Source organism: Schistocerca nitens, chromosome 4, assembly GCF_023898315.1.
Source record: "Schistocerca nitens isolate TAMUIC-IGC-003100 chromosome 4, iqSchNite1.1, whole genome shotgun sequence".
NCBI classification, from domain to species: Eukaryota; Metazoa; Arthropoda; class Insecta; order Orthoptera; family Acrididae; genus Schistocerca; species Schistocerca nitens.
The window spans coordinates 89,494,753-89,783,110 of NC_064617.1; the positions used below are offsets into that span (position 1 = coordinate 89,494,753).

General features: G+C 42.4%; 1 non-coding gene across 1 annotated transcript; it reads right to left on the bottom strand.

Moving 5' to 3' along the window:
* Positions 1 to 86,875: 86,875 nt before the first annotated feature.
* Trnaa-cgc (transfer RNA alanine (anticodon CGC)) lies at positions 86,876 to 86,948 on the bottom strand. Its single transcript has one exon. It is a non-coding gene; the product is annotated as a tRNA-Ala (tRNA).
* Between the last annotated feature and the right edge of the window lie 201,410 nt (positions 86,949 to 288,358).

The window sequence follows — 288,358 nt, forward strand, 5'->3', positions numbered from 1 at the left end:
ATAATAGAATAAGTAAACCACAAAAAAATTGCACCTTGCAAGTGTTGAAACCACTTTTAATTTGGTAATTTGAGCTCAGTACGATTTTCACGACCTTCACGTGAGGGGATACCTGACTCTTTCCACTAATGGTTGGCTTTTTTATGTGCACAGTCTAGGTTACCACATCCAAATTGATGTCGCCTGACCACGAGGGTGGGGATACTGAAATGTAGGAAATAGGTTTTTATGAAGTTGTGCTGCTGGCGCCGTTACTGCGTGAACGCGAACAGGCATCGCCGGTAGGTTGGAGCTCATTCTGAAAATGTAACGCAGGCTCAGCTCCACGAAACACTGAGGCCATGTGACACGCACGATTTCGCTTTTGAATAATCGAATGAGTATAATTGAATAAGTGCCACGGAAATACGCGAACAATGTTATGTTATACATAAATGTCTATATTAGGTTGATGCCGTGATTTTCGTTTTGAAATATAGGTAAAAAGCCAAACGTCACCAGACAGTAAACTTTTGTTTTTATTTACGGCGTGTTTCGGAGGCTCTGCTCCATCGTCAGATTACATTTCAACTGTTTTTGCTTAGCTGTATTGAGCCGGGAAAAGTAAAGATATCGAAATATGTTGTGTTTTACATTTTTGTTACTATGATTGCAGAACGCTTCTAATGGATTAGTAAGAAGAAATATATTTGTAATTGATGTGGCATACCCTCCTTCCTGTGTCCCTTCTGTGTGTAATTTCCTCGAGAACCCTGCATCTGAGTTTAACACATTTACTGTTTACTCATTTTAGTACAGGTATTTGATGTATTTACTGTCTCCTATTTTACAGAAGTCATACAGGTTTCTCTTCTTATGCTGTGCCAATGTTATTATAGAATTACACACAAAAAATGGTTCAAATGGCTCTGAGCACTATGGGACTCAACTGCTGTGGTCATTAGTCCCCTAGAACTTAGATCTACTTAAACCTAACTAACCTAAGGACATCACACACATCCATGCCCGAGGCAGGATTCGAACCTGCGACCGTAGCAGTCGCACGGTTCCGGACTGCGCGCCTACAACCGCGAGACCACCGCGGCCGGCAGAATTACACACATTCCTGCACATTTTCTATGCGTTATTGCATAAATGAGGCTTGTAACGTGTAGTCATTTTGTGTAAAGTGCGGGTGCGTAAAGTTATTTTGTGATCGCGCGCAAGTGGATAACGTATCTTACTGTCTTCTCAAGCCCAGGGTGGTAAACAGACATTCTACATACCCATTAATTTTGGCCCTGTAATACCGCTAATGTTACTCGTAGGTGCGGATCGTCTGAAATTAATTAGAAATTCTGTTGTCACATAACAAGAATGCACAAATTGGTATAAATGAAAGTTTGGGATTTTTTTCTAAAATGATAACACAACCTCTCCCTTTTTCATTCTACATTTAATTTATCACTGCTTTCAGGGTTCAAGTGGTACATAACAAGCAAGTTCAATTACTTTCAACTCTCAACAAAATAATTAACACTTAGACATTGAATATGTGATTATTAAATCTGAATCCCCATATATGAGAATGTTATAACGAGCAAAGCAATTAAATATTCAGTGAAATTTACATCTACGTTGTCGTAGCTGTTCAATGGACTAAGTTGGTGGAGAATGAAATTAGAAACTCTTTTAAACTAATCGAACTCTCATGTACTCGATGGAGAGTATGTTAGTATTCAACTCTTGAAATTCTATATTCAAAGTGTACGCAGGTTGGAGTGAGCAAACTCTCGACTCAGCATTTAATGTCGCCTAATGAGCGTTGGTACATTACCAATCGGGAACTGCGGCTACGTTGTCTCTGTGCTGAATCTGAAACGCTAATTCCCTACTCTGGCCTTGACTGAATCACTCAGTCTCAACTTTCCTGCGTTCCGTAGAACGTTAACTTCTCCCTACTCGAAATAATGGCTATTGCACACTCGCTAAGGGATGGAGCGACATGCACAATAACCTGCCCACAAAAATTCCCGCAGGTATATGAATTACCGTTTTACATCTGTAGCCACAATACGTGAAGCGTACCACCCTCACTTCGCAGGTGTAAAAGTCTCAACGTCTTCGCTATTTTTCCACACATAGGTGTGGCCCGTTGTGAGACGAGAGAGCTCTGTAAATTTAATTCTCAAAAATGCCCTTATATTACGTGACTCTCCCCACCGTGTCTCTTCTACACTCCTGGAAATGCAAAAAAGAACACATTGACACCGGTGTGTCAGACCCACCATACTTGCTCCGGACACTGCGAGAGGGCTGTACAAGCAATGATCACACGCACGGCACAGCGGACACACCAGGAACCGCGGTGTTGGCCGTCGAATGGCGCTAGCTGCGCAGCATTTGTGCACCGCCGCCGTCAGTGTCAGCCAGTTTGCCGTGGCATACGGAGCTCCATCGCAGTCTTTAACACTGGTAGCATGCCGCGACAGCGTGGACGTGAACCGTATGTGCAGTTGACGGACTGTGAGCGAGGGCGTATAGTGGGCATGCGGGAGGCCGGGTGGACGTACCGCCGAATTGCTCAACACGTGGGGCGTGAGGTCTCCACAGTACATAGATGTTGTCGCCAGTGGTCGGCGGAAGGTGCACGTGCCCGTCGACCTGGGACCGGACCGCAGCGACGCACGGATGCACGCCAAGACCGTAGGATCCTACGCAGTGCCGTAGGGGACCGCACTGCCACTTCCCAGCAAATTAGGGACACTGTTGCTCCTGGGGTATCGGCGAGGACCATTCGCAACCGTCTCCATGAAGCTGGGCTACGGTCCCGCACACCGTTAGGCCGTCTTCCGCTCACGCCCCAACATCGTGCAGCCCGCCTCCAGTGGTGTCGCGACAGGCGTGAATGGAGGGACGAATGGAGACGTGTCGTCTTCAGCGATGAGAGTCGCTTCTGCCTTGGTGCCAATGATGGTCGTATGCGTGTTTGGCGCCGTGCAGGTGAGCGCCACAATCAGGACTGCATACGACCGAGGCACACAGGGCCAACACCCGGCATCATGGTGTGGGGAGCGATCTCCTACACTGGCCGTACACCACTGGTGATCGTCGAGGGGACACTGAATAGTGCACGGTACATCCAAACCGTCATCGAACCCATCGTTCTACCATTCCTAGACCGGCAAGAGAACTTGCTGTTCCAACAGGACAATGCACGTCCGCATGTATCCCGTGCCACCCAACGTGCTCTAGAAGGTGTAAGTCAACTACCCTGGCCAGCAAGATCTCCGGATCTGTCCCCCATTGAGCATGTTTGGGACTGGATGAAGCGTCGTCTCACGCGGTCTGCACGTCCAGCACGAACGCTGGTCCAACTGAGGCGCCAGGTGGAAATGGCATGGCAAGCCGTTCCACAGGACTACATCCAGCATCTCTACGATCGTCTCCATGTGAGAATAGCAGCCTGCATTGCTGCGAAAGGTGGATATACACTGTACTAGTGCCGACATTGTGCATGCTCTGTTGCCTGTGTCTATGTGCCTGTGGTTCTGTCAGTGTGATCATGTGATGTATCTGACCCCAGGAATGTGTCAATAAAGTTTCCCCTTCCTGGGACAATGAATTCACGGTGTTCTTATTTCAATTTCCAGGAGTGTATATCACACAGTATGGCTTCAGCCAACCGCTTCCTCATTATATGTGAATTTTTCTTTTTCTTGCCGGGTCGCCGCTACTCTATTAATGCTGTCTAGCCACTTACGCACGGTCTCGACTGTGTTTATTTAAAAGATATTAGTATATTGTTTTCGCCTTATTTCTTACTGCGCTGCAGCTGGGACTTCTATTGTTAATGTTAATTGGGGTTTCCCAATGCCATTAGCCACGTGCACAGTCCACCTCTGAACTGCCTTCACTTTATCTCATTTACACATGTCCCTGTCGTTATAAGGGTAGATATTGTTTTGTTAATCGGCACATGAGATTATTATAACTGCTTCCTGTTAACAATATAGAGTTATTTTCTGGTGATTTTATTCTGTACTGTAATTATGAAGGTCGTGTTAGGTCCGAAAAATTCAGATGCCCCACAGGCTTTTGCTTAGTTTATTCTTCAGATACGTATCCATTTAATTTTACAATATATACACAGTACTACTTCAACTGAATTCTTAGCTTTATTACGTAAATCAAATTTCTATAAAATTTGATCATTTTGAAAAACGATGTGTGCTATTATACATGTATACAAAATATAGTAAATAAAATTAAAGAAGATTATCTCCAGATTAGCTGGTTTGAGGGAAGAGGCACATGAAAGTTTATGTCATCCACCGAATGAATATAATGTTAAATGTTTTATTCAGAGATAGGGCGCAAAGTCAATTCAAAGAGGAAATTTAAAAACAGTTGTCCTTCATATGAACTATTTCAACAACTGCTGTAAATAAAGTAAATCACTGGAAATACAAATGAGTGTGGCTAATTGAGTTTTCCAACCTCCGTTCCTGGCAAGTGCACACTAAGTTAGGTACTGTCTCTTCATTGCACTCTATCCTCGAGAACCCTGCATTTGAGATTAATACATTAACTGTTTTCCTTTAATACTTAACGCTGTACAATAATAAACAACTGTGGAATTTATTATTTCCTTCCATGATAGTGCAGTAAAAGCGTTCGCTAACTTATCCAAACGTAATGAAAGTACACCACTGTATGCAAAGGTTTATCACTTCTAGATCCTCAGATGCGTAATGTTCTCAGTAACTTGAGTCAGTCTGCAAAAATGATTCTTCTTAATAAAGTACTGCCAACGTTCCTGAAATATTAGTGATAAGTATGTATATCCCTTTCCATATGAAGAGTACAGGGAAAGAACGTGCTTTGCCCACATTATCAATTTGTTCAGGAGAGAAATTTTAACGTCTGAAATCGAATTTCATGGATACTAATACACGAAATTAATGAATACAAAAGTCATTTGGAAGGACACGCCATATCCATTAAATTTAATGTAAACTGATTCATTAAATATTTAAACTGTAGTTTTATTGGCATAATATTTAAAGTTATGTCGTGCGTCACAAGGGAAAAACGTGCTACTTGTATGTACCGGAATAGGATATAATGTAAGTAAAATTATATTTTTGTTATAGATTGTTCCAGACTATTTGGTAGTGAAAACAATGTTAGAAACAATACGGATACTAAAATGAAACTTCCAGGCAGATTAAAACTGCGTAGAGCACTTGACCGCGAAAGAAAAAAGTACCGAGTTCGAGTCTCGGTCCAGCACATAGTTTTAATGTGCTAGGAAATTTCATATTAGCTCACCCTCCACTGCAGAGTGAAAATTTCATTCGTGATAAGCAGTTTCTCTTTGTTATTTTAATTTAATGTCATAAGCTGGTAATGAGAGTAAAATATAATATCACTTTGTCCCAACATGCATTTCTCAGTCTAGTGTAAAAGGTTTGTGTAAAACACTCTAGCTCCTTTTCTGCAATACTTGTTCAAAACCTGGAAGTCTGATACTGTCCTTTTGGTATTGCCAGAGGACCTCTGAGGGCAGTTTATTATTACTATTAGCATTATATAAAATTATTCTAAAATAATATCCTGACATTTTTATAATTTACCTTTGTGAGCAGGAGATGGGTATTCTGGCGAGTGATACTCTTGAAGGCGCTGTGAAGCTCTCACCACTAGTAGAACCCAAGCTCCTTTGTAAGTTTCTCGACGTTGAGCGAGGCTGGGTTTTTTTTTTTTTTTTTTTTTTTTTTGGTGGTGACTCTCTGATTAGTTTTGTTAGGAAAGGACGTTTCCTGGAATATTTCTTCTCCAGAAATGACCCCCAATTTTGTATCATATCTTGACTGACCACCACAACGTCAAAGGGCTTAGGTTCACTTCAAGTTTCAACCATGATCGGCGCCCAATACATTGGAATTTCTGCTAAGTCTTGTAATGTTAACCTCTCCCATAGTCTTATTATGCTTCATAAAAGATTGCCTTGTAATAGTGGAATTTACTTCAGTTGTCTCCAAAAGTTTCAACTCCGTCACACAATAATGAAGATACTTCGGGACAATGTAATTCTTGTTCTGATCTGCAGTTAATCACAAAAACTTAAAGTTGTTTGAATTTCTTATGCAGAGGTTCTGTCACAAAGCGATTTAGACAGGAAACAACTTCTTTGGCCCCCTTTCTTCCAATATCTATAGTGTAAGTGTACAGCACTGAAGCTTTATTCGAAAGCTAAGAATATTGGAAGGGTAAACAGAGAACTACCTTGTTTAATGGACATCATTAGTACTTATGCTTTGTAAGCTTTGGTTTGTATATATAAAATCCATGCAGATTGCTTCTGTGTCGTTATACTTTTGGCTTCTTAAATGAACATTTCTTTTTCTTGAATAAAATATTACACTTTTGACTCCGTTTACTTTCTGGTCAACAGTGATCTTATTAATTTCTTTCGAGACTGGTTTTATGGTGTCATCATTTAAATTTTCATATAACATTGTATTCAGCAGTTTCATCTCAGTGGTGTACTTGTCGCAGGATGATTATGTGTCATTCTATGGATACCCAAAAGCTGTATTGAATTTGATGTTTAATACTATTCTATGCATTTCATATCAAACGTCAACATTTGGGTATATTTCATTGAACATTTCATGCAATTTTCTTCAGCAAAAGTTCGTCTGGGAGATACAACCACTTGGTCTTATGATTGTTGTAATGACTTGATCTACCCTTAAATGAATGAATGTGATTCGAAGCTGCCATTCCTACTTCTACCTTAATTTTCTATGGCCTATTTCCAAGTTTACAACTCCCAACACTAGCAGACTTGTAACTTGGTGAGTAAGTGTCAGAATACAGGTTCTAAAGTCTGGGATACAATCTACAGTCGACTCTAAGATTCTCTGTTTTATTTTACTCGTCGTACATTTCACCTCTGTGAAAATTAACGACATAATCCATGTTTCAGTGTCCACGTAAAACCTTCTGTCCTGCTATAACTAGTTGGATAAATCAGTTGCGGCTATGAAATCTACCTTCGGTGTAAGGAACGTTTTATCTTAGTATCATGATACAGGTTTCCCATGGTTTCCCTAAATCATTGATAAGGAATGCTGAGACAATGTCTTCAATAAGAGCGCTGTATATTCCTCACTGCACCTTTGTCGAATTTGAGCTCAATTATTGTATGTAATTGTCGCGGCATTCACGAAGTGTAAATACCATCTAGTACTTCTTGACAGGTGGATTTGGTGTGCCATGTCTTTAAAACAGGCCCATATCTTCGCCAGGGAGCATTCTCACGAGATGAGCTACCTATCAAATGAGGCTGAACTACTGGAGAGTTAGTCTAGAGGAGCCGTTATGGGAAAGGTAAAACTCTGTCCGAACAGGTCTCGGAGGTCTCACTGGTACCGACCGACAGCCGTGTCGTCCTCACCTGATAGTCGCCATTGGGTGCGGATATGAGGGGCCGTGTGGTCAATACACCGCTCTCCAGGCTGTGGTCAGTTTTCATGACCGGAGCCGCCACTTCATATTCAAGTAGCTCCTCAACTGAACTCACAACGTTTGAGTGCACCGCCCTGGCCAACAGCGCTCGGCAGGTGCAGACGGTAGCCGACCACAACAGCGGTGATGTGACGGGAACCGATGTTATCACTGCGGCAAAGCTTACAGTAAATATGCATGACCGTAACTCTAGACTTCCCTATCAGGGACGAACCGAAAGGAAATAAGTGGCACTACGAAAAGGAATACGTGCAGAGATACGTGTAAGTTAAGTGAGGGAACACTTCTCTCCATTTGAAATGTGTAGAATACTTTATTCAACGTACAGCATCATAAGCACTCAAAGGTCGCAACTTTTCAGCATAAATAAGCCTTACATACGTTGAGACTTTTCTCTTTGCAATATCTTTCTCATTGATACACAGGGCGACCACTATTGAACTACACTACTGGTGATTAAAATTGCTACACCAAGAAGAAATGCAGATGATAAATGGGTATTCAGTGGACAAATATATTATACTAGAACTGACATGTGATTACATTTTCACCCGATTTGGGTGCATAGATCCTGAGAAATCAGAACCCAGAACAACCACCTCTGGCCGTAATAACGGCCTTGCTATGCCTGGGCATTGAGTCAAACAGCGCTTGGATGGCGTGTACAGGTACAGCTGCCCATGCAGCTTCAACACAATACCACAGTTCATCAAGAGTGGCTGGCGTATTGTGACGAGCCAGGTCCTCGGCCACAATTGACCCGTTTTCAGTTGGTGAGAGATCTGCAGAATTTGGTGACCAGGGGAGCAGTCGAACATTTTGTGTGTACAGAAAGGTCCGTACAGGACATGGAACATGCGGTCGTGCATTATCCTGCTGAAATGTAGGGTTTCGCAGGGATCGAATGAATTGTAGAGCCACACATCTGAAATGTAACGTTAACTGTTCAAAGTGCCGTCAGTGCGAACAAGACGTGTAACCAATGGCACCCCATACCATCACGCCAGGTGATACGCCAGTGTGGCGATGACGAATACACGCTTCCAATGTGCGTTCACCGCGATGTCGCCAGCCACGGATGCGACCATCATGATGCTGCAAAAAGAACCTGGATTCATTCGAAAAAATTACGTTTTGCCATTCGTGCACCCAGGTTCGTCGTTGAGTATACCAACGCAGGCGCTCCTGTCTGTGATGCAGCGTCAAGGGTAACCGCAACCATGGTCTCCGAGCTGATAGTCCATGCTGCTGCAAACGTCGTCGAACTGTTCGTGCAGATGGTTGTTGTCTTGCAAATGTCCCCATCTGTTGACTCAGGGATCGAGACGTGGCTGCACGATCCGTTACAGCCATGCGGATAAGATGTCTGTGATCTCGACTGCCGGTAATACGAGGCCGTTGGGATCGAGCACGGCGTTCCATATTACCATCATGAACCCACTGATTCCATATTCTGCTAACAGTCATTGGATCTCGACCAACGAGAGCAGCAATGTCGCGATAACGATAAACCGCAATCGCGACAGGCTACAATCCGACCTATATCAAAGTCGGAAACGTGATGGTACGCATTTCTCCTCCTTACACGAGGCTTCACAACAACGTTTCACCTGGCAACGCCGGTCACCTGCAGTTTGTGTACGACAAATCGATTGGAAACTTTCCTCATGTCAGCACGTTGTAGGTGTCGCCACCGGCGCCTACCTTGTGGGAATGCTCTGAAAAGCTATCATTTGCATATCACAGCATCTTCTTCCCGTAGGTTAAATTTCGCGTCTGTAGCACGTCATCTTCACGGTGTAGCAATTTTAATGGCCAGTAGTGTATATGATATAAAATTGTCATAACTTCTTAACGGTTTGCGTTAGGACGTTCAAACTGCACGGTTGGTCGAGGGGCAAGATGGGACTTAGTATGCGCATGCGCAGGCGCCTCGTTTTTGTCGTCCATTTGCACGTGAAAATGTCCCGGTACAGCGTGCCTGAGCGTATGGCGCTTGTGAAGGCCTACTATGGCAGCAATAACAGCCCAGCTGCGGCTCAAAGGGTGTTCGTGACTGAGTTCAAGCTGAAGACAACCAGTCTAAGTGTGCTAACAATCAAGACTGTGATTCGGAAGTTTGAGAGAACGGGCAGTGTTCGTAATGACAGTGTTGGCAATGTCGATCGTCCAAAATGGGGGAACACGCCTGAAAACATTGGAAGACACGGGTTGCACGGGTTGTGTTTCAAACCTGAGACAGGAAATCGATCAGACGAGCTACACAACAGCTGCGACAAATTGTTGTTGAAGACCTGCATCTCTTTCCATACAAAATTCAAATCCATCAGCCATTAAGCCCTAGGGTCATGGAATAGCGGTTGTATTTCGCCAACACTATTTTCCACAGAACTGACGAACAGCACTTTGATGTGATGATTTGGTTTAGTGACGAGGCCCAATTTCATTTGGATAGGTTCATCAAGGAAAAAAATTGGTGCATATTGGGGACTGAGATTCCGCAGTTCGTGTTCGAAAAGCCTCTTCACCTTCAATGGGTCACTGTACGGAATAATCGGTGCGATATTCAGTGACTACCGAAGGGTACATGAAGGTTTGGGAAGATGATTTCATCCCCAATACCCGAAGTGACCCTGATTTCGACAAGATGTGGTTCATGCAAGACGGAGCTAAACTCCATCGAAGCGGGAGAGTGTTTGGTGTCCTGGAGAAGCACTTTGGGGACCACACTCTTGCTCTAGGGTATCCACAGGCCACCGGCATTGGCCTCGACTGGCCGCCATGTCCTCCGGATATGAACACATGCGACTCGTTTTTGTGGGGCTATACTAAAGACAAGACGTACAGCAATAACTCCAAAACCATTGCTGAGCTGAAAACAGCATCGATATTCCAACACTTCAGCCGGTCATGCAGAATTTTGCTATTCGCCTGCGCCACGTAATCGCCAAGGATGACAGGCATATCAAACGTGGCATTATTCCGAATATCTGTATTGACGTTTACATGTTGAATAAAGTGTGTGCACACCTTAGTTTGTAACTAATTTACGTTTTTTTTTAATATAGTTCAATAATTGTCAGCGTGTGTGAACAGCGAAGGTGTTAAAACACAGTGGTCAAAATTTCTATGATATCACGATATAGCGAGATCGTGAAACTGTAATGGAGAGATTTCTAAATATTTGCTTCATGGCAATTATAACGATGGCGTGCAACTCTTGCGACGCCATGATAGACGACCATGTATTGTCGAGGAGTGTGCCCACACTAACGCAAGGGCAGTACAGGATTTGGCATGCGATCGTGCGTATTTATTTGTTCTAGTTATTTTGATTCTGCATGGCTGCCACATTTATTTCAGGTTTTGCGCTCCAATTAATCCGGTGTGTTTTGTTCCCGTGCGTAGCGTTTGTACTGTCGAGCGGTCGCTTGTGAAGCTGTTACAGCGCGTGGGACGCCCGACCGCAAGCGAATTAGGAAAATAAAGCCGTCAGCGCTGTGTGGTTAATTATTTAACTTCAGCATAAACAGGAACTTGTTTGCTAACCGCGGGTTTGTGTGTTACAGAGTCTGTCAAAGGCGAAATCAACACACCGGGGCGCGCCATCCGCCTGCAGCAATTGATTTTGGGAGGCTCAAAATAAATGCACTGCCGCGACGCATTACCACGACCGTGGCCGACTGACATTTACATACTGTCATCCTTGTGCAGATTTTCTTATTAGAAAAATAACTGAACCAAGAAAACCATGAAACTGTCTGAGAGTTCTTTCCTTTTTTTCCGTAATGATATGTGTGACATCTCAGTGAATACACCTCATTTGTGTTCTCAGTGAATACATCTCATTTGATTCCAAGTAAAAAATTTAAGAGATCAGAATGTCTTTGTCTTTATAGCAAAAATTTGGTAAGAATATAAGAGCGAATTTCAATAATTAAAGGGACAGATAGATGTAGAAATGAAACAGATTGTAGTAGTAGTGTTGTACTGACAACGGCAGCGCATTGTTTACAACCTCAGTACTGTATTTAACGATGGCGTATCCGCCTTAATTTCCAAATTAGTTGTGCCGCATTCAGTAATACATTTTTTGTTTTCTGAATGTGAAAAACCGGCTAAAACCTTACGTGAATGATATTTCAGAACGATGAAAGATTTATGAACCGCGGAAATATTTATAAATGGGTAGAGCACTTAAAAATGTTATTTAACCACAGTTGCTGACGAGCAACGACCTCGCCGGTCAGTAGAAGTGTCAGTTCCTTCACTCGAAACCAATATTGACGGTATTGTTCGTGAAAACCGACGTGTTGTAGTTGAATATAGCGAAAACAATTGCAGTAAGTGTTTACACAGTTTGTAACATTATCAGAAACGAAGCCAAGTACAGCAAAACAAATGCTAGGTGGGTCCCGGGAAAGTTGACGCAACATAACAAGGAAACAAAACTACCATGTGTAGAAGTATGAAACCGGAATCTGGTTGCAATATTTACACGTCTGTTGTTTGATACTGATAAACAATATTTGATTCAAAATAATCTCCATTGCTATTTATACCTTCTCCCACCTCTCAGGCAGACTATGAATGCCATGTTAAAAATATATAAATAAATTCTTCTTTAGAAGCAAACATTGCGTACATTTTCATATAAATTGAAGCGTTGTTCAGCAAGAGCGTGCCACAGCCACGTAACTAGATCATAATCGGGCGGAGCCAAATCTGGAGAATAAGCCGCATGCTCTAGTATTTCCCAACTGAACGCCTCGATCGTTTGCCAGACGCGCTTTCCTGTGTTTGATGGCGTTACATGGAGCAATATGACTTTGTGTTGCCTTTTTCTATAGTCCTGTTGTTTTCCACGTACCGAGCGAGGTGGCGCAGTGGTTAGACACTGGACTCGCATTCGGGAGGACGACGGTTCAATCCCGCGTCTGGCCATCCTGATTTAGGTTTTCCGTGATTTCCCTAAATCGCTCCAGGCAAATGCCGGGATGGTTACTTTCAAAGGGCACGGCCGATTTCCGTCCCCGTCCTTCCCTAATCCGATGAGACCGATAACCTCGCTGTTTGGTCTCCTTCCCCAAAACCAACTAACCAACCACCCTTTTCCACGTAATGCTCGATTTGCTGTTGGTAGCGATCACTGTTAACAGTTTCACCATGCTTTAGCAGCTCATAATATATGACACCCTTCTGATCCCACCAAACACAGCATTGCCTTCTTTTAAAAGCGATTTGGTATTGCAGTGGATGTTGATGGTTTGCCTGGATTCACCCATGATTTACGACGCTTATGATTCCCAAAATATATCCGTTCTCCATCACCTGTCACGATTAGATGGAGAAATGAATTTCTTTTCTATCTGGCGAGCAGCAGTTCACAAGTGGTCTTTCGATTTGCTTGCTGTCTTTCATTCAGTTCATGCGGAACCCATTTTCCCCTTCTGCACCTTTCCCATAGCTTTCAACTGATGAGAAACAGCTTTCTGCGTCACATTCAGTTGTTTCTAGAGTTACTGTTGAGTTTGAGTATCGGCTTCATCGGCCGCGCGGGGTAGCCGTGCGGTCTTGGGCGCCTTGCCACGGTTCACGCGGCTCTCTCTCTCCTCCCCCCCCCCCCCTGTCAGAGGTTCGAGTCCTCCCTCGGGCAAGGGTGTGTGTGTTGTCCTTAGCGTAATTTAGCTGAAGTTACATTATATAGTGTGTAAGCCTAGGGACCGATGACCTCAGCAGTTTGGTACCATAGTATTTACCACCAATTTCCAAAAATCATCTTCATCCAATAAGGCCTGCAGTTCGTTGTTTCGAACTTTTTCGGTGTTATCCCTTGCTCTTCGTTTCTCAGGTCAATATCACTACTTTTTAATTCTTTGAACGCTCGATACACTGTATTTCCCAGGAGCATGTTCGCCTAAAGCTTTGACAAGCATTCGATGCGATTCTACAGCAGTTTTTTTCAAATGATAACATTAAACCAATGCTGTCCACAAATCGTAGTTCGTAGGCACAAAAGTCGACATGTTTACGGGTTTGAAACAGATACCGATGTATTGAACTCTGGCTACTGTGTGTTGATATTCGTCGTCAGCCGTTACAGGAAGCAGATGGCGCTGCAGACGCTGTCTCAAGGGCCCTACTCTGACGTCTAGCACCACCTATAACGAAATTCCGGTTTCATACTTCTACACCTGGTAAGTGGATTCTGTGCACCTTGTGAAGAAGTGAAAAGGGCACAGTAACAGTGCATTTGAAATCACCAGTCAGTAAAGAAAAAAAAAGGCACTAAACCAGCAATGGAAAGTTATGTCAGTATAAATGTAAATTAACTTTCTCAGGCATAAGATCACTTTTAACACAAGTTATTCAACAAACGGAATATTCTCTAATGTTACTTAAAATCCGTCTTGATTGCAAATTTTTTTTTATTATTCATATGACCGGTTTCGGTTCATTCAGAACCATCTTCAGATCTGTAAAAGTAATTATACTAATTTACTATTTCACGAAAGAAGAGGCAAATGGAACAAACAGAAAGAAGTCAAGTAGCAGTTAAGAGGAACAACAAGAAAAAATATGTAGCTCTCACTTACAATGGAAGAATTGCAGGCAAAATTGAAAGAAGCTTTCGTAAATCCGACGTTAAAATAGGGTTCCGAACAAATAACACGTTAAAATTGAAACTCCGGCATAGAATATGTAATAGTAGGAATAAATTTCAGGATTCAGGTGTATATAAAATCAAATGTAATGACTGCTGTAAACAATATATAGGGCAGACTGGTAGGAACTTTGAAACCAGATTCAGGGAGCACACCTACTCTCAAAACAAAACAGCTTTTGGGGCGCATATGGCTGCGACAAAGCACTCAGTCACGAATATTGAAAACAACTTAGACATCCTGCATAGAGCTCACAAGGGACGGTTTCTTAACATTTTAGAAGAGATCGAAATATACACCCACAAAAATAAAGATCCAGATTTAATCCTCAACGAACAAAGCGAATTCAATCATAACACCTATTTTAGCATTTATGACGACCTACTAAGATGACAACTGTTACGTATGGAGATCCAGGCCGAGGGATGAGAGATGGTGCGCGGTGAAGAAGCCGGAAGACGCGTGCAACGCCTGGCGTCGTTGACGGGGCCCTCCTGTGCGGCCCTCTTGCCCGCGGCGATGGACAGAAGACGACTGAGCGGACCGCGGCACAACACCAAAGTGGCGGGAACCACGGAAGCAGACCGTAGAAGAAAACATGTTCACACCAGCACCATAGATATATAAATCGCCCTATGCCTTTTAGATCTTATAAAAAAGATAATTTTACTGTTTTTAATCCTGACAAGTACAGAATTTTAGCTTTGACATCTACATATTTTAATTAAATATTTTTAATATAAAAAAGATCTACTGAATACAGTATGTGCAAATGGAATGTAACAAATGTACCAGACGCCACCTGTCGGTAATAGTGTTATAATTAATATAAATGACGTGCACTCTGCCAACCAATTTTATGTGACGTAGCATGTGAAAGCTGCTGGATTTGGACGGGTTACTCCTGTAACTGAAATATCAGGTACGTTCTGGTACATTTGATGTTGATTAGATAGGATGAAAAAGATTGCTTTCGTGAAATAATAAATTAGTATAATTACTTTTACAGATCTGAAGATGGTTCTGAATGAACCGAAACCGGTCATATGAATAATAAAAAAAAATTTGCAATCAAGACGGATTTTAAGTAACATTATAAAATCACTGATTGCGGTTATCCCGTAAGACATTATGTCTGTTTTTGCAAAGGAATATTCTCTGGTGGAGAGATTCCGATTGTGACTCTTAATAGTATTCTGGTACAGGTTCCGAAACATTGCCGTAACTAGAGAAGATTACATCAAACAAGCTGAATGGGGAAAAAAAAATCCTGAACAGAGCATTATGCTCCACGCAGTTTCCAAAATCAGTTCATGTATTTCAGTCAGTTTCTGATATTCCAAGGGCAGATTCCTGGGACCGCTTTGCTTCGTACACAGTTGTGGTACTTTCACGCAATAGCATTGGATCATACTTCAAGTCCGTCCTTTTTCTTTCTTTTTTTTACGCAAGGCAAAACCTTCGTAAAAAAATCACAGGGAAGTGATCTCTCAGGTTATTGTTGCTGCTCTGCTTTACAAACGTCTGTTCCGGTTAGAATGCTTCTGATGGTAGCCTGATTTTAGCAGAGCTCTCACACGCAGTATCACTGAAGTTTAATCCAAGATATTTCAAATAGTACTTCCGAGTTTCCATGATTACATAGCCTACATATAAAATAAATCTTGAAAAACACAAATGTTGGGACAGTGATTATTCTAGTCACAAGTTTTCGAATGTGAGTGCTTGTGAGCACCTCGGTGCAGCGAAGTTACACATGCCACTAACAGATGGCACGAGAATGCACTTCCCTGATACGGTCACAATAATTGCTCCAATCTTTCACGCTCGGAATGTTCAACATACATCATAACAAAAAATATACTGCGTCTTTACACTACGCGATTATTATAAATATTGGGCATATAACAGAATTATCTATTCCAAGCGCACATCCGTTCTCAAACACCCAGGCTTTCCTGTTAGACTCAATTGACCTAAGAACCCATTGTGAACGCATTGGTTGATTGTCACATCAGAATTTATGCAATTCTTGGAATATTCAATAACAAATCTGTTGATTCTTCCGGTTCTTTACAGGCAATAGTTATTTATACCGTGCGCAAATTCTAATTCTCCTTAGACTAGCTAATATGTTTTCTTATTGTGTAGCTCTCAGGAAAGATATTTGTCGCAACGAATTAGTATATAACCTAACCAAGTAGGTAAGTGTATATTTAACGGTCCTCTTCCACAGTCTCTCTAATGGCATACGTACTATTATGAACAGAAGTTCGCTTTTATGATCGCAATCAGAAAAGTGTAAAGCGTGTTATGAAAATGAACAAAAAATAATAATTTGCTTTACATGGAACGACGATAATTCTTTCACGTGGTCAATGTCAAGGAACAGTCCACCGCTAAAAGATTTTAAATGCAAAAAATAGTTACAATCAACAGCCACAACATTGGAGTCATAGGATAACTGCGAACACTCCTTCCTCTACCGGAAATGGAGATGAATTTTTCTGTTCTGTGGCCGGGTACAAGTGTGACTACACAACTATTTTGTATAGATTACGTCGAAAATCATGCAGCACGTCACAATAAATGTTTTTGTTGATGGTGGTGCGCTGTACATAAAATTTGCTAGTACCGTTCTTCATCTGCGCAAAACTGGAGCCGGATTTCATCAAATGAATTTAACTTTTTCACTGTATAGTCTACCTCAAATTTTATTGCCTTTGTAAAGATGTACAGCAAATACTGCGGTAAACAGTTCGCCTCCCAAGTAGCATAACGTTCTACAAAAAACTATAGCAATAAATTACATATGATCACAGAGACCTACATACACGTATCATGCAAGCGATAAAATACATCTGATACGAACTAAGATGCGAACCACAGCATATCAAACAAGCAAACTGCCTGTAAACATGTAAAATCGCTGACTCAACTGACAATATAGCCCTCACGGAACATAATTATGAAATAAACTTTCATAATTCGTAAATTAAATAAATATGTATTCCAACAAAAATTTAACGTCTAATATAGCTCCAACAGTATAAAGGAGCAAATTTATAAAACATTGTGACCACAGGTGTGTTATCGAGGTCGTATGGATAAGAATATCAACCGATGTATGTAACAATCCATAATTCTGTATTAGGTTAAAGTATCTACTTAAAAATTTGATGTATTCAACCAAGCTATGTACGAGGGCTATTCCGAAAGTAAGGTCCGATAGGTCGCGAAATAGAAACCACGGTAAAAATCAAAAATGTTTTATTTGCAACAGTTAGATACACCTTGCAGCTACTTATCTCCATAGTCGCCGACCCGACTTAGATTTGTATCGTAGCATTGTACCAACTTTCCCATACCCTCGCTATAGAAGGCAGCCGCCAGTGCTCTCCGCCAATTCTCTACGCTGGCCTATGGCTCGTTGTCTTGTGCCGAAATGTTGTCTTCATAACCAGCGGTTCATGTGACCTGAGCTGAAACTCAGAGGGAGACAATTACGGGCTGTATTGTGGGTAATCTCACATTTCCATTTGAAAACGATGCAGGAGCATCTTCATTGCCCCTGCAGAATGCGGCTGAGAATTGTCTTGAAGACGAAACAGCACGACAGTTATGTAATGTTAGCTGCATAGCTTCAGGGGAAATTTCTCACCAGGCCCCCGTACTTGGCGGCAGACACTATTTTCTAGACATCTTTACGCACTCACTGCGAGCTCAGAAATGAGAAGAGCGACGTGATGCTAACTGGGGTTATACTAGAGACACTACCCAACACATCTGTGCAAAGCTTTATCGGATTTTCATAGTCGTTTCCATTTCGTGACCGATCGGACCTTACTTTCGGAATAGCCCTCGTACTTTTCAAAGGTAACCTGAGGATGGAAATCACGTCAAAAAAGTGCTGCAGAAATATACGACAAAACCAAACACAGCAGCGTCTCTGGTCTCACAAGATATTGTAGTAAAGAAACCTCCTGCCAGATTAAAACTGTGCCGGAGCAAGATTCGAACTCGGGACCTTTGCCTTTCACGGGCAAGTGGCCTACCTTCTCAGCTTCTCAAGCACGACTCACAACCCGCCTCACAGCTTCAGTTCTGCCAGTACCTCGTCTCCTATCTTCCAAACTTCACAGAAGCTCTCCTGCGAAGCTTACAGAACTAGCAGTCCTGAAAGATAGGATATTGCGGAGACATGGCTTAGCCACAGCCTGGGGGATGTTTCCAGAATGAGATTTTCACTCTGCAACGGAGTGTGCGCTGACATGAAACTTCCTGGCAGATTAAAACTGTGTGCCGGACCGAGATTCAAACTCGGGAAATTTGCAAGTGCTCTGCCATCAGAGGAGGTCCGCTGAATTCTGAGAAGTTTATAACGTAGGAGACGAGGTACTGGCCGAACTGAAGGTGTGAGGGGAGGGGGGGTCGTGAGTCGTGCTTGGGTAACTCAGACAGATGGTAGAGCACTTGCCCGCGATAGGCAAAGGTTCCGAGTTCGAGTCTCGGTCCGGCACACAGTTTTAATCTGCCAGGAAGTTTCGTATCAGCGCACACTCCGCTGCAGAGTGAAAATCTCATTCTGGTAATATAGTGATGTCCTTTTTTATGTGACATATACTATTCAACGACACGGGGAGAGTAAAAATTAACAAAATTGAAATTTATATTGTGCTATACACGCTTTTAGTTCATTATTGTTTTCTGTTAGGCTATAAGTGTGATTCAGAAATCGTAGGTATATATTCAGGCTAGAGCAATACTTATTTGCTAAAGTATATTTTGCATTAACTTTGTGGGGAAGACTAATTAAACATGAGGAAATTTTATAAACACTGATTCATTCTTCAGTTAATGCAGCCGAGAATTCAGCGGTTTTGAATCTAATTACTGTGCTACTCGGATTTTTCTGAAGTTTTGATCTTTCTATTGCATACTTCCGAAAGATGAATGTCTTTCTGGGGTCAACAGCAGTGACCCCAAAAAAATTTTATTTTAATATCTTTTCTTCATGAGTCTAGCATTTACTTTTGAAACTGAACTACGTTGTAAACTTTTCCGAAGCGATTTATCAGAATAGTGGTACCGGTATACGAAAATGTGCGAATGGCGATCAGGAATGAGCCGCTATAATAGCATGCATAGATCAGTTAGAACTCATAAGAATTGGCACCTCTAAGGAGTTAACGATGTAGCACGACACGTGGCTGAGGCGCTTGTAGACAATGATGAGCCAAAACATTATTGTCGACTGCTTCTTAGCTTGTTGGCCCACCTATGGAATGCAGTACAATAGCCGTTCTGTGTGGCATGGGTTCCACAAGTACTTGGTACGTTTTCCGCTGCATGTGGCACCAGATGTCTACGTTCAGGTTATGCTGTATCCGTAAATTAGAGCTGGTGCTTTGTAGACGCAAAGCTGATGACCGGTAGTGGCCCCGATTCAGCGGCTTCAGATCGTGGGAATATGATGTCCAAGGTATCAGTATGAGTCCACTGTCTGTTTTGACACGACCCGGCACGAATTCCTCTACTGTGGCACTCTCTTCATCTCGAAGTAGCAATTGCAACCTACGTCCTCAATTATCTGCTGGATGCATTCCAATTTCTGCCTTCCTATATTCAAAAAAATGGTTCAAATGGCTGTGAGCACTATGAGACTTAACATCTGAGGTCCCCTAGAACTTATAACTACTTAAACCTAACTAGCCTAAGGACATCACACACATCCATGCCCGAGGCAGGATTCGAACCTGCGACCGTAGCGGTCGCCCGGTTCCAGACTGAAGCGCCTAGAACCGCTCGGCCACACCGGCCGGCCCTTCCTATATTCCTCCACAGTTTTTACAATCTACAGATCCTTCTAGTACAGTGAAACATACTGCCTGAAGTCCTAAAAAATGTCCTGTCAACCTGCCCCTTCTTCTTGCCAGCGTTTTCCATACTTTCCATTCCTTGCCGATTCTGTTGAGAACTTCCTCATTGCTTTCCTTGTCAGTCCACCTAATTTTAGTCTTCTGCAGCACCACTTCTCAAAGTTCAGTTAGTTCAGCACAGTGACAAAACGTATTGGCGCCATGTATGGGCTCCTACCGACAGAGATTTTTGCTCTATCGGCACACTGACTTCCTCGCCTAGCAACCAGTGCTACGGCGTACCGCTAGAGCGGCAAACCTGCCCCATCTTCCTGCTTTTAGAGTGCTGTTCACGGAGGCTATTCACAGTTTGCCTGGGAATCTTCGTGCTGCAGCTGACCAGCGGAGACGGTCGACGCCGAGCCGCCGCACAACGTGCAGAATCCCGAAAACCTTCCCAAAATTTCGAAAGTTGCCCAAAAGTGACCAGAAATGGGTATAAAGGCTGTAAGTAAGCTGTTTAGGCTTTTATGTTGGTAACGCCACGTAGTGCTCTGTATGAAAATCACTGACTGTGCTGTCTGCAGTCTGTGGCTGGTTGGACTCATTGTTGGAATATTCGCTTGTGTAGTGTTGAGAAGTTGGATGTGAACAGCGCGTGGCGTTGTGCAGTTGGAGGTTAGCCGCCAGCAGTGGTGGATGTGGGGAGAGAGATGCCAGAGTTTTGAGAGGTTACTATAAGCGGACGACCTGGACGTGTGTCGGCTAGAAAAAGGAAATTTGTAAAGATGGAGGTCATGAACATTATTAAGGTAAACACATTGTTCTCTATCAAAATCTTTCATTTGCTAACTATGCCTATCAGTTGTTAGTTAGAATCTTTTATTTAGCTGGCAGTATTGGCGCTCGCTGTATTGCAGTAGTTCGAGTAACGAAGATTTTTTTGAGGTTAGTGATTCATGAAAGGAATAGGATATTGTTAGTCAGGGCCATTCTTTTGTAGGGATTATTGAATGTCAGATTGCGTTGCACTAAAAATATTGTGTGTCACTTTAGTAATAATCAGGATAAGAAAATAGAGAAATGTCTGAGTACGTTCAGTTTTGCTCAGTTGTTTGAAAATCTAATAATATAAGAGGCTTACCAACACTGTCATTTTTAATTTTTTCTAAGAGGATGTTTCAAGGCATTTATGAGGCGTCAAATAACGATATTTATATCAAAATTGAAAAATTAAAAATGGCGCGTACGATATTTCGAAAAGAATCTGGAAAAAATTATGAAGTAAACTAAAGATGTCTTCTGTGAACATTTATAATTTTAAAGATAAACTTTATTACAGAACTACCTCTATTACTCTCTTAGATACAGGAAATATATATTACTAACAAAAATTGAAAGTTTTATGTCTTCTTAATCTTCTTCTTCTTCTTCTTGTGCTTCTTGTTCGTCATATTCATTTCCTCCTTTACGTCCGTCCTCACCGACATTTGTATCTTCTTCATCATTCTCAGCATCTGATTCCTCGTAATCCTGTGCAGCTAGTACTACGAGGGCAACAACTTTCGACATCAAAGTTTTCACTTTCCTCCGAGATGGTTTCCGCAAAGAAGATATATCAGAATCGGTTGTTTATAGAAGTCTCCAGAAAACATTCTCCATCTTTTTCACGTGAGAAGACTTTCGGGCAAAGCTTAGTCGATACTTTCTTATTAACTTGTTTGTTGATTCCTGCGCATTCTCCGACAGCTGACCGATTGGTAAACGTGTTGTAATTATATCGTTATTTAGTAATAGCTTCGAGAAATAACAAAAAAGAGGCTCAGAGCACCATGGGACTCAACATCTGAGGTCATCAGTGCCTTAGAACTTAGAACTACTTAAACCTTACTAACCTAAGGACATCACACACATCCATGCCCGAGGGAGGATTCGAACCTTCGACCGTGGCGGTCGCGCGGTTCCAGACTGAAGCGCCTAGAACATCTCGGCCACATCGACCGACTGATAAATAACAACTGAGTGATTATGTGTGCATATCTGTTTTAACCGTATTTTAGCGAAGTTTTCAATTCTATTTTCTCAGTGTAAATGAGATCGACAGGAAGTGTAAAATGGGTAAGCAGGGATGGCTAGAGGACAAATGTAAGGATGTAGAGGCTTATCTCACTAGGGGTAAGATAGATACTGCCTACAGGAAAATTAAAGAGATCTTTGGAGAAAAGAGAACCAGTTGTATGAATATCAAGAGCTCAGATGGAAACCCAATTCTAAGCAAAGAAGGGAAAGCAGAAAGGGGGAGGGAGTATACAGATGGTCTATACAAGGGCGATGTACTTGAGGACAATATTATGGAAATGGAAGAGGATGTAGATGAAGGTTAAATGGGAGGTATGATCCTGCGTGAAGAGTTTGACAGAGCACTGAAAGACCTAAGTCCAAATAAGGCCCCGGGAGTAGACAACATTCTATTAGAACTACTGACGGCCTTTGGAGAGAAAGTCCTGACGAAACTCTACCATCTGGTGACCAACATGTATGAGACAGGCGAAATACCCTCAGACTTCAAGAATAATATAATAATTCCAATCCCAAAGAAAGCAGTTTAATAAGTCACAGCTACAAAATACTAAGACGAATTCTTTACAGACGAATGGAAAAACCCTTAGAAGAAAGATTAAGAAAAGGCAAACATACGTTTCTAGCATTTGTGGACTTAGAGAAAGCTTTTGACAATGTTGACTGGAATACTCTCTTTCAAATTCTAAAGATGGTGGGGGTAAAATACAGGGAGCGAAAGACTATTTACAATTTGTACAAAAACCAGATGGCAGTTATAAGAGTCGAGGGACATGAAAGGGAGGCAGTGGTTGGCAGGGTTGTAGCCTCTCCAGATGTTATTCAATCTGTATATTGAGCAAGCAGTAAAGGGAACAAAGGAATAGTTCGGAGTAGGTACTAAAATCCATGGAGCAGAAATAAAAACTTTGAGGTTCGCAGATGACATTGTAATTCTGTCAGAGACAGCAAAGGACTTGGAAGAGCATTTGAACGGAATGGACAGTGTGTTGAAAGGAGGATATAAGATGAACATCAACAAAAGCAAAACGAGGATAATGGAATGTAGTCGAATTAAGTCGGGTGATGCTGAGGGAATTAGATTAGGAAATGAGACACTTAAAGTAGTAAAGGAGTTTTGCTATTTGTGGATCAAATTAAATGGTGATTGTCGATGTAGAGAAGATATAAAATGTAGACTGGCAATGGCAACGAAAGCGTTTCTGAAGAAGAGAAATTTGTTAACGTCGAGTATAGATTTAAGTGTCAGGAAGTCGTTTCTGAAAGTATTTGTATTGAGTGTAGCCATGTATGGAAGTGAAACATGGACGATAAATAGTTTGGACAAGAAGAGAATAGAATCTTTCGAAATGTGGTACTACAGAAGAATGCTGAAGATTAGATGGGTAGACCACATAACTAATGGTGAAGTATTGAATAGAATTGGGGAGAAGAGGAGTTTGTGGCACAACTTGACAAAAAGAAAGGACCGGTTCGTAGGACATGTTCTGAGGCATCAAGGGATCACAAATTTAGCATTTGAGGGCAGCGTGGAGTGTAAAAATCGTAGAGGGAGACAAAGAGATGAATACACTAAGCAGATTCAGAAGCGTGTAGGTTGCAGTAAGTACTGGGAGATGAAGAAGCTTGCACATGATAGGGTAGCATGGAGAGCTGCATCAAACCAGTCTCAGGACTGAAGACCACAACAACAACAACAATGTGAATAGCAGCATTTTGGAAATGTCGATTAAAAAATGGCCCAAAGCAAGAGTTGTGGCCGGCAGCTGGATTTTAAGGCTGATTCGCGAAGATAATAGTACATACTTAAGGACGGAATAAAATAGTAGGCGGTATGTCGAGGAACCCAAAACTCATCTCTTTCCTTTAGTTTGCGTTTTACAGTTTCTTTACTTGCATCCCGATTAGAAGTTAATTAACGAAATCCAGTTGGTAATTAACGATTAAATAATGAATTATGTGTTCATAGTTAAGTAAATAGTTTCTTGAAAAGCCTCCATTTGAAAAGATATTGGTCTGACTAAGCTGAACAAAAATATTTCATCCGAACGACGCAGTGCTTTTCCAGCCGGGCTAGCTCGGCGCGCGGCTCACAAATGGATGTGACGTTGGACCTGAAATTCAACCCTCAGAAGAAGTAACTGGACCCTTCTAAGACCGGGATTCAATAGACCGAAAATTACTCTAACCGATCTACTAACGAAACTTCTTAACTCAAAACGTGCTTTTTTCTATTTGTGGGCAGTTTTTCAGGATTCTTGCCCACTGTGCGCTGCGGTGGGCCACGCTGCTCGCACTAGCGCTTTTCACACTAGCTCGTTGCAAAAAATGGTTCAAATGGCTCTGAGCACTGTGGGACTTAACATCTGTGGTCATCAGTCCCCTAGAACTGAGAACTACTTAAACCTAACTAACCTAAGGACATCACACACATCCATGCCCGAGGCAGGATTCGAACCTGCGACCGTAGCGGTCACGTGGTTCCAGACTGAAGCGCCTAGAACCGCACGGCCACACCGGCCGGCAGCTCGTTGCACTCACCTTGTGCCACATGAGGATACGTGCTATAATCTGATGGACCGGGATGGCTGCAGACGATCACTGAACACAGTTAGTGTGCTGAGATGCCTTCCAGAGCGCACACCTTGAACTGCCTGTGCACCACAAACTGTCACTTGAGCGCATGGTTGATTACAGGACGAAGTATAGCTTCTCGTTATGTAGCTTGTCCAACTTCATTTGATTTCAGTGTCGTGGCAGTGTGATTCTCTTCTGGCTGTGTTCTCGTAAAGCCGGCCAAAGTGGCCGTGCGGTTCTAGGCGCTGCAGTCTGGAACCGAGCGACCGCTATTGTCGCAGGTTCGAATCCTGCCTCGGGAATGGATGTGTGTGATGTCCTTGGTTAGTTAGGTTTAATTAGTTCTAAGTTCTAAGCGACTGATGACCTCAGAAGTTAAGTCGCGTGGTGCTCAGAGCCATTTGAGCCATTTGAACGGTCGTAAATGACAGCCACAGCGTCTAAGAAATGCATTATATGTGTTTAGTGATTGTACCTTGAGATCAACGTTAATTACTGCCAGTTGACTGGTTCCTGAATGTTGTATGTTGTATTGTATTGTATGTTAACCGGGGACCTACAAACGACGGAGAGGCTCCGTCCCCGCCGCTGCCGCAGTGGTCCGCAACCCTACGACGACTACCGCAGTCCACTTCACCCCTCTGCCCCGGGTTCTTGAATGTTACTAGTTCTTTCATTTAATATTGTCAGATCTTTATTAATGTTTATTCAAATATCTGAAGATAAGTTTCCTTTCTTGCGTAATCTGAAGTAGTTTCCTTATTTCTATTATTGTGTATCTTTCTTTCATTTATACAGGGTGTTTCAGAAGTTATGGGTAATAGTTCACACATGGAAAGTACAGGCCAAAAGTAGCTATACAGCTCCAATAAAGGTAGGTCCACAAATCAACCGTTGCCAGGGTGTTGCATTAATTCGAGTTGGGAAGCGACTGTAAACGCTTCTGGATACCGCAGTATTTACGTTGATATCTTAAGTTTTGGGATCGACTATGTTTGTTTACGCATGCGCAATTACTTCCCTTTCCCCCTGCCTTACAGTCAGTTACGAACTTGAAGGCACCAAATACAGAGGTTACACCAATGACGAGTGCGCTGACATGCTCTTCACGTATGGCAAAGCGAATGGCAGTGCCCTTGAGGCTGCACGATTGTATGCAGAAGCTATTCCTCTCCGCAGGCAGCCCTACAGGCGTACATTTAGCCGGTTACAGCAGCACCTTAGAGAAACACAGAGTTTCACACACCATGTACGAGAAGGTCGACCCAGATCCGTAATATACGATGTTGAGGAAAGGGTGTTACGCCTTGTACATGGACGTCCGAGTACTTCAACAAGGAGGATTGCTACCCAAAAGCTTGTCCGGAGTCATAGCAGCGTGTGGCAGATTTTACATCGCCAAGTACTCTACCTATATCATCTCTAGCTAGTGCAACCCCTCAACAATGCAAACTTCCCTCCTAGAGAGAATTTCTGCCAATGGGTGCAACAACAGTGTCCCCTGAATCCCTGTTTGTAAGCTGTGTTTGTTAATATATGAGATTGGATTTACGCGTGACGGTATTTTTAACTAGCATAACTGTCACATTTGGGCCGATGTCAATCCTCATACAACACGCGTATCACATCAGCAGCGTTATTCGTTGAACGACTGGGAAAGACTGCTCGGAGACTGCATAACTGGACCACTCTTCCTACCGCAGAGACTAATCGGACAGCAGTACATGGGGTTTCTGCGTACTGTACTACCAGACGTACATGATGATGTCCCAGTGAACCAACGCCTGAAAATGTGGTTCATGCATGACGGTGCTCCAGCACATTGTTACGAGTCCGCCGGCTTTTAACTCGGACGTATGGTCAACATTGGATGTGTAGAGGAGGGGCTGTGCCTCCAAGGTCTCCGCATTTTAATCCTATGGATTTCTGTGTGTGGGGTCATGTCAATAGCCTGGTCTATGCTGCCGAGATCAACTCCCTTGCGGATTGAAGCAGCCTTCAAAAATTTACAAAATTCCCCAGGACTGCCTGAGAGGATTCGTAACTCATTTCAGAGACGAGTTCAATGTTGCATTCAGATTATTGGACAACATTTCGAACACCTACTTTAACGTTCAGAGATGCCATGTGTTCCTAGACACTGATGAACTGCAACAGAAAATGTGTGGTATCTGAACAAGCGGCTGGACCCACGTTTGTTGGAGGTTTTTAGATTCTTTTTGCCTGTACCTTCCGTGCTTAAATTATTGACCATCACTTCTGAAACACCCTGTATGTTTAATGAAACCAGCCTTTGGTATGTTGCAGGTACCAGGCATGGCCAGTTATGCGCGAAATTCTCAAGTTTAGGAATTCTTTAACTGTCGATTTGGCACCCGTATAACTTATTGTATTTATTGGTTCAAATGGCTCTGAGCACTATGAGACTTAACATCTGAGGTCCCCTAGAACTTATAACTACTTAAACCTAACTAACCTAAGGACATCACACACATCCATGCCGGAGGCAGGATTCGAACCTGCGACCGTAGCGGTCACGCGGTTCCAGACTGAAGCGCCTAGAATCGCACGGCCACACCGGCCGCTATTGTATTTATTGTTAAGCCTCATAGCAATAAACTCTTGGGAGTTTCATTATTTTTCCGCAGTACTTTAAAAATGTAATAAATAATTTTTTTGGTATAAATATTTTCTTGTGCTGGGACTTCCAGTCCCAGCCGCACGTTCTCAGCCCCTATCCTACACAGTAAGTAAATGAACCACGTATTTGTCCTCCGTCTGTCCATTGAGGCAACAAGGGGAAGTAAAGTGGGGCGGTATCTCCCAAGATGACAGGAGGCGCGTCTTCGGTGTTAAGCAGTAATGGCAAAGCAGTCAGAAGTATCCAGAACGACTACACGCCAAGTTGTAGCGGACAGTATACCAAATTTTCTGACGCATGAATGTGATTGTTAACGTCTAATTATGACACCGACTAGCTTTTTAATGGAATGATATACATTTGCTGCGGCACTGAAAATGTTCTTCGAAGAGGACTTCAACGTCGTAGCACTTGCGGAACTTCATCAGAAAATAACAGGATAACAGAGCCGCAAATCATTATCTTGCCATCAGAAGAAGGGTTCTCATTAACGTCTGAACTACTGTACCAAATGTCTTCATCCTTGTTGACTAACTGCCGTGAGCTTTTCATTTTCAGTTCGTTGAAGGTGGAACTGTGCATGTTGACGATGAGTAACTTCCCTGCCGATATGTTAGCAACTAACTCTCTCTTCCTCAAATAACCGAACTCGTTCCCCAGCTTTAATGAACCAGAAATTCACGCCCACGGAAGGTTAAATCAATACGCTCATTACTTATCTTCATGGATTGCTTCTGCATGCATGGAGGCTACACTGATTGCCAACGTGTATCAGCGTCAATAAGTAAAAATAACGACCTAAAAAGTATTGCATATAAGTTAATTAAAAAGTGATTATGATTTAGCATTAGTCGAATTACAGGGGATGAGGAGAAACCACCACAAACACAACACACTACCATGCCTAATACGGTGTAGGAAGCCCTTTACCATTTACAACAACATCTATTTTTCTCAAAAAAATGGCTCTGAGCACTATGGGACTCAACTGCTGAGGTCATAAGTCCCCTAGAACTTAGAACTACTTAAACCTAACTAACCTAAGGACAACACACACATCCATGCCCGAGGCAGGATTCGAACCTGCGACCGTAGCGGTCGCGCGGTTCCAGACTGTAGCGCCAGAACCGTTCGGCCACCAGCGGCCGGCTCTATTTGTCTCAGAATGAATAAGTACAGCTCCGATTAATCATCTTGATGTTGAAGCTTCGAATGGTTCAAATGGCGCTGAGCACTATGGGACTCAACTTCTGAGGTCATCAGTCCCCTAGAACTTAGAACTACTTAAACCTAACTAACCTAAGGACATCACACACATCCATACCCGAGGCAGGATTCCAACCTGCGACCGTAGCGGTCACGCGGCTCCAAACTGAAGCGCTTAGAACCGCACGGCCACACCGGCCGGCGATGTTGAAGCTCTTTTGTCTGTGTTTGCTTTAACAATAACATATTGTAGCAGGTGAAGACACCAAATGTAGTGGGTGGGTACCAGGAGGTGCCGTATTAAACCTTGGCGAGAACTTTCCAAGTGATTTACTGTGTTTTTTAGCTACAGTGCCGTCGTTCCTCTTGGTCTGCATCACAGGGCCCCGCAAAGCTCAGGAAGCACCCCAGTGGCCCATGTAATGCAATGCTGTGTTGAGCCAGCATTGTACACCAGACGAGGTGAGGCGTCATCAGGGTGCTGGGAGTTGGCTCAGCGGTCTGCATCCCTGCCAACTCAGCGCCACTTAGTGCGAGCTACAGGCGGCCAGCTGCGTCCTTCTTCTTGCCGGCGTCGCTGAGATCGCGGCAACGACAAGTACCTGTGATCCGGCGTGCCAATCTAAGGCCCTCGCCTCGGGATGTCTCCGGCGTGTGTCGGGAGCTGAGACGACTGCCCACGGTAGTGAGCCGAAGAGTGGCCCACCGCTGGCTGGCTACAGACCCCACATCGGCCTCAGAGGGTCGAACCAACGACCCGCCGTGGACTGGAATGCTGGCGTCCCATCTGCTGCTGTGGGTAGCCAGTGGTGGGACACGCCCCGCCTTCCAGGAGAGCTGCCACACTTGAATGAATCTAGTCAGAAAATGGCACCTATTTATACTCGGCTGTGCACCTCTGTTTTGCCAAGCGCGCCGATTCGCGTCACGTATGCGTAACGCTTAGGTTGGCCAGAGGACCCCTTCTGCCTGCGACTTGCGCCATACAAACTGCTGCGTGTGCCTTCTCCGGCAATTCTACGCCCCTGTGGCTTCTATTTACCTTCGCAACTGCTGGTATGCGTAACCCACTGCAATCCGGTCCACACCTGACCGTAACATTCCCTATCCTAAACGGTGGTGCCGCTACAATGTGTTTTTGAGTGGGGTCCACCTTTAGCAAAACACTATTTTGTTTTCGTCCCAGACAAGTTTCACTGCAGTTGCAGCATCATCTGCGGTTATTTTTTATTGTTATGGCTGTTAAACATAAGGAACGTTCTTTACTGTTTAAATACATACAAATATTAGTTTATAAATCGTAATTACAGGAGCTCATAAACTAATAATTCTAGAAAATTATCAAATACAAAAAGCCATAGCTGAAGTAAAGCAAGTAATAAATGAATACACAGCTCTGTGCAGTGGAACTCAGTTCTCTGCCATCAAAGAATTAGTAGCTAATACCCCCCCCCCCAACCCTCCCCCCCACACACACATGCACACAAAGACACATACATCCATACACACAAATGAAACTAAAAATAGATACATATAATTATAATAATAATAATAAATTCTCAAACCTACTCTCTCCCTCCCCCCCCTCTCTCTCTCTCTCTCTCTCTCTCTCTCTCTCTCTCTCTCTCTCTCTCTCTATCTCCCCCCTCTCCCTCCTTCTTTATTTCTTTACTCTCTCTCTCTCTTTCTCTCTCTCTCTCTCTGAGAAATTCAAAACAACCGCCAATGACCAACTCTTCCACTGTCTGCCATCTCGGTTTCACACCTTCTTCTGTTCCACTGTCCGCCATCTTGTTATCACAGCTGATAGACAGTGACAGTGACAATGACAACTCAAAAGACTGAACTTGGCAATGAAGAAGATGACAAAAGTGAAACCATAAGTGAAACATAATGCAAATAGATAAACACACATACACACACATACGCACACACACACACACACACACACACACACACACACACACACACACACACACACAAACAAACAACCTTTCACGTAATAAATTGTTAATCTCAGGCATAGCCCCAACAGTTTAGAAATCGTAATTTTTGCGTAAACGTTTTGCTTAATTAAGCTGTATATAGTTGCGGGTGACAAACTCTAAAGAAAAACAGACATTATAAAGATGTAATACAGCAGGGAAACCACACCATGTGGTAAGAAGGTATGAATACACAATTTTATGTGCTCCTCAAGAACCTATAATTACGATTTAGAAACTAATATTTGTATGTATTTAAACAGTAAAGAACATTCCTTATGTTTAACAGCCATAACAATAAAAAACTCACAAATGATGAAGCAACTGCAGTGAAACATGTGTGGGTCAAAAACCAAATAGTGTTTTGTTAAAGGCGGACCCCACTCAAAACCGTATGTCTAAGTACAGGTCCTGTATGGTTTTCAAGGAAATCTTAAACCACTCTTCGTGGAAAACAGTGACAAATTCAGGCAACGGTGATCGAGATGGGAAGCGATCACTCACCTTTCTCTCCAAAGAAGAACACAAAGCTTCATTAATACTGAGACCAGGTGAATGTGTGGCTCATGAAACCGGTTCTGGACGATATGAGCTGTCGAACATAAGCTCTGTCGTTTATCAGCACGGTATCACCATTGGGGAACAAACATTGTACCATGGAATGTACTTGATCAGCCAAAATGGTGACATAATCATTGGCAGTAGCGCTACTTTGCAGAGTAATCATAGGGGCCTTGGAATACCACGATATGGTTGCCCGAAAGATCACTGAAGCCGCACCATGTCTTACTCTTGGGCTAGAAGTTGGAAACAGAGTGATACAAGATTCACCCGACCAAATGACATCTTCGATTGCTACATTGTTCGGATTTTACGGACATTTGCATCACTGATGGTTGCTTTTAGAATTCCAGCTCGCACTGAAATTCCCTTCTTACGAAGCTCCGTTCGTGTTGTTTTGATGCTGGCAGAGCTCGCGAGTGCATCATTGAGTCCTGTAGTGACTTCTGTAGCTGCCGTCGTCTTATTTTCCGTCATAATCATCTTCAGTCACCGTATGTGAGTATCACACACCACTCACCTTCGTCCGCTTTGTGAATTAGCTGACAAGGTTTTTTCGCTTCCCCTGTGTGTGGTATAAATCTTGGATACGGTTGTTTACGGAAGCACTCACCATAAGAGCATCAACAACTTGCACACGCTCGAATTCACTAAGCTCCAACATGATACACTCACGAACTACGCGGTACACTGTCGTTAGGTTATGTTAGGTTAGTGGTGTTTAACGTCCCGTCGACAACGAGGTCATTAGAGACGGAGCGCAAGCTCGGGTTAGGGAAGGATGGGGAAGGACATCGGCCGTGCCCTTTCAAAGGAACCATCCCGGCATTTGCCTGAAACGATTTAGGGAAATCACGGAAAACCTAAATCAGGATGGCCGGAGACGGGATTGAACCGTCGTCCTCCCGAATGCGAGTCCAGTGTGCTAACCACGGCGCCACCTCGCTCGGTACACTGTCGTTACCATGACTGACACTTACATCGTATTGAGACACTGTGCAGGTGCCGTTGGTGGTCAAATACAACACGTAACACCTTGGTTCAGTTTACAGTGATAAAAGCTATAGAATGAGTAACTTAAAATTAAGAATAGAATTTTTAGAGGGGAAAATAGTGTAGAATCAGAGTTCGGTAATTGCAGATCAAAATTATAGTATATCAGCAAGTAGTTTAACGTCTAGGTACAGCAAAGCCACGGAAGCTCCGTCATGGAGAAGGCAGTGACGTTAAACTCCTGTGATGAAAAACATATAAAAAGGCCTCATCGTCATTATTGCCGCCTTTTTTCCTTGTTTGCTTCCTTAATGGGCGGGGGACCCGTGTCAGTCAGCGAGACAATAATTAGATTGGACTTAATCGTGTTAAGATTCACGATAAACTGTTAGAATATTACGGAGATTAAAAGTGATGTAGTGTACGATCTCTGACTTTTGGTAGCAACGGAGTATTAAGGGGATTTTAGGACTTTTGTGCTAGATTGGAACTTTACGGACATATAGACGACAGAAACTCAAATTATCTGCTGATACGAGTGAATTCAAAGGTACCGCTATTCAGATATTAACGTGTGGACTTTAGAAAGTGTCGTGTGCCGTTAGTTGCGAATGTGGACGTAGAGCGTGTGCATATTGGCATTTGCGGACTATTTACATTCCTCCAGGCTAGGAACCTTTTAAATAGACCATCATCCATCACCATCTTAATCCTTGAATATAGAGTGAAAGTGAAATGCAAGAGTGTTGTACTTGTTTCATTAACTAGTACTAATCAGTGAAGGTTTTACGGAACCAAAGCTATTCAGCAGTAAGCCAGCACCATCTAGCGGAAAGCGTAGGCATTAACTAACACGCTAACTGGAGTGAACGTTTACGTGTTTTACGGACTGCTTAATATGAACTTCTGTGACTTTTTGACGTCCCCACTCCCTCCGAAAGGTGGCGCAGGCTGTCTTCATCATAAAAGGGGGTACTTTTAGCCGGGCAAATTACTTGATACAAGCGATATTTACAAGACTCGCAGTAATAGCGAAACACAAGGCCCGCACCTCAGCGGAGAGTCGTCGCTGTCACGTCGGGAAGTAAAGCCGGAAAACCTACCGACGACACGTATCTACGAGCAGACGTCGACGTGGAGTACCTAAAAAGGGAACCACAAGAGAGTTGGGAATGCTTCAAACAGCGCACCCTGCAGCCTCGGATAGCATCCGCATTTATGTTCAAGCTTGCAGTTTTTCCTTATTTTCACTTAACCATTGCCTGATTTTTACATACCTATGAGTTTGACAGTTGTAAAGGATGTTGTTGTAATTTTTCAGATTACTTCAGTTTTTATATCAGATTTAATTAATAGACAGTGCTTTTCGGCGTCGATGGCAACTTAGATAACACACATCTAACTAGACGTTCGTACAAGCAAGCATAAATAATTACTGAATGTGTATGACGTTGTCGGAATAGGAGAAAGCGATCGTAAAAAGTGATTGTAAAATTATAAAAATTTTAAAAATATCTGTAAAACTTTTTGAAACTTCCAAAATTTTTCTATATATTGTCTCAGTCGCATTTAACATAAAAAATTCTTTAGAAAGTGGTGACCAGTTTCAACAACTTAACTACCATCTTCAGATTACATGTAGTATTATACATGCACTAACAGTGTACAATATAGCACATTTCACATGGAGATTTAAAATAAGAATGTCATGGAAGATGCAACGGTGTTGTACACTGCTAGTGCATGTTTAATATTACGTGTGATCTGAGGGTGATAGTTAAGCTACCGAAACTGATCACCACTCTGTAAATAATTTTTTATGTTAAATGCGATTGAGACAATATATAGACAAATTCTGGAAGTTTTAAAAAGTTTCATAGGAAGTTTTTAAAGTTGCTAAATGATTACGTATAGTGAATATTCCTCAAATCTCTTTCGTTTTCTAGATAAAAATTTAGTTATATTGTTCTAGATGGTATTAAGTGTGTTTCTAGTTGTGGTATCTTCCAAGGATTACGAACAACATTACGCTGAAATTTCTCCGCTGTCTTATCAGCATTTAATTTCCTGTAGAGAGGCTGGCCGCCTTGGAATAAATGACAGATGATTGTTTCACGTCAGTTTACAGTCCCTCCGTCCCCATGGTGCTTAAGCGTTCTCCACCAAAGCTGCGCTTAGAGAAAATCTCTCATTAGCCAACGAACTTCACAGTCGTGCGAACTTTGAAGAACCAACTGTGCTTAAACTGACACACAATATTTTTAGCGCAACGCAATCTGACTTTCAAAAATCCCTACAAAAGAATGGCCCTGACTAACATTAACCTATACCTTTCACGAATCACTTACCTCACAAAAATCTTCGTTACTCAAGCTACTGCAATACAGCGAGCGCCACTACTGCCAGCTAAATAAAAGATTCAAACCACTGAAGGCACTAAATGCTGATAGGCATTCTGGTCCTCCTTCTGTAGATCCTCCTCCTGTACGGCATGGCTGTGCATAACGTGCTGCTGCCTCGAGTTGACTGAGCGTGCAGCTGCCTCAGTTGCGTATTTACGTACAGATAAGAATGGGCGCGGCAGGAAGTAGCGCGCTAAAAAACCGCAATGGTGGACCGGAAACAGAGCAATTCTGCGGCTCGCGCTTATTTAGAACTATAGCGCGAGCCACCGAGCCCTAGCGGCTGCAAGGCGAAGATCGTTCAAGGTCACCCGTCAATATGAAGGACCACACAGCCATGCGTGAATACCGACCCACCTCCCCAGGGGTCGGAACCCCTGCCACCCATAGAGGATATAGATGCTTCAGTAGCTGAATTAGTATTTTAATCTTTTTTAAAAAAATCTCATGAGATAGATAAGGATGGTTTCTTTATTAGGAATGATAATACAAAGTAATATCTCCTTGTACAACAATATATTTTGTAAGAACACCAGAAAGTTTGCACCACACATTTAACTTCTCATTCGCTGTGTGATCCTTGATATTGACGGGTGACCTTGAACGAGCTTGGCCACGCAGCCGCTAGGGCTCGGTGGCTCGCGCTATAGTTCTAAGTAAGCGCGAGCCGCATAATTGCTCTGTTTCCGGTCCGCCATTGCGGTTTTTTAGCGCGCTACTTCCTGCCGCGCCCATTCTTATCTGTACATAAATACGCAACTGAGGCAGCTGGACACTCATTCAACTCGAGGGAGCAGCACGTTATGCACAGCCATGCCGTACAGGAGGAGGATCTACAGAAGGAGGACCAGAATGCCAGTATACAAGAGTGTTGATAGTTTTTCAATTACTCCAAATGAAACAGGACAACAAGAGTTACTACAAGGACCTATTACCTTTGTTGGTTGTAAGATTCAATTTTCTTGTACAACTACAGAGGTAGTTAGTGGCAATTAGTGGCTAACAGTTTCCATTATACGAGGAGGTGAAACAGCTCTTGCAGGATTGGAGAGTTACAATGAAAGGGACATTATATGTTTCCGTACATTTGCAGTTGAAGTTATACCCAACAGGAATTATGGAACATGTGTGGTTACAACAGACAAGCCGTTTTCACTCTATACAAGAAATAGGAGGAAGATCAATGCGAATGAGAAGTTAAATGTATGGTGAAAACTTTCTGGTGTTCTATTAAAATGAAAGATTTTAATAGAGAACAAACAATGTATTTACCTTAATAGTCATAATATATATAGCAGTTCATGACATCCAGTCTTACAAATTTCAAAACTCTGCCATTTCTCTCCCCACATCCACCACTGCTGGCGGCTCACCACCAACTGTGCAACGCTACACGCTGTTCACATCCAGCTGCCGCTGCCCAACACTACAATGGCAGACAACAATGCAAACTAGCCACAGACTGCACACAGCCCAGCAAGTGATTTTCATACAGAGCGCTACGTAACGTTGCCAATAAGAAAACAAACAGCCTACGTACATATAGCCCCCATGCTCCCCACAAAAAATTTTACAAATTGTTTTGGGCAGTGGCCAAAAATGATTTGAAGAAATTTTTCATAATTACAATAACAAAGATATCAAATCACACACTTATTGGTACAATGTTGGTCAAAAGCTAAAATATTCTCACAGCCCATAAAGACTCTCCTGATCATTCATTACAGTAAAATTGCAGATTTTTTCTCAAAGTCTGAGCCGTAAAAGAAAATGCACACGGAAGTAGTGGATTTCCATGCAGTCTTGAAGAAGTAGTGTTGTCCTTCCAACGGAAAGACAGTGCTGACTCTTGTCATGCAGACAGGTAATGGGCCACAACAGAGCAGACCCACAGCAGAGTCAGTCGAAGTTTTAAGAATACTGGTAGGGAGGTCATCAAAGATGCAGACCCACTGTAGTCCTTGTAGAGACGGCCAGCAACCATCTGTTGCAACTGTGCAGCTGCACGATCACCATCGAACTGTCTTGCAGACAATATAGCAAGTCCATAAACCACCACTTGTGCACTCACAAAGTTTTTGGAATTGTCCTTAGAACCAGCAGTGCTGTTATCCAGTCCCTTGCTGAATTATTAACACACGTGCAAACACTAACAGTCCCTACTTCTCACATATTGTCCATATACTATGACCAACAGAAACGTGTGCAGTGAAATGGAACTTACAACTTACTTAATTTGATGAACTGGTGTCAATTACAATTTTATAACATAAGAATACAATTACAAAGGTACAAAATACATCATTAAAGAATATAACAATACATATAACATTTGTAGTACAGGCTTTAAAAAAGAATAGAAATAACATATACATCAGTGTTACAGGAATTATGACATAAGTTCATACATAAAAGATCAGAATAACTTTTGAAACATCAACTTCACACATGAGCATTAAAACAAAACAGAATAAATAATGTCTAAACATCTTTACAAAGAAAATAACATATTATTAGAAAAATTCCACAACATAACTCATATCAGCTAAACACATAAAGACAGGAAAAACACAAATATACAAGAGTACACAAACACATAGCAGAATAACACAAGAGGAAAGGGTAGGGTTTGTTTTCAGTGTAACATTTGGTACGGCAGTCCAACCTAAAACTTCGTTCTGTAGATCTTTCTCCTTGTTTCAATATTTGTTTCCACCCAAAAAATCCTGTCCAAGCATGCTTTCTGTATTCTGTTCACATCCTCTTTCAAAATTCATTTTGGCCAAACCATTTTCTTATAGCTTCTCAATGCATTTCTTCCAATTCATCACAACTCGTTCTCTCATATAGCCTACCCCATCTTAAGCTAACTTAAATCTACTGAGCTCAGATGCTAAACTAAGGGACGAAGCAATGCAGCAGCACAAAACAATTAACACAAACAGCAATGATAAAAAAATACAAATGGCAAAGCAAGCAGCATAAATTAGCATAGCAAATGTAATATTACAACTAATATAAGGTAATGCACAGCAAACAAGAAAAATAAATTCGAGTAAAACTGGCTTAACAGAGTAATGTAAAGTGAAATTTAGTAGCACTATGCCTGGCAAACAGCAGCAGCAAATGCAATAACTTATATCTAAACATGACATAGCTCAAGCAGAAAGAATATTACACTAAAAATGGCCATGTCTAATACCTATATCACATCTTAACACTAGAGTGATGCATCACAAAAACTTACTCTGCAAGATAGTTACCAAGTCATTAAAAAATTATTTATGCAATTCCTGTGAAGGGAAATGTCTATTTGTGCTCTCTTTTCTAGGAAATAGATCATAAATTTCTTATTGACTGGATCTGTAGGCATAAAATAACTATATTAGTACATCTATTAAATTTTATTTTAACCAATGCTGCAGTGCAGCTAGAAACTAGATATTAAACAAAATGAGTAAATAAATACATAAAGCAAGCCATATGGCATTTCTCTCAACTAGCAAGACAATAGCCGTGAAATGTTTCTCATCGTTTCATTAGGCATTTTAGTAAATATCATAAATTAAGAGCTCCACAGTATAATCATATGTTTTCAAGTTTGAGCGTGTCGTATTTGTGATGCTTTCTACAAAGGAATGTCTATAGCGAAGATAATGGCCCCTTCTTTTTTTTTCACCTCTGCCTCTGAAAGGCACACACTAATGGCTTTTTTCCAGGCGACTGTCGTGCATCTGGGTGCCCATGACTCATTACGTGAAGGTGGTCACTTAATTTTCTTACTGAAATATTTACGACACCAGTTTGCATTACAGTGACAGTCTCATTTAAAAAATTTCACAGGTCGAGAATTCGCGTTGCAAATGTGTAGAAACAAAATCCTATGAATATAACAGTGTTCAAAATGTTTTCGTCGGCATTGTGATACATTCACGCATTTACACACATTTCATAACTCTTAAAGTACGATTCTTGGTTTCCACATCCTTTTTCACAAATCAGAGTCCCTAACCACTACTCATTATTCATATACGTATTCGTCGACACTTCTTCAATATTTCATCATAAGAAATACGTAGCATAATCAAATTCCTCATATATGGTAGCATCATCGTATTGATCATAAACATATCTCAACAGCATAATACACATCGCCGTTGTAATAATATCATAACATCTCAGTCAATTCTCAAAATCGTCGTAGCTTCCTCCAATAATTTCAAAACCTAAAAAAAATTCTCTGCTCATTTCAATAGTGTCATCTACCTCAAACGTTAAAAATCATGATCCCATACCAAATACATCATTCAAAGCTCTCATAGTATCACAATGGTTCTGAAAAAATATGAAGAGTTCACAAAGTACAGACAAAATACAATTTCATAAGTATGAAATTATCCAACTGTGTAGTTTCGTAAACATGTGTCGCTGATGTAGTAAAAAAAAATGTTTGTCTATCAGTTAAATGATCAGATAGCTGTGTAATTTGTGTGTTAGAGAAATATGGTACTGATGTGTAAAGTTGTATAAGCAAATACCATATTAGCTAGGGCTCCTTGTGGTTGCCACACACATGGTACACAAAGTAAGCGTGTACCCCCCTGAGGATTAATGTAATTACACCCTCAGGTGTTACAGATTATTGCAATGGAATGAAATGTATCACGGAAAACTTTCGTAGTAATTCAAAAAACCTTTAAAAATAAATGTTTTAAGTATAAAAGTACTCACTCAAATACGTGTACTGTAGCGCTAAACTGTGCGTCTTGTTGTAAGATAATCTCTGTGGAAGTGTCGTAGTTATCGTCCTCCGAAAGCTAAGTTCTGCAGAAGTCAATGTACTTACCTCATGATAAACAAAAGTGAAATGCTTTGCGTATACAGTAGATATCTTAGTTATTACGCTTATTGCCATGATGAAGAAAGTACTGTGCTATAACTTATTGTTGTGCTACGGAAAAGGCAGTCTCATTGTAGCTATACCACAAAAGTTACTACTAAAACATGTTTTACTTTCCAGAATAATACAGAAAAACTGTGCAGGTATAAAACAGAAACACCGCAAAAGCAACATTGTAAATTGTCACTCATTAGTAGCGTCGTGATAAAATCGTGTAGCTGTCACATAAACTAACCACTGTGTCATCTGGTATCTCACTTAAAGTACTTTAAATCCAGAATTTATTTTCAAGTAAACCAAAATGTTGCATTAAAATCTCATTAGCAGTACCGGTATATGCTCTAAGTATGTAAGCCTTATAGTCGTTACGTAATCGTGCAACTAACAAGCATGAATGTACACACACAATAACACTGTGTCATCTGTTCACAATAACAATGCATTCGTAACTTCTGTTTAAAAATGTTCCCTAGGTTCTATGGTGGATAGTTAACTTCAAAACATTGTTGCATGTTAACAGTTTCTCAGTGTGACAAATTGTACTAGTAGCGTGATGTGAAAAGTTTTATGGCAAAGACTAAGTTAAAAAGCAGATTATCTTTCAATAAACGGTTTTACATATGAAATGTGGTGCAAACCTTTACTCTTCCTAGTACGCAGAGTTTCAACTTCAACGCAATTATCATGTGGTATACGTCGGTAAAGAATACTGGAATTTTTCTCAAGGTTAGCGTCTATGTTATTTTTCTCTGAGCCAGCCAGCGCACGTGGCTGCCTGCGGTGCGAGTCATTGTCTGTCTCTTTGTTGGCGAGCGTCGTTATTGGGATTAGGAGACCTAACTTCTACATATTCACCTTGTCGAGAGGGCCCTGCTCTGTTTGAATCCCGCCAGGTCTGATGCAATTCAGGTCTGTCGTTACGATCATATCGTCTGAAACGTAACTGCGCGCTGAACTGTTGAGTCTGAAGTTATTCTGTCTCCCTTGATAATAATTGTTTTTGTTCCCATATTGTCTGTTTCTATGGTAATCTCTGTCATATTCATTACTACGGAAATGCGATCGTTCTCTGTAACTATTATTACTCTGCCAGTGGTTGTCATATGGGTGGTGTCTGTTTTGGTCACGATTTGCGTTGTAAGAATAGACTTGTCGCGTCCAGTTATTGTTTCTGTCGTCACGGAATTGTGACGGATGTGACCTGTAGTGATTGTTTTCCTGTTTTCGCATCCCGCGACTGTCATTGTCAATTTCCAATTCTTGCAACAGTCCCTGAAAAGCTTCAATGTTATCTTTGCAACGTCCTGCCAAAATAATGTGTCGTAAATGTTCAGGTAATTTGATTAAGCATATGTGGATGAGTTCTGAGGGGCTGTATGGGTTTGACAGGTACTGATTCTTGTGCAATATGTCTTCAAAATATTTCACAAGACTGGAGAATTCAGATTGTTCGAAATGTTTCATCATTATGATGTTATGTTTTACTCGGTCTTGTGTAGCTTGAGACCAATATGCTGAGAGGAGGGCATGATAAAATTCTCCTTCACTGTGACAATCGTGAATGACCGATCGCATTCTTACAGGTGGTTCATTCTCTAAGTAGCCACACATAAATTCTAATCTGTGCTCTAATGACCGGTTGGGAGGAAAACAATGAGAGAATTGATGGAGCCACGCTTGTGGATGAATGTCGTTGCCAGAATTCTTAAATGTTTCGAATTTACGTGTAGTAAAGAACAGCTTATAGTCAAAACCATCATGTCGGCGAGTCGCATGTCGGTCATTGTTACGTCGTTTCGGCGGTTCCATCTCAAAATTCGGTGTAGCTTGCCAATTTCTTTCATAATTTCCGAAGTGCCCTGTGTTATTATTTTGTGGCTGTTCCGTATTTCTATGTCCCTCTTCCCGTATTGGAGCGCGAGTGTCCTCTGAAATACGTAATTCTTGTATGACCTGTTCCAACTGATCTTGTACTTCCCGGATTTCTCTTTTGTACTGTGTATTGATTTGATTTTGATTTTGTTTGAATTTTCTAATGTGTTCATACTCTTCAGTGTCCGTGAAGGTTACAGGTCTTGTGTCATTCAGATCATCATCTACCTTTGTAGATAAGTTAGTCAACTGATCTGAAAGTTCGGTACTTTATCCGATAGTGAAATTATTTCCTCTGTGTTTTTCTGAACCAAGTTTCAGAGTGTCCATTTGTGTTGAAATCGTATCTACTGTGTCTTTTAAGTTTTCCTGAGTTTTTGCAAGTTGCGTAACCGAATCGGTAGATGCAACTGAGTCAATTTTAGCTTGCAAGGTGTCACGATTTTCATGAACAATAGTTTGCAGTTCTTTTATGGCTGCTTCGTGATTCTGTAATGCATTTTCATGACGCGAAAAAATAGGTTGGAAATGCTCACAAATTTGTGTTTTTACGTCGTTACTGACTTTTTGACATTTCGATTCGATTTTATGTAACTCAGTAGTTAAATCTTCACGTGTTTGTTCAAGAGTTTGTTCGAATGAGTCTAACTTTTGAAGCTGTTGCTGTGTTTGTCTCTGGTGTTGTTCCATTGTGTCTAACTTTTGAAGATTTTGTTCCATTGTGTCTAACTGTTGCTGTGTTTGTCTCTCATTTTGTTTCATTTACTGCATTAATTGCAATAATAATGTATTAGTGTCTGGAATGTGTTTCTCTATGCTTTTCGGCAGTGCATTTTCACCGGCAACATTCGCGTTTTGACAAGCACAAAATGTGTCTTGACTCATTTGAGAAAACGGTGAGGACCCAAAACCTGAGTCTACAGTATTTGCAATATTGTGTTCTGTCATTTCGGATTCCTGAGGCGAGCTGTTGCCGACCGATCGATCGATAATGCTTCCCTGTTCACTAATTGTTTCACTGCCTACACCATTATTTGCAGCCCGCTCCATTTCCCTATGCACAATAACCAAGTTACTACTTTGAACATTAGTTAATTCATTCCTCTGCGGCGCTAACACACTGCTTTCGCCTTCACTGTCATTTCTCAGTTAACTTTGAAGCCTAGTATTACATTTTTCACACGCCATTATTGTCACAATATTTCACACAACAACACAGAAAAGCACAATTTGAAGAGCAAAATAACAAAACACATTAACATAGCATTGAGAATAATATCTAGTTAATTGCAAGCGCAGCTGCGAAATACTTGGTGCAAATCTACATGCATGCCACAACTGTGTACAACAATGAAAAACTACAACTACAAAGGAAATGCTCTCTATAATTAAGCACTAGCAATAAACAAAAGATACACTAATTACACAAACTACAAGAAAAATCAGAAGATTCCAGTGAGGTATCCTCAGCTAAGGGTCGACATATGAAACGTTCCCTTAGAACAATTATACGTGACTATGCTTAAACTGATACACAATATTTTTAGCGCAACGCAATCTGACTTTCAAAAATCCCTACAAAAGAATGGCCCTGACTAACATTAACCTATACCTTTCACGAATCACTTACCTCACAAAAATCTTCGTTACTCAAGCTACTGCAATACAGCGAGCGCCACTACTGCCAGCTAAATAAAAGATTCAAACTACTGAAGGCACTAACTACTGATAGGCATAGTTAGCAAATGAAAGATTTTAATAGAGAACAAACAATGTATTTACCTTAATAGTCATAATATATATAGCAGTTCACTACATCCAGTCTTACAAATTTCAAAACTCCGCCATTTCTCTCCCCACATCCACCACTGCTGGCGGCTCACCTCCAACTGCGCAACGCTACGTGCTGTTCACATCCAGCTGCCGCTGCCCAACACTACAATGGCAGACAACAATGCAAACTAGCCACAGACTGCACACAGCACAGCCAGTGATTTTCATACAGAGCGCTACGTAACGTTGCCAATAAGAAAACAAACAGCCTACTTACAAACTTAACAATTGCAGGGAAGCCTAATAATATGGAAGTATGAATTACCTAATAGGGATTTGTGCATCACTTCTCGCGGTTGCTAGTCCAGGGCCTTTGCCATCTCACTCTGTTACAATCTTGACTGAATTAGAAAACACACAACCTAGTCTTAGATTATAATTTCTCGGTAATATAAGCAAAACTAGCACCTGATATACAATTATAATTTATTGTGTGCATCAATATTGATCACGGATCTAAAGATGAAATGACAAGTGTTATCGGTCAAATTAAAACATCCGGCAGAATTTTGCCGGAATTCGATATCAGGTATACAATAAATCTATGAAGTAAGACTATAAAAGAAAATTAAATGAAAGCAATATATTGTAATGAGAATATCATTACCACGCTTAACACAGCAAAAAAGGTCTGCAAATACGCCTAATACATAATGCACCGCAATCCAAAACAGAAACAAAACAACCCACATTATTCTTCGAAAATTTCATTGCTACTCAAACGAGAGAAATAAATGGAGACTGGATACATATTTTTATAGTGCTTTCCGAAAACCGTACTAAATGGAATAACTTTTGGTGTTGTCAGTGATTGCTGGTAATGATGATGTCTTCAGTGCGGAAACTGGTTTGATGCAGCTCTCGACGCTGATCTACAACCTGCATGTTTCTTCATCTCTGCATAACTCCGCGTTGCGATGTAGTTTTCGTCACCGCTGCAGTTTTCAGCCCTTCCCCACCACACACAGACTTATCGCTGTTACCCGATTACTTATTACTAGTGTCTCAGGACGTATCCTATCAACGCACACCTTCTTGTAGTTGTGCCATAAATCTCTTTTCTCTCCAAGTCTATTCTAAGATAAGCCGTGCGGTCAGTATTACCACATTTCTCTGGAACCTAAACTGATCTTTCCCGAGGTCTATGGGGTTTTCCGTGGTTCTGTAAGTAATTCATTTCTATTTTGTTAGCCGTGCCCGGGTGGTCTGAGGCGTCTTGTCACGGTCCGCGCCCCCCCCCCCCCCTCCCTCGGGCATGGGTGTGTGTACCGTCCTTAGCGTAAGTTAATTTATGTAGTGTGTAAGCTTAGGGACCGATGACCACTGCAGTTAGGTCCCATATGACCTTACCACAAATCTCCAAATTTCTCTATTTTGTAAGCATGAATAATTAAACTGATAGTTCGATAATATTCGCACATGTCGGTTCCTGCCTTCCTCGCAACTGCAGTTATTGCTTTATTGTTAAAGTTTGATGCATTATATCCTGCATACCAATTGGAAAAGTTTTTCCCTGGTTATCTGTCCTACCGATACTAACAATTTAGGGGAAACTTCCTGGCAGATTAAAACTGTGTGCCAAACAGAGACTCGAACTCGGGACCTTTACCTTTTGCTGGCAAGTGCTCTACCAACTGAGATATCCAAGCACGACTCACAACCCGTCCTCACAGCTTTACTTCTGCCAGTACCTCGTCTCCTACCTTCCAAACTTTACGGAAGCTCTCCTGCGAAACTTGCTGAAGTAGCACCCCTGAAAGAAAGGATATTGCGGAGACATGGCTCAGCCACAGCCTGGAGGATGTTTCCAGAATGAGATTTTCACTCTGCAGCGGAGTGTACGCTGATATGAAACTTCCTGGCAGATTAAAACTGTGTGCCGGACCGAGACTCGAACTCGGGACCTTTGCCTTTCGCGGGCAAGTGTTCTACCAACTGAGCTACCCAAGCAAGATTCGCAGGAGAGCTTCTGTAAAGTTTGGAAGGTAGGAGACGAGGTACTGGCAGAAGTAAAGCTGTGGGGACGGGGCGTGAGTCTGTCTGGATTGACCTTTGCCAATCAAACTCTCCCTACACCTTGATGAAGTCAAGGACTCCTATTTGCCCCTAGTGTAACTATTGGGGTGGTACACCAGTCAAATAACCAGTCCACCGCGATGCCACTCAAAAATTCGCTCACAGGTGTTTAACTATGTCCGTTCACACTGCACAATAAGTGTGGCGGCCAACACAGTGAACAACGCTTAATCGCAAGGACTCAATATAGAGTCGCACTCCGATTCACTCACGACAGAGGTGCTCTCCCAGTGAATTACTGAGGAGAGACTTGTTCCTCGCTCTTTGAGTACATGTACGAGCACACACGCTCTCATTACGTGTTCTCGCTCCAAGAGCGACAACAGAATGGCCCCTCTCCACACCAGACGTGAAGGGGTGTATCTTTCGGTCTCTTCCATTAGTCCTTCAGCTGAAGGAAGAATGACGTTCCGTTTAAAGCGACCATCCAGAAATCTGTAGCATCGGCGTTTGGCGTTTGCTGTCTCTCTGTGAAAACCTCTGAAATTGCCTGCTATGTTTGTAAAGAATGCGTAGGCTGGGCGCTCCCACACAATGTAGCGGAATTTGCTTTTAAGCCGAACACGGGGTCGTTCTCCCCTTTCACTCGGGCAAACGCTGTCCGCTCCACGGGTGGTCGCCGTCCGACGTACATAGGCTGAATCGTCCTCTGAAGGGACCGGGCTCTTGGGGAGGACTAATTAATTGATAGATTTCATCAATTTGATTTCATCAATTTGATATCAAAATTTGGGGTGATATCCCCAGTATCCTGCTACTGTCGTCTTGCCTGATGACCAAGAAGGTGTAGCGGCAACACCCTTCATAGCCAACATCACAAACTGTTGCCTAGGGCCAGAATAATGCTATAGTGGCGTGGTGTCAATGACTGATACTGCACCGCTTCGGCTCCTGTGTGACCAGAGACTTCGCCCAAAGCTGAGAAAATTCACCCTAAGTTCTCGCAGCCTGGACCTAGTGGCATCCATCTTTGACTGCTGCCTATGGCGAGAACTACTCACCCACTGGTGTCTGAATGGGCGCCATCTGGCTGAGGTCTCCGTGATCTCCTGGCTCCCAGGTGTCTCCAAGGAATCTCGGGTCCACAGTCCGCCACTGGAGCGCCTTCTACCTGCGCCCCCCCCCCCCTCCTACTGCATCTCGAATCCAGCCTTGCTACCGGTGGATCGTCGACATGGCGACGCGCCGCGTCGAACAACATGTGTCATTTTCTGAAATCCCTACGTAAATGCAAATTATACGAAAGATGGCATGTGTGCCTACATCTGACCTAAGTAGGAGTCGTTCGTCGTTCACCACGTACCCAAGAGTTTGCACTGTTAAGGGAAACACAGCTAGTGTTAACTTCTTCTGTACAAATGCTGGGATGGTATTCATCAATTGTAAGCTTGGCATCTATCTCCACTTTTACCATCTATTGCGGAAGTAACACCTGAAGCAAGAAGTGCAGGAAATAAAATTCTTTCGAAAATATGTTTATTTTTACATTTTTATTTGCCTTCGCAAATCAGCTTTAAATTTAAAATTGTTTTCGCTTATAACCCACGACGAAGGACTTTGAGGAATACAATTTCCTGCTTAACATTGATACATATACCCTTCTGTGTCACCCCTGTAAGTCTGTATCCCTGCCGAAATCACTGCCAAAAAATTGTCATCAGAACTCTGGAAAACGGCACATATCTTTAAGGAGTTTTCCTGTGCCTGTTCATATCTGTAGGATAAGTCGAGGCGTGCAACCTTCGAAAACACCACATTGCACATTTCAGACAATTAGTATGTTTATTGAGAATTCGACAAGTCCATTAATAACGGAACCGTTTGTGGGTCGATGACAGAAAAACAAGTGGAATCATTTGCGTAAGTCAGTCCATCTGACAACAGACGATGGCGACGTGTTAGAACGAACGATTCCAGAGCTGTAACAGCACATCAGCATTGCGTCAACAGGAAAAATGAATAGTCTTGCCTTTTTCACTGACAAAAACAATAAGGTGTCTACCTGTAATTGTTGTGGTCCACCTCCTAGTTTGCTGGTCACATGGACGGCAAATATTTTTCCCACAAATATCGTTGTCGCAGTGTGACACCCCTATGGGTTACAGATTCATCACGTGACAAACGCATTCACACAGTCTGACCATTCTCAGCAATTCAAATTCCGCTACTAGCTCGTACCACTCTCTATGTCATTCAGGCATAGCGAGCTTTCGCGCAACATTTGTTTCAGGAGGAGGAAGAGATTGGTGTTCGACGTCCATTTGACAACGACGTCATTAGAGACGAAGCATAAACTCGGATTAGGTAAGGATGGAGAAGGACATCGACCGTGCCCTTTGTGAAGGAACCATCACAGCAATGCCAGAAGCGATTTAGGGAAATCACAGTATACCTAATTCAGGATGGCCGGAAGCGGGTTTGAAACGTCGTCCCGCCGAATACGAGTGGAGTGTGCTAACCACCGCGCCACCTCGCTCGATAATGTTTCTTTCAACAATACTGACTCCATCAATACAAGAATGTGAGTGCCATAAGCACGGTTAGGGTTGCCCTATTTGACGATATGGCGCTCAAGAAATCTGTCTGTGAAATCCATATTTATTCCAATACTGTTGACCTTAGTTCCCCAAGACTATAATATTACATAAGAAAAAAGTGTTGAATAATTGTACAGCAACTCGGGACCTTTGCCTTTCGCGGGCAAGTGCTCTACCAAATGAGCTACCGAAGCACGACTCACGCCCGGCACTCACAGCTTTACTTCTGCCAGTATCTCGTCTCCTACCTTCCAAACTTTACAGAAGCTCTCCTGCGAACCTTGCAGAACTAGCACTCCTGAAAGAAAGGATATTGCGGAGACATGGCTTAGCCACAGCCTGGGGGATGTTTCCAGAATGAGATTTTCACTCTGCAGCGGAGTGTGCGCTGATATGAAACTTCCTGGCAGATTAAAACTGTGTGCCCGAGTGCCGGGCGTGAGTCGTGCTTCGGTAGCTCAGTTGGTAGAGCACTTGCCCGCGAAAGGCAAAGGTCCCGAGTTCGAGTCTCGGTCGGGCACACAGTTTTAATCTGCCAAGAAGTTTCATATCAGCGCACACTCCGCTGCAGAGTGAAAATCTCATTCTGGAATTGTACAGCAAGCTGACAAAATGATGTATCTTAAATGTTAGCAGTTATTTTCCGCTACAACAACCAGTTTTAACAGTCACTTCTAATAGCCAGTCGCTTCGCTTTTCTTCTTCGACCGTCTCACGTTGTGAATCGTTCACCCCAGCTCTCTTGATATTACAAACAATCCAGTTGGAAGAACATACGCAACTGAGCATTATAGCAGAGGTTGAAAATACCGCTTCAGCTCTAAACTACTTTATTTCCACACGACCGGTTTCGGACTGTTATAACCCCATCCTCACGTGTCGTACCTGTGCTGTGGTCTCCAGCATTTCAGGTAACAAACAGTATGGATTATTTATCGTCCAACTGAGCAAGGTCTTAACGCAGAGTTTCGTAATTGTCATGAACCGAGCGATATCAAAAGACCGGTGGAGCAAGCAGTCCAGCTTTTTCCTTATGTGCCCGACTTTATGACTCCAAACGTCCCGAAATGAATTTACAGCTCGCTCCACCTCGTAAAATTATATCATAGCTATTCATGAAATTACCTGATGTTTATGATTTAATAATTCAGATCGTAAAACATAACGGGAGCAGCTAATGCGATATTGAGGTGTCAGTGAGCTAAAGCGAAGTATTCAGTCACTGTTACGATCACAATGCATATTAAAGTCAACATCTAATTATACTTTATGTTCACGAAATCCTGACATTTCGTTGATAATCAGGGTTATATGGATAGAAAATCTTTCAACTTTTGCTTAAAAGATTAAACTACTGACATTCCATGTTATTAGTGGAAGTATATGGTTCAATTATGTTTGATGGAAAACACATATTTCTGCCACAGTAAATTAGACTGAAGAGCCAAAGAAATTGGTACACCTGCCTAATATCGCAAAGTGCCCCCGCGACCACGCAGAAGTGCCGCAACACGACGTGGCATGGACTCAACTAATGTCTGAAGTAGTGCTGCAGGGAACTGACACCATGAATCCTGCACGGCTGTTCATAAATCCGTAAGAGTACGAAGGGATGGAGATCTCTTCTGAACAGCACGTTGTAAGGCATCTCAGATATGCTCAATCTGGGGAGTTTGGGGAGTTTGGTGACCAGCGCAAACCCAGAAGAATATGGCTGGAGTCACTGTGTAGCAATTGTGGACGTGTGGGGTGTCGCATTATCCTACTGGAATTACCCGAGTCCGTGGAAATGCACAATGGACATGAATTGATGCAGGTGATCAGACAGGATGTTTACGTACGTGTCACCTGTCAGAGTCGTATGTGGACGTATCAGGGGTCCCATATCATTCCAAGTGCAAAGGCCCCACACCATTACAGAGCCTCCACCAGCTTGAACAGTCCCCTGCTCACATGCAGGGTCCATGGACTCATGAGGTTGTCACCAAACCCTTGCACGTCCATCCGCTCAATACAATCTGAAACGACACTCGTCCGACCAGGCAACAATATGTTTCCAGTTATCAACAGTCCAATGTCGGCTCTGATAGTGCCATGCGACGTTTAGAGCTTTGTGCTGTTCAGTCATCAAGAGCACACGTAAGGCCCTCTGGCTGCAAAAGACCACATCGATGGTGTTTTGTTGAATGATTCGCACGCTGACACTTGTTGATGGCCCGGCATTGAAAACTGCAGCAATTTGCGGAAGGGTTGCGCTTCTGTCACGTTGAACGATTCTATTCAGTCGTCGTTGGTCCTCTTCCTGCAGGATCTTTTTCGGCCAAAGCGATGTCCGCGTTTTTATGTTTTACCGGATTCCTGATATTCATTGTACATTCGTGAAATGATCGTACGGGAAAATCCCCACTTCATCGCTATCTCTGATATGCTGTGTCCCATCGCTCGTGCGCCGACTATAACACCATGTTCTAACTCCCTTAAACTTTGATAACCTGCCATTGAAGCAGGAGTAACTGATATAACAAATGAGCCAGACAATTGTTGTCTTTCATGGGCGTTGCCGACCGCAGCGCCTTATTCTACCTGTTAACATATCTCTGTACTTCAGAAAGCATGCCTATACCTGGTTCTTCAGTGTTTAAGATTATACGTGTTGTCTTCTTTGTCTCTCGGCCTCTTGCTTCCACAACTGCAAATACACAACTTGTGTAGCTTAAAGACGGTATTTAGGCTCTACAAATTATAAGCCGTTTAGTTTTACGTCCCGTAGTGTAGTGTTGTTGCTGTACTTGTAATCAGTATAAACTATGGTAAAAGAAATAAATCGAATTTCCAGCTTCGAAAGACAACTAATGTCGTAATTCATGAAAGATCAGTGTGTTTTCTCTCTGAACCTCCCGCAGGCAGCTCACGCCTGTTTCGTGAGTTAGTGTATGCTGCACAAAGGGCACCAAGCTAAGGCAGACCTTTTTCGTTACAGGGGTGTATTTCCTTCCCCTTGCTCTTCCCTCCCTACCCTCACATTCCCACACTCCTGCCCCCTCCTTCCCTTCTCTCGGTATCACTGTTTACGTCGGTCCTCCTTTCCCTGTGGTTTCTGGTATTCCTTCCGTCTTTTGTTCCTATTGCTTTTCTTTTCCATCTTCCCTTTTCGGGGTCTCTGGTCTCACTTCGGTGTTGGACCCCCTCTTCTAAATTTTCTCTCCGTAGTATGAGCTAACTGGCGAAGAAAGTCTTACTTCGATATAAAAGCTTTCTGGGTTTGGTACCGCGTCATAATGTAAAAATTACTGCTGGTAAAGAAAAGCACATTATGACGCTCTCTTGGTTGAGCCCGCTGAAAACACATATCACACTTCTAATATCCTAGCTGATTACCTCCCTGTGTATCCCTAGGGGTGGTTGCTTATCGTGCCATGCCAGATGGCCCTTGCTCTGATTAGATGGCACTCACATGGGCAGCCTCTAATCGGAGTGGCTGGTATCGGGGCACACGCTTTGCATAAGAAACACGTTAAGTTTCAAACTGACCATCCCTTCTGCCTCCCAGATCAGAGGTCTACTGCAACAATTCGGCTGTAGGAACAACAGGCTGTGTGTCCTAAGGTCGCTCACTCTTTCTCAGGTCTAGATCTCGATGAAGCCTGTCCACCCTCTGAGGTCTGGGCTCCTTGAGCTCCGAAAGAGAAGGACAAGGCCCCTCTGGTGCCTCCCGAGGTGCTGACTCTCCCCTTGCAACTGAGTGAGACCTCTTCTTTATGGATACCAACCTATCCTTGTTGCTGATGGATGGTAATCTGGCAGCATGGCCAGTTTTGGTCCATTCACCTCCCATTTGGATCCCTGTTCGGTGTTTATTCAATACAATTGTAATAGGTACTACTGTTCAGCTTCCAGAGTTGCAATAACTTATTTCCTTTTACTTTTACTGAGCTTTGTATGGTCTCTCTACATCTATGGTCTAGGTGAAGAGTCTTTCATTACTAATCAAAGTGCCTTGATCCAGGGTTCGAGATCCGTCACCGCTTAAATTTTGAATAAAAATCATCAGCAATGGCGGCTGAAGCTTCCAACATAAAAAGCCACATTCATTCAGCCAACGACTTTGTCAAAGAGGGCGGAAGAGCAGATAATGGTTCAGGGCACTCTCTTGCTCTTAGGGTGAAAAACTGCCTCTAAAGGCAGAATATTCAATAATGATCAACGGCCTGTGTATGCAGAAGGCAATGTAAGCCTCTGCATTAAAGACACATAACGCCTGTCCACATTACATGTGGTGAGTAATTGAAAAAGTGATATTATGATCTCCTCATGTCAAAATATTCCAAACTAGTTCCCCACTCAGATATCTGGGATAGGCTGGCGAGGGAGATCTGGCCATGAGATAAAGACTTAAAAAGCAACGAAAGGATAAAGTTCTACGAGCCAGGACGTGGAATGTCACAAGTTTGAACGTGGTAGGGAAGCTAGAAAATTTGGAAAGGGAAACCCGCCCGAAGATGCAAGGAACCATCCATGAGCAGAGCCTATTAGACGGAGGGGGTCGTACAGCCGACCACTTCCAGTCATTCCACCAGGAAAGAGGTACACTGCTCATGTTGTCTGTAGTTCAACTATGCCTAGACGGTCAATACCGCGGTTCTATCGCGTCCGCATTGTTACTTTATGCCAGGAAGGGCTCTCAATAAGTGTCCAGGCGTCTCGGAGTGAACCAAAGCGATGTTGTTCGGACATTAAAGGGATACAGAGAGACAGGAACTGTCGATGACATGTCTCGCGCAGGCCGCCCAAGGCCTACTGATGCAGTGGATCACCGCTACATACGGATTGTGGCTCGGAGGAACCCTGACAGCAACGCCACCATGTTGAATAATGCTTTTCGTGCACCTACAGGACGTCGTGTTACGACTCAAACTATGTGAAATAGGCTGCATGATGTGCAATTTCACTCCCGACGTCCATGACGACGTACATCTTTGCAACCACGACACTACGCAGCGTGGTACAGATGGACGCAACAACATGCCGAATGGACCGCTCACTATTGGCTTCACGTTCTCTTCACCGATTACTGTCGCATATGCCTTCAACCAGACAATCGTCGGAGACGTACTTGGAGGCAACCCGTCAGGCTGAACACCTTAGGCGCACTGTACATCTAGTGCAGCAAGGTGGAGGTTCCCTGCTGTTTTGGGGTGGCATAATGAAGGGCCTCTTGTGGTCATGGAAGGCGCCGTAACAGCTGTACGATACGTGAATGCCATTCTGCCACCTGTAGTGCAATCATATCGGCAACATATTGGCGTGGCATTCGTCTTCATGGACGACAATTCGCTCCCCCATCGTGCACATCTTGTGAATGCCTTCGTTTAGGATAACGACATCGCTCGACTAGAGTGGCCAGCATGTTCTCCAGACATGAACACTATCGAAAATGCCTGGAACAGATTGAGCTGTTTGTGGACGACGTGATCCACTAACCACTCTGACGGATCTACGTGGGACAATCTGGACCAACAGTGCCATGATGAACTTGTGGATAGTATGCCACGACGAATACAGGCATTCATCATGCTACTGAGTATTAGAGGTACCGATTTGTACAGCAATCTGGACCACCAACTCTGAAGGTCTCGCTGTATGGTGATATAACATGGAATGTGTGGCTTTCATGAGCAATGAAAAGGGCGAAAATGATTTTTTGTTGATCTCTGTTCCAATTTTCTGCACAGGTTCCGGAAATCTCGCAACCGAAGTGATGCAAAACTTTTTTTGATGTGTGTTGAAAAACTTTTTGATGTTACTTAAAGGGCTAATTTAGTACATAATTAGAGGCGAAAATCTATTAGTCGTGGGGGATTGAAATGCAGTTGATTTCATATTTCTAGATTTCCAGATAGCAATTGACACAGTGCTCCATTGCAGGCTGTTGACGAATGTATGGAGTAAGTTCATAGGCACACAAGTGCCTCGAAGATTTCTTATGTTTGTTGCCCACGACAGCGAGTTTTCATCAGAAACCGGTTGTCATCAGGAGCGCCTCAGGCAGACGTAGTGGGCAGCAATCAGCGGTTGTTTGCTGATGAAGCTGTGATGTACGGTAATGTGTCGAAGTTTAGTCACTGTAGTTGGTACTAGACGACTTAGACAAAATTTGTAGTTGCTATAATGATTGTCAAGTAGATCTTGATGTGGCAGAGTGTAAGTTAATGCGAATAAGTAGGAAATGCAAACCTCTAATATTCGATTACAGCATTAGTGGTGTACTGCTTGACACTGTCACGTCATGAGATACGAAATGGAACGAGCATGTGAGGACTGTGGTAGGGAAGGCGAATGGTAGACTTCGTTTTGTTGGGAGAATTCTAGGAAAGAGTGGTTCACCTGTGAAGGAGACCGCATATAGAGGCCTGGTGCGACCTAATCTTGAATACTGCTCGAGTGTTTAGGATGCGTACCAGGTCCGATCGAAGCAATTCAAAGGCAAGGTGCTAGATTTGTTACCGATAGATTCAAACAACGTACACGTGTTACGGAGATGCTTAGCGAACTTAAATGGAAAGCCTTGTAGGGAAGGTGACGTTCTTTTCGAGGTATGCTGTTGAGAAAATTTAGAGAATCGGTATTTGAGGCTGACTACCATGTGATTCCACTGCCGCCAAAATACATTTCGCATAAGGACCACGAAGATAAGATCCGAACCATACCGGATTAATAAAAGTGTAAATGTCGTGTGACTAGGGCCTCCCGTCGGGTAGACCGTTCGCCGGGTGCAAGTCATTCGATCTGACAACATTCGGCGATTTGCACTTCAATGGAGATGAAATGATGATGATTAGGACAACACCCAGTCGCTGAGCGGAGAAAATCTCCGACAAAGCCGGAAATCGAACCCGAGCCCTTACGATTGACGTTCTGTCGCCCTGACCACTCAGCTACCGGCGGCGGGCACTCGATTACTGGAGTACATCGAGAAAGTTCCAAGAACCTTTTCACGAAATTTCAGTCACCAACTTTCTCCTCCGAACGCGAAAATATTTCGGTGAGAAACGATCATCATAATACAAAAAAAAGGAAATCAGAGCTCTCGCTGGGCGCTGTCCGAGATTGTAATAATAGATCATCATTGTGAAGGTGGTTCAATTAATCCTCTGCCAGGCAGTTAGGTGTGATTTGGTGAGTGTCCGTATAAATGTAGATACGATAAATTTTGGACTAATACGGAGGCATATAGACAGTTGTTTTTCCCTCGCTCTGTTTGCGAGTGGAACAGGAAAGGAAGATTAGTAGTGGTACAGCGTACCCTCCGCCACGCACCGTACGGTGGCTATCCATGTAGATGTAGAAGTAGGAGTAGAAGAAAGGCTTACGGGAGAATATGAGCTTCGTAGTAACAGCACCGGTGCACTAGAGGTAGCGTCTGTGATTAATAATCAAAACGTCTTCGGTCCCGAGTTCGTCACCCACACTGCATGAACTTTGATTAACAATCAGCATTGGCGGCCGAAGGCTTCTGGCAGAAGTCACCCTCATTCTGCCAGAGGCCAAGTCAAAGAGGAGCAAGGACCGGACTCCACCTTCAGGAAACTGCCCCTAAAGACGGAAGAGTCAGCAATGTTCAACGGCATGAGGATGCAAAAGGCAATGAAATCCACTGCATTAAACACACAAAATATTCCTGAATATACCACCATTCGGTTCTCCTGGAGGGGGCTGCCTAAGGGGAGCTGACCATGAGAAAAATATTGAATAATCAAGGAAAAGATAACGTTCTACGAGTCGGGGCGTGGAATGTCAGCTTTAACGTGGTAGGGAAGCAAGAAAACCTGAAAAGGATAATGCAAAGACTCAATCTAGATATAGCAGGAATCAGTGAAGTGAAATGGAAAGGACAAGGTTTTCTGGTCAGATGAGTATAGGGTAATATCAACAGCAGCAGAAAATGGTATAACGGGAGTAGGATTCGTTATGAATAGGAAGGTAGGGCAGAGAGTGTGTTACAGTGAATAGTTCAGTGATAGGGTTGTTCTCATTAGAATCGATAGCAAACCAACACCGAAAACGATAGTTTAGATATACATGACGACGTCGAATGCTGAAGATGAAGAGATAGAGGGAGTATATGTAGATATTAAAAGGGTAATACAGTACATGAATGGAGATAAAAATCTAATAATGATGGATGACTGGAATGCAATTGTAGGGAAAGGAGTAGAAGAAAGGTTTACGGGAGAATATGGGCTTGAGGCAGGGAACAATAGAGCAGAAAAACTAATTGAGTCCAGTCATTAATGTCAGCTAATAATATCAAATATTCTGTTTGAGAACCACAAGAGGAGGATATATACTTGAAAAACGCCGAGCGATACGGGAAGATTTCAGTTAGATTTTATCATGGTCAGACGGAGATTCCGAAGTCGATACTGGATAGTAAGACGTAACCAGGAGCAGATATAGACTCAGATCACAATGTAGTGGTGATGAAGAGTAGGCTGAAGTTTAAGAGATCAGTCAGGAAGAATCAATACGCAAAGAAGTGGGATAAGGAACTACTAAGGAATGGCGAGATACGCTTGAAGTTCTCTAAGGCTATAGAGACAGCAATAAGGAATAGCTCAGTAGGCAGTACAGTTGAAGAGGAATTTGGACAACCAAAGAAGTTGGAGAGAAAAACATAGATACAAAGGAGGTAAATGCGAAGAAACCATGGGTAGCAGAAGAAATACTTTAGTTGATCGATGAAAGAAGGAAGTACAAACATGTTCAGGGAAAACAGGAATATAGAAATACAACTCACTGAGGAATGAAATAAATAGTAAGTTCAGGAAAGCTAAGATAAAATGGCTGCCTGAAAAATGTGAAGAATTCGAAAAAGAAATGATTGTCGGAAGGACAGACTGAATATATAGGAAAGGCAAAACAACCTTCGGTGAAATTAAAAGCAAGGGTGGAAACATTACGAGTGAAATGGGAATTCCACTTTTAAATACAGGGGATAGGTGGAAAGAGTTCATTGACGACCTCTACAAGGGGGAAATTTGTCTCGTGTGATAGAAGAAGAAGCAGGAGCTGATTTAGAAGACATGGGGGATCCAGTATTAGAATCAGGTTTTAAGAGGGCTTGGGAGGACTCAAGATCAAATAATACAGAAGCGATAGGTAAAATTATGTCAGAATTTCTAAAATCATTGGGGGTAGTGGCAACGAAATGACTGTTCACTGTGGTGTGTAGAATGTATGAGTCTGGCGACATACCATATTACTTTCGGGAAAAAATCAGCCACACAATTTCGAAGACTGCAAGAGCTGACGTGTACGAGAATTCATCCAAGTTGCTGACAAGAATAATATAGAGAAGAATGAAAAAGAAAATTGAGGATATGTTGCATGACGATCAGTTTGGCTTTAGGAAAGGTGAAGGCACCACAGAGGCAATTCTGATGTTGCAGTTAATAATGGAAGCAAGATTAAAGAAAAATCGAGACACGTTCAAAGGATTTGTCGACCTGGTAAAAGTTCAACAATGTAAAATGGTACAAGATGTTCGGAATTCCGAGAAAAATAAGGCTAAGCTATAGGGAGAGACGAGTAATGTACAATGTGTACAAGAGCCTAGAGGGAATGGGAAGAGTGGACGACCAAGAACCAAGTGTTCGGATTGAGAAGTAGTCTTTCACCCCTACTATCCTATCTGTATACGAAGAAGCAATGATGGGAATGAAAGAAGGTTCAGGAGTGGCGTTAAAATTCAGGGTGAAACGATATCAATATACCATGACGTAATGACATTGCTATCCCGAGTGAGTGGCGAAGAATTACAGGATCTGCTGAATGGAATGAACAACTAATGAGTACAGAATATGGACTGAGAGTAAATCGAAGAAAGACGAAAGTAACAAGAAGCAGCAGAAATGAGAACAGCGAGAAACTTAACATCAAGTTTGGTGTTCACGAAGTAGATGAAGTTCAGGAATTCTGCTACCTAGGCAGCAAAATTACCAAAGGTGGATAGGAGCAAGGAGGACATCAATAGGAGACTAGCAATGGCAAAAAGGGCATTCCTGGCCAAGACAAGTCTACTAGTGTCATACAAAGGCCTTAATTTGAGAAAGAAATTTCTGTACATTTGGAGCACAGCATTGTACGGTAATAAAACATGGGCTATGGGACAATCGGAAGAGAAGAGAATCGAAGCATTTGTGATATGGTGCTACAGAAGAATGTCGAAAATTAGGTAAACTGATAAGGTGAAGAATGAGGAGGCTCTTCGGAGAATCGGTGAGGAAATTAACACATTGAAGCGCCAAAGAAACTGGTACAGGCGTGCGTATTCAAACACAGGCATATGTAAAGAGGCAGAATACGGCGCTGCGGTCGGCAAGGCCTATATAAGAAAGCACGTTTCTGGCACAGTTGTTAGATCGGTTACTGGTGCTACAATAGCAGGTTATCAAGATTTAAATGACTTTGAACGTGATGTTATACTCGCTGCACGGAAACTCCAAGGTAACAATGAAGTGGGGATTTTATCGCACGACCATTTCACGAGTGCACAGTGAATATCAGGAATCCGGTAAAACGTAAATCTTGGACTTCGTTGCGGCTAGGAAGAGATCCTGCAGGACCGCGACCAACGACGACTGAAGAGAATCGTTCAACGTGACAGAAGTGCAACCCTTCCGCAAATTGCTGCAGATTTCAATGCTGGGCCATCAACAAGTGTCAACGTGCGAACCGTTCAATGCAAGATCATCAATATTGGCTTTCGGAGCCGAAGACCCACTCGGGTACCGTTGATGACTGCACAACACGAAGCTTTACACCTCGGATGGGCCCACCAACACCGACATTGGACTGTTGATGACTGGAAACATGTTGCCTGGTCGGACGAGTCTCGTTTCAAATCGTATTGAGCGGATGGACGTGTGTGGGTATGGAGACAACCTCATGAATCCATGGACCCTGCATATCGGCAGGGGACTGTTGAAGCTGGTGGAGGCTCTGTAATGGTGTTGGGCGTGTGCAGTCGGAGTAATATTGGAGCCCTGATAGTCTAGATATGACTCTGGCAGGTGAGACGTACGTCAACGTCCTATCTGATCACCTGCATCAATTCATATCCATTGTGCATTTCGACGGAGTTGGGCTAATCGAGCAGTACAATGCGACACCCCACACGTCCAGAATAGCTATAGAGTGGCTGCAGGGACACTCCTCTGAGTTTAAACACTTCCACCGGCCACCAAACACCCCAGACATGAACATTATTGAGCATTTCTGTGGATGCTTTGCAACGTGCTGTTCAGAAGAGAACACCACCACCTCGTACTCTTATGAATTTATGGACCGCAGTGCAGGATTCATGGTGTCGGTTCTCTCCAGAACTATGTCAGACATTAGTGGAGTGCATGCCACGTCGTGCTGTGGTACTTTTGCATGCTCGCGGAGGCCCTACACGATATTAGGCAAGTGTACCACTTTCTTTGGCTCGTCAATGTACATGGAAAGACTAACAAAAGGAAGGGATATGATAGTAGGATATTTGTTAAGACATCAGGGAATAATTTCCATAGTACTGGTGGCAGAGGACGTAGCCTGCAAATTTTACTTTGAGATGAAGAAGTTGGCACAGGCAGGCTGCATGAAACCAGTCAGAAGGTTGATGTCTCAAAAATAAAGAAGATACCTACGTGGTCATGTTTACCTCCTCTTCGTCAGGTTGCATTAATGAAGTCGTCCGTGACATTATTAATGCAATTATTCGCGTTTCCGGCGTTGTCGTGACCTGCTCAATGGCCGCCTTTCCCCACCAGCCGTTCCTGTGGTGGAGCACAGCCAACACCATCGCTATCTGTGGTAGCCGTCGGGCCTTGCAGTGCCTTAAGCACCACCTGTCCTCCGCCGGTTTTGCTATTTTTAAACCTCTTCGCGCCAAAGCCTATTACTTAGAGGGAGCCAGTGTGTGGAGAACGCTTTGTCTGCTGTATAGGATATTCTATCCCTTCGACGTGGGTGTGGGTACATTCCATACCATCCAAGGTTGCTAGTGGCAGCCTTTCATCCCAGGCCTTGCCCTTCGAGGCGTCCTTGGGTTCTCCCGGAAAACCTTGCGACCCATTTCGAGATGGCATCGCCATTAGCCTCCTATCCAGCCTCCTTACTCCTCTGGAAACAGCGAGCGAAGCTCTCCACTTACGTTTTACCCGTTGCCAGGTGGAATCCTACAATGAACCATTTGATGAGTGGGATCTGCTAGCCCTCTTTTCCCACGGTAGCCGGCCGAAGTGGCCGTGCGGTTAAAGGCGCTGCAGTCTGGAACCGCAGGACCGCTACGGTCGCAGGTTCGAATCCTGCCTCGGGCATGGATGTTTGTGATGTCCTTAGGTTAGTTAGGTTTAACTAGTTCTAAGTTCTAGGGGACTAATGACCTCAGCAGTTGAGTCCCATAGTGCTCAGAGCCATTTGAACCATTTTTTTTCCCACGGTTCAGCCCTGGTTTCGATTTCATCCATAACCAGTTGCTTCATCTCTGCAACCTCCCACAACAACAATCTCTTTTCCAGCTATTTAACCATATTTGGCTGCAAGCTGTTTTCCCCTCTCAATTTAGGGAGAGTATTGTTTCTCCTGATCTTAAGCCAAGTAATGATCTGTCGTCCATTGACACTTAACAGTCGATCAGGTTGACCAGGGTCGCCTGAAAGTTATTTAAATGAATGGCGGCTCGTTGGCTCAATTCGGTCCTTGAAACTTGGGACCTTATCAGTGCAGTTTTCTTGAGAGACAGTCTCTGATCGATCGATCATCTGCTTCGATTGCAAATTGAAGTTTGATAGGTCTTTTCTCAGTGCTGCCATATTGTCGCAGTTTTCTTCGATCTTTGTAATGCCTACAACACAGCTTAGCATCATCACATTACACCACAATTGGGGTGTATGGGGCGCCTTCCAATTGTTATTCGCCAGTTCCTGTGTCACAGGTCGTTCAAGTTTTGGGTGGGCAACATTCTCAGCTATCCACTGACCCAGGAAAATGGCGTTCCACAGGGCTCCATATTAAGAGGCCTTCTCATCGCTATTAATGGACTTGTAGCCTCCATTGGATCGTTGGTCACTCCTACTTAGTGTGTGGATGGTTTCTGTATCTGGACTAATTCCCACTTGGTGGCTTCTCCAGATTGACAGCACGAGCATGTCATTTGGCGCTCTTCTGCCTGGACGCTTTCAAATGGTTTTCAATCCTCCCCCCATGGGTGGTGCACTTCTGTCATCATAGTATGGTCCATCCTGCTCTGGAGCTCTGCTTTGATGCTCAATGCCTGAACTTGGTTCACTGATTCAATTTATTTTTGACAACAAGTTTACTTGGCTGCCGCATATCTGCTTTCTGAAGATTGGTTGTTTCTGTAGCCTCAATGCCCTTCGCTTCCTTGTGCACACTTCTTGGGGTCACATTGTTTGACTCATCTCCATCCTTATCTGGTAATAGTTCTCTCCAGTCTGGATTGTTGTTGTCCAGCTTCTTTCACATTGCTCCTCTTGGACCCAGTCGACCATTCTGGTATCCATTTGGCCACCAGTGCCTTTCACACTAGCCCTGTCTTCTGGTAAATGCTGAGATTTCCCCCCTTCTTGTTCGTCAGTTTCCTATGATGTCACTATTTCCTCTTGCTCTAGTCACCCTCCTATGCTCTTCGCCCACCTACTGCCTGCCCTTGGGTGGGTTGACTGGTTGGGCTCCATCTCGCTTCTCTACACTGCAATTTCCATCATCCCTACTTATCCTGTTCTCCATATTCTCTGCAGAACACCTCCCCTTGGTTACAATATTGCAGTACCTATGTTATTCCGCATTGCGATGCAATATTCATACATACAGGTTCAAAAGAGCATTGCATCATAATTTGCAATAACACAGGCACTGCTATATTGTATTTATCCACTGACATCAGGCAATTGATTTTCAAGTAAAATATCTCCCCTGTACAGAAATATACATAATCGACATACGAGTTCAGGTTGTAGACTCATGTTTGACGACATATGGAAGTTTGGGTCTGGCAATGAGTCATGCTCAGATAGCCAAAGGGTAAGACGACCACTCGCGAAAAACGGGAAATCGTATTCAACTGAATGAAACACAGTTTCATGCCATACGCGTTTCGCCTTTATTTTCTGCAAGGCATCTTCAGTGGCAGGTTGTGTGGACGATTTTCTACATATTACGCTCCTGTTGTATTTTTGGGGCTGTTCTTCTTCTTATAAGTGCCAGTTTACGATTTTTCCCCCACAGTTCACAGCACTATGAACTGAACATTTGTTTTGATGCAATGTTGCAATGCAACAGACTTGTGGCTTGCTCAGTTGCAGATTGAGTCTTGGGGGCCACCTCCTGTCTAATAAACATTTTGCGCCCAGGGACTTCCACCAAGTGGCATTCTTCCCTGTGCCTCTCCCAAAGGGAATCTACAATCTCCTGCCATTGTTGTATCAGCCATAACAGATTAACCCATTGTTTTTTACTCCGTAATGAACCGATCCCCCTTTTTTTCAATTTAGCCCCCCCCCCTCTCACAGTGATCCATATTTTGCTGGACTGGCCCACCTTTTGGCCCTTTACACTAAAAATAAGCTCTCATCTTTCTTGTCCCAGGTGTTAGTGGATGACCCAAACCTGGTTATGTCTGTCCTTTGTTTTCTTCACGAAAGTAGTTTTTCCTCCCAGATTCAAGTTCCTGCATTTCCTTCTGGAATTAGAGTCCCTTGAATAGGTTTGGCGTTGGTTTGGGAGGCCTTTTGCCTTACCTCCATGCTGGCCAAGTTTTCAACCCCAGTTTCCCTACATTTAGTCTGGCCTTTTTTGGCATTTTGTTACTCTTTTTCTAATGTCTTCTTTCCCTGCTGCAGCCCCTCATGTGTCGCAATCGTGGTGTTGTGTGGGGATTGGGGGATTGGGATGGAGGTGTGGGGATTGGGATGGATCAGCAATGGTGCTTAGGGATGGCCCCTGCTGTCGACCTTCGCCACTCCCCGACCCACTCTTGTTCTTAACTCCTCCTACTACATCGAAGTTCCTTTTGCGTCATTGTTTGCCCGTTTAATTTCCCACTGAGTGGACTGCATTCTTTGTTTTGTTCCTTCCTTAGTTTCTGCCACCTTCGCTCATGAAATCGATGTCCTTGGTGTTCGGTTCCCAACCTACACCCCCCCCCCCTGCCCCCTCTGCCCCCCCCCCCTTCTGAATCCCGAACAGCCAACCAACCAACCATACACGAATTGCTTGTGGTGAGTATTCAAGAACGCCACTCAGAGGTCACTTCAACTAAACCATGATACTAACTACGTCCTGTAATTATACTATTTATTCAATGACATTTTTCATAAATATGTCTTTTTCAAACAAACAGCATAGATACGGAAATAAATACTATAAATAAGAATAAGCTACCCATATACAAATTTTATTTCTTATGGATGAGTAACACTGCGACTGTGATGGATAAAGATTTCTTGAAATTACTGCAACCAGTCGCCTTTTCTCTTGTTCTTCCATTTTTTTTATTATTCCATTACTGGTTGCGAACCGCCTAGAGGTTCATCATCAGATGGTGCATATATTAACTGACTGCACTCCCACACTGCTGCAGTCAATTAATAAATGTACCGTCTTATGATTGATCGTTGGACAGTTCGAAAGCGGCAGTGGAACAACAAAGAAATTGAAGAACAAACAGAAGGCGACTGGTTGCAGGGATTTCAAGAAACCTTTCAGGTACATGTACATTTAAAGATCCAAAAAGACATCCATTCTTAGGAACACAAATTTTCAGTAACTCTTCAACGGCCATTAGACGTTTAGCTGCTAATAATTACACTTTCAAAGGGACTGAAAAGAATTATTGGCGGCCATCTCCTCCAGCACCACTGATGAATTATTTCGCAGAACCGAGCGATGTATTCACACTGGTGGACAAGCCGTAAGGGCGAAAGTAATTTTCGCATGATTTGTGGCTGTCATGTAACATAGCTCTATGAAACTCGGTCCATAGAAATAACTGCTACAGTATAGTGTAGAAGATACGTGAAGGAAATACGCAATGAGACGAACAGAAATGACATTTTTATCAAAGAAGTCAAAGAGAATAGTTGCACAGCGATCTATGATGGTTCCCTGGATATACAAATGACAGGATGTGATTCTTTATAGGATGTGTGATCACAACGGACAACAGTGCATGCTCTGCAACTTGCTACCATGCTGGCAAGTAGTTCTTATGGCAGGGTGTTCCATTCCACAACAGTGTGCTTAGCTGTTATTGCTGGATGGTCGTTGGTGCACATGGACGTGCTGCAGTTCACCTCCCCAACGCATCCCATACGCGTTCGATGGCGTTTCAGTTGGAGGAATAGGTAGGCCAGTCCATTTCATATGCACTGCTCGAAACAGTCGCATCGTCATTCTCAAAGATGAAGTCACAGCCGAACGTAGACCTGGAAAGACACAGATATGGAAGAAGTATGTTGTAACAAAAACTTTCACTGATGAGAGTACAGTGTTCAAAGTTATGGAGGTTAGTACTCTCTTGCAACATTATGACTTCCCACTCCACAACACCAGGATAGCAAAGGTACAATGTTCGACAATGTTCCAAGTTACATTACGTATTCTCACATCTCTGTCCATTTTCTCCTATTCCCTCTCTGTGCCCATCTCCCTCTCCCCCTCCCCCTGTACATCTTCACCTGTTCCACATATATCTCTACCTTCCTTCTCTCCATCTCTTCTTAACCCCTTTTCTCTCCAGCCCAAGAGGAGTTAACTGCTTCTTACCCTACAGTATGTTTCCAAATACACTCCTGGAAATTGAAATAAGAACACCGTGAATTCATTGTCCCAGGAAGGGGAAACTTTAATGACACATTCCTGGGGTCAGATACATCACATGATCACACTGACAGAACCACAGGCACATAGACACAGGCAACAGAGCATGCACAATGTCGGCACTATTACAGTGTATATCCACCTTTCGCAGCAATGCAGGCTGCTATTCTCCCATGGAGACGATCGTAGATATGCTGGATGTAGTCCTGTGGAACGGCTTGCCATGCCATTTCCACCTGGCGCCTCAGTTGGACCAGCGTTCGTGCTGGACGTGCAGACCGCGTGAGACGACGGTTCATCCAGTCCCAAACATGCTCAATGGGGGACAGATCCGGAGATCTTGCTGGCCAGGGTAGTTGACTTACACCTTCTAGAGCACGTTGGGTGGCACGAGATACATGCGGACGTGCATTGTCCTGTTGGAACAGCAAGTTCCCTTGTCGGTCTAGGAATGGTAGAACGATGGGTTCGATGACGGTTTGGATGTACCGTGCACTATTCAGTGTCCCCTCGACGATCACCAGTGGTGTACGGCCAGTGTAGGAGATCGCTCCCCACACCATGATGCCGGGTGTTGGCCCTGTGTGCCTCGGTCGTATGCAGTCCTGATTGTGGCGCTCACCTGCACGGCGCCAAACACGCATACGACCATCATTGGCACCAAGGCAGAAGCGACTCTCATCGCTGAAGACGACACGTCTCCATTCGTCCCTCCATTCACGCCTGTCGCGACACCACTGGAGGCGGGCTGCACGATGTTGGGGCGTGAGCGGAAGACGGCCTAACGGTGTGCGGGACCGTAGCCCAGCTTCATGGAGACGGTTGCGAATGGTCCTCGCCGATACCCCAGGAGCAACAGTGTCCCTAATTTGCTGGGAAGTGGCGGTGCGGTCCCCTACGGCACTGCGTAGGATCCTACGGTCTTGGCGTGCATCCGTGCGTCGCTGCGGTCCGGTCCCAGGTCGACGGGCACGTGCACCTTCCGCCGACCACTGGCGACAACATCGATGTACTGTGGAGACCTCACGCCCCACGTGTTGAGCAATTCGGCGGTACGTCCACCCGGCCTCCCGCATGCCCACTATACGCCCTCGCTCAAAGTCCGTCAACTGCACATACGGTTCACGTCCACGCTGTCGCGGCATGCTACCAGTGTTAAAGACTGGGATGGAGCTCCGTATGCCACGGCAAACTGGCTGACACTGACGGCGGCGGTGCACAAATGCTGCGCAGCTAGCGCCATTCGATGGCCAACACCGCGGTTCCTGGTGTGTCCGCAGTGCCGTGCGTGTGATCATTGCTTGTACAGCCCTCTCGCAGTGTCCGCAGCAAGTATGGTGGGTCTGACACACCGGTGTCAATGTGTTCTTTTTTCCATTTCCAGGAGTGTATATCAACGGGGACAGGTGAAAATGTGTGCCCCACCGGGAATCGAACTAGGGATCTCCTGCTAACATGACAGACGCTCTATTCATCTGAGCCCCCGAGGGCACAGAGAATAGTGCGACTGCAGGGACTACCTCGCGCACGCCTCCCGCGAAACCTACATTCTCGCTTTATATGTCCACATACTACATTCGTAGTGTCCATACCCATCACACGCATTACTCGTGGAAGACATTCTTACCAAGTCCCGTAAGAGTTCGGGTAATATGTGTGCATCCGCACAGAAGAAGAAGATCATGGCCGGTATTGCCAGAACTATATATTTATATGGATATGGTGTCTGTTCTTTCGGACGGCTTTCACGAGTAATGAATGTGTTGGGTAGGGACACTACGAATGTAGTGTGTGGACACATAAGGTGATAATTTGGGTCTCGTGGGAGGCCTGGGCGAGATAGTCCCTGCAGTCGCGCTATTCATCTGTGTCCTCGGTGGCTCAAATGGATAGAGCGTGTGCCCTGTAAGCAGGAGCTCCCGGGTTCGAGTCCCGGTCAGAGCACACATCTTCACCTGTCCCCTTTGATATATACGTATCAACGCCCGTCAGCAGCTGAAGGTATTAATATATAATTCTAATTTCACTATACGTTTGAGCTTTCTCGCGAAACGCCTTCCTCTAGAGAACAGACATGCATTACAAGAGCACAACTGACACACACATGTCCACTGGCCGTTGAGTGCTACACATTTTAGTTTGTTCCTTCAATACCAGGTGTGTTTCGGGAGGCCATGTTACACTGCTGATAGCAGTGCCGATGTTGCAAACGCTGACCACGCCCTCTCGAGGGTAAGCGAATATTCGGTCACGCCACTATACGACATCCAGTGATTTAAGGGGTAGGTTTTTTCACTGGAAGGTGAGTACAGTCTTGATAACATAACCACTGATTAAAAACACCGAGTGTGGTTGCGCAGTGGTTAGGACACTCGATTCGCCATCTGTAGGAGACAGGTTCAAAACTGGCAATCAAGATATCGATGCTCTGTCATTCCTGTAAATAGCTTAGAACTGGGGGATGTGAAAAAGTTTAGAAGGAAAACAGGATCTCTTAAATGGAATAACCTGTCTTAGGAGCACACACAATGCATTAAAAGTAATGAGGAGTGTAGCTGAAATGAAAGTAACTGTAAACACAAAAATTAGGTCCACGATGCAGACTAACATAAGGTATTCTGTTACATTGGATGCAGATTAACACATTTAGAGGCAGCAAGTAACACATGAAAAGCAGACTAGCACAGGTAATGACAGTATTTATTTTTTAAGGATTCCAAACTAGAAAAACACAATAAAACAAAGGATACATTTATGTAGTCCAAAAGAACTTTAAGTACGTCTAAATTAACCAACGGCATAGTTATCTTTATAACAACAAAGGGATAAAATGAAATCGAGAAGAAATTCAATCTTACCTAAATCGGACAACAGGCCAAAACCATAACACTTAACACAATCTAGAACAAAGCCGTAACCAGAAATAATAACTGTAAAACTTTTGATCCCAAACAGTACTTAACCTTATCTATGATCAGTAAATTTAAATTCTAAATGCGAGTGGATATGCTATTACTACCGTCTGCAGATAACTAATACTCCAACTACCCAGAAGATTAATACTGTACGCATAAATCATTATATTTCAAGAATTTATTCAGTAACATCTGCAATAGCTCTTTCACTAAAAGCAGTATCATTATAATGAAGCTAGAGTCAGCCTTAGGCATAAAAACATACACTACTGATCATTAAAATTGCTGCACCACGAAGACGACGTCCTAGAGACGCGAAATTTAACCGATCTCATCACCATACACCATGATGGTATGGCGTGCCATCGTTACACGTCTCGGTCACTTCTTGTTCGCATTCATGGCACTTCGAACAGTGGACGTTACGACCCGTGGCTCCACCCTTCATTCGATCCCTGCGAAACCCTACATTTCAGCAGGATAATGCACGACGGTATGTTGCAGGTCCTGTACGGGCCTTTCTGGATACAGGAAATGTTCGACTGCTGCCCTGTCCAGCACATTCTCCAGATCACCAATTGAAAACGTCTGGTCAATGGTAGCCCAGCAACTGGCTCGTCACAATACGCCAGTCACTACTCTTGACGAACTGTGGTATCATGTTGAAGCTGCATGGGCAGCTGTACCTATATATGCCATCCAAGCTCTGACTCAATGCCCAGGCGTATCAAGGCCGTTATTACCGCCAGAGGTGGTTGTTCTGGGTACTGATTTCTCAGGATATATGCACACAAATTGCATGAAAATGTAATCACATGTCAGTTCTAGTATAATATATTTATCCAATAAATACCCGTTTGTCATCTCCATTTCTTCTTGGTGTAGCAATTCTAATGGCCAGTAGTGTAAAATCAATAACACAAAATGGTTGAAATGGCTCTGAGTACTATGGGACTTAACTTCTGAGGTCATCAGTCCCCTAGAACTTAGAACTACTTAAACCTAACTAACCTAAAGACATCACACACACTTCCATGCCCGAGGCAGGATTCGAACCTGCGACCGTAGCGGTCACGCGGTTCCCGACTGAATCGCCTAAAACCACTCTTCCGCAGAGGCAAATTTTTCTGTATAACGTCTTTTTCAGAGTTGCAAGATATAAGTCAATCATGTCGCCTTCGCATACAATGGTTTAAAATGATGTATGGCATCATTTCACCAAACTGGATTAAAAAAGGAATATTCCGGTACTGCTAGCAAGAATACTGTAAGAGGAATCAACTTGGACCGACAAGAAAGAAAGTTACGGATAAAAACGAGCAGAGCGCCACAAAGGCCTCATTCGTGAAGGGTGGTGGGGATGTGATGGCGCGAGTTGGTGTCGTAGGCTTTATGCAGGTCAAAGGAGACTGCAATGAGGTGTTGCTGATGGGCAAAGGCCGACCGGATAGCAGACTCCAGGTGGACCAAGTTATCCACTGTAGTCAGGCCACAGCGAAAACCTCCTTGAGTCTATGACAAAACAAGCGGGATTCAAGGATGCAAAACAACCGCCGACTCAGCAGGCGTTCAAGGAGCTTGCAGAGGGTGTTGGTAAGGCTAACTTGACGGTATCTATCCAACTGAAGAGGAGGCTTCCTGGGCTTCAACACCGTAATAACAATGATTTCCTGCCACTGTGTAGGAAATACTCCCTCATTCCAAAGAGGGGTCAGTATACGACGGTGGCCAGCCACCAATAAGTGTTGGAGTATTTGGTTGTGTATACGATCCGGTCCAGGAGTCGTGTCGGGACAAAGTGCGAGGGCGCTGGCGAATTCCCTCTCGCTAAATGGGGCATTATAAGGCTCCAAACAGAGAGAATCGGAAGATAGATGCATTCCGAATGCTCTTTTTGGAGGAGTTACGTGGCCGGATACTGAGTCGATGCAGAGGCTTGGGTAAAGTGTTGAGTGAAATGCTCTCCGACAAAGTCGGGATGGGTAAGGGCAACACCATGCACAGAAATTCCTGCAACGCCGGTGGGAAGACGATGCTCAAAAATTCGCCCGAGTTTCGCCCAGACATGTGAAGAGGGGGTGTGCGGTCCTATGGCAGCTACATATCGTCCTCAGCTAATCCGTTTCTGAAATTTGATTAGGTAACTGGCCCGGGCGTGTAATCGTTTAAAGACCAGAAGGAGAGCAGTAGAAGGGTGCCGCTTGAAACATTGAAGAGCACGTCGCCGGTCTTTTACGGTTGCAGCATTTTCTAGAGTCCATCAAGAGACCATCTTCTGACAGGGGAAACCCGAGGAAGGAGGGATGGCTGAAAGAGTTGCTGAAAGAATGGCGGCAGTCAAAGTCTGTGTAGACTCATCAACATTAATACTACTGTGTTGTAGTACAGGGGGGATGGTAGCAGAGGAGATGTCACCCCAATCAGCTTTAGAGAAGGCCCACCTGGGAGGGTGATGGAGCGACATATACTGAAGAAAGGTTAAAACAATCGGGTAATGATCGCTGTCGCATAAGTAATCGTGGACACCCCACTGAATGGAGGGAAGAAGGCTGGGACTGCAGATGGAGAGGTCAATGGCAGAGAAAGTGCCGTGTGCTACACTAAAGTGTGTGGAGACAGAGGTCAAGACCTGCCAGAACAGCTTCAACTGTCCTGCCCAGGGCATTAAAGTCCCCTAGAAGCAGGAAGGGAGAATGGAATTGTTGAAAAAGGGTGCTTACGGCAAGGGATGTGGGCAGCCTTTGTGGAGGAAGGTAGAGATTACAGATGGTGATTGGAGTGGCCAGATGCACCCTGAGAGCAATTACTTCCAGAGTGGTATGGAGGAGAACCCACTTACTAACAATTTCCTTGCAGACCAAGGTGCAAACACCACCAGAAGCTTGCAAGGGGTCAGTTCGCTTTCGACAGAAAATGTGGCACCGACAAAGGGTGGGTGAGTAAGAATTGACAAAATGGGTCTCCTGGAAAGGAATGGAAGCAGCAGAGTAGGAGGAAAGATGGCCCCGAAACTCCGGTAGGTGACGCTAATACCCATTACATGAACAGAATGATATGTCCAAAATGCCCAGTATACTGAAAGAACTCAGGAGACTTGAATGTGACCAAGAAGACGATCAAGAACGGATGAGTGTCAACAGTGGAGATCCACGGCACCAAACGACGCAGGATAGGAAATTGTAAATATTGTCGCTAATAAAGTTGATGCCGCCAGCATCTCTACAGCTAGTGGTCCACAAAATGAAGATGAAAGCATACCGGCTGTTTCCGAATCACTTACGTGTTATTACTGCCTTGAGATGGCCTGAAGCTCCAGATGAAAGCGATCAGTATCTGACATTTGTCCTGAAAGAAGTGCATCGATTAAATGATCGTAAGAGGCTATGTCTGCTTAGACAGAACAAAATTAAAGATTTTTGAAGCGTTAATTCTATTCATTTGTACTGGACATGCAAAATCCATATGTATTACATAAATGTTTGCTTACTACGTTCTACTACACATATTGATATTTCCGTTGCCGCTGTAACAATAAAAGGGACTCAGATTACAAATATATCTACTTATTATTAGTAAATTGTTAAATAAATGTGTACAGTTCAATTATCGGATTAAACCGGGCTTCCGAGCACCAACGTCCCACAATTATTTCAGATAATCCACGCTCTACTGTGTAGCGTGGTTGAAAAACCAAGAACAAATTTCAGTTTTTTATTACAGACAAACTATGAACGAAAGAAACACATTGCGAAAGACACTGGACAGAGAAAGGTTCAAAGTTTTGTGCACGCACAGACACTATACCACACACTCAATGTCACATCCATCCTTTGCTCGAAAGGCATCGAAACGGTAGTCACACACGATTCAGCATGTCCCTGTTTATTAAATCGGTAACAATTTGATTTCTCAGAACTTCCAGAGTGGCTGCCGTGTGTGGGATAAATACTCTGTACAGGAAAAAATCAAATGGCTCTGAGCACTATGGGACTCAACATCTGGCCATCAGTCCCCTACAATTTAGAATTCCTTAAACCTAGCTAACCTAAGGACATCAAACACATCCATGCCCAAGGCAGGATTCGAACCTGCGACCGTAGCGGTAGCGCGGTTCCAGGCTGTAGCGCCAAGAACCGGCCGGCAGGAAAAGATCGCAAGATGTTAGTGTTGTGCCTAAGAATCCTGCATACTCTATTCGCAAGGCAAACTATCAAACAACTCGTATTAATCAGTTTTATTACAACAAGACAAGTACAGTTACTTAACTTTACCTGAGTCCTTTATACATGATCATCCACAGGTGCAGTTACACACATGTGTCGCAAGTAAAGGACGACATACAAAGTAATGTCTTCTTCAGAATAGACAAACATAAGTAACACTTCTGGTCCTCGCGACCGCTACTAGAAGAAGTCTGTCAACTCAACTGCAGTGACTGCTGAACTCTAACTGTGCTACGTACAGATTGCTAATGAGGATGCTTCGATGCGTAGGCCAACGATGTGGCTAAGATGGAAGCCGCTATCGAAGTGGGCTGCCACTATTCGGGCGAGGCACTTACGTCGTCTTCACCTAGGTGCCACTGCTGTCGCGTTGTCGTCCTGGAGGGAGGTCGGTCAGCATGAGATTGGCTGGTCTCTTCTCACAACCTTCTCAGTCGTTCCAGACTGGCGTCCCAGCGCTGTCTTTATGCTCTAACATTCCATCCACCCCCAAAACCAAAGAGGGTCGTCGTATATGGAGCCCGAAAATTGGGGGGGGGAAGGTGGGGGGGGGGAGGGGGGCCTGGCAGGCAGGAGCGTGGATGCCCTGATGGATCTGAAGCTGTGTCAGCAGGGGACGTCAGACAAGTGCATGTGACATCCATCCTTTGCTCGAAAAGCATCGAAACGGTAGCCGCATTCATTCCATACACGATTGAACAGGTCCCTGTTTATTAAATCGTTAACAATTTGATTTCTCAGAGCTTCCGCCCCCCAAGAAACGCCCAGAAGGGTCCTCGTCCATCTCCTGACGCCCATAGCCAGATGTAGAAGGAAATTAGAATTATATTAATGCCTTCAGCTGCTAACGGGCGTTGATGTATATCAACGGGGACAGTTGAAAATGGGTGCACCGACCGGGACTCGAACCCGGGATCTCCTGCTTACATGGCAGACGCTCTATCCATCTGAGCCACCGAGGGCACAAAGGATAGCGCGACTCGCACGCTTCCTGTGACCCCCACATTCTCACCTTGTATGTCCACACACTAGATTCGTAGACAGCTGCAAGTCATCAATGGTGTCTGTTCTTTCGGACATGTCCGAAAGAACACATCGTATCCGTGTAAGTAGATGTAGAAGGCGTCGGCCGCTGCTGCTTGGGCGGGTCTAGCTCCGTCGATAGGACGACAAGAGACGGAAGAGGCGGCTCTATGACCGCGCTGTCCTCGGGATTCGTGAATCTTGGGGAAGAGATTCAGAAGGATCACCGTGCGCATGACAGTGGGGAATTTGATTGTGATGCCGGTGCTGCAATCCGTCTGGGCCTGAAATGAGATACATGCATGCACCAAGTCGACGAAAGATCTCCCCTGCGCCCACCATCTGCTGCCGCTGAAAACACTGTATCAATCTGCGCGAAGCGATACTTGCGGCCTTCCATCGACGCCGGATGCTGAGATGGGTGGGGCAGGTGGAGCATTGTCCGATGGCGGCGGCCGTGAAGCAGTTCCGCCGGCGACGGTCTCTCTCTTGGATGCGAACGATAGGAGGTGAGAAACAGGTGCTTGATCCCTGGAGTGTGCGGAGCGAAGTTTAGCTATCTGCTGCTTGAAGGTTCTGACAAAACGTTCCGCTTCGCCGATTGACTGGGGTGGAACGGTGCAGTAGTTAGATGCTGTTTGCCATTGCGTTCACAGAATGTTTCAAATTCATTTGACGTGAAATGAGGGCCGTTGTCCTACACTATGACTTCAAGGAAAGCTTCTCGGCAAAAAATAGAGGACAACGCCCGATCCGTGCTACGTGACACTGTCGAGTTCCTTTGATTTACGTCTAAGGTCACAAACATTTTGTTAACAGTGGTTGTTTAATATTACCCGGTACACTATCAACGGTGTTTAATATTTATGTCATTATCTAGAATATTGGCACTAGAGAACATGTCAACCACTGTTTTTTAACTCTTCCTCTTTTCAACAATATTACTTTTGTCGTGTTCTTCTTTTCGTTGCTTTTTATTACTGTAATGCCTTTTGTACGTTATAAGCTTATTACAGACTTCAACTATTGTATCCCCATTTACTTTCGCTGTTTCAATTAATTATTGAAAACTAGTGTATGCCGACATTAGCGACATATGGTGAACTTACAACACAAAACTCTTGTGGCTACTCTACGGCAGCTTGTTTTAAACAGTAGTTTTAGTGACAACATCATTCGTGCATGTGATGTGATTTATATGTATTTGACGATGCTAGTACTGATTCCGCATTTAACATTTGACGATGCCACTATGCCTGCAGTACATTAGGACTTTGTTTTTATGAAACAGGTATGCCTCTTCATATTTAAAGCGCACAAGTGTAAATTTTGTCAGTACCACTTTTCATTATGGTCTATGTATTGTTCTTAAGCTGTATACAGTTTGCGAGTGTATTTATGTTTTTCCCATTTTTGCTGCAGATCTGATGATGGTCATTAAAGACCGAAACCGGTAATCGGTTTACAAAAAGTTTGTGACCACAGACGCAAATTAAAGGAAACTTTTTACATATTCAGGTCACTGTTTTTTCGCGATGATGTCGCAGCTTATTAAAATTATCGAGTTCACTGGCACAGCAAACGGATACTTGCTATAAGAGTCTACCATAGTCAACCAACAAGTGTTCCAAAAAGGACCCGTCAACTCTGTGTGCTCACGTTGCCATGGTAATTGCGACTTAGGCGACGCAGAGAATTTTTGTAGCGGAGCGGACTGATTTTCCGCTCATGCGTGACACTGTCAAGTCATACCCTGCCGAGTACAGTGTCGATGCACTAACTGTTTCGTACGAACAATCCCCCAGTGGCCTTGGTGATGTAACTACAACACTTCTTTTTACAAAGCTTTGGGGATCAACAGACGTGACTGTCCACTGGCATTTTGAACAAGAATCACACCTTGCTGTATAGCGCTGCTATTCCGACGTGCAAAGTATCGGAGCGCTTCAGAGTTCTTTATGCTATGAAATTAACGGAGACCATATGTGCGAATGCACTTTAGCAAAATGTTCAAATCTAATTCCACGGTCTCTGTAACTTTCCTATAGCTCAGAGGAAAGGATTAAAACAATTCCGAATCGTGAACATCGATGTGACAGCAAGACGCAGCAGAAGCGCCAATGTTTGTATCAGGGCCAATGGGAAGACGTGAAAGCGCGTCCGTATTAACATGTTGAGGTGCCGAACGATACACAATCTAGTACTGATATTGAGACAACAGCAAAGTCTATCTTTGCAATTTTTGAGCAGTTCGTACAGTGATCGGCTTTATCGGATGAAACAAGAACTGCCACGGCTTGTGATCCGACACTAAGTAGATTGTGTGGAATTTGGTCACACCATGCACAATAGGCAATGCCTCTTTCTCAATTTTTAAATTGTTGCACTGAGCTTTGGACAAAAGGCCTGTCTTATCACCAAATTTGGGGACATTCTTGTGACTCAAGCGATGCAATGGAGCCACAACTTGTGCATAATTCGGTATGAACCGAATATAATAGTTCATTTTTCCTAAGAATTCCGTGACATTGCAAGACAATAACGGTCACGTATGACTAACAAATGTGACTGAAGATCATTTACACGTTAACTGTTTATGACATGACCAAGTGTGGTCTTCAGGTGTACGACCTACTACGACAATATAGTTTGAATAGTTTGATACTTGAGCAGTCAGCTGTTCTAAATACCGTTGGAAAATGTTGGATGAGGAAGCACTGCCAAGAGGCAAACGCAAAAATTTAAACAAGCCCAAATGAATGTTCACAACACACACGGTTTGAGATTCTTCATCTAGTAGTATTTGAATATATGCGTCGCGCAAATTAATTTTTTAGAAGTAGCGACCAGCGCATAATCTGTCCATGAGATCCTGTGCGCGTGGAAAGGGATAAGTATCGAATACATATTGTGGGTTGACGATAGACTTGAAGTCAACACAGAGGCGAATGTGACCTGAAGGTTTGGGGAGCAAAACCAGTGGACTTGCCCACTGACTAGCTTGTATGGCTCAATAGTCAACTATCTTGCAATTCTTTAAGGGGACCTGGACGTGAAAATATGTTCTTGTCACCATCTGAAAGACAATTTTATCCTGTTTCAAGAAATGTATTTTTTTGTCTACTTTTCAGCTGCTGATTTGGTCTTAGACGCTCTTTGAACAAATGTCTACAAAACCAGCTACGCTCATGCGACAGGCAAGTTATATCACCATAAACATCTATTCCCTGTCATAGTCATGGAAACAATAAAGCCAATATACAGGGACCTTGAACATACAAAATTACTAGCAAATGTCTACATGGTCGTACACAAAACCCTAATGAGACTTTCAACAGCTGCGTGTGGCAACGAGTACCAAAAACAGTGTTTGTTGTATGGACAGTACTCAACATGGGTATGATGGATGCTGTCGTCTGTTTCAATGATGGTGTAATCAGCAGGACAAAAGTAATCGACAAATTAACCATCCAGCCAGGAAATAGTATGATAGCTGCTCTGACTGCCATAGATCGTCAGCGACTAGTTGAAGCTGAAAGGGCTGTGGAAGCCACCGCTAAAGAGTCCAGAGTAAGGAAAAGGCTCCTGAAGAAGTCTACAGAGGATGAAGAAGCAGCTGGCCAGCAAGATTATGCTGCTGGAATATTCTGAAAGGGGCATACGGTGAGTCAAAAACATTGTGAACATCCTTTTCTCATTTTCTCGAAACTACATTTACAGAACATTAGGTAACTTCACAATGGTTTTATCCATGTTCACCAAATTTCTCTCAAGTGAAGAATGGGATAGTGTCTTTGTATTATGCCTAATACATCGCAGGAATGATCTGCGTTTGTCTCTCTGTATCTAATTTTAGCGGTATTTTTTTAGACAAAATAGTAATGTGGCATAATAAGGGTTTTTCTATTGCCTCAGATATACACCTAACTACAAAACGAGAGGCATAAGGTGTTCCTATGAATGTTGACAACAGCTTGTCACAGCCTGACTGCTATTAGACTGATGATGGACCAGAAAATGGTACCAAAATGGGAACGTGTATTATAGAAACATCTATTAGGCAAAATACTGTAATTTCTAAACTATATTTCAATAAATTTCCTTTTACAGGTTGAGTTAATGTCATTCATTGTTGGTAAAAAACCACGGCTTCCTCCGCGTTGTAGATCAAGAGTAATGTGCACTGAGGGCGAGGTATAAAAATGCAGCCCGTTCACGTCCAGGTTCAAAATGGTTCAAATGGCTCTGAGCACTATGGGACTTAACTTCTGAGGTCATGAGTCGCCTAGAACTACTTAAATCTAACTAACCTAAGGACATCACACACATCCATGCCCGAGATAGGATTCGAACCTGCGATCGTAGCGGTCGCGCGGTTCCAGACTATAGCGACTAGAACCGCTCGGCCACAGCGGCCGGCCACGTCCAGGTCCCCTCAAGTTCAGCAGCGACTTTCTCCCGTAAGGCAATGGGATTAGTTCTGGCTCGGCAAAATTTCGACTGAGCATTGTCTTTCAGAGTAATATGTGCAACAAAATTGTTAGCCTTGCCTAAACCGTCATAAAAGAACTCCGGGCTAGGTGCAGTGTCGTTTGCATGGAATGCAGGCACTGACAACAAATTTTCCTGAATGTTGAAACCAAACAAATCAAATGAATGAAGATCAAAAATGTTATCACATTCGCATGATTGTTGCAGCGTAAAAGTCACTGTTCGCGTATGAGACCGATACATGGCAGGCAAAGTACATTTCCCGAGAAGGGTAATGTAGTGTCCATTATAAGCCGTCAGGTGCGTGTTACAGCTGTGGGGAGCCTGGCATTTCATATGCATGACGATTCAGCAATGTAACACAGGTAGCCGTATCCAACTGAAACTTCACACTTTTACCACTAAGATGCAAATAAGAAAAAGCTTATTCGTCTGGCGTAGCACTGAATAAACTGTTTGCTTGCTAGTTTTGTAATGCCTACAGCACGCTTTGAATACAGTGCAATGATTACATTGGCCTTCTGTCTAGATTTTTGTGAGTGGGCAAACAAACGGATTGTAAGTGACCTTTCTTGCCACAAGCCTAACACTGTGATCGTCTCGACGGGCAATCTGGGCGTTTGTGCTGCGATTAGCATCGAGGGCATGACTTAATTCTATTCGCCGATGAAGCCGCGTGATTAGAGTACTGTTTGCGCATCTTGGCGTGTGCGTGCTGTTGCTACCCGACAAATTGGTGGCTGCTCAAATTTAGTATTTGCACTATGTGATGAAACGATGGATCTGACTGTTTCAAAATCTGTCCTCCCAGGTTGACATCAATTACATTGTACACAATTGCATCACACAACATACCATCTGAATATGAAGCCCCGCAAGCACTTTTGAGTTTGCATTTCCTCGTTATACCCTGCAAATCTGTTACCCACTCGCGACAAGTCCGTTCTGACGTTTTCTTGCATAGAAAGAATTGGTACCTATCTGCCACCACATTCACTTGTTGGTCATAATAGTTAGTTAGAGATCCTACAATCTGATCATAGGAAAGTTCACTCGGAGTGCCGTTAGGGAAAAATTTCTGAATGAGGCGAAAGACTGCACTTCCTACCGTTGAGCCGGCCGGAGTGGCCGAGCGGTTCTAGGGGCTACAGTCTGGAATCGCGCTACCGCTACGGTAACAGGTTGGAATCCTGCCTCGGGCATGGGTGTGTATGATGTCCTTAAGTTAGTTAGATTTAAGTAGTTCTAAGTTCTAGGGTTCTGATGACCTCAGAAGTTAAGTCCCGTGGTGCTCAGAGTCATTTGAACCATTTTCGAACCTACCGTTGATAAAAAGTAATGTAGTTTCACAGTACTTGATACTTTGTGAGCAATGATGTGGGCTTCATCAACCACTCGAGCCTCTCCTCTTGTTTTTCGTTAAACTGGCGAAAAGGCTGTATGGGTCTACAGTTGTTGCATGTTGCTCGGGTGGTCGCGCTGCGTTTGTTGCTGCTGTACCGTGCTTAGAAGGGTTGCAATCTGCTGCGTCTGAAACTGAAACATTTGTGTTAGCTGCATTGCACCTATCGCTTGCAGCAGTGGCGCCTGAGCAGGGGGTGGGAGAGTTGGGTTGCTCATTTTGGAATAGGCAAATGCAATAAACAGACAGTGCTAGCAATAAAAAAGAAGCACACAAGCAAAGAAATTACCTGCAACGCCCATCGGAAAACACTGGAAGCAAAAAGCACTATAATATAATTTAATAAAACATGGTTCATGGTGTGGGTTCCTGTAGTCATGTCCTAGTTCATGAACCACGGGCAACGTATGAGTGGCCAAGTAAGTGGTCCCGACAGTCGGGATACCAGTTACTTTGGAATAAGGCTGGGCATCTCGGACATATTCTGAGTCGTGGTCACCTTTGTGCTCATATGGCAAAGACTACCAAATCCACCGGTTAGTCCCTCAGCCGTTAGGGGTAAAACCCAATGGGACTCGGGGCAAGTAAGGCTAGCAACCTGCTTCCCTGGTACTTTAAATATGATGCTGGCAACAATCAGAGCAAAATGCCTCGGACCTTTGGAGGTGACGGAGTCCCACCTCTAACTGACAAACCAGGGACTCCTAAGATACGACTTGGCAAACAAATGGTAATGAGATGGGGAGCTATTAATATCAATGGGGGCTACTCTGGGAAGAAGGTAGAGCTGGCAGAGGCTCCAAGAAAGATGGGGCTGGACGTTTTAGCTGTTAGTGACATTCGGGTAAGGGATGAGAAAGAAGAGGAAGTGGGAGAATACAAGGTCTACCTGTCAGGAGTCAAAGCAGGAATAGCACAATGGGGTGTAGGGCTTTACATCAGGAAAGAAATGGAACCCAGTGTAGTTGCAATAAGGTATGTAAACGAACGACTGATGTGGATAGATTTGACAGTGTCTAGCAAGAAAATTAGGATTGTGTCAGTATATTCGCATTGTGAAGGGACAGATCAAGATAAGATGGATAGTTTTTATGAGGCACTCGGTGATGTAGTTGTTAGAGTAAAGGACAAGGACAGTGTTCTGCTCATGGGTGATTTTAACGCTAGGATTGGAAACCGAACAGAAGGGTATGAAAAGGTTATGGGTAAATTTGGAGAGGATATGGAGGCCAACAGGAACGGGAAACAACTCTTGGATTTCTGTGCCAGTATGGGCTTAGTAATCACAAACTCCTTTTTTAAACATAAGAACATTCACCGGTATACTTGGGAAGGCAGGGGAACCAGATCTGTCATTGACTATATAATAACAGATCAGGAATTCAGGAAGGCTGTGAGGGACACACGTGTATTCAGGGGATTCTTTGATGACACTGATCATTATTTAATCTGCAGTGAAATTGGGATTGTGAGGCCGAAAGTGCAGGAGGTCAGATCCATATGTAGGAGGATAAGAGTGGAGAAACTTCAGGATAAGGAAATCAGGCACAAGTTGTGGTGTCACCGCTAGACACCACACTTGCTAGGTGGTAACTCAAATCGGCCGCGGTCCTGTAGTACATGTCGGACCCGCGTGTCGCCACTGTGTATTCGCAAACGTAGCGCCACCACAGGGCAGGTCACAAGACACGGACTTGACCTCGCCCCAGTTGTACGGACGACATAGCTTGCGACAAGACGTATCAAGTATTCCTCTCATTTGCCGAGAGACAGATTAAATAGCCTTCAGCTAGTCCATCGCTACTACCTAGCAAGGCGCCATGTGTATCATTGCTAATTGCTTACTACTATGCAAGAGATGTATTTCAACAAGAACAAGACTACATTAAAGTTAAGTATATTAAAATCTCTCTTCTTTTCTTTATAGTTTTCATCCAGTCTCCTGTTTCAGAATTTACGCCCGTCTGCGTTAGTTTCGCGTGCACCTAGCCACTCATTGTGTCGAGACCTTAGGGAATCGACACAACAATATTTTGGCGACGAGGATGGGATTGATCATTATCGGAACGCAACAACAAAACACCACGTCGTACAAAAAGTCTCTCCTTGTGAGCAAAAAAACGGCGAACCAAAGGATCCTCGATCCGTGACTTTGACAAGGGCCATTGCGTAGCAACAAAACGCAAAACGGAAGCAAGGACAGGGTCAGCAGCTGTGGCAGTAGCGACACGACGAAAATCAATCGGAAACGATGCGACCACGTCATCGGCTTCCGAATCAATGAACATGCAAGCAAGTTCGGAAGAATCGAATGCATTATCCTCAGCAACAGGCAAACGGGACAACGCATCAGCGTTTCCGTGCTTAGCAGTGGACCGATACAAGATATCGTAGCGGTACTGCGAGAGAAAAAGAGACCAGCGAATGAATTTCTGCGCTGTACGTGGAGGTACAGGCTTGTTCGGATGAAAAAGTGATGTCAAAGGTTTGTGGTCCGTGATGATTGTAAAGTGACGACCATACAAGAAATCGTGAAACTTTGTTACACCAAACACAAGAGCCAAAGCTTCCTTCTCTATTTGGGAATAATTTCTTTGCGCAGATGAGAGCAATTTTGACGCAAAGGCAATAGGGCGATCATGCGAACCATCTTTGTGCGCAAGCACAGCACCGATCCCGAAATCCGATGCATCGACCATCAACAAAAGGGGTTTTCGGGGATCGAATGGCGTAAGGCAAGTATTTGAAAGTAACGCCGATTTCAACTGGCGAAAGGCGCGTTCGCATTCCGTCGTCCAGACGAACGGAACACCTGTACGGCGTAAGCGATGAAGCGGAGCTGAAATAGAAGAAGCATTGCGCACAAACCGATGATAATAATTTACCTTACCCAGCACACTCTGTAGCTGTTTTAAGTTCTGCGGTGACGGCAAGTCCTGAATGGCACGAAGGTGCTCTGGACTCGGATGTATACCTTGGGCGTTAAGGACATGGCCCAGGTACGGTAAGTCACGAGCAAAAAACACACATTTGTCCTTCCTCAAGCGAAGACCATTCTGACGCAAGACCTGAAATAAGGTCCGGAGATTCCGCAAATGTTCGGCTTCTGTCTTTCCTGAGATCACAATATCGTCCAGATAGTTCGCATACGTCAACATGGGGTCCTCCCCACGGCGGGCGGAAGCCTTCTCTCACGACCGTTCGCCGATTTGCGGGGGAGGAATGTGGTGTCACCGCTAGACACCACACTTGCTAGGTGGTAACTCAAATCGGCCGCGGTCCTGTAGTACATGTCGGACCCGCGTGTCGCCACTGTGTATTCGCAAACGTAGCGCCACCACAGGGCAGGTCACAAGACACGGACTTGACCTCGCCCCAGTTGTACGGACGACATAGCTTGCGACAAGACGTATCAAGTATTCCTCTCATTTGCCGAGAGACAGATTAAATAGCCTTCAGCTAGTCCATCGCTACTACCTAGCAAGGCGCCATGTGTATCATTGCTAATTGCTTACTACTATGCAAGAGATGTATTTCAACAAGAACAAGACTACATTAAAGTTAAGTATATTAAAATCTCTCTTCTTTTCTTTATAGTTTTCATCCAGTCTCCTGTTTCAGAATTTACGCCCGTCTGCGTTAGTTTCGCGTGCACCTAGCCACTCATTGTGTCGAGACCTTAGGGAATCGACACAACACAAGTACATAACAGCGATCTCAGAAAGGTACCAGTTAGTTGAATGTAGTCAATTACAGTCATTGGAAAAGGAATGGACAAGGTACAGGGACACAGTACTAGAAGTGGCTAAAGAATGTCTTGGAACAGTAGTGTGTAAAAGTAGGATGAAGCAAACAGCTTGGTGGAATGATACAGTCAAGGCAGCCTGTAAAAGGAAAAAGAAGGCGTATCAAAATGGCTACATACCAGAACCCAGGTAGACAGAGAAAGTTATGTTGAAGAAGGAAACAAAGCCAAACAGATAATTGCAGCATCCAAGAAGAAATCGTGGGAAGACTTTGGAAACAGGTTGGAGACTATGGGTCAAGCTGCTGGAAAACCATTCTGGAGTGTAATTAGCAGTCTTCGAAAGGGAGGTAAGAAGGAAATGACAAGTATTTTGGACAGGTCAGGAAAACTGCTGGTGAATCCTGTGGATGCCTTGGGCAGATGGAGGGAATATTTTGAAGAGTTGCTCAATGTAGGTGAAAATGCGATCAGTAATGTTTCAGATTTCGAGGTAGAATGGGATAGGAATGATGATGGAAATAGGATCACATTTGAGGAAGTGGAAAAAGTGGTCAATAGATTGCAGTGCAATAAAGCGGCTGGGGTGGATGAAATTAAGTCGGAACTCATCAAATACAGTGGAATGTCAGGTCTTAAATGGCTACACAGGATAACTGAAATGGCCTGGGAGTCGGGACAGGTTCCATCAGACTGGACAAAAGCAGTAATCACACCAATCTTTAAACATGGAAACAGAAAAGATTGTAACAACTACAGAGGTATCTCTTTAATCAGCGTTGTGGGTAAAATCTTCTCAGGTATTGTTGAAAGGAAAGTGCGAGTATTAGTTGAGGACCAATTGGATGAAAATCAGTGTGGGTTTAGGCCTCTTAGAGGTTGTCAGGACCAGATCTTTAGCTTACGGCAAATAATGGAGAAGTGTTATGAGTGGAACAGGGAATTGTATCTATGCTTTATAGATCTAGAAAAGGCATATGACCGGGTTCCTAGGAGGAAGTTATTGTCTGTTCTACAAGATTATGGAATAGGAGGCAAACTTTTGCAAGCAATTAAAGGTCTTTACATGGATAGTCAGGCAGCAGTTAGAGTTGACGGTAAATTGAGTTCATGTTTCAGAGTAGTTTCAGGGGTAAGACAAGGCTGCAACCTATCTCCACTGTTGTTCATATTATTTATGGATCATATGTTGAAAACAATAGACTGGCTGGGTGAGATTAAGATATGTGAACACAAAATAAGCAGTCTTGCATATGCGGATGACTTAGTTGTGATGGCAGATTCGATTGAAAGTTTGCAAAGTAATATTTCAGAGCTAGATCAGAAATGTAAGGACTATGGTATGAAGATTAGCATCTCCAAAACGAAAGTAATGTCAGTGGGAAAGAAATATAAACGGATTGAGTGCCAAATAGGAGGAACCACGTTATTCGTGCATCTCGTCGCCTTGTTGTTGTTGTTGTTGTTGAACAGACTTAGATGGTGGGGTCATGTTACACGCATGGGAGAAGCAAGGTTACCCAAGAGACTCACGGATTCAGCAGTAGAGGGTAGGAGAAGTCGGGGCAGACCGAGGAGAAGGTACCTGGATTCGGTTAAGAATGATTTTGAAGTAATAGGTTTAACACCAGAAGAGGCACCAATGTTAGCACTGAATAGGGGATCATAGAGGAACTGTATAAGGGGGGCTATGCTCCAGACTGAACGCTGAAAGGCATAGGTTGGTTGGTTTTTTGGGGAAGGAGACCAGACAGCGTGGTCATCGGTCTCATCGGATTAGGGAAGGATGGGGAAGGAAGTCGGCCGTGCCCTTTCAGAGGAACCATCCCGGCATTTGCCTGGAGTGATTTAGGGAAATCACGCTGAAAGGCATATTCTCACAGGATGGCAACATAGTGAAAGAACTGGAAGCGAGGTGTAGCAAAGCTAATGCAGTGACCGCTCAGCTACGATCTACTCTCTTCTGCAACAAGGAAGTCAGTACCAAGACTAAGTTATCTGTGCACCGTTCAATCTTTCGACCAACTTTGTTGTATGGGAGCGAAAGCTGGGTGGATTCAGGTTACCTTATCAACAAGGTTGACGTTACGGATATGAAAGTAGCTAGGATGATTGCAGGTACTAGTAGATGGGAACAATGGCAGGAGGGTGTCCACAATGAGGAAATCAAAGAAAAACTGGGAATGAACTCTATAGATGTAGCAGTCAGGGCGAACAGACTTAGATGGTGGGGTCATGTTACACGCATGGGAGAAGCAAGGTTACCCAAGATACTCACGGATTCAGCAGTAGAGGGTAGGAGGAATCGGGGCAGACCGAGGAGAAGGTACCTGGATTCGGTTAAGAATGATTTTGAAGTAATAGGTTTAACATCAGAAGAGGCACCAATGTTAGCACTGAATAGGGGATCATAGAGGAACTGTATAAGGGGGGCTATGCTCCAGACTGAACGCTGAAAGGCATAATCAGTCTTAAATGATGATGATGATGATGATGCAAACGCACCCCTCCAAAGAAAAGACAAGGTAGAATTAAAGTGCCAGCAAAACATAAATGCCCACTACAAAGCGAAACAGAAACAATCTGTGGCAGCTGGTGACTCTGGAATCGAAACGATAACAGGTTGTCACTATGTTATTGCTCCTATATCGCCGGAACCACGTTATTCGTGCATCTCGTCGCCTTGTTGTTGTGTCTAGGAATCCTGCATATTCGGTTCGCTAGACAAACAATTAAGCAACTCGTGTTAATGAGTTTATTACAACAAGACAAGTACAAATACTTAACTCTGATCTTACTCCTTCATACATGATCCATCCACAAGCGCAATTACACAAACGTATCGCAAGGAAAGGACGACATACAAAATAATTCCTCAGAAGAGACAAACACAAGTAACACTTCCGGTCATAGCGACCGTTACTAACAGAACTGCAGTGACTGGTGATCTCTAACTGTGCTACATACAGGTTGGTAATGAAGAGCCTACGATACTTTGGCTAACGAAGGGACTAAGGCTGAAGCTGCTATCGAAGTGGGCCGTATAATATTAGCATCTGTTTCGATAGCTTAAATAAACTTACATTCGATAATCTAACCATGCACGTTCATAAAGCCCATCTGTGTAAAAATTTCTTAGATCGTCGCTGGGAAAGCCCATCTGTGTAAAAATTTCTTAGATCGTCGCTGGGGAGCGACCACCTGATATTTCAAAGAATACCTTACGTGCCACGGAGCGGAATACGAATTGTTCATAAATTGTATCGATAGAGATATTTTGTGTTTCTTATTTTTTGAGAGCTGAAGAATCGTAATCCTCTTCTGTTAACACAGTCGTGATATTTTTTAAAGACGGCGGACGCGTATATGGCGTGGTCAGCAATCACTAATTAGTTATTATAAAATATTACTATTTTTCAGTGCTATGTAAGAATTTATGTGTGCATCTAAGATGAAATGTCGAAGATGTTAATGGACTTTATTGAAGGAAACAGCCAGATAGATAGAAAATTGAAATTGTACGCAACCTGTTGTTAGCAATACTGACTAAAGTAATTAAATAAGTTATTGTGCTCTCGAATGCTGTAGTGCCTGCATATTACTTGAAGTATTTCCGTGCTATCCATCTCCTATTACTGGCAACAGGAATAACGATGTTTTTATAGTTTTCATACAGCTACCAGGGACCGACTACATGTCGGCAAACGTCGTATTTAAGGCAGAAGGCGCATTGCTATTTACCTTGTTTGTGATTTAAATCCAACTTCTTTTAATATGTGGTGTAGTATAGCAAAGAAAATTTCCAGCTCTATCTGTTCCCTTAGGTTTCTCTGTTCGTAGTTGCTATGTGTCATATCCGGTCGTGATCGAACGTGATCACGACACAAATAAATTAAGTGGCAGTGCGAACTCCGTTCTTGATCTTGAGAACGCTACGTCTTCTTCAAACGATTTTAGGTGACATAGAAAACATGACATACAGTACTTAAATTTTTTGAAAAGTCTTTGCTCTTCCCGCCAAGAAGTGGCGCAAAACTCACAACAGATTTCTGAATCTTCACAAGAGCATAATAATCTAATCAAAATATAATTAGAAAATAAACTACCACAGCCGCCATTAGTCGGGTGCGGGGCTTACTTCGTCGTCACCTAGGTGCCGCTGCTGTTGCGCTGTCGTCTTGGAGGGAAGTCTGTCAGCTTATGACTGGCTGACCTCTTCTCACAGCCTTATCTTCTCTGCCGTTCCTGACTGGCGTGCCGGCGCTGACTACGCCGTAAGAGTTTGGCGTCATGGTTTGGGAGGCCAAAAGCAGTGAAAGGTGGTGGTGATTACTGTTTAACGTCCCGTCGACAACGAGGTCATTAGAGACGGAGCACAAGCTCGGGTTAGGGAAGGATTGGGAAGGAAATCGGCCGTGCCCTTTCAAAGGAATCATCCCGGCATTTGCCTGAAACGATTTAGGGAAATCACGGAAAACCTAAATCAGGATGGCCGGAGACGGGATTGAACCGTCGTCCTCCCGAATGCGAGTCCAGTGTGCTAACCACTGCACCACCTCGCTCGGTAAAAGCAGTGAAAAATATCTAGTTTTCTACCTCTTCCAATCCAACGTCGTGGGACGACGCTGTTAAAATAACGCCGCAACTCAACGTGAAAATGCGGCTGGCAGCCGTTATGCGTACAAATAAAATCACTGGAATCTTCCTGGAACTGAGGAAACAACCAGTTTTCAGCTTGTCCAATTATGACACTCCTGTCAGTTTCCTTCGCCAAAAAGAAAGATCCATAAACTTTGTGAACAGAAACGGCACAAAACACATTCAGTTTCTGTGACTGTCTTTCATTCTCGACGACGAAATCAGGATTCTTTGCCCCCCAAATTCTTACGACGAGGTTGTTTACTAACCCGATGGATGAAACGTCCTTTCCTCCGAAAAGATGAGTCGTTCGGGAAAAGTGTCCTCTGCCATATCCCGCAGAATTAAACTAGAATATTCGTAACTTCTGTTATGGTCGCGGGGTTGTAATTGCTGCAGTGTCTGTAGCTTTAAAGCTTCATATGCGGGCATCATTTCAGAACACGCTACACCGTGGTTTGAGAAGTTACAGTTCCTGGCCTACCCGTTTGTGGACACATCTCGAATACGTTTGGCGTATTCATCAGACGTGCGTGGCCGACTAGTGCGCTCTTCTGTTTGCATACGCAGTCAGCTACCAAGAATTTTTTAACGCCAGTCATAAATATGTTTATGCAGAGGCGGCAGCTTCCTGAATAGAAGGCGGAATGGACATTGCACGTCAACAATGGACTGTCTTTGCACAAATACCCAACTCACAAAATAATTTCTGCTGTCGTGAGTCGCCATTTTGATTAACAGAAACAACAGCGCAACTGTGTTAAAATCTGAATCTTTCTCTCTCCAGTAACATTGGCAGTTGTTCTGTAATAACCAACTGGTGATCTTTCTTTTTGAAACAACCCAACGTCGCTTGTCAGGTTCCTCACAGGAAATTTTATCGCTTTCTGGTCGTGGCGATGATTTCGGCGATGTCTTGCAATCCTGGGGGTTCTGAATTTTCTAACAATATTGGTGAAATAGAGTACCATGTCTTTTGTCTGTCGCTTCCTTATGTAGCCTTCAGTGAATTACAGAAGAGCGTAATACAAATTATGTTGCATTTTACCTGCCTGAACTCCTCCAAAATTCTCATAAGAACAGCCCCTTCTCTTGTGCACATCTAAATTTCAACAGTAAGCTTATATTTGGCTAGCTGAGACTTCGCTTGGTTTCCCATGGCCGAGCTATTGTAGCAGAGTATGAAGTAGGCAGTAGTGGTATGCTATAGGTATATGTACCTATACCTCAAATTCGGTTCAAAAATGGTTCAAATGGCTCTGAGCACTATGGGACTTAACTTCTGAGGTCATCAGTCCCCTAGAACTTAGAACTACTTAAACCTAACTAACCTAAGGACATCACACACATCCATACCCGAGCCAGGATTCGAACCTGCGACCGTAGGGGCAGCACGGTTCCAGACTGTAGCGCCTAGAACCGCACGGCCACTCCGGCCGGCCTCAAATTCGGGCCCGAATTTCTGCGCTAGGCGAGAGGTAAAAATGATGAAATATCATGATCGAAATGTATTTCGACCTTATTAATACTAAGAGGACTCCGTGTGTCACCTCTGACACCAGGGTTTCTCGAAGGCACTACACTCCTCCATATTCATCGCAGGACCAAACGCTCATGTGACTATTAGTCATTTTTGGAGTTGTACAACCCACCATAATTTCGTCCTCTAATCCACCTGTTACACCTAAAGTACAACGTGGGACGCTTTTGACCATACCCAGTTTAACTCTATATCAATAATACAGGATTTCAGGCTTTAATTAGGTTCTGGGCGTGCCCCGACGTTACTAACACGATGTTTTAGTATGTTACGACAATTTAGGACAAAAGTACTTTGAAATACGAATAATACCGAGCTCGGACGATTGTTTATAGTGGCGCAGCTTTCGGTTCTTTACGGACTGGCTACATGCACACTGATGCAGTAACGCGTTGAAGCCTGAGATTGACATAATTAGGCGAAGCCCCCACTGCACCACCTTCCAGTGCTCCGCTCATAGTTCCATTAGACGACAGGAGATGTCACGTGGGTCACTCTCAGAGAGGCTTCCTGTCTATATCTCTGTCAGTGATCGCGCAGAACACCCTGAGGTCGTCTGGACGGCAGCTAGTTTCCGAACGAATTAGCTTACTGTGGGATACTTGAAACTCGTGGTCCGAACGAGGGTCATGGTGACCATGACTTTATGATGTTGGCACAGCCATCCATCAGCTGTGGTCGTAACATGACAACTGACAATTTCTTATCCTCCGTGAAACTGGCGGATGAGGTGAAATAAAAAAAAAAAGCATCTTTGCTCTCCTCTCTTCAGAGATCTCTCAGAAACGTTTGGCGTGGAGACAAGGCGAGCGACAGAGTATGCCAAGGGTAAAAGGAAAACGATCCTTATTATGAGAAACACGCATGCTAGATGCAGAGTAAATAACAGTACAGAGAAGAAACTTCCATACACTGTGAAGTTATATAAAGAAACGAAGGATGGAATCGACGTAGTTGAACTAATGACTAGACTTTACAGTCTCCGAGCTGGCACCCAGCAGCGGCCTGTGAATGTCTTTTACAACATTCTTGACTTTACCAAGATCAATCCTCACACAATTTTCAAGTCATTTACCTCTAAGGAGATGTCATAGTGAGACTTCATCCTTAGAGTAACAGATGAGCGTCCTGACTCCTTCTAAACTAGAGAGATGAATCAGTCTTCCATTGCAGGCACTTGGTACCAGCACTGGCAATCTGGAAATAGAAAGAGTTGTCAAATTGAGGTTTGCTGCAAAGAACGATAGGGAAATAAAATATCACACGTATGTTTCAACTGGAACACGTACGTGTTCAAATGCTACCAATCCAAAACTCTGGCCGAATGTCTGAACTGTGAGCCCATCTCAGCTTAGACAGTTCTGTCTACTTCTTTCTTGGTAAATCTTTCCAGATATTTATAATTCTACAGCGAAATAGTTTGATCTTATTTTTTCGTTATATTTATGCTTGATGCAAGAAAAAATGGTTCAAATGGCTCTGAGCACTATGGGACTCAACTGCTGAGGTCATTAGTCCCCTAGAACTTAGAACTACTTAAACCTAACTAACCTAAGGACATCACACACATCCATGCCCGAGGCATGATTCGAACCTGCGACCGTAGCGGTCTTGCGGTTCCAGACTGCAGCGCCAGAACCGCGCGGCCACTTCGGCCGGCTTTGATGCAAGACTGAGAAATTTCTTCCAAAAATTAAAATAACAATAATAAAAATAAATGTATATGAAAATTTATTTTTGATTGTGAACTGTTCATTTTCAAGAGCAAATTGCTCTTTGGTTACAGATTAGATTTCCTGAATACGTTGTTACTATGGTGACACCCGAAACACCACCCAACCATCAACCAAAGGATGTTTTCCTAGTGCAGGTCACAACTGACCCACATAGTACTTCAAAGTGTACGGGGAAGTCCAGTACTTCTGTTGTACGGCTTTCAAATAATATGGGGTGCAACCCTGCATGACATACAACGGTACAATCACGAGCTGTGGAGCTTATTTCCACTGTCTACACAATAACGTGCCAAATCAGAGACAAGAAGATAATTTTGGTTGAGCCCTTTGCTGTTATGAAAATATCATTTTTGGTCTCGAAGATTTCTCACGTCAATATTGATATTACGAATATAAATACGTGTATTTTTTATATACTAAAGAAATCAGCTTAACTGTAAGGTATAGCAGTAATCTGGGTTTAAAAAAATATATCCCATGTGACTTTCAGACATTTGAGATGTAATAAACTGTGTGTACATCGTCCCAAATTTATGTCGGGGGGCAAAACATGTTCAACAACTGAAATGAACAGTTGTGACAAAAATGGAACTTTTCGAGCCGTGTTCCCTTCTGTATAAATTTTGGGGGTGCCCATGGCCTTGACATGGCCGCCATAAACATAAACTCCGTAGCCATTCGTCGTCGCCGCCAGCAGGCACCTCTGGCTGCGCTGTATCTAAGGGCACAGCAGCGACAGTTTCTCTCGCATGCGTTTTGCTTCTCTGTGATGGTTAAATTGAACATTGTCCGCAACCGTACTGACGACTGTTAACGTTAACTCCCATGCAATCCATATCTTATGTACGAAATAACAATTGTGTTTAACATACACTCCTGGAAATTGAAATTAGAACACCGTTAATTCATTGTCCCAGGAAGGGGAAACTTTATTGACACATTCCTGGGGTCAGATACATCACAGGATCACACTGACAGAACCACAGGCACATAGACACAGGCAACAGAGCATGCACAATGTCGGCACTAGTACAGTGTATATCCACCTTTCGCAGCAATGCAGGCTGCTATTCTCCCATGGAGACGATCGTAGAGATGCTGGATGTAGTCCTGTGGAACGGCTTGCCATGCCATTTCCACCTGGCGCCTCAGTTGGACCAGCGTTCGTGCTGGACGTGCAGACCGCGTGAGACGACGCTTCATCCAGTCCCAAACATGCTCAATGGGGGACAGATCCGGAGATCTTACTGGCCAGGGTAGTTGACTTACACCTTCTAGAGCACGTTGGGTGGCACGGGATACATGCGGACGTGCATTGTCCTGTTGGAACAGCAAGTTCCCTTGCCGGTCTAGGAATGGTAGAACGATGGGTTCGATGACGGTTTGGATGTACCGTGCACTATTCAGTGTCCCCTCGACGATCACCAGTGGTGTACGGCCAGTGTAGGAGATCGCTCCCCACACCATGATGCCGGGTGTTGGCCCTGTGTGCCTCGGTCGTATGCAGTCCTGATTGTGGCGCTCACCTGCACGGCGCCAAACACGCATACGACCATCATTGGCACCAAGGCAGAAGCGACTCTCATCGCTGAAGACGACACGTCTCCATTCGTCCCTCCATTCACGCCTGTCGCGACACCACTGGAGGCGGGCTGCACGATGTTGGGGCGTGAGCGGAAGACGGCCTAACGGTGTGCGGGACCGTAGCCCAGCTTCATGGAGACGGTTGCGAATGGTCCTCGCCGATACCCCAGGAGCAACAGTGTCCCTAATTTGCTGGGAAGTGGCGGTGCGGTCCCCTACGGCACTGCGTAGGATCCTACGGTCTTGGCGTGCATCCGTGCGTCGCTGCGGTCCGGTCCCAGGTCGACGGGCACGTGCACCTTCCGCCGACCACTGGCGACAACATCGATGTACTGTGGAGACCTCACGCCCCACGTGTTGAGCAATTCGGCGGTACGTCCACCCGGCCTCCCGCATGCCCACTATACGCCCTCGCTCAAAGTCCGTCAACTGCACATACGGTTCACGTCCACGCTGTCGCGGCATGCTACCAGTGTTAAAGACTGCGATGGAGCTCCGTATGCCACGGCAAACTGGCTGACACTGACGGCGGCGGTGCACAAATGCTGCGCAGCTAGCGCCATTCGACGGCCAACACCGCGGTTCCTGGTGTGTCCGCTGTGCCGTGCGTGTGATCATTGCTTGTACAGCCCTCTCGCAGTGTCCGGAGCAAGTATGGTGGGTCTGACACACCGGTGTCAATGTGTTCTTTTTTCCATTTCGAGGAGTGTATATCAACGGGGACAGGTGAAAATGTGTGCCCCACCGGGAGTCGAACTAGGGATCTCCTGCTAACATGACAGACGCTCTATTTATCTGAGCCCCCGAGGGCACAGAGAATAGTGCGACTGCAGGGACTACCTCGCGCACGCCTCCCGCGAAACCTACATTCTCGCTTTATATGTCCACATACTACATTCGTAGTGTCCATACCCATCACACGCATTACTCGTGGAAGACATTCTTACCAAGTCCCGTAAGAGTTCGGGTAATATGTGTGCATCCGCACAGAAGAAGAAGATCATGGCCGGTATTGCCAGAACTATATATTTATATGGATATGGTGTCTGTTCTTTCGGACGGCTTTCACGAGTAATGAATGTGTTGGGTAGGGACACTACGAATGTAGTGTGTGGACACATAAGGTGAGAATTTGGGTCTCGTGGGAGGCCTGGGCGAGATAGTCCCTGCAGTCGCGCTATTCATCTGTGTCCTCGGTGGCTCAAATGGATAGAGCGTGTGCCCTGTAAGCAGGAGCTCCCGGGTTCGAGTCCCTGTCAGGGTTCTGCCATTCACAGGGATCAAGGATAATGGTTCAAGTGCTTTGCATAGCCCTAGACTTAACGACCATTTGAATATTTATCGGATGAACGGGCGTAGTGTGGATCCGGCTCCAGTGGACACTCCGAAATACCATGGTTTTTGGCTATAAAAAATACCATCGTTGGGATGCCTACTTCTACAAATTTTATCCATGGCACATTGGCAATATTTTTAATATATATTCTTAATAGATATTCCCTGCTAACTTCGAGACTTTTTCCGTATCATTATACGTTATTGAGATCCAGAGGATAAAAACACAAAAAACCGGTTTTATCAGCTTTTGCAACGTGATCCGCAATTTTCCAAAGAACTATCCATAGCAAATGTTAGCTGCAGCTTCTTTAGACTTTCATCTAGAAACAACATTTCCCAGTTTCCTAAAATATGTAACTATTATTAAGATACACTTGGTTTAAGAATCATGAAAGAACGTTGTATACGTGAAAGAGACACTGGAAGGTTTCAGATAGACTATATAATGGTAAGACAGAGATTTAGGAACCATGTTTATTTTGTATGCCCACAATTTATTTGTTATGAACAGTAGATTAAAACTGAAGAAACTGCAAAATGGCGGGAATTTAAGAAGATGGGACCTGGATAAACTGAAAGAACCAGAGGTTGTAGAGAGTTTCAGAGAGAGCATTAGGGAACGATTAGCAAGAATGGGGAAAAGAATTGCAATAGAGGAAGAATGGGTAGCTTTGAGAGATGAAATAGTGAAGGCAGCAGAGGATCAAGCAGATAAAAAGACGAGGGCAACTAGAAATGCTTGGGTAACAGAAGATACGTTGAATTCGTTGAAAGGATAAAATTATAAAATGAAGCAGGCAAACAGGAACACAAACGTCTCAAAAATGAGATCGACAGGAAGTGCAAAATGGCTAAGCAGGGATGGTTAGAGGACAAATGTAAGGATGTAGAGGCCTATCTCACTAGAGGTAAGATAGATACTGCGTACAGGAAACTTAAAGAGACTTTTGGAGAAAAGAGATCCACTTGTAAGAATATCAAGAGTTCAGATGGAAACCCAGTTCTAAGCAAAGAAGAGAAAGCAGAAATGTGGAAGGAGTATATAGACGGTCTGTACAAGGGTAATGTACTTGAGGACAATGTTAGGGAAATGGAAGAGGATGTAGATGAAGATGAAATGGGAGATATGATACTGCGTGAAGGGTTTGGCAGAGCACTGAAATACCTAAGCCGAAACAAGGCCCTGGTAGTAGACAACATTTCAGCAGAAATACTGATAGCTTTGGGAGAGCGAGCCCTGCCAAACTCTACCATCTGGTGAGCAAGATGTATGAGACAGTTGAAATACCTTCAGACTTCAATAAGAATATTATAATTCCAATCCCAAAGAAAGCAGGTGTTGACAGATGTGAAAATTACCGAACTATCAGTTTAATAAGTCACAGCTGCAAAATACTAACACGAATTCTTTTCAGACGAATGGAAAAACTGCTAGGAGCCGACCTTCGGGAAGATCAGTTTCGATTCCGTAGAACTATTGGAACACGCGAGACAATACTTCCCCTATGACATATCTTAGACGATAGATTAAGGAAAGGCGAAACTAAGTTTCTAGCAATTTTAGACTTAGAGAAAACTTTTGACAATGTTCACTGCAATACACTTTTTCGAATTCTGAAGGTAGCAGGGGTAAAATACAGGGAGCGAAAGGGGTATTTACGATTTGCGCAGAAACCAGATGGCACCTATAAGAGACGAGGGGCATGAAAGGGAAGCAGTGGTTGGGAAGGGAGTGAGATAGGGTTGTAGCCTATACCCAATGTTATTAAATCTGTATATTGAGCAAACAGTGATTGAAACAAAAGAAAAATTCGGAGTATGAATTAAAATCCATGGTGAAGATATAAAAACTTTGACGTCCGCCAATGACATTGTAATTCTGTCACAGACAGCAAAGGACCTGCAAGAGCAGTAAAATGGAATGGACAGTGTCTTGAAAGGAGGATACAAGATGAACATCAACAAAAGCAAACGAGGATAATGGAATGTAGTCGAATTAAGTAGTGTGATGCTGAGGGAATTAGATTCGGAAATAAGACACTGAAAGTAGTGAATAAGTTTTGCTAATTTGGGAGCGAAATAACTGATTGTGGTCGAAGTAGGGAGGATATAAAATGTAGGCTGGCAATGGCAACGTAGCATTTCTGAAGAAGAGAAGTTTGTTAACATCGAGTATAGATTTAAATGTCAGGAAGTCGTTTCTGAAAGTATTTGTATGGAGTATAGCCATGTTTGGATGTGAAACATGGACGATAACTAGCCAAGATGAGAATAGAAACTTTCGAAATGTGGTTCTACAGAAGAATGAAGAAGAGTAGATGGGTAGATGACATAACTAATGAGGAGGTATTGAATAGAATTGGGGAGAAGAGAAATTTGTGGCACAACTTGACTAGAAGAAGGGATCTGTTGATAGGACATGTTCTGAGGCATCACGGGATCACCAGTTTAGTATTCTAGGGCAGCTTGGAGGGTAAAAATCGTAGAGGGAGACCAAGAGATGAATACACTAAGCAGATTCAGAAGGATGTAAGTTCCAGTAGGTTCTGGGAGATGATGAAGCTTGCATAGGACAGAGTAGCATGAAGAGCTGCATCAAACTAGTCTCTGGACTGAAGACCACAAAAACATCAACATATTCCTTATTAAAAGACTGACAGACAAGTTGGAAACCAACTGTCTCAGTCCTCATGCCGCCTTACTCACAAAAAATTGTTGCATGTGATGCAAACATATTGGCGTTCTTTGAACTGAGGACATTGGAAGAGAGACAGTGGCGGTGGAAGAGTGAGAGACAGTGACAGAGAGAAAGAGAGAATGGGAGAGAGAGAGAATGGCAGTGAAAGAGCAAGAGAGTTGGATGAAGACATAGCAGTGGGAGCCAAAAAGAGATATTGATGGTCAGTGAGAAACCGTGGCTGTAAAATAGCAAGAGAGATCGATGGATATGGAAATCAAGAGCGCAAAAGATAACGAGGGAATGGAATATTAGAGCAAAAGGAACATAATTCCCAGCAACATTGATACATATCACCAGAAATACCTGCCAGGTTGTGACCCGTGGCCGTCCGAATTCGTAGACTCTTCTAGAAATGACTTACGTGATTCGGACGTTTCGGCATTTCTTAAAAAAAAAAAAAAAAAAAAAAAAAAAAAAGAACGTGGGCGATCACAGTGAGAAATATTCAGCCTTCAGCAAACGTTTTCTCTGATTTAGATTACCAGCAAAGACCGAAAGGGGAATAAAACATCATGCATATGTTTAAAATACAACAAGTATGCGTTCAAAAGCTACCAAGCCAAAACTGTAAGCCCATTCCAGCTTAGACAATTCTGTCCACTTCTTTGTTCCTAAATATCTATAAATATTTATAATTTTAGAGGGAAATAGTTTGTTCTTCTTTTTTTGTTTCTTGATTCTAATAAGCAAGAAAACGCGCAAACAATTTTAGTCAGATGCTACATTTTAGCATCTATAACAAATATTGCTTACTTACTTTATTTGTGTGTAAAAGTAAACATACTTTTAGTACACACAAAAATAGTATGTATCAACGTTTTTATTTTTTGTGCGTCTTTCATCATCATTTAATCATCATTGACTCGCAAGTCGCCGAAGTGGCGGCAACTAAAAAGGACTTGCAATACGGCGGCCGAACTTCCCCGCAGGGGCCTTCCGGCCAAGAATGCAATACGATCATTTCGTTTCATATAAACAAAGACCGTGCAACGTTTTTTACTTACTTGTTTTAATTTTGTTTGATGAAAGAATGAGAAATTTCTTCAAAAATTTTAAACTAATAATAACTAAGTTTATTTATGAAAATTTGTTTTTGACGAGGACTATTCATTTTCGAGAGCAAAATTTCCTTTTGTTGCATTCTTCCCGAACATATTGTTAGTATGGTGACAACCAAAACACCATACAGACATCAACAAAGAGGGTTGCTACCTACTGTGTGGCAAAAACGACCCATATTGTATTTCAAACTGTACAGCAAAGTCAGGTACTTCTGTTTTTAAACAATATGGTTTCGAAATAATACAGGGTTCATCCTCGCGTGACATCCAACTGTACCGTTACGAATTCTGGAGTTGATTTGCATTGTCTACACAATAATGCGCCGAATCAGAGAGACTATAATCATTTTGATTGAGTTCTATGATGTTATTAGTTGGTTCTAGCAAGCAATGTGACTTTTGTTTTCGATGTTTTGCACATCAGTATTGATATTAAGAATATAAATACTTGTATGTTGGATATACTAAAGAAATACGTTTAACTGTAAGGTATACCAGTAATCTGCCTTGAAAAAAGTATTGCCCAAATAACTCTCATACACTTAAGATGAAATAAGCTGTGTATACATCATCTCAAATTTATTTCTAGGGGCACAACACGTTCTGAAATTCAACTAATTAGTAGTGTCAAAAATTGAAATTTTGAAATCGTGTTCCCTCTTGGATAAATTTCTGGGAACACACATGGCCTTGACACGGCCCCTGTAGGGTGAAACTCCGTAGTCATTCGTCATAGCTTCCGTTACGGCGCAACAACGACAGTTTCTCTCGCATGTGCTTTGTTTCTCCATAGTATATAAAGTGATCTTTGTCTACAGCTGAAATTGCAAGCTAATAAAAAACAATTACAGATAAAAACATAAAAGTAAAAGTAGGAGACAAGCAATCAGAGAGATTCAGACCACTGGCAGGAGTGCCCCAAGGGGCAATCATATCGCCCCTCCTATATAATATATATACATCAGATATACCAAAGCCAGTCGGGCTAAATGAAGAACTTGCCCTATACGCCGATGACACGGCGTTCTGGTGCCACGTTACAACAACCAAAATGATATCAGAGAAAACCAACAGATAAATGAAGAACTTGCCCTATACGCCGATGACACGGCGTTCTGGTGCCACGTTACAACAACCAAAATGATATCAGAGAAAACCAACAGATACATAAAATCACCCGGCCAAATCGCAACCACTGATAATGCACCACAGAAAACTCAAACAACATAAACAGCAAAACCCTGAAGATGTGGAAATAACACTCTGGGGACAAAAAGTAGAACCACAGAAGACAGCCAAATACCTAGGACTAGAGACTAACAACCTACTGAATTGGAAAACCAACACAACACAAAAAATAGGTATAGCAAGCACAAAACTAGCCAAAATCAAGCTATTACAACACAGAAACGAATGCGCAGCAACACCAATAGTGCTATATATATATATATATATATATATATATATATATATATATATATATATATATATATATATATATATATATATATATAAAATGTACGTAAGGCCAATACTAGAGTATGCAGGAATAGCATGGTGCGGAAACGTAACACAATGTACCCGAATTAAATCTACAGATAGAAGAATGCTAAGAACACTGGCAAGAAAGCCACGAGAAAGAACGACAACACTGCACACAACTCTCGATACAGACTCAATGTAAGAGCGATTAATAAATCAGATAGCTACATATGGTGACAATAGACTTACCACGAACGAGACCATAAAAGACATAATCATCAAACCGCAATTCCACCTCAATCTACCACGCTACTCGTATCCTTACCCACCACAATAGCAACAGAACAAATTCACCCCGGCAAACACAAGGATTTAGAAACAATTACAACAGGAAAACATCTGCCAGAGTACCTGCAACTCCACATCACACCAGACTAAATAAGAGACAGAAAGAAACAGGAAAGACATACAACCCTGACTGAGGTTTTATGGGGTTTCCCTCAGCTGTAACACAAATGTCAGGGTTGTGCATAGTCCCCAAATCCAACAAACTAACTAATAAAAATAATAATATAAAAAATAGGATTAGAAAATAGAAAATAAGACCCAATCTACCCAATGTATCAAATAAAAAGTGCCACAACAGCATAACATAAGGATAAGCTAAGGTTCCAAAGTGGCATTAAGCCCTCCATGAGCCCGCCCCACCCTTCCGGTGGAGGAATGAAAGTTAAAAAAAAAAAAAAAAAAAGATTAACGTGAAATCCCTAAACATTGCGAAGTAATGTTGCAAATTAGAAGCGTCATAAGTTAGACGAGTCCAATGAAACGAAATGTAAAGACTAAATCTTATTTCTCAAGTATTGCGAAAGTGTATCACCTACGATCTGTCGTAGCGACCCGTTATCCTTTAGAGGGCCCGCCCAACAGACAAATAAGGTGGGCTGCCGACCTCCCTTCAAGAGCCCAGATCGAGTCATCGCCAGTGGATGTAAGTAACAGACTTTCCGCATCAACACGGAACTATTTCGTGAGAAGCCATGTGACAGAGATCTGCCATGTGTAGCACTCTTGTCGAATCGGCGTTATAAGCACGCCAGCAAGTCAGACCAGCAGTGTGTACCTACAACTAGGTCAGCTGCGGCCAGTACCAACGCCGGCTCTATGATATTAGACACTCCCCGTAGCATTCAGTAGAACGTTAGATCTGTGTAATTGGTAGAGTAATATCTTGGTTATTATTTTCTTTTCATTGTCTTGTACTCTTATCTGGTTTTTGCCACCACAGTAATTGTTGTGCTTCTTGCGTTTGGAAATTAGTGTACGCCAAGGAGGCGTTTGAGTTATAACAAAAGTGCGTTCAAACTTGACTGCTAATTCTTTCCTGCCGACTACGGGACACTACAGGATCAAACCGGTCTGTGCATGAAAGTGCAGGATACCAATATATTTCCAAAAATAGCACACGAACATGCGATTCTCCACCTCGAGTTCTGTTGACCACAGGGATACCTAGCGAGCATTTGAATACCTATCGGAGAAACGCGCATACTGTAGGTACGCTTTAGTACAGGTTCAAAACGTAGACATTACACGCCTTCTGCGGGCGGGGCTAATTCAGTAAATCAATTGGCTCTTCTGCGTTGGGTTGGTGTAGGTTGGACCTTAGACAGCTCCTAAGAGCATCATTTGTTCCTGGGCGTTTCCTGAGGAAACTCCAAAATACGATGATTTTTGGATATGAATGCCCACTTCTACAATTTCTATACACTTCAGACCGTCAAAATGTTTAGTGTATCTTCTTAACAGACGTTGCCCGTTATCCGTTATTGAGATCCAGAGGTTCAAAGTTACACCACCTAAGCAAAAAACCAGTTTTAGCCGCTTTTGCAACGTGACCCGTAATTATCCAAACAACTATCTGTAGGAAATGGCTCAAGTTTTGCCTGTACATTGTTTAGGCGATCGTCTAGAAACGCCATTTCCCCGTTTTCGAAAATATGTACCGATTGTCAAGATATCCCGCGAAAACCATGATGTTTTGGTGCCAAAAGTACCGGTTATGGGGATGGCGACTTCTATAATTTCTGTTCATCAGAAATCGTTGAAATTTTTGTCCTATGTTTTTAAGATGATGTTTTCAGGGAATTTAGTAACTTTTTTCGAAATCATTATGCTTTACCATGATCCTGAGTTTCAACGTTACCGTACTTACGGGCGTAAAATATGCACATGATATCCAGTCTTAGGTGTAAATGTACACGTAGTTTTAATTAATGTAGTGAACGCATGGCAAGGGTTCTAGGGTCATAAGAATGGTTCTAAGGTCACCAAATTACTTTTTAGTCAGCATTTTTTGAGCAATAAAATTTTATGACATGTTGTCTCCATGTAATAGACACTTCACGACTACAGAAATATGGCGAATGTGGTGTTCACTGGCATAAAATTGGATAAATGATCTCAGCATGCCTGAAAAAAAACAATGAATAATAAATTATGTAAAACTGCTAACGCTACAAATTCAGTAATTTATTTCTAATAACATTGTTATTCATTTGAGATACAAATCGCAAGCTGGGTATTTTCGATGAACTGCGATCGATGTGTAAAGTGTCCAAAGAAAAGCAAAAGGAAGCAAATGGTTTCGTGTCAATCTTAGCAAATGGTTTCGTGTCAATCTTGAATTATGTGTGTGGTCTTGTTTCTGTGTGTCAAAGTATAAGAACGTACAGAAGTATCTAAATAAACTATTAAAATTTTACACAGCTATGGAATTCGTTTTATATAAGCAACACACCCTGCTGTAGGAGGGAAAAGAAGGGAACAAACGGAAATATTCTCCTGCCGGTGAACAAAACATGTGAATATATTCATCTGTAAAAAAACTCACAGAAAATTTGGAAAACAGCTGTCTCAATCCTCATGTCACCTTATTTACCAAAAATTTTGACATGAGACGCGAATATATTCGCTTTTTTTGTTTTTTTTTTGAGCTGAAAGAGAGTAGTACAGAGTCAGTGGCGGTAGATGGGAGAGGAGAGATAATGGCTGTGAAAGAGAGATGAGACAGTGCCAGTGGGAGAGAATAGGGACGAAACAGATATAGTGGGACAGCGAGTGGGAGTGAAAGAGGAAGAGAGATGGATGAAGACTTAGCAGTGGAAGCCCAAGAGAGAGACATTCATGGCCAGTAAGAGCCATTGGCAGTAAAAGAGAAAGAGGGTTGGATGGAGATGGAACCAGATGGCGCAGAAGAGAGAGGAGACAGGGGAAATGAAAAATATGGATGAGTGGAGGCTATACGTAACTCCACCCACCAGACAGGCGAACTCTAATGCATAGGTAAAGGGTAGGGAGCATTGTGGACCGACATTCTAACACGTAACTATGGGGGAAGTAATACGTTGGAACGCCCAACATTTCTCAGCTGCTGAAGTATGGCGGGGACAACGGAAGTGGTACAGAAATATATAACGAGACAGTATAAGAGGCAGAGGATAGAGTGGCAGTGGGGTACATTGTAAGTCAATGGCAGAAAAGAGAAGATGGGAGAGAGACATATATAGGAAGTGGAAGTAAGAGGGAAATGCTAAGTACGAAGGCTTAAATACAAAGAGAGACTGCGTAAAAGGATTCAGAATATACTGTGCATGCCAAAAGTTCTGGTCCGGAAGGCTGAATGACGATTGGGACACCTGGGTCTCGCCTTTCCCGTCAGTCTTTCAAAAAGGGATATATTCCCCTTTTTTGGGTTCCAACGGGAACATTTTTCTGCTAGTACCCATTACATACCAGAGTGAGAATAGAAACATTTGAATTAAAACATGATCAATCGAGGTGCAAGAAGTATCAAAGTTCTGAACTACTGTCATATGCCACCTAGGCATATGTAACGCGGAAACAATCATCTTCCTAAAGACTGGATAGTGCTGTGAAAGCTGCTTGCGAAAACTGCGGCCAGGACCAATCAACTTCGTCTCGTAGATGTAAGTGTACCAATCGCTACTGAAAAGATGGAACCTGAAGATCGCTATGCAACCCACATATGGAGCAGAAGCAAAGAGAATAATACCATAATAACTAACAGAAGCTATAGAGAATTTACCACGAAGCAATGAAGGATGCCAATAGAACAACAAAAAGCAAGAAATGCGTTGAGAAGACGACCCCAAGAAAACGTATGCAGAGACGATATCACTAGAAAAGAGGCAGATAGGGGACACTAACACCAACCTTAATGTCAGCCCGGACTGGATCTTGGCAGCTGAAGCGTTTCAAGTAATTTTCGACCTGATTGCCAATATACTGCTGGGAGAGCAAACATCTTGGAATTCCATAAATATCAACTGCAAGAGGCATCAGCGTCTAGAACCGAAAGAGGAATTGAATTCGTCAGTGCATGGACCAAGCGAGGCAATATGTACAGCAAATTTTAGGAACCAGAGACCAGATGACCCAGATATCGCGGTGATAATTAAAATCATTTCGAATCACGAGTACGCACAATAAACTACTTCATGTTGAACGGCATGCCTGTGCTTGGCGTATTGAAGGAAGTAAGTTAGAAACCCTAGCTCGGTACAAGAACGATGAACTGGGAATCGTTTGCAAGATGTAAGTAACAACATTCCACCTACCCAAAGCGTAAACTCTGTAGAAGAAATAGACAGTAGTCAAACGGACCAAAAGGATCCAAAGAGTCTCAAAGTGCGCAGCTAGACAGATCTTCGTCCCGGAACGTTGATTTGAGACGTTCTCACCTTTTATAGGTGAACAAAAAACTCAATGGAACATCTAGGGAAGAAGACAGCCGAACGAAGTCAGAGAAATGTATCCAATATTTCGAGTTCTGCACAAAAGGGTATTAGAATGGAGAGAGGGGGCTAAAACGTTCAACTTCGTCCTTAATACTAAAGAAGAGTGAATGTTAGTTACTAATTTTCGCCAGCAGAGAGGAACAAAAAGGGCTATCAGTCGCCGGGGTTGCCTCTGATTTGAAACATTCGGCCGAAGGGAACTACATGAACCTTAGGTTAGTTTCTGCGACTGCAAAATGACTTCACCACAACGATAAGGCTAAGGCATAGCACGAAATGGGGCAAGAGATTAGCTATGTACAGAGGAATTCAGAAACGCATCTTTAAAGAGTAGACCCACGTTAATCAACCCCGCCCATTTAAGATAAGATATAACCCCAGCGCGGAAAGGATCACAAAGAACAAGAATAACAAGCAGCTACTTAAAGAATACCTTTCGGGGAAATAGAGGACAGTTAGAACCACGCCCAACAAATTAGATCAGGCTCAAGAGAAACTTAGCAATCCTAAACTAAGGAATACCATGCTCTTATAACAGCACATATGTAGGAATTGTAATAAATAAATGACATAAATATACCTCACATGTATCAGAACGAAAGCAAAATACGATTAACATGACACCTTTCCACATCAGTAAGGATTTGTACCATCCTAAAGAGTTAAAGCCTTACAGTCCTGCAATACGCCCAAAATTCTTACATCCAGGGCATCATAGTGACCAACTTGCACTTCGAATGCTAAAAACTGGCAACCCCAAAAGGATAAATGCTAAAGGTGCCCTGAGGTGGACGGTAACTAAAGACTTCCGCCAAAAACTGGGAGCGAAATATCTCGCCGGAAAGAGAGATCACGTGAAAAGACTTTTCAACAACATAGACGCAAAATGTGGCGTTGTACTTCAGAGCCATTACCCCAGAGATGGCACAAGTACAAAGTACCAAGGGCTTATATCGCAGCCATACAGTAGGCTCCTGATTAGGCAACTTAAAACACTTTAATAAACAATTATAAAGAAGACTGAACAGCATAAATAGGACAATTCAGCAAAAAAGGAGAAACCCCCCCCCCTCCAATAAGCAAAGGGTAAAATGGCTAAAGCTCCTGTGGAAGCGATACCTGCTAAGTAAGCTGTCAGCCTAGCAGAACTAACCGCCAAAGGCGATGAGCTTTCACACACGACACACACAAACACACACTGTAATCCGCCCCTCCTTCCTACTTGCTGCTATTGTCCACATTAGTCTTTCATGCAGATTTGAGGGGAGCGAATATTACAGTTAATTTTCTAGTTTACTCATCTCTTCACGTAGAATTGACTCCAGTTCCTCCTGTATAGGGTCTGATTTTAGAAGCTGAAATTCTCACTATTTAGGTGCTCATGGTTGAACTGATCTAAATAAATTTGAAGATTGTTGTTGCACAATTTTTGTTGTTAGCCTACGTCAACATATTTTGTCACATTTTAGTATTTCATACAGTCTTTTGAATTTTCAATTTTCACTTTAAAAAAGCCGCAACTACATTGTTCGCACAAAATCCAAAAAATTCGGCCGATCACATCTGAGGCTATTTTACTACTGACTCACTCAGTAGAAATAACATATTCCGAAGGGTTTACAATTTTTGTTGACAAATGAATTTCTGTTAGATTCGGTTATTATTTCATAAATGAATCCCGAAATTAACATAGTAAACAGTACTAGATTGCATAATTAATAATAGAGATTTTAAGTGTGCCAAATAATTTGTAATTTCAAATGTTTCTAAAAAAATAAGTTTAAGTGTAGATTCAGAACTGGAACTTATCAGTCATAACATCCAAAATAAAGCAATTCCTTTTAATAATTGTTTGCTTGAAATGTAACATACAGTGTATAAAATTATATTGTAAGTCTTCAGAAAGCAGCTGAGATAATACTGACTTGTCCTAAATTTGAAAAATAATACTGGTATCGACAACTACTGTTGACAAAAAGTAACGTTAGAGGAGGATATCCTGCTACTGCAACACACACACACACACACACACACACACACACACACACAATGGCAGAAAAAAATTCAGCGGGATGTAGCAAACAGCATTCTCACCTGAAGACGGTTCTACTGTTGAAATATTGCGTCCTGACGAATGCATGATGCGGCTGCAAAACAGACAGAATACAGGGTGGGGCAAATAAAAGTGGCCAAGACGAATGTATGAGATTGGATGTGAATGTGTGTATATGAGGGTTGGAACTTTAATAGTGACGACTATTAACAGCTCGTAAAAAATGGATACGTGTTTCAAAGTTTTACTGAGCTTCAAAGTAATCACCACCATTGTGTATCTCCCGTTGCCAGCGATGTGGAAGTCGTAGGATACTCTTAGCACTGCCAGTTGTGTTGACAGTTCGAGCGGTACGATCAGTTGCCCGACGAATTTGTAGCAGTTCTGAAGCGAATGCCGTGATGTGTTTCCTTCAGTTTAGAAATCGAGTTGAACTTACGAGAGCTTAAGTCAGGGCAGTGCAGTAGGTGGTACAGCACTTAGCAGCCCCTCAGTCAGACAAATCAGTAACAGCTTGCGCTGTACGTCCTTGAACATTGTCCTGCAAAATGGTGGTCAGGTCCTGCAGAAAGTGTCATCACTTCTGTCTCTATGCTGTTCAGTTTTGGAACACCACCCACGACCAGCTTAGAGTATGAAGTGATAACACTTTCTGCCGGACCTGACCATCATTTTGCAGGACAATGTTGAAGGACGTACAGTGCAAGCTGTTACTGATTTGTCTGACTGATGGGGCTGCTAAGTGCAATACCACCTACTGCACTCCCCTGACTTACTCCCTCGTAAGTTCAACTCGATTTCGAAACTCAAGGAAGCACATCACGGCATTCGCTTCAGAACTGCTACAAGTTTGTAGGGAAATACATCGAGCCACTCGAACTTTCAACAGAACTGGCACTGCTAAGAGTATCCTACGACTTCCACATCGCTGGCATTGGGTTATACACAATGCTGGTGACTACTGTGAAGGTCAGTCAAACTTTGAAACACGTATCTATTTTGTAGGACCTGTAAATAAAGAGTTGCCACAATTAAAATTCCAGCGCTCGTATAAGACACACCGTGATGCACACACCACATGTACGCCCGCCACGCGATCCACACCGGTTCAGAGTGTAGGAAGCGCTGTGTCACTTGAGAGGAGCATTGCAAACGGGACGATGGTACTCACAGTGGAGCGACAGGTGTTCGTTCCAGAAAGTTACGTGGCAACAAAGTCGTGCAAAATGTGTAATCAGTTGTCTGTTGAGATGTTTATGGTGTCGAAGTGCCAGCAAAGAGCGCCATCCAACGTTAGTCCGAAAATGACGTTACAGAGGATCTGTTTTGAACAAGTCAAAAAACATTCTGAAAAGTGACCACACACACCAGAAACTGTCTCTGTAGTTCATCAGAAACTGCTTTAGAGTTCTAACAAATCCACCCGACACCTGTCGCTAGAGATCAGCATATCAGGTCGATCACATGGACCTGCATATACATCCCTACCGGGTGTCTGTTGTTCGTGCATTAAAACCAACGGATGCTCCTCATCGCCCCAGTTTTGTCAGTGGCTGTGCACTGAGGTAACAATGAATAGCTTGGACACAGATCTGTTCTTTATGCCAGATGAAGCGCAGTTTTACCTCAGTGGTTACGTCAGCTCATTGTATCACAGATTGACATCGGCGTGTTACATTGTCAACATTTTGAAACCATTTGAGGCAACATTAACGGAAGATTAAACGACCTACCGTTACTTCCAACAGGATGGAGCAACTGCTCATTCAAGCAGCCGAACATTGGAACATACACTCCTGGAAATGGAAAAAAGAACACATTGACACCGGTGTGTCAGACCCACCATACTTGCTCCGGACACTGCGAGAGGGCTGTACAAGCAATGATCACACGCACGGCACAGCGGACACACCAGGAACCGCGGTGTTGGCCGTCGAATGGCGCTAGCTGCGCAGCATTTGTGCTCCGCCGCCGTCAGTGTCAGCCAGTTTGCCGTGGCATACGGAGCTCCATCGCAGTCTTTAACACTGGTAGCATGCCGCGACAGCGTGGACGTGAACCGTATGTGCAGTTGACGGACTTTGAGCGAGGGCGTATAGTGGGCATGCGGGAGGCCGGGTGGACGTACCGCCGAATTGCTCAACACGTGGGGCGTGAGGTCTCCACAGTACATCGATGTTGTCGCCAGTGGTCGGCGGAAGGTGCACGTGCCCGTCGACCTGGGACCGGACCGCGCGACGCACGGATGCACGCCAAGACCGTAGGATCCTACGCAGTGCCGTAGGGGACCGCACCGCCACTTCCCAGCAAATTAGGGACACTGTTGCTCCTGGGGTATCGGCGAGGACCATTCGCAACCGTCTCCATGAAGCTGGGCTACGGTCCCGCACACCGTTAGGCCGTCTTCCGCTCACGCCCCAACATCGTGCAGCCCGCCTCCAGTGGTGTCGCGACAGGCGTGAATGGAGGGACGAATGGAGACGTGTCGTCTTCAGCGATGAGAGTCGCTTCTGCCTTGGTGCCAATGATGGTCGTATGCGTGTTTGGCGCCGTGCAGGTGAGCGCCACAATCAGGACTGCATACGACCGAGGCACACAGGGCCAACACCCGGCATTATGGTGTGGGGAGCGATCTCCTACACTGGCCGTACACCACTGGTGATCGTCGAGGGGACACTGAATAGTGCACGGTACATCCAAACCGTCATCGAACCCATCGTTCTACCATTCCTAGACCGGCAAGGGAACTTGCTGTTCCAACAGGACAATGCACGTCCGCATGTATCCCGTGCCACCCAACGTGCTCTAGAAGGTGTAAGTCAACTACCCTGGCCAGCAAGATCTCCGGATCTGTCCCCCATTGAGCATGTTTGGGACTGGATGAAGCGTCGTCTCACGCGGTCTGCACGTCCAGCACGAACGCTGGTCCAACTGAGGCGCCAGGTGGAAATGGCATGGCAAGCCGTTCCACAGGACTACATCCAGCATCTCTACGATCGTCTCCATGGGAGAATAGCAGCCTGCATTGCTGCGAAAGGTGGATATACACTGTACTAGTGCCGACATTGTGCATGCTCTGTTGCCTGTGTCTATGTGCCTGTGGTTCTGTCAGTGTGATCATGTGATGTATCTGACCCCAGGAATGTGTCAATAAAGTTTCCCCTTCCTGGGACAATGAATTCACGGTGTTCTTATTTCAATTTCCAGGAGTGTATTTTACTTGTTTGTTGTGGCTTGCACTGACACCCATAAATATTATAGGTTTACTGTTATTGTGTACTGTAATAGTTAATGTGACAATTACCTGATATCATTTGTGTGTTTATTATGATTTGTATGTTTAGTGTAAGAGCATGGATAATAATTTGTTAAAGAAATTGTATGTGCATTCAAACTATTGTTCATGACTGAACTGTCTCAGTAGTGATAGTGAATATTATGGACTGTTACCTGCACTTGTTCAACATAATGGGTGCCACTTGGAAATGTTTAATTTGTGCTAATGAACTTTGAGTAACTGACTGATTAGTGATAGGGAATAATATGGACTGTTATTTGCACTTTTTCTACATGATTGGTGCCACTAGAACATGTTTAATTTCTGCTGATGAATTGTGTGACTAGTGATAGTGTATATTATGGACTGTTACTTGCACTTTTTCTACATGATTGGTGCCACTAGGACATGTTTAATTTCTGCTGATGAACAGTGTGATTAGTGAAAGTGAATATTATGGACTGCGGTCAGCACCTGTTCAACATTGCTGGTGCCACTAATGGAACTGCTTATACTGAAATGGTGTTACTTGTTGGTGTCTGCACCTGTTCAACATTGCTGGGTGCCACTGATGGACTGCTTCTACTGAAATGATGTCACTTGTTGCTGTCTGCACCTGCTCAACATTGCTGGGTGCCACTGATGGACTGCTTCTATTGAAATAATGTTACTTGTTGGTATTTGCACCTGTTGACCATTGCTGGGTGCTACTGCTGGAACTGTCAACTGCTTATTCTTGAGCTATGGAAAGCGTTTATGTGAATATTTGTATAAATTGATTTTTTGTGTATTACTGTTTGTGAAAAGTTATGAGGCTCTTACCTGCACATATTCGTCATTGCTGACGCTATTGATTGAACTGTTTAACCACATAATACTTGTGTAAACTGTTATGTAAAGTCACATGTATGAAAGAATTTGTATTACTTACTGTATTTTATGTATTAGGTTATTGAAAGGTCAGTGCAAAGCCAAAATTTTATCTAGTTATATGATATTTACGCATTAATATTATCTTTTATTTTTGTCTGTATTTTTTTGACGAATTTGGTGGTATTTTCACCACCAATGCTGGCAAAAATACCATCAAATTCTAGCCCGTGGAGGAAGGGCATATGAAAGGTGGCTACACTGAGCCACAGCGCCAGAGATCGCGCTAGAGAGTATTGTTCCGCCGCCTCCACTAGCAGTGCCTGTCGAGGACTCGTAGTAGTCAGTTCGTGTTGAGATGTGCTAGTGGGCAAGGCTTGTCGAGATGCTGTAGTAAGGAGTGCTTGTTCCATGTTTTATGCAGTTGTTTGATGGGCTAGACAGCAGATGTTGTTGGAATGGAAATATTGTAATGATCAGAGTGCTTTTCGTCAATATATGAAGGTAAAATATTCCGTGTTTTTTTTTCATTATTTCAGTGTCTTAAATAATGCGTCATTACAGATTCAGTCAACAAAGCATCTGGCTTGTGTTCTTGTATTAGAGTGTAATTAATAGTTTTCTTGAGTAATTATGGTATTTTTATTTTCTTTAATTAATTCAGTATAAATGATATTTAAAATTTCTTGTGTTATTGAAGAAGAACCGTGCCAGATGCGTACGTTGAATCACACTTCCACACACAGAACAGTTATACTTGTGCTTTGGTTTCGTAGGTTTTATAGTTGCTGGGGACTTAATTAATTAATTGTGTTAATGAAATTTTTCATTTCATTCCTTGTTGTTGTTCTATGCAGTCAGATTGCGTGACAAAAACTAGTCAGGGCCTACCGTTTACGAGACTTCTTAATCGGACATACAGCGACTGTGAAAAAATTTAAAAAATCATTTTCATTCATTTTATTTTAATTAAGCCCCCATGCAACAATTTGATACAATTGAAATCTCACCCACTTCTCCCTCTGAAATTAGGAAAATAATAAACTTGCTTAAAAGCAAAAACTCACATGGAATTGATGGCATTTCCAGCAAAATACTAAAAGCTTGTTCTCAACAGATAAGTAAGATTCTCAGCCACCTGTGTAATAGGTCTCTGGAACAGGGCATTTTCCCTGATAGACTGAAATATGCTATTGTTAACCTTTGCATAAAAAGGGGGATAGATCTTATGTCAACAATTACCATCCAATCTCCCTTCTAACAGCTTTATCCAAAATTTTTGAGAAAGTAATGTATTCAAGAGTAACTTCACATATCTGTAAAAATGAAGTACTAACAAAATGTCAGTTTGGTTTCCAGAAAGGTTTTTCAACAGAAAATGCCATATATGCTTTCACCAGTCAAATTTTGAATGATCTGGATAACCGAACACCGCCCATTGGGATTTTTTGTGATCTCTCAAAGGCTTTTGATTGTGTAAATCATGAAATTCTGCTAGACAAGCTCAAGTATTGTGGCATGAGTGGGACAGTGCACAAATGGTTTAATTCGTGCCTAACTGGAAGAGTGCAGAAAGTTGAAATAAGTAGTTCTCATAACACGCAAAGATCAGCACATTCCTCAAACTGGGGAACTATCAAGAATGGGGTTCCACAAGGGTCAGTCTTGGGTCCTTTGTTGTTCTTATTATATATTAATGACTTGCCATTCTATATTCATGAAGAGGCAAAGTTAGTTCTCTTTGCTGATGATACAAGTATAGTAATCACACCTGACAAACAAGAATTACGTGATGAAATTGTCAATACCGTCTTTCAGAAAATTACTAAGTGGTTCCTTGTAAACGGATTCTCACTGAATTTTGATAAGACACAGTACATATAGTTCCGTACAGTGAATGGTATGACGCCATTAATAAATATAGACCTTAATCAGAAGCATATAGCTAAGGTAGAATATTCCAAATTTTTAGGTGTGTCCATTGATGAGAGATTAAATTGGAAGAAACACATTGATGATCTGCTGAAACGTTTGAGTTCAGCTACTTATGCAATAAGGGTCATTGCAAATTTTGGTGATAAACATCTTAGTAAATTAGCTTACTACGCCTATTTTCACTCATTGCTTGCATATGGCATCATATTTTGGGGTAATTCATCACTGAGGAATAAAGTATTTATTGCACAAAAGCGTGTAATCAGAATAATAGCTGGAGTCCACCCAAGATCATCCTGCAGACATTTAATTAAGGATCTAGCGATATTCACAGTAGCTTCTCAGTATATATACTCTCTTATGAAATTTGTTATTAACAACCAAACCCAATTCAAAAGTAATAGCAGTGTGCATAACTACAATACTAGGAGAAAGGATGATCTTCACTATTCAAGATTAAATCTAACTTTGGCACAGAAAGGGGTGAATTATACTGGCAGTAAAGTCTTTGGTCACTTACCAAATAGTATCAAAAGTCTGACAGATATCCAACAAGTATTTAAGAAGAAATTAAAAGAATTTCTGAATGACAACTCCTTCTACTCCATAGAGGAATTTTTAGATGTAAATTAAGAAAAAAATAAAGAAAAAAATAAAGAAAAACAAAAATTCACAAAAAAATAAAGTTGTTATATTAACTTAAGTATGTTGTTAAATTAACCTAATTATGTCATGTATTGGAAAATTCGACTCGTTCCACATCATTACCAAATATCGTATTCATGATCCATGGAACTAGTATTAATCTAATCTAATCTAATCTGAAAACCAGTCTTAGGAAGGATAAGAACCACATGCTTTGAAACAAATCTGCGAAATATAACTGTAATCCAGCTATGTACCTATGGAAGTTGCCGAAAGGGGGGTAAATGTCCTTAGACGAACTAATCGTAGAGATGCAAAACCTTTAATACAGACCTTGAACACTACGAAAATGAAGGGCTTGAACAAATCATGGGTGTTCATGAGACAGAGAACACAAATGTAAATGACGAACTGCTGGTAAATATGAGTGCGGAGCATGACACATGACATAGTCATTGCGGAGGGTGGGCAGGGGGGGGGAGGGAAGAGGCACTGTTTTCGTATTACATGCACTAAGATAACGAGGGTCACACAGATAATGTCACCGTAAATCAAATATATCAAATAATTGTAAACAATAATTGTGACAAATAAGACAGGAGCAGAAGTTGAAAGTGACCACCACCAAGCTTTGGCGGAGTTCAGATTGAAGATTGTGGCAAACACAGAACCAAGCTCAACCACAGGAGCCATAATATAGATATGGCTAGGTTAAACTGCCAACAGCTCAAAGAAAGATTTGCGTTTGAACTATTTTTTTTCAGGGTCAGGTCACTGTCTGTTGGATCATCATTGGACAGAGTGCCTTTCATTGCTGCCATGGATGAGGCGACTACACCGTTTTCTTTGCTAATTATATTTTCGAACTTCACACAGGAGCGACCTATTTTCAATTATCTTTGTTGATACTAGTTTACGTCCTTAATTTCTTGAATGTTTGTATGTTTGTCAGTCACAGTCTAATGTTGTAATAACTATGTAATGAGTAGTTTTGCCGTCTTTGGTATGGATAGGGACTGTGACTTCTGTGTTCAGATGCAAACTAAGCTGGTGAACCTTGACCCTTTGTGCACAGCTCCAGGTAGTGCTGACTTCGATTACACAGCTTGAGGCTGTTGCCAATGGCTGTGGGCCGCGCGGGATTAGCCGAGCGGTCTAGGGCGCCGCAGTCATGGACTGTGCGGCTGGTCCCGGCGAAGGTTCGAGTCCTCCCTCGGGCATGGGTGTGTGTGTTTGTCCTTAGGATAATTTAGGTTAAGTAGTGTGTAAGCTTAGGGACTGATGACCTTAGCAGTTAAGTCCCATAAGATTTCAAACACATTTGAACACTTTTTTTTATTTTTTTGTCACTGTGGATGACGTGTGGGGAGTTCTGGGAGACGCCGAGCATGTCTCATGTATCCCCCCAATTGGTCCGCTACTGTGAACACTCCAGACACTGCTCGCACGAATTTGACCACTCCCGCTCCAGTGAAAGGCAGCCGGTGAAAGACTTTCTGGGGAGCCAATCACAGGACCTTCGTGTTCCGTCTGACGAACAGGCTTTGGGCACTGTTTGCAGCTGACGAAGGTCCTAAGCCATGCAAAGTCGCTCGTCCTGTTCGAGAGGGAGCTGCTGCAAGGTCTGGGAATTCACAGAGGGAGTGGCAGTTGGGAGCTCCAAAGTTAGGTGCTAATGGGGCCCCTTAGGAATATGGCTACCAGGGAAGGAAAGGAATCCAGTGTGCATTCTGTGTGCATACTGGAATAAATCATTCTAGATGTGGAAAGGGTGCTCCTGCATGCCATGAAGAGCACTGAGTGCAGCTGGGGGCAGATGGTGTCTTATGTCGGTACTAACGATGTGTGTCGCTACGACTAGAAGAGATTCTCTCCGGTTTAGGGCGGCTAACTGAAGTAGGAGAAGCTGCCAGTCTTGCTTGAAAGATGAAGCCTCAGCTTGCCGTCTGTAACATCGTCGACAGGACAGACTGTAATCCTTTGGAAAAGGATTCGTTATTTCCTGTCAGCAAGGTCACGGCTCGTGGCAACTGACGGAAAGTCATCGAGTAAAACAGAAGCAGTATCTTGCATTCCCCTAGGAAGTGATATAGGCCCTCTGCTGTACCTGATCTACACATTCTATTTATTTGCAGATGATGCTGTTGTTTACCGTGCTATAAAGTCATCAGATGATCAAAACAATTTGCAAAACGATTTAGACAAGGTACATGTATGGTCTGAAACGTGCCAATTGACCCTAAATAATGAAAAGTGTGAAGCCATCCACATGAGTATCAAAACGAATTCGTTAAATTTCGTGCCACACGATAAATCACGCAAATCTAAAGATTGTAAATTCAACAGTAATACAAAGGTTTTAAATTCGACTAAATACGTTGGAATTACAATTAAGAATAATTTAAGTTGGAACGAACACAAAGATCATGATATGTGTAAAGCAAACCAAAGACTACGATTTATTGGCAGAACAATGAGAAAATGCAACAGATCTACTAAAGAGACTGCCTACACGATGCGGTATTGCTGTGCAGTGTGGGATCCGCATCAGATAGGATCGATGGAACACATCGAAAAAGTTCAAAGAAGGGCAGATCTTTATGTATTAACACGAAATACGGTAGACAGTACCATGGATCTGATTCTTGAACTTTTGTGGTAATCATTATAATAAAGGCGTCTTTCGTTGCGACAGGGTCTTATCATGAAATTTCAATCACCAACTTTTTCCTCAGAGTGTGAAGGTACACAAGGAGGAATGATCATCATGAGCAAATAAGAGAAATTAGAGCTCTCACAGAAAGCTTTGAATGTTTGTTCTCCTCACGCATCATTCAAGATTGGAACGGCGTAGAAATAGCCGGAATGTTATTCTATAAACAATCTTCTAGGCGCTTAATTGTAAATTGCAGAGTGATCGTATAGTTGTAGATTTAGAACTGCAGCAAATGGGCAAGAAGTTAAAGACGGTTATGTAGGTGTTGGATAGTACGCCTAAGGATTTAGGACACATCAAAGGAAATAAAGAATCTCCGATAACAAGAGTAATGAAGTTAACCTTAGGAAAGAAAACAAAACTTAAATCTTTCTAAGACAAAAGCGAAGAAGTTCGAAGGGCATATTGAATACACTGTGAGTGCGCTTTTTGTGGAGTGATCGTGGAAGATGGTCACTGAAAAGGACTGTGACGAAATGTAAGACGAGATAAGAGGACAACATCTGGAAAAGTCACTGCAGAACTGAATGTCACAATCGAGAACACTATCAGCGCCAAAGCAACACGAAGGAGGCTCCTTATGCAGGAAATTGCAAGGAGAGCTGTAATTACAAAATCATTCATCAGTTATGCTAATTCCTCCAAAAGGAAGATGTGGTATCGAGCCATAAGACCTGCACTATGAAGCAATGGAAGAAAGCCATTTCCACGGCAGATTTCCTACGTTTTAACTATATTCGTTTCAATTGCTCTCTGACACACACACACACACACACACACACACACACACACACACACACACACACATACACCTCGAGCAGTTATGCCAAATTTCATACATTACCAGGTCCTTCAAACTAAACTCTGTAATCACCATGATTTCTGACAGAGACATGAACACGTTGGCATTTGTCTACGCCATTAAAAGTATCCGGACACCTGGCTCAAAATGACTTGGCACGTGGCGTCCTCCATCCGTAAGCCTGGAATTCAGTGTGTTGATGGACCACCCTTAGCCTTGATGACAGCTTCCACTCTCGCAGGCATACGTTCAGTCAGGTGCTGGAAGGTTTCTTGGGGAATGTCAGTCTATTCTTCACGGAGTGCTGCACTGAGGAGAGGTATTGATGTCGGTCTGTGAGGCCTGGCACGAAGTCGGTGTTCCAAAACATCCCAAAGGTGTACTATAGGATTCAGGTCAGGACTCTGTGCAGGTCAGTCCATTACAGGGATGTTATTGTTGTGTAAACACACCACCACAGGCCGTGCATTACGAACAGGTGCGCGATCGCGTTGAAAGATGCAGTCGCTATCCCCGAATTGCTCTTCAACAGTGGGAAGCAAGAAGGTGCTTAAAACATCAATGTAGGCCTGTGCTGTTATAGTGCCACGTAAACCAACAAGGGGTGCGAAGTCCCTCCATGGAAAACACTACCACACCATTACACCATCGCCTCCGAATTTTACTGTTGGCACTACACACGATGGCAGATGACGTTCAAATGACATTCGCCATACCCAAACCCTGCCTTCGTATCGCCACATTGCGTACCGTGATTCGTCACTCCACACAACGTTTTTCCACTGTTCAATCGTCCAATGTTTACGCTCCTTACAAAAAGCGAAGTGTTTTTTGGCCTTTAACGACGTGATGTGAGGCTTATGAGCAGCCGCTCGACCATGAGATACAAGTTTTCTCACCTTCCGCCTAACTGTCATAGTGCTTGCAGTGGATCCTGACGCAGTTTGGAATTCCTGTGTGATGGTCTGGATAGATGTCGGCGGTTTTTGTCAGTCAACAGTCAAGGTCGTCTTGCACGCTTTTGTGCTGTACGTGTCCCTTCACGCTTCCACCTCACTATCACATCGGGAACAGTTGACCTAGGGATATTTTACGAATGTGGAAATCTCGCTTACAGACGTATGACACAAGTGACACCCAGTCACCTGACCACGTTCGAAGTCCGTGAGTTCCACGGAGCGCCCATTCTGCTCTCTCACGATGTCTAATGACTACTAAGATCGGTGATATAGATCACCTGGCAGGAGGTGGCAGCACAATGCACGTAATATGAAAGAAACATGTTTTTGGGGGTGTCCGGATACTTTTGATCACATAGTGTAAATGTTATATTAATGCGATGTCGGTGTCCAAATTGATGAATATTATCACCATACACCAACGTACGACATGTGTAAAACAGGCTGTACCCCCGAACGAGCACGCTGACTGTCAAGTATTTTCTCCGAAAAAAACTGGAACAAAACGGAAAACACACAGTTCCAACACGATATAATGGAAAAACAAACCGCTAAAGAACTCGCCGCTTTATCTGAACCGCTGATAGTGGCATTAGAGCAAACAGAAACAGGCGAGAACCGAATCCAAGACAAATAACCTACACCAAGAGGAGATGCAAGGAAACCAAAAAGAGAAATAACCAATAACAACAGTTCCACCACTAAACATTGCGTCCACTGGTCATTACTAACTATTAACATAGAAATTAATAAACACATAGAGGGTGGAATAAAAGCAATTTTTAAAGGTGATCATGTTAAATATCGTCCTGCCACAGTGGCAGATCAAAGAACCGCCCTTCATCTTTTCAGACAATTAAAATTCCGTGTCATACCTACGAGACTGAAGCTGACAGATCACTAAAGGTTCTGTTCAAATGTGTAGTAGCTGAAGTCTCCGAGAAAAATATCGAAGAAGACTTCAAGACACTCTGATTTCAAATTGCTTCAGTGTACCAGTGTAAATCAAGATACGTAAGCACGAAGAAGTTAATACGACAGCCATTATACTGTGTATCTCTTCCACTAGGACCAGAAACGAAACCATCTACGGTGTAAACCGCACTACGGATACAAGAATAACAGTAAAAACATACTAGAACAAAAAGGTCCTCCCCAATGCAAACGATGCCAACAATATTTACATATCGCTAATTATTGTTCCTTACCACTACTCTGCGTTAAATATGGACGACACCACACTTCAAATAAATGTCAGATGCTATGAGGACAAAATCTAATATGTGCAGCCTGCAAAGAACAACATCATGCCTCCTTCAGGGTTTCAGTGCTTTCCAAAATGCCCTCAGAGTTAACAATGCACAAGCGAAAACTGTCAGAAACAGAACAACGGCAGCATCAAGACCTGTGAACATGCAAAACCCACATGAATGTCCCGGCCTACCAATAATAGAAACAGCGCTTCCACAACAACATGACGCACGCCTCCAGCACCAGAATGCATGGTCACGAAGACACCTACAATCCCAAACCCAGAACCAACAACCGACTGCAACATTTGACTTTTCAAAAATTCTAAACACCCTGACTGGAATCTCGAACATCATGGCAACATTTTAACCTACTGAAGCTTATCGCGGAAATTAAAAAAAAATAATTATTAATGCGCCAGACATACAGTAACATCACAAATTTTGGCCATATTAGAGGGAACACTAAAATTCTTGGGGCCTCTAAATTACCAGTACGCATGTCACACGCCAAGACCTAGCGTTTTTTATGTGGAATGCGAACGGAAGTGCGAATCAAAAGCAGAACTTGAAGATTTTACAACAAGGCGCAAGATCGTCATACTCGTTGTCAGGGAAACCCATCAGGGGCCAACGAAAAGATTTAGACTAAAGAACATGACAGTTTATAGGATAGATATGGGAAACACATGGGAGAGGGAACTATAGTGTGCTTACGAAATACATCTACAACGGATTGAAGCAATACATGGAATAACAACATTTCACATTTTTTATGCGTATGAGAAAATGCTATTGTGGGAGGGGGGGGGGGCCTAAATGCTAGACATAATACCTGGAACTCGCGGAGAACCAACCCCAGGGGAACAAGGTTACTTGAAATGGAGAATCACCATCAATGCACTACCCTTGGCCCAGAAGAACCGATTCACTTCCCGATAGCACACAGCCATATATTGTATGTCCTTGACAAAATAATAAAGGAACTACGCGCATACCCAAGATCAACGAAAATCAAAGATTTAACATCAGATCACCGTGTAGTTCAAAGACCAGTTCCTCCTACAAAGCAAAGCGGACTTGAACACTGTAAGATGTTTCGCGAACAAAAACTACCAAAGGCTGCTATCTAGGGACCAGTCGGCATAGTCCTTGATCCGTTATTTAAGGCGGAAATATTTACAGAGACATACTGTTCCGGAGTAAAGTCAAGCGGAGCGGTCCAGTCGGGAACGATGAAGCAGAGATGGCTGTGAAGAAGACGTCCGCCAATAGCACGCTGGCCGGCCCCTCTCTAGGACGGCAACGCGACAGCAGCGGCCTCTTGGCGAAAAGAACATATACGCCGCTCCCGACTCGTTGCGGCAGTTTCTACAGCAGCATCAAGATTAGGCACTTCAAGACCAGCAACGTGGGAATTGTATATAATGAAGAATGTTGTTTATTTTGTCTGTCGCCCTTTTCTTGAGTCACATCTGTTTAACACAAAGTATTGTAACGATTTCCTTATGTAATAAAATTCATTAATACGATTTGCTTGAATTGATGTCTAGCGCTCCGAGAAAGCAGGTTTCTTAGGCACCTCATATTTGACAAGTAGGCAGGATACAACACATACGAAGCGCAAAATAGTATCGATCTACCCAACGATAACCCAGACGCCGAACACAATAGAGCAAGCCGAAGTGCGGAAAACATCAGAAACGCACTCAGCGAACAATCTCCACTACTGACGATCCCGACTGAGATCCGAGAAATAATTAGCAGTCTGGGCATAAACCAGCCCCAGGCGGCGTAATAAGTGAACTGTTAAAACAGCTGCCAAGAACCGATAGTGCTTTTAACACGAATTTTCAATGCAGTCTCAGACAAGAATATTTCCCTACGCAGTGGGGAACATCTATAATTGTACGAATACCAAAGCCTAATTCCAGCGTTCTCCAAAGTTTTCGAGCGCGTAATCCGACAAAGGCTAAAACAACCATTACTTGAAAATGAGTTCAGATCATTTCAGATCATAATATCGGCAGAGATGTAACTCCTATGCATACCCAAACACATCGCGTCTAACATGAACAGAGGGTATTACGCGGCAGCAGCTTTCTACAGAAAGGTTATGATGAAGTCTGGAAAGATCGACTTATCGTAAACTACAAAATCTAAATTGCATCCCAGACTCCTACGTAAGAATCATAGATGAGTTTCTCACGCAAAGGAATTTTTATGCGCAAATTGTTAACAACCAAGCATAAAATAATTACAACAAAGACCCCTCAATGCCCTGTAGTGTGGGCGACACTTCATAATTTACGTTAACGAAATACCTCCTTTACATAATGTAATATTGGCTCAATTTGCAAACGACACCGCCTTACTAGCAAGTAGCAGTAGAACGACAGCTGCGATAACAACGATGCAAAGAGAGTTAAATACTATACAAAAATGGGCATGCGAAAACCATGACAAATTAAACGCGGATAAAGCACATGCAATAATGCTTACGAGGAAGACACCAGAAGTACGCGACAGATTACTAATAAATGGAATACACCTAAATTGGACAAACCAGCTCAAATATCTTGGAATCATGTTGGACCATAAACTGACCTTTAAAACACATGTCGTATATAAGAAAAGAGAAAATGACGAAACTAGTACATACACTATTCCACTTTTGGCCAGCACAGACATGGGAATCAGAACAAAATTAATACTGTATAAAACAACAATATCACTAGCTCTATTATACGGTTATTCAACTTGGGGGACAAATTGCAATGCAAACCAACAAACGCTGCAAAGTTTCCAAAAACGATGTTTCATAATAATAATGAAACCCCCTCGGAGTACTAGAATAAACGACTTACATGGTGAACTCAATATGCCAACAGCCACACAACAAATCCGGGGGAAAAACTCTAAAAATATTGGAAACAATGGACCAGTTAAGAATTCAGCCGACACCTAGAATGTTCTGCAACAGTGGAACCTCGAGAATGGCATAGAGTGAGAATTTCGAGAGTCACAATAAGGAATAAAATAAAATAAAGAAAAACCAGTAGAAATCAATGTATTAGGCTTAAAAGGCGGTAACCGGCAAAATGACCCAACAAAGCGAAATAAAGTAAAATTATGTTCAAAACCATAAATAAAGGTAGTCCAAGTGCCAAGGGCGGAATCACTTCTCAGCAACCAAAAATAGTGACCTAACCCTTGCGCGTCTGCAAAATCGGTGGATACAGCCAACACTATAATAGAGATTCGATTATCCGAACATCCGTCAACCGAACGACCTCGTACCCGAACCGATGGTTTCCGATCGCACCGCCCGACTGCAGCCCCTAAGTTTCCGACAACAATAACCACATGGGCTTTCTTACAATCAGTGGCCGCATGAAGTAAATTAGAAATATAAAATGCCGAAACGTAAACGTGTTGTCCTTTCTATGAGAGATAAAGACGAGATCAATAAAAGTTTATGGTAAGAGGGACCTACAACCAAGTTATTCAAAGAGCACAAGATTGTTTAGTAGACAATTACGGATACAAAAAAAAAGTCTTGGAGCGCTGTTGAATTTTAAATCAAGCATGGGCTGGTTAAAACGCTGCAAGTCGAGACACGAGTTCCGTGAACTTCAGATACATAGAGAAAAACTGTCTGCTGATTCTTCAGCAACTGAATCTTTCAGAAACATTCCAAGAGACACATTGAGCGAAGTAAATGTTAACAATGCTGACGAAACTAGGTTCGATTGGAAAGCACTGCTAAGCAAAACTGCGTAAGTAGGCATTTGCTAACTATGCCTATGAGTAGTTAGTGCCTTCCGTAGTTTGATCTTTTATTTAGCTGGCAGTAGTGGCGCTCGCTGTATTGCAGTAGTTCGAGTAACCAAGATTTTTGTGAGGTAAGTGATTTGTGAAAGGTATAGGTTCATGTTAGTCAGGGCCATTTTTTGTAGGGATTATTGAAAGATTGCGTTGCGCTAAAAATATTGTGTGTCAGTTTAAGGACAGTCGTGTATAATTGTTCTAAGGGGACGTTTCATATGTCGGTGACAATAATGGCGTGTGAAAAACGTAATACTAGGCTCCAAAGTAAACTGAGAAATGACAGTGAAGACGAAAGCAGTGTGTTAGCGCCACCGAGTAATGAATTACATAATGTTCAAAGTAGTAATTTGGTAATTGTGCACAGGGAAATGGAGCGGGCTGCAAACAATGGTGTAGACAGCGAAACAATTAGTGAACAGGGAAGCATTATCGATCGATCGGTCGGCAACAGATTGCCTCAGGAATCCGAAATGACAGGACACAATCTTGCAAATACTGTAGATTCAGGTTTTGCGTCCTCACCGTTTTCTCAAATAAGTCATGACACATTTTCTGCTTTCAAACTGCGAATAATGCCGGTTCAAATGCATTGCCGAATAGCACTGAGGAACATGTTTCAGACACCAGTGCATTGTTATTACAATTAATGCAACAAATGGGACAAAAGCTTCAAAAGTTAGACACAATGGAACAAAATCAGAGACAAACACAGCAACAGCTTCAAAAGTTAGACACCACACTTGAACAAACACGTGAACATTTAACTACTGAGTTACATAACATTGAATCGAAATGTCAAAAAGTCTGTAATGAAGTAAAAACACAAATTTGTGAGCATTTTCAACCAATTTTTTCACGGCATGAAAATGCATTACAGAATCACGAAGCAGCCTTAAAAGAACTGCAAACTATTGTTCATGAAACTCATGAGACCTTGCAAGCTAAAATTGACTCAGTTGCATCTACCGATTCGGTTACGCAAATTGCAAAAACTCAAGAAAACTTAAAGGACACAGTAGATATTCTGAAAATTGGTTCAGAAAGACACATGGAGGAAATTAGTTCATTATCAGAGAAAGTAGTTGAACTTTCGGATCAGCTAAATAATTTATCTACGAAGGTAGATGATAATCTGAATGACACAAAACCGGTAGTCTTTAATGACATAGAAGAGTGCGAACAAATTAGGAAATTCAAACAAAATCAGAATCAAATTAATACGCAAGACCAAAGAGAAATCCGGGAAGTACAAGATCAGCTGACACAGGTAATACAAGAATTACGTATTTCAGAGGACACTCGCGCTCCAATACGGGAAGACGGACATAGAATTACGGAACAGCCACAAAATAATAACACAGGGCACTTCGTAAATTACGAAAGAAATTGGAAAGGTACACCGAATTTTGAGATGGAACCGCCGAAACGACGTAATCATGACCGACATGCGACTCGCCGACATGATGATTTTGACTATAAGCTGTTCATTGCTACACGTAAATTCAAAACATTTAAGTCTGCCAACGACATTCATCCACAAGCATGGCTACATCAATTCTCTCATTGTTTTCCTCCCAACTGGTCGTTGGAGCACAGGTTAGAATTTATGTGTGGCTATTTAGAGAATGAACCAGCTGTAAGAATGCGATCGGTCATTCACGATTGCCATAGTGAAGGAGAATTTTATCATGCCTTCCTCTCAGAGTATTGGTCTCAAGCTACACAAGACCGAGTAAAACATAGCATCATAATGATCAAACGTTTCGAACAATCTGAATTTTCCAGACTTATGAAATATTTTGAAGACATGTTGCATAAGAATCAGTATCTTTCAAACCCATACAGCCCCTCAGAACTCATCCGCATTTGCTTAATCAAATGGCCTGAACATTTACGACATATTATTTTAGCAGGACGTTACAAAGACGACATTGAAGCTTTTCAGGAACTGTTACAAGAACTGGAAATTGATACTGACAAAAGCGGAACGCTAAAACAGAAGCACAACAATTACAGGTCACATGCGTCACAATTCCGCAATGACAGAAATAATAACTGGACACGACAAGGCTATTCTTACAACGTAAATCGTGACGAAAACAGACACCACCCATATGACAACCATTGGCAGAGTAGTAATAATTACTGAGAAAGATCGCATTTCCATAGTAATGAATATGACAGAGACAATCATAGAAACGGTCCACTATGCAGTGATAATTCAGGGAGAAATTCTCCACCACATGACCGACAAACAAGAAACTATGTAAACTACCGACAAAACGACAGACCTGAATTCCATCAGAACTGGCGAGCTTCAAACAGGGCAGGGCCTTCTCGTCAAGGTGAATTTGTAGAAGTTAGGTCTCCTAATCCCAGTAACGACGCGCGCCAACAAAGAAACAGACAATGACTCGCACCGCAGGCAGCCACGTGCACCCGCTGGCTCAGGGAAAAATAACATAGACGCTAACCTTGAGAAAAATTCCAGTATTCTTTACCAATGTATACCACATGATAATTTCGTTAAAGTTGAAACTCTGCGTACTAGGAAGAGCAAAGGCTTACACCACATTTCACATGGAAAACCGTTTATTGAAAGATAATCTGCTTTTTAACTTGGTCTTTCCCATATAACTTTTCACTTCAAGTTACTAGTAAGCTTTGTCAAACTTAGAAACTTTTAACATGCAACAATGTTTGAAGTTAAATATCGAGTCAAGAACCAAGAGAACTTATTTAAAGAGAAATTACGAGTGCATTGTTATAGTGAGCAGACGACACAGTGTTGTTATTTGTACATTCTTGCTTGTTAGTTCCACGATCACGTAACGACTATAAGGCTTACATACTTAGAACATATACTGGTGCTGCTAATGAGATTTTAATGCTATATTTTGGTTTACTTGAAAATATATTCTGGATTTAAAGTACTTTCTGTGAGATACCAGATGACACAGTGGTTAGTTTATATGACAGCTACACGATTTTATCACGACGCTACTAATGAGTGACAATTTACAATATTGCTTTTGCGGTGTTTCTGTTTTATATCTGCACAGTTTTTCTGAATTCTTCTGGAAAGTAAAACATGTTTTAGTAGTAACTTTTGCGGTATAGCTACAAGGAGACAGCCTTTTCCATAGCACAAAAATACGTTACAGCACAGTACTTTCTTCATAACGGCAAAAAGCATAATAACTACGATATCTATACGCAAAGCATTTCACTTATGTTTATAATGAGGTAAGTACATTGACTTCTGCGGAACTTAGCTTTCGGAGGACGATAACTACGACACTTCCACAGAGATTATGTTCCAACAAGACGCACAGTTTAGCGCTACAGTACACGTATTTGAGTGATTAATTTTGTACTTAAAACATTTATTTTTAAAGATTTTTTAATTACAAAGAACGTTTTCCGTTATACATTTCATTCCATTGCTGTAATCTGTAACACCTGAGGGTATAATTACATTTATCCTCAGGGGGGTACACACTTACTTCGTGTACCATGTGTTTGGCAAGCTCAAGGAGCCCTAGCTAATATGGTATTTGCTTATAAAGCTTTACACATCGGTACCATATTTCTCTAACACACAAATAACACAGCTATCTGATCATTTAACTGAGAGATAAAATTTTTTTTTACTACATCAGTGACACATGTTTACGCAATTACACAGTTGGGTAACTTCACATCTATGAAATTGTATTTTGTATGTACTTCGTGAACTCTTCATATTTTTTCAGAATCATTGTGATACTATGATAGCTTTGAATGATGTATTTGGTATGGGTCATGATATTTAAAGTATGTTTGAGGTAGATGACACTATTTAAATGAGCACAGAATTTTTTTTTAGGTTTTGAAATTATTGCAGAAAGCTACGACGTTTTTGAGATTTGACTGAGGTTTTATGATGTTATTATTATGACGACGATGTGTATTATGTTGTTGAGGTATGTTTATTATCAATGAGATGATGCTATATGAGGAATCTGATTATGCTATGTATTTATTATGATGAAATATTGAAGACGTGTTGATGAATATGTATATGTGTAATGAGGTAAGGAATAATGAGTAGTGGTTAGGGACTCTGACTTGTGAAAAAGGATGTTGGAAACGAAGAATCATACTTTAAGAGTTATGAAATGTGTGTAAATGCGTGAATGTATCACAATGTCGGCGACAATTTTTAGGACACTGTTATATTCATAAGATTTTTTTCTACACATTTGCAACGCAAATTCTCGACCAGTGAAATTTTGTATATGAGACTGCCACTGTAGTGCAAACTGGTGTTGTAAATATTTCAGTAAGAAAGTTAAGTGACCTTCACGTAATGCGTAGTGGGCACGACGCATTACGTGGACAGCTGTGTGACATTCGCCTGGAAAAAAGCCATTAGTGTGTGCCTTTCAGAGGCACAGGTGGAGAAAAAAGGAGGCCATTATCCTCGCTATTGACATTTCTTTGTAGAAAGTATCACAAATACGACACACTCAAACTTGAAAACATATGATTACACTGTGGAGCTCGTAATTTATGATGTTTACTAAAATGTCTAATGAAATGATGAGAAACATTTCACATCTACTGCCTTGCTAGTTGAAAGATTGTTTACTGCATTATGAAATGCCATATGGCTAGTGAATGACGTTTCACACCTTGCTTTGCCTATTTTGTTTAATATCTAGTTTCTAGCTGCACTGCAGCATTGGTTAAAGTAAAATTTAATAGGTGTACTAATATAGATATTTTATGCCTACAGATCCAGTAAATAACCATTTTATAATCTACTTCAAAAAATACGAGGGAGCACAAAAAGACATTTTCCTTCACAGGAATTGCATACATAATTTTTGTCAATGATTGGGTAACTTATTTAGTAGTGTAAGTTAAGGTGATGCATCACCCTAGTGTTAAGATGTGACATAGGTATTAGCCATGGCCATTTTTAGTGTAATATTTTTTCTGCTTGAGCTATGCCATATTTAGATATAAGTTATTGCATTTGCTGCTGCTGTTTACCAGGCATAGTGCTACTAAATTTCACTTTACATTACTCTGTTAAGCCAGTTTTACTACTGATTTATTTTTCTTGTTGCTGCACATTGGCTCATATTAGTTGTAATTTTGCATTTTATCTGTTAATTTAGATTTACTGCTGCTTGCTTTGCAATTTGCATTTTTTATCATTGCTGTTTGTGTTAATTGTTTTGCGCTGCTGCATTACCTCGTCCCTTAGTTTAGCATCTGAGCTCAGTAGATTTAAGTTAGCTTAAGAGGGGGTAGACTATACAAGAGAATGAGTTGCGATGAATTGGAAGAAATGCATTGAGAAGTTATACGACAAAGTACAGAAAGCAGGTGTAGATAGGACTTTTTAGGAATAATGATGAATGAAGGGAGATCTCCAAGGAAAAAAAAGGTTTTGTTTGCAAAATACTGCAGTACCAAATGTTACACTGAAAACAAACCCTGTCCTTTGCCCCTGTGTTATTCTGCTATGTGTTTGTGTACTTTTGCATATTTGTGTTTTTCCTGTCTTTATGTTTTTACCTAATAAGATTTATGTATATTATGATTTTTCAACACTATTAAGTTGTAGAATTTTTCAAATACTATGTTATTTTCTTCATAAAGATGTTTAGACATTATTTATTCTGTTCTGTTTTAATGCTCATGTGTGAAATTAATGTTTCGAAACTATTCTCATTATTTTATATATTTACTTAGGTCATAATTCCTGTAACACTGATGTACATGTTTATTTCTATTCTTTTGTAAAGCCTGTATTACTACAAACGTTATCTATACTATTATGTTCTTAGTGTTGTATTTTGTACCTTTGTTATTGTATTCTTATGTTATAAAATTGTAATTGACACCAGTTCATCAAATTAAGTAACTTGTAAGTCACATTTCACTGCACATGTTTGTTGGTCATAATATATACACAGTATGTGAGAAGTTGGGACTGTTAGTGCTTGCACGTGGGTTGATAATTCAGCAAGGGACTGGATAACAGCATTGCTGGTTCTAAGGACATTTCAAAAAAAAATTTTTTTTGTGAGTGCACAGGTGGTGGTTTATAAACTCGCTATAATCTCCGCAAGACTCTTCGATGGTGATTGTGCACCTGCGCAGTCGCAACAGATGGCTGCTGGCCGTCTCTACAAGGACTACAGTGGGTCTGCATCTTTGATGGCCCACCAGTACCATTATTTCTACAAGGCCTATAGTGGGTCAGCATCTTTGATGGCCCACCAATACCATACTCTCTACCAAGACTATGGTGGGTCTGCTCTGTGATGACCTACCTACCAATATTCTTCAAAACTTCGACTGACTCTGCTGTGGGTTTGCTCTGTTGTGGCCCATTACCTGCCTGCATGTCAAGAGTCAGCACTGTCTTTCCGTTAGAAGGACAACACTACTTCTTCAAGACTGCATGGAAAGCCACTACTTCCGTGGGACTTTGAGCAAAACACGGCTATTTTACTGTGATGAACGATCAGGACTGTCTTTATGGACTATGAGAAAATTTTACCTTTTGACCAACATTTTATCAATAAGTGTGTGCATTTGATTTCTTTGTTATTGTAATTATGAAAATTTTTTTCAAATCTGTATTGACCACTGCCCCAAACAATTTGTAAAATTTTTTGTGGGGAGCATGGGGGCTATGTAAGTAGGTTGTTTATGTTTTCTTATTGGTAACGCCATGTAGCGCTCTATATGAAAATCACTGGCTGTGCTGTGTGCAGTCTGTGGCTGGGTGGCATTGTTGTAATATTCGCCATTGTAGTGTTGGGTTGTTGGCTGTTAACAGCGCATAGCGTTGCGCAGTTGTAGGTGAGCCGCCAGCAGTGGTGGATGTGGGGAGAGAAATGGCGGAGTTTTGAAATTTGTAAGACTGGATGTCATGAACTGCTATATATATTATGACTTTTGAACACTATTAAGGTAAATACATTGTTTATTAAAATCTTTCATTTGCTAACTATGCCTATCAGTAGTTAGTGCCTTCCGTAGTTTGAATCTTTTATTTAGCTGGCAGTAGTGGTGCTCGCTGTATTGTGGTAGTTCGAGTAACCAAGATTTTTGTGAGGTAAGTGATTTGTGAAAGGTATAGGTTCATGTTAGTCAGGGCCATTTTTTTTGTAGGGATTATTGAAAGTCAGATTGCGTTGCGCTAAAAATATTGTGTGTCAGTTTAAGGACAGTCGTGTATAATTGTTCAAAGGGGACGTTTCAACTGCTGCTTCATGGTCGTTAATTAGCACCACGTCTTCCTGTTTTAGATTCTTCAAATGCAACTGGTAGGTATTAATTGCCTACGCTCGCCATTGGTAAAAATAAGAAACCGAGTTATTTTAAGGACATTTATATGTCTGTGATTACCGCGCCCGGGTTCCCGGGTTCGATTCCCGGCGGGGTCAGGGATTTTCTCTGCCTCGTGATGACTGGATGTTGTGTGATGTCCTTAGGTTAGTTAGGTTTAAGTAGTTCTAAGTTCTAGGGGACTGATGACCATAGATGTTAAGTCCCATAGTGCTCAGAGCCATTTGAACCATTAGAACCATGTCTGTGATGCCTGTTGTTTAGATCTCACAAAAGAGCTCCTCGAAGGGTAGTGCGATATTCACGGAATGATTTGTGGAAATTTTTATACTCTCCGTAGAATCTCGTAAGTTAAGGAATGGAAAAAGGGAGACAATATTAGTACTTCTTCACAAGGCATGCTACTCATTCATTACGAGATATCTTAAACGAAATGGACGAGATCATGATAGTGACGTTTCTTCGTCGTAACGCAACCTGTTTAGCGCCGTCGACGAATCAAGGCGTTACCAAAATCTTCAAATGAAAAGAAATGTTATGTAAGTTGCTTTTAGAAAGAGAAGAGAAGGGAGAAGGAAGTCTCTTAATAGATCACAAAAGTACTGATTTGAAACATGCGGCCTACCTGATCGGAGTCTAACTGAAAATGACGAACAGAATGATATGTTCGAAATGTCCAGCATGCTAAAAGTACTGAGGAGTAGAGTGTTGCAACGCTCAGTGTTCGACCGGTCACGGCTCGCCCGTTGACAGGGGGACCGAGCTGCTCGTGTCCGGCACCACATGACTCGGCTCGGTCACGTACTCGCCACATGTCTGTTGTCCGGATTCCGGACACGCGGATAGCCGAGCATGACCGGTCACCGCTGACGTCTCACCTCGCCACGCCCCGGCTCGCTGCACCGTACTGTAGAAATCCAACACCTCTCTCTCTCTCTCTCTCTCTCTCACACACACACACACACACAATGTATTTATCTCTGTATCCTCTCTTTTAATACAAAAGTAACGTTTCCAAGAACGGGTACGTGACACAGCTACATTTATAAAGCAATGCAAAAAAAAAAAAAAAAAAAAAATTTCAATACAATCGCGGATGGAAGACGAGTCTCATTTCCAAACAGAAGACATATTTTTCCTTTCATTAATAGGAAACATTAAATAAGTGCTGTCCCTGTCATCTAGAAGACAACCATTTTCACATAGAAAGCATACAAAGAACATTAAACATTTACAGACATAACTTGTACTTTTCACTTGTTTGCAAGAGAAACAAAATTTTAGTTATTGTCGAACGGCAGTAAGTCACTAACGCGTTCCGGATTTAATTGGCTGCGGCGATTTGTTAGTAACATGCTGGCTTTACTAAAGCATCTTTCCCTAGGTGCGCTTGTTGTTGGGATACATAAAATACGTCTTGCAACTGCAGCCAGGCCTGGCAGATCTGTTTCATGTCTGCTCCACCACATTAAGATGTCATCATCATCATCTCCGGGGTGCATTAAAATGTAGAGCTCTACTTCATCTGCTGCGTATGATCTGTTGTTCCTTGAAACGATCTCTCTTTCTGGGTGGTGATGACTCAGTACTTGAAGGATCTATGATAATAAACAAAAGAGACAACTAATACAGAACTGATGTGGAAATCATCGAAACGTTCCCATAAAAACGAGGTGTTTTATGTTAATGAAATATTATACGAATTATAACATTCTCGTTTCTCTATAATACAATATCCACTAACTATGCAAAAACGATTATGTTAATTCGTCTGTGGCCTCTTTAAATGGTCTCAGAGAATCCGTAGTTTTTCCTGCAAGTTGATTATCATAGCCTTACAATCTGTAAGCGGAGTCCTTTTCCGCCAGAAAGCAGCAACTTCGTTATACTGAGTGTGTGAGGATTGCAGCTTAGTGTACAAGCTGTTCCAGCGTGTGCAGACCTCGTGTTTCAACGATGATTTCAAAGACGAGCACAGGCCACTCTTCTTAACGCACCTTACGATCATTTTACAGTATTTATTGTTGATGCGATGTTCGTGGTATGATTTAACAAGAAGTTGTCTTCATCGAAAGTATGGCTAAGTGCTGTGTTTAAGCAATGAGCAGCACAAGGAATCCTTTCGTGATTTTCCAAAGCGTTTACTACATTGGCACCCTGGTCAGGGACCAAACAAAACTGTGCAACATGTCCGGCGAAATGTCCCAATCAGCCATCCTCTCTTCAATTTATTTCATAATATTTACTCCCGTCTTCTTAACGTCCCGGAATTTTGTTGTAAATAAAATATTGTTCACTACAGACCAATCTGTGTTAATGTAATGTGTTGTAAGCGTCAAATACTGCACCTGATAATGCGAATCAGTCCACATATCAACTGTCGCAACATATGTTTTATTAATAACTTAAGCAAAAACAGACGGCATTATGCTGCTTCGTATTGCATCAGCTTGTTCTTTGACATGTCTGCTTATAGTAGAGGGATGTGGCATGACATCTGCCACGTTAACTTCTCCATAATGCGCACCTAGATGTATTAATTCTTGGCCTAGTTCTCTGAAACCTTCACCGGAAACAGCATTGAAAGGTCTCATATTTAAGCACACATTGAAACACACCTTGCTATAATACTATTTTTATTACTGCCGGTATCCCTGAAGGAGCTGTAACTTTGTGAGGTTTCTTGCAACTGTGTTTCTTTAAATAAGTGGTTTCCGACTGGAAACACAATAATGTGGAGCAGTTTATGCACGATACGTACCCAGTAGCGCACTGTTTTCGTCTACAACCAACAGAAATGTATTCCATACTTGGCTTTTTAGACCTTCGCAATTCTTCAATGTGTAAACATTGGTTTCAATCTTACGTCTTACTGCACTGGTTTCTTCGCGCTGCACGATTACAGACACATCGCAAATGAGAAACCCGTAGTGGCTGTAGTCTCACACGGATAATGACACATGTATGTGATTGAAGTTGCGTGCTACGTGTTCGGTCACGGCTTGTATGCTCGGTCACAAGAACTAGTGCGGGCAGCCTATCCAGTTAGGGTGTGCTCGCCCCATCTCGTATTTTGTGCTCGCTTACTCGGTCATGCAGGACTCTACTGAGGAGTCTTGAATGTGACGAAGAAGACGTTCAAGAATGTATGAGTGTCAACAATGGAGATCCATGGCACCAAACGACGCAGGATAGGAAATTGTAAATGTTGTCGCTAATAGAGCTGATGCCGCCATTATCATTTAGCTAGTGATCCACAAAATGATGTGAACATACCGGCTGCTTTTGAATCATTTACATGTTAGTGCTGCCTTGAGAGGGCCTGAAGCTCCAGCTGTAAAGTGATCATTATCTGACATTTCTCCCGAAAGAAGAGCATCGATTAACTGATTGTAAGCGTCTAGGACTGCTTAGACAGACCAAACTGAAAGATTTTTCAAGCATTAATATTATGCATTTGTACTGATCTTGCAAAATCCATACGTATTATATAAATTTTTGCTTACTAGGCTGTTGTACATATGTTGATACTTCAGTTGCCTTTGTAATAATGAAAGACTCTAATTACAAACATATGTACTTCTTATTAGTAAATTGTTAAATAAATGTATACAGTTCAACTAACCGAATAAACATGGTTTCCGAACACCAACGTCGCCAAATTTGTTCAGATAATCGACGTTCTACCGTGCTGCGTGGTTCAAAAACAAAGAAAAAATTTCAGTTGTTTATTACAGAGAAACTATGAAAGAGAGAAACACACTGCGCATGTCAGTGGACAGAGAAAGGGCCAAAGTGTTGTGCTCGCTCAGACACTAAACCATACACTCAATGTGAGCAACACCCGTTGATCAAGAAGCATCGAAACGGTAGCCACTTTCAATCCACACACGATTCAGCAAGTCCCTGTTTATTTAATCGACATCGTCAACAATTCGATTTCTCAGATCTTCCAGAGTGGCTGCCGTATGTGGGATAAATACTCCGTCTTTTACGTACCGCCCCACAGGAAAAAATCGCAAGACTGTCTAACAAGGGAACCTCCCCATCGCACCCTCCTCAGATTTAGTTATAAGTTGGCACAGTGGATAGGCCTTGAAAAACTGAACACAGTTCAATCGAGAAAACAGGAAGAAGTTGTGTGGAACTACGAAAAAAATTAGTAAAATATACAAACTGAGTAGTCCATGCGCAAGATAGGCAACATCGAGGAGAATGTGAACTCAGGAGCGCCGTGGTCCCGTGGTTAGCGAGAGCAGCTACGGAACGAAAGGTCCTAGGTTCAAGTCTTCCCACGAGTGAAAAGTTTAACTTTTTATTTTCAGTTTCTGTGACAAACTCTTATGTTTTCATCACTTTTTTGGGTGTGATTATCACATCCACAAGAAAACCTAAATCGGGCAAGGTAGAAGAATTTTTTTACCCATTCGCCAAGTGTACAAGTTAGGTGGGTCGACAACATATTCCTGTGATGTGACGCACATGCCGTTACCAGTGTCGTATAGAATATATCAGATGTGTTTTCCTGTGGAGGAATCGGTTGACCAATGACCTTGCGATCAAATGTTTTCGGTTCCCATTGGAGAGGCACGTCCTTTCGTCTACTAATCACACGGTTTTGCGGTGCGGTCGCAAAACACAGACACTAAACTTATTACAGTGAACAGAGAGGTCAATGAACGAACGGACAGATCGTAACTTTGCGAAAATAAAGATGCGATAATAAAGAACGTAAAACTTTCAGTCGAAGGAAGACTTGAACCAAGGACCTCTCGTTCCCCAGCTACTCACGCTAACCACGGGACCACGGCGCTTCTGAGTTCACATTGTCCTTGATGTTGCCTATCTTGCGCATGGACTACTCAGTTTGTATATTTTACTACTTTTTTTCATAGTTCCACACAACTTCTTCCTGCTTTCTCGATTGATCTGTGTTCAGTTTATCAAGGCCTACCCACTGTGCCAACTTATAACTAAATCTGAGGGGGGTGCGATGGAGAGGTTCCCTTGTAAGAATGCTGCATACTCTGTTCGTGTTAACACGTTTTATTACGACAAGTACAAATTGTTAACTTCTATCTGAGTCCTTTATACATGATTATCCACAACTGCAATAGCACAGACGCATTGCAAGCAAAGGGCTGCATACAATCTTCTTCAGAATTGAGAAACAGCTGTAACACTTCTGGGCCTAGCGGCCGCTACTAACAGAAGTCTGTCGACTGAACTGCAGTGACTGGTGATATCTAACTGTGCTACGTACAGATTGCTAAGGAAGAGGCTACGATGCGTTGGGTGACGAAGTGGCTAAAGTAGAAGCTGCTACCGAAGTGGGCAGCCACCAGTCGGGCGGGGCGCTAATGTCGTCTACACCTAGGGACCGCTGCTGTCGCGTTGTCGTCCTGGAGGGAGGTTGCTCAGCGTGCAGTGGCTGACCTCTTCTCACTGCCATCTCGTCTTTGTCCTTCCCGACTTAGGTGCCGACGCTGACTTTACGCCGTAACAGATGGGTGATCCATAAGGCCAAAAACAGTGAAAAATATCTTGTTCACCTCTTCCAATTCAATGTCGTGGGACGACGCTGTTAAGATATCGCCGCAACTCAACGTCAAAATGCGGCTGCCAGCGGTTATGCATAACAATAAAATCATTGGAATCTTCCTGAAACTGAGGAAACAACCGGTTTTCAGCTGGTCCAGGTATCACATTCCTATCAGTTTCATCCGCAAAATGAAAGATCCATAAACATTGTGAACAAAAACGGCACAAGACACATTCAGTTACTGTGACTCTCCTTCATATTCCACGACGAAACCAGGATTCTGTAAGCCCCAAATTCTTACGTCGTGATGGTTTACTTTACCCGACAGATAAAACGTCGTTTCGTCCCAAAAGATGAGCCGTTCGGAAAGAAATGTTCTCTGCCATATCCCGCAGAATTAAACTGCAATATTAGTACCTTTTGTTATGGTCGCCGCGTTGTAACTGCTGCCGTAATTTCAGAACACGCGACAGCATTTTTTGAGGAAGTTGCAGTTGCCGGCTTGCCCGTCTTGTGGACTCCCGAATGCTCTGTGTGAAGGAGGCATCTCGGATAAGATCGGCATATCCATCAGACGTGCGTGGCCGACCAGTGCGCTCTTCTGTTTCCATACGCCAGTCATAAATCTGTTTATGCAGAGGCGGCTTCTTATTGAATCGAAGGGGGAACAGACATTGCACGTGAGCAGTGGATTGACTTCGCACAAATCATAACTCACAAAATAATTTCTGTTGTCGTTGGTCGAAATGTTGATGAACAGAAACAAGAGCGCAGCTGTGTTAAAATCTGAACCTTTCTCTCTCCAGTAACATTGGCAATGTTTTTCTATATTTTGTAGTTGTTCTGTAATAACCAACTGGTGATCTTTCTTTTTGAATTACCGCATCGTTGTTTGTATTTTTTAATCTTGGGAGTTTTTAATTTTCTGACTATACTGCTGAAATAGAGTACGCAGTCTACTGCCCGTCGCTTCCTTGTGCAGCCTTCAGTGAGCTGCATAAGAGCGTAATATAAATAACGTTGCTATTTACCTGCCTGTCACGCCTCCCAGATTCTCATAAGAACAGTCCCTTCTCTTGTGCACATCTAAATTTCAGCATCAAGTTTGGATTTGGCTAGCTGAGACTTTGTTTAGTTTTTCATGGGCGAGCTATTGAAGCAGAGTATGAAGAACACAGTAGTGATATGCTGTAGGTTTATGTACCTATACTTCAAATTCCGGCCGGAATATCTGCGCTAGGCGAGAGTTAAAATGGTGAAATATCAAGGTCGAAATGTATTTCGACCTCATTAATACTAAGAGAATTCCGTGTGTCACCTCTGACAGGAGGGTTTCTCCAAGGTTTACACCCCTCCATACTCATCGCAAGACCAAACGCTCCCGTGACTTGTAATCATTTTTGGAGTTGTACAACTTACCATAATTTCGTCCTCTAATCCACCTATTATACATAAAGTACAACCGGCCGCAGTGTCCGAGCGGTTCTAGGCGTTTCAGTCAGGAACCGCGCGAACGCTACGGTCGCAGGTTCGAATCCTGTCTCGGGCATGGATGTGTGTGACGTCCTTAGGTTAGTTAGGTTTAAGAAGTTCTAAGTTCTAGGGTACAAAATCACCTGAGTCCCATAGTGCTCAGAGCCATTTGAACCTAAAGTACCACGTGGGTCACTTTTCACCCATACCCAGTTTAACTTAACTTGATATCAGAAATACTGGATTTCAGACTCTAAATAGGTCCTGGGCGTGCCCCGACGTTACTGACGTGGTGTTTTAGTATGTTACGACAATGTAAGACAAAAATACTTTGAAACACGAATAATTCCGAGCTCGGACGATGCTTTTGTAGTGTCGGCAGACTTGCCAACACTACGCACACTAATTGAAAGAGGCGGCCAAGATGCACGCGCTAACTCACGAAGGATGGAGTGAGGTCTGAAACAGGATTCGTAAAGAATGCTATAAAGAAAAGTACGTAGCTCCTTGAATACTTAACTTTTAATCCATTCTTGTATACATCGTTCTTGATGAGACATCTGGAGATTGTGGCGATACAAGTGAGACTCTTTAGATACATGCAATGTTACAAATGGCGCCTTGCTAGGTCTTAGCCATTAACTTAGCTGAAGGCTATTCTAACTGTCTCTCGGCAATTGAGAGAAAGGCTTCATACGTGTAGTCGCTAGCAATGTCGTCCGTACAACTGGGGCGAGTGCTAGTCCGTCTCTCGAGACCTGCCGTGTGGTGGCGCTCGGTCTGCGATCACTGCCAGTGGCGACACGCGGGTCCGACATGTACTAATGGACCGCGGCCGATTTAAGCTACCACCTAGCAAGTATGGTGTCTGGCGGTGACACCACAGCTTTATAGTAGTACAGCTTTCGGTTCCTTACGGAGTGAGTACATGCAGACATGCAGCAGCCTGATTGACATAATTATACAGAGGCGAAGCCCCCACTGCACCACCTTCCGGGGCTCCGCTCATAGTTCCATTAGACGACAGTAGATGTCAGGTGGGTCAAACTCAGAGAGGTTTCCTGTCTATATCTCGGTCAGTGATCGAGCAGAGCAGCAGGCTGAGGTTGTGTGGAGGGCAGCTACTTTCCGAACAAATTCGGTTACTGTGGGAAACTTGAAACTCGTCATCCTAACGAGGGTCATGGTGACCATGGCCTTATGGTGTTGACACAGCCGCCGGCCGCGGTGGTCTAGCGGTTCTAGGCGCTCAGTCCAGAACCGCGCGACTGCTACGGTCGCAGGTTCGAATCCTGCCTCGGGCATGGATGTGTGTGCTGTCCTTAGGTTAGTTAGGTTTAAGTAGTTCTAAGTTCTAGGGGACTGATGACCACAGATGTTAAGTCCCATGGTGCTCAGAGCCATTTGTTGGCACAGCCATTCCTCAACTGTGGTCGTAACATGATGACTGACAACGTCTTCACCTTCGTGAAACTGACGGATGAAGTGAAATAAAAAGAAACGTGTTTAGTCGGCACTCTTCAGATATCACTCAAAAACGTCCCTTCTTTGGCGTGAAGTGGAGACGAAGCGATGTATGCAACACACTTCTACGAGACGAGCGACAGTCGTCTCAGAGTATACTAAGGGTAAAAGAAAAAACAATAATTATGAGAAATATGCATGCTGAATGTTACAGACAGCACAGAGAAGAAACTTCCAGACACTGTGAAGTTATATAAAGAAACGAATGGTGGTGGAATCGACGTAGTTGAACAAATGACCACGGTGTCCGAGCTGGTACCCAATAACGACCTGTGAATGTCTTTTACAACATTCTTGACTTTGCCAAGATCAATGCTCATACAATTTTCAAGTTACCTCTAAGAAGAAATGAGACTTCATCCTCAGAGTAACAGATGAGCTTGCTGACCCATTCTAAACTGGAGAGATGAATCACTCTTCCATTGCAGGCACTTCGTACCAGCACTGGCAATCTGGAAATAGAAAGATTTGTCAAATTGAGGTTTCCTGCAAAGAACAATAGGGGAATAAAATATCACACGTATGTTTCAACTGGAACACGTACGGGTTAAAAAGCTAGCAATCCAGAACTCAATGTCTGAACTGTGAGCCCGTCTCATCTTAGACAGTTCTGTCCACTTTTTTCTTCGTAAATTTCTACAGATATTTATAATTCTACAGCGCAGTAGTCTGATCTTATGTTTTCACTATATTTATGCTTGATGCAAGACTGAGGAATTTCTTACGGAAATTAAAATAATAATAAAAATGGATGTATATGAAAATTTATTTTTGACTGTGAACTACTCATTTTCAAGAGCAAGTTGCACTTTGGTTACAGATTAGACTACCTGAATACATTGTTAGTATGGTGACACCCAAAATACCACCCAGCCATCAATAAAAAGGATGTTTTCCTACTGCGGCTCAAAAATGACCCACATAGTACTTCCAAGTGTACGGGGAAGCACAGTACTTCTGCTGTTAAACAGTACGGCTTTCGAATACTATGGGGTGCAACCCTGCGTGACACGCAACAGTACAAGTACGAGTTGTGGAGTTCATTTCCACTGTCTGAACAATAATGTGCCGAATCAGAGACAAGAAGATAATTTTTGTTGAGTCCTAGGCTGTTATGAGTTGGTTCTGCCTACAAATGTGATTTTTTGTTTCGAGGTTTTCTCATGTCAATATTGATATTAAGAATATAAATACGTGTACTTTGTATATACTAAAGAAATAAGCTTAACTGTAAGGTATAGCAATAATCTGAGTTTAAAAAAATTATATCCCATGTGACTTTCATACATTTAATATGTAATAAGCTGTGTGTACATCTTACCAAATTTGTCTTGGGGCACAACACGTTCAACAACTCAAATAATCAGTTGTGTCGAAAACGGAACTTTTCGAGCCGTGTTCCATCTTGTATAAATTTTGGGGGCGCCCATGGCCTTGACATAAACATAAACTCCGTAGCCATTCGTCGTCGCCGCCAGCAGGCACCTCTGGAAACATCCCCCAGGCTGTGGCTAAGCCATGTCTCCGCAATATCCTTTCTTTCAGGAGTGCTAGTTCTGCAAGGTTCGCAGGAGAGCTTCTGTAAAGTTTGGAAGGTAGGAGACGAGGTACTGGCAGAAGTAAAGCTGTGAGTACCGGGCGTGAGTCGTGCTTCGGTAGCTCAGTTGGACAGTCTGCCTTCGGCAGGGCAACAGAGCGGACGCGTACGTGTTGACTTCGTGCGGCGCGCGAGCTCGCCTTGTTTACTTTCTGACGGCTGTTGCTTAAGTGCCGGCTTACCTTGTACGATCCATGGCGAACCGTTACCGTAAATCAACACTCCGATTTACTTTCTGCAACGATTATGCCCGACCCAAAGCACTCGAGGTGGAGCGTTTTCTGCGAGAGGAAGTGAAGATCCCGGCGACCGATATTATCGGCTTACATTTGTCCATCGTGAGCAGCACGGTCTATGTGAAAATCATTAACGACGCGGCGTGCGAACGCATACTACGTGAGACCAAACAGGGGCTCCGCTTCTGTCACGCTGATGGCAATGTGAGGTAACCGTCGACCACGCAGGCTTAGGTATGCGAACGATACGCATTTTCGAATTGCCATTCGAACTTCCAGCGGAGGAAGTCGTCGCGGCACTACGCCCATACGGCACAGTCCACGGCCACACTGCGGAGAAGTGGACACAGTTTCGGACGTATCCTGTCCTAAACGGGGTCCGACAGGTCACCATAGATCTCCGAGGCCACGTCCCGTCCTACTTGCAGATCGGCGGATGCCGTGCCATAATTATATACGATGGCCAGCCTCGGACCTGTTCCGGGTGCGGCAAAGAAGGCCACCTTAGATCCGAATGCCTACAACGGCGTATTACGCAACTTCCAGCTGCCGAAACACCACCCACGTCGCAACCTACAGTGCTACCGGTGACCTATGCCGCTGCTCTGGCTTCTCCTACCACTTTGCAACGTCGCCCGGTCGCCACAAACGACGCCACCAACGAGCCCGACCAGACACCGACGGAGAGCGCCTCGGACGACCCGCCGCCTCGGCCGGCCATTGACGCCGCCCCGAAGATGCCGGCGCAACCAGACGCTGACCCTGATCTCGGAAACACGATGGAGATCGACTCGCTCATCGTTCCTACAGCGGCCTTTCTGCCAGAACGACGCGACTCCTTTCCGTCGTCGGACACGGAGGGTCGCACAAGGAAACAACGTTCCCCGAAACGTCGCAAGCGAAGACGTCGCACCGTTTCCGGCCAAGAGGAGACGTTACAAGTCGAGGAGGACGTAACCGTAGACCAGCACGAGGCCTCAGAACCCGCTACTGCTGACGAAGACGTAATGAGCGCGGAAACATCTATCGGTGTGCCTGCGCCCCGTGCTGACGCTGAACTAAATCATGAACGTATCACAGGCGACACTACACCACGCACAATTACAACACCTTCTGCAGACAAAATGGACGATACACCAGTTTCCGCGTCCACGGCGTGGCACGAGGAGGAGGTCACGGAGCAGGACCCGTCACGGGACCCTGCGCCGTCGCGGCCGCACCACTAATCATACTCTCCCCAGACTCCCCTGCGGGCCAGCAGGATAACGTTCCGCTGCGACGCCCACGCCCTTGCGCGGACGGCGGAGTGGACCAGCCTCCAGCAATCCGACACCAGGCCTACCGGATAGCAACCATCAACACCAACAACATCCGTTCCAGGGTGAAAATCCGCCTTATGCGGGAGATGTTCTGGGCTTCGGATATTGATTTCGCCCTTCTGCAGGAAGTTCACTTGGCTAGTCTCCCGGATATCAATGGCTATACCGCCCACGCCTCCGCGGGTGATCCTATGGGCCGCGGGGTGGCCATCTACGTCCGCCACGGGATTTCTGTGACCGATGTCGCCTTCCTTCCATCAGCTCGGGGCATGGCACTCACTGCCATGGGGACACGCATCATTAATGTCTACGCTCCTTCAGGCACCGACCGACGGCATGAAAGAGCCCAGTTTTATTCCGAGGAAATCGCTCCCCTGTTTTTAGGCCGTTATGACCATTGGCTACTAGGAGGTGACTTTAACTGCGTTCTGCATCCTAAAGATCAGATTCCCCACTATACTACACGCCAGGAGTTACGTCTAGTGGTGCGAGACCTCCTGCTTCACGATACCTGGGAAGTACAACACGGCGACCTTTCTGGCCATACCTTTCTTACAAGTCATTCCGCAAGCCGACTAGACAGGATATATGTCTCACAAACTCTTAGATCTGCGATACGGGGCGCCGAACGCTGGCCGCTGGCCTTTTCCGACCACTGCGCTTACGTCTGTACGGTCCTCCTTCCGCCGCAATCAGTATGGCGCAGCCGTGGGGCCATGGAAACTCAATACCTCACACTTGCATGACCTGGCGTGTCGCCAACAAGTCACTGAAACGTGGACAGCCTGCGAACGACGCCTTCCCCGCTACCACTCGACATTGACATGGTGGTTGGACTGCGCCAAGCCGGCGATCCGGAGGACACTGATGAGATACGGGAAGGACATGGCCGACTGGCATCGCACCACTGTTGACTTCTATTACGCGATTCTCCGAGATCTGGATGCTCAACCGCCAACCCCGGACAACCAGTTGGAACGGCAAAGAACTAAGGCGAAGATAATTGCGCTGGCACGCCGGAAACTGCAAGGGGTCGTGATACGGACGCGGCGCCACGATCACGCGGATTTAGAAATTCCATCCATGCATGATATAGTGTCCGACAAACGAAGGCGTCGTCGGCAGATCATCAGCACTCTGACCACGCCTCATGGAACGCAGGTGACCACTCAGAATGACATCGTCCACGCATTCGTCGAGCACTACCGTCGTACTTATAGTGATGACGACGCTGAAACTGCAGCAGACGACTCCATTTTGCATTACGTCACGCGCACCCTCCCCCACACGGAGGCGGATGCTTTGACAGTGGCGGTCACGCTAGACGAAGTCAACAACGCAATCGCCAAGGGTGCAGTCAACAGATCGCCCGGCATTGACGGCTTACCGATTGAGTTTTACCGTACCTTTCGGGACCTCATGGCCCCACAGTGGACGACTATGTATCAAGAACTGATAACATCTGACCAAGCAATCCCACCCGCCTTTGCTGAGGGCATCATTATACCAGTCCACAAACCAGCCCGAGGTTCGATGGCCACGAGTTACAGACCGCTCACCCTCCTCAATGCCGATTACAAGATTTTCGCGCGCTTACTGGCAATGCGGCTCCAAACTACACTCCCTCATATCCTCTCGCCAGAGCAAACGACACCTGGCGGACAGATTAACATACAGACTGCCACAGGGGAATGCCGCGACTTAATTGCGATAGCGGCGGCCTGCAGGCTCCGGGCAGCGGTCGTCGCTACAGACTTTGACAGCGCCTTCGATAAAGTGCGTCATCGTTTCCTGTTTTCGGTGGCAGCCCGAATGGGCATCCCCCCTCCGTTTCTCGACGTCATCCGGCGTCTTTATGACAGTGACAGTTCACGTGTCCAAGTCAATGGACGTATAGCAGGGCCGGTACATATCTGCCGTTCAATACGGCAGGGGTGCCCCCTCTCTACCCTCCTGTATGCTATTGCCCTTGAGCCCCTTATTGGGGGCTTGGCGACCAAGCTCTCTGGCCTCACCCTACGCCAACACACTTTTCGCTGTCGGGCATATGCTGATGACCTCCTCCTCCTCATTCGCTCCGGCTCTGAGATTCGGGATGTCCTCGAATTGATTACCCGTTATGGGGCTGCCGCTGGCAGTGCCATGAATGTCGCCAAATCTTCTGCAATGCACATTGGACGAGGCCTCCAGGAGGGTGAAGTGGCGCCACTGCCGCTTGTGCGGACTTTCCGGTACCTGGGCATTACCTTTACCCCCACGGTCACACGCGCGGCGGCAACGAATTTCCGTCGCCTGTTACACGTCATCCGCAACGACGTCCGCCAGAACCTCTTGCGCCGCCAGGACACACTTCAACGGGTTGCGTTTATTAATCTTAATGTGGCATCAAAATTGGTTCACATCGCGCAAGTTCTCCCTCAGCCAACTGCAATTGGGCGCAACCTTCAGGCGGCTTTTGGCTATTATCTCACGGCTGGTTCAATGTTTAAAGTCCGTTATGTGACACTTACCCTGCCCTCACGGTATGGTGGCGTCGGGCTCGTCAATGTCCGTATGCGAGCTGCAGCCTTGTACATGAGTACCATGAGAAAACAGTGGATGGGCCAGGAAACATCTCTAACACGCAGCTTGCTTGAGGTCCTCCTACCTGCTTCCACCTCACCACCGGTGTCTGTCGGCCATATCGTGCCTCATTTGTCCCATATTTCGACCTTTTTCGTCGACTACAGTTACATACATACCAGTCTCCCAGATACACGCCCACCTAGGACTAAGGATTTTGACAGCCTGTTGCTGCGATGTGTTCCCCGGAATGTGATGGAGACCAAACACCCCTCCATCCAGTGGCCCATAGTGTGGACTACCGTCCACCAGCCCTTCCTCCCTACGAACGTCCGGGCACTGTGGTATCACATAGTCAACAGGAAATTTGCCACGAAGCAGCGCCTGCACAACATTGGCTTCTCTTTCGCATATGTGTTCCCATAATTTCATGCTATTAATGAATATTACAAAAACACATGCAAATAAATAAATACCAACGCTTTCCACTACTGTTGATTCCTGTTTCTCCCACTTCCCTAAGTACCACAGGCTCGGTGGTGGTGAGGGGGATACTGTGGCCAGGCCTCAGGTTTCGACCCCTGCCCACTTTGCCCCACGAGCCCCCACCGGTCCACTACAAAACAAAAAAAAAAAAAAAAAAAAAAAACAAAAACAAAAAAAATCTTCCGTCGAGTGAAAATTTTAATTTTTTATTTTCAGTTTATGTGACAAAAAAAAAGAAAAAAAAGTTGGTACAGCAGTTGCCCGCGAAAGGCGAGTCTCGGTCGGGCACACAGTTTTAATCTGCCAGGAAGTTTCAACATTTTTAGTCTTTTGAGAGACAAATCATAAGCTGGGCGTTTCCAGTGAATTGCTATCGAAATGCAGTCAGTTTTGTATTAACCTTATATTATGCATCTGTATTTGTTATTTATATGTGTCAAAGTAGATGAATATGCATAAGTATGTAAATAAACATTGAAAACCTTACTCACTTGTAGAATTTGTTTTATATAACCAACACACCCTACTGTAGCAGGGAATAAAAGTGAACCAACGGATAAATACTCATGTCGGAACACAAATCAGGAGAATATATTCCTCTTTAAAACAGTAACAGAAAAGTTGGAACCCAGCTACCTCAATTCTCATGCTGCCTCATTCACCAAAAATTGTGGCAAGCGATGCGAATATATTCATGTTTGTTAGGGTTGAAAGAGAGTAGTAGAGAGACAGTGGTGGTGGAAGAGAGAGGAGGGCACAGTGGTAGTGGGGGAGAGAGAGTGGGAGTAAAAGAGGAGGAGAGATGCATGAAGACATAGCAATGGGAGCCAAAGAGAGACATTCAGGGTCAGTGACAGCCAGTGGCAGTAAAAGAAACAGAGTGTTGGATGGAGATAGTGGTAGAGGGAGACAGGGGAAATGAAAAATTCAGATGAGTGGAGACTATACATACCACCATAGGCGAACGTAGGGGAGGGAGCATTTTGGACCGTTATTCTAAACCGTGGATGAAGGGGAAAAATAAGTTGGAACACTCAAAATTTTGATCTGCCGAGGTATGGTGGAGATATAGTGGGAAAGAAAGACAGAACGAGACACAATAAGAGATAGAGGAGAGAGTGGGAGTGGGATGTATTGTAAATCAATGGCAGGAAAACGATACGTTGGGAGACAGCCGTATAGAGGCAGGGGCAGAAAGAGGAAGATGCTCAGTATGAATGCTTAAACGTAAAGAGAGACTGGGTAAAAGGATTCAGAATGTACTGTGCATATCAAAATTTCTGGGGAGCAAGGCGGAATGACGACTGTGACACCTGGTTCTCAACTTTTCCGTCAGTATTTTACAGATGTACCCTGCAGGAACATTTTTCTTCTGGTACCCATTACATAACAGATTGCGAATAGAAAGATTTGAATCGAAACATGGTCAGTCTAGGAGCAAGGAGCGTCAAAGTTTCGAACTACTGTCATACGCCACCTCGGCATGTGTAATGTGGAAACAACTATCTCTCTAAAGACTGCATAACGCTGCGAAAGCTACATGAAACAGCTGCTGCCTGCACCACCCAGCTTCGTCTCGTAGATGTAAATGTACCAATGGTAGTGAAATGATTGAAACTGAAGACCCAAAACCAACCAACACCAGGAACACAGACAAAGAGAATAAGATCATAACAACCAACAGAAATTACCAACAGAGCTCTTAAGAGAATTTATCAGCAAACAAGGGAAGACACCAACAGAACAAGGAGAAGCAAGAAATGTGTTGAGTTCTACACGATATTAGGCAGCTGTACCGGATTCTTTCGCTCTTCAGTGTATGTATTTTTTAACGTAAATTGTTAAATAAATATATATAGTCTGATTATCCGAAGAAATGGCTTTTCCAAACACTCTCTTCCCTTAGTTTATGATAATCGACGCTCTACTCTACTGGCTGATTAAAAAACCAAATTTCAGTTGTTTATGACAAACTGTGAATGCTCATGTTACTGGACAGAGCAAGTTTCAAATTTTGGTGCTCGCACAGACACCATACCATATACTCACATGAGCGTCATGCGTTGTCGCAGAAGCATCAGAATGGTAATGAATTTTGAAACGCCCCTTAGAAAAATTAATGAATTACAGTGCTGATACACCTCTTACATTATTTGATTTTCAAACAGCTGAGCAGAACTGAACGTACTCAAAGATTTCGCTCTTTACGTTTTCTGATCAACACTAAACTGACACACAATATTTTTAGCGCAACGCAATCTGACTTTCAATAATCCCTACAAAAGTATGGCCCTGACTAACATTAACTTATACCTTTCACTACTGCAATATAGCGAGCGCCACTACTGCCAGCTAAATAATTGATTCAAACTACTGAAGGCACTAACTACTGATAGGCATAGTTAGCAAATGAAAGATTTTGATAGAGAACAAACAATGTATTTACCTTAATAGTATTCAAAAGTCATAATATATGTATGAGTTCATGACATCCAGACTTACAGATTTACTGATGGAAGCACGTCCAGATCATCCTCTCTCAAAACTCCGCCATCTTTCTCCCCATCCACCACTGCTGGCGGCTCACCTCCAACTGCGCACCGCTACGCGCTGTTAACAGCCAACTGCCCAACACTGATAGCATATACTCCAACAATGCAAACCAACCACAGCCTTCACACTGCACAGTCAGTGATTTTCATATAGAGCACTACGTGGCGTTATCAACAGAAAAACCTAAACAGCCTACTTACACTTTCATTCCACACACGAATTAACAGGTCCGAAACAATCGCAACTTATCTGGTCTCGTGATCTGGGAGAGTGAAAGCGATGAACAAGATCTTGTTATCCACCTCTTCCAATCCAACGTTATAGGATTGTGCTGTTAGGATAACGCCGCAACTCAGCGTGAAAATGCGGCTGACAGCCTTTATGCGTAAAATTAATATCACTGGAATCTTCCTGAAACTGAGGAAACAACCAGTTTTGTAGCATGTCAAGGTATGAGATTCCTGTCAGTTTTCTCCGCAAAAAGTAAGGTCCATAAACTTTGTGAACAGAAGTGACACAAAACTCTCTTTCATATTCCACGACGAAGCCAGGATTCCTTGACCCCCAAATTCTTACGTCGTGGTGTTTTACTTTACCAGATACATGAAACTTCGTTTCGTCCGAAAAGATGAGTAGTTCGGAAAAAGTGTCCTCTGCCACTTCCCGCAACATTAAACTGTAATATTCGTATCATTCGTTATAGTCACCGGCTTGTAATTGCGGCAGTATCTGCAACTTTGATGTTTCATATGCGAGCGTCGTTTAGGAACACGCCATACCGTGGTTTGAGGAAGCTGCAGCCCCTGACTTGCTCGTTTTGCAGACTTCCGAGGGCTCTGTGTGAACGCACCTCGAATACGCTCGACGTATTCATCAGGCGTGTGTGGCCGACCAGTGCTCTTCTGTTTGCATATGCAATCAACTTCCAAGAATTCTGTACGCCAGTCATAAATCTGCTTGTGCTGATGCGGTTTCTTACTGAATCGAAGGGGGAATGCACTTTGCACTTGAACGATGGACTGACTTTGCACGAATTCCAACTCAAAATAATTTCTGTAGTCGTGTTGTCGCCACGATTACGAAAAGAAACAACAGCGCAGCTGTGTTAAAATCTGAACCATTCTCTCCCCAGTAACATTGGCAATGTGTTTCTGTCAGTCATACCTCTGGAGTGAAGTGGCTTCAGTTTCCGTTATGGCACTGCAACGACAGTTTCTCTCGCATGCGTTTTGCTTCTGTGAAGTGTATAAAATCATGTTTGTTCACGATATGGATTGTGAAAAAATTACTATACATCCCAGGACATACCGGGACGACTTATATGGTACTGATTCCTGTATCAGGCGTTGATTGTGTTTCAACTATACAATGATAGTGTATCAGGGTTAGAAACATGGTGGTGTCTGTACGATAGTGCAGGCTATCAATATTTTCATCATTTAGGCTTACGCAAATGCGGCTCTTCGGAGGATCATATCGCAGGTTCTATGGGCCACAGGGAAAAAGGAGTAAGTGTTGCAGACAGCCCTTAAACTAGTGCCCATTTTAGTACCAATTGAAAGAATGGGTATACTCTAGCTATCCTACAGTACAGTATCAAATGTTCAACATTACTCACATTCTGCGGATCAGACAAATTCAGAAAATTAGTTGTTTCATCTCCGTTAGGTTGGTATAGGATGGACCTTAACGCAGCACCCAAGACCACCATTTCTTCATGGGCGGTTCCTGAAAAGGGTCCGAAATAACACGATTTTTGGATATAAAAAGTACCAGTCTTTGGGATGCCAAATTCTATATTTTATATTCATGTCAGTTCGTCGGAATTTTCTGGGAACTTCGAAGCATTTTTCTGTATCATTACTCGTTACTGAGATCCATTGGTTCAACGTTACCCTACCCATGAAGAAAACCGCAAAAACAGGTTTTAGTGGCTTTTGCAATGTGGTCCGCATTATCCAAACAACTATCGATATGGAATGGCTCAAATGTTAACTGTACATTCGTAAGACGGTTCATCTACAAACGCTTTTTCCCAGTTTTTGGAAATCCTAAATGTCACCATGATACACCCGAAAAACATTCTTTTTTGCCAACTGTGCGGATGGCGATTTGCATAATTTCAATTCACAGTAAATCGACTAAATGTTGGCCATATGTTCCTGGAGGAATTCTGAAATTTTCGATATCACTACGAGCTACTAAGATCCAGAGGTTCATGGTTACAATACTTATGCACATGATATGCAGTCTTGGGATGTACACGTAGTTCCAATTAAAGTAGGCAACATATGGAAAGACTTCTACGATCATCTCAAGGGTTCTGACGTCACCAAATTATGTATTAGCATTTTATCACCAATAACACTGTATGACGCGTTGTCTGTGTAAAATGGGCATTTCACGCGTATAAAAATGTGCAGAAAGTGGTATTTCAATGACATAAAACGGGATAAACGGACCTAAAATATGCGAGAAAAGAACTTACTTACAAATTATGTAAAACTGCAAACACAACAAGTTCAGTAATTAATTGCTAATAACATTTGATTCTTTTGAGATACAAATCATAAGCCCGGTGTTTTCGATCAACTGCGATCAATGTGTAAAGCGTCCTGAAAAAAAATCGTCAGGCGAACGGTTTTGTGTTAATCTTATATTATAGTGAACTATAGATTCGAAGTGACTTACCCTGCTACAGCAGGGAAAAAGAGGAAACCAACGGAATAATATTCTTATCGGTTCGCATTACAGGCGAATATATTCCTTTTTCGTCGGAAATTAAGGAGACGGGACTTGGATAAACTGACAGAACCAGAGGTTGTAGTTTCAGGGAGAGCATTAGGGAACGATTGAAAGGAATGCGGGAAAGAAATACAGTAGAAGAAGAATGGGTAGCTTTGAGAGATGAATTAGTGAAGGAAGCAGGGGATCAAGTAGGTAGAAAGACGAGAGCTAGTAGAAATCCTTGAGTAACAGATATCTTGAACTTAATTGATGAAAGGACAAAATATAAATATGAAGTAAATGAAGCAGGCAAACAGGAACACAAACGTCTCAACAATGCGATCGACATGGAAGTGCAAAATGGCTGAGCAGGGACGGCTAGAGGACAAATGTAAGGATGTAGAGGCTTATCTCAGTAGGGGTAACACAGATACTGCCTACAGGAAAATTTAGAGGCCTTTGGAGAAAAGGGAACCACTTATATGAATATCAAGAGCTCTGATGGAAACCTAGTTCTAAGCTAAGAAGGGAAAGCAGAAAGGTGGAAGGAGTATATAGAGGGTATATACAAGGGCGATGTACTTGAGGACAATATTATGGAAATGGATGTAGATGAAGATGAAATGGCAGATATGATACAGCGTGAAGAGTTTGACAGAGCGCTGAAAGACGTAAGTCGAAACAAGGCCCTGGGAGTATACAACATTCCATTAGAACTACTGACAGCCTTGGGAGAGCCAGCCCTGATAAAACTCTACCATCTGGTGAGCAAGATGTATGAGACAGGCGAAATACCCTCTGACTTCAAGAAGAATATAATAATTTCAATCCCAAAGAAAGCAGGTGTTGACAGGTGTGAAAATTACCGAACTATCAGTGTAATAACTCACAGCTGCAAAATACTAACACGGATTCTTTACAGACGAAACGAAAAACTAGTAGAAGCCGTCCTCGGGGAAGATCAGTTCGGATTCCGAAGAAAGGTTGGAACACGTGAGGCAATACTGATCCCAGGACCTATCTTAGAAGATGATTAGGGAAAGGCAAACCTACATTTCTAGCATTTGTAGACTTAGAGAAAGCTTTTGGCAATGTTGACTGGAATACATTCTTTCAAATTCTGAAAGTGGCAGGGGTAAAATGCTGGGAGCGAAAGGCTTTTTGCAATTTGTACAGAGTCCAGATGGCTGTTATAAGAGTCTAGGGGCATGAAAGGGAAGCAGTGGTTGGGAAGGGAGTGCGATAGGGTTGTAGCCTATCCCCAAAGTTATTCAATCTGTATATTGAGCAAGTAGTGAATGAAACAAAAGAAAAATTTGAAGTACGAATTAAAATCCATGGAACAGGAATAAAAATTTTGAGGTTTGACGATGACATTGTAATTCTGTCAGAGACAGTAAACAACCTGGAAGAGCAGTTAAATGGAATGGACAGTGTCTTGAAAGAAGGATTTAACATGAACATCACCGAAAGCAAAACGAGGATAATGGAATGTAGTCGAATTAAGTCAGGTGATGCTGAGGGAATTAGATTAGGAAATGAGACACTGAAAGTAGTAAATGCATTTTGCGATTTGGGGAGCAAAATAACTGATTATGGTCGAAGTAGAGGGAATATAAAATGTAGACTGGCAATGGCAAGGAAAGCGTTTCTGAAGAAGAGAAATGTTAACATCGAGTATAGATTTCAATGTCAGGAAATCGTTTCTGAAAGTATTTGTATGGAGTGTAGCCATGTATGGATGTGAAACATGGACGATAAATAGTTTAGACAAGAAGAGACTAGAAGCTTTCGAAATGTAGTGCTATAGAAGAATGTTGAAGATTAGATGGGTAGGTGACATAACTAATGAGCAGGTATCGAGTAGAACTGGAGAGAAGAGAAATTTGTGACACGACTAGAAGAAGGGATCTGTTGATAGGACAGGTCGTGAGGCATAAGGGGTCACCAATTCAGTATTCTAGGGCAGCATGGAGGGTAAAAATCGTAGAGGGAGACCAAGATATGAATACTCTAAGCATATTCAGAAGGATGTACGTTTGAAATAGGTACTGGGAGATGAAGAGGCTTGCACAGGATAGAGTAGCATGAAGAGCTGCATCAAACCAGTCTCTGGACTGAAGACCACAACAACAACATATTGCTTTTCAAAAGACTGACGGACAATTTGGTAACCAATTGTCTCAGTCATCATGCCGCCTAACTCATAAAAAATTTTGGCATGTGATGCAAATATTTCGCGTTCTTTGAACTGATGACAGTGGGAAAGAGACAGTAGGGGTGGAAGAGTGAGAGATAGTGGCAACGAGAGAGAGAGAGAGTGGGAGAGAGAGAATGGCAGTGAAAGAGGAAGGGAGTTGGATGAAGACATAGCAGTGGGAGCCAAAAAGAGATATTGATGGTCAGCGAGAAACCGTGGCTGTATAAGAGCAAGAGAGACCAATGGATATGGAAACAGAGAGCAAAAGAGAGACGAAGGAATGGAATATTAGAGCAGAAGGAATGTAATTCCCAGCAACATTGATACATATGACCAGAAATACCTGCCAGGTTGTGACCCGTGACAATCCGAATTCATAGGCACTTCTAGAAATGACTTACATAATTCCAGTATGTCGCACGTTTCGGCATTTCTTACGAAACGTGGGCGATCACAGTGAGACATATTCTGGCTTTAGCAAACTCTCCACAACTCATGTTCGGTTGTCACTCTGCTCACGGGAAATTACTCCGTTCCTCCGGTGCCACTGCGTATTTTCATTGGTTCATTCTGAGGGCAGATGAAAACCTTTTGCAGAATAGACCTGTGACGAAATTCCGAATAGTTTTCCTCCGATTCCCCCTGTAGCTTTCCTGAACTGCTTCAAAGAGCCAGAACATTCTAAGGAGTTATCGGTGACTTGGAAAAAGGAAGCATTTACTCCTCTGATCCGAAATGTCTCCCCAGAGACATCAGTGAACAGAACTAAGATGCTGTGACAGGTTCCTGCAACAGTGCTGCTCATCACTTGCTGAAGGTAACGTTTCCGAAGAAAAAAAAATGCGCTATAGACCACGGGCATGTATGGACTGGCATAGCTTACTAATACGTAGTTGTTCTCAGCCATGAAAAGAATACAAAATGAAGAATGATTAAGTTTTTCAAAACACTGCAGCTTAGAACGTAGACACTGACTATCAGGTAGGTACTCCGTAAGGAACTGTAACAAAACGGAATAATACGCAGGCCCAACATGACAAAATGAAAAAATAAACAGATATAGAACTCACCAACAAATCTGAACGGCTAACAGTGGCACTAGACCAAATGAGATCAGGCGAGAACCAATTCCAAGACACTAAAAATGAACACCAAGGGTGGACGAGAGCAAACCGAAAACAAAAAACCAAACAGGACGATATCAAGAGTTCCGCCAATAATGATTACGTAACCATTAACACAGGAATTAAAAAAAACACAACTGGTCCAATGGAAGCAATTTTTAAAGACAATCGTGTAAAATATCGTTTTGAAGCAACGGCAGATCGAAGAATTGCCCTTTAGGTTTTGCAAACAAGTAAAATTACGTTTTATACCCACCAGCCTCCAGCTGACGGAGCATCAAAGTTCGTGTTCAGATATATACCAGTTGAGATATGTAGAAAAAACGTCGAACAGTGACTCAACACACTCGCATTTCAAAATGCTTCAGTGTACCAGTTTAAATCACGAACAACTTAATACCACAACCGGTACACTGCGCGTCGCTTCCACCGCGATCAGCAACGAAACCATCTGCATTGTATATCACATCATGGATACGAGAATAACAGCAGAGACATACAGGAGCAGGAGGTCCTGTCCCAATGCAAGTGGTGTCAACAATTTTTGCATACCGCTAATTATTGATCCTTGCCAGCAAGCTGCGTTAAATGTGCAGGACACCACACTTTAGATAAAAGACAGGTGCCAAGAGGCCACAATCTAACATATGCTAACTGCAAAGAACCACACCCTCCGTCCTTCAGAGGTTGCAGTGATTTCCAAAACGTCCTCAACCTTTACAATGATCTACCGGAAACTATCAGGAACAGGGCAGCACAAACAATAGTAGCATCAACACCTGTGAACGTTCAAAACCCACATGAATTTCCCGAACTGGCAAGGAGAAATAAAGCGTTTCCACAGCAACAAAACATAAGCCACCAGCACCAAAATGTATGGATTCGAAGACCACTACAAACCAAAACCCGGAGCCAACTCCAACATTTGACTTTACGCAAATTCTAAACACCCTGAGTAGAGCCCCAACTTCATGGCAATATTTGAAAATACTGGAAGTTATCACGGAAACTTTTAAAAACATTAGTGATGCGCCAGACATAACGTCAAACATTATGGTCATACTAGAGGAAATATTAAAATCTTTCGGACCTCTAAATAGCCAATAGTCATTTCTGGCGACAAGACTTCGTATTGTTTATACGTAATGCAACCGGAATTACCAATCAAAAAACCAAACTTGAAGATTTGATAATAAGACACAAGATCGACATTACTGCTTGTCACAGCAACCCATTTGACGCCAGCGCAAAGAGTTAGAATAAAGAGCATGAAAGCGTATAGGACAAAAGACTGCGGGGAGGGGATGAACTGCAGTGTTCCTACGAAACACAATAACACACCACAGAGAAAGAGTACCGCAATTAACGTCCTTAGAAGCAACAGCAGTAGGGACTGAAACAGCAGTTCATGAAAGAGGTGCTAATTCACTTTGATTATATTAGGTGGGGAGGGGGGACGTATATGCTGAACTCACAGAGAACCAACCCCAAGGGAACAAAATTACATGAAATGGAAGAAGAACGCCAATGCAATACCCTTCTCCCAGAAGGGAGACAGCATACAACCATATACCACACACTCTCATCAAAATTATGATAGAGAACCTACACATAAATCCAAGACCAACCACAATCAACAATTTAACGTCAGACTACGGTCCAGTTAAAGGTGTTACTGACGGAAACAATCGAACCACAAATCCAGCACCAAAACGCACACAAAAATTATATCAATTTAAAACGTATCACAGTGATATTGTGCGACCAACACTGGAATTAAACAATAGACAGGAGACAGATGAAGCCATAACCACACACAAATAAAATCCAAACAGCCTTACACTCGAGCAACGATAAAATGGACAAGCGAAAATAAGCCCCTCGAAATTTTTTCCCCTCTCCTTCAAGACCTGAAGACCTTAAACAAGGGGGTGCGAGGAAGATGGCATGAATTTCGAAACCCTGCCGATGGCAGAGATCTACGACAATTATCTCTAGAACTACACCGTCGCGTGATCGAGTGGAGAATCGAGAAGTGGAAAGACAAAATGAAGCAGTTCCTCTTACAAAGCAAAGGGGACTGGAACATCGTAAGATGTCTTCGCGAACGAAAAGTACCAATCCAGGGACCAGGCAGCTTAGTCTTTCATCCGTTATTTAATGTGCAAAATACTATCGACATATCCAACAAAGATTTCCCAGTCGTCGAAGGCAATAGAAGAAGCAAACAGTGGAAGATATCAGAAAAACACCGAGGGAACAAGCACCACTATTCACGCTCCCCACTGAGATAAGAAAAATAAATAGTAATTTGGGTATTAAGCCAGTTCCTGGCAACATTACAGATGAACAAGTAAACCTGCTGCCAAGAAAACGGGTAGTGCTGGTAAAACCACTTTACAACGGATGTCACGGACACGTTATTTTCTCAGGCATTGCGAAGCATCTAGAATTGTACTGATACCAAAGCCGCGTAAAGACTTAAAACTGCCCCAAACCCTAACCTGCTAACCTCCTTCCCACCTAATCAATAGTTTTCGAGCGAGTAATCCTACAAAGACTAAAACAGTCAGTACTTGAATACGAGATAATGTTACCAGAACAGTTTGCGTTTCAGACCAAAATGTCGGCGCAGATGCAACTACTATGCGTATCAGAAAACATCGCATATAACATGAAAAGGGAGTTTACACATCAGCAGCTTTCTTAGATGTAGAGAAAGGTTATTATAAATTCTGGAAAAATCGTCTTATCGTAAACTACAAGATCTAAATTGTGTCCTAGTCATCTAAATAAAAACCATAGATGAGTTTCTCACACAGAGGAAATTATTTGTACAAATTGATAAACAACACTCAAGCATTAATTTAATAGAACAAGGAATCCCTCAAGGGTCGGTATCGACGCTGACACTGTTCATAATTTATGTTAACGAAATAACTCTTTTACCTGACGTATTATTGGCTCAATTTGCAGACGATCGCCTTACCTGCAAGAAGCAGCAGAACGACAAGGATGCAAAGCGATAAACACAATAGAAGATTGGGCATTCGAAAACCGTGCCAAATAAAAAGCGGAAAAAACACAAGCAATAATGTTTACCGGCAAGAGGCCAGAACTAGTCAACAGATTACTAATAATCGGAAGACACATAAATTGGACAAACCAGCTCAAATAACTTGGAGTCATGTTGCACAATAAACTGACCTTTTAAACTTATGTCGTATATGAAAAGAGAAAATGATATAACTATTACATGCACTATTCCCACTTTCGGCCAGCACTGACATGGGACTCCGATAAAAATTAATACTGCAAAAAACGGCATTACCAACTCTATTATACAGTTATTCAACTTGGGGGACAACTTGCAACGCAAATCAACAAATACTGCAAAGAGTCCAAAACCATAATTCATACTAACGTTCAAACCACCTCGGTGGACTAGAATAAAAGGCTTACATGCTGAACTCAATATGCCAACAGTCACACAAAAATACAGGAAAAAACTCGAAAACTTATAGAAAAAATGGACGGATTAAGATGTCAACAAAACATCTAGAATATGCTGGAACAGTCGAACTTCAAGAATGGCACAGAGTGAGAGTTCTCAAGGCCATAATAAGGAATTATCAAGAATAAAGAAAAACCAGTAGCAATTACCATATCTGTCCTAAAGGGCGACTACAGCCCAAATGTCCCAATAAAGCGAAATAAGCAGTGTGTATTCAGCAAACACTACAGTAGAGCTTCGACAATTCGAACATCGGTCAACCAAACGACCCCGTAACCAAAATGACCTCTCTCGCTCGCCCCGCCCGACCCCAACCCACGAGTTGCCGATTGCAGTAACCATTTGGGCTGTTTCACGATCAATTGCCACATGAAGTAAACTTGCGGTATAAAACGCCGAAATGTAAACGTGTTGTCCTTTCTATGACAGACAAACACGACGTTAATGAAAGGTTAGAGGCAGGAGCATCTGGAACCAAGTTACTCAAAGAGCATAAGATTGTTTAATCGACAATGACGGAAACAAACAAAAGAAATAGAAGACCAGCATTTTATATCCAAGCTTGACTCTACTGATGGTTTGACAAGTCGGAAAAATTTTAAACTCACCACAAACGCTGATCTACAAGGTGCTGTTTGCGAGAGACTTACGCAATAAAAATCACAAGAGAACCTATCTCTGGTCCCATTCTGTGAGAAAAGGCAATTCAGTTTAATGGAAGTCGTGGAAAGCTGTCGAATTTTAAGCGAAGCATGGACTGGTTAAAACGCTTTAAGTCGAGGCACGGGATTCGTGAGTTTCAAATACAAAGAGAAAAACTGTCTGCTGAATCTTCAGTGGCTGACTCTTTCAGAAAAATGCTAAGAAAGACATTGAGGGAAGTAAACGTTTACCGTGCGGGCGAAACAGGGTCCGATTGGAAAGCATTGCCAAGAAAAACTCTTGCTTCACGATCGTGAATTAGCAGCACGTGGCCCTAAAATTAGGAAAAATTGTATTACTGCTTTGGCTTCTCCTAATACTACTGGTAGCTATTAATTTCCTATGTTCGTCATTCGTAAAACTAAGAACCCGAGTTATTTCAAACACGTGGGTATATCTGCGGTGTCTATTGTTTAAGTCTCACAAAAGAGCGCCTGGAAGGGTAGCGTTATTTTCACGGAATGGTTTATGAAAATTCAATGCATCCAACTCGTCCGTTACTTGATATCTTGAACGAAATGATCATGAAAGTAACATTTCTTCTTAGTACAGTCCACGAATTAAGGCGTTACCTAAACATTCAAATGAAAATAACTGTTTCGTCAAGTTGCTGTTAGAGAGAGAGGATGGGGTAGAAAGAAACATGTTAGGAAATCACAAAAGTACTGGTTTTAAAAATGCGTCTTACCTTATCTGGACCTTACTGAAAAAGGCAAACAGGATGATATGTCCGAATTGTGCAATATGCTAGATGAACTCAATAGTCCTGAATGTGTCGAAGAAGACGTTCCAGAATGGATGAGTGTCGACGACGGATATCCAGGGCACCAAATGACCCAGGACAGCGAAAGTGTAAATCTTATCGCTCATAATGCTGAGGCCCCAGCATCTCTTCAGCTAGTGGTCCAGAAAATGAAGATGAAAATTTTACATCGGCTGCTTCTGAATCATTTACATGTTAGTACTGTCTTGAGATGGCCTGAAAGCAATCAGTATAGACATTTGTCCCGGAATAAGAGCGGGCATTAACTGACGGTAAGGAGATAGGTCTGTCCCTGATACGCTGATGCAGCCCTGGAGAATGGCGTATTTTATCACAGCCGTCCACAATACGAGCACGAAGAGTCTCTACATTTGGTACCGGAGTTGCGTAGAGAAGAGCTTTCAAATGCCCCCATAAATGAAAGTCAAGAGGGTTGAGGTCAGAAGAGCGTGGAGGCCATGCAATTGGTCCGCCTCTACCAATCCATCTGTTGTTGAGAAGTGTACGAACACTTCGACTGAAATGTGCAGGAGCTCCATCGTGCATGAACCACATGTTGTGTCGTACTTGTAAAGGCACATGTTCTAGCAGCACAGGTAGAGTAGCCCGTATGAAATCATAGCGGTGAATCGAGGAAGTACAGTACATACTGACGAAACTAAAATGAGCTCTAACGTGGAAATTAAGCGTTTCCGGACACATGTCCACATAACATCTTTTCTTTATTTGTGTGTGAGGAATGTTTCCTGAAAGTTTGGCCATACCCTTTTGTAACACCCTGTATATATATATATTTGCTTACTAGGTTGTACTACGTATATTCATACTAAAGTTCCCTTTATAGTAATAAAATAGATTCATATTATAAATATATGTATTTTTTTCGTAAACTGTTCAATAAATTATACAGTTCAATTATACGAATAAACTGGTTTTCCCAACACCCATGTTTTCGACTTACAAGGGGAGGTCGCCAATTGTGAAATTCAGATTCGATTCATACCGCGCATAATAAAAGCTCATGGCCAGAGGTGCAATGTGGCAAAGCACCAAGATGCACTTCTCAGCCGTTGTCGAGAAAATCGACAGTTAAAAGAAACCGTTAAGGTGAAATAGTTTCTACGATTAATAGATTTCTACAGCGTCGTGGCGCAGCCCTAAGCGCTTGGGTTCGTAATCGGAAGGTCGCCGGATCGAATCTCGCGCCATGCAATATTTTTTATTATTAGTTTTTTGTAATTTATATATATATATATATATATATATATATATATATATATATATATATATATATATATAAACTATTAATGAATTGCTTATGCATGTTGGTGAAGGCGGATCGCTCTCCAATTGTACCGCCTCCAATTTTCCGTTTTTTTAACGGGGTGTACCAAAGCTCTCCCGTCCGCACTGATTTTCGACGATGTTATAAGTTGCGCTAGGGACCGCATCTACCTTCTTTCGAAGTTAGCAGGCAACTACGCTGTTATGCGGCGGTTCGTTCCGGCCCATTCAACATCGGTCCTTCAAGTGTAACGAGCGAGTAACGGAGTTTATATTTCATACCTGCCACAGCGAATTTGTGTTCGTGGGGTCTCTATGCTAATTCGACCGTTTGACTTACGCTATACGTATTCGTTTCGGAATATCGTTTCTACGTCTTCCATTAACTATATGTGGTTAACATTATGAAGACAATTAATAACATTTGTGAAATACAACTTTGTTTGCGGGAAACATAATAATGTTCGAAGTCGCCAGTTTTTCCACGACAAACGACTTTCAACAACTTATTATATGCATAATTGTTGCAACTGATTGCCGGGAATTATATATATATATATATATATATATATATATATATATATATATATATATATATATATATGTGTGTGTGTGTGTGTGTGTGTATCCGAACATTTCAATTACAAAAAACAAATAGTAAAAAAAGTTGCATGGTGCGAGATTCGATCCGGCGACCTTCGGATTACGAACCCGAGCGCTTACCGCTGTGCCACGACGCTGTGGAAAATTATGAACCGTAGAGAGTATTACACCACAACGGTTTCTTTTAACTGTCGATTTTCTCGACAACGGCTGAGAAGTGTATCTTGGTGATTTGCCACATTACACCTCTGGCCATGAGCTTTTATTATGCGCAGTATGAATCGAATCTGAATTTCACAATTGGCGGCCTCCCCTTGTTAGTTACGATGATCGACGCTCCACTGTACCGAGTGATTCCAAGACAAAGAACAAATTTCAGTTGTTGATCGCAGACAAACTGTCTGGACAGTGCAAGATTCAGAGTTTGATGCACGCACAGACACTATGCCATACACTCAACATAAGCATGATGCATTGCACGATAATAATCGAAACGGTAGTCACTTTCATTCCACACGCGAATCAACAGGGCTCTATGTATTAAATCGACAGCTTCAACAATTTGATTTCTCTGACCTTGCAGAGCGGCTACCACAGGAAAGATAAATACTCTGTATTTTACGTACCCCACAGGAAAAACATCGCAAGGTGTACGCTCGTTATCTGGCAGGCTAAAAGCAATGAACAGGATCCTGTTATCCGCCTCTTGAACCACAATTCCAAAAAAACACATGCAAATTGGGACCATTTTAAAGCGTACCTCAGTAATATTGTGCGAGCAGTCCTGGCAAGAAACAATGGACAAGAGACAGACAAAGCCATAACCTCACACTCAGATGAAATCCAGAGTATAGACGAGCCAAGATAACATGCACAAGCGAAAATGATCACCACAAAAATTTTCCCTGCCTCCTTCAAGACCTTAAAGCCTTAAAGAATAAAGTGCGATAAAGATGGCACGAATTTCGAAACTCTTCCGAACACAGAGAACTACGACAATTATCTCTAAAACTGCACCGTCTCGCGATCCAGCGGAGAATCAAGAAATTATACGACCGAATGAACCAGTTCCTCCTACGAGGCAAAGAGAAGTGGAGCACCTTACGATGTTTCCGCGAACGAAAACTAATAAAGACTGCTATCCAGGAATTAGCATGTTTAGTCTTTGACCCATTATTTAAAGCGGATGTATTTGCAGTGACTTACGAAGCGTGAAATACTATCGATGTACCCAACAACGATATCCCAGTCGTCGAAGGCAGAAGACCAAGGCAAAGAGCGGGAGACATCAGAAAGACACAAAGCGAACAAGCGCCATATTCACGACCCCAACTGAGTTCCGCAAAATAATTAGTAATCTGGGCATAAAGCAAGCTCCAGGCGGCGTAACAAGTAAACAATTAAAATAGCTGACAAGAAAACCGACAATACTGTTTAAACGAATTTGCAATGGATGTCTCAGACACGAATATTTTCCGACGCAATGGGAAACATCTAGAATTGTACCAATACAAAAGCCAGGTAAAGACTTAAAACTGCTTCATAACAATCGAACTATTAACCCCATTCCATACTTGTCCAAAGTTTCCGAGCGAGTGATCGTACAAAGGCTAAAACTATCACTACTGGATAATAATATCATTCGACCAGAACACTTTCCATTCCAAACCAAAATATCGGCAAAGATGCAATTACTACACATTTCTGGTAATATAGCACATAACATGATCAGTGTGTAGCACACTGCAGCAGTTTTGCAAGATGTGGAGTAAGCTTATGATAAAGTGGGGAAACATCGCCTTATTGTTAGCTACAAAATCCCAAGCTCCAACATAAAAATCATTAGAACAAGGAATCCACCATGGGTCAATATTGTCGCCGACTCTGTTCACAATTTATGTTAACGAAATACTTGTTTTTCCAAACGTAGGATTGGCTCAATTTTCAGACGACCGCCTTACCTGCAAGTAGTATTGACGACCCCTGAGATAACAGGATGCAAACAGAACGTTACACTGTAGAAGAATGGGCACGCGAAAACTATTCCATATCAAACACGGAAGAAACTGACGAAGTGACGCACTGAAGCCACAGATTGACACAATTATACGCCACTGTCTCGAGCTCTGTTCATAGTTCTATTAGACGACAGGCGGATCGCCCTCACGGATGTTTTCTGTCTATAAGTTTTTGTCTGTGGTCGAGCTGAGCAGGCTAAGGCGGTCTGGACGGCAGTTAATTTCCGAACAAATTGCCTTACTGTGGCAACCCATGATTCTCGTGATCCCAGCAAGGGTCTTGGTCACCATTTCGTTACGATGTTGGCACAGCCATTTTTCAGCTGTAGTCATAACATCACGACTGACCACTTCTTCACCTCCGTGAAACTGGCGGATGGGCCGAAACAAAAGGGAACAAATTTACTTGGCATTCTTCACTCAAAGCGGTTCCTCCTTCAGCATGATGGTGGTGGTGGTGGTTAGTGTTTAACGTCCCGTCGACAACGAGGTCATTAGAGACGGAGCTCAAGCTCGGGTTATGGAAGGATTGGGAAGGAAATCGGCCGTGCCCTTTCAAAGGAACCATCCCGGCATTTGCCTGAAGCGATTTATGGAAATCACGGAAAACCTAAACCAGGATGGCTGGAGACGGGATTGAACCGTCGTCCTCCCGAATGCGAGTCCAGTGTGCTAACCACTGCGCCACCTTGCTCGGTTTCAGCATGAAGCGGACACGAAGCATTGTATGCAAGACATTTGTACAAGCCGAGATACAATCTACTCTCAGTATACCAAGAGGAAAAGAAAAAAACTATCCTAATTACGAGAAACATGCATGCTGGATGTAAGGCCAATGACAGTACAGTTCAGAAACTTCAAGAAACTGTGAAGTATTATAACAGTACTAAGGGTGCAATCGATGTAGCTGACCAAATAACTAGACGTTAAAGTGTCCAAGATGGCATCCACGAAAGACTCGTGAATGCCCTTTGTAATGCTCAAACAGTTTTTAAGTTTCTTACCTCTAATAAGATTTCACGGCGATACATCATCCTCAGAGTAGCAGATGAGCTTGATGACCACAAAAAACATTAGAGAAGAACGAACCTCCCATTTCAGTCACTTGGTTCCAGTACTGGCCAACTAGAAATAAAGAGCGTTGTCAGATTCGAATTTCTTGCCAAGAACAAACGGGGAATACATATAATGGTGAGGAGTCGTTGTACTTGACCATATAAGCTAAATAGAGTTTACAATGTCCAAGTTGGCAACCATCAACCCCTGCCAAGATCGATTCTCACACAATCTTTAAGTTACTAATCTCTGCCAAGATTTCACAGCTAGACTTTTTCCTTAGAGCAGCAGATGAGTTTGCTGGCCCCTACAAACTGAAGAGAGAAAGCAGTCTCCTACTGCAGGCAGATGCCAGGGCTGGCCAACCTGGAAATAAAGACGTTTTCTCGAATTCAGATTACCAGCAAAGACCGAAATGGGAATAAAACACCATGCGTATGTTTAAAATGCAACAAGTATGTGTTCAAAAGCTACCAAGCCAAAACTCTCGCCGAATTTCTGAGCTGTGAGCCCATCCCAGCTTAGACAATTCTGTCCACTTCTTTGTTCCTAAATATTTATAAATATTTATAATTCTAGAGGGAAATAGTTTGTTCTTATGTTTTTGTTTCTTGATTGAAATAGGCAAGAAAACGCGCAAAGCGTTTTAGTTACATGCTACATTTTAGCATCTATAACAAATATTGGTTACTTACTTTATTTGTCTGTAAAAGTAAACATAGCTTTAGGACAGATATAAACAGTATGTATCAACGTGTTAAAAACAAAATCCGTGCAACGTTTTTTACTTACTTGTTTTAAATATGTTTAATGAAAGGCTGAGTAATTTCTTCAAAAAATTTAAAATAATAATAACAATGTTTATTTCTGAAAATTTATTTTTGGCGTGAACTATTCCTTTTCGAGAGCAAAATTTCCTTTGGTTGCATTCTTCCCCAACATATAGTATGTTGACAACCAAAACACCATACACACATCAACAAAAAGGGTTGCTACCTACTGTGTGGCAAAAATTACCATATGGTACTTCAAACTGTACAGCAAAGTCAGGTACTTATGTTGTTAAAGAATATGGTTTTGAAATAATACAGGGTGCATCCTCGCGTGACATCCAACAGTACCGTTACGAGTTCTCCAGTTGATTTGTATTGTCTACACAAGAATGTGCCGAATCAGAGAGACGATAATCATTTTGATTGAGTTCTAGGTTGTTATTAGTTATTTCTACCGAGCAATGTGACTTTTGTTTCCTGTGTTTTGTACGTCAGTATTGATCTGCCTTCAAAAAAGTATTGCCCAAATAACTTTCAGACACTTAAGATGAAATAAGCTGTGTATACATCCTGTCAAATTTATTTCTTGGGGCACAACACGTTCTCAAATTCAACTAATTAGTTGTGTCAAAAGTTGAACTTTTGAAATCGTGCTCCCTCTTGGATAAATTTCTGCGAATACCCATGGCCTTGACGCGGCCGCCGTTGCGTCAGACTCCGTAGTCATTCGTCGTTGCTGCCAACTAGCCCCTCTTGGGCCCTGTATCTTCAGCTTCCGTTACGGCGCAACAGCGACAGTTTCTCTCGCATGTGCTTTGTTTCTCCATAGTATATAAAGTGATCTTTGTCTACAGCTGAAATTGCAAGTGATTGACGTGCAATCCCAAAACATCGCGAGATTATCTTGCAACTTAGTAGCTTGATAATTTAGATGCGTCCAATGAAACGAAGTGTAAAGACTTAATGTAATTTTTCATGTACTGCGAAAGTGTATCACCTACGATAGACTTTGTATCTGTCGTAGCGACCCCTTATCCGTTAAAGCGCCCGCACAACAGACACATAAGGTGCGCTGCCGACATCTCTTTATGAGCGTAGATCGAAGCATCGCCAGTGGATGTAAACAACAGACTTTCCGCATCAACACGCAACTACTTCGTGAAAAGCCATGTGACAGAGATCTACGAATTGAACTAACGTCACCATGCGTAGCACTCTGTCGAATCGGCGTTATAAGCAAGTCAGACCAGCAGGATGTACCTACAGCTAGGAGCCAACTGGTAGAGTAGTATTTTGGTTATTATTTTCTTTTCATTGTCTTGTACTTTCATCTGGTTTTTGCCACCACAATAACTGTTGTGCTTCTTGTTGTTCTTGCGTTTGGAAAGTAGTGCACTCCAAGAAGGCGTTTGAGTTATAATAAAAGTGCGTTCAAACGTGACTGTTAGTTCTTTCCTGCCGACCACGGGACACTACAGCATCTAACCGGTCTGCGCATGACAGTGCAGGATACCAATATGTTCCTAAAAATCGCACACTAAAATGCGATTCTCCATCTCTGTTCTGTTGATCACAGGGATACCTAGCGAGCAGTTGAATACCTATCGGAAAAACGCGCGTACTGTAGGTACGCTTTAGTACAGGTTCAAAACGTAGACATTACACACCTTCTGCGGGCGGGGCTAATTCCGTAAATCAATTGGTTATTCTGCGTTGGGTTGGTCTAGGATGGGCCTTAGGCAGTTCCTAAGAGCACCATTTGTTCCTGAGGAAATTCCAAAATATCATGATTTTTGGATACAAAAAGTACCGCTTGATGGGATGCCAACTTCTACAATTTCTATACACTTCAGACCGTCGAAATTTTTACTGTATGTTCTTAACAGATGTTGTCTGGGAACTTCGATACGTATTTCCTTATCATTATCCGTTACGATTGAGATCCAGAGGTTCAAAGTTACACCACCTACGCGAAAAAACGGTTTTAGCCGCTTTTGCAACGAGACCCATAATTATCCAAACAACTATCTGTAGGAAATGGCTCGTCTAGAAACGCCATTTCCTCGTTTTCGAAGATGTGTAACTATTATCAAGATACCCCGCAAAAACCATGATGTTTTGGTGAAAAAAGTACCGGTTGTGGGGATGGCGACTTCCATAATTTCTGTTCATCGCAAATGGTTGAAATTTTTGTCCTATGTTTTTAAGATGATGTTTTCGGGGAATGTTGTAACTTTTTTCTATATCACTTCAAGTTGTCGTACTTACGCACGTAAAATATGCAAGTGATATCCAGTCTTAGGTATAAATGTACACGTAGTTTTAATTAACGTAGTGAACGCATAGCAAGGGTTCTAGGGTCATAGGAATGGTTCAGACGTCACCAAATTACGTTTTAGTCAGCATTTTTTGACCAATAAAATTTTATGACGTGTTGTCTCCCTGTAATGGACACTTCACGACTATACAAATATGCCGAATGTGGTGTTCACTGGCATAAAATTGGATACATGATCTCAACATGCCTGAAAAGAACATTACATAATAAATTATGTAAAACTTCGAAAGCTACAAATTCAGTAATTTATTTCTAATAACATTGTTATTCATTTGATATACAAATCACAAGTTGGGCATTTTGGAAGAACTGCGATCGATGTGTAACGTCCAAAGACAAGAGAAAGGAAGCAAATAATTTCGTGTTAACCTTGAATTATCCGTGTAGTCTTTTCGTTTCTGTGTGTTAAAGTATATGATCGTGTAGAAGTATGTAAATAAACTATCAACTGAGCTGTGAGTACCGGGCGTGAGTCGTGCTTCGGTAGCTCAGTTGGTAGAGCACTTGCCCGCGAAAGGCAAAGGTCCCGAGTTCGAGTCTCGGTCGGGCACACAGTTTTAATCTGCCAGGAAGTTTCATATCAGCGCACACTCCGCTGTAGAGTGAAAATCTCATTCTGGAAACATCCCTCAGGCTGTGGCTAAGCCATGTCTCCGCAATATCCTTTCTTTCAGGAGTGCTAGTTCTGCAAGTTTCGCAGGAGAGCCTCTGTAAAGTTTGGAAGGTAGGAGACGAGATACTGGCAGAAGTAAAGCTGTGAGTACCGGGCGTGAGTCGTGCTTCGGTAGCTCAGTTGGTAGAGCACTTGCCCGCGAAAGGCAAAGGTCCCGAGTTCGAGTCTCGGTCGGGCACACAGTTTTAATCTGCCAGGAAGTTTCATATCAGCGCACACTCCGCTGTAGAGTGAAAATCTCATTCTGGAAACATCCCTCAGGCTGTGGCTAAGCCATGTCTCCGCAATATCCTTTCTTTCAGGAGTGCTAGTTCTGCAAGTTTCGCAGGAGAGCTTCTGTAAAGTTTGGAAGGTAGGAGACGAGATACTGGCAGAAGTAAAGCTGTGAGTACCGGGCGTGAGTCGTGCTTCGGTAGCTCAGTTGGTAGAGCACTTGCCCGCGAAAGGCAAAGGTCCCGAGTTCGAGTCTCGGTCGGGCACACAGTTTTAATCTGCCAGGAAGTTTCATATCAGCGCACACTCCGCTGTAGAGTGAAAATCTCATTCTGGAAACATCCCTCAGGCTGTGGCTAAGCCATGTCTCCGCAATATCCTTTCTTTCAGGAGTGCTAGTTCTGCAAGTTTCGCAGGAGAGCTTCTGTAAAGTTTGGAAGGTAGGAGACGAGATACTGGCAGAAGTAAAGCTGTGAGTACCGGGCGTGAGTCGTGCTTCGGTAGCTCAGTTGGTAGAGCACTTGCCCGCGAAAGGCAAAGGTCCCGAGTTCGAGTCTCGGTCGGGCACACAGTTTTAATCTGCCAGGAAGTTTCATATCAGCGCACACTCCGCTGTAGAGTGAAAATCTCATTCTGGAAACATCCCTCAGGCTGTGGCTAAGCCATGTCTCCGCAATATCCTTTCTTTCAGGAGTGCTAGTTCTGCAAGTTTCGCAGGAGAGCTTCTGTAAAGTTTGGAAGGTAGGAGACGAGATACTGGCAGAAGTAAAGCTGTGAGTACCGGGCGTGAGTCGTGCTTCGGTAGCTCAGTTGGTAGAGCACTTGCCCGCGAAAGGCAAAGGTCCCGAGTTCGAGTCTCGGTCGGGCACACAGTTTTAATCTGCCAGGAAGTTTCATATCAGCGCACACTCCGCTGTAGAGTGAAAATCTCATTCTGGAAACATCCCTCAGGCTGTGGCTAAGCCATGTCTCCGCAATATCCTTTCTTTCAGGAGTGCTAGTTCTGCAAGTTTCGCAGGAGAGCTTCTGTAAAGTTTGGAAGGTAGGAGACGAGATACTGGCAGAAGTAAAGCTGTGAGTACCGGGCGTGAGTCGTGCTTCGGTAGCTCAGTTGGTAGAGCACTTGCCCGCGAAAGGCAAAGGTCCCGAGTTCGAGTCTCGGTCGGGCACACAGTTTTAATCTGCCAGGAAGTTTCATATCAGCGCACACTCCGCTGTAGAGTGAAAATCTCATTCTGGAAACATCCCTCAGGCTGTGGCTAAGCCATGTCTCCGCAATATCCTTTCTTTCAGGAGTGCTAGTTCTGCAAGTTTCGCAGGAGAGCTTCTGTAAAGTTTGGAAGGTAGGAGACGAAATACTGGCAGAAGTAAAGCTGTGAGTACCGGGCGTGAGTCGTGCTTCGGTAGCTCAGTTGGTAGAGCACTTGCCCGCGAAAGGCAAAGGTCCCGAGTTCGAGTCTCGGTCGGGCACACAGTTTTAATCTGCCAGGAAGTTTCATATCAGCGCACACTCCGCTGTAGAGTGAAAATCCTATTCTGGAAACTATCAACACTTTACACAGCTATGGAATTCGTTCTATATAAGCAACACACCCTGCTGTAGCAGCGAAAAGGAGGGAGCCAACGGAAAAATGCTCCTGCCGCAGCACAAAACATGTGAATATAATCCTCTTTAAAAGACTGACAGAAATTTGGGAAACCAGCTGTCTCAATCCTCATGTCACCTTATTTACCAAAAATTTTGACATGCGACGCGAATATATTCGCGTTTTATTTTAGGTGGGAGAGAGTAGTAGCGAGTCATTGGCGGTAGATGGGAGAGGAGAGACAATGGCTGTGAAAGATAGATGAGGCAGTGCCAGTGGGAGAGAATAGGGAGGAGACAGAGATAGTGGGAGAGCAACTGGGAGTGAAAGAGGAAGAGAGAGATGGATGAAGACTTAACAGTGGGAGCCAAGAAGGGACAATCATGGTCAGTGAGAGCCAATGGCAATAAAAGAGAAAGAGGGTTTGCTTGGAGATGGAAGCAGAGGGAGCAAAAGAGAGAGGAGACAGGGGAAATGAAAAATATGGATGAGTGGAGGCTATACGTAACTCCACCCACCAGACAGGCGAACTTTAATACGTAGGCAAAGGGTAGGGAGCATTGTGGACCGACATTCTAACACGAAGCTATAGGGGAAGTAATACGTTGGAACGCCCAAAATGTTTGAGCTGCCCGAGGTATGGAGAGAACACCGGAAGCGGTACACAAATAAATAACGAGACAGTATAAGAGACAGAGGAGAGACTGGCAGTGGAATACATTGTAAGTCAATGGCAGAAAAAGGAGAAGATGGGAGAGAGAGACATATATAGGAAGTGGAACTAAGAGTGAAATGCTAAGTACGAAGGCTTAAATACAAAGAGAGACTGCGTAAAAGGATTCAGAATGTACTGTGCATGCAAAAAGGACTGGTGCGGAAGGATGAATGACGAGTGGGACTTCTGGGTCTCGTTTTACCCGTTAGTCTTTTAAAGAGGGATATATTCCCCTTTTTTGGACTCCAACGGGTACATGTTTCTGCTGGTACCCATTACATACTAGCGTTAGAATAGAAACTTTTGGATCAAAACTTGATCAATCCAGGTGCAAGAAGTGTCAAAGTTTCGAACTATTGTCATACGCCACCTCGGCATATGTAACGCGGAAACAATCATCTTCCTAAGGACAGCATAGTGCTGCGAAAGCTGCTTGCGAAAACTATGGCCCGGACCACCCAGATTCCTCTCTCAGATGTAAGTGTACCAATCGCTACTGAAAAGGTGGAGCGGAAGCAAAGAGAATAATACCATAATAACCAACAAGAGGTACAGAGAATTTACCACGAAGCAATGAAGGATGCCAATAGAACAACAAAAAGCAAGAAATGCGTTGACAAGACGACCCGAAGAAAACGTATGCAGAGACGATATCGCTAAAAACGAGGCAGATAAGGGACCCTAACGCCATCCTTAATGTCAACCCGGGCAGATATTTGGCATCTGAAGAATTTCAAGTAATTTTCGACTTGATTGCCAATCTACTGCTGGGAGGGCATCTGGACTCCAAACAGACATCTTGGAATTCCATAAATATCAACCGCAAGAGGTAGCAGCGTCGAGAACCGAAAGAGCAATTGAATACGTCAGTGCAGGGACCAAGAGAGCCAATATGTACACCAAATATAAGGAACCAAAGACCAGGTGACCTAGATATCGCGGTGATAAAAAAGTCAGTTCGAATCATGATTATCCCACAATAAACTACTTCACGTTGAACGGCGTGCCTGTGCTTGGCGTATTGAAGGAAGTAAATTAGAAACCCTAGTTCAGTACAAGAACGATGAACTCGGAACCGTTTGGAAGATGTAAGAAACAACATTTCACCTACCGAAATCAGTTAGACCGTCAGCGAGAGCGCATCGCTAGCTCCTGCTACTACTAAGGCGAGTACACCGTTTGCTTCTTACATATTTTACAAACAGCAGCGACTTATTTTCAGTTATCTGTGTAATTACTAGTTTATTTTTGTAATTTCTTGCGTGTTCGAGTGCTTACTAGGTAGAACCTTTTATTTCAATAACAGTGTTTTTGTACTTATTTGCTGCGCTTAGCTTTTAAATAGTTTTTCTGGGAAAACCTAGCGTAGTTTTCGCGTCTCGTATTTCAGTGAGTGTTTCTTGATTATCAGAGTAGCTCATCAGAAGATTATCTTGGGAATTTGTCACCGTATAGAGTAGGGTAAACATAGTCATGTGTAGGGACTGTGGTTGTTGTGAGCGGACGCAAGGAGAATTGGCCACTCTTCGGGGACAGGTGGAGGCTTTGTCTGTTAGGCTCATCGAGCTCGAGGCGCAGGCGTCGGCTCGTAGTGGCGTTGGGGCAACTGTGGTGAGACCTATGCCTACTTCGGTGGCCTTGGAATCACATGGAACCCCTGATGTCGCTGCGTCTTCCGGCAGTGAGCATCTTACCGGTCAGCCATCACTCCAGGGTGAATGGCGGACAGTGGTGGGCTCGCGCGTGCCTGGCCGAAAGGCGAAGGTGGGATCTGGCCGCGTGGCGGCTGCCTTACCCCTTTCCAACAGGTACGGGGTGCTTCCTAGTGGTGATGACATCGTTTCCGAGCCACCACAGGATGCCTCGCCTGTTGGGCCAGTGGCCGATTCTCCGGCAAGGTCCCGACAGTCACAGAGGGCGGGCCTATTAGTTATAGGGAGCTCCAACGTTAGGCGGGTTATGGAGCCCCTCAGGAAAATAGCGGGTAGGTCGGGGAAGAATGCCAGTGTGCACTCGGTGTGCTTGCCGGGGGGTCTCGTCCGTAATGTGGAGGAGGCCCTTCCGGCAGCTATTGAACGCACTGGGTGTGACCGGCTGCAGATAGTAGCACATGTCGGAACGAATGACGCCTGCCGCTTGGGTTCTGAGGCCATCCTTGGTTCCTTCCGGCGGCTGGCTGATTTGGTGAAGACAACCAGCATCGCACGCGGAGTGCAAGCTGAGCTTAATATCTGCAGCATAGTGCCCAGAGTCGATCGCGGTCCTCTGGTTTGGAGCCGTGTGGAGGGTCTAAACCAGAGGCTCAGACGACTCTGCGACTATAATGGTTGCAAATTCATCGACCTCCGTTATTGGGTGGAGAACTGTAGGGCCCCCCTAGACAGGTCAGGCGTGCACTACACACCGGAAGCAGCTACTAGGGTAGCAGAGTACGTGTGGCGTGCACACGGGGGTTTTTTAGGTTAGAGGGACCCCCCCTTGGGCGAAACGATAAAATACCTGACGGCTTACCAGAGAGAACATTATCATCGTTGATAAAGAACGTCCGTCCTCAGAGACCAAAAACCGGAAAAGTTAACGTAATATTGGTAAACTGCAGGAGTATCCAGGGCAAGGTTCCTGAATTAGTATCTCTTATTGAAGGAAATAGTGCGCATATAGTATTAGGAACGGAAAGTTGGTTAAAACCGGAAGTGAACAGTAACGAAATCCTAGACACAGAATGGAATATATACCGCAAGGATAGGATAAACGCCAATGGTGGAGGAGTATTTATAGCAGTAAAGAATTCAATAATATCCAGTGAAGTTATTAGCGAATGCGAATGTGAAATAATCTGGGTTAAGTTAAGTATCAAAGGTGGGTCAGATATGATAGTCGGATGCTTCTATAGGCCACCTGCATCAGCAACCGTAGTAGTTGAGCGCCTCAGAGAGAACCTGCAGAACGTCGTGAAGAAGTTTCGTGATCATACTATTGTAATAGGGGGAGACTTCAATCTACCAGGTATAGAATGGGATAGTCACACAATCAGAACTGGAGCCAGGGACAGAGACTCTTGTGACATTATCCTGACTGCCTTGTCCGAGAATTACTTCGAGCAGATAGTTAGAGAACCAACTCGTGAAGCTAACGTTTTAGACCTCATAGCAACAAATAGACCGGAACTTTTCGACTCCGTGAATGTAGAAGAGGGTATCAGTGATCATAAGTCAGTGGTTGCATCAATGACTACAAGTGTAATAAGAAATGCCAAGAAAGGAAGGAAAATCTATTTGCTTAACAAGAGTGATAGGGCACAAATCGCAGAATATCTGAGTGACCACCATCAAACGTTCATTTCTGAGGAAGAGGATGTGGAACAAAAATGGAAAAAATTCAGAAACATCGTCCAGTACGCCTTAGATAAGTTCGTACCGACTAAGGTCCAAAGCGAGGGGAAAGATCCACCGTGGTATAACAATCATGTACGAAAGGTGCTACGGAAACAAAGAAAGCTTCACCATAGGTTTAAGAGTAGTCGAATCATAGCTGATAAGGAAAAGCTGAACGAAGCGAAAAAGAGCGTAAAGAGAGCAATGAGAGAAGCATTCAACGAATTCGAACATAAAACATTGGCAAACAATCTAAACAAGAACCCTAAAAAGTTTTGGTCATATGTAAAATCGGTAAGCGGATCTAAATCCCCTATTCAGTCACTCGTTGACCACGATGGCACCGAAACAGAGGACGACCGAAGAAAGGCAGAAATACTGAATTCAGTGTTCCGAAACTGTTTCACTGCGGAAAATCGTAACACGGTCCCTGACTTCAGCCGTCGCACGGACGCCAAAATGGAAAATATTGAAATAAACGATATCGGAATTGAAAAACAACTGCTATCACTTAGTAGCGGAAAAGCATCCGGACCAGACGAGATACCCTTAAGATTCTACAGTGATTATGCTAAAGAACTTGCCCCCTTTCTATCAGCAATTTATCGTAGATCTCTGGAAGAACGTAAAGTACCTAGCGACTGGAAGAAAGCACAGGTCGTTCCCATTTTCAAGAAGGGTCATAAATCAGATGCGAATAATTATAGGCCTATTTCACTTACGTCAATCTGTTGTAGAATAATGGAACATGTTTTGTGTTCTCGTATTATGACGTTCTTAGATAATACAAATCTCCTTCATCATAACCAACATGGATTCCGCAAACAGAGATCATGTGAAACCCAGCTCGCCCTATTTGCCCAAGAAATTCACAGTGCCGTAGACACTGGCGAGCAGATTGATGCCGTATTCCTGGACTTCAGGAAGGCATTTGATACGGTTCCGCACTTACGTTTAGTGAAAAAAATACGTGCTTACGGAATATCGGACCAGGTTTGTGATTGGATTCAGGATTTCCTAGAAGAAAGAACACAACATGTCATTCTTAACGGTTCAAAATCTGCAGATGTAGAGGTAATTTCGGGAGTACCGCAAGGAAGCGTGATAGGACCTTTATTGTTTACAATATACATAAATGACTTAGTTGACAACATCGGTAGCTCCGTGAGGCTATTTGCAGATGACACGGTTATCTACAAGAAAGTAGCAACATCAGAAGACTCGTACGTACTCCAGGAAGACCTGCAGAGGATTAATGAATGGTGCGACAGCTGGCAGCTTTCCCTAAACGTAGATAAATGTAATATAATGCGCATACATAGGGGCAGAAATCCATTCCAGTACGATTATGCCATAGGTGGTAAATCATTGGAAGCGGTAACGACCGTAAAATACTTAGGAGTTACTATCCGGAGCGATCTGAAGTGGAATGATCACATAAAACAAATAGTGGGAAAAGCAGGCGCCAGGTTGAGATTCATAGGAAGAATTCTAAGAAAATGTGACTCATCGACGAAAGAAGTAGCTTACAAAACGCTTGTTCGTCCGATTCTTGAGTATTGCTCATCAGTATGGGACCCTTACCAGGTTGGATTAATAGAAGAGATAGACATGATCCAGCGAAAAGCAGCGCGATTCGTCATGGGGACATTTAGTCAGCGCGAGAGCGTTACGGAGATGCTGAACAAGCTCCAGTGGCGGACACTTCAAGAAAGGCGTTACGCAATACGGAGAGGTTTATTATCGAAATTACGAGAGAGCACATTCCGGGAAGAGATGGGCAACATATTACTACCGCCCACATATATCTCGCGTAATGATCACAACGAAAAGATCCGAGAAATTAGAGCAAATACGGAGACTTACAAGCAGTCGTTCTTCCCACGCACAATTCGTGAATGGAACAGGGAAGGGGGGATCAGATAGTGGTACAATAAGTACCCTCCGCCACACACCGTAAGGTGGCTCGCGGAGTATAGATGTAGATGTAGATGTAGATGTAAACTCTGTAGAAGAAACAGACTTTGCTGTAGTCGAACGGACCAAAATGATCCAAAGAGTCTCAAAGTGCGCAGCTAGACAAATCTTCGTTCCGGATTTGGAACGTTCTCACCTATGCGAAGTGAACTAAAAACTCAATGGGACATCTAGGGAAGAAAGCACCAACGGTACAGAAAGCCGAAGTCAGAGAAATGTATCGAATTTTTCGAGTCCTACACAAAACGTTAGTAGAATGGAGAGAGGGGGCTAAAACGTAAAACGAGCTATTAGTCGCCGAGGTTGGCTCATATTTAAGCAATTCGGCCTAGCGGAACTATATGAACCGTATGCTAGTTTCTACCATATATTGCGAAGACATGGCTTAGCCACAGCCGGGGGGACGTTCCCAGAATGACATTTTCATTCTGCAGCGGAGTGTGCGTTGATATGAAACTTCCTGCCAGATTAAAACTGTATGCCGGACCGAGACTCGAACTCGGGACCTTTCTCTTTTGAGGGCAAGTGCTCTACCAACTGAGCTACCCAAGAACGACTCACGCCCCGTCCTCACAGCTTTACTTCTGCCAGTACCTTGTCTCCTACTTTCCAAACTTTGTGTAATGCAAAGGTCCCGAGTTCGAGTCTCGGTCCGGCACACAGTTTTAATCTGCCAGGAAGTTTCATATCAGCGCACACTCCGCTGCAGAGTGAAAATCTCATTCTGGAAACATCCCCCAGGCTGTGGCTAAACCATGTCTCCGCAATATCCTTTCTTTCAGGAGTGCTAGTTCTGCAAGTTTCGCAGGAGAGCTTCTGTAAAGTTTGGAAAGTAGGAGACGAGGTACTGGCAGAAGTAAAGCTGTGAGGACGAGGCGTGAGTCGTGCTTGGGTAGCTCAGTTGGTTGAGCACTTGCCCGCTAAAGGTAAAGGTCCCGAGGTCAAGTCTCGGTCCGGCACACAGTTTTAATCTGCCAGGAAGTTTCAGCTAATTAGTTAATTAATATTTTTTGGGGAAATGCAGGACAGTTAGAACCACGCACAAGAAATAAGATCATGCTCAAGAGAAACTTAGCAAACCAAAACTAAGGATTATCAAGCTCTAGTAACAACAAATATGTAGGAATTGTAATAAATAAAGGACGTAAATATACCACTCATGTATAAGAAGGAAAGCAAAATACGATTAACATGACACCTTTCTACACCAGTAAGGACTTGTACCATCCTACAGAGTTGAAGCCTTACAGTCCTGCAATACGCCCAACAATCTTACATCTAGCGACATGATTGAGACCAACCTGCACTTCGAATACTAAAAACTGACAACCCCAAAAGGATAAATGCTAGATGTGGTGCGTAGGACCCCTCAGGTCGACGCTAACTGGACACCTCCGCCAAATACTGGGAGACTAATATCTCGCCGGAAAGAGAGATCACGTGAAAAGTCTTTTCAACAACATAGATGCAAAATGTGGCGTTGCACTTCAGAGCCATTACCCCAGAGATGGCACAAGTACAGAGTACCAAGGGCTTACATCGCAGCCGTATAGAAGTCTCCTGATTAGGCAAGTTAAAACGTTTCATAAACAACTATAAAGGACTGGACAGCATTAATATGACAATTCAGCAAAAAAGGTGAACCCCCCCCCCTCTCCAATAACCAAAGGATCAAAATGACTAAAGCTCCTGCGGAAGCGATACCTGCTAACTAAGCTGTCACGCTAGCAGAACAAACCACCTAGTGCGATGAGCTTTCCCACCCGACACACACAAACACAGACTGTAATCCACTCATCCTTCCTACTTGCTGCTATTGTAAACATTAGCATTTTATGAAGATTTGTGAGGAGAGAAAATTACAATTAATTTTCTAGTTTACTTATTTCTTCACGTTAATTGTCTCCAGTTCTTCTTGTCTAGGGTCTCATTTTTCAAGCGGAAATTCTCACTATTTAGGTGCTCATGGTTTAACTGATGTAAATAAATTTGAAGATTGTTGTTGCAGAATTTTTGTTGTTACGTTAATATATTTTGTCACATTTTAGTATATCATACAGTCTTTCGAATTTTCACTTTAAAAAACTCGAAATTACATACTTCGCACAAAATACAAAAAAATACGTCCGATCACATCAGACGCATGCATACTACTTGTAGTGGACTGACAAGGCAGCCAGTCCACAGTGACGGGTAGCCGAAAGGGCACACGTACACACACGCCGACTGGCGCGAAGTCTGGAACAGGATTCGTAATGAATGTGATAAAGAACAGAACGTAGCTACTAGAACACTTAACTTTTATATCGTCCTTTGGTATACAGCATTCTTGATGATACAAGTGAGACTATCTTGAGATACATGCAATGGTACAAATGGCGCCTTGCTAGGTCGTAGCCATTAACTTAGCTGAAGGCTATTCTAACTGTCTCTCGGCAAATGAGAGAAAGGCTTCGTCAGTGTAGTCGCTAGCAACGTCGTCGTACAACTGGGGCGAGTGCTAGTCAGTCTCTCGAGACCTGCCTTGTGGTGGCGCTCGGTCTGCCATCCTGACAGTGGCGACACGCGGGTCCGACATGTACTAATTGACCGCGGCCGATTTAAGCTACCACCTAGCAAGTGTGGTGTCTGGCGGTGACACCACACTACTGACTGCGGAAATAACAGTATTCCAAAGGGTTTAAAATTTTTCGTGACAAATGAATTTCTATTACATTCGATTATTATTTCATAAATGAATCCAGAAATAAACATGGTGAACAGTATTAGACTGCATAATTAATAATAGAGATTTTAAGTGTGCCAAATAATTTGTAATTTCAAATGTTTCTAAAAAACTAATTTTAACTGTACATTCAGAACTACAACTTATCGATCATAACATCAAAAATAAAGCAATTCCTTTTCATAAATTTTTATTGAGTTTTCAGAAAAACAGCTAATACTGACCTGTCCAAAATTCGAAAAATAATACTGGTATCGACAATTACGGTTGAGGAAAAGAAATGCTAGAGGAGGATGTCCCTTTACTGCAACACACACACACACACACACACACAAGCAATAGAAGAAATCATTTCAGCGAGTTGTGGCAAACAACATTCTAAATGTTCTACTTTTGAAATATTGCATGACGCGGCTGCAGACACGATAGAATACAGGGTGGGGCAAATAAAAGTGGCCAAGACGAGTGAATACGGCTGGATGTGAATGTGTGAATATAACCTCACCCCGTGTCGTGCACACCGCTTGTACGCCCGCCACGCGATTCACACCGGTTCAGAGTGTAGGGTGCGCAGTGTCAGTTGAGTGAAGCAGTGCAAATGGGACGATGGCACTCACAGCGGACACGTCTTTCTCTATATCAGAAGTGGATAGAAAAGTTACCGTACAATTAAGAAAGCTATGTCGACTGTTGTAAAAGACAGTGTAAAATGTGTGAATATTTAAATATTAACCAAACAGGAAACATTAATGACAAGTGTCGCATACCATCATTGTCAGTACTACAGATCTTGGCCTATGTAGATACAGAGACTAACCTGGGCAAGTGGAACCCCATAAAAAGGTGTTCGTTGCGGGAAGTTACGTGGCAGAAAAGTCGTGAAAATTATGTAATCAATTGTTTGCTGAGACGTTTAATGGTGTCAAATTGCCAGTAAAGAGCGCCATGCAACGTTAGTCCGAAAATGGCGTCAGACAGGATCTGTTTTGAACAAGTCAAAAAACATTCTGAAACGTGACCACACACCAGAAAGTCTGGCTCCAGTTAGCCAGAAACTGCTTTAGACTCATACCAAATCAACCTGACACCTGTCGCTGGAGATCAGCATATCACGCCGATCATCTGGACCTGCATATGCATCCCTACCGAGTGTCTGTTGTTGGTGCATTGAAACCAGCAGATGCTCCTTAGCGCCCCCAGTTTTGTCAGTGGCTGTTCACTGAGATAACAATGAATGGCTTGGGCGTGGATCTGTTCATGTCTGATGAAGCCTGCTTTCACCTGAGTGGTTATGCCAGCTGACGGAGTCACAGGCTCTAGGCAGTGGAGAATTCGGATAACCTCCACGAAACAACATTGCATGCAGTGTGCGCGCCACCTTATTGGTCCCATCTTCTTTCATCAGACGCTGATTTCGGCGTGTTACATTGCCAACTTTTTGATACCATTTGTGACAGCACTAACGCAGGAGTAAAAGACCTACCGTTATTTCCAACAGGATGTAGCAACTGCTCATACAACCGGCCGAACATTGGAACGTATTTACACGATCTCCATGCCTGACAGTGTTATTAACAGAGGTCCATCTGGACGCATCCCTTGCTGGCCATCAAGGCCACGTGATCTGTCGGTGTGCAATTGCTTTGTGTGGGGAGCCCTTAAATCTATGGTGTATCACAACAGCCCTCATAGTCTTCAAGAACTGCAGCACAATATTTCGGATGGGACTGTAGATATTCCAACAGTCAAGCTCTGATTCGCCATCAGCAGCTTGTTGACCAGGGCCCAGTAGTACCAGCAGATGTGTAAGACGTGTATATTTCTATTGTCCATTGGCAAACCACAACTTATGAAAGATGTTTATATTTTATTAATAGGATTAAGAAGGAATAATTAATATTTGTCATTTTGGAAATAATTGTGGTAGCAGGGAATGTCTACATCAAAGTATTGTTGGCGGGAGAGACCGCACATTGATATAATTTTAAAAAAGGCGGGAGAGAACGCATATGGATACATTTTAAGAAAAGAGCAGGAAAGACCGCGCACTGATACATTTTGTAATGGCAGCAGGGATTGTCTGCACCAGAAAGCATTCTTGGCGGCAGATACCGCACTTTAGCATTCGTAGGAAGTCAGTTGTAAGCGAGATGTGAAGCAAGGTGGTAGCGGGTCTGAAGCGAGAGGTTTAGAGGTGCGGTGTGCCTGCCAGCCACCAGCTATGACTCACAAGAGATTATAAACGGATCTACAGAGACATCAGCTAACTATTATCATAAGAGGAACCATTATTAATGAATATTTTTTTTTGAGAAACTCAAGAATAGTGAGGGTATGTTTGCGCAATGCTAGTTGCAACATTATTGTAAAAAGTAAGTCCCATTCGAACGTTTGTAAAATCATTTCATTACCAACTGTAAATATTTGAAGAATCGTTTTCAGAATATGATTAATTCTTGCCAGCAATATTGCATTACTGGTTATAATCCATCCCAAAAACCATCAACGTAAAACTTTACAAAATTTTATTGTTGTCAAGAAAAAGTTTAACTATGAATTACGTAACCTTAATCAAATTAATTAAAGAATAACGTCAGTTTTGTTATTAAAGAATAACGTCAACTGTGCTAATAAATACAGCCACCAATTATTACAGCCCACCAGCAGCTAATAGAGTATAGTAAAACAGAGTAAGTATAGTCATGTCGCAGTTCGATGTAGTAGTCAGATGGCGATCCAGTAACAGTAAAAAAGGTAAGGAACAGTTTTGGGTTAGTGCAGGTAACGACTGAGGGCCACGACGACGACACATTTTATGTTTCGTCGAAATAATCAGCAAATCACTTTTAATAAGTAGCATTGAAATTTGTATGCGAAGATTGCACTTATTGAGAAAAAGAATTAATTTCAAAGGGAAGATTTCATTTGTTATTATTAAGCACTAGATAGTATCGAAGGAAATTGACGGAGATCCGAAATGTGAAATAATTTGGGTGAAGGTCACGGTTAAAGCAGGCTCAGACATGGTAATTGGATGTCTCTATAGGCCCCCTGGCTCAGCAGCTGTTGTGGCTGAGCACCTGAAGGATAATTTGGAAAATATTGCGAGTAGATTTCCCCACCATGTTATAGTTCTGGGTGGAGATTTTAATTTACCGGATACAGACTGGGAGACTCAAACGTTCATAACGGGTGGCAGGGACAAAGAACCCAGTGAAATTTTTTTAAAGTGCTTTATCTGAAAACTTCCTTGAGCAGTTAAACAGAGAACCGACTCGTGGCGATAACATATTAGACCTTCTGGTGACAAACAGACCCGAACTATTAGAAACAGTTAACGCAGAACAGGGAATCAGCGATCATAAAGCGGTTACTGCATCGATGATTTCGGTCGTAAATAGAAATATTAAAAAGGGTAGGAAGATTTTTCTGTTTAGCAAAAGTGACAAAAAGCAGATTTCAGAGTACCTAACGGCTCAACACAAAAGTTTTGTATCAAGTACAGACAGTGTTGAGGATCAGTGGACAAAGTTCAAAACCATCGTACAAGATGCGTTAGATGAGTATGTGCCAAGCAAGATCGTAAGAGATGGAAAAGAGCCACCGTGGTACAACAACCGAGGTAGAAAAATGCTGCAGAAGCAAAGGGAACTTCACAGCAAACATAAACATAGCCAAAGCCTTTCAGACAAACAAAAATTACGCGAAGCGAAATGTAGGGTGAGGAGGACTATGCGAGAGGCGTTCATTGAATTCGCGAAAGTAAAGTTCTATGTACTGACTTGGCAGAAAATCCTACGAAATTTTGGTCTGATGTCAAAGCAGTAGGGGAATCAAAACAAAATGTCCAGACACACTGTGACCAAAATTGTACTGAAGCAGAGGATGACAGACTAAAGGCCGAAATACTAAATGTCTTTTTCCAAAGCTGTTTCACAGAGGAAGACTGCACTGTAGTTCCTTCTCTAGATTTTCGCACAGATGACAAAATAGTAGATATCAAAATGGACGACAGAGGGATAGAGAAACAATTAAAATCGCTCAAGAGAGGAAAGGCCGCTGGACCTGATGGGATACCAGTTCGATTTTACACAGAGTACGCGAAGGAACTTGCCCCCCTTCTTGCAGCGGTGTACCGTAGGTCTCTAGAAGAGCGTAGCGTTCCAAAGGATTGGAAAAGGGCACAGGTCGTTTTCAAGAAGGGACGTCGAACAGATGTGCAGAACTATAGACCTATATCTCTAACGTAGATCAGTTGTAGAATTTTGGAACACGTATTATGTTCGAGTATAATGATTTTTCTGGAGACTAGAAATCTACTCTGTAGGAATCAGCATGGGTTTCGAAAAAGACAGTCGTGTGAAACCCAGCTCGCGCTATTCGTCCACGAGACTCAGAGGACCATAGACACGGGTTCACAGGTAGATGCCGTGTTTCTTGAGTTCCTCAAGGCGTTCGATACAGTTCCCCACAGTCGTTTAATGAACAAAGTAAGAGCATATGGACTATCAGACCAATTGTGTGATTGGATTGAAGAGTTCCAAGATAACAGAACGCAGCATGTCATTCTCAATGGAGAGAAGTCTTCCGAAGTAAGACTGATTTCAGGTGTGCCGCAGGGGGGTGTCATAGGACCGTTGCTATTCACAATATACATAAATGACCTTGTGGATGACATCGGAAGTTCACTGAGGCTCTTTGCAGATGATGCTGTGGTGTATCGAGAGGTTGCAACAATGGAAAATTGTACTGACATGCAGGAGGATCTGCAGCGAATTGACGCATGGTGCAGGGAATGGCAATTGAATCTCAATGTAGACAAGCGTAATGTGCTGCGAATACGTAGAAACAAAGATCCCCTATCATTTAGCTACAATATAGCAGGTCCGCAACTGGAAGCAGTTAATTCCATAAATTATTTGGGAGTACGCATTAGGAGTGATTTAAAATGGAATAATCATGTAAAGTTGATCGTTGATAAAGCAGATGCCAGACTGAGATTTATTGGAAGAATCTTGAGGAAATGCTTGATAGAAGCGATAGAGAAGATCCTACGGTGAGCAGCGCTCTTCGTTACAGGATCATTTAGTAATCGCGAAAGCGTTACGGAGATGATAGATAAACTCCAGTGGAAGACTCTGCAGGAGAGACGCTCAGTAGCTCGGTACGGGCTTTAGTTAAAGTTTCGAGAACATACTTTCACCGAAGAGTCAAGCAGTATATTGCTCCCTCCTACGTATATCTCGCGAAGAGACCATGAGGATAATATCAGAGAAATTACAGCCCACACAGAAGCACACCGACAATCCTTCTTTCCACGAATAATACGAGACTGGAATAGAAGGGAGGACCGATAGAGGTTATCAAGGTACCCTCCGCCACACACCGTGAGGTGGTTTGCGGAGTATGGATGTAGATGTAGATGTAGATAGAAATTCTAATGGAAGGTTTCATAGGATATTGTACAAGGCAAGGTTGCGTAACAAAACAGATATAGAGGAGACAGGAAGGTTTAAGATGAATGGTGATCACTTTCAATCTCTGCTGTGATTATGTATGAAACGTCCCCTTAGAACTATTTATACATGACTGTGCTTAAGCTGAAACACAATATTTTTAGCGCAACGCAATCTGACTTTCAAAAATCCATACAAAAGAATGGCCCTGACTAACATTTACCTATACGTTTCGCAAATCACTTACCTCACAAAAATCTTGGTTACTCGAGCTACTGCTATAAAGGGAGCGCCACTACTGCCAGCTACATAAAAGATTCAAACTACTGAAGGTACTAACTACTGATAGGCTTAGTTAGCAAATGAAAGATTTTAATATAGAACAAACAATGTATTTACCTTAATAGTCATAATATATATATAGCAGTTCATGACAAATTTCAAAACTCCGCCATCTCTCTCCCCACATCCACCACTGCTGGCGGCTCACCTCCAACTGCGCAACGCTACGCGCTGTTCACATCCAGCTGCCGCTGCCCAACACTACAATGGCGAGTATTACAACAATGCAAAGCAGCCACAGACTGCACACAGCATAGCCAGTGATTTTCATACAGAGGTGGCGTTACCAATAAAAAAACCTAAACAGCCTACTTACACATGTTAGTTCTATATTTCCTTTCCTCTGCTATGTTTCTCTGTACCCTGGAGCTGTGTTCTCCAGGACACTTTTATCTGTCCCACCCTGTATAATCCATCACAATGATGACTTGCCACTAACGTTTCAGAAGGCGATGTCTCCAATAATTCTTGTTCAACATTTTTTTCTGAGAAATATTAGAGTATAAGGAACATAATTCCCAGCAACATTGATGCACGTCGCCAGAATAATCAGAGAGATTCTGCCAAATAGCTTGTGGATGAATGTCGTTGGCAGAATTCTTAAACGTTTTGAATTTACGTGTAGTAATGAACAGCTTATAGTCAAAATCATCGTGTCAGCGAGTAGCATATCGGTCATTGTTACGTCGTGTCGGCGGTTCCATCTCAAAATCCAATGCGCCTTTCCAATTTCTTTCATAATTTCCGAAATGTCCTGTGTTATTATTTTGTGGTTGTTCCGTATTTCTATGTCCCTCTTCCCGTACTGGAGCGCGAGTGTCCTCTGAAACATGTAATTCTTGTATTACCTGCGTCAACTGATCTTGTACTTCCCGGATTTCTCTTTTGTACTGTGTATTGATTTGATTTTGATTTTGTTTGAATTTTCTAATTTGTTCATACTCTTCTGTGTCAGTGAAGGCTACAGGTCTTGTGTCATTCAGATCATCATCTACCTTTGTAGATAACTTAATTACCTGATCCGAAAGTTCGGCTACTTTCTCCGATAGTGAACACATTTCCTGAGTGTGTTTTTTGAACCAAGTTTCAGAGTGTCCATTTGTGTTGAAATCGTATCTACTGTGTCCTTTAAGTTTTCTTGAGTTTTTGCAAGTTGCGTAACCGAATCGGTAGATGCAACTGAATCAATTTTAGCTTGCAGGTTGTCGTGATTTTTATGAACAATATTTTGCAGTTCTTTTATGGCTGCTTCATGATTCTGTAATGCATTTTCATGACGCGAAAAAATATGTTGGAAATGCTGACAAATTTGTGTTTTTACGTCATTACAGACCTTTTGACATTTCGATTCAATGTTATGTAACTCAGTAGTTAAATCTTCACGTGTTTGTTCAAGAGTTTGTTCCAATGAGTCTAACTTTTTAAGATTTTATTCCACTGTGTCTAACTTTTGAAGCTTTTGCTGTGTTTGTCTCTGATTTTGTTCCATTGTGTCTAATTTTTGAAGATTTTGTCCCATTTGTTGCATTAATTGCAATAGTAATGTATTAGTGTCTGGAATCTGTTTCTCTATGCTTTTTTGCAGTGCATTTTCACCGGCAACATTCACATTTTGACAAGCAGAAAATGTGTCTTGACTCATTTGAGAAAACGGTGAGGACCCAAAACCTGAGTCTACAATATTTGCAAAATTGTGTCCTGTCATTCGCGATTCCTGAGGCGAGCTGTTGCCGACCGATCGATCGATAATGCCGCCCCCTTCACTAATTGTTTCACTGTCCACGCCATTGTATGCCACCCGATCCATTTCCCTATGCACAGCTACCAAATTACTACTTTGAATGCCGGCCGGTGTGGCCGTGCGGTTAAAGGCGCTTCAGTCTGGAACCGCGTGACCGCTACGGTCGCAGGTTCGAATCCTGCCTCGGGCATGGATGTGTGTGCTGTCCTTAGGTTAGTTAGGTTTAATTAGTTCTAAGTTCTAGGCGACTGATGACCTCAGAAGTTAAGTCGCATAGTGCTCAGAGCCATTTGAACCATTTTTGAACTACTTTGAATATTAGTTAATTCATTACACGGTGGCGCTAACACACTGCTTTCGTCTTCGCTGTCATTTCTCAATTTACTTTGGAGCCTAGTGTTACGTTTTTCACACGCCATTATTGTCACAATATTTCACACGACAACACAGAAAAACACAATTTGAAGAGCAAAAATAGGGGAACACATTAACATAGCACTGAAAATAATATCTAGTTAATTGCAGCTGCGAAATACTTGGTGCAAATCTACATGCGTGCCACACCTGTTTTAGTGTACAACAATGAAAGACTGCAACTACAAAGGAGATTCTCTCTACAATTACGCGCTAGCAATAAACAAAATCTACACTAATTACACAAACTACAAGAAAAAAACAGAAGATTCCAGTGAGGTATCCTGGCAGGATCGACATATGAAACGTCCCCTTAGAACTATTTATACATGACTGTGCTTAAGCTGAAACACAATATTTTTTGCGCAACGCAAGCTGACTTTCAAAAATCCATACAAAAGAATACGTTTCACAAATCACTTACCTCACAAAAATCTTGGTTACTCGAGCTACTGCAATAAAGCGAGCGCCACTACTGCCAGCTACATAAAAGATTCAAACTACTGAAGGTACTAACTACTGATAGGCTTAGTTAGCAAATGAAAGATTTTAATATAGAACAAACAATGTATTTACCTTAATAGTCATAATATATATAGCAGTTCATGACAAATTTCAAAACTCCGCCATCTCTCTCCCCACATCCACCACTGCTGGTGGCTCACCTCCAACTGTGCAACGCTACGCGCTGTTCACATCCAGCTGCCGCTGCCCAACACTACGATGGCGAGTATTACAACAATGCAAAGCAGCCACAGACTGCACACAGCACAGCCAGTGATTTTCATACAGAGGTGGCGTTACCAATAAAAAAACCTAAACAGCCTACTTACACATGTTAGTTCTATATTTCCTTTCCTCTGCTATGTTTCTCTGTACCCTGGAGCTGTGTTCTCCAGGACACTTTTATCTGTCCCACCCTGTATAATCCATCACAATGATGACTTGCCACTAACGTTTCAGAAGGCGATGTCTCCAATAATTCTTGTTCAACATTTTTTTCTGAGAAATATTAGAGTATAAGGAACATAATTCCCAGCAACATTGATGCACGTCGCCAGAATAATCAGAGAGATTCTGCCAAATAGCTTTCCGAATTCTCAAACGCTTCTAGAAATGACTGTACATGATTGCACTAAGTCGTACGTTCAGGCAGATCTTGCAGAACGTGGACGATCACGTGACTTTAGCAAACGGCATAACTCGTGTCTGGCTTCTCACCTTGCTCACAGGAAATTACAGCGTTCCTCCAGTGCAGTTGCGTACTGTTACTGACCTATACTGAAGGCAGATCAAAGCCTATTCCAGGATAGTGCAGTAACTGAATTCCAAGTAGTTTTCCTTCGATTCCCCGAACCTGCTACTAAGCGACACAGACTAGAGACGGGCGAGCTGTTACTGAACTGCTTCAAAGAGCCAGATCTGTGTAAGATCTAAGGAGTGAGTGGTCGGTGACTCAGAAGGAAACAACGTTAACTGCTCTGATCGGATATCTGTCTAGGGAGGCATTAGTGGGAAGAACGGGGATTATGTCTCAGTTTGCTGCAACTGCGCCCCATATCACATGCTGAGGGAATTGTTTCTGAACCCATGACACGAACAGAAAATGAAGAAAGGTAAGTTCTACAAAACGCTGCGTTAGTGCAGAAAACACTTCGCAGTTTACACTTCATGTAAACGATAACTGTTGGCAATGTACCACAGTGGTGTAGAGGAAGCCGAAAAGCAGCAATTTGATATGAGACACTTGTGGTCTATAAAATCGAAAAACGACCGTAAATTGACATACATACTAAGACATAGCACGTGCACGTCATGCAGGACTTTCAATATTCTCTTTCTCTGTTTGCGCAAATTTTTAGTCCTAAAGAAGAAATGCAAAGGATGTTTTTATAGGAAATTATTTACTGGGATACTTTTTCGCCAACTGCTGTATTATTCATGTTATTCGAGAAACGTACATAAATTACAAGTGCATACCACCCCAACACTCATTCCTCACTGGTCAATATTTCTAGTATGCTATTGATGTGTGATGTCCTTAGGTTATTTAGGTTTATGTAGTTCTAAGTTCTAGAGGACTGATGCCCTCAGATGTTAAGGTAATTATTTCCCATATTCGACCTTCCTTTGTCGTCATTGACTGAGCTATTTCAGCAACAGCTTAGTCACGCGCTGTCAGACTGTAAAATGGACGTTTGTGTAAATTTTACCTCATAGTGTGGAAATTTTGGCAACATGATATTAACAGTTAAACCGTTATGTTTGTCTGTCCTTCTTACTATGAAACTACTGTACTTGGAAGGATATAGGTTTATTCTGAATTCTAAATGTAATTAGTTTCTGCATAACATTTACAAACGTCTTTTCAACTTTCGTTACTCTCATGGAAAAGTTTAAAGTAACGGTGTTAACGAAATAGCTGACTAAGCCTGTGGCATAATGGCCCAGTCAATAGGGACCAGAAATGCTCGAATACTGTAAATAATTCGTGTAGTCTCACATTTGTACATAGTAAAGCCAAACTCAGAAGAAGAGCCACTGAGTCAAGAAAGCACACTGCAAGCTAAATCATAGCAGAGAGGACAGAGTGACTCCAGAGCTGCTTTGTAATCAACTCCATGTGATCAGCCTGTGATCAGGACCTCCTGGCATGGGGAGGCAATTGAATATCAATGTAGACAAGTGTAATGTGCTGTGAATACATAGAAACAAAGATCCCTTATCATTTAGCTTCAATGTAGTAGGTCAGCAACTGGAAACAGTTAATTCCATAAATTATCTGGGAGTACGCATTAGGAGTCACTTAAAATGGAGTGATCATATAAAGTTGATCGTCGGTAAAGCAGACGCCAGACTGAGATTCATTGGAAGAATCTTAAGGAAATGCAATCCGGAACAAAGGAAGTAGGTTACAGTACGCTTGTTCGCCCACTGCTTGAATATTGCTCAGCAGTGTGGGATCCGTACCAGATAGGTCTGATAGAAGAGATAGAGAAGATCCAATGGAGAGCAGCGCGCTTCGTTACAGGATCATTTAGTAATCGCGAAAGCGTTACGGAGATGATAGATAAACTCCAGTGGAAGACTCTGCAGGAGAGACGCTCAGTAGCTCGGTACGGGCTTTTGTTGAAATTTCGAGAACATACCTTCATCGAAGAGTCAAGCAGTATATTGCTCCCTCCTACGTATATGTCGCGAAGAGACCATGAGGATAAAATCAGAGAGAATAGAGCCCACATAGAGGCATACCGACAATCCTTCTTTCCACGAACAATATGAGACTGGAATAGAAGGGAGAACCGATAGAGGTTATCAAGGTACCCTCCGCCACACACCGTCAGGTGGTTTGCGGAGTATGGATGTAGATGTAGATGGGGTGTTGGCTCGCAGTTGGGATTACTGAGCGTGTCGGATTGGCTGGCAATCAAGATAACCCAGCGTATTGGATTGGCTGGCTATCGGGATCAGCCAGAGCATGAATTGGCTGGTGAATGGTATCTCCTCATGCATGGGATTAACTTTTGATCGGCATCGTCTAGCATGTGGTATCGGCTGATGATGGGGAGCAACCTGTATGTGGCATCGACTGGCGATCAGGATTGCGTGGCGATTGGGATAGCTGAGCATGTGGCATTGGCTGGTGACCGAGGCCAGCTGCTGAGCCGTAGGGTGCAGTCGCTTTGCAATCCATTGCATGCAAGTGTCTGTTAATGACAGCTGCTAGTGTGACTCACATGGTTATCAGAGACATATTCCGAATATGGGGCAATGTGAAAAGGTAATAAGTAAAAGCTCATTCAACAGTATCGAAACATTCATTGGGCTTCTGAAATTTGTGATTTTCTTTCCCAATCAAATCTGAAATACAGGTTGTAAATGATAACTGTGTACTATGTACCACAAGACACAATCTGTACCTTCACTGAACGATAGCAATGGTGATGTTACTGATGACAGTGCTAAAGCAGAGTTACTTGAAACGATTTTTCGAATTCCTTTAGGGAACAAGACGTAGTGAATATTTAGGAATTCGATTCAGGAACAACTGCCAGCCAACGTGAGAGAGTTTAGAATTTTGCCAACCAACGTGACAGAGTTTAGAATTAGGTATCCTCGGCGTAGCAAAGCATCTTAAATCACAGTATAGCAGCCGGGTTCCCCTCTATGCTGATACAATAGCTCCATATTTAGAAGTTATATGCAACCGATACCCAGTTCTAAGCAAAGAAGGGAAGGCAGAAAGGTGGAAGGAGTATATAGAGGGTTTATACAAGGGCGATGTACTTGAGGACAATATTATGGAAATGGAAGAGGATGTAGATGAAGATGAAATGGGAGATACGATACTGCGTGAAGAGTTTGACAGAGCACTGAAAGACCTGAGTCCAAACAAGGCCCCAGAAGTAGACAACATTCCATTGGAGCTACTGACGGCCTTGGGAGAGCCAGTCCTAACAAAACTCTACCATCTGGTGAACATGATGTATGAGACAGTCCAAATACCAAAGAAAGCAGGTGTTGACAGATGTGAAAATTACCGAACACAGCTGCAAAATACTAACGCGAATTCTTTACAGACGAATGGAAAAACTGGTAGAAGCGGACCTCGGGGAAGATCAGTTTGGATTCCGTAGAAATGTTGGAACACGTGAGGCAATATTAACCTTACGACTTATCTTAGAAGAAAGATTAAGAAAAGGCAAACCTACATTTCTAGCATTTGTAGACTTAGAGAAAGCTTTTGACAACGTTAACTGGAATACTCTCTTTCAAATTCTGAAGGTGGCAGGGGTAAAATACAGGGAGCGAAAGGCTATTTACAATTTGTACAGAAATCAGATGGCAGTTATAAGAGTCGAGGGGCACGAAAGGGAAGCAGTGGTTGGGAAAGGAGTGAGACAGGGTTGTAGCCTCTCCCCGATGTTATTCAATCTGTATATTGAGCAAGCAGTAAAGGAAACAAAGGAAAAATTCGGAGTAGGTTTTAAAATTCATGGAGAAGAAGTAAAAACTTTGAGGTTCGCCGATGACATTGTAATTCTGTCAGAGACAGCAAAGGACTTGGAAGAGCAGTTGAACGGAATGAACAGTGTCTTGAAAGGAGGATATAAGATGAACATCAACAAAAGCAAAACGAGGATAATGGAATGTAGTCAAATTAAATCGGGTGATGCTGAGGGGATTAGATTAGGAAATGAGACACTTAAAGTAGTAAAGGAGTTTTGCTATTTAGGGAGTAAAATAACTGATGATGGTCGAAGTAGAGAGGATATAGAATGTAGATTGGCAATGCCAAGGAAATCGTTTCTGAAGAAGAGAAATTTGTTAACATCGAGTATAGATTTAAGTGTCAGGAAGTCGTTTCTGAAAGTATTTCTATGGAGTGTAGCCATGTATGGAAGTGAAACATGGACGATAACCAGTTTGGACAAGAAGAGAATAGAAGCTTTCGAAATGTGGTGCTGCAGAAGAATGCTGAAGATAAGGTGGGTAGATCACGTAACTAATGAGGAGGTATTGAATAGGATTGGGGAGAAGAGAAGTTTGTGGCACAACTTGACTAGAAGAAGGGATCGGTTGGTAGGACATGTTTTGAGGCATCAAGGGATCACAAATTTAGCATTGGAGGGCAGCTTAGAGGGTAAAAATCGTAGGGGGAGACAAAGAGATGAATACACTAAGCAGATTCAGAAGGATGTAGGTTGCAGTAGGTACTGGGAGATGAAGAAGCTTGCACAGGATAGAGTAGTATGGAGAGCTGCATCAAACCAGTCTCAGGACTGAAGACCACAACAACAACAACATGGTAACAGGCCTACTTTCAACAATTCTTTTTAATGGTTCAAATGGTTCAAATGGCTCTGAGCACTATGGGACTTAACATCTGAGGTCATCAGTCCCCTAGAACTTAGAACTACTTAAACCTAACTAACCTAAGGTCGTCACACACATCAATGCCCGAGGCAGGATTCGAACCTGCGACCGTAGCAGTCACGCGGTTCCAGACTGAAGCGCCTAGAACCGCACGGCCATACCGGCCGGCTTGCGCAAGTCACACCGACACACAAGAAATGAAATAGGAATAATGTCCATCGATAAGCCAGTGAAAGTTGGTAAGTGGACAAGACAATTACATGGCAGTTACAGAGCTTCATAAATAAATGTCTCCGGCGAATGAGGAATATCTGGTGCCCTGAAAACGTGGAACGCTGAAAGAAAACAAATCAGATACGTTTAGAAGACCAGATACGTGAGAGACGTGAAGATGGTTGGGGCACAGACGGAGAAAGCCAGACGGGCAATACAGAAGAAGGCTTTAGAATGGAATCCACAGGGAACAAGGAAGAGAGGCAGGTCAAGAGGTACATGGGAGAAGACGGCGGAAAAGGAATCAAGGAGAGTTGACTTGATTTTTCTGGAAGTGAGGTAAATGGCCAAAGATACAGACGGATGGCGAGTTCTCCTGCTATCCTCAGCTCCCATAGATGCCAAAGGAATTATTGCAAGAAAGCCAGTCGTGCTACAACGTACAAAAATAACGAGAAACATCTTTCAGTGGATGGTGCAGTTGGACCAGCATCATAAGGAATGATCTAGCTTAATGTAACTGATTTGTGAGTGAATGGGATAGTTGATAAGGAGTATTTTGTAAATTCCTCACGAGTGAGTTCAGCACAAACTCACATACAGAAAAACACACAAACTAATGGAAATAGTATATTGTTCACCTGTGGAAAAGCTATTCATTAGGTCTTACTTATGTTCGTCGGTGAATACTGGCTCGCTTGTATTCACTTTGTGCTAAATAAAGTAAGCTGTCAGTTTGTAAAATATTAAAATAAATAAGAGATTCAGTGTGAAGGAAATGATGTGTTAAGTATTTGATTATCATTCGCGATGAATACTGAGAACGTGACATCGATTTACAGGCGTAAAAAGTTTATTATTCTCTTATTAGTCAGTCATTTCTCAACATGTCGAGGGCACTGTGTCCAATTAGACTGACCACGTCCTCTTTTTCGCCGCCAAAAGATCCAAACAAAAGAAAGAAGGAAATTCGGCCCGCCTGAAGTTTTTCGCTTTACATCAATTAACTCCAACTCGTACACGCGCCATCCAAACTTGTCGATATGCATTTGCAGTTCACCTCGCTCCGTAAATGTTGCGTCCGTCGAAGTAACGAGGTTGTTAACGACCCATCGACAAAGTTAGCTGCCGCTGCAATGCGTTCACGTGAGCGTAATAATGAAGCTGTACGGCGTGCCAGGGGCGGTATCTGAAGCTCCTGCTATGGTACTCTCTCTCTCTCTCTCTCTCTCTCTCTCTCTCTCACACACACACACACACAACACACACACACACACACACATACACACACCTTCTCGCTCCATGTCATTCTTACTCTCTGCGTCTCTCTCACTCACTCTCTCTCTCTCTCTCGTCTCTGTTCCTCACACACAAGCACGCATATTCTCGCACACACACACACACACACACACACACACACACAGATGCCACGCCCCGTCTCGCTTCCTCGGGGCGACGGGGCAAGTAATCACGATCAGGAACTAAATTTAATTGGATCGCAGCCGCCTCGGATGCGTAGCGCTACCTGTTAACACGCACCTACCTGCTTGCCGACGCCTGCGGCATACTTGGTACGCTTCTGGCTGTGACACCCGCTGTCAGTTCCTGCATCCACAAATCAGACGTTCCAGAAAACCTTTCCGATAAGTGGAATGCTTATGATGATAACCGAAGTTAGCATACAAACGCACAATAATATCTACCTGTAACTGCGAAATTACTTTCTGTCACGATATGTTCTTCATGTGCGAAGGAAAACAAAGCTTGATCTTGCAGTGGGTAAGAAAAATCTTTCTTTTTTGTTTTAGCAAACTGTGCTCGAAACCTCCTGTATAACGGTATTCAAAAATATGACGTTCTGAACCATCAAAGCACGTATCTTCCCTTTTGTACTTAGGCCTAGATAGGTTTTCGTCCTCTATTTTCCCTTATCTCCAGCAAGTCTCTCCAGTTCCGAGATGTTCTCAATTTCAAATTTTGTTTTACCTGGCTGACGTACTGAAGTCTCACTCTTTCGCATGCATTCTTTCCAGCCATTTATTTCTCATTTCTTTTCACCTTTATTGTACTCCACAACGATGTTTCCTCACGTATGTTGTTGAAGACTTTTTCAGTGGTCATTCTATCTGTCCAAGGAATTCGAAAGACTCTTCTCCAACATCATGCCTCAAAAAGCTTGCTCTTCTTCAGTTTTCGTTCACCTACTGCTCATTTCTCCGAGCCGTAGCCTTTAGGGCAACTGACCAAACAAAACGTTTTATTCACTTTTTCCTGGTGTTTAAACTATAGCGGCAGTCACGAAAACAGGCCCCTCAAGGTCATCTCACTGCCCTACAGCATTGCCAGTTAGTGATAATTTCAGACGTTGTTAAAAGTTCAGAAAAATGTTAGACATCTCAATTTGTGGTCTAGAATATGGTGAAGTACTTTATAAAACAAAATTCTTGACGGATGCTATGAAAAGAAAGAACCAAAAACTAGTAGTGAAAGAAATTTTGAAGAAAAATGTCTTTTTACTTCAGCCTGTGGAAAAAAACGGAACCAAAGATATATCTGGACTGATGAACATTCTCAATGATTATAGATGTTAGTGATACATATTTTATTGTGAAAATATAAAAGTATTCCCAGGTAAAAAGTAAAATATCGTAAGAGGCATGAAACTGTTCCGCCTGTTTAAAGAAAAACATCGTCGCTGCTGCATTTGCGTTCCATTGGACCTTGTAGAAACTTCCTGCGAGAATGTTGTTAAGAAAATTATGAAGTTAATTTTGGTATCTTCTGAGACGTCATTACTGTATCGTGTCACGTATGAACACATTTTATTTACGAGAGAATACTTTTATGCAGCCGTCATGATTTTAATTCCGACGACTCGTTTTAACAAGACCTAGAATATTCCCTACCTCCAAAAAATAGTTTATTTCCAATTCTTACTGACCCTTCGTCACCGAACCCATGAACCAAACCGCAGATACATGCTATACAAAAGTACTTTCAGGCCACTATCTCCGTTGCAGTCGAGGTTAGATTAGATTAGATTAACTTTCATTCCAATTGATCCGTAGTGAGGAGGTCCTCCAGGGCTGTCGAACATGTCTGAAAAACAACATCACATCACAAATAAGATAATGTACCATTCCACAGGTCCCGAGTGGCATGGTCGTCATTTTTTAGTGAAGACTATATCAAAGAATGATTTTACAAATACTAATGCACTGAATTTAAAATAAAAAAGTTTTTTATTTATTTATAAGTTAATAAACATGTAATACAACTACTAAAATCTTATTTACAATGAACACATTACTGCACTGAACTGGTGCAGAAGTTAGATTGTACTTACACACACACGCACACATACTTATTTACAATGAACACATTATTGCACTGAAATTGTGCAGAAGTTATATACAAATCAGTTGGTTCTACTGAGAAATTCATCAATGGAATAGGAGTTGGCCAACAATAAATCCTTTAGGCTTCTCTTAAACTGAATTTCATTGGTTATTAATCTTTTTATGGCTGCTGGCAAGTTATTGAAAATACATTTTCGAGTGTGCTTTTGTGAAGTACTGCACGTAGTAAGTGCATTTTACACAAAGTTTCGGTCTTGCTGCTACAATTGCTCTGTGTTCCATTAAAAGTCTTTGTCACCTTATTATACTTTCTGAATCAAAAACCGAGCGAGAGAAGAAGAAAAATAACGGAGGTGTCTCAGCCAGAATAATTAATTTCACGTACGCTCAGTATTTTTCTAGCCGTCCGCTTCTCTTCTCTGTCGTAGTTGAATGGGAGCTTAATTAAATAAAATGCAAATAATTTTTACGTTTTTGGTCGATGTCTGTCCGGTTACGAAGTCTCGTAACCGGTTGGCCCTGACTGGTATTCGTACGCAATCTGACTGCATAGAATAACAACAAAGAATGAAAAAAAAAATTACGTTAACACAATTAATTAACTAAATCCCCAGCAACTATGAAAGCTACGAAACAACAAGGCACAAGTGTAGCTGTTCTGTGTGTGGAAGTGTGATTCAACGTACACATCTGGCACGGTTCTTCCTAAAAAAGACAAGATATTTTAAATACCATTTACACTGAATTAATTAAATAAAACTGAAATACTATACTTGCACATAGAAGCCAGAATTACACTCTAATACATGAACACAAGCCATATGCTTTGTTGACTGAACCTGTGACCAAGAGGCATTATTGTTTAAGACATTTGAAATAAAAAATTTAAAAAAAATTATTACCTTCATATATATTGACGAAACATACACTCTGATCATTACAACATCCACAATCGAACAGCATCGGCTGTCTAGCCCATTAGAACAACTGCATACAACATGCTCACAACTAGTCACGGCTACATCGGAACTCCTACTGCCCACTTCTCAATAAGCACTCTCCACGACGACTTCACGACAAGCACTCTCCACTGCCACATCTCAACAAGCACTGCCAGTGGAGGCGGCTGAATAATACTCTCTGGCGCAATCTCTGGCGCTGTGACTCAGTGTAGCCACCTTTCATATGCCCTCCTCCACGGGCTAGAATTTGATGGTATTTTTGCCAGCATTGGTGGTGAAAATACCACCAAATTCGTCCAAAAAATACAGACAAAAATTAAAAAGTAATATTAATAAGTAGATATCACATAACTAAATAAATTTTGGTTTTGCACTGACCCTTCAATAACCTAATATATAAAATACAGTAAGGAATACAAATGCTTGCATACATATGATTTTACATAATACTTTACACAAGTATCATGTGGTTAAACAATTCAATCAATAGCGTCAGCAATGACGAATAGGTGCAGGTAAGAGTCTCATAAAATCTCATAAACACACAAAAAATCAGTTCATACAAATATTCACATAAAATCCTTTCAATAGTTCAATAAACAAGTAGGACTCCTCAGAGTAGTTGACAATTCCAGCAGTAGCACCCGGCAATGTTGAACAGGTGCAGACACCAACAAGTGACATCATTTCAGTAGAAGCAGTTCCATTAGTGGCACCCAGCAATGTTGAACAGGTGCAGACACCATCAAGTGACATCATTTCAGTAGAAGCAGTGCATCAGTGGCACCCAGTAATGATGAGCAGGTGCAGACACCAACAAGTGACATCATTTCAGTAGAAGCAGTTCCACCAGTGGCAACCAGCAATGTTGAGCAGGTGCAGACACCAACAAGTGAAATCATTTCAGTAGAAGCAGTTCCATTAGTGGCACCCAGCAATGTTGAACAGGTGCAGACACCAACAAGTGACATCATTTCAGTAGAAGCAGTCCATCAGTGGCACCCAGTAATGTTGAGCAGGTGACATTATTTCAGTAGAAGCAATTCCATCAGTGGCACCCAGCAATGTTAAACAGGTGCAGGTAAACAGTCCATAATATTCACTATCACTAATCAGACAGTTCATCAGAGTTCATCAGCAGAAATTAAACATTTCCAAGTGGCACCCATCATGTTGAACAAGTGCAGGTAACAGTCCATAATATTCACTATCACTAATCAGACAGTTCATCAGAGTTTATCAGCAGAAATTAAACATTTCCTAGTGGCACCCATCATGTTGAACAAGTGCAGGTAACAGTCCATAATATTCACTATCACTAATTAGACAGTTCATCAGAGTTCATTAGCACAAATTAAACATTTCCAAGTGGCACCCATCATGTTGAACAAGTGCAGGTAAAAGTCCATAATATTCACTATCACTAATCAGACAGTTCCTCAGAGTTCATTAGCATAAATTAAACATTTCCTAGTGGCACCCATCATGTTGAACAAGTGCAGGTAGCAGTCCATATATTCACTATCACTAATTAGACAGTTCATCAGAGTTCATCAGCAGAAATTAAACATTTCCAAGTGGCACCCAGCAATGTTGAATAGGTGCAAGCACAAACAACAGTTTGAATGCGCACACAATTGCTTTTACAAAATTATTATCAATGCTCTAACACTAAACATACAAATTATAATAAACACACAAATGATATCAGATAATTGTCATATTAAATATTACAAATACACAAATATCAGTAAACCTATAATATTTATGGGTGTCAGTGCAAGCCACAACAAACAAGTAAAGTAATATTTTCGAGGTAGGTCGGTACCAATTATTTGGGATTAGGAAGGGGAAACACGCAAAACAAACTCACTCATCTTTCATCCACATTAAGTACTACTGTGTAATTGAATAGTGTTAACTGTGTAAATGCAATTCTGTCCAAAATTTTATGTTCAACTTGTGTATCAAGTAGTAGTGGCAACAGTGTATAACAGTCAGAAATAGTTAGTCGGCGTCATAGTCATCATGTCAAGACCAATGTTTGCCAAGCCAAATCAAATGTATGGTTGCTGAACAACTGTCAGTGTGCCAAGATATGCAATTACTTCCTCTCTGATTTAACAAAGTGTGTGTGTAGACTATCTTCCTTCTACTTGAGTGTTCTAGTCTGCCAACTTCATCCTCCTTGTTCCATATAAACCAACAAAAAAATATGCTCCTCACTTACTTTACCTCTTATCCACCAAAACTCCAATAATCATCAGCATCACATAAACTTAATACTTCAATAATACCTCTTAAGTCGATACATATAAACCTTATCATCAATATCATTTACCTTACCTCTAGTCCACCAAAACTCCAATAATCATCAACTTCACACAATCTCAATACCTCGATAATACCTCTTCAATACGTCAACACATATAAACCTTATCGCCAATATCACTTCACTTCCATAACAACTCTTTCCTGTAGTCAGTCTCCTCGAACAAGTACAGATAAAATCTTAGTGCAAACTTCAGTTCATCATCCCATACAATCCGAAGACACAATGTCCACACACAACCTCTGTGTAATCCATCTGACCCAAATCTTCTACTCATTATGAATCATAAAATACATTTTGGTTACCTTGTCCATCATTAAATAAAAGAAATGCCTACATGACCTCTAACAGCCTTTGGTTTGAATAACTTTCAGTAAGTAAGTACGAGTACGGAGTGTGAATGATAGTAATAATTCACAGTGAGTACACCACTTTAAGAATCATGGCAAAACAGAAGCAAACATGTGGAGTATTTCTTGTGTCAAGTGTCACTTGCTATTTCAATTGCTCACGAAGAATGCAGTGTAATACCTGTCAATGGTCTAAACCTAGTGTTGGTATGTCATGTCGTTAGCTTCCTTCCTATTAGCATAAATTTATACAGCTTCCATAAAACCTCCAGCTCATGTGACTTCAATGAAGTTTCTTGTACCAATGTCGTTCGTAGAATTATAGCAGTTCATTTTCTTATCTTAAAATATAAAGCACTGAGCGTAAGGAAAACATGCAATAGCGAGTAAATATACCATTGGAGAACAGAATGTCAACAAATGGATGTAGCACAATCCCTACAACGAGGCTCTGCCAAGCGAACAATCTATAATTAATACCATAGTGTGACCTAAACTCCATGTTCGTACACCGCATATCAGCATTTCTATATACCAAATTAAAGAGTAGTTATGACAACAAACAGAAATGTATAAATATGCAATCCATACGCAAAACAGCAGATATGTATCTTACATAATAAACAGGTTATTAGCATCATGTCAGCATAAGCAAATAAATGTTCATATGTAATCTAATAAGTAAACATGAAGGCGCAAGCAGATAAGTCACAAAGTATGACTTACATAAATAACCATATCAGTACAATTAATCAGGTGACAATTATAATTTAAATAAATAAGCACAGCAGGCACATAAAAAAATATGACATCAGTGAAAAAGCATAGCAGCCAAGCGATGCATAATATACATAAGTAACAACCCTGTTCATTAATCCATCATTGTCAAAATCAGTTAATGTACGCAAGCACGTCGCTTCACAAGTAAATTCATAGAAAATAAAATTTAGCACAAAGTATAAATCACATAATCGCGAGCAGCAAATTACGTCTAAAGTACGTACCTAAGTGGAAATATGTTACCTGAAAAATAAACTCAATTAATAGTTACCTTTTTAGTTTATTAGTTTCTTCTTCGAAATTACATTCTTCCTGAAAATTTTCTCGATAGCAAGTCCTCTTAACGTCGGACACACACAGAATTTACCTGAAGGTCTTAAATATTTTATACAACCGTATCCTGAAAAATACTGAACGTTAATAACGTAATTTATCAAGTCACTATAGCTTTATACTGAATTTAATCGGAGAAATTAGACTGTGTATTTGTTTACGGCTGTCAGTGCATTCGCACTGAGCGCTCGATCAGCTGTAGGTACGCGTGACGTAGGAAGTAATTGTTTGCGGTCAACGACTGCCTTGTGCGCCGCGCAGACTTGACTGTTGCTTTGAGTATGTGCCGAGGCCGGAACACGGCGCGGTATCCTTGTATTCTCTGCGTGTTTACATGTAACTGTTAGTCTCTCAAAAGTATGTCATTCCACAAAAATTTTAACGTTCGATATGTGATGTATTCCCTTAGAGCGTCGAGATTTAAGAGTTTCTACTTCAACAGTGTTATCAAGAATAATTTTGCGAAATCTATATGGACCGTTATAAAGCAGAAAAAATTTGCGACACAAGCCTTTTCATTTGTGAGACAAACGATGAGACTTAATTAACACCTTTTGACCAACTGACAAGGTTTTTAAACGACCAGGACGTTTATCTGATTTCTCTCTTCTAGCAGCCGCAAATGTAATATTTTGTAGAGCCATGTTAAACAACTTCAGAATGCCGCAGTTTCCGTGTAGGCGGAAAAGGAACGATTTCAGAAATGCGATTTGTCGGTGCTTTATTTTTTAATATCAATATAGGCGGTAAAGAAGTTGAATCATTAGGGAGTTCATTCAGAATGTTTTGAAAAATATGAAGATACTGATCCCACGTTATGTGATTCTGATGACAGTAAAGACGACACAATTTATTGATTTCCTTCATCCATCTCTCTGAAGCGTTAGACTGAGAGTGAAAAAGTGAAATGAAAATTGGTTTAATCTTACGACGCTGTAGAGTACGAAGCCAAATTTTAGAACGAAACTGTGATCCATTATCTGATATAACTTTATCAACATGAGCCACTTCTTTAAGAAAATGTTTGATGAAAGCATTAGATACTGAACAAGCTGTTGCTTTGCGTAAAGGTGTAAGACACAAATATTTTGATGTCAATCCCACTGCTACGAAAATGTACGCAAAATCATTAGTTGAACGAACCACTGGACCGAACAAATCGACTGCAGCCATGTCCTTTAATTTCGCTGGAATGATAGGAAACAACGGTGCTCTGTGAGAAATAGTTGGCGGCTTAGCCTTTTGACATAATTTGCATTTGGCAAGAACAGATCGAATACGTTTTTCCATATTACTGAAGTAGCAATTTTCTCGTAATTTATGAAAGCATTTTCTGGAACCAAAGTGTGCATAACTGAAATGTGTGTACCAAATCAATTTATTGACCCACTCATCAGGTATACAAACTAACCAAACAGAGTTGTCGACCGATTTTCGTTTAAAAAGAATATCATTGCGAACTAAATAATACTGTCTAATCGCTACGCTTTCCTTTCTTCTCCACTTCTCCTTAATGTCCTTCCAGATTGGATCCTAATCTTGCTCCTTAGCGATGTCCTGGAGCGAAGACGAAATAATATTTTCAACGCAACACCTTGAATATACATCAAACAATAATTGTTTTCTTTGCAATCCTCCTCAGCACTTCGTTTCAAACCCACACGTACACGTGATAAAGCGTCAGCAATAATATTTGAAGAACACTGTATGTAAACAATACTAAAATCCAATTCCTGTAGATACAGCGCCCATCGTGACAATCTTCCATGATTTAATTTTGTTAACATAAGAAATTCCAGAGCTCGATGATCGGTGTAAACCTTAGTATGTCTGCCATACAAAAAGATGCGAAATTTTGTGAAAGCCCATACAACAGCCAAAGCTTCAAGTTCCGTAATCGAATAATTCTTTTCTGATTTAGAGAGAACACGACTTCCAAATGCAATAGTTTTCTGTACTACAACGCCGTTTTCTTCTATCTCTTGAAATAAGTGTGCACTCAGGCCTTTGTATGATGAGTCCGTCGCCAAACAATAATCTTTAGATAAATCCGGATGTGAAAGAAGTGGAGCAGCAACTAAAGCATCACGAAGTTGTTCAAATTCTACTTGAGCTTCCTCATCCCAACACCAATTAGAATTCTTTCCAGACAGTTCACCTAAACGAGGTGTGGCCAAATTGTCCAATCTAACAAAGCGTCTAAGAAAATTACAGACACCAAGGAAACTACGGACATCACGTTTTGTAGTAGGAACCGCATAATTACGAATAGCGTCTAGTTTCTCTGGATCAGGAAGAATACCTTCTGTAGAAATAATATGACCAAGAAATTTCACCTGAGAACGACCAAATTCAGATTTTTCCAAGTTCACTGTAATGCCAACTTGCAAAAATACGTAATAATGAATCCAAAATTTTGTTGTGCTCACTCCAAGAACGTTTAGCAATAAGAATATCGTCAACATATGAAGTAATATTGTCACGAAGATAAACAGGTAAAATTTTGTTTAAACTACGAATGAATGCTGCAGAAGATATAGTAAGTCCAAATGGTAATTTCCGAAATTGATAACAGTTACCAAAGGCTAAAAAGGCAGTGTATTTTCTACAATCAGGTTGGAGTTCTATTTGCCAAAAACTTGCGCGCATATCAATCGTGGATAAAACTTTAATTCCATGGAAATGTTGAAGAAGTTTATCTAAATTTTGCGGACGCTCAGTTTCAGGAATGATGATATTATTTATCTGTCTGGAATCCAGAACCAAACGAATTGACCCATCCTTTTTAAGAACGACGTGTAATGGACTGGTATAAGGACTGACTGCTGGCTCAATAATGCCCTGATCTAACATGTATTGAAGTTCACTCTTAACCTTGTCTCTGTAAGCCAAAGGAATAACGTACGTTTTCCCCCGAAATGGTGTGTGTTCTTTTACTTTAAATAAATATTGTAAGCCTTGTATAGTTCCTGTGTGATGACTAAATACTGAAGCATGTGAAGTCAAAATTTGGTGCAGTTCTTCTCTTGCAACGTCATCTGGCACATCAGCTTTCTTACCCTTTTCATTAATCAATTCTTCGCTATTAATTATATCATCCATCCCGTCTCTGTATCTATTGTCGTTGTCATGAATGAACACATCGTCGTCATAATGTTCAGCGAAAACATCAGAAGTAAGAAACCTTAAACATTTTGTGTCTGATACAGATTTTGTTAAACACTCGAAAAATTTCAAACTTTTCGGCATTCCGGCAATAGTCAAATTCACACTTTCTTCTTTAAAGTTTAAAATTGCCTTATGCGCGTTAAGAAACTCCATACCTAATGTAATTTGTGTACTGAGTAATGGAACAATAGTAAAATTACAGAAAATTCGTATCCTTGACAAATGAAATTTAAGTTGGTCTGTTGTTTGACTTCCACACTTTTTCCAGAAATAGCGCCTCGAATTGTAGTTTTAGAAACAGGTAACACAGGACAAGCAATAGTTCTTACACATATACGAAAAACTGATTCACTAATGACATTCAATGGGCTCCCAGAATCTAAAACTGCAGTGAACTTATTCTTACCCACGCATACTTCAATAACAGGATGTAAAAATGTGTCTACATTATTTTCCTTTTCGTCTAGCAAAATGTCTCTCATGTCTTCCAGGCGTACGTAGTGTACAGTCGTAGTGTCATTACTTTCTGAAGCATCTATATTGCTGCCAGAAGCAGAAGATACAAGTGATTGTCGATTGTTCGCGTCACGTCTTTGATTATTCCCGTCATTTCGCGGATCAGTTTCTACTATTTGCACTTGTCTCTCTGAATTTGTGTCACGCGGAGGATGCCAATTAGGTCCCTCCTGTCTGTTACATGTAAATTCTTGGTTGTGTCTGTTATTAAAATTTCTGTTTTCCTGGCTATCTGCACGACTACTTCTTGTGTAATTTCGACTGTCACTTCTGAAATTATTGTTATATCTACTACCCTGGTTATTTCTGTAGTAAGAATTTCTATTATTATATGCATAATTTCTGTATTGATGATACCGATTACCGTTTCCGTATGATTGATCATTCCGGTAGGAGTTTCCGTTATTGTAACTGTCTGTGTAATTTCTGTTAGAACGTCTGTTACTGTCATAAGGCTTGTATCTATTATCCTGTCTGTTTCGTCTGTCATTCTCAAAATTACCCATATAACGTCCGTTCCGATCATTATCCCTTCTCTCTGAAAATCTATTGTGATTACTGTTACTGAAAAAATTGCAAGTCCCGTCGTCGTTGTCATACTCAAGTTCTTGTAGGAACGTCTTAAAAGTCTCAATGTCGTCTTTACATCTTCCGGCTAAAGCAATTTGTCTTATGGATTGTGGCAGCTTAGTTAAACAAATGCGAATTGATTCAGCTGGGCTATAAGGGTTGGACAGGAATTGATTCTTTCGAATCATGTCTTCAAAGTATTCTGCCGGCGTGCGGAACTCAGACTGTTTAAAATTACGCTGCATAATAAGACTATGTTTGACTCTATCTTGCGTGTTTTCGGACCAATATGCCGATAGAAATGCATGATAAAAATCATTTAGATTATTACAATGCGCGTCGCTGGTTCGTTTTCTAAATATCCACACATAAATTCCAGTTTCTGACTTGGTGGCCAATTTGGTGGAAGTGCGTACATAAATTGATCTAACCATGAACATGGATGTATGTCGTTCTTAGAAGATCTTAAATTTCCGAACAGTTAAGAAGTGTTTATAGTCAAAGTTTTCGCCTCGTGGCGACAAAGACATACCGCGTCTGTCCCAGTCCCAATGTCGATTATTGTCAAGTTCGCGCTCCTGGCGCTCTCTTGTTGCTTCTCGTAAATGAAATAAATTACTTTCTTCAAACCCTTCTGCTATCTGTGATTCTAAATTTCTTCTGCTGTCCTTTCCTACGATTTCGCTTTCAATATGTTTGACTTGCTTTTGTAATGCCTCAAATTCCCTTTTAACGCGATCATTAAATTTTCCCTGATTTTCAACACGCTTATTTATGTTCTGGTACTCTTCGGTTTCTGAAAATGGCAATGGAGCTGTATCATCTGCATCTCTGTCCCCATTGAAACTGTCAATTTATCTGAAATCTCCTCAACTCTTTCCGATAAGTCACCTATTTGTTCTTTCTGTTTATTAACGTCTTCCGTAAGTGTCGCGACTCGGGTTTCAGTATTGACACATTTAGTAGTTAACTGTTCATACTGTTGTGTTAGGTTATTTATTCTGTCATTTGGTACGGATTCCTCGATTCTTTCAAGTATTTCTTCCTTATCGTGTGCACGTTGTAAATTTAACTCTGAAAATTTTTGTACTATCGCGCGATCTCTTTCTTCCTGTTCTCTATCCTGTTCCTTTTCTCTGATTTCTATTGAAATTAATCTATTATTGTGAGCATTCAAAATCGGTTGTACTTCTTCTCTAATTTCTTTCTTTAATTCATCTTCCATGTTTTTGAAACATGTCCCTATCTGTGAGTCTAACCGTGTTGCCAACGTTCCCATCTCTGTTTTTAATTCAGATCCTAACTGCGATCCCAGTGAGTCTAACCGTGTTTCCATTGTTACCATATCTGTTTTTAATTCAGATCGTAGCTGTGATCCCACTGTTTTTAATTCAGATCTTAACTGTGTTTCCATTGTTCCCATATCAGTTTTAATTGTTCCAATTTGTGATCCCAAATTTAATATTGCACTCATTAACTGCTCCATATTAACTGGTTCGAAATTCTTTTCGCCCCTAACATTTCCCGTAAAACTAACTTCCTTCGACATAGCCGTAAAGCTATCTGTGTTCGATACTATTCCAGAATCTTCTGTCGTCAATCTCGAATTCTGAAAATTTTTTGATTGTGAAAAATTTTGAACTGGTTCCGGACTATTTTCCCGACTTATTAAATTGTTTTCTACTTGATTATTCATCATACTATTCTCATGTGTTGGCGAGTTCGCCATGTTAACAATTTCGTCATTCTCACTATCCATCATTTTTGCCTTTTTCATCGATCGCGTAATCATTTACAAAACTCGTCACTATACGAAAATTACACACAATGACACTTTATCTCCAATACCATTCACACGAAATGTTTCCTAACAAACACGTCTAACGAACAATTAAACCCTTCACAATTGCACAAAATTGTCAGACCTGTATACAAGACATCAAAAATTAAATTCTGCCAAAATGCCATTAAAAGAATGACAAGACAACTACAAATGTTCAGTTACCAAATCTACACATGCAATATAGAGTACAATTACTAAACTACAAATTGCTTCAACAATACTACTGTCTGCTATTTTTACTATCAGAAGATTCCAAGGGACGATCCGAAGCAGCGGTCGCCACGTGCATGGGGGCTTAATTAAATAAAATACAAATAATTTTTAAGTTTTTGGTCGCTGTCTGTCCGGTTACGAAGTCTCGTAACCGGTTGGCCCTGACTGGTATTAGTACGCAATCTGACTGCATAGAATAACAACAAAGAATGAAAAAAAATTTACGTTAACTCAATTAATTAACTAAGTCCCCAGCAACTATGAAAGCTACGAAACAACAAGGCACAAGTGTAGCTGTTCTGTGTGTGGAAGTGTGATTCAACGTACACATCTGGCACGGTTCTTCCTCAAAAAGACAAGATATTTTAAATACCATTTACACTGAATTAATTAAATAAAACTGAAATACTATACTTGCACATAGAAACCAGAATTACACTCTAATACATGAACACAAGCCATATGCTTTGTTGACTGAACCTGTGACCAAGAGGCATTATTGTTTAAGACATTTGAAATAGAAAATAAAAAAAATTATTACCTTCATATATATTGACGAAACATACACTCTGATCATTACAACATCCGCAAATCGAGCAGCATCGGCTGTCTAGCCCATCAGAACAACTGCATACAACATGCTCACAACTAGTCACGGCTACATCGGAACTCCTACTGCCCACTTCTCAATAAGCACTTTCCACGACGACTTCACGACAAACACTCTCCACTACGACATCTCAACAAGCACTGCCAGTGGAAGCGGCTGAATAATACTCTCTGGCGCAATCTCTGGCGCTGTGACTCAGTGTAGCCACCTTTCATAGTACCGAAACTTAGTTCCGCGCAGGAACTTTTTGTGAAAATCGTCGAATTCCGTAATTTCCGTTTTAATTTATATCCTTTTCCTGTAGAATTCAAATACGTGCTCATGTCTAGAGATTCTGCCGATGTTATTGCACTGCTAATACGCACGACAGTCGGTTCGAATATACCATAAGTTTTTGTTTTCATTTCGTCGACTTGAGCAAGACATACTATTCCAGAGTCCGCGCTGTTAGAGGCGCCATGTCACGGATTGTTCGGCCCCTCCCACCGGAGGTTCGAGTCCTTCCTCGGGCATTGTGTGTGTGTTGTTCTTAGTATAACTTAGTTTACGTTAGTTTAAGCAGTGTGTAAGTCCAGGGACCGATGATGTCAGCAGATTGGTCCTTTAGCAATTCACACTCATTTTTTTTTCAGGCATCTTCACTGTTGGCCAGATCAGTAAAAAAAATCTTCAGTAAGTTTGATATGACAATTTCAGATTGTTTTCGAATGCCTTTTCGCCCTTTACGCTCACCAGCTGGAGCAGCACTGCACGTAGCCTGTTGCTCGTGCATTTTGCTCCCTACCAAACACGTCAAGGCCCAGGGCTCGAACACGCACATAAATAATCTTAAATTTTTAGTTTGATAAAAACAAAATAAAATAAATATTTCTCACTTGCTTTTATCAAAAAGCAGTGAAATATTAAAACAGTGACATGGAAGTTAAAATTTATGACCTCTAAAACAAATCTGTTTGTTTCAGATACCTTTGTGCAAAGGTAACCAAGCAAAGCACCCCCCACCCCCTCCTTACTTTCCTTGCTCTTTTCTCTGATCAAGTTAAAGGCACTCCCCAGAATAACAGTCGCACTATACTGTGAATGGGATCCCATCTTCTCGGCTTGCTTTCATGTTGCCTTACAAGTGACACGCTAGAATACCCCCACTCCATTCGTCAACAATTGTTTTAATATATCTGCTCGTTAATATTGAGCAATAATAACGAACAATCCGAGATTCAAGGAAGCCGATTGTTACAGATAACCTTAATAGTTATTTTCTTAAACGTAACAGCATTGTGTTTTAAAATTTAAGTGAAAGTATTTTCACGCAATATGGACTGTTGTCGTTTTCTTTGTTGAGACAATGGCTTGGGAGGGCGCTGGAGCTTATATTGTAGACTGAAGCAGTGTTACCGCATTAATAGCTAGTACAAAGAAGAGGGTCGACTGACTAGATACATGGAGCAAAAGCTCTCCGCTGGGCAAAAATTCAAAAGTTGTTCGGTTACCGGACGCGCGTGGAAATCTGAAGCACAATACTGAATATTGCTTCTACTCACACTTTCGAATATGAACAGTTTCCCAGTTCGTCTTCGAGACAGCAGTCTGTAAAATCCCTTTGTTATACATGTCTCTATTTGGCCACTCAAGGCTCCGTAAAAATAATATTGACATCTAAGTAAATGGTACATAGTGAACAAGCTGTTGTTTTGAAAAACCAAGTAGAGAAATGTGAATTCATTTTCCAGGTAGCACTGCAATCAAAACTTTGCAATTTAGGCAATTCAGCATCTCAAACTATGCAATCGGAAAATGGGCTTGATAAAGTGTCTTCTCTTGTTCAGATGGAGTTGATAATTTATTTTGGTATCGACATATTTTTTAACAATCATTGTCATCGGCTACATCTTTGACGAAGAAATCGGAGATTTTAATGGCTTTTGGACATCACTGTAGGCAAAAAAGACCAGATTTGAGGGTGTACGTAATGTTAACCATTCCTTCAAAATTATTTTCCCAAAATCTATAAATTGTGCCTCCGACGAAGAGATTCTCAATGCAGTAGTAATTTTTCAAAATGAAAATGAGAGGATTTATTCAGTAAATTCCCAGACCAGAAAAGCTATGGATAGAGATATAGTCCCATTAACCTCGGTAGTTGATTAAAAAAACTATTAGTAACACAATTATAGCTGTAACGTTCCAGATTAATGCACAAAATTTAACAAGTTTTTAACTATTCCTGTTGCTGTTCCTTCCGCTGAGCGCTTAATTTTGAAGCGCATACTTATTAAGAACTATGTGTGGGACTCTATGATCCCAGACAGAGTTAGTGAACTCAGCCTCCACATTATCCAGAGTGATATATTGATGGCAGTGAAATAATGAGTACCTACCATCACAGAAACTACACTCCTGGAAATGGAAAAAAGAACACATTGACACCGGTGTGTCAGACCCACCATACTTGCTCCGGACACTGCGAGAGGGCTGTACAAGCAATGATCACACGCACGGCACAGCGGACACACCAGGAACCGCGGTGTTGGCCGTCGAATGGCGCTAGCTGCGCAGCATTTGTGCACCGCCGCCGTCAGTGTCAGCCAGTTTGCCGTGGCATACGGAGCTCCATCGCAGTCTTTAACACTGGTAGCATGCCGCGACAGCGTGGACGTGAACCGTATGTGCAGTTGACGGACTTTGAGCGAGGGCGTATAGTGGGCATGCGGGAGGCCGGGTGGACGTACCGCCGAATTGCTCAACACGTGGGGCGTGAGGTCTCCCCAGTACATCGATGTTGTCGCCAGTGGTCGGCGGAAGGTGCACGTGCCCGTCGACCTGGGACCGGACCGCAGCGACGCACGGATGCACGCCAAGACCGTAGGATCCTACGCAGTACCGTAGGGGACCGCACCGCCACTTCCCAGCAAATTAGGGACACTGTTGCTCCTGGGGTATCGGCGAGGACCATTCGCAACCGTCTCCATGAAGCTGGGCTACGGTCCCGCACAGCGTTAGGCCGTCTTCCGCTCACGCCCCAACATCGTGCAGCCCGCCTCCAGTGGTGTCGCGACAGGCGTGAATGGAGGGACGAATGGAGACGTGTCGTCTTCAGCGATGAGAGTCGCTTCTGCCTTGGTGCCAATGATGGTCGTATGCATGTTTGGCGCCGTGCAGATGAGCGCCACAATCAGGACCGCATACGACCGAGGCACACAGGGCCAACACCCGGCATCATGGTGTGGGGAGCGCTCTCCTACACTGGCCGTACACCACTGGTGATCGTCGAGGGGACACTGAATAGTGCACGGTACATCCAAACCGTCATCGAACCCATCGTTCTACCATTCCTAGACCGGCAAGGGAACTTGCTGTTCCAACAGGACAATGCACGTCCGCATGTATCCCGTGCCACCCAACGTGCTCTAGAAGGTGTAAGTCAACTACCCTGGCCAGCAAGATCTCCGGATCTGTCCCCCATTGAGCATGTTTGGGACTGGATGAAGCGTCGTCTCACGCGGTCTGCACGTCCAGCACGAACGCTGGTCCAACTGAGGCGCCAGGTGGAAATGGCATGGCAAACCGTTCCACAGGACTACATCCAGCATCTCTACGATCGTCTCCATGGGAGAATAGCAGCCTGCATTGCTGCGAAAGGTGGATATACACTGTACTAGTGCCGACATTGTGCATGCTCTGTTGCCTGTGTGTATGTGCCTGTGGTTCTGTCGGTGTGATCATGTGATGTATCTGACCCCAGGAATGTGTCAATAAAGTTTTCCCTTCCTGAGACAATGAATTCACGGTGTTCTTATTTCAATTTCCAGGAGTGTATATCGCACGGTCCAGTTTCACTAGAGGCGGGCCCGTATCGTGTACTTTACGCCTCTGGGTCTGTGGATTCTTTCAAGTACATTTGAAGCCGAGTTTGATCTCATTTCTGATGCTATTGAGTTAGCTGTGTTACTGACTGAGCTAGGAGAGTCGCAACGTATGCACATAATATTTTACTTTATCACAGCGCGGAACTTTATGACACACACTGTGTTCATAAGTATTGTATATGGAAGGTAATGATTTTAAAAAATGTCGAGACTCCCCAGAAAACGTATAATACATTCCGCCAATGATACCCACAGAAATTTTGGGAAGTCGGCGCCCAATGCGCCGTTCCACGTGAGACTGAAGACAAACATTAACACACTATATGTCATTTAGGTGCCCAACATTCAGTTCTGTTAACAGTATACCCGTGGCAACAAAGCTATGAGCCTGTGAACCAGCACTTCGTGCCAGTGGACTATAGGGAGTGAGCGTGTCCTTCAGATGTCTAATTTCGTGACAGCCACCATAATATTTTTTCCATCTTAGTAGGTTGTTCTTTTTGTGGTGATTCATTAATAATATTTCCGTTATTTTTATCGTCTGGTCGATATAACATCATCGAAAAAAGTATTATATTCCTACTGAAATTTAAAATGACTTTTCGATTGACTACAAAATATCCTTTCTTCCAGGAGTGCTAGCTCTGCAAGGTTCGCGGGAGAGCTTCTGTGAAGTTTGGAAGGTAGGAGACGAGATACTGGCAGAAGTAAGGCTGTGAGGATGGTGCGTGAGTTGTGATTGGGTAGATCAGTTGGTAGAGCACTTGCCCGCCAAAGGCAAAGGTCCCGAGTTCGAGTCTCAGTCCGGCACGAAGTGTTAATCTGCTACGAAGTTTCAATGAATATGGTGATGTGGAACTAGTTTACAATAAACAATATTTGATGGTTTATGGTGCTGATTTTAACCCGCGATTGCTCGCACTTATTGATGTCACACAGTACCTACGGTACCAGATATTATCTAACAAAGATACTTTTACATTTTTTAGTTGTAAGCTGCATAAAAAGCTACTTGTATCAAGTAAGTTTCTTCTTCATTATTCCTAACACATTATAAATACGAGAGACCATTAAAGGAAAAATGTGTACTGCTGAACTGAAAATACTTCCATACACAATCGTTAGAAACAGTTATGCATTACATTCGTAACATCTCTACTTCCGATGCTTCAACATAATCACAGTAAATGATTAACTAAGGTTCCACATTCTTGTAACGTTTTCTCTTCCGTTGCCGATAATTCTCCAGCATCTTTCTGCGGGTAGTCTCGAGCACTCTGTGAATAAGCTGCTGGCATCCTGTCTGATAATTCTTCGTTCGACCACTGTCCAGTATAGTCAATTACAGTGGTTGAAAAAAGTAGTTTCCAACAGTGCATAACTGCTTTCGAATTTTTGCTTTCTCCCTTTTGCAGTTGGAAATTGTATAAAACGATTTTGACGAGCAGTTCTTCCTGAAGGGGATTTATTGTTGAAAAATTTCGTTTTCCATCCCTTCCTTGATAAGCATCACGGTTTGCAGAAGTTGGGATTACTATGGACGCAATGTCAGAATCGCTGTCCGACTGTTCTGTTGCTGTGTGTCGATCTCTTCATTTTTAGATTGTGTGTCGGCACCCGAAGACAAGCCCTCTGTTTGGACATTCTCGACTTGCTCGTCCTCTGGCCAAATTAGCAGCTATTCATCTGACAATGATTACTTTCACGTAAAATCTTATATATTTTCGCACCGCCGCGCGGGATTAGCCGAGCGGTCTCAGGCGCTGCGGTCATGGACTGCGTGTCTGGTCCCGGCGGAGGTTCGAGTCCTTCCTCGGGCATGGGTGTGTGTGTTTGTCCTTAGGATAATTTAGGTTAAGTAGTGTGTAAGCTTAGGGACTGATGACCTTAGCAGTTAAGTCCCATAAGATTTCACACACATTTGAACATTTTGAACATATTTCCACAGCAGACAGAGCACGTCATGTGACCCGCCAGGTTAGCCGAGAACGCTAATGCACTGCTTCCTGGACTCGGGTAGGCGCACCGGCCCCGGATCAAATCCGCCCGGCGGCTTACTGTCGCCGTTCGGTGTGCAAGCCAGCCTGAATGTGATTTTTAGGCGGTTTTCCACATTCTGCTAGGTGAATACCGGGCTGGTCCCCACGTTCCACCTCAGTTCCTTGACTCACAGACATCTGAACATGCTCCCACTATTCCATTAATTACACTCGACGCAGACAGCAGGGTTACGCTAATTCCATCCTGGGGGGTACGGGGTGGCGGCAGGAAGGGCATCCGGCCACGCCTTTCCACTAACCTTGCAAAATCCGTTGTAACCACGCCGACCCTGCGTCAGCGCGGAACATGGCATCAGTGAAAGAAAGAATGAAAGAAAGACAGAGCACGTCATGTACTTGGTGTACGCAACTCCTTTATTCAATACGTAAAACTCAGTAACAAATCTCAGTCTGCTTATAAAAGACGTAATACACGCACAGTACCTCCACGAGGAAAAATTAACCCAGTCGCATGTTACTAACGCAAAGAAGCAGACTAAGACAGAAGCAAGGCGCGGTTTTAGGAATACAGAAGACATTGTTCCATAATAACTCGGTTGTTTTGGACAACGTCGTTCTTCGTATATTTTTGAATATGGAGCTCCGCAGCAGACCACCGCTACGTGTTCACATGTTGACCCAACGACATCGTCAATTACGAGTGCAGAGCGCACGGGACCACTGGCATCGATCGCCGATGAATGGAAACGTGTCTACTCTTCTAGTGAACCACACTTCTGCTACACTAGGTCACTGGTCGTCTCCACGAACTCCCTCATCCAGGTGAACGGCGGTTCGAAACGTGCAGCGCGCGACGGCCGCATGCTGGTGGGGGCAGTATTGTGCTATAGAAGACATACTCCTGTGCTTGCATGGGACCTGTGATAGTAATCAAAGACAGGCTGACAGTTGCGAACCATCTGCATCCCTTTATGCTTGATGTATTGCCCGATGGCGATATCATATTGAGCCGTGCACAGCTTGTGTTCATGCCATTTATGGTTTGTCATCTTCTATTACAACTGAAAGAACCGGAGGTTGTACAGAGTTTCAGGGAGGGCATAAGGGAACAATTGACAGGAATGGGGGAAAGAAATACAGTAGAAGAAGAATGGGTAGCTTTGAGTGATGAAGTAGTGAAGGCAGCAGAGGATCAAGTAGGTAAAAAGACAAGGGCTAGTAGAAATCCTTGGGTAACAGAAGAAATATTGAATTTAATTGATGAAAGGAGAAAATATAAAAATGCAGTAAATGAAGCAGGCATAAAGGAATACAAACGTCTCAAAAATGAGATCGACAGGAAGTGCAAAATGGCTAAGCAGGGATGGCTAGAGGACAAATGTAAGGATGTAGAGGCTTATCTCATTAGGGGTAAGATAGATACTGCCTACAGAAAATTAAAGAGACCTTTGGAGAGAAAGAACCACTTGTATGAATATCGAGAGCTCAGATGGCAACCCAGTTCTAAGCAAAGAAGGGAAGGCAGAAAGGTGGAAGGAGTATATAGAGGGTCTATACAAGGGCGATGTACTTGAGGACAACATTCTGGAAATGGAAGAGAATGTAGATGAAGACGAAATGGGAGATACAATACTGCGTGAAGAGTTTGACAGAGCACTGAAAGACCTGAGTCGAAACAAGGCCCCCGGAGTAGACAACATTCCATTGGAACTACTGACGGCCTTGGGAGAGCCACTCCTGACAAAACTCTACCATCTGGTGAGCAAGATGTATGAAACAGGCGAAATACCCTCAGACTTCAAGAAGAATATAATAATTCCAATCCCAAAGAAAGCAGGTGTTCACAGATGTGAAAATTACCGAACTATCAGTTTAATAAGCCACAGCTGCAAAATACTAACACGAATTCTTTACAGACGAATGGAAAAACTAGTAGAAGCTGACCTCGAGGAAGATCAGTTTGGATTCCGTAGAAATACTGGAACACGTGAGGCAATACTGACCTTACGACTTATCTTAGAAGAAAGATTAAGGAAAGGCAAACCTACGTTTCTAGCATTTGTAGACTTAGAGAAAGCTTTGGACAATGTTGACTGGAATACTCTCTTTCAAATTCTAAAGGAGGCAGGAGTAAAATACAGGGAGCGAAAGGCTTTTTCAATTTGTACAGAAACCAGATGTCAGTTATAAGAGTCGAGGGACATGAAAGGGAAGCAGTGGTTGGGAAGGGAGTAAGACAGGGTTGTAGCCTCTCCCCAATGTTACTCAATCTGTATATTGAGCAAGCAGTAAAGAAAACAAAAGAAAAATTCGGAGTAGGTATTAAAATCCATGGAGAAGAAATAAAAACTTTGAGGTTCGCCGATGACATTGTAGTTCTGTCAGAGACAGCAAAGGACTTGGAAGAGCAGTTGGACGGAATGGATGGTGTCTTGAAGGGAGGATATAAGATGAGCATCAACAAAAGCAAAACGAGGATAATGGAATGTAGTCGAATTAAGCTGGGTGATGTTGAGGGCATTAGATTAGGAAATGAGACACTTGAAGTAGTAAAGGAGTTTTGCTATTTGGGGAGCAAAATAACTGATGATGGTCGAAGTAGAGAGGATATAAAATGTAGACTGGCAATAGCAAGGAAAGCGTTTCTGAAGAAGAGAAATTTGTTAACATCGAGTATAGATTTAAGTGTCAGGAAGTCATTTCTGAAAGTATTTGTATGGAGTGTAGCCATGTATGGAAGTGAAACGTGGACGGTAAATACACTCCTGGATATTGAAATAAGAACACCGTGAATTCATTGTCCCAGGAAGGGGAAACTTTATTGACACATTCCTGGGGTCAGATACATCACATGATCACACTGACAGAACCACAGGCACATAGACACAGGCAACAGAGCATGCACAATGTCGGCACTAGTACAGTGTATATCCACCTTTCGCAGCAATGCAGGCTGCTATTCTCCCATGGAGACGATCGCAGAGTTGCTGGATGTACTCCTGTGGAACGGCTTGCCATGCCATTTCCACCTGGCGCCTCAGGTGGACCAGCGTTATTGCTGGACGCGCAGACCGCGTGAGACGACGCTTCATCCAGTCCCAAACATGCTCAATGGGGGACAGATCCGGAGATCTTGCTGGCCAGGGTAGTTGACTTACACCTTCTAGAGCACGTTGGGTGGCACGGGATACATGCGGACGTGCATTGTCCTGTTGGAACAGCAAGTTCCCTTGCCGGTCTAGGAATGGTAGAACGATGGGTTCGATGACGGTTTGGATGTGCCGTGCACTATTCAGTGTCCCCTCGACGATCACCAGTGGTGTACGGCCAGTGTAGGAGTTCGCTCCCCACACCATGATGCCGGGTGTTGGCCCTGTGTGCCTCGGTCGTATGCGGTCCTGATTGTGGCGCTCACCTGCACGGCGCCAAACACGCATACGACCATCATTGGCACCAAGGCAGAAGCGACTCTCATCGCTGAAGACGACACGTCTCCATTCGTCCCTCCATTCACGCCTGTCGCGACACCACTGGAGGCGGGCTGCACGATGTTGGGGCGTGAGCGGAAGACGGCCTAACGCTGTGCGGGACCGTAGCCCAGCTTCATGGAGACGGTTGCGAATGGTCCTCGCCGATACCCCAGGAGCAACAGTGTGCCTAATTTGCTGGGAAGTGGCGGTGCGGTCCCCTACGGCACTGCGTAGGATCCTACGGTCTTGGCGTGCATCCGTGCGTCGCTGCGGTCCGGTCCCAGGTCGACGGGCACGTGCACCTTCCGCCGACCACTGGCGACAGCATCGATGTACTGGGGAGACCTCACGCCCCACGTGTTGAGCAATTCGGCGGTACGTCCACCCGGCCTCCCGCATGCCCACTATACGCCCTCGCTCAAAGTCCGTCAACTGCACATACGGTTCACGTCCACGCTGTCGCGGCATGCTACCAGTGTTAAAGACTGCGATGGAGCTCCGTATGCCACGGCAAACTGGCTGACACTGACGGCGGCGGTGCACAAATGCTGCGCAGCTAGCGCCATTCGACGGCCAACACCGCGGTTCCTGGTGTGTCCGCTGTGCCGTGCGTGTGATCATTGCTTGTACAGCCCTCTCGCAGTGTCCGGAGCAAGTATGGTGGGTCTGACACACCGGTGTCAATGTGTTCTTTTTTCCATTTCCAGGAGTGTAGTTTGGACAAGAAGAGAATAGAAGCTTTCGAAATGTGGTGCTACAGAAGAATGCTGAAGATTAGATGGGTAGATCACATAACTAATGAGGAAGTATTGAATAGGATTGGGGAGAAGTTTGTGGCACAAGTTGACTAGAAGAAGGGATCGGTTGGTAGGACATGTTCTGAGGCATCAAGGGATCACCAATTTAGTATTGGAGGGCAGCGTGGAGAGTAAAAATCGTAGGGGGAGACCAAGAGATGAATACACTAAGCAGATTCAGAAGGATGTAGGTTGCAGTAGGTGCTGGGAGATGAAGAAGCTTGCACAGGATAGAGTAGCATGGAGAGCTGCATCAAACCAGTCTCAGGACTGAAGACCACAACAACAACAACATCTTCTATTACGGTACTGCCGCCTCGTTTTCTTATTCCATTTACTGGCGTCACGAACTTCCTGGCTTACTTGCCCGTGAGCGGCAGCCGCAGCGCGTATCGATAAGTGCACTGTCGTACCATCTCTGGAGCGACCGGTAGTATTTCCGGGTCGTCGTGTGTCTGGCAGTCAGCTGGAGTCGGACCAGCAGTGCAGTCGGGATGCATCAGCAGTGAAGTCGGGGACGAAGCGCCGGTGAGGCGCCGACAGCCAGCGCTAGCCGACCGCTGGAGACACACATTGAAGCATCTCCAACTCTCTTGTGGTTCCCTTTTTAGGTACTCCACGTCGACGTCTCCTCGTAAATACGTATCGTCGGTAGGTTTTCCGGCTTTACTTCCCGACGTGACAGCCACGACTCTCTGATGAGGTGCGGGCCTTGTGTTTTGCAATTACTGCGAGTCTTGTAAATATCGCTTTTATTTAGTAATTTGTCCGGCTGAATCTCTCCCCTTTTATGATTAAGGCAGCCTGAGCCACCTTTCGGAGGAAGTGGGGACGTCAAAGAGTCACAAAAGTACATATTAAGCAGTCCGTAAAACACGTAAACTTTCACTTCAGTTAGCGTGTTAGTTGATGCCTACGCTTTCCATTAGATGGTGCTGACTTACTGCTGAATAGCTTTGGTTCCGTAAAACCTCCACTGATTAGTACTAGGTAAATGAAATAAGTACAACACTCTTGTATTTCACTTTCACTATATATTCAAGGATTAAGATGGTGATGGATGATGGTCTATTTAAAAGGTTCCTAGCCTGGAGGAATCTAAACAGTCCGCAAATGCCGATATGCACGCGCTCTACGTCCAGATTCGCAACTAACGGCACACGACACTTTCAGAAGTCCACACGCTAATATCTGAATACCGGTACGTTTGGATTCACTCGTATCAGCAGATAATTATTTGTTTCTGTCGTCTATATGTCCGTAAAGTTCCAATCTAGCACAAAAGTCCTAAAATCCCCTTAATACTCCGTTGCTACCAACAGTCAGAGATCGTACACTACATCACTTTTAATCTCCGTAGTATTCTAACAGTTTATCGTGAATCTTAACACGATAAAGTCCAATCTAATTATTGTCTCGCTGACTGACACGGGTTCCCCGACCTTTAACGAAAGAATCGAGGAAAAAAGGCGGCAATAATGACGATCAGGTCTTTTTATAGGTTTTTAGTCACAAGAGTTTAACGTCACTGCCTTCTCCATGACGGAGCTTCCGTGGCTTTGCTGTACTTAGACTTTAAACTACTTGCTGATATACTATAATTTTGATCTGCATTACCGAACTCTGATTCTACACTATTTTCGCCTCTAAAAATTCTATTCTTAATTTTAAATTATTCTTTCTATGGCTTTTTTTATCACTGTAAACTGAACCGAGGTGTTACAACATGAACTGTCCGACAGAGGGAGATTGGAGCGGGACGACCGTTGGTTGGTCGTTCGGTTGGTCGTCTCATCGGCCGACGTATATTTGGTCCTTTCATCGTTTCCGGGCCTGGGCAGTCGGTCGATTGGCGTGGAGCAGCAAGGATGTCTCCGTCGCACGTACTCCGTCCGGGGCTGCTGGCAGTATGCATGTGGGGTTGGAGTGTGGGGTGCTGCTTGCGAGTGCTACGAAGTTCGTCGCCCACCGATCTTGGGCATGAAATTTGAGTCCTCAATTAACCTACTATCTAGCCTCAACTGTTTACATTTCTTCATTTGATCCTGGTTGTCGCTTTTGGAACATTCTCGCGAGCAACAATGTGTGTGAATTCAAGTCGCCTAAGATTCCAGCCCTCTTCCTGTGGCGTTTAACTTAATGTATTCCGTGTTATCGAAGTTGACCAGCGGTATCTTCTGCCTTGTGGCCGTTGACGTTCCGGTTACCTGCCCTGGTCGTTGCCGTAATTTTCGGCAGTGTATTGTCCTCGTCGTGTTGTTGCTGTTCAACGCGGCGTGTAGTTCGACAGCTGAGGTGTTGTTGGTCGTTGTGCGTGCCAACATACTGTGTGTCGTTGTATTTAAATCTGGTGGTCGTTTTGCTGGTTGCGTGGAGCGGAATTGATTTTGTTGATTGGTCGCTCGGCTGTCTGTCGGTTGTGTTGCCTTCAGATTGAGAAGTCGCTGGACAGGCTACCTGTCTCACCCAAATGGTCGTTAGTGTTACAATACCAGGCCGACCCTTGGAAACTTATGAGCGCCGTTCCTTGTGTGTTACAGTAATTTCTCTGTATGGGTTTTAGTTGTTTGGTTGATGTGTGGCCTTCAGACAAGTATCAATAACTCTTAAATTAATGTTCTTGTCTTGCCCTTAGGGCATAAGATTGTTATGCTTTTGTATGGGGCCTTCAGCCGAATTTTGCATGAAATGTTTTAAGATAAGACCATCTGCCTTTTGATTGAACTCTTCTTTTTGCTTAATATGTGGCGTCCAGCCAAGTTCCATTAAAGTTAAATTGCTAAGGCCTTCAGCCTCTTTAGATTGAAGATTTAGAAAATATTCTTGGGTGAAACCACCAGAAGAACCTTATATTTCGATTTCTTGCTTAGGCCTTGTGTGTTGGATTTTGAGAGTGGTCTTGAGCCGATCTAAAGTTAATCAAAGGACGTAGATTAAAGTTTTGAGGGTTTTTCATCCTTTTTGTAATATTCTGTGTTGATGAATAAAGTTTGTATGTTGAGTGCAACTGACAGCAGCTTATTTTGGCCCCTTTCACAACCTAATCCGCTCGGTCCTGCTAGCCCAGGCATTTCACATATTTCAGCAGTGTAATTGTTCATGTCTCGGAGGCAGAATCGTGCTACTATGGTTTGAGAAGCATTATAGTGAATTCAAGTTGATCTCTCGGCGACCAAAATCGCCTGATATAAATCCGATGGAACCCATCTGGGTCACTATCAGGCGCCATCACCGCGTACGCAAATTAGCAGCCCGACATCTGATACCACATACCTCCACAGACCCACCAACAAGCTGTCGGATCCCTGATACGTAGAATCAGTGACGTGTTTCGTTCCAAAAACAAGCTATTAAGTAGGTGGTCATCATGTTTAGGCTGAATGGTGTATATTGGGTATACGTCACAAAGGGGTCTAAACCGCAGTCTCCTTCAAAACCTTAAAAAAATTACGACCTAAACCCGAGTTTTGGAGCATTCTGGATCCCTCAGACGACACTTTTCAATAGCGCTTAAAACTCCTAAAGCGCTCAAATTTAAGCCTAAATTAAAACGTAGTTTGCCATTACTCAGTTTTAAACAAATTATTTAATATTATCATTTAAATTTGTCGACAGTATGTGTATGATTATTATGTATTATATCCTAAAGAACTGTGGAAACTATTTCAAACGGAATACCTTTTCAAACCATATTTTATTTATTTTATTTTTGAAACATTAAAAATGCATTTCGAAACAGGATTGGAAAACTATGAAAACTGGGGGTAACAATGTAAGTAGTTAAACAGTCAGAAACGATCATGATTAAATACGGTGTCAAGAGCATTATGTAAAATGAATTATCGAAGTACATCCTTTAGTGATCTAAATAAATTTCCCTTGTTGTTAAAATTGGATATAAATATTCTAGCAACATTTCCTAAGTCTATTTGATCCTATGGCAATTTGTGAACACTGCAAACTGCTACGTGGTAAAGCATTTGCTGTGTCATTGCCGAAAGCAGATAGTTGTTCAGTCGTACACCCAGTTAGATGAGTTCTGCTTCGAAGCTTGAATAGACGAAGACATCTTCAGTTTTAAATTACGTATTAGTTTGATTATTAGAACCAGTGTGAAACCAAAGTGAAAATAATCCACCACGGAACACAATGTGTTTCATAGTTAAAAGTACAGACCTATGCTTTTAAAGCACGGAGAACACTGGAAACCTATGACTTTACAATAATATCTTCTAAGTAGTCAGACTCAGTAGGTGTCTTTTACTGAGCATTGAAGGCGAAGTTGCAACAGGTAAATTGCTAGTTTGTTATAAACTTTTTTGTGGGCGAGAATCAAGGAAGAATAATATGTATACAAGATAACAGGTTACATGCTATGTTTAAATCAGTTTAAAAACAATTGATAAATTCCCATAAAGAAGGTGTTATACTACCGTTCTACTACATTTTACTGATAACACTGAGTTAAATGGAATACAATTAGTAATGAATATGTCCTTACCATCATTCCTTTGCTTTTTTAAAAATGGCTCTGAGCACTATGGGACTTAACATCTGAGGTCCTCAGTCCCCTAGAACTTACAACTATTTACACCTAACTAACCTAAAGACATCACATACATCCATGCCCGAGGCAGGATTCGAACCTGTAGCGGTCGCGCGTATCCAGACTGAAGCGCCTAGAACCGCTCGGCCACTCCAGCCGGCTGCTTTTTAAAATAAGACGGTATTGATGAATTGCTTTGAACTCTCTTCATAGCAATTTCTTTATATAGCTATAGCCTTCTTGTTATACCAACATCGGACTCGAACTGATTGTCGCGTGGCGTTCGATTGCCACGATGTTCGATTGCCTCCTACACATTTACTGCAAAACGGAAGGGTGCTACCCCACTTTTTCGTCACTTGTAGTCGTCCCAAAACAATGGATTAAAACTTGAAAATTGTCTTTGTAGTGAATAATATAAGTGGATTTGGTTTTCTGGCGTGATAGTAGTTCCTTAAAACCAATAATTCCTAATGCACAAGACATTTAGTACGTGTATGTGGTTAGGCTTGGATATATTCGTTCCATGGTGTCATATTCTGTCGCCTAATATCAAAAACCGAAATTGCGTTTCAAAAAGTATTGGAGGGATCGTGGCACGCCCCCTCCTGCGCTCGCTTCCCCAACCCCTGCTGCGACGCCCACGTAGTAGACCTTTCTGGTCACACAGAGGGAATCTGGGGGGAAAACAAAATCCAATCCAGGTTGTAGCTATCAGTACATGTCATTTGTTCAGTGATATTAGGGGTTGGTGGAGTGTGGTTGTCGATTTGTCTGTGTGTGTGTGTGTGTGTGTGTGTGTGTGTGTGTGTGTGTGTGCGTGTGTGTGTGTTTGGTAAACTGTGGGACGGATTCTCCAGCACCGTAGCAAGTGTAACGCAGATTAGATACGCAAGAGAAACTTTCTTTTTGAACTGATACCTTACATATAGTATTTCGACACGACGGTAGCGGCCCAGGTGCTTGTCAGGACTAGTGAGCAGCAATATTCTCAGAACGGTAGTCCTCATATTATTGAATTTCATGTTTCTTCACGCAAACCTCCCAGTTTACTTTACCTTTTCCCTTAAGAATAATTTAAAGACCTATTTTGTTGAAACTGAAGAATGATGCCCTACCGGAGAAGTTGCATCATATCATGTAGTTTACTACTGCTTACGCGTGTGCTTGCTTGTTATCAAATACCAGAAAAGAATGTACTGGAGTATGCGCCGATACGAAACTCCCTGGGAGTTTAAATTGTGTGCCGGACTGAGACTCGAACTCGGGACCTTTGACCTTCGCAGATACGTGCTCTACTGACTTCGCTACTCAAGCAAACATCACAACCTTATTTCCGCTAGTACCTCATCTCCTACCTTCCGAACTCCACAACTGCGTTCCTGCGAAACTGGTGGACTAGCTAGCCCTTCTGCAAGAAAGGATATTATGGAGACAAGTCTTAGCCACAGACTGGGAGATGTTTCCGGAATCAAATTTTGTCTCTGCAACGTAGTACTGAGTCACGTCAGTCAAGAGTTTGAACATTTTGAAAACGTTACGCGTAGAATTAGATTTCTTAAATAAAGTACCCGAACCTTAGAGTGGGGCAGTGGTTAACGCATTGGACTCGCATTCGGGAAGACGATGGTTCAAACCCGCGTCCGGCCATCCAGATTTAGGTTCTCCGTAATTTCTCTTAATCGCTTCAGGCAGATGATGGGATGGCTCCTTCGAAAGATAATGGCCGATTTCCTTCGCCATCCTTCACATTATCCGATCTTGTGCTTCGTCTCTACTGACCTCGATGTCGACGGGACCTGAAACCTCATCTTTCTTTTTTATCCTGGGATTGGAACACTTCCTATCTCTGTGCCAAAGACGCTACGAAAAATCCTTTGGTGACATAGGACATTGTGGAAAGTGAAGTTAATGTGGGATTTAAATTGACTAAATTTAACAGCCCATAGGTGTCAAGCACACGCATAAGCAGTAATAAACAGAACGTAGTGACTTGACGTAATTTCTCGACCACTGGTGCATGGGTTCCTCGTCTTCGGTTTCGGCAGAATAGGTCATTAAATTCCTCTTAAAACAAAGGGAAAAGAACTAATGGGGTGTGCTTGAAGGAACACGAAATTCGAAAAGCTAAGGATCACCCTAATGCTGAGAAACTGGCAGAGGGTGGCGAAAAGCGACCACGCTTTTGAGTTACATGAAATTTATTCCCAGTTGCGAATATGGACAAGCATCAGCCGTATATTGGAATGACAGCAGTTAAAACTTGTACCGGACCGGGACTCGAACGCAGACTTCCCGCTAATCACAAGCGGCCTTGCCATTTGGCTATCTGACGAGCTACATCCATTTTGTATATTCCTGTACAGGGAAGACATTTTTCTTGAAAGTCGCTTGCGTAGTGTCGGCGGATACATACGATGTTGCAGTACTTTTCTTATTCCGAATTACAATGTAATGTTCCTTCGGAGATCCATGTATGTCCGAAACAACAGACGCTGCGGCGACTACAGCTGTTATGAAATACACTGAAGAGCCAAAGAATCTGATACACCTGCCTAATATCATGTAGGCCCTCCGAGCACACGATATGGTATGGACCCGACTAATGTCTGAAGTAGTGCTAGAGGGAATTAACACCATGAATCCTACTGGGCTGTCCATAAATCCGTAAGAGTACTAGGAAGTGGAGATATCTTCTGAACATCACGTTGCAAGGCATCCCACATATGCTCAATAATGTTCATGTCTGGGGAGTTTGGTGGCCAGCGGAAGTGTCTAAACTCAGAAGAGTGTTCCTGGAGCCACTACGTAGCAATTCTGGACTTGTGACGTGTTGCATTGTTCTGCTGGAATTGTCCATCTGAATGCACGATGCGCATGAATGGATGCAGTTGATCAGAGTCATATCTATACGCACCAAGGGCCTCATATCACTCCAACTGCACACACCTCACACCAGTACAGAGCCTCCACCAGCTCCAACAGTCCCCTGCTGACATGCAGGGTCCAGGAATTCCGGTTTCCGTACCCGTACACGACCATCCGCTCGAAACAATTTGAAACGAAACTCGACCGACCAGGGAACATGTTTCCAGTCATCAACTGTCCCATGTCGGTGTTGACAGGCCCAGGCGAGACGTAAAGCTTTGTGTCGTGCAGCTGTTAACGGTACACGAGTGAGCCCTCGGCTCCGAAAGCCCATATCGATGATATTTCGTTCAACAGTTCGCAAGCTGACACTTGTTGATGGACCAGCATTGAAATCTGCAGCAATTTGCGGATGGGCTGCATTTCTGTCAAGCTGAACGATTCTCTTCAGTCGTCGTTGGTCCCGTTCTTGCAGGATATTTTTCCGGTCACAGCGATGTCGGAGATTTGATGTTTTACCGGATTCCTGATATTCACGGTACATTCATGAATTGGTCGTACGTGAAATGGCTCTGAGGACTATGGGACTTAACTTCTGAGGTCATCAGTCCCCTAGAACTTAGAACTACTTAACCCTAACTAACCTAAGGACATCACACACATCCATGCCCGAGGCAGGATTCGAACCTGCGACCGTAGCGGTCGCTAGGCTCCAGACTGTAGCGCCTAGAACCGCTCGGCCCCTCCGGCCGGCTCGTACGTGAAAATTCGCTACTTCGGAGTTGATGTGTCCCATCGCTCGAGCGCCGACTATGACATCACGTTCAAACTCACTTAAATCTTGATAACCAGCCATCGTTGCAGCAGTAACCGATCTAACAACTGCGCCAGACACTTGTTGTATTATACAGGCGTTGCCAACCGCCGCGCGGTGTTTTGTCTGTTTACTTCTCTGTATTTGAATAGACATACCAGTACCAGTTCCTTTGGCGCTGCAATGTACATGAAATGTATTCGCAGGTGCGAATATGGATAATCGTTAGCTGTATAATGGAAATGGAAATGAGCGTTTGGTATCATTTTCCGGGAGGAACCTTACGGGGCAGGTGCGGCCGCCTTAGTGCAGGTCTTACTACATTCGACGCCACATTGGGCGATCAGCAATCCGGGTGGGGATGAAATGATGATGAAGACAACACATCCCCCAGTCCCTGAGAGGAGAAAATCCCCGACCCTGACGCGAATCGAACCCGGGCCCGTAGGACGGCAATCCGTCTCGCTGACCACTCAGTTATCGGGCCGGACAGCTGTATAATGAAATGACGACAATGAAAACTTGTACTAGACCAGGAGTTGAGCCCAGATTTCCCGATTATCGGGAGAGGTCGCGTTACCTTTCGGCTACCCCAGCACATGCATGACTGTCCGAAGGGACACTGCATCGTAATTCGGAACAACATAGGCACAGCAATATTGTATATGCTCCTGGAAGTTATCTTCACAGCTTGGTGACGAAAGGCTGAGCCAGGCAGCAGTCGAGTATCACCTAAGCTCTGTGGTGCTAGCAAGAAGTGTGCAGGGCCATAGGAAACCTGGAAACCGGCTGGTACTTGCTTGACAGCCTCAGCTCAGCAGATCCAGTTAGAAGCCCGGAAATATGACAGCTAGCTGATTGCTGAGCCAGGCAGCAGTCGAGTATCACCTAAGCTCTGTGGTGCTAGCAAGAAGTGTGCAGGGCCATAGGAAACCTGGACACCGGCTAGTACTCGCTTGACAGCCTCAGCTCAGCAGATCCAGTTAGAAGCCAGGAAATAGCTAGCTGATTGCTCGTAGAACTGAGGCTTCTCTTAGTGGGTGATGCTGCTCCATTAACCTGTAATACCTGAGCTACACATTCGACCAGTGACTGGCGTGGACACTGTAGTGCTCCGACGCACGATGCTGAATGAATGGTGCTGCCGGTTGAACTGGGAGCATTTTTGTACTCTGTTTGGCAGGGAGTCTAACGCCAGGTGGTAGGCTTCTAGCACCTGACCGGCTGTACAAATACCGCGTTGTGCTACAGCAGTCACTCATTAAAGGCAGCCAAGGCCACACCAAAAGTGGAAGACAATGGATTAGGTTATGTCATTTTTGTGCCTCAGGCTGCATCGTAAAAGGAGTACGGAGAAGATCTAGTTGAAGAAACTGAGCCACCACGAAAGAAACAAAAGTGTAGTACAGTGTGTATGTATTGTATGTTAATTGGGGACCTAGAAACGACGGAGAGGCTCCATCCCCGCCACAGCTGCAGTGGTCCACAACCCCACGACGACTACCGCAGTCCACTTCACCCCTCCGACGCCCCACACCGAACTCAGGGTTATTGTGCGGTTCGGCCACCGGTGGACCCCCCCTCCCCCGGGGAACGTCTCACACCAGGCGTGTGTAACCCCTATGTTTGCGTGGTAGAGCAATGGTGGTGTACGCGTACGTGGAGAACTTGTTAGCGCAGCAATCGCCGACATAGTGTAATGGAGGCGGAATAAGGGGAACCAGCCCGCATTCTCCTAAAAACCATCCACAGACTGGCCGGTTCACCGGAGCTCGACACAAATCCGCCGGGCGTATTCGTGGCGGGGAAAAGGTGCTCCTTAGCGCCCGGAAAGCCGTGCGATAAACCGCACGACCAACCGGGCGCGCTAAAGTGTAGTACAGTCGGCACTAATTTTTCTCATGCTCTTCAGATAATCAAAGGTGTTTCCGACAACATCAAGGATCAGGAAATAATAAACAGGGTCGGTATGTGACTTCTTTAGCATGTATCTTACATGAAAAAAGATGAACTATAGCTGCCACTTACAGAATATAGTACAGCATACAATGAGGTCGCAAAAGTCATGAAATACCCACCAATATCGTACCGGGCCTCCTTTTTCCCGGCTTACTGCAGCAACTCGACGTGACATGGATTCAACGAGTCGTTGGAAGCTCCCTGATGGTCTTGGTGCACGAACTAACCTCTCGATTATCTCCCATAATTGTTCGATAAGCTTCATGTCTGGTAATATGGGTGTCCAAATGATTTGCTCGAATTGTTTGGAATGCTCTTCAAACCAGTGGTGGATATTTACGGCCCAGTGACATGGCGCGTTGTCGTTCATAAAAGTTCCATTGTTGTTTGGCAACTGAATTCCATGAATGGCTGAAAATGGTCTCCAAGTGGCTGAACGTAAGCATTTTCAGTCATTAACCGGTTCAGTTGGACCAGAGGCCACAGTACATTCCATGTAAAGACAGCCCATATTATTATGGAGGTACCACGAGCTTGCACAGTGCCTTGTTGACTATTTTGGTCCATGACTTCGTAAGCTCTACCATCCGAAATCGGAACTAATCTGACCAGGCCAGAGTTTTCCAGTCGTCTAGGATCCAACCGATATGGCCACGAGCCCAGGAGAGGCCCTACATGCGATGTCGTTCTGTTAGCAGAGGCACTCGCGTCAGTCGTCGGCAGAAATGAAATGATCGTATGGCATTTATTGGCCGGGGTATCCCCTTCGAGGTTCGGCCGCTGTATTGCAAGTCTTCTTAGTTGACGCTACTGCGGTGAATAGCGTGTCAGTGATGATGAAAATGATAATGGACACACAACACACAGTGCCCTGCCGGGAATCGAACCCGGTAGGCGCTATGGAGGCGGACAGTCGTCTGCTGCTGTAGCCCGTTAACGTAAAATTTCGCCACACTGTCCTAATGGATACGCTCGTCAACGTCCCAAGCTGATTTCTGCGGTTATGTCACGCAGTGTTGCTTGTCTGTTAGCACTGACAACTCTACCCAAAGGCTGCTCACTCGATCGTTAATTGAAGGCCGTCGGCCACTGCGTTGTCCGTGGCGAAATGCAAAGCCCGATATTCGATATTCTGGGCACACTCTTGACACTTTGGATCTCTGAATATTGAATTTCCTAACAACTTCTGAAATGAAATGTCTCTTGAGTCTAGCTCCAACTACCAATCCGGTTTCAGAGTCTGTTCATTCCTGTCGTTCGGCCATATTCACGTTTGAGACCTTTTGAGATGAAACACCCGACCACAAACGACAATTCTGCCAATGCACTACCCTTGTAGCGCAATAACAGCGGTGAATATTGACCACCCACACAACGTCTAACATGAACCAAAAATAAACGGCCACACCATGTGAGCCGTGGTAAGAACTGCTGTTTTGAAGAGCGCGCCGCAGCGCGTAGTGTAAAGCAGTCGCCCTCCGTTTCTGGTGGTGGCGCCGCTGTGGCAATCGCAGCTTTGGTGTCTCCCTCTGGTGTGAAAGGGTAGCCTGTTCATGTGCATTTACGGGGCGCTATGAGCTTAATAGGGGCGAGTCGGGTCAGTCTGTTATAAAGGCACATTTGCACGCCGAGCGTGAGTTTCCGCGGAAACGCGAGATATTAATTAAATAAATAATCAGTGCCAAATAAATAAAGCCTATGGCACACAACTGCACCGCTATGTCGCTGATAAAACAAAAAAGGAATTACGTTACTCTTATCTTTGATTAAGAAGAGAGAGCTCTGGTAGAAGTGGTGCGAGAAGCACGTATTTTATTTTATTGTCTGGCACACCGCCATATTTTCATGCTATAGAAGAATACTGCGAGTTGCAACCACACTAGGCACTCGATTCTGAAAAGAATTTGTATTTGTAAAAGTAAGTAGGATTATGAACTGTAGGCTATTTCATTGAATATATCTGATTTAACTAACTGTGTAACTTTTTTATGTTTAGTAGACAATCACCTCTGTACGACGTATTGGCATGGCTGGCAAATCATTGTAATATTGAGATTAGATTATGAGTCCGTACCTACCGCAGCAGTCTTTGGAAACGATTTAATTACGAAGTCCGATTATTTCAGTTTTATTTCACGGTCAACTAAGAGTAACATTGCCTTTACCAAATAGCCATTGTCAAGCGTCTGATACCGAATAATTAAACGTCCACGTACCAGATAAGAGAATTTCAATCACAATCATATACATCATAAAATAGTAAATAATTGAAATATTTTATTTATTCGATTTTATTTTATTTATTTTATATTGGCGACTGCGTGTCGGACTTGTTATTTTGTCATTTGTTACATTGTTCTTTTTGTTTCATGTCAAAAATCAACTTTCTGGACCTGGACGTGAATGTATGAGAGATAACAAAAATCTGAAGATATTTTCCAATTCTAAAATTTTGCCGGAAGACGCAATGAAGCTTCCAGCAAAATAAGGTAAGACGCAGCATCTTTGCATTAGCAGGCTTGACCAGACGTATAATTCAGTGTATTAGCTTTTCAGTAAATTCTGTAGTGTTTCTTTCGCGCATAACAGTTTTCAGTCATAAATTTCATTCTCGGTACTTTTCCCTAAACAATAACGTATGCAACAATACCAATACACGAGTGTACAATATGGCCGACTTCTGTACGATATGATGTAACATGGCCAGCAGCCATTACCAATAATCTCAAACTCAGTTTATATTTTTAAATTAACGAACAGCCATTGTTGCTACGAGCGATTCATGCTCAACTGCATTTTATTTTAGAATCAGTGTCAAATATTTTCTTGAAACATATATCACGTGTGGCATGGTAATAACTAGAAATCAATACGCAAAAATGGAACAGCAAAGACGTACTATTCAGACACAATCGGACTCGGACGAGAGACAAATGTTAGAAAATGACTTTACGACAGCAACCGGTAGTGACGATTTATCAAACATTGACGCAAGTGTTGACGGAAATTTTGACAATAGGCCGTCCACTACAAAAATTTCAAAGTCTCAGTCAGAGCCCATGTTAATGCATGACGTCACGTCTAATGACGCGGCGGGGGCACAGACCTTGCAAACGGTAAACATTGCCGAAATGCTACAAATGTTAATGAAACAGAACGCGGAGAACATGGCAACCTTAAAGACACAGCTAAAGACACAAAATGACGAAATTAAATCTGATCTCATAGCAATCAAGACAGGTAATGACACTTTATGTAAACGTGTGGAACTTATAGACGCCACACTGACCAAACAGATGAATGAACTCAGTACTAAATTTTCCCAGCTTAATACGAGACAAGAAAAGACTACGACTGACGTAGCACTTTTACAGACACAAGTAAAAAACCTTAATGTCACGTGTGAAGATCTTACTGAACAAATTCAAACATATCCTTTAGTACACGACAACCTTGAAAGACGAATTACTGACGTGCAGAATAAATTTGACAATGTTGAACAACACCTGACTGACATCTTACAATCTGATGCCACAGCTCATTTTCAAAACATTAATAAAGAATTTCATGATTGGGTAGTGAACAAAGACAAACATTTTGATAAATGCTTACGTGAAAATTTACCAACAATTGTGCACGACTCCGTAGCGGAATACATGACTAATAACAAACAGCTGATCAGTGATGCAGTACAATCCGTCACTGCACCCATGAGAGAATTCACCGATCGACCACAGACTGAATGTAACGAAAATATCAGTCAGAATGTACAGTTCAGGAACCAATATACATTTGAGTCTGACACACACATACCGCACACGACAAACACACAAGAACAAAACACACGACGACTACAACACATACCACGATGTGCAAACACAAAAACAAGCTATTATCATGGTAAACCACAGCAACATTATCGTAATTACTCGCCAGCTGAACATAGCAGTAATTACAGTGGAATAAATCCATATCACAATGCGAAGGAAGAAGAAAGCTTAATGAAACACAGGCTATTTCAGTTTTTTATCCCAGAAAAACGAACCATTCATCCGGTGATTTTTCTTAAATCTTTTAGTAACGCATTTCCACGCACTTGGAGTGACCGGAAAAAGATTTCATATATTGTCGGTTACATCCAAGGCGATGCAGCTGTCTGGGCATACAGTCAAGCTGACGTATGTACCACGTACAGCGAGTTTGAGCGTGCTTTTCTGAACAAATTCTGGTCGCAATCCGTCCAGGAGCGACTCAGAAGACAAATTCTAGAACCTGAAACTTTTAACAGTAAAAATGGCAACTTACGCAGATATTTTGAAAAATACTTGAACATGGGACACTTTTTAGACGAACCAGTCGCAACACGCGATATACTCCGTGCGTTGAAGGCCAAATTGCCTTTCAACATTAAAGAAAAACTCCTACATATCCCGGATGACGATTCAGATTATTTTTTAACAGCTTTAGATTCGGTTGACATGTTACTTGAAGACCAGCGCTTCGCGCGGCAAAACAGCAGCCACAATGTTTACACTAGTGGAATGCAAAACATGCAGGCTTGCCAACACAATTCTGGCGCGCCCACAGTTGGATACGCGGTACAGCAAAAACAGCAAACTCACATGCCGTCTCAATACGGAAATCAAAATCAACACGCGTATTCCAATACAAACAATAGTTACAACAGTAATAACACTTCATGCGGCAATCCATACAAAAGGCACCGCGGTAATAACTACAACGGTAACAACGGATACATACGCAACAACAAAAACACAAACAGAAATAGAAATAATAATAACTACGAGCCAAGACAGCGTCAAGGCTGGACTCGTAACGATCAGTACTTTCATTCAAACACTGCTTTAACACAGCAGCCACCAGGACAAAATTGGAGCATACCTTACGATCGACAGGTAAGTTATAATGCGCAACAGCAACAACAACCGCAAAAGTTTGGAGATCACAATAGGCAATATCCGAATGTGAATATAATAGAAATGACACCTGATACACAACCTCAATCTGTGTCAGTACCTAGTACAAATGCTAATCCAACAAACTAGAAACAGTCACTTCTATGCCCCAGGTCGTGGCTGAAGAATTCTTGGGGGGCGACTTCAATGTTAATCAGTTATTTGACACCACACTTGAACAACAGAATAATGATATGCCGAATAATTCCAAACAAAAATTACCTGTTTTATTTATAAGATACAACCACAATAACAATATATCAGATGAACTTTTGCAAGACAGTACACAATGTCGTTCAAACACAAATGAAATTGTTTTAGCATCTACTACTGGTGTAGTAGGTGGGATTCCAACTACTATTATCCTAGATACAGGTGCAGCTGTGAGCGTTTTGTCTTTTAATTTCTATAAAAAGATGTGTGAATTGGAACCCGTGCCTGAGTTTCCTGCCCAAAACTGTAAAATAACTACTGCACTAGGTAATAAGTCATGTAGGGTTACGAAGCAAGTTTTTGTAAACATTAAAATAAGTAATGGAACCGTACAATGGCCATTCCTGGTTGTACAAAACCTTGTGACAAATTGCATATTAGGAATAGATATTATGAGCGAGAAGGACTGCATTATAGACTTCTCCGAAGGTAAATGTATTTTAAAGGATAAAGGCAGTGTAATTATTATTGATTTGGACAGGAGAACTCTAAAGCATGACAAACACTGTACAGGGTACAAGGTTCAGTTAGTACTTGACAATGACATTCAAGACACGCAAACACACTCATCTGACACAGAGCTAGTGGACTTGAAAACATTACTTGATCATAAGATAAATGAAGCTACAGCTCTCAGTGCACATGAACGTATAGAACTACAGGAAGTGTTATCCAAATATTTACAAGTTTTTACCAAACGAATAGGTGTTATCAATACATATGTGTACAAGATTGAAGTTAAGCCTCACAAGATCTTCTACCACAAGACATATAACGTACCGTTAACTCAACGACCTGCTATGTGGCAAGAATTAAAACAAATGTTAGACTGGAAGGTCATTGAACCATCCACCTCACCTTACTGTAGTCCTCTACTTGTTGTCAAAAAATCAAATGGAAGCATTAGGTTAGTGTTAGACGCACGAGCAATTAATGAAATAATTTTACCAGTTCACACAAAACCCGAAAATTTAGAAGAGCAATTACAGAAATTTCTAGATGCAAAATATTTTTCCACAATAGATCTCGCTAATTCATTTTGGCAGGTGGGTATCACTCCTGATTCTCGGAAATATACTGCATTTATGTTCGGGGGGCGAACCTATCAGTTTTGTGTTCTACCCTTCGGATTGAATGTCAGTTCTGGGGTATTCATTACAGCCCTGGATACCGTGCTTGGCGATGATTTAGTTGAGACAGTCACACACTATGTAGATGATATACTGATAGCTACACAGTCTTGGAATGAACATGTTGACACACTTCAAAGAATTTTAGAAAAATTTGCACAAGCTGGAGTCACAGCCAATCTTAGAAAATCAAAGTTTGGTTGCAGTGAGATAAAATATTTAGGACATATCATTAATTCACAGGGCATACGTCCTGATCCCAGTAAATCAGATGCTATCAGAAACTTTCCTAGTCCACGAACTAAAAAGCAGTTAAAATCATTCCTTGGGCTATGTTCATTTTTCAGACGTTTTTTACCACAACCACTTTTGAACAGTAAACATCTGCTAAATCTACTCAGAAAGAATCAAGTTTGGATCTGGTCGGAACAGTTCCAGAATGACTTTAATACAATTAAACATGCCTTAGTGAATGCAAACTTATTGAGCCATCCAGATTTCGATTTAGATTTTTGTATGACTTGTGACGCTTCACGCACTGGCTTGGGATGTTGCTTATTTCAAGTTGTAAGGAATAAAGAAAAGGAACAGATAAGAATTATTGGGTTTGCGAGTCGTACTTTATCTGAATGTGAGCCTACATACTCCACTACTGAGTTAGAATCACTTTCCATAGTATGGGCATTCAAGAAATTCAATTACTATTTATTTGGAAAACATACAGTAATTTACACTGACCACCAGGCCCTGACATTTTTGTTAACTTGTAAACTTGTACATCCTAGACTATCACGATGGGCAGTTACACTTCAGAACTACTCTTTTGAAATTAAATACATAAGAGGTAAGGACAACACCATTGCAGACACTTTGTCTAGACTTCCACAAGGTATGAATGATACCAACAGTGACTTGGAAAATGTAGATGACTACAGGATTCTCTTAATGCAAGATAAGCAGTATCACCAATATTATATTGATATGTGCAGAAACATGGCTGAATTACAAAAATCTGATCCTCACTGGTATAAGATAATAACATTACTGGTAGAAAAACACAATCATTCTTTGACTAAGTATTACAAGTTACACAATGATGTGTTATTTTATCGCCGACATCCAAATGCTACTAACTGGTGTGTATGCATTCCCAAAGAGTCTGAACGTAATCTTATTTGGCATACACACTTAGTTTGGGGTCATTATGGGACGAAAAAGTGTTTAGCGAAGCTCAGCACATACTGTTATTTTAGCAATATGAGAAGAAAAATTTACAGGGAACTGAAAACATGTGTCATATGTCAAAAATCAAAACCTCAGAATTTATCCACAAAGACAGATTTACATTCTATTTTACCCAGTAAACCCCTGGAAATTCTGTGTACTGACATCAGTGGACCGCATCCAACAAGCTCTGGAGGCGTCAAATATATCTTAGCTTTTTACGATATATTTTCTAAACATGTAAAACTTTATGCTTTAAAATCCGCCACTGCAAATGCTATAATACGAAGATTCTCAAGTGATTACCTGACGCACGTGGGAAAACCAAAAGCAATTCTGTCAGATAATGCAGCATACTAATCTGGGTACAAATGGAGAAATTTCTTGAAGGACAATAACATTAAAAGTATATTTATTTCGAGGTTTAGTCCACAATGTAACGCGACTGAGAGACTTTTCCGAGAATTAAACCGATTCATGAGGACCTATATTTCATCAAAACATACTAATTGGGTGTCCTACCTAAGTCTTTTCGAAGACGTACACAATAACTTAAATATTTACGATACAAATTACACACCTAACGAGATCATGTTCAATTGCAAACAGAACGATCAGTGGATAGAACCATTACCTAAGTTGTCAGACAAGGAAATCATACCAGAACAGAAAATAAAAGAAGTTTTGACTACGCTGACACATCACGCACAGATACGAAACAAACATCACAGAAACACAATAAAAAGAAAACAAAAATTCGAGGTAGGAATGCTTGTACTACTTCGTACTCATCATAAATCTGTAGCACTAAAACGACGCAACGCTAAGTGGCGTCTGCTATATGAAGGACCTTATATAATCATTAACATACCGCATCCTGGTGCGTATCTGTTACAACATCGTAGAACTAACAAAATTATTGGGCTATACGCGCACCGAGATCTTAGAGCATTTCATGCTGAATAATGTCAAAGTCATACCCATCAAAACATTGCTAAGCAACTCGAAAAACTCTGTTGCTACAACACAGATAATAAGTAGTATAGAAATTTTCATTTCAGCGGTTCCAGTGACGCAGTTGAAGACAGAAGAACTTTTCTTTCAACGCCGCGGCACCACCGAGAAGACTGAATATTAAAGTAAAATTTATGTTTACGTAGCAGTGAATGATATATTAATTTTTCACGGAACATTTGTTACTGTAGGTACCACTGACTTGGTATGACACCTGACGAACCGACAGACGTCATCTGTGAAGCGATCTTTTACTTCGAAAAATAGATTAGACGCACATCTCTCAACACGAAAAGCATCTATCAGTAGTCAAGGCCACACAGACACTATACACACACGCACAAAACGCGAGGAATCAAACATTTTCTCTCTCTTACTATTTTGAATATTTATTGGGTAGTGAAAATGCCTGGTCTTGCCTACTGATGTAATGAATGTTGTGTCTAACCTATCTTAATTTCAGATGACAACACAAAATAAACATCGATAAAATCCCAGCAAAACTGATAAAGAGGACGTAAATATCTGCAATTCATGTAATCAAATGTGACACAATGTAACAACCCATAGCTATGTAATAATGATGTAAACATGTTTATGTGCAACTGTATTATGTTTATGCTAAGAGAATATGTGACGTGTGTATGTATGATTACTTATGTTTTTTTCTTTCAATGATGTATAATGTAACTGTTACTATGTAAAAATTTGAACAAAACGAGTGCCAAAAGGACATTGCATAGTGAACCACTGTTCACGGACATTAACGAACATTACTAACTCTGCAACTACGCAGAAACCTATGTGAAAGAAATGGTTAATGCCATTCATTATGCATCGTACCTATGTAAACGCGATGAACGATTTCTTTGATTAATAACTACGAACATTTAGGTGAGCTATATTCAGCAAAAAACTGAAAATGTGAAGTGCATAATTTGTGCATCGTCTAGTGACATTACTACAGTACCTAACTTCAAGATGTTAACTGGATTAAATGGACACAAAGTGCCTGTCCAGAAAACAACACGACGGGTGGAAGAATTTTGGTTGGAACTTCAGGGAATGAAATGTTCTCGAAATGTGACGGACACTCTTACCTGGACTGACCAAGGATCGACGCCAGCTATGTGCCGTCCGAGGTTCAGCAACCAAGCTTCCACGGAATGTGAAAAACGAACTGCACGTGGACCAATTACTCGACGGGTCACGTCAGATCTGTAATAAACAATGCTTTTTGTCACAACGAACTGTAGCACAACGACTATAATGGAAATGGGAAATGGACACGCTTATGTATTAATCACGTTGTTATACAACGATGTTACTGTGATCAAAAAAACTTTACCACGACGACACTAACCTGTAAAAAATTATTGTGCAGCAGGTGAATATGAACTGAAATAACGTCACGATGTGTATAGGTCAACGCACCTGAAACATACGGACATTTTTCTTTGAAGTATTTCAAAACAATACTATGTAACTAAGAAACATTCAACAATCTAAGTTGTATTGTGTTATAACAAATATTGTAAATTTAAAACTAAGTTACCTGTCATAGAATGTAGTCTTCACATGTAATCTTGGTTGAATATTTTCTTTGTGCAACGATTAAGAAACGCGCGCACACGAACAATATGAACTGCAATACTGTGCCGCGTGATCTAACTGTACAATATAACGGCAGTGCCGGAGTCACACAGACGCTTCTGTGCATGCGCGCACTCTATCTGCCAACATAAGAACTTTTACGGCGCACCCGCGTCATTCAAATTTTGTACATAATGTGTATAATGTGTGTAATGTAAGTCATGTAAATAGTTGTAGATAACTTAGATTTTCTTGTGCCTTTAGGTGAATTGCTCGCCTGCAGGTGTGTCCTTTCGCCTCGCAATTCAGGGGGCAATATAAAGGCACATTTGCACACCGAGCGTGAGTTTCCGCGGAAACGCGAGATATTAAATAAATAAATAATCAGTGACAAATAAATAAAGCCTATGGCACACAACTGCAGCGCTATGTCGCTGATAAAACAAAAAAGGAATTACGTTACTCTTATGTTTGATTAAGAAGGGAGAGCTCTGGTAGAAGTGGTGCGAGAAGCACGTATTTTATTTTATTGTCTGGCACACCGCCATATTTTCATGCTATAGAAGAATACTGCGAGTTGCAACCACACTAGGCACTCGATTCTGAAAAGAATTTGTATTTGTAAAAGTAAGTAGGATTATGAACTGTAGGCTATTTCATTGAATATATCTGATTTAACTAACTGTGTAACTTTTTTATGTTTAGTAGACAATCACCTCTGTACGACGTATTGGCATGGCTGGCAAATCATTGTAATATTGAGATTAGATTATGAGTCCGTACCTACCGCAGCAATCTTTGGAAACGATTTAATTACGAAGTCCGATTATTTCAGTTTTATTTCACGGTCAACTAAGAGTAACATTGCCTTTACCAAATAGCCATTGTCAAGCGTCTGATACCGAATAATTAAACGTCCACGTACCAGATAAGAGAATTTCAATCACAATCATATACATCATAAAATAGTAAATAATTGAAATATTTTATTTATTCGATTTTATTTTATTTATTTTATACTGTCAGACTCGGCGAGTCTCATCAGTTGGTCAGCCGGGTCAGTGTGCGGCAGTCAGTGTCTGTCTGTCGTCCGGAGTGCTAGTATGTGTTAGGCCGCCAGTCTACTCGAGTTTGTTCAGGCAATGAGCATTCGCGGTCGGATCGATCGGTTGGTCGGTCGCGCACTGGGACACGAGGTGGCTTGTCCGTCTTGAGCGTCGGCGCATGTGAGGTCGCCTCGTGAGTCCAGTGGCCCGCGCCGTATAGCGAGGGGTAGTGGCTTCACGGCCGACACGAGAGCAACAGGAGTCAACCCACGACATCGGTCTGGCCGGTGCGAGCTGCGACGCCGTGAGACGGGAGATCGGCGCGCCTTCCTGCGTCCGTTGAAACGGCTGGCAGCGGACGGTTCGGGAGAGCGTATTGGGGGTGCTGCGCCAGGTCTTCACCAGAAATCGCAGTTTATTAGAAGTTAAGTGACTGGAGATATGTTGTTTCATTTACTTGTTAAATTCTACTTCTTTTCTTGGTCAGTCTCTCGTCCCCAGCCTGCTCGTCCGTCTCGTTCGCATTTGTTAGGCAGTTAGTGTCTGTCTGTCTGTCTGTCTGTCTGTCGGTCTGCCGTACGTTAATAGCTGCCTTTGTCATGTTTGTCGGATTCGGTGTTAACGAATTTATTGCTTAAGGTGTAAAGGCCGAATTCCTGAAATATATTTTTATCTTGCCTATCATCTTGCGAGGTGGTATTTGTGTAATGTAGAGCATGTTGGTACATTTTATGTAAAACTGCATTTCATGCATTTTATTTAAATGGTCATTTTAGTATATGAAGTTTCCACCCGTCCACCGTAAGAGTTTTCTTTGAAAAACAAGTTGTACTTTCGGTGGCAAATAATTTTTAATGTGAGTGTTTTGTACCTTTTCCATCCCTCCTACGGGTGCTTAGTTTATGTGCTTGTGTGCGTTGTTAAAATTTTTAGTTGAAAGTAATCTGGTGTGTTGCAGATTTACACCAGTGTAGTCTTTCAGAGGTTGTTGTGAACGGTCTTGACTACTGCCGTGTTAAAAGGGAGCGACAAAGTTCTCAGCCAGAAAGCTCACACTGTCAAAAAAAAAATTGTTATTTCTGCCTCTGAATAAATTGTAACTTGATATTTACAGGGTGCTTTCTGATTGTAATTTTAAATCTGTTTTTAAAAAAAGGGGCTTTTAAGAATAAAAAAAAATTAATTTGTTCATCAGTTACCCATTGGCAACTACTTCCACGCTCACATAGTGTCATCAAATGTGTTAATGTTCTTGATGGATCGCTAGTAGATAAAGTAAATTCTTAAGAAAAGGTTTTGTAAGTAAATTCACGGTTCACCATGGACCGAATGGTGGGAACAAATCGTGATTCTGACACCAATGTTAAAGTATATGATCCCCCTTCAGGTAACCAATGTTAATGTATATCCCATTTATGGCACTAATGTTAAAGTTAATGTATACGGGCTGGGAAGGGGGGGGGGGGAAGGTTGTTACATATGCCTCGCTTCGACAGTGTGCAGGAGGACAAGTGGTCAAGATTTGAGAGTCTGGTTGCCGTTAAATGACAAACAGAAAATTAGGTACAATAAAGAGGATATATTTCAATGTACGGTGTAAAAGGGGCGCGCCTAGGGTAAATTTTTTAAACCAGTTCCCTAAAACATTCCTTGACTGGCTGTCACCATGTACAACTTCGTAAATCCTACTCATACTGCTGAGAACATCATCTGCTAAATCATCACTGAACTTCAAAGCATCCACACATTAGAATGTTCACACAGCTTGTATCACGTCATCCTGGCAGCCCATTCTGCATTTCATTTAAATGCCACTGTCACATATTCATAAAACCACTCCCATTTCCAATAGAAACCATTGTCTAATACATTCTAACCCATCCTTAAGCAGCGCCTTCATCCCCACACCACTCTAGTTCTCTTCAGTCACAACCCCTCTCACAACCACACCAACAACGGTTTATCCTTCTCCACAACTTCTATGCCAGCTGTCTACTTCCATCTTTTGTTTCACTGTCGACTACGCTGCTGCAGTACCTTCCATCTACCTCTTATCTGGAGCTAGTCGTTAAGCATACACCACATCAGCATAATCTCCTTCAACTAGTCGCCTCCACACAGCTCACAACGAAATTCCGACTCCACTGCATCACCATAAACTGGAAATTTTCAATACTCGTATTCACCTTCCTATGCTTTACTACAGTTAATATGTGCTAAAGTGTAGGCTGAAGAGCGGCTACATCGCTGTTGCCAGGCCGCCATCGCATGAGAGAATGAAATGAAAATAAAGGAAAAAAAGACTGTCGTGGACAGCACTTTATTGTATATTTACTGGTACACCTTCTCCTGCTCTATTGTTTATTTACTGGTACACCTTGTCCTCTTTATTTAATTTCTGTTCGTGTGTATTCATCGGTACTTCTATAGAATTCAGTCCGTTTCCTCATTGGTGTATGGCTGGTTGGTGTGATGTCCATGAGAGAAAGAAACATGACCTTCAGTTTATTCATTTTCTCACTACGTGTTGTACAAGAAGAAACTCATTTGGCCCACTTCATCATTTCATGCTCAGTTCGTTTCCTTACAACTCATAAGTGTGCTTTTTACAGTACTAAACCTAGCATATTTTCATTGCTTTACACTCATCTCGTCAACATTCGAACGCAAGTGAATTATCCTACCTCAGCAATTATTAACAACTCTCCATCCGTAGCTCCATATAGAACGATTCTGCCACTAAAACTGCGTACTACATGTATCCTCCTTTACCCAGCGTGTCTTTCCCCATTACTGTTTCATTCTCCACGTATGAGTCAACGTCATTAGAGCTACCCTCAAGCTTCATGTCAGTTGCAGCGGCACGAATTGAAAAACCGTGCAAAAAGCACAGTGCCTAATTTTATCACCTACTACTATATCAACAACCAGACTGAAATCATATTGAGAAACCTGCATCTTCTGCATGTAGTCTTCAAAGACATATCCACTAACCCATATCCCAATACCATCCTTCATCCATCGTTTCCAGGAAACCGTAATGTCAGAAAATAATAGAATCCTGCTGACCTACAGCCCAAAAATTTCAAATCAAACTCAATCTGATGCTGTTACCTGGCAACCCGAAGTGGTAACGGGGCCATAGCTAGAACTAACATTGTCACGTGACGCGGGACAGTCACACATTGATTATCTTAGAGGGCAGACGCGATGGCTTCCGGTTACAGTGATTAATTTTTTTGCTCACAAGGAAGAAATGGGATTTATCGTACCGGTGGAGAAGGCGACGGACCGTGCGGCTATAATTTTTAAAGCTGAGCTAGCAGGTGGCTAGCAAATTATGAAAGGAGCAACACGAAGCGGAGGAGAATGGAATTCAGAATTCTATGCCAAAGAAGGACAAACATGGTGCTCACAGTAAGGAAGCCATTGACGATATGGGTAAATGCATTATCATGTCAGGCCGCAATTGCTACGTTATTAAGAACAATTACTAACTCTGCTAAAACTACAGAGCTTTTGTCCACTGACTTCAAGGCTAGCAAGGAAACTCTTAGAAAATTGTTCTTTCTATAGGATTTTGTTTTAAAAGTAGCCAAAGTATACGAGTTGCTATGTGCAAACGAGAGGAAGTACTTGCGAAAAGGGCATACTACATCAGATTTTTAGAAAAGAATGCAGCAGTAGCATAACAGCAGCCAGTGGTTTACTTACATAAAACGAGGATTCACCGACATTACACATTAAATAACTGTTGTCAGAGTGACAATGTGCGAGGAGTACTGTCGAACGAAAGTGCCGGTTGGCGTTTAATTGCTGTATATGCAGGCGGTGACGTGGGTTTCTATAAGGATTCAACTCTCACATATGACTCAATAACCAAAACGTTGGACTGTTACTCAGAAATGAATCATGAAGTCTTTCCTTTGTTTATTTGAGTAGAGTAACATTTTATCTTCTTTTACGAAGCAAGGTACAGAAATGCTGAAATATTTTCTAAATTAACGAAACAAAACCAGCTGGAGACATCAGAATTATTCTTCGCAGCCGGCCAATACGCAAAATTTTATACCCAGTTTGTGTTACTGGTAGACGCTCTTATTCAGAATCATATGCTGGTGACAAAACATTCGGCAACTCGCAATGTTATTGGTGAGGTCGACATTTTGAAACCATCTATAAAATGTGCAAATGAAAATTACGATGATTAAAATTACTTGTCAATGCATTATAAATAAAATAAATGCAGTTAAATGAATAAAAATAATAAATAAAGTCATTATGATGAAGAACTAACAATTAAAGTTTCAGTGTTCTTGCGGGGATTCAGAACCGCCAACCTCTGGCATGTTCCAAATAAGTACATTGCTCAACAAAAGTATGGAAAGCTATAGTGAAATGTAATCTACGAAACTAGGGGTCTCATTGACTCAGGAAATTCATGCATTATTCAGTTAGAGTCCATATACTGGACGGTATTTGCTTTATTGCCGTTTCCCAGTCATGTATACATACAGCTGCCGCAACGGCACACGGCGGGCAATCCTGTATCAACAACAGCTTCATTCAGTTTGTGTTCAGCACTGCAGTAACATGCCATGTAGAGGCATACAACTCTTCTTAGAGTCATGATGGTGACTTAACCTTCAGCAGGTCATACATAGCAAGATGTTGCCGATCGGTTGCATGTCACTCAAAGTGGTGTGTCTAAGTTGTGGAGAAAGTACAATGAGACGGAAAATGTGAACTGTAGATCTCGCAGTGGCCGTCCTTGTATGACAATACCAATACAGGATCATTTCCTCCAATTGTCAGCTCCCAGGCATCCAATATCAACTGCAAGAAATATTGGAAATGACTTCATCTTGGCAACAGGGATTCATATCTCAGACCAAACAGTGCGCAGAAGATTGCATTAGGATGGTGTTATTTCCAGACGCCCAATGAGAAGTTTTGAGCTGAACCAACGGAACCGAGCTGGGTTCTTTCACATCAATACTGGATCATTGCATAATACAGTAATATCACGTTTGCTGACGAGACCATGATTGGTTTGCGACCGGACACTAAACGTATTAAGGTTTGGAGGTGCACTAGACGCCATCAGGAACCCCAATGCGTTCAGGAAGTCCGTCAGTTTGCAGGTGAAAGTATAATGTTCTGTGTGGCAATAATGGTGCGAACGCGAACCCCTCTAATTCCAATCTACGGTAGTTTGGCTGGTCCCCGATACTTCCGAAAGGTCCTACAAACGATTGGAAAGCCCTATAGACGTAAAGTCTGTGACAACTTCATCCTAGTCGATGACAATCCAAGACCGCACTGTACTATAGCAGTGCACTGGTATCTTCAAATGTTCATCAACCGAATGCATTGGCCAGCAGAGTCCCCAGACATGAATGCAATTGAGGATGCATGAGACCTATGTAAGTTCAAAATGGTTCAAATGGCTCTGAGCACTATGGGACTTAACTTCTGAGGTCATCAGTCTCCTAGAACTTAGAACTACTTAAACCTAACTAACCCAAGGAAATCACACACATCTATGCCCGAGGCAGGATTCGAACCTGCGACCGTAGCGGTCGCGTGGTTCCAGACTGTAGTGCCTAGAACCGCTCGGCCACTCCGGCCGGCACGTGTGTAAGCTTGCAGGCTTTCGTGGCCGTTGTCATTAAAGTTAAAATCTTCCGGATTATTAGGCCGCGTCATGTTTCTTATATGGCCATACCGCGAAGAAGAACTTCATGCGTTCCACAATTTCTTAAATGGAATTCACCCCAAAATCAAATTCACCTTGGAGGTTGAGAGTGAGGCCGGTCTCCCGTTCCTAGATGTGTTGGTATACAGAAGATCTGTTAACACTCTAGGTCACAGAGTGTACAGAAAGCCGACTAACACAAACAGGTATTTAGATGCCACTTCGCACCACCAACCAGCCCAGAAGCAAGCAGTACCAACACTCTGTCATCACGTGCCTTCCGTATCAGCGATGATGACAACTTGGAATCGGAGTTGAGTTTTTTAAAGAGGACGTTGAAGGCAAATGGGTATGATAGTTATTCAATCGACATGGCTGTTAGGCTGAATATTTATACCGCTAATAAGACTGACGAGGAACTACCTTCTCACTCCGTCAGGTTACCGTTCGTTTCTGGGGTCACTGACCGCATAAGCAGCATTTTAAAGAAAAATGGTATTCAGACATCTTTCTTTAGTCAAAACAAACTAAAAGACTTTTTCCGACGGAAAGCGGATGCACCTGATTACCTCCACAATGCAGGCGTCTATCAAGTGTCACGTGGCTGCGTAAAAGTGTATAAAGGCGAAACGTGAAGAACTGTTAAAGAACGCATTAAGGAACACGAACGGCACATGCAGCTAAAACAAAGTGCAAAATCAGCAGTAGCAGAACATCACAAGAACTGTGGCTCTGACATCGATATTAATAACGTACGTGTACTGGCTAAAGAAACAAACATGTATAGAAGAAAGGTCCGAGAAGCGGTTGAAATTTCTAAGAATGCATCTGATTTCAATAGAGACGACGGCTATAGGCTTCCGGCATCGTGGCTTCCCGCCATCAAGGAAGCAAATACGCAGCCGCGGTTTGTGAGCTGCATAAACAACGCGCTGCATGTTACCTCGGCGGACAATAATATTTTGGGTAAACATTCCCTCTTTCTTGCTCTGTCCGTTTCGAATCTAGCCACTGATGACGACCAACCAATAGCGGTAGCAGGCATTTCAACCAATAACCCTTCTCCAGCATAAGTGTGGATCAGTGCCTTTCTATCCAATGACGATGGACCGCCAATGGTATCCACAGGAGATGAATTTTAACCAATACTATCACTCCTCCAGCACGAACGCTAGAAAACACCCCCTTTATAAGTGGACAGTGTTCTAGCAGTAGTGGACACCAAAAGATCCTGAGGAAGATCCTAGCAGAGGGGTCGAAACGTCGAACATTTTAGAAGAAACATGACGCGGCCTAATAAACCAGAAGATTTTAACTTCAATGCATGAGACCTGTTGATGATGGCTATTGCACAGCGTCCCAATTCACCTGACACATCTTCAAGGCGTCACTGAAGTTGCCATTGAGAAGTGGGACCTCATACCCTAAGATACACTTGGTGGTCTCATCCAGGAAATGTCTCCCAGAGTGGAAGAAGTCATCCTTGAGATACTCACTGATTTTGTTTCCAAGTTGTACACTTTACCATCTCGCAGGAATAGCGCCACCACCCGTTCGAAAAGAGAGGGCTGTGAACACGGAAAGAAAGGTAGTGGAACAGGAAATTACCCATACTCTGTATGGGCATGAACGGCATCCGCAACGACTCAAGTCAAGGAAGAGTTTCCTTAGGGCACCAAAGGAACTGCTGAAAACGCTAGGCTACAAGTATGGAGGGCCACGACCTACCTTCCCCCTTGGTTGGAAAAGAGTTGTTGAAGATTTACCTCCAGGCCGTGACGGGGAATGAACGACTTGGAAGTCCCTGAACAGACTGAGATCCGGACTTGGAAGATCAAAAGTTAACCTGGCAAGATGGGAATACACTGATACAAATGATATTCAGTTTGACTGTGGAGAACAGACAGTCCGGCACATCCTTCAGTGTCGATTGCGCCCAGTCTCCTGTACAGATAACCTTCAACAAGCAACAGAAAATGCACTGGAAGTGGCCAGGTTTTTGTCAAAAGTAATTTAATCATAACTCTGTAAAATGTGTGTACATGTACTTGTATGTTTCTGACACGAGAATAATAATAATTGTATTAAACTTTGTGATATTCCGAAGTTTCATTGAGATGTGTATTTACTTCCTTACTCTACATCACTCTATGGGACAACACTAATTTTAGTGCTCTGGAGCATCACTCGAAATTCCTGTCTATCAGCCGCAGTGTCTTTACCAATTCGGAATTTTTCAAGCCCTTGTGAGTGTCTACAACGCTTGGTTACAATAACGTTGAAATAGAGATCACTTCGCAATTATATACAATGATGAGTGTGAACTGGCGGGAGCTACACAATCCGTATGTGTTACACAAGTCGTACTCGGACATGGGTATTTCATCGGATTAGTAAAACAGATTCAAGCTTAACATGTAAACACGTGTAATGTCCTTTAGCAAAAGACATATTGTGCAGTAAAGAGAAAATATTATGTATCATGTTTTATTATTGTATGGAATTATGTATTTTTTTTTTATTATTTATTTTAGATAACATCTGTGTCGGCGAGTACTGAAACCGCACAGACGATAAATATCAGCAAAGATAAAAAAAATATACCACTAGTATAAATAATACAGAACGAACATTAATTTCTCTGTCTTCTTCTTGGAGTTACGGGAGCAAGATAGCCTGTGTCGCAGTTGTACATGCTAACGTAGTCTTCTTTTGTCATGGTCAAAGGATGTACGCCATTACGTACTCATTTTTAAAAAAGGTGTGTATTGTAGCTAAGTTAACATATTTGAATGTTTTGAATAGAGTTATTTAATGAAACCTTGCATTATTATTTGTAGTAGCTTGCTTAGAGTATTATCCCATCCTTTTAAGACATTTTCAGTTATTTAAATATTATCCGTGGTGCAGAGCTGCGCTACGAACGAACGAGCCGCTGCCGCGGCGCATTCAAACTGCATTAAAAGAAATCGATCATACCGCAAAGAAGCGGGAAGGTAATAGTGAAATAAAATCATCTCTTTCAGCTTCCGGACTTGCAGAGCAGAGCAGCAGATTTTATGATGTGTTTTGCAGGTTGACGCGGGCTGCTGATAATATATTGCTAACAGTACAAAAGAGATAATTTACCTTCGTAACATAATAGGAATTTTGCTGTGCTTAGTTCTGGTCTGGCAAGCCTTATAGTGAAAACGTATTTTTCTCCGACAATTGTCTCATGTTCTTGTGCTAGTCGTGGTAATTATTGGTGTTTTACGCTTAACAAAAATCCACTGCAAAATTTTGATGTTGAACAATCTTCGTGAACTGTAACATCAGTATTTCATAACAAAGTAATTTTCATTTCCAATAGCTATAAAGTAGGGAAGATACGTTGACTTTTATAGTGAGTTACAGTAACGGAAATTGTTCCTTTAATAGAAAGCCAGATACAGAACAATAAGAATCCAATATATTCTGTTTGTTGAAAATTAATGATTATAAAGAAATTCAAGGCACAGCATTACTGAAAGGTATTTCGCGGCTCTTTTCGTATATGCGTTATTACGCAAATAATAATAGTAATAATCACAATAATAAAACAAAGCAAAAATAATAGAGAAAAGAGAATTTACGAGTCGCGAAATTGACGCCCAAAAACGTGGGGCCCGAATTTGCAGTGGCCACGAAAATAAGAATATTTTATGTACTTTCTTTCAGTGTCTATTGTTATATATATATGTATGTATTTAGTGATAAATGTATGTATGTGTATCATGATTAATGCTATGTATTAATGAATGTACAAAAATTTTTCATGAAAAACCGCACCACTGCAAGCAAGTTAGAGGAAACGATCCTGATAGTACTGAGAAACTGTAACGACTACATAGTCCGGGGGCAGCCGAACCCCGAGATCAGATAAATAAAGGTAAGACTACAGTGTAGTTGTCCTGTTTGTAGAAGCTTAACTCCAGTGAAGTGATCTCATATCGCTAGTGGTGTGTAGTTTGATGTTAGTGTTTATGACAGGGCAAAGTTGATTGTAGATAGCAATTTTTAGTGTGCAGTGTATTGTAGATAAATTAACATATTTTGTGTGCAAGTGAAAAAACTGTCAGATCTTGTGTTCGAGTAGGTAATTTATGAATATGGTTAAATTGCGTAGTCAACGTCCGAGCAATATGGATACTGAGGAACAGCCATTAGTTAGTGCAGGAAATGTAGAAACGGGTGCATTAAGCAGTACAAGTACTCTCTTTGAGGATATACCATGCGAAAATGTGGGGGCAGGGGCACAGGAAGTGATGCCACCGCCCACCAGTGCTCAAGGAGAGGTAGATAAAGAAATTACACCACCTCCAGAAAAGCAGGAACCAGAGAGTGGTAATCTGCCTGGTGGACATTCACTTCAGGCGATATTAGAGCGCGTGCTGGATTACCAGGCAAAATTTGCGCAACAGCAAGCCGAGCGAGATCGCAAGCAAGCTGAGCGAGATCGCCTGTTAGCAGAAAATTTACTTGCCCAGCAAGCTGAGCGGGATCGCCAGTTAACAGAAAATTTCCTTGCCCAGCAAGCTGAGCGGGATCGCCGGCTAGAGGAAAAGTTTCTTGTCCAGCAGGATGAGCGGGATCGCCAGCAAGCTGAGCGGGACCAGCAACTTGTGCAATCGTTAGAAATTATGAAAAAAGAGATTACCTGTATGAAACAGAATTATGAGTCGATACCTAAGGCCGTGCAGGAGTTGACTGTACAGGTCAACAACCTGCAAGTAGCAAACACTAACAGGGTAGACGAGATAGGTGTCTTAGCCAACCGATTAGAAAAGCTAGAAATAGATTCCACACAGCTTGTAGAGCAGAAGTGGAACGAACAAGCGACTAAAATTGAAACCGAATTCAACTCATGGCTAGAAGTGAAGGAGAGTGAGATCGAAAAAAATATTAATTCTAAGGTACAAGCAGCCATAGCAGATAGAGATTCCGAATCGTTCAGTACTGCAGTAAATAGTCAAGTACAGAACGACGTGCAAACCATCAAACAAATACTCAGTGAGGATATTCCGCAGTGGCAAGTGAATATTAACAAACGGATATCCGACTTGGAAAAGGGTTTAGCACAAAGTAGCAAACATCTTGAACATGAAACTATGTCGCCAACAGCCAATGTTTTTGGCAACGCACAAACTTATACGCGACGCAACAATGGTGAATCTTTAGGCGATAATGCGAAGAGCTGTATTTTCGGTTCGGAGCACACAGCCTATGTCCCAGGAGCAAACCAGTATAGCCCAAAAATATTAGTTGAAGAATGTTTGATAAAAAATAGGCAGTTTCAAACGTTTACTACTGAACGGAAGTCAGTACACCCAGTAGTATTCATAAAAAGCTTTAAAAATATCTTGCCTAGTGTGTGGAACGAAGCACAGAAAATTCAATACGTAATGTCATACATTCAGGGTGATGCAGCGTTGTGGGCTACGGAAGTAGCAGACAGCTGCATGAGGTACGAACAGTTCGAGAGTGCGTTTTTGTCGAAATACTGGTCGCCTTCTATACAAGAGCGGCTAAGAAAAGAAGTATACAATCCCGAACCGTACTCACCCCGTCTAGGGAATCTGAGACGGTATTTCGAGAAGTACATAAACAAAACGCGTTACTGGGACGAGCCTATCTCACCAAGAGACATAATAAGACTCCTAAAATCACATTTACCCAATAATATCAAAGAGAAAAAAGAAGTACGACCGTGGTGTAACTAACAAACAGAAATACAATGTAGGGGACATGGTGCTTATTCGTAACCACCCCAAATCCTCAGCCACCCTAAAGCGAAATAGTAAGTGGCAAATGGTATATTCAGGGCCCTTTGAAGTAATAAAGGTGCCACACGAATGTAGCTATTTGTTAGCACATCCCCAGACGGGGAAAATAAAAGGACTGTATCCACGTAAAGATGTTAAGTTATTTATTCAGTGACATGTCTGATGTAAATAGTAGTAGTAAGAAGATTTCAATTGTGTTTTAGAGTATAAGGATGTTAGTTTTAAAAAAAAGAATGTGTGTGTAATTAAACTTTGAGGAAGTAGAATCAGTAAACTGAGCAATAATATGCAAATCGAAGATTTTGTTTACAGACAGTTAGTGTCATTAAAATACTACATGCTCTTCAAGCAATGAATAATCTTTTGTTGATAAAATAATGATTAATTTCTTGAATCATTTTGTAGTAAGTAAGTACAATTAATGATGAAATCTCACATAGTAATGTAACAGATGTAATTGTGTTAGAGTTAAGGAACCCTGAGAGAGAGTCTCTACTAGCCAAAAATTGACTTTGTAGTACGAAATAATTATGTGATGTAATGTTTACTACCAATAGTGATCTGAGAACGACACTGGAGCAGAATTCAATCAAAAACAAACCCGTTCCGTGTAACCTATGCTTTGTATGTATTAATGCTTCAATTGAAGCCTGTGTACTTGGTACACGTTCTTGAATATTAATTACGCGGTACGCGAATCAAGTTACGCGGAAACTACACTGTAGTCCTGTAGGACAGACCGTTAAAAATAATACTAGTATTAAATGAAGTATTTATTGAACAATATGCCCAAGTCAAGCTGTCATGCACATGGTAAAATCTGTTTGCTAGATGGGTGATAACCTGGCAAGCTACACTAAAAGAGGAAAAGAAAGCTATGTACAAAAAATCACACACCTTTAAATAATTACAAAAAAGCAATATATGCCTAGTAATAGTATTAAAAGTGTGTAATGAGAAGGTAACACAATGGACTCAATGTAGATGAGAGTGATTATGCTAAGAACAGTTGTTATGCATTAAAAATAAACGGTGTGCATAAACAATCTAGGAAAGGACGGAATATTGTGTGTAGCAGGGACAGAAAATGACTGTTGTATCTGCACCAATATATACGTCGGTATAAGTTAAGTGTTGCGTGACTAACTGTCATAGTGCAGTGCTCAACGAACAATACACTGTGAATAAAAACGGTAGTTAGTGATCCGTTCGGAGCCGATACAAACAAACATCGCTCGACGGAAACATTTAGTGTGAACCGAAACATTTTCGCGTGTTGAGAGACGCTCTGGCAGCGAATCGACCGTGAGAACAAATGAAAGTGTGTAGTACAATGTGCGTGGGACGAACCCTAAATACAAGTGTCACAAGAAACCCGTTATCACGCCAAAACAGCCTGTGCATACCAGCGAAGCGACGGCGTAATGAACAATAAACGCTTTTAACCAAAGTGCATTTTCTTTCACAGCTAATAAGTTGTATCCTTAAAGACAGTACACCGTTGTGGAATATTTGTTTCATGCGTTACGGCGGGGAGCCATGCGGAGAAGCAGAGACGGGTGCCGTGCCGCCAGCCAGCCGGTCGCGGGAAACCACTGCAACACGCCGACATTGGTGAATGGTTCAGCGCGGTTCGCGACTGCTCGGGCGCCACCGCAGCACGCCGTCGCTGTTACTGCTAGCAGGTCGTCGACCTCAGCAACCGTTGGCACGCCGCGTTCCAGACGACGCTACGTAACAATTGCTTCGCGCCGCCCGCTCCGTACGACATTGTTGACGTTCAACCGAACATTACCAACTACGTTGTTCATGTACTAATATGAAAATGATTTATTGGACACGAAACTACGTGACAAACATTTTTTTACTGTGTATAAACTCAAAACATTCAGTAGGTCAATAATATATGTGATATGTTTTTGTCACATTAGTGAAGCAAACTGACACGAATGCCATACAATGGTAGAGCATTTGTCATGAGTAAGTGTAGAGACAATCCATTACATTGCTATCAAACTATTTAATGATTGACCTTCATTGTGACAGAACACAAATGTGAAAGAGTGCAGAAGGTACATTTTTAATAGAGAGACTAAAACGTTTAACATTTTGACATAAATAATCTTTGTTATCTGTGAACATTGGATAAGGTCCACCCTTGTTTGATGAACAAAACCGTGTGTTAAGACAATCCAGGCGAGATGACCATGGCTCCGGCGCAGTTTTCCCAGGTTTTGTGATCGCACGTAGCCCAAATGGGGGAGCCAGAAAACTGTAATGACCCTGGGACTAGGTTTACGGTCACCTCGCAAAGTGTGAAAAACTATAAAAAGTGTAATTAAAACTATAATGTAAAAGAGGAAAGAAGTGAACAGTGAATATTCCAAACAAGGTGATAGACAATGACAAAACGGACATTAGTGGCAGCATATTGCCGAACATTCTTAACGTTAGTCAATTGCTGCCAAGGGGCATTGTAACGTCCTTTAGCAAAAGACATATTGTGCAGTAAAGAGAAAATATTATGTATCATGTTTTATTATTGTATGGAAATATGTATTTTTTTTTATTATTTATTTTAGATAACATCTGTGTCGGCGAGTACTGAAACCGCACAGACGATAAATATCAGCAAAGATAAAAAAAAATATACCACTAGTATAAATAATACAGAACGAACATTAATTTCTCTGTCTTCTTCTTGGAGTTACGGGAGCAAGATAGCCTGTGTCGCAGTTGTACATGCTAACGTAGTCTTCTTTTGTCATGGTCAAAGGATGTACGCCATTACGTACTTATTTTTAAAAAAGGTGTGTATTGTAGCTAAGTTAACATATTTGAATGTTTTGAATAGAGTTAATTAATGAAACCTTGCATTATTATTTGTAGTAGCTTGCTTAGAGTATTATCCCATCCTTTTAAGACATTTTCAGTTATTTAAATATTATCCGTGGTGCAGAGCTGCGCTACGAACGAACGAGCCGCTGCCGCGGCGCATTCAAACTGCATTAAAAGAAATCGATCATACCGCAAAGAAGCGGGAAGGTAATAGTGAAATAAAATCATCTCTTTCAGCTTCCGGACTTGCAGAGCAGAGCAGCAGATTTTATGATGTGTTTTGCAGGTTGACGCGGGCTGCTGATAATATATTGCTAACAGTACAAAAGAGATAATTTACCTTCGTAACATAATAGGAATTTTGCTGTGCTTAGTTCTGGTCTGGCAAACCTTATAGTGAAAACGTATTTTTCTCCGACAATTGTCTCATGTTCTTGTGCTAGTCGTGGTAATTATTGGTGTTTTACGCTTAACAAAAATCCACTGCAAAATTTTGATGTTGAACAATCTTCGTGAACTGTAACATCAGTATTTCATAACAAAGTAATTTTCATTTCCAATAGCTATAAAGTAGGGAAGATACGTTGACTTTTATAGTGAGTTACAGTAACGGAAATTGTTCCTTTAATAGAAAGCCAGATACAGAACAATAAGAATCCAATATATTCTGTTTGTTGAAAATTAATGATTATAAAGAAATTCAAGGCACAGCATTACTGAAAGGTATTTCGCGGCTCTTTTCGTATATGCGTTATTACGCAAATAATAATAGTAATAATCACAATAATAAAACAAAGCAAAAATAATAGAGAAAAGAGAATTTACGAGTCGCGAAATTGACGCCCAAAAACGTGGGGCCCGAATTTGCAGTGGCCACGAAAATAAGAATATTTTATGTACTTTCTTTCAGTGTCTATTGTTATATATATATATGTATGTATTTAGTGATAAATGTATGTATGTGTATCATGATTAATGCTATGTATTAATGAATGTACAAAAATTTTTCATGAAAAACCGCACCACTGCAAGCAAGTTAGAGGAAACGATCCTGATAGTACTGAGAAACTGTAACGACTACATAGTCCGGGGGCAGCCGAACCCCGAGATCAGATAAATAAAGGTAAGACTACAGTGTAGTTGTCCTGTTTGTAGAAGCTTAACTCCAGTGAAGTGATCTCATATCGCTAGTGGTGTGTAGTTTGATGTTAGTGTTTATGACAGGGCAAAGTTGATTGTAGATAGCAATTTTTAGTGTGCAGTGTATTGTAGATAAATTAACATATTTTGTGTGCAAGTGAAAAAACTGTCAGATCTTGTGTTCGAGTAGGTAATTTATGAATATGGTTAAATTGCGTAGTCAACGTCCGAGCAATATGGATACTGAGGAACAGCCATTAGTTAGTGCAGGAAATGTAGAAACGGGTGCATTAAGCAGTACAAGTACTCTCTTTGAGGATATACCATGCGAAAATGTGGGGGCAGGGGCACAGGAAGTGATGCCACCGCCCACCAGTGCTCAAGGAGAGGTAGATAAAGAAATTACACCACCTCCAGAAAAGCAGGAACCAGAGAGTGGTAATCTGCCTGGTGGACATTCACTTCAGGCGATATTAGAGCGCGTGCTGGATTACCAGGCAAAATTTGCGCAACAGCAAGCCGAGCGAGATCGCAAGCAAGCTGAGCGAGATCGCCTGTTAGCAGAAAATTTACTTGCCCAGCAAGCTGAGCGGGATCGCCAGTTAACAGAAAATTTCCTTGCCCAGCAAGCTGAGCGGGATCGCCGGCTAGAGGAAAAGTTTCTTGTCCAGCAGGATGAGCGGGATCGCCAGCAAGCTGAGCGGGACCAGCAACTTGTGCAATCGTTAGAAATTATGAAAAAAGAGATTACCTGTATGAAACAGAATTATGAGTCGATACCTAAGGCCGTGCAGGAGTTGACTGTACAGGTCAACAACCTGCAAGTAGCAAACACTAACAGGGTAGACGAGATAGGTGTCTTAGCCAACCGATTAGAAAAGCTAGAAATAGATTCCACACAGCTTGTAGAGCAGAAGTGGAACGAACAAGCGACTAAAATTGAAACCGAATTCAACTCATGGCTAGAAGTGAAGGAGAGTGAGATCGAAAAAAATATTAATTCTAAGGTACAAGCAGCCATAGCAGATAGAGATTCCGAATCGTTCAGTACTGCAGTAAATAGTCAAGTACAGAATGACGTGCAAACCATCAAACAAATACTCAGTGAGGATATTCCGCAGTGGCAAGTGAATATTAACCAACGGATATCCGACTTGGAAAAGGGTTTAGCACAAAGTAGCAAACATCTTGAACATGAAACTATGTCGCCAACAGCCAATGTTTTTGGCAATGCACAAACTTATACGCGACGCAACAATGGTGAATCTTTAGGCGATAATGCGAAGAGCTGTAGCTTCGGTTCGGAGCACACAGCCTATGTCCCAGGAGCAAACCAGTATAGCCCAAAAATATTAGTTGAAGGAAGTTTGATAAAAAATAGGCAGTTTCAAACGTTTACTACTGAACGGAAGTCAGTACACCCAGTAGTATTCATAAAAAGCTTTAAAAATATCTTGCCTAGTGTGTGGAACGAAGCACAGAAAATTCAATACGTAATGTCATACATTCAGGGTGATGCAGCGTTGTGGGCTACGGAAGTAGCAGACAGCTGCATGAGGTACGAACAGTTCGAGAGGGCGTTTTTGTCGAAATACTGGTCGCCTTCTATACAAGAGCGGCTAAGAAAAGAAGTATACAATCCCGAACCGTACTCACCCCGTCTAGGGAATCTGAGACGGTATTTCGAGAAGTACATAAACAAAACGCGTTACTGGGACGAGCCTATCTCACCAAGAGACATAATAAGACTCCTAAAATCACATTTACCCATTAATATCAAAGAGAAAAAAGAAGTACGAAAGTGGTGTAACTAACAAACAGAAATACAATGTAGGGGACATGGTGCTTATTCGTAACCACCCCAAATCCTCAGCCACCCTAAAGCGAAATAGTAAGTGGCAAATGGTATATTCAGGGCCCTTTGAAGTAATAAAGGTGCCACACGAATGTAGCTATTTGTTAGCACATCCCCAGACGGGGAAAATAAAAGGACTGTATCCACGTAAAGATGTGAAGTTATTTATTAAGTGACATGTCTGATGTAAATAATAGTAGTAAGAAGATTTCAATTGTGTTTTAGAGTATAAGTATGTTAGTTTTAAAAAAAAGAATGTGTGTGTAATTAAACTTTGAGGAAGTAGAATCAGTAAACTGAGCAATAATATGCAAATCGAAGACTTTGCTTACAGACAGTTAGTATCATTAAAATACTACATGCTATTCAAGCAATGAATAATCTTTTGTTGATAAAATAATGATTAATTTCTTGAATCATTTTGTAGTAAGTAAGTACAATTAATGATGAAATCTCATATAGTAATGTAACAGATGTAATTGTGTTAGAGTTAAGGAACCCTGAGAGAGAGTCTCTACTAGCCAAAAATTGACTTTGTAGTACGAAATAATTATGTGACGTAATGTTTACTGCCAATAGTGATCTGAGAACGACACTGGAGCAGAATTCAATCAAAAACAAACCCGTTCTGTGTAACCCATGCTTTGTATGTATTAATGTTTCAATTGAAGCCTGTGTACTTGGTACACGTTCTTGAATATTAATTACGCGGTACGCGAATCAAGTTACGCGGAAACTACACTGTAGTCCTGTAGGACAGACCGTTAAAAATAATACTAGTATTAAATGAAGTATTTATTGAACAATATGCCCAAGTCAAGCTGTCATGCACATGGTAAAATCTGTTTGCTAGATGGGTGATAACCTGGCAAGCTACACTAAAAGAGGAAAAGAAAGCTATGTACAAAAAATCACACACCTTTAAATAATTACAAAAAAGCAATATATGCCTAGTAATAGTATTAAAAGTGTGTAATGAGAAGGTAACACAATGGACTCAATGTAGATGAGAGTGATTATGCTAAGAACAGTTGTTATGCATTAAAAATAAACGGTGTGCATAAACAATCTAGGAAAGGACGGAATATTGTGTGTAGCAGGGACAGAAAATGACTGTTGTATCTGCACCAATATATACGTCGGTATAAGTTAAGTGTTGCGTGACTAACTGTCATAGTGCAGTGCTCAACGAACAATACACTGTGAATAAAAACGGTAGTTAGTGATCCGTTCGGAGCCGATACAAACAAACATCGCTCGACGGAAACATTTAGTGTGAACCGAAACATTTTCGCGTGTTGAGAGACGCTCTGGCAGCGAATCGACCGTGAGAACAAATGAAAGTGTGTAGTACAATGTGCGTGGGACGAACCCTAAATACAAGTGTCACAAGAAACCCGTTATCACGCCAAAACAGCCTGTGCATACCAGCGAAGCGACGGCGTAATGAACAATAAACGCTTTTAACCAAAGTGCATTTTCTTTCACAGCTAATAAGTTGTATCCTTAAAGACAGTACACCGTTGTGGAATATTTGTTTCATGCGTTACGGCGGGGAGCCATGCGGAGAAGCAGAGACGGGTGCCGTGCCGCCAGCCAGCCGGTCGCGGGAAACCACTGCAACACGCCGACATTGGTGAATGGTTCAGCGCGGTTCGCGACTGCTCGGGCGCCACCGCAGCACGCCGTCGCTGTTACTGCTAGCAGGTCGTCGACCTCAGCGGTCGTTGGCACGCCGCGTTCCAGACGACGCTACGCAACAATTGCTTCGCGCCGCCCGCTCCGTACGACATTGTTGACGTTCAACCGAACATTTCCAACTACGTTGTTCATGTACTAATATGAAAATGATTTATTGGACACGAAACTACGTGACAAACATTTTTTTACTGTGTATAAACTCAAAACATTCAGTAGGTCAATAATATATGTGATATGTTTTTGTCACATTAGTGAAGCAAACTGACACGAATGCCATACAATGGTAGAGCATTTGTCATGAGTAAGTGTAGAGACAATCCATTACATTGCTATCAAACTATTTAATGATTGACCTTCATTGTGACAGAACACAAATGTGAAAGAGTGCAGAAGGTACATTTTTAATAGAGAGACTAAAACGTTTAACATTTTGACATAAATAATCTTTGTTATCTGTGAACATTGGATAAGGTCCACCCTTGTTTGATGAACAAAACCGTGTGTTAAGACAATCCAGGCGAGATGACCATGGCTCCGGCGCAGTTTTCCCAGGTTTTGTGATCGCACGTAGCCCAAATGGGGGAGCCAGAAAACTGTAATGACCCTGGGACTAGGTTTACGGTCACCTCGCAAAGTGTGAAAAACTATAAAAAGTGTAATTAAAACTATAATGTAAAAGAGGAAAGAAGTGAACAGTGAATATTCCAAACAAGGTGATAGACAATGACAAAACAGACATTAGTGGCAGCATATTGCCGAACATTCTTAACGTTAGTCAATTGCTGCCAGGGGGCATTGTAACGTCCTTTAGCAAAAGACATATTGTGCAGTAAAGAGAAAATATTATGTATCATGTTTTATTATTGTATGGAAATATGTATTTTTTTTATTATTTATTTTAGATAACATCTGTGTCGGCGAGTACTGAAACCGCACAGACGATAAATATCAGCAAAGATAAAAAAAATATACCACTAGTATAAATAATACAGAACGAACATTAATTTCTCTGTCTTCTTCTTGGAGTTACGGGAGCAAGATAGCCTGTGTCGCAGTTGTACATGCTAACGTAGTCTTCTTTTGTCATGGTCAAAGGATGTACGCCATTACGTACTCATTTTTAAAAAAGGTGTGTATTGTAGCTAAGTTAACATATTTGAATGTTTTGAATAGAGTTATTTAATGAAACCTTGCATTATTATTTGTAGTAGCTTGCTTAGAGTATTATCCCATCCTTTTAAGACATTTTCAGTTATTTAAATATTATCCGTGGTGCAGAGCTGCGCTACGAACGAACGAGCCGCTGCCGCGGCGCATTCAAACTGCATTAAAAGAAATCGATCATACCGCAAAGAAGCGGGAAGGTAATAGTGAAATAAAATCATCTCTTTCAGCTTCCGGACTTGCAGAGCAGAGCAGCAGATTTTATGATGTGTTTTGCAGGTTGACGCGGGCTGCTGATAATATATTGCTAACAGTACAAAAGAGATAATTTACCTTCGTAACATAATAGGAATTTTGCTGTGCTTAGTTCTGGTCTGGCAAACCTTATAGTGAAAACGTATTTTTCTCCGACAATTGTCTCATGTTCGTGTGCTAGTCGTGGTAATTATTGGTGTTTTACGCTTAACAAAAATCCACTGCAAAATTTTGATGTTGAACAATCTTCGTGAACTGTAACATCAGTATTTCATAACAAAGTAATTTTCATTTCCAATAGCTATAAAGTAGGGAAGATACGTTGACTTTTATAGTGAGTTACAGTAACGGAAATTGTTCCTTTAATAGAAAGCCAGATACAGAACAATAAGAATCCAATATATTCTGTTTGTTGAAAATTAATGATTATAAAGAAATTCAAGGCACAGCATTACTGAAAGGTATTTCGCGGCTCTTTTCGTATATGCGTTATTACGCAAATAATAATAGTAATAATCACAATAATAAAACAAAGCAAAAATAATAGAGAAAAGAGAATTTACGAGTCGCGAAATTGACGCCCAAAAACGTGGGGCCCGAATTTGCAGTGGCCACGAAAATAAGAATATTTTATGTACTTTCTTTCAGTGTCTATTGTTATATATATATATATGTATGTATTTAGTGATAAATGTATGTATGTGTATCATGATTAATGCTATGTGTTAATGAATGTACAAAAATTTTTCACGAAAAACCGCACCACTGCAAGCAAGTTAGAGGAAACGATCCTGATAGTACTGAGAAACTGTAACGACTACATAGTCCGGGGGCAGCCGAACCCCGAGATCAGATAAATAAAGGTAAGACTACAGTGTAGTTGTCCTGTTTGTAGAAGCTTAACTCCAGTGAAGTTATCTCATATCGCTAGTGGTGTGTAGTTTGATGTTAGTGTTTATGACAGGGCAAAGTTGATTGTAGATAGCAATTTTTAGTGTGCAGTGTATTGTAGATAAATTAACATATTTTGTGTGCAAGTGAAAAAACTGTCAGATCTTGTGTTCGAGTAGGTAATTTATGAATATGGTTAAATTGCGTAGTCAACGTCCGAGCAATATGGATACTGAGGAACAGCCATTAGTTAGTGCAGGAAATGTAGAAACGGGTGCATTAAGCAGTACAAGTACTCTCTTTGAGGATATACCATGCGAAAATGTGGGGGCAGGGGCACAGGAAGTGATGCCACCGCCCACCAGTGCTCAAGGAGAGGTAGATAAAGAAATTACACCACCTCCAGAAAAGCAGGAACCAGAGAGTGGTAATCTGCCTGGTGGACATTCACTTCAGGCGATATTAGAGCGCGTGCTGGATTACCAGGCAAAATTTGCGCAACAGCAAGCCGAGCGAGATCGCAAGCAAGCTGAGCGAGATCGCCTGTTAGCAGAAAATTTACTTGCCCAGCAAGCTGAGCGGGATCGCCAGTTAACGGAAAATTTCCTTGCCCAGCAAGCTGAGCGGGATCGCCGGCTAGAGGAAAAGTTTCTTGTCCAGCAGGATGAGCGGGATCGCCAGCAAGCTGAGCGGGACCAGCAACTTGTGCAATCGTTAGAAATTATGAAAAAAGAGATTACCTGTATGAAACAGAATTATGAGTCGATACCTAAGGCCGTGCAGGAGTTGACTGTACAGGTCAACAACCTGCAAGTAGCAAACACTAACAGGGTAGACGAGATAGGTGTCTTAGCCAACCGATTAGAAAAGCTAGAAATAGATTCCACACAGCTTGTAGAGCAGAAGTGGAACGAACAAGTGACTAAAATTGAAACCGAATTCAACTCATGGCTAGAAGTGAAGGAGAGTGAGATCGAAAAAAATATTAATTCTAAGGTACAAGCAGCCATAGCAGATAGAGATTCCGAATCGTTCAGTACTGCAGTAAATAGTCAAGTACAGAACGACGTGCAAACCATCAAACAAATACTCAGTGAGGATATTCCGCAGTGGCAAGTGAATATTAACAAACGGATATCCGACTTGGAAAAGGGTTTAGCACAAAGTAGCAAACATCTTGAACATGAAACTATGTCGCCAACAGCCAAAGTTTTTGGCAACGCACAAACTTATACGCGACGCAACAATGGTGAATCTTTAGGCGATAATGCGAAGAGCTGTATTTTCGGTTCGGAGCACACAGCCTATGTCCCAGGAGCAAACCAGTATAGCCCAAAAATATTAGTTGAAGAATGTTTGATAAAAAATAGGCAGTTTCAAACGTTTACTACTGAACGGAAGTCAGTACACCCAGTAGTATTCATAAAAAGCTTTAAAAATATCTTGCCTAGTGTGTGGAACGAAGCACAGAAAATTCAATACGTAATGTCATACATTCAGGGTGATGCAGCGTTGTGGGCTACGGAAGTAGCAGACAGCTGCATGACGTACGAACAGTTCGAGAGGGCGTTTTTGTCGAAATACTGGTCGCCTTCTATACAAGAGCGGCTAAGAAAAGAAGTATACAATCCCGAACCGTACTCACCCCGTCTAGGGAATCTGAGACGGTATTTCGAGAAGTACATAAACAAAACGCGTTACTGGGACGAGCCTATCTCACCAAGAGACATAATAAGACTCCTAAAATCACATTTACCCATTAATATCAAAGAGAAAAAAGAAGTACGACCGTGGTGTAACTAACAAACAGAAATACAATGTAGGGGACATGGTGCTTATTCGTAACCACCCCAAATCCTCAGCCACCCTAAAGCGAAATAGTAAGTGGCAAATGGTATATTCAGGGCCCTTTGAAGTAATAAAGGTGCCACACGAATGTAGCTATTTGTTAGCACATCCCCAGACGGGGAAAATAAAAGGACTGTATCCGCGTAAAGATGTAAAGTTATTTATTCAGTGACATGTCTGATGTAAATAGTAGTAGTAAGAAGATTTCAATTGTGTTTTAGAGTATAAGTATGTTAGTTTTAAAAAAAAGAATGTGTGTGTAATTAAACTTTGAGGAAGTAGAATCAGTAAACTGAGCAATAATATGCAAATCGAAGACTTTGTTTACAGACAGTTAGTATCATTAAAATACTACATGCTCTTCAAGCAATGAATAATCTTTTGTTGATAAAATAATGATTAATTTCTTGAATCATTTTGTAGTAAGTAAGTACAATTAATGATGAAATCTCATATAGTAATGTAACAGATGTAATTGTGTTAGAGTTAAGGAACCCTGAGAGAGAGTCTCTACTAGCCAAAAATTGACTTTGTAGTACGAAATAATTATGTGATGTAATGTTTACTGCCAATAGTGATCTGAGAACGACACTGGAGCAGAATTCAATCAAAAACAAACCCGTTCCGTGTAACCCATGCTTTGTATGTATTAATGCTTCAATTGAAGCCTGTGTACTTGGTACACGTTCTTGAATATTAATTACGCGGTACGCGAATCAAGTTACGCGGAAACTACACTGTAGTCCTGTAGGACAGACCGTTAAAAATAATACTAGTATTAAATGAAGTATTTATTGAACAATATGCCCAAGTCAAGCTGTCATGCACATGGTAAAATCTGTTTGCTAGATGGGTGATAACCTGGCAAGCTACACTGAAAGAGGAAAAGAAAGCTATGTACAAAAAATCACACACCTTTAAATAATTACAAAAAAGCAATATATGCCTAGTAATAGTATTAAAAGTGTGTAATGAGAAGGTAACACAATGGACTCAATGTAGATGAGAGTGATTATGCTAAGAACAGTTGTTATGCATTAAAAATAAACGGTGTGCATAAACAATCTAGGAAAGGACGGAATATTGTGTGTAGCAGGGACAGAAAATGACTGTTGTATCTGCACCAATATATACGTCGGTATAAGTTAAGTGTTGCGTGACTAACTGTCATAGTGCAGTGCTCAACGAACAATACACTGTGAATAAAAACGGTAGTTAGTGATCCGATCGGAGCCGATACAAACAAACATCGCTCGACGGCAACATTTAGTGTGTGTGTGAACCGAAACATTTTCGCGTGTTGAGAGACGCTCTGGCAGCGAATCGACCGTGAGAACAAATGAAAGTGTGTAGTACAATGTGCGTGTGACGAACACTAAATACAAGTGTCACAAGAAACCCGTTATCACGCCAAAACAGCCTGTGCATACCAGCGAAGCGACGGCGTAATGAACAATAAACGCTTTCAACCAAAGTGCATTTTCTTTCACAGCTAATAAGTTGTATCCTTAAAGACAGTACACCGTTGTGGAATATTTGTTTCATGCGTTACGGCGGGGAGCCATGCGGAGAAGCAGAGACGGGTGCCGTGCCGCCAGCCAGCCGGTCGCGGGAAACCACTGCAACACGCCGACATTGGTGAATGGTTCAGCGCGGTTCGCGACTGCTCGGGCGCCACCGCAGCACGCCGTCGCTGTTGCCGCTAGCAGGTCGTCAACCTCAGCGGTCGTTGGCACGCCGCGTTCCAGACGACGCTACGCAACAATTGCTTCGCGCCGCCCGCTCCGTACGACATTGTTGACGTTCAACCGAACATTACCAACTACGTTGTTCATGTACTAATATGAAAATGATTTATTGGACACGAAACTACGTGACAAACATTTTTTTACTGTGTATAAACTCAAAACATTCAGTAGTTCAATAATATATGTGATATGTTTTTGTCACATTAGTGAAGCAAACTGACACGAATGCCATACAATGGTAGAGCATTTGTCATGAGTAAGTGTAGAGACAATCCATTACATTGCTATCAAACTATTTAATGATTGACCTTCATTGTGACAGAACACAAATGTGAAAGAGTGCAGAAGGTACATTTTTAATAGAGAGACTAAAACGTTTAACATTTTGACATAAATAATCTTTGTTATCTGTGAACATTGGATAAGGTCCACCCTTGTTTGATGAACAAAACCGTGTGTTAAGACAATCCAGGCGAGATGACCATGGCTCCGGCGCAGTTTTCCCAGGTTTTGTGATCGCACGTAGCCCAAATGGGGGAGCCAGAAAACTGTAATGACCCTGGGACTAGGTTTACGGTCACCTCGCAAAGTGTGAAAAACTATAAAAAGTGTAATTAAAACTATAATGTAAAAGAGGAAAGAAGTGAACAGTGAATATTCCAAACAAGGTGATAGACAATGACAAAACGGACATTAGTGGCAGCATATTGCCGAACATTCTTAACGTTAGTCAATTGCTGCCAGGGGGCATTGTAACGTCCTTTAGCAAAAGACATATTGTGCAGTAAAGAGAAAATATTATGTATCATGTTTTATTATTGTATGGAAATATGTATTTTTTTTTTATTATTTATTTTAGATAACATCTGTGTCGGCGAGTACTGAAACCGCACAGACGATAAATATCAGCAAAGATAAAAAAAATATACCACTAGTATAAATAATACAGAACGAACATTAATTTCTCTGTCTTCTTCTTGGAGTTACGGGAGCAAGATAGCCTGTGTCGCAGTTGTACATGCTAACGTAGTCTTCTTTTGTCATGGTCAAAGGATGTACGCCATTACGTACTCATTTTTAAAAAAGGTGTGTATTGTAGCTAAGTTAACATATTTGAATGTTTTGAATAGAGTTATTTAATGAAACCTTGCATTATTATTTGTAGTAGCTTGCTTAGAGTATTATCCCATCCTTTTAAGACATTTTCAGTTATTTAAATATTATCCGTGGTGCAGAGCTGCGCTACGAACGAACGAGCCGCTGCCGCGGCGCATTCAAACTGCATTAAAAGAAATCGATCATACCGCAAAGAAGCGGGAAGGTAATAGTGAAATAAAATCATCTCTTTCAGCTTCCGGACTTGCAGAGCAGAGCAGCAGATTTTATGATGTGTTTTGCAGGTTGACGCGGGCTGCTGATAATATATTGCTAACAGTACAAAAGAGATAATTTACCTTCGTAACATAATAGGAATTTTGCTGTGCTTAGTTCTGGTCTGGCAAACCTTATAGTGAAAACGTATTTTTCTCCGACAATTGTCTCATGTTCTTGTGCTAGTCGTGGTAATTATTGGTGTTTTACGCTTAACAAAAATCCACTGCAAAATTTTGATGTTGAACAATCTTCGTGAACTGTAACATCAGTATTTCATAACAAAGTAATTTTCATTTCCAATAGCTATAAAGTAGGGAAGATACGTTGACTTTTATAGTGAGTTACAGTAACGGAAATTGTTCCTTTAATAGAAAGCCAGATACAGAACAATAAGAATCCAATATATTCTGTTTGTTGAAAATTAATGATTATAAAGAAATTCAAGGCACAGCATTACTGAAAGGTATTTCGCGGCTCTTTTCGTATATGCGTTATTACGCAAATAATAATAGTAATAATCACAATAATAAAACAAAGCAAAAATAATAGAGAAAAGAGAATTTACGAGTCGCGAAACACGACAGCGAACATCGCATTTGCATTTAGAATTTAGAGTTTCGTCTTTCGCAAGTCGTGCCGCTTGTAAACATGGTGACAAGACAAGCGGCGTATGACAGGGTTCTGCTTGTAAAAATACGGGAGTGTACGTCAGTCCATGTTTCTTGGGCGTAAGCATGACTGTTCTGCCACTGTGGCGAGATTACGAATTTACTTAGCCGATGAATACATGGAAAGCATACTCTTGCCTCAAACATATTTACTTGACGTTTATAGTTTCAGTTAATCCCACACAGTTCAGAAATTGTGTAACTTCAGTATTCCATAAGAGGTAAAATATCTCTTTATCTTCACCATAAAAGAAATCTATCCCCCATAAAGAACAAAGTTCTAATAAAATCACCAAAATCCACAAATTTCGCTCTAGTTCAGCCACGATTCCAGCCCTATCTTCCTCATCCAAGTATATGTTAGTCGTCTTTACAGTCTACCGCAGTCTCACTGTGGGAGGCCTCATCTAGTACCGTGGCCAAGAAGTCAGACCTTTAAATCTTCCTTGTTTGTAATTACCAACTCACCACCTGTTGCCTCCAGCTTCTTCAAATGGCGCGCCAACGTGCCCCGTATCATACGAGGGGCGTTCAGAAAGTAAGCTCCGATCGGTCGCGAAGTGGAAACGACTATGAAAATCCGATAAAGCTTTGCACAGATGTGTTGGGTAGTGTCTCTAGTATAACCCCAGTTAGCATCACGTCGCTCTTCTCATTTCTGAGCTCGCAGTGAGTGCGTAAAGATGTCTAGAAAATAGTGTCTGCCGCCAAGTACGAGGGCCTGGTGAGAAATTTCGCCTGAAGCTATGCAGCTAACATTACATAACTGTCGTGCTGTTTCTTCTTCAAGACAATTCTCAGCCGCATTCTGCAGGGGCAATGAAGATGCTCCTGCATCGTTTTCAAATGGAAATGTGAGATTACCCACAATACAGTCTGCAATTGTCTCCCCCCGAGTTTCATCTCTGGTCACATGAACCGCTGTCTTTGAAGACAACATTTTGACACAGACAACGAGGTGTAGGCCAGCGTGGAGAATTGGCGGAAAGCACTGGCGGCTGCCTTCTATGATGAGGCTATTGAAAAGTTGGTACAACGCTATGACAAAAGTCTAAGTCAGAACGGCGACTACGTAGAGAAGTAGCTGAAAGGTGTAGCTAATTGTTACAAGTAAAACATTTCTGATGTTCACTGTGGTTTCAATTTGGCAATCAATCGGAGCTTACTTTCTGAACAGGCCTCGTATGTTCCAATTATCCAAGACCCAACAACTGAACTAGAAATCCACATACGTAGCAGATACACAAATAACTCCGTCCACTTCAATAATTCCTTCGATTTATTTTCCACAGTCAAAGACATAATTCGTCTGGAGAATATAAGTCCATTCTAAAGACCCCGCTGATTCCAAAATAGCACCCCTTCCAACCTGCTCCATCTTCTGTTCTTGCAGACAACTAAAATTCGTTTTGAACTGTCTTCAGAGTTTGGTTTAAACAGTCCTTTCAGTTTCCTTCCCACTCTAAAACTACGCAATAGCTTTCAACATGCCTCTGCAACAATATAGGTCCCTTCCTGCAAGTAAAACCCTATAACGTGTAATCCGTCACATCATCAACATCAAAGCTGCTTCATCAACAACATATTTTACGTCTCTACCGCACATTCACCGCTCTCCACTGTACTGTACCTCATGCAGAAACATCAGTGCACTCTGATCGTGGCAGATTTGTTGTTGGTTGGTAGAAGTGTTCGGCGACGACCCACACTCAACACTCTCCTCATCCTTTTCCTCAAAACTTTACAGGAGGTGTTATATACACTACTAGCCAATAAAGGTACAACACTGTGAACAATGCATGACACAAACATCAAACTGACATGAAGAGTCTTGCATACTGTAGCCATTATTTTACACATACACAAATGACGTCGTTATCATTGATATGTGTACACTGCCACTTCTTTACATACATCCTAAGACGAAAACATATGAGACACACCATGAAAGAATTATTCGTATGTGACAGAAATTGGTATATGTTATGTAGTTGTGCAGACAAACAACGATTCCAGTTTCAGAAAAACTGGGTGATTTATTCAAGAGAAAGAACTTTACAGACTGAGTAAGACAATAGCGCGTTGGACCACCTCTGGGACTTGTGCAAGGAGTTATTGGTTGATTGATAGAGTTGTTGGATGTCTTCCTGAGGAATATAGCGCTTAGACCATCAAAATCCCCAGCCCATAGTCCTCCAAACGTTCTCAATTGGGGAGAGATATGGCGACTCTGCTGGCCAAGGTAGGGTCTGGAAAAACCACGTAGACAAGCGGTTGAAACTTTCGCCGTGTGCGAGCGGGCATTATCTTGCTGAAATGTAAGGCCAGGATGGCTTGCCTTGAAGGGCAACAATGCGGGGAGTAGAACATGGTCAACGTACCGCTATGCTGTAAGGTCGGCGCAGATACCAACCAAAGGGCTCCTGGTATGAAAAGAAATGGCACCCCACACCATCACGCTTGGTTGTCGGGCCGCATTGCGGTTGACAATCAGGTTGGTGTCCCGCGCTCTCCAGTGCGTTTCCAGAAACGTCTAAGGTCTAGAATCTAATTGACTGGAGAAGAATTGTCTCCAGTGACGAGTCCGCTTCGAACTGAGCCCATGTGACCAGCGAAGACGTTTCTGGAAATGCCACAGACAGCGATGGGACACCAAACAAGCTGCCTGGCTACGTCATTTAACAAGCCTTCGACTGGTTACTTGCCTGCATTGCAGAACTAGCAGGAACTGCTTCGTCTGTCTGTCATTTCTGCTTCAACATTCCTTGCAAGCAGACAAATTACACACAGATTATAAGACGTCAGATGTGCTATTTTTATACAGTGAATGGTGGCATGAGACGTATTGTCCAGCAATGTGGCATCAGCCTGAGATGTATCATTCGCATCTTATATCGACGTGACTTTCACTCTTATCATCTGTCACTACATCATGCACTTGGAGGACCTGATTTCTAAAGTTGTATAGAATTTGTGTGGTCTGCTCTGCATCGCTTGGGAGACGATGAGACGTTTATCCATAGTGTGCTCTTCACCAATGAAGCAACGTTTAGGAACCAGGGTAATGTAAATTTACGTAACATGCGCTATTGGGCAGTTGAGCATCCACGCTGGCTTCGTCAGGTAATGCAACAGAAACCACAAAAAACCAGCAACAACAACCGTGAAGCATAAACCAATGGTACTGCATCATAGGAAATTCCATTGTCGCACCTTACTCCATCCCACAGATTTTAAATGGAAATACTCACACACACAGTTTGTTACGAATATACTGTCTGTTCGTTTACAAGAGGCAGCATTGGATAAGCGACAGTGTACGTCGTTCCGGCATGGCGGCTACCCAGATCACTCTTTCCATGTTACAACGCAAATACTGAATGAAGAGCTTCCTGGCCATTGTATAGAACTGAAGCCTGCAGTGCAATGGCTGAGCGAGATGAAATGGGGGCCATAAATGCTGAGCGCAGTGACCTGGCTGTACGAGTGATTCTGGGAAACAATGATTCTTATCTGCAGAGGGATTTCTGCCTGAAGCTCTCCCCTCCTTCTGCTTAGGGTCTGACAGAAGGGTGCCAGTTTGCAAAACATTTTACCTGGGGCAGGTGCCAGTCTGTAACAGAAGATGGCCAGGTGGCTGAAACTGATTGCAGAAAGCCATTTAAAAGAGTCTTCCGTAAACTGAGCTTTTGTGCAAATGGTAGGAAGGTGATAAATGTGCATTCTCAGGTTAGTAGCCGGGATAACATGGACACAGTGTGGCTTGCGTACGTGTGTAGTGGAGGTAAGACTGTAGCTCCTCCCCGCCCCCCCCCCCCCCCCTCCCTGCCCTGACGCCATAGAGTTGCCAGGTTCTTTTAGTGAGCGGCAATGACGTGTTTCACGGGCTGTCTGAGAAGCTCAACAGCCTTCTTTGAGAAATCAGAAAGGGTCAGCCTGGAAAGATCAGATCACTCTATAAATTAGGGACTGTGGTCAGATCTGGGTACATGTTTACGTAATGAAATCTTCACTCTTCAGCGGAGTGATATGAAACTTCCTGGCAGATTAAAACTGTGTGCCAGACAGAGACTCGAAATCGGGAACGCCAGATCGCATAGTTCGCATATTTTCGTGGTCGCGTCAGAACATTACAGCTGCGGCAGCGCACCACTCCCCCGCCCCCTCCCCCCCCCCCCCCCCCCTCCACAGCCGCCATTGTCTTGTGCCGCCTGAATCAAGGTGAAAGGTTAAAGTACTGGTACACCGGTGGAGGATTGTTAAATGATATTCACAGCTCCCTGTGAAGCGTCGCAGCTAGGGCGCGATCGCCAGTTTGTCTGCTAAAGCTTTCTTGTATGAATGTAAGTGGGCTCCAGTGTAAGCAGTCAGAATCTTATACGATGTGCAACTGGCGAGCTGTCTCCTGCAGACGTGCGTCATGACCATATGGCGTGACTGCAGTGTGTGAAAGCAGCGGAGAGGCGCTTACAGAATAGTTACATTCTCTGGAACTATAAAAATTAATAACTGGTCTAGAAATACCCTGAGGAGCTTCATATTAGGTACATAACCTTTTGTTGTGTAAAGGAACAATCTGTCAAAATCTGGTCAATAACTGTCATAATTTGGAAGTTACAAAAAAAAAAAAAAAAAAAAAAAAAAAAAAAAAAAAAAAAAAAAAAAAGCAGAAAGAAAAGTCAGTAATGAACGTAATTATCCAACACTTAAAAAACTAAATCAATATACATGTGTTAATAGTTCACAACTGTGACTATTTGAAAAAATATGATAACACCTTCAGTGTTTAGATTCACATTTGGAAAGTTCTCATTTCAGAAAACCTTTCGTAATTTTGCTGTAGTAATAACTTTAAGAATTACAAGTACATAATTATGTTTTGTGTTAGGGTGAGTGTGAAAGAGAGTACTTGTGTGAGTGTATGTGGGACATTCGCCAATATTAAATTTTCAGTTTATAATTCTCTATAGGAAGTTGCAATTCTTCTAACTTTGTATCGTGGGAACGAATCAACCAGTGGTTCTCCTACTAGTGGATGACGGAAGTCCAAGCATGTTTGAATATGTAAGAGACAGCCAGAACGTTCGCGACTGTATAGTTACATTCCAGACGTAGAGTACAGCTTAAAGTTTATTTCAGTTTATTTGTTTAACAAGAGAATTTTGAGTTGCTTATTTTAATGACGTCAGTGAGCTGAGACCAGTGGTTGGTTCTTGCTAGATTTTGGCGCGAGCCGCGCCCTGAAAGTCAGTTCTGATTGGCCGTAACTCTGTACAGCCAATAAGAAGTGAGACGGTTTGCCACCTAACGCAAGGAGATAGAGGTGCTTGTAAAGGCAGAGAGAAGAAGGAAGTGGTGGACTAGCTTTCGAAGGAGCCGGTCATGCTGAAAGTGTCCGAACGCATTATGTGTAAAATGAAGTGATATTGAGACTTCCGCGTTTCGGTACAGTGATAAAGGTAGCTGGTGTTTACCATTAACTATATGTGAAATTTTAAGAGTCGAAAGATATTTTGTTCTGGAGAAAATCGCGTGTCTAAACTTGGAACTAAAAGCGTGGCGGTACTAAGTAAATTTATTTTAATGACTATTTATGGCGAGCAAAAACTTTATTTAAAGACAACCACTGAATACCGAGTGCAAAAATAAATAGCAGTTTATTGTCAGTGTTACTCTCGTAAATGATTTCGGAATTGGATAGGAAAAGTTCTGGCTGTTTGAGTGTGACTGGGACTGTGAACAGGAACTTTAATGATTTGAACATATGTGGGATGATGATCTTGCTTAACAGCAATAAAAAAAATCCTAATACAAGTTTCAAAGGACCTTTGAACTTATAAATGTGAACAGCAACCCATTTCCGATTTATTCTTTGAAGTTCACAAGACTGTTTTCATCTTTTGGTACTTATAGCGGCCTCCGACGTGTAGTAATGAAATCTCAGTTTCTTCTACATCTGCATCTACATCTTCAACACTGCTCTTCTGAGATCTCTTAAGTAGCTGAAGTCAGGAGTTACGTGTGCAGATCGGCAGCAGTATCGAGGTAGGTGGACTATTTATATTGCAGAATCGCCGTCGATGTGTGAAAGAGCGCGTTACGTCGCACCTGTTCTCAGATGAACCACAGTTTGTGGTATAGCTGATCGTAGCTGATTCCATTTGAATAGAGTTGGGCCTAACAGTGGATTCACGTAAACAAAGTCAGACTGCATTGTAAGAGGGACTAATTCAGAGGAGAATTTGTATAGCTTCCACCCCAATGTACGCTTTGCCTATCAAACACATTCCTTATTGATTTGTGTTTGTTATTTTTGTCTACGATTTACCAGCTGGTTCTCCTGAAAGTTGTAGTCACTAAAGTTTTAATTAAACTTCCTGTTATTTTGTGAGCTTAAATACGGCATTGTTCTAATTCATACTCCAACTTCTGTTTTTATTTTATTGTGGTGGTTCATGAGATGTTTCACTCAGACATATATTTATGATTAATGCGAACGACGGCTTGCGCTGCCTATGAGTCACATTTAATGTGGTGTCACCGCCAGACACCACACTTGCTAGGTGGTAGCCTTTAAATCGGCCGCGGTCCATTAGTATGCGTCGGACCCGCGTGTCGCCACTGTCAGTGATTCCAGACCGAGCGCCACCACACGGCAGGTCTAGAGAGACTTCCTAGCACTCGGCCCAGTTGTACAGCCGACGTTCATAGCGATGCTACACTGACAAATACGCTCTCCTTTGCCGAGACGATAGTTAGCATAGCCTTCAGCTATGTCATTTGCTACTACCTAGCAAGGCGCCATTGCCAATTTATATTGAGCTTGTTATTACTGTACCGTCAGACCGATGTACTCCAATTATGGATTAAAGTTAAGTATTACAGCAACTGCGTCCGTTTTTCTAAGTTCTCATTTCTCTGACCTGTTCCAGACCTCACGCCAGTCTGCGTGTAATTAAACGCATGCATTTCGGCCTCCTCTAGCAACACGGTGTTGGCTCTTCTGCCAACACACCATTTAACATCTGTTCTTCAGTCTCTGATATTAGATGCGCACTTTGTGGTATAAGAGTTTCTTATAGATTGATCGTTTCTTCGAAAAAGTAATAAAAAATCAAATAAGCCATTTTTCTATGAATCATCACTTCGCATTAGCTCTACGAACTCCAGTTTGTCCATAACTCCTGTGGCTGATACCACTCCTTTCTCCAGAATTGTGACTGGGATACACTTATACGTTATTATAAGATACATCGATACAATCAAAACATATTAAATGAGTAGAAACTTCGTGACTGGAACAAAGCATGCTTTAACCTAAACGTCACACTCTTTACACGGTTTTACAAAATGAGTGCAGGATTTGAACTGCACGCTGTTTTAGCTATCACTACTTTATATGTCAAAAATTGTGGAAAGACTATAGCAGACAGAAGTTAGAAAGCATGAAGCGCTCCACGGTACAACAATGCATCTTTATTATTAAACATTACTGTCAAAATGGTGAAAGTATGGTTGCTTCGATTCGAAAACTGTCTCCAAATTTCGGTGTAAATAATATTCCGGATTCAACAAATGTGAAAAGAATAATCGAAAAATTCGGAAGTACTATTTCAAATTTAGACGAAAGAGTCACGACACGAGCTCGAAGCGGTCGTTCAGAAACAAACATCACGTTTGGTCATCAGGGTGAGACGGATTAATCACCTTGCATGTGAACTGGACGTTTCAGTAACCACTCTTCACCATATCTTCACTACAAATCTGCATGTCCGTGCTTGCAAAATCCAAATGATTCAACAACTTCTACCAACATACTATGCACAACTGTGTGTAGGGTCATCTTTGGTTCAGATTATCAGAATTGGTCTCCACGACCTTGTAATTTGACACCTGTGGAGTTTTGTGAAGTCACGGGCTTATGTTAACAAGCCAACGACCACCCCATAATTAACGATCGGAACTGAACTCTTCATCAACGAAATACCACGACATTTAGTCAAAACAGATTTTAAAAATTCATCAGAACAGTAGGCTGCGCAAATGACACCAAAGGCGTGGCACCACTGCAGTATGTGTTGTTCAATACATAATTCCCAAATATAAGCACTATAAGTCAATAAAAATATAATTCTTTGCTACTAAAAATTATGTTTCACTTAATTCAAATCTTGCGCCCTTATTATATGAGGGCACATTGTACAGTAATGCCTCCGATATTTTATGTGAAAACTCTTAAAGCTTTTTAAATAAAACAAACTTAATTAACAATGTTCGTCTTTATTCTTCATGTCTGCATATACACTACTGGCCATTAAAATTGCTACACCAAGAAGAAATGCAGATGATAAACGGGTATTCATTGGACAAATATATTATACTAGAACTGACAAGTCATTACATTTTCACGCAATTTGGGTGCATAGATCCTGAGAAATCAGTACCCAGAACAATAACGGCCTTGATACGCCTGGGCATTGAGTCAAACAGAGCTTGGATGGCGTGTACAGGTACAGCTGCCCATGCAGCTTCAACACGATACCACAGTTCATCAAGAGTAGTGACTGGCGTATTGTGACGAGCCAGTTGCTCGGCCACCATTGACCAGATCGTTTACAACTGGTGAGAGATCTGGAGAATGTAGTGACCAGGGCAGCAGTCGAACATTTTTTGTATCCAGAAAGGCTCGTACAGGACCTGCAACATGCGGTCGTTCATTATCCTGCTGAAACGTAGAGTCTCGCAGGGATCGAATGAAGGGTAGAGCCACGGGTCGTAACATCTGAAATGTAACGTCCACTTTTCAAAGCGCCGTCAATGCGAACAAGAGGTGACCGAGACGTGTAACCAATGGCACCTGTGAAGGCACTGCTAATTACGCATATAAAATATTTTTTTCGTGATTTTCTTTAGATTTCTATTCTTTTTCTTTTGTTCATATTAGCATTTCTAATTGTGATTATGTAACATTCTACTGTGGTTTTTAAATGTAAAGATGTAATTGTGATTATTTCGTTTGCCAATGGATAAATATGTTTCTCGCTTTGTACCTGTGGTAAAGTTTCTAAAGTTCTCTTTTGGAATATTATTAATTGTAAAAAATGCAGTCAATAACATTTATAAAGGTTTATGGAATTTACGATAACGATATAACATCTATAAGGAGAGGACAGAGATAGTGATATCGAGAGTTGAAAGGTTGTTGCGTAGTAGAGGGGATGGTGGATGGCGTGTCTGTGAAGCGTGCCCGGGAAAAATAGTACTGTGTTCCATGAAAAGCATACGAAATTGTATGGACAGTGATACCGAACTACCAGACTGTTAATTCTCTTTTCCACTGCGGTATGTAATGCCATCGCCAGCGAACTTTAAGAGCAAATAAACCGGACTGTGAAAGTGCCGCTAACATTACTTTGTTGTGGCCGACACGAACTGCGCCTTTATTCGAATGAACTTTGCTGGTATTGGTTTTGGGTGGTGGAACTGTTGTATATCACATTCTATCAAGCCATGAAAGTCAAGACTAATTAACTGTGCAATATAAATGGCTTTCTGTGACGTTGTCGAAGTTTGAAATGCGAGAACAGAGTGGACATTGTTTACGGTGTGCTTCACATACATGAACAATTCTATGAACTGTGTATTTGTGGCTAAGACTATATGAATGTGACGAACCGTGTAATTATGGACGATAGCGTCACGGACAGTGCATAAAGTGTAAAAACTAGCGATGTCTACGTCATGTACTTTGAAAGAGAGGACAAGTCAACAACGTTCGTATACTGGGGTCTTGTGGTTTGTTAATCACCACGGGGTTAATGATACAGCTGTGCCGGAACTTTATTTGCGTTTCTCCGGAGAAGATTAACCAGCGGAACTGCCTGTATTCTGCTCTCATCATCGTAACCCGCCGACATCGTGCTGCCTAACGCAACGCTTCGTATGCAACAAAAAGCTAGGGATTTCGCCGAACGCTATCCCCTGACCTAGAAACTTTCTTTCTCTATTAAAAGTATAAGAATTACAGACTCTATTTAATTAAATTGTTTGTTTAGTTTGTTTGCTTTCTGCTAACGAAAATAAAACTACAATCAGTGAATTAAAAGTTGCCTGGTAGTCATTGTTGAAACACCAGTAAATATAAACTTCTTCCTCTCATTAGGACTAATTCTCCTAGCATGTCAAAATTATTGTAGTTATTTTATGTAGTTTTATGTATTGTTATGAGACTAGATATATGACAGTGACTAATAAGAGTATTTTGTCGCGAAATATGGCGCGTTCTGACCAATAACGTAAAAGCTGCTATTCCCGTATTGGTGCTTTTCCTGACGTGAGCGGGAACTATAAATGTCAGCTGCCAAATCACCTAGTGACTGTTTACCCAGTAATAAAAGTTTTTGATAGTGTATTGCTACGAGTCGTAGTATTAAGAGACACTGGTTATACTCAAAAGTGGATAGATGTATGGTGAAACCCCCCAGTGTTCATGCGATTGTTAACAGCATTGTGCGATTCACGAAATTTTGTCACTTTTTCTAATTCTTTTCAGATATAGTCTTAGGTGTCTTTGAAGTTTCAGAGAATATATACACAATTTTGTCGGTTCAGGTTAATTTCAGAGGTTTCTCGTGAATATTAGAGTTTTCAGTTCATAAACAAAGTGGGATCGTGACCAATTGAGAAGTACAACAAAGAGTGTGGTTTTCCAACTAGAATTTTGGATGACTTCAGAGTTCAGATTTTGATAATTATTTTTCCTGTGGGTTGAGGTCATCACACACCCCATACCATCACGCCGGGTGATACGCCAGTATGGCGATGACAAATACACGCTTCCAATGTGCGTTCACCGCGATGTCGCCACACACGGATGCGACCATCATGATGCCGTAAACAGAACTTGGATTCATCCGAAAAAATGACGTTTTGCCATTCGTGCACCCAGGTTCGTCGTTGAGTACACCATCGCAGGCGTTCCCTGTCTGTGATGCAGCGTCAAGGGTAACCGCAGCCATGGTCTCCGAGCTGCTGCAACCGCCCTCGAACTGTTTGTGCAGATGGTTGTTGTCTTGCAAACGTCCTCATCTGTTGACTCAGGGATCGAGACGTGGCTGCACGATCCGTTACAGCCGTGCTGATAAGATGCCTGTCATCTCGACTGCTAGTGATACGAGACTGTTGGGATCCAGCACGGCGTTCCGTATTAGCCTCCTGAACCGACCGATTCCATATTCTGCTAACAGTCATGGGATCTCGACCAACGTGAGCAGCAATGTCGCGATACACTAAACCGCAATCGCGATAGGCTACAATCCGACCTTTATCCAAGTCGGAAACGTGATGGTACGCATTTCTCCTCCTTACACGAGGCATCACAACAACGTTTCATCAGGCAACGCCGGTCAACTGCTGTGTGTGTATGAGAAATCGGTTGGAAACTTTCCTCGTGTCAGCACGTTGTAGGTATCGCCACCGGCGCCAACCTTGTATGAATGCTCCGAAAAGCTAATCATTTGCATATCACAGCATCTTATTCCTGTCGGTTAAATTTCGCGTCTGTAGCACGTCATCTTCGTGGTGTAGAATTTTAATAACGTTTACTTTGTTTAAAAGGGTTTAACTGTCTTCGTGTAAAAAATTCGGAAGTACTACGTTTCAGTTCACCATCGTAACTGCTCTAAGTAGTAGAAATCTTCTCCGTAGTTGCACGGTAAAATCCTTGCTTCTCAGTACACACTCTTTCAGAATGACGAAAAAGCAAACCAAATCGATACATATTTCATATCCTGCCTCACCGATACAGCCAATTTCATAACCTCTTGTTCCGAACAGTCTACACCTCTGTCCCACCTGTAGGTCCCTGATTCCAGTAACTAAGAAGACCACACACACAGATAACTTCAATCACGCACATGAAATGTAACAAATAATTCATAAAGAAGAGGCAACACTGCATGTCATGACTGCATTTACGATAGACACTTAAAAGAATCCATTGTCTCATTGCAAGAAACCTTTGCTACTCTGCAAAACAGCATTTGTCATACATGCTACTGTAATGGTCTGTGGTAAACTTTAGTTACATAGATGATTCCAACGATTCTTTTATCAAAATGATATGGTACAGTCAGTTTAGAGGATACATACATGTGGTTAATTTTAACAATAATAAACTCTTTTTTTGTAGTCATACTCGAGCTACTACACTCAAAAATTAGGTGTTTTTTACAGGCTACCAGTTTTTTCAAATATTCCTCCATACAAAGGAAGTAGTTTTCCAAGAGAAATTATTTTAGGTTACATTTAAAAATTGCGTAGATACCTGTCAGATATTTTATGTTATTGTGGAAATGACCAAAACATTTTCTTGCTTCATGTTGAATGGTTTCTGAGTCACTGAAAGCTTTATTATTGATTAATAAAGATCATTTTTTTCCCTTTACCGTTATAGGTGTGCACATCACTATTATTCTCAAATTGTGTTGGAGTATGCATGACGACTTTCATTTACGAATGTATGTATTGTGATAACGCCGTTAAAATGCGTTACTCCTTGAGGCGGCGTGGTTTTGTACAAACAGTACTTTCTTTCTAAGTGATGAGCTACCATATAAAATTACTCCATAGGACATTATTCGCTGGAAATATGCAAAATATGTCAGGAGAGTGATTCGTTTGTTTCTAAGAGTAGCAATTATGCGGAGAGCGAAGCAGCTGAACTTAACTGTTTGATCGGCTCAGTAATATTCTTCTTCCATTTCAGGTTTCTTCCATTAGTACACACAAAACATTCGAGAATTTTACCCATTTTACTGATTACTGTTCGTGCACTACATCAACAGCTGGTGTGACTCTATGTGTTGTTCAGAAATTTATTAAGTGTGTTTTCTCAAAATTTAGGCACAATACAGTTTTAAAAAAACACTTCAAATTCCTGGAAATACATCATTAACGTATTTTCCTGTTTCTTTGTTTCCAATCGTATTTATTATAACACCAGAATTGTCTGCAAAAAATATCAATTCTGCTTTGTCAATGTTAAGTGGTAGGTCATTCACATGTATAAGTAGTACGTATAGATTCAAAATTGAATGTTGTTCGAACCCCCTTCCCTCCGTGATTCTCCCCAGTCACTAAAATATTCTCTCCTTTTTACATCGTTTGAACTATCCAGCATAGCTTTTGCAGTCTAAGTGTGATTGAAAGCTGTTATGCGTAAATCTATCAATTACATAAAACTTAAAGTTAAGCTAATGGAGTAACGAGATCTACACAAACAAAAGCACTGAAAAGATAACAAAAAATACCAACCGGAGATATTTTATTATTTATGGTTTGTTATATTTGGTAGCAGATGAAAGGGGACTGTCCTATTTGCTATGACAATTTTTGGATAGTTTTGGCCAAAAATGTGAATGAAGTTGCGAATTTGGTAAGTAGTACAACAAGGCCGGTGTGGCCCCACACTCTACTGTTGCAAAATGTATTCAAGATGGCAGATCCAAGATGGCGGCGATAGATACGGCAATGTTGCAATGACATCATGGCAGGAAGTTCAAATTTTGGGGGGAAAATAGGTTAATTGGTCTACCTCCAGTAACTTAAACCACTCACACCCCTCCCCCTCCTTCCCAGGAAATTGCGGGAAGTTCAAATTACAATGCAACACACCACCGCTACCTGCTCTTACCCAAGAAAATGGCGGAAAAAAAGGTCACTTGCTCTATCTCCACTAACCTAAGTCATCCAACCGCCACCTCTTCCTAGGAATTGGCGGGAAAAAGACTCAACCTGTGCTGGATAGGACAGATACATCTTTATTTTCAGTCTTTATTTAAACAATTTGAGGCAGTACCACCGCCCAGCGTGTTCACCATGAAGTCCGGAGTCCAACTGATCTAGTACACAGTACTGTCACCAGAAGGAGCTGTCGCCTCTGCTGTGACGTAATCCAACATGGCGGTCTGGAGGTGGAAAATGGCGGGAAAGGAACTTAGCATGTTCTGGGTTGCTGGAGATGGGAAGAAGTGTACTTTATTTATTTTGGAACAATTTATTTAGGGACGGATTTGACATAGTATGTTTATTACACTGATGTGCTATTTACTCTGATGTGCTTGAGGTTTGCAGTAAATAGTCTACAGACCTGCAAACTACTCGTAAATAATGCAGTACACTGATGTGCAGAGATGCAAACAACTCGTAAATTACCGAAATAATGCAGTATACAGCATACATAAGTGCAAACTACTCGTAGATCACGGAAATAATACATGTGTAACACACTCACAATGCTTAAGTACCAGAAAATAATGCAGTGCACAAACACTAAGTGCACGTAAAAAATGCGATGTATCAGCAAACTGTTCCAACGTGCACCAGCGCTACTGACTCTGAACGCAAGCTACCGCCGGTGAGATGTACGCAGGGCCGTGAGCTATTGCTCTCAGGCTGCTGCCGCGTATACAGCCAGTAGATGAAAGTCGCGTCTACAGCTTGAGTTCTTCGAGTGTTATACTGACATCACATGTCTATGTAAGTAAGCCCCACATCATCCTCTGGGCCGCACATGTGCATGTTTACTGTTGCTGGCGCGAAACCTCTCCACCTATGGATACTGAAGTCACAGGTCGTGTTACGGAAATCGCTTCCAGAATAACATCGACTGCTTTCTCCCTCGCCATCATAACAGCCCGTCCATTACTCATCAGCTGCCGGCCGCTGTGGGTGAGCGGTTCTAGGCGCTTCAGTCTGGAACTGCGCTGTTGCTACAGTCGCTGGTTCGAATCCTGCCTGATGTGGGTGATAACATTCCTGGGTGTTATAACTTTTATGTTATAGATTTCCCCGTCAAGATCCCGGACATACCTAAATTTCAGGCACAGAATACTAGAAGGAAAACAAGTCAGATGAGCAAGACAACCGTATTGTCGTCGGCTCCCTCCATTTCTCAGAATCTGCCGGTGAGTGTGAGTTGCATGTAAACATGCCGTTCTTCTCTGAAGGAGATAATTATCACTATGTTTGGATCAAAGACATGTCCCAACTCCTTTCTGAAAAGATGAACAAACATGAACATAGGAAGCATATTTGCTTAAGGTGGCTGAAATATTTCATCTCAGACAAGTTATTAGCAGCGCATCTAGTAGACTGCACTTCCAAGGATCCGGTATATGTTATTATGCCTACTGAGGAAAACAAACTCTATAAGTTACAGAATGCTCACCTCCAGGAGCAATGCCCATTTCTAGTGCACGCCGACGTTGGATGCCCCCTCGCTCCCGTGACCTGATGCGAAGGTAACCCTACAGCCTCACACACCACCTTTACAGAAAAACACGTACCATATGCTGCAGTGTACCAAACTTTATCGTCCTGTGATTCAGTCTTAACCACTACAAATCTTACGTCGGGGATAATCCTGTGGTTTGGCTGCTCACTGAGGTAGAAAAATTTTCACAGGCGGTTGATAAGCTTTACAGAAACAACGTGCCCATGACCAAATCAAACGAGAGTGAGGATTTGTATAATAACGCGGTTGAGTGCCATATCTGTGGGCTGCTGTTAGACAGAAAAGCGGAAACTCCTCGTAGGGACCAGACCAGTATCCGTTCGAGAGGTGTGCACTGTGCTGCAGTCTAAAATCGGTCTGTCGTCTCATGACGATAAAAGGGTCATTTGTGATGACGGGACTGAAACCCTCCCATGCTGACACTACTCACATGTAGCGAGAGAAGGGGTAGGGGACTCTGAGTGAGAGAGAGAATGAAAGAGAGTGTCTGCAGAGTAGTAGTATGACCCTTTTATCATAGTATAAATGTAATTTTGTGTGTGCGTGTGTTGTGTAAATCTTCTTGTGTACTATGTACTCTCCACATACATAGAGAGAGAATGTGTGGAAAAGCAAGGATAAAAGAATATGTATATACACACCATGTGAGTGAAAGAAAGAAAAATTTAAAAAAAGGAGCATAAAAAAGTACTAAAAAAGCCAAAATAGAAAAATTTATGTATTGATTTATTTGTTCATACGCAACATAGGTGTAGCATATATATATATATATATATATATATATATATATATATATATATATATATATATATATAACGTGAGTTGAAAATATTTCAGCGTTGGAATAGTAGAGTCAATTTATACCTCAAGAACACTGTATTGTACCTCAAAAACTACTTTGTACCTGAAATATTATATTGTACCTCAAGAACTACATTGTATTTGTGTGAACTGAATAAGCGAAGACAATAAAATTCGTCACCATACGTCTTTATTGTTATCTACAAAAGGCCTATCCCCGTTTTCATTATGTATGTATATGATTGTCAATTCTGTGCAGGTCACAAATGACATTACTTTTGCTGAAGATGAGCGCTGTTAAGGAGGTGAAGCTTAAGATGGAAGATAATGAAATATATAGAATGATTGCGTGGAATTACGCCTGTCGTGCAGTATGAATTGGGTCACAGGGGCAGGAGGCACGTGACCGTGTCTGCTTCCAAATAAATATAGCAGACATGTCTAAAGTTGTATCTCCTGAGTTTGAAGAAAACCACAGACGTAGCATGTGGTTAAAACTGTACACTGTCAAAGCCGTGACAGTGTTGAGGGAAAAAAAAACACGTAGGTAGTGAGGTAAAAAAAATCATTTATTTTTTATCCAACTTAAAAGTAATTTTACATTTCAAAGCAGACACAGCAACACTATTTTCAAACATCTTCTTGAGTCAATAGAGAAGACACCCATAGAAATCCAGGTTTGAATAGCAGCAAACCTAAAGTTTCGACGCATCCATGAGATCCTCTTCTTCCCCTACACGTAGATGATGGTATCTGTGTGATCGAATAATTTAAGCACTGTCACCATGCCTTTATAGGGTATTCCAGGATCATCCCAGCGAATTCTATGGTAGAAATGTGTTAACCACTTTGCACTCCTCCGTGTCTTAGCACATTTCACATACTTAGAAGACCTGAGTAATGCAATGTTTGCTGAGAATGTCTATTATTCCCGCATCTTCTGTGTATGCTACGATTGCAACATCTTTAAATATGAACTGTCTATACTCACTGTCACAGAAGCCCTGAGCATCCGCAATGATGTTCACAGCATGTGCACGTCATCGTGAAATGCTCTAGGTACGGAGCAGTGCCTATTCATTTATACAGCTCGCTGCACAACACCTGTGAGCGGACAGTAGTTGATCACACGGTCATGTAGAACTAAAACATACGTGGCAGTGTGTTCTGGTAAATTTGTCGATGATTCAAATTCAGTTCACACATCTATAGGTCAAGACTTAATTATCCCGTTCTGTTTTGAACAGTCTATTAAGATAATCGAAGAAAGCTCATTGAACTTACGTGGACTGAATAGACACCTCCTCCCTCTCCTTCTGCAATTTCATAGTAAGAAGGGCGAAACCTTGCACGCATGTCATATGCTAGACTGTATGCATTTTCATTCCACTGCAGGTGTAAATCGTCATATTGTTAGACTTCTTAATTCAGGTAGACTTCGGCATTAGTTAACTTGCAGTTGTCAAACACGGTGGAATCATTTGCTATATTACCTCTACCGTCAGTCTGAAACGCAAGTGAGATGAATCTTGGTGTCTCTAGCCTCGAGGAGGTTTTAATAGCCCATGTTTGTCTGTTTGCAGTCGGTAACACGAGAGAAATGTCAGATATAGAAACGTACCAGAATTCAGGACTATTTAAAGCGTCAAACGCTCCTCGTCTGATACACTGATGTGAGGCGTTTTCCATATTTTCTTGCTGATTGTGATCACATTCTCTTCTTGAGCTCCTTGAATGCATGAGTTATTATCTGTCGCACCCCGTACCAGAATGAGTTCTTGTTTAGAGTTCATAATAATCTGTCTCATGTCGCCAAAGTAGCCCATAAGCATTTTTAGAGGTATGCATGCAGTAAATCGCTTGTACTCTGCAACTGTTCTATCCTCCGGATCGTCTATGAACCACCCCGCATTTTCTAAGCTATGCAAATCGGCGGATGGGTCAAATGGCTCTGAGCACTATGGGACTTAACTGCTGTGGTCATCAGTCGCCTAGAACTTAGAACGACTTAAACCTAACTAACCTAAGGACATCACACACATCCATGCCCGAGGCAGGATTCGAACCTGCGACCGTAGCGGTCACGCGGTTCCAGACTGTAGTGCCTAGAACCGCTCGGCCACTCCGGCAGGCATTCGGCGGATGATGCAGAGACATATGTTTTAAGGGTTGACATTATGCCGACATTGCGTGTACGGTCGATATCAGACCCACTAAGTTCACAGTGTATCTCTTGGAACAGCAATGGTAAGGCGTTACGTGAAGTCTTGGATCCCACTGTACCGCTGCCGTCGGTTTTCCTGAATGACCCCTCTAGATATATGGAACTCTTCCATGGAAGCGTCAGCGCGTCTTGGTGCTGGATGACAATCCTACTTTCATCGTTCTTGTTAAATGTGGTTGAAGCGTAAGGTTTATGAGAGAAGTATTCCTGATGTATAATTCTCTCATCATACTCTACTCTACTAGTTGTATTGCGTGAGGGCGTCATTGCGTGGTTTCAAGCTGATTTAAGAAACTCGTAGTTCGCATCTGTTATCACTTTGCAGTTCGGTAGCCAAATGACTTTCTGTGGATTGCGTACACTTTTTTTTATACCGTACGCCAATCGAGTCTTAGACGTCATCGTACAATGATTTCCTCACCACGAAAGTCTACATGTTAATTATTCTGGTCCACAATACGCAGCTCCAAATAGTCCAGTGTTTGAGCTGTTACTGAAAGGTATATTTCATTGGCAGGGGTCTCAACAATCTTATACCCTGTTGCAACTGAGGGGAAGAATCCGTAAATACTATGTATCAGGCTGTCGTTGAGATAGGAGTTCATTGCAATGTTACACTCGACTCCGATTGTGATGACGGAAAGTATGTCCACAGTTTGATCTAACTTGTAGAATTTACCTGGATACTTCTTCAAAACCTGTCATTTTGTCGTACACAGTAGGCGTCCTATTCAACCTTTCTGGTTAAAGTCAATTGCTACATTTACAGTTCTTATTTCATATTTAAGTGTTTTGGTGTTTGCAAGTATCTCAATACCTTTCCCACACAGTTTTAAGACTTCGTTTAAGTCATCGATATCGTATGCCCCGGTTCTATTTCCACAATGTCTTTTTCACCATTAATATCCAGATGCAATTTATTGTTAGTCTCAGTGATATTTGGGATGCTGTTGTACGTCTCCAGTCCAATTAATGCAATACTCCATTCGCCAATGCTCAAATCAATTGGCGGCACGTAATTTGCACGCATCTACATCTACATCCATAATTCGCAAGCCCACACTGGTGAACAGTATTCAAACAGTGGGCGAACAAGTGTACTATAACCTACTTCCTTTGATTTATGATTGCATTTCCTTAGGATTCTTCCAATGAAAATCAGTCTGCCATCTGCTTTACTGACGATTAATTTTATATGGCCATTCCATTTTAAATCACTCCTAATGCCTACTCCCAGATAATTTATGGAATTAGCTGCTTCCATTTGCTGACTGCTATATTGTAGTTAATGATAAAGGATCTTTCTTTCTATGTATTCGCAGCACACTACACTTGTTTACACTGAGATTCAGTTGCATTCCCTGCACCATGCGTCAATACATTCCATATCCTCCTGCATTTCAGTACAATTTTCCCTCGTTACAACCTCTCGATATACTACAGCATCATCCGCAAAAAGCCTCAGTGAACTTCCGATGTTATCCACAAGGTCATTTATATATACTGTGGATAGCAAATGTCCTACGACACTCCCCTGCGGCACACCTGAAATCACTCTTACGCAATACAGATGACCGTTCTTTTAACGTCAAAGTGTACAGCATCTCATTTGAACCTCAACTGATGAAGGAATATTTAAAGCTCCTCCTTATATAGCATGCTTCTTGTTCTCTGTAAACGTCAAGAGAAACATGATGCACAGATGTCCACAGAGGTATGTATTAACGTCCTGATAGCGCCGATAATTGTAGAACACTCGACTTCTGTGAGTAAAGTGTCGTTGTACTTCTTCTGGCGGTTGCAGAGTCGAAATAGTAGACGGTATCCGCATTTTTCATAATACATGTTACCAAGTGGGTGCCGGGGCCTCCAGCAACATCTAAATTCACAATGCCACATTCACCAGCTTTCCACATAGTCTTCGGTAATGTATCCAGCATAAACACAACACGGAATCTTGGAATGTTGAAACTGTTTCTAACAAACTTAAGAAGATCAGTATTTATGAGTGGTCAATCTGGTAGGACCGCTAATGGGCTTTTTTAATTAATGAATAGACCAAGCCCTTTCCTCTACCGTTTCAAGTATAGTCCTTTTCCGATGGCTGCGGCTTCTATCATGCGGTTATGTCTTCTGGTCTCTTCTAACTGCGCGTCGTTGACCGTTCGAGAGGTAGCTCCAGCACCACCAGCGAGGGAACCAACCGACGAGAGCGCGGAGAGGGCCGGGATGAGAAATGGAAGAAATGTCTTGGGTATTGGTAGAACTCGAGGCGCTTTAACCGATCCTCCGCTTCTTCTTCCCGCACCTTTCTGCTTCAGTGCGTTTTTAGCTGCATACATCGCTGCCAGGATACAGTTCATCAAATAGCTCAGCTTCCCGCCCTTGTCCTTCTTCTTGTTTAGGGCACAACGTGCAGCATTCGAAACTCGCTTGAAATTCATCACTCCTAAACCCAGCTTAATGTTTCCTCGCATTGGTTTTATCGACTGCAAATGCAATGATGCGTTGATCTATACCAATATCCTTTCTTCTCCGTATCGCCTTAGCCTTATCAGCTAAAATCATATGTGCGATGTGACGACTTGATAGATCTTTACTTGCAGCGTATGCAATGTCACGTTCCATACATGCTTCGCCGAGCAGATTAACCCCCTTATCACCTCGTGCCAAGCGTTTCTGAATTTTTGTCCCACGTCCACAGTAGTTATACTTAGGGATGTGTAATTACATCTACGTCTACATCTACGTGATTACTCTGCTATTCACAATAAAGTGCCTGGCAGAGGGTTCAATGAACACCCTTCAAGCTGTGTCTCTACCGTTCCACTCTCGAACGGCACACGGGAAAAACGAGCACTTAAATTTATCTGTGTGAGCCCTGATTTCTCTTATTTTATCATGATGAATATTTATCCCTATGTAGGTGGGTGCCAACAGAATGTTTTCGCAATCGGAGGAGAAAACTAGTGATTGAAATTTCATGAGATCCCGTCGCCACGAAAAACGCCACTCCAATTCGCGTATCATGTCTGTAACACTGTCTCTCCTATTTCACGATAATACAAAACGATCTGCCCTTCTTTGTGCTTTTTCGATGTCATACGTCAGTCCCACCTGATGCGGATCCCACACCGCACAGCAGTACTCCAGAATAGGGCGGACAAGCGTGGTGTAAGCAGTCTCTTTAGTACGCCAGCTGCACCTTCTATGTGTTCTGCCAATGAATCGCATTCTTTGGTTTGCTCTACCCACAATATTATCTATGTGATCGTTCCAATTTGGGTTATTTGTAATTGTAATCCCTAAGTATTTAGTTGAATTTACAGCTGTCAGATTTGTGTGACTTATCACGTAATCGAAATTTAGCTGATTTCTTTTAGTACCCATGTGAATAACTTAACACTTTTCCTTATTCAGGGTCAATTGCCACTCTTCGCACCATAGAGATATATTATCTAAATCATCTTGCAAGTCGTCTTGATCACGTGATGACTTTACAAGACGGTAAATGACAGCATCATCTGCAAACAGTCTAAGACAGCTACTCAGATTGTCTCCTACGTCGTTAATATAGTAACAATAGAGGGCCTATAAAACTTCCATGGGGAGCGCCGGATATTACTACTGTTTTACTCGATGACTTTCCGTCTATTACTACTAACTGTGACCTTTCTGACAGGAAATCACGAATCCAGTCGCACAACTGAGGCGATACTCCGTAGGCACGCAGTTTGGTTAGAAGACGCTTGTGAAGAACTCTGTCGATAGCCTTCTGGAAATCTAAAAGTATGGAATCAATTTGACATCTCCTGTCGATAGCACTTATTATTTCATGAGTATAAAGAGCTAGTTGTGTTTCACAAGAACGATATTTTCTGAAACCGTGCTGACTATGTGTCAATAAATCGTTTTCTTCGAGGTACTTCATAATGTTCGAATACAGTATAAGTTCCAAAAGCCTACTGGAAATCGACGTTAGTAATATAGGCCTGTAATTCAGCGGATTTCTCCTACTTCCCTTTTTGGGTATTGGTGTGACGTGAGCAATTTTCCAGTCTTTAGGTACGGATATTTCTGCGAGTGAGTGGTTGTATATAATTGCTAAATATGAAGCTATTTTATCAGCATACTCTGAGCGGAACCTGACTGGTATACAATCTGGACCGGAGGTCTTGCCTTTATTAAGTGATTTAAGCTGCTTTAGTTTTGAATGAATTATGGGAACAGCAGTGATCAATGTCTTATAAATAATTACTATTAAAAACAGTCTTTATCACGATTTATTTAACAAGGTGACCGGTTTCGACCACTACTGTGGTCATCTTCAGACCATTGAGTAGGAACCTCTTTCTGTAGTGATTCTCCAACAGAAAGAGGTTCCTACTCAATGGTCTGAAGATGATCACAGTAGTGGTCGAAACCGGTCACCTTGTTAAATAAATCATGATCAAGACTGTTTTTAGTAGTAATTGAGCTGCTTTGTTACGCAGAGTATATCTACTTCTATGTTTCTCAACTTGGCAGTTGTTCTTGATTGGAATTCAGGAATATTTACTTCGTTTTCTTTGGTGAAGGAGTTTCGGAACACCGTGTTTAATAACTCTGCTTTAGTGGCACTGTCATCAGTGACTTCACCGTCATTATCGCGCAGTGAAGGTATTGATTGCGTCTTGCCACTGGTGTGCTTTATGTATGACAAGAATCTGTGTAGGTTTTCTGCCAGATTTCGAGACAGAATTTCGTTGTGGAAATTATTAAAAGCATGCCACATTGAAGTACGTGCCATTTTTCGAACTTCTGTGAAACTTTGCCAATCTGTCAGTTTGTCTAGAATAACAACCCCCCACCCCTTTAATGCACCTCCTAGCACACGTGTTATGCTACTGCGGTGTTTGTGGACTGTGCGCCCCCATTATATAGCAAATCGTCGGCATCAATACCATTTTTTTTTTTTGGTCGCAGGAAAACCAAGCCATTTGACTAGTTCTTTATTTCCATTACGTCTTGTGACTCTCTCCACGAGAAACACACCCGTTTCTGAGCTTTTCTGCAACCCCTAGGTGTAGAAACAGTCTGCAATTTCTTCACCTTTACTATCCTTCAATACATAAGTTCTAGGATTCGTTCTTTGCACCTTTGAAATTGTAAATATCACTGATGACCAGTTCGGTAGGTATGATTCTCAAATGCTTTCTTGTATTTTGAGATACGTACCAAATCACCTACATTAAATTTCTGTCTCCGTGGATCCAGCATTTTAACGCGATAGTACACCGTATCCATGAATCCAATATCATGAACATCGATTGGTCTCATTTTTACTTGGTTCCATTATACTCAGCAATTATTTCTGGGAGAATTATGTCCATTTTTGTGAGCCGCGAAGGTTAATACGCACCCAACATTCGACCTTTCATTGTTCTATTCAGACGCTCCACGATACTTGCCTTCAGGTGAGTGAATGTTGACTAGTGATGTAGTCTGTACCGTTGCATCACGGTCTTGAAATACCTATTGTAAAACTTTCGACCGTGGCCGTTTGGAGGTTATCTGGGCAGCGATTCGTCCCTGTCTGTAGCAAACGCACAAAAACATCCGCGACATTTCTACCCGTTTTTTTTTTTTAACAGTTAATGCCCAGTCAAATTTGGAGTATGTATTAATATTCATTAAAAGATATTAGAATACATTATTCTCATGTGAATATTCCCTCATATCTACAAGATCAGCTTCCCATAAGTCATCCAAACGTTTAATCATAACATGACTACGAGGGTATG